At 45.7% G+C, this 262,487-nt stretch overlaps 1 protein-coding gene across 4 annotated transcripts; it reads left to right on the top strand.

Annotated features, from left to right (window-relative positions):
* The first annotated feature begins 41,303 nt into the window (after positions 1 to 41,303).
* On the top strand, positions 41,304 to 218,374 carry ADAMTS13 (ADAM metallopeptidase with thrombospondin type 1 motif 13). Of its 4 annotated transcripts, none has more exons than XM_069241794.1 (31): positions 41,304 to 41,505; positions 75,893 to 75,962; positions 81,512 to 81,636; positions 87,159 to 87,242; positions 91,686 to 91,810; positions 92,086 to 92,232; positions 96,251 to 96,385; positions 99,890 to 100,040; positions 101,080 to 101,184; positions 105,769 to 105,920; positions 106,927 to 106,990; positions 109,485 to 109,611; positions 112,654 to 112,799; positions 113,620 to 113,740; positions 116,821 to 116,901; positions 116,992 to 117,173; positions 127,387 to 127,522; positions 134,708 to 134,837; positions 134,914 to 135,096; positions 139,077 to 139,256; positions 140,451 to 140,640; positions 143,071 to 143,206; positions 148,210 to 148,339; positions 162,992 to 163,171; positions 168,360 to 168,545; positions 172,500 to 172,704; positions 195,591 to 195,915; positions 199,506 to 199,652; positions 201,526 to 201,702; positions 207,044 to 207,228; positions 217,782 to 218,374. In XM_069241794.1, the coding sequence occupies exons 1-31, from the start codon at positions 41,431 to 41,433 to the stop codon at positions 217,968 to 217,970; spliced, it is 4,569 nt and encodes a 1,522-aa protein (XP_069097895.1). In that variant the 5' UTR covers positions 41,304 to 41,430; the 3' UTR covers positions 217,971 to 218,374. The 4 variants fall into 4 exon arrangements, with proteins under 4 accessions (XP_069097895.1, XP_069097893.1, XP_069097896.1 ...); XM_069241792.1 differs by having other exon boundaries at positions 75,893 to 76,034; positions 217,782 to 218,112; XM_069241795.1 differs by having other exon boundaries at positions 41,368 to 41,505; positions 81,523 to 81,636; positions 217,782 to 218,112.
* Positions 218,375 to 262,487: the final 44,113 nt, after the last annotated feature.

The raw sequence follows: 262,487 nt of genomic DNA, 5'->3' as shown, positions 1-262,487 counted from the left end.
AAACTTATTATTTTCCCTTGTATCTTAACAATATATTTTTGTGGGAACTCAAGTGGGATGCAATAAAAAGGTAAGTCAACTTAGGAAGAATTGAGATTTAATTCAAATTTACCCTACCATAAATTGTGAGTGGCAGACTTTTTCATCTGAGAAGGAGCTGATCTATCTCCTTAATCACTCTACCTAAATTATGTACAGGGACTGCTCCTACCAATTTGACTATTGTAATACCCCCATCACTGTTAAGTGAGTTTCCTACTGGATCATTACATGAGCTCCACTCTCCTCAAGATACCAAAGTACCAATCTTATGCTCCCCCTCGACCTAAGGCCACTTCATTGAAAAATGTATCTCTTTACAAACCCCCATTACTGATAGTGGATTTCCAACCCTTACTATGGTTTGTACATGTGCTGAGAACAAAGACAGCAACAGCTAGGTGATTCTAAGGACTATTGTTTTTATTTTTTCCCCCCATTGCTCCCCAACCAGTGCTCCTTCCCAGCTCCCCCTTGAGGAATCCTCCCTCTAATGATTGGCATTACCAATGCCTATGGGCAACCCCCGATGGAATTAATACATGTGAGACTATGTGCTTCATGAATCCCCTGCAATGCGAGTCCCCACCCCATTGCCACGCAACACCCATGCCTCTTTCAAGAGGCTGCTCGTGGTGACCAGAGTATAAAAGGATAGAACATCCGGGCCTCAAGCTTTAGTGTGTTTCTTATAGAATCTATCAATGCGTCAACATTTTCCGGGGCCCGATGTTTGTACATCTAGTTATTCCACATGATGCGCAGCTTCGCTTGAAATATTAATTGTGCCTTTGCCCCCAATTTATTATGCTCTTCCATCCAGCTGACTGCAGCTGGTCAATAGTTTTAAAGACATCCACCCCGATGGAAAAGGACCAATCTTTAAACGAGAAAGTTCTGCTCTTCAGGGTGGCCCCCATGATGGCTTCCTTTACTGCATAGGAAAGAAGGTTTACTAAAATCTTCCTGGGTTTTGGGAGGTTCAGGTTTCTTTTAAAGGGGTCCCTATGCGCTCTCTGAATCTCTTGCTTTACATTTCTATGTGGCCTATCTTTGAGGAGAGTGTCCTGTAATAGCACTATAATGAAAGCCTTAATATTGGTACCTTCATCCATCTCTGAAATGTTCAAGATCCTGAGATTGTTCCACCTGGCAGATTTTCAACCCTTTCCAAGTCCTCCCTCAGACCCTGGTTCTGCTTGGATAACTGAGTGATTACTATTGCATTCTGCTGGATGTCTTGCTTAATATGGGGCGACTTCCTCCTCCAATACATTGGTTCATGCAGCCACTTTGATCATTTTCAGAGATAGTGCCAAGCAGGAGGCTTGAATTCCAGATTGATTAGCTTCCGAAACCTCAGACCTCAATTTCGTCTCAGCCCTCAAGCTCTGTAACGTGGCTGTTAAAGAGTCCTCCTATATCTATTTGGTCCCGCCCAGAATGCTCTGCCTCTCTCACCCCCAGAATCTGGGGGAGGAACATTCTGCTGTTGGGGACCCAAGGTCATCACTTCTAATAGCACCCCCTCTTCTGGCCCTTCTGTAAGAGCTAGCACCTCAAATCTGTGCCTAGTTGTTATCTGTGGGAGGATACTGAATAGCTTTATTCATGACCATGTCTGGATCCTCCGCCACAACGCATGCCTCTGTGCTTCTCAGTATGACCCTCTCTTGGAAGGGGGTGAGGAGCTGGATTACTCCTGTTCGCACTTCAGTTTCTCCCACAGGGACATCCTCAGTTTGTGGGTTTGAGGCTACTGCGGCCTCACTTTGAAAAAATAATTCAAGGAAGGTATAACTTTGCTATGGACAGCAGTACCTTTCTTACCCCTGTGTAATGCTATGTGTATTTAACCACCTACTCCATCTTGACCATTAAGTCCATTTTGTGCCCTGCTTCAGTTGCAGTCACGGCAGCGCAGGGTTTTTCCACACAAAGCTTGTTTTCCACACCGAACGTGTTTTTGCTTTTCTTACCAGAACAGGGTCATACCGCGCTGAAACATATTGTGGTGGATGCGGATGAGATACAAGTGCACAAGGCTGAAAATGATTTCATAAGCAGAAGGTACAGCTCTGTCTCCAGAATGCCCATTGGGGCCTGGCCAGTTCTTTTGGTGTTTTTGACACATACCAAGTACAGCCAGCGTTTGATTTCATAACAGAGGGGGTGGTGTTCTAGAATGCTCTCCTAGCTTGTTTAAGGTATAAAAGACGGGGAGACTTGGCCTAAAGCAGAAACTCACCTGTGGAGCAGACGCGCTTTCTGGGATATATTGATCCCCTGTGGTTTCCTGCATTGGCCGTTTGAGGGTTCCCCGGTCTGTTGTGCTGGCGAGAATGATGGATTTAACCCCCATGGTGGTACATTTAAATTTTGGATTATTTAGCATATATATAAATATCAGGCCTCCTTGTCAGCAGCTTGTCTCTCAATATGTTTCTCAGCTCTGGCAGCCCTCAACACTCACACCAGACTAAGGGCCTCATTACGACCCTGGTGGACTAATGACTGCCAGGGTCGCAGTGGCAAAACGCTAAATTACGACTGTGGCGCTAGGGCCACAGTCGGACCGCCAGCACCGCCAGATGGCCTGGCGGTGCTCGCGGTCCCAATCAACCAGGGCAGCGCTGCAAGCAGCACTGCCCTGGGGATTACGACCCCCTTCTCTGACAGCGATTTCATGAAGTGTGGCTGGCAGAGACGGGGACCCCAGGAAGTCCTGTAGCAATATTCACTGTCTGCAGACAGTGAACATTGCAATGGGTGATGATGCACCCTACGCACTACAGCATTCCCACTGGCTCTATTACAAGGCAGAGACAATGCTGTAGGCTGTTTAACGCTGAGCCAACAGGCGGATCTGAGTTTCTGCGCGCTGACCCAGTAGGAAACTCGTAATGAGCCCGGCAGGGAGGCTGCCACACTGGCGGCAACCTACCCGTCGGGACTTCGGCAGACGGGCGTTTCTATCCACTGAAGTCATAATGAGACCCTAAGAGTTTATCTCAGCATTTATCATCTGAATGAATCGGACAAGGATCCATCAATAACTCTAAGCAACGTGGCTTCTTCATCGTTAAATTCATTAAACTTACAGTGTTTCAAAACTATGTTGTCTTTCCACATATTCGTCGATTGTTTCACCAACTTTTTGACATTCTTGACTGAAAATGTATCAAACTTGAGATTCAATGCATTCTTAATCTGAAGGTATGTGACTATTTCGTCAGTTCTTGGCATTTTCTTTATGACTCTTTTACACCACCACCAGCATGATTTTTTAGATATTTGATAATCTTTCTTTTATCAATCTCTTCAGGTGCATCAATGAAATTTTTAAATATCTCTATCCAGGCAGTACATTTGTCGCCAATATTTTGCTTTTTTGCGGTGTCGAGAGGTGGTGGTGGTTTCAGGAAGATGGCAGTATTGTAACTGTTCCTTGGAGTGGCTGACACTGAGGGTGGAGCTCTGTCAGACGCTGCCAGCTGTCCCTTGCTGCTACTGTCACTAAAGAGACTGGCCCACATCCTGGAGTGCCCAGCTTAATTTACCAAGCAAATCATTGCAGATAAACAGAGTAGACTAAACAGTTTTGTCTGGGTTTAAAAGATGCATGACTTTTCCCTGAAAAAATAAGATCTCAGTTGAAAGGAGAATTAGCATTCCTGGATAAGTATGTGCACATGGGCTATGCAATTAAAAAGTATTAGGCAAAAAATTGCAAGCAGATAGAGTATTTGATAAGCATTCCTTTTAGCACCACATAATGTAGAGGGTTTCATTTTTAACTAAATATTCTGTACAATTTCTTTCAAGCAAGTTATAGTATAGACTTTACAGACCTTCTCAAGGATATGTTGTGATATTAGAATGGCAGTTGGAATTCCCTACTCATGGTAATGATCATCTCTGGGGCACGGGCTGAGGTTAGTCAATAGTGCAGGTGGTCACTGGGAGTGTGGTATCCTGTTGAAAGCCCCATTGCTTGGTTTTACTGGTGATGAAGTGTCACTCAAAGTGTCTTAGATTTGGAAGGAACAATGTCACTCCAAAGTACACTGAAAGCATAGTAAAGTCCTGCTTTTTGCCCTGGTCACCCCCAAACGTTTTGGACAGATACTGGTGGTTACTAGCTCTTAGCTGTGCCCTGGGTACTGCTTACCAGTCCCAAGGCCAGTGTGCTCTGTGTAAAGTGGATATGCAAATTAGGCTAATTATAATTGGCAGTATCAACCTACCTATAAGTCCCTAGTATATGGTAGGGCATGTAGGTTTAGGAACCCCAGCATAGGTAGTACACCCATAGGTGCACTGCTGAGGTGCCCAGTGTCATTTTAAATGCAGGCCTGCTTTGCTGGCTGCTTTAAACTAAAGTTAAATGCAAATTCGACTTTGGAATTAAAAGTACTTCCAAAGTCTTGAACTACCTTATTTTTTTACATATAAGTCACCCCTAATGTGTGTCCTAATTGCCCCTAGGGTTGGGTACCATGTAGCTATAAGCAGGGACCTTATACAAATTGTTTTATAAGCCCTGGTGAGATAAAATAGCCAAATTTGCTTTTCCCTCACTGTAGTGAATGGCCTCCATAGGCTAAAATGGGGAGACTTTATTTTAATTAACAAAGTCCCCATAAGCGACAGATACCTTGAATTTGGTATCAAATTAATTGTTATAATAAATCCCACAACTTGCCATTGTTGGATTTAATATAACTAGTTCAGGTAAAGAGTTTTAAAACTCTATCTGAAAGTTGCCAACTCCATCTCTGTATTGCCCTTCTCTGGTTGGCCAGCCTCTGGCATCCTGACCAGGCTGCCTTGATGAGGTGTGAAGTGGCCTGGACTGAACACAAAGGATGTGCCGGGTGAGGACATCTGCCTCAGCAGATGGTGAAACAGGATGGGGGAGAGCAGCCAAACTGGTCATCAAAGGCAGGGAAGGACATTTAGAGCAGCTCAGGACCACCCCCATTTCCTGCAACCCCAGACAATTAGGTGCCCTCTTGATTAGATTAGAAGAGAGCATGAGAGGGGTGTGTTTATAATTTTTAGCCACGCCAGTGTGTGGGTTCAGCCAGATCTAACCTTCAAAAATCAGTTTCAGCCATGTTGGATTTTGAAGAATGTTTCTCCCTGGGATTGATTTTTGCCACGCTGCTCAGGAAGTGGTCATCCAAAGGGGAAGTGGATTGCCTGTGATTGGACAGTCAGCCCCCCCCTGCTTTTCATCCCAGGAGCAAGGATAAATATGGCAGAGCTGCACCCACACCTCAGATCCCTACAAGGAAGCACATCAAAAGAAGGACTGCCCTGCTGGACCCCCTGACCTGTGCCTGGACACGGCACTCCGAAGGACTGCACCACCTGCACTCTTGGGCTTCACCACTAAAAAGACTTTGCCTGGCTTCAATTGTTTCAAGGAGGGACTCCCTGCTTGCTACAGGTGAAAAATAGCTGACCAGAGCCCCCTGCATCAAATCCTGAAGAAACTGACCAGCTGAGTACTGTCCAGTGGTCAGTTTGGAGTTTGATCAAGGTGCATTCTGGGAGTTGGAATCCTAACCCTCTAGGAGCAACTCAGAGCTTCTGTAACCTTAGGGTCAGAATGGGACTCCTAAAGGACCTTCACAGACCTTCTGGAAGAAGACCAGAAGTTTGAAGAGCTTTTGGAAAAAAGCTCCATAAAGGGACCGACCCGGCATCAAGAGTAAAGCTGGCTTACGTCGACCACGACCCGGCCTGACTTGCAGGTTCATCCCACTGAAAAGCCCCGGCGCCCCAGACTTCCAGGATTTCACCGGGGGCTCCTGGAAAGGCAATCTGAAGACGTTGACTCATAATCGGCCTGCTGTGGAGGGTCGTCTGACGTCGGAGAGAGAAAGCTCCAAAAAAGTGACTAAGTCTGAAGGTAAAAAGTTGACCGGGACTTCCCGCGCAACATATCCGAGGAGAGCTCCAGGGACTTTGGATAAAGATTCAGCTTTGTCCCAGACAAAAAAATCGTCTAAGTCCGAACGTAAAAATCTTCTCCGAGGCCTCCTGTGACGCGTATCCGAAGAGTGCTCCAGGAAGGTTGGATTGGATTGGTGACTTCGTCTGGCTGAAGAAAATATTCAAGAAAAAACAAAGTCCTAAGGTAAACCTTTGACCGAGGCTCCCCCCCTTGCTGTAGCCGAGCAGAGCTGCATCGCGGTCTGCCTGAAACTTTGGTTTTGCCCCAGTCAAGGTGCGACCAGATGACCAATCGGCGCTTTTTGTTTCTGTGCGCTAGAAAACATTAATTCTTTACAAATTCATATCTCTGGTTCCTCTTATCCGATTTGTTCGTTTGGTGTCAAATTAAAGAAAAATATATTTCCTATTTTTATAAATTGGTTTTGAATTTTTAAACCGTTTCCTGTGTGCTATTTTGTTACTGTGTTGTGATACTTGAATGCTTTAAATACCTTGGCCCTCATTATGAGTTTGGCAGGTGGCGGAGGCTGCCCGCCAAACTTATTCGCACAGAAGACCGCCACTCCGGTCTTCTGCCCGCCGGCCCAGTGGGGAACAGGGCCTTAACATAGACGCCAGCTCATAATTGACCCGGCGGCAATGTGGCGGTGCGTCGGGTGCGACAGCACCCATCGCGCTTTTCATTGCTCATAATTTGGGCAGTGAAAAGCGTGAAGGGCCTGTCAGTGGGGGCCCATGCACTGCCCATGGCAAGTGCAGGGGCCCCCATGCGGCCCCTAGCACCCCCTTTCCGCCAGCCTTTGCATGGCAAGGCTACCACCATGCAAAGGCTGGTGGAAAGGGAACTCGTATTCCCCAGGGCAGGGCTGCAAGCAGCGCTGCCCTGGTGGATTGAGACCGCTGGCGGTAACCTGGCGGTGTCAGCGGTCCGACGGCTCTGCCATGGTTATAATGTGGAGGCCAGACCGCTGCTTTGGCAGCCGTCCGACCTCCACCACAGCCCTGGGGGTCTCATGACTGCCAAGGTTATAATGAGGTCCTTAGTCTCCTAAGCAAAGCCTTGTTGCTCGTTGTCAAGCTACCAAGGGTTGAGCTGGGGTTAAGTGATTGAGACCTAACTGAACCTAGTTGGGGTTGGTGGCCTATTGCTAAGTATAGGTACTTAACTGTCCTTACCAATACAAACAGAAAGTATTTAAAATGAAATCTTTGCTGCTATTATTCCTCTATTTAATACATGGGAGCCTGCAATCCCTGTATGAAAGCTAGTCCCAAATTTCCTTGTTATAGTTGCCTGAAAGAAAGAAATGATGTAGCCATTTAAATGTAATAGCTTTTTTCCGTTGACTTCTGAAGTTACAATGCCTGTTCCCAGAGCCAGCAGCTGAGAGGAAAGGGGACAGAGTATCATTAAAACTGTACTTCAAAAAACGAGAAGTGGCTTTTCCTTTTCCTGCTCTGTTTTTGTAGATGAACAGTGATAAGTAGAAAGGAGCTACTTATGGTACATTTTCATTTTTTCCACACTTTAGGTAATTATAGGAAATTTCCCTGTATGTTTCTACTGATGTTTTCTTAGCAACATCATTTTTTTTACTTGCATTAAACTCATTTTAATAGCTTTTTGAAAAAAATATTGAAATGCTTTCTGGCGAGTTTAATTTTGCACCAGAGATTCAATTTAGATTCTTCATTTTTAGAAACATGCTAACTCTTTCATATGAAAGAGCACCACACCAAGGGTTTAAGTGTTTGTGGAAAGGGTTATGATGTGACTGTCGGCCTCGTTCTCCTATATGGTCATGGAACTCCTCTGTGACTTGCAATATCCTTGTAACAAGAACTGGAAGGAAGGAAAGCCCACACAAGCTAACAAATGAAAAGCAAGAAAATGAGAGTGGCAGTAAAGTCTACCAATGGTAAGCAATGGTTGGGCACTAAGTCCACTGTAAGCTGACAATTGGTCTTTTCACCAATAGACAGTTTGCTGCATCTGGTATCCGAGACCTAAAAAGAATATATGACATAAAGTACCCTGTGCCATAAATGTTTGTCCATCCCATGCAGCATGGACGTGTTATGTGAGTCCTTCTGATGCTTCTATTTTGAGCACTACTTTTTTATTTTGGATTAAGCACTCCATGAGAACGTATGTGTTTTCTAGCTGTCTCCTGCATGTACTTCTCTCCCTCAGCTGCAGTGTGTGTTGATCTTCATCACCTGTGTGCTTGTTCCTCTAACCTCTGCATGTTCACTCTTGCCTTAATGTACTTCTCCCATGCCTTGCATTCTTACCTGTGTGCTTCTCCCCTCTGCTCCACATTGCCCCCCATGGCGTTGTTGCTTCCGCCTTCCCTCCATGTTGTTTCCCTCACTTGCTTCCTTTTTGGTGCCCACCCACTGTGCTTAAAAAAATGCTTTTGTACTATTTCTTTTTAATTTACCGATCTGAATCTGTAAATAAACCAACAAAACACTGATGTCACCTTTTCTTTTTTGTTTTCTTAATCCATGCTCAGTGTCCTGGATGCAGGACACCATGACTCAAAATCATTGCCAAAACTAGTAGGTCCTAAAAGTGAGACCTTGCTTCTTTTTGGTTAAGCACATCAGGATAATGAATGTGTAGTCCATCTGTTTCCCTTTGCCTTGATTTGTTTTACTCTCTCTCACCGATGTGCTTCTCTTCGTCCTCCTTGTGTTGCTTTCTCCCTCATGTATCAGGGCCGGCTTTAGGGTAGTGCGAGCGGTGCAGCCGCACTGGGTGCTGACCTGAATGGGTGGACGCTGACCTCAGGGGGGCACTGTGTTTATCAATAACTTACAATACTTTAAAAGCACCTGCTGAAAAGTTCCTTTTGGGTCCAGCCTTCAGGAAACAATTAAAATGTCAAGATACCTCTTGTGACTAATGTTCCTACTAGGGAGAGAGATGAGAGTTTTGTCTAGTGGCAGCTTTGACTCACCATAAAGTAGCATAGAGGGTTAATATGCCTGCTGCAAAGAACAGAACTATATTTTATGTGGATGGCTGAGTGGATTAGTTATGCAAGCATTTACAAGTGCTTTAAAACAAATGAATGTATGTTGAAGGGGGGCTATGGAAAGATGATGGGCACCTTTGCCAGGTGCTAGTGAGGGAATCCGAGGAGGTGGTCGTGGGTTGGGGGTGTGCCAAAACAGATTGTCGCACAGGGCGCCACCAGCGCTAAAGCTGGCCCTGCATGTGCTTCTCCCTTCACCGCGTCCCTGTGCTCTATGTTGCGTTCTTCATGTAAAACTTTTTCACCTAGAAAATATTTACTACTTCCACAAGTAGGAGTAATAAAAATAACTTGACATCTAGTGAAAATGTTACAGTTTTATCAAATGTGTCACACTTCAAAAATACATATCCATCTTCAGGTTAAATCAATTAACGTGCAAAATATTCCCATTTAAGCACATTTTAATTGCATTTTAAGCAAAACCAGTCTATTGTTTTCAATTAAAATATGTATCTATCTTGATATTGCATAAATTCCTATAGGCTTAAAAACTGGATGATTTTGCCGTTGGCAAAATCTACCTCGAACAGCATTTAAACTTGCTCTCCCTAAATCAGAGTGTGTTTCCATAAATGCTGTAAATGCAGTGCAGCAGCTCCAGAATTCAACACAATCATCCCTGCAACACCTTCAAAATACATGATACATCACAAAAGAACCGATACTTTTAGCAGTCCTCAGACATACATGTTCTTAGTACAAGGTATACAATTAAAGCAAACCACACAATAAGATTGCTTTTTAGGTCGAGCTTGCAAGTGCTTTGACCTGTTGTAAGACTTGTGGGCTTTTAACCACGCCCACTGCATGCCCATCACTTTCACTCGTTCATGGGCTTGCCTTTCAAAAATCCTTTGTTATCATTGGCAAATGCTTTACGTTTATCCCTCCTTGGGGCAGTTTTGTTACCGCCTTGCAGACTGCCCCCATTACATGGATAATTGCACAATTGCTGATACGTTTGACTGCGAGCGAACTTCTTTTTCCTTTTGTGTGTCTCCTTCGCGCTCATCCTCCTGGCGGCCATGGCGCTTTGAATCGGCTCACTTATGTCAACTGTATTACTTTCATTTTCAATTTAAGTGCCAAGAAAAGTCCAGTTAGGAATTTACAACAGTAATAGCTATAACTCAGCAAACGCAAGACCCATTGCATTGCAAATGCTTGTTTCGTCAGCTAGTAGTATCAGCCTACTTATTTAATCAACCTATTTGGGTTTCCCATTTGAGCCTGGTTAGAATGAAATTTCTAAGAGATATCTGGAAGGTCAAAACAAGTTTACAGAAAGATTTTCAGCATGTCCATGGCAAAAATGACCTTAAATGTCCTCGCTGAGCATGACAAATGCACAGCATTTTGTAGATAAAATGAGGGTGAGTTATCTCTTATGGCTCAGTCACTGGCATGCGCACAGTACACCATATTCAAAAAGCCTTGCCTGCATGTCCCAAAAATCCCAGAGCGCAGTATACAGAGTGAAGCAGTGCCTTTGTGTTGTGTTGTTTCTTTGTGAGCAGCTGATGTCATCAGTGCTTAATTTCTACCAAAAATAATTGCCAGGGCCTTCATTAGGAGGCCACTGCAGTTCGCACCACCTATTACCCCGGCCAGCGGTGCTGATGACAGCACAAACACACCTACTAACTTCAAACTTCTACTAGTGCCGCACTTCAGACTATTCAAGGCCCCCAAAGGTATAAGAATGGCTTGGGTGGGAGGTATTAGCCATTTTTAATGTATAGTCAATTAATAAACAACTGTTATCGTGCTCATCTCTAAATAAAACAAACAGTGCCACCATGTGGGAGACTGTCATAAGTGCTAGTGTTGGCAATTAAATGCTGGGGCTGAGCACCGGAAACCGCCAGCTGAAATTAAGCACTGGATGTAATCAACTCTCATCTCCGCTTCGATTACGAGAGTGGTGTGATTTTGTAGTCCGGTATAGCACGGTCCATCTGAAAGTAAGTACATTTTGCCAACCGTTTCAAGTACTTATCTCAGCATGCTCTTATCTGTGGCTGGCCAGATGTGTTACCTCCACCCTTTCTACATCCTCTTCCCCTCTCTTCCCACAGCCTTGTGCATCAGTCAGTTCTGAGAATCTTCAAAAGTTGCCACTAGAAACAATTCGGTCCGAGCTCAAAACTGAATTGGAAAACACCACCAGACGTTTCTCAAATCGGACGTCTGCAGAGAGAAAGGAATATCTTCAAAACATATATATTTTCAGTACATCATATGTTAATGTAGGCATTTTTCCACAAACTAGAAATTTAATATATACTAAATCAGAAATGTAATATGCACAGTGCAGTCTAGAACTACTAATGCAACACTGCTTTTTTAGTGAAATGTTTAGTTGTGTTCAGAGACTCAATTTGTGGGTGTTGAAATGAGTATGTGCTGCTGTTATTTTCATATTTATCGTGTAAATGGTAGGAACATGTGGTTTCATAGCAGCTGATGTTTTCGGCACCACCGAAGCAGGCCCTACTCCAGTGTTGCCTAAGAACAGATTGAGAAGAACATAGTGCAAAATATTTTGTATAAAATGTGCAAAGCACCCAACAGGCACATAATGGCCCTCATTTTAACCCTGGTAGGCTTTTGACTGCCAGGGTTAGTGCGGCGGTATCACTGCCAACCGGCTGGTGGTGTATACCACCACATCACCACTCATACCACCATGGCGGTATGAACCGCCAGTAGTATAATAAGCCGGCCTACCGCCATGGTTTTCGCAGCAATACCACTGGCAAGAAAACCATGGCAGTAGGGCTACCAGTGACAGGGAATTTCTTCCCTGTCACCGGTAGAAGGCTCTCGCCCCCCCTAGAATCACACCACCCCACCAAACCCCACCCCACTAGTATCACACTCCCCCACCCTCCTAGACTCACACCAACCCTAACCCCCTTCCCGCAATCATGCACACACACACCCACACGCACGACACATGCACCTATGCACCACCACATCCATCACACGCATTCACTCACACATGCTTATACTCATACACACTGACATGCAGAGCAGACACGCACTCACCGTAACATACATACATGCAACAATGCATACACCACAACACTCGCAGACGCATACACACACGCGCGCACACATTCATACACACACGCAGACACCACACACTCACACACAACACCCCCCACAACCCCCCCCTCCCCTGACAGACGCCTGACTTACTTTGTCTGGTGAGGTGGTCTTCAGGCAGGGAACGGGAAGGGGCACTGCTACTGCCAGCAGCACCCCACCAGCAGGACACAGCCAGGCCGTCTTTTTGGTCAAAATACAGCTGGTGGCGTCCTACTGGCGGGGCGGCGCAGGCGGTAGCACTGCCCAGGTGCCTCAACCACCAGCATGGCTACTGCAGGATTTCCACCCTTATTGTGACGGAAATTCTGCAGTAGCCATTCTATGGCTCAATTTAAATAATGCTAAATTTCAGCTTGTTTAAAAGAACATATTCCTGCACAGAAACAAAAGCAACAAGAACCCAGCATTAGAAAGCAAGATGCGTTTCTGTAACCAATCTTTTACCACATTGGTGATGAGACTGTCCACTAACCTGAGGGATCTCCATAATTAAATGTGTCTATAATTTCACATGTAATCTCTTCCTCCCCTAACGCCACTCTTGTCCTTTGCCACTCCCTTCTACTTTTTGCTTGACAGCTCCCACTGATCTCAGAGGTGGGGACTGCTAGAAAGCTGTGCATGACATTACTCGCATAATTAAGGTGATTTACACCACTTTGTGTGGTTGCGCCTATTTTTTTTTTTAAAGTTTTGGCAATACACTAAACCTGACAAGGGCCCTGATATATATATATATATATATATATCTTTTTTTCAAATTAAGCACTGCTGGGGTGCCATCACTTGGGAGACAAGACTCGCAGCTGGCAGAGCCCAGGTGCTGGGTAGTTGGAACCTTTTCTGTCCCTGAGGCTGTGATCAGGAGGCCAGCCAACTAGGCTTTGGGTTCACTCTGGTGGTCCTGGGTAAAAGATGCAGGTCCAGTCCTTCTAACTTAGGCATCAGGGAAGCAGAGTAGCAGTCCTTCTTTGAGTCTTCAACAGATCCTGAGATTTTCTGAAGAGTTGGGTCTGAGGGTCCAATATTTATACCTGGTAACCAATTTGAAGTAGGAGAAGCCTCTGGAGGCTTTCACCCTAGAGGTGCTTGGAATTTCCTGTCTCCGTCCCTGCCCTGGCTAGTGTTTAACCCTTTGTGAGTGTACTCAGGCAGAGGCTTTGTGATGTGCAAGTGTGGTAGATAACAGCTCCACCCCTACTAAATCAGAGATGTCCCATCCTGCCAAACCCTATGCCCCGTTTGTCTCACTGACTTGTAGCAATACACAAAGACCATCTGCCAGCAACCCCTAATCATGTGGCCCAGGATACAGGCTGCAGGCACCAAAAGGAAAGGACAAGAAAATGCTAACTTTCTGAAAGTGACTTAAAATCCAACTTATCATTAAAGAGGTTTTTAAGACACCAAACTCAAACTTTCTATTGGTTACTAATTGAAAGTTACCACCTATTAAATGTAATAAGGGAACCCAATGTTATCGTGTGGGAGAGGTAGGCCTCAAAGAGGTGACAAATGAATTTACGAGTTTTTCACTACCAGCAAATATAAAACTTAAAAGTACATGTGTGCCATTTTAAATACAATGCACCCTGCCCTCTGAGCTGTTTAGTGCCTACTCTGAGGGTGACATATGCATTAAAATAGGGAGGTTTGGACCTGGCATGAGATTTATCTGGTGAGGTCAAAATCTCACTTTAAATCTGCACACACAGGCAGCAGAGGCATGACTGAGACATCTTTAAAAGCCTACATAAGTCGGTGGCACCATGAGTGCTGTACACCACCAAGTAGCATTTAATGTACAGTCCCTAGGTACGTGTAGTACCACTTTACTAGTTACTTGTAAGTAAATTAAATATCCCATTTAAGTGTAGGTCAGTCTTACCATGTTTGAAAGAGAGAGCACAATCACTTTAGCACTAGTTATCAGTGGTAAATTGCGCTGAGTCCTAAAAGACAGCAAAAATGGGTTCAGAAAACAGGAGGGTGAAGGCAAGAAGTTTGGGAGTGACTCTGCAAAAAGGGCCAAGTCGAACAATTTCCTACTGCCTTCCTTTAAATACGGACCCTTATTAAGATATATGTATAACCAGATATGTAATTTATTGAGTCAATTCCAATCCATTCCATCTTACACCACTTGGGGTTAATCTTGTACTTATGGAGAGTCATGCTTACAATGGGTATGACCTGGATGTAAGTCGTTAGCATGCATGATTTCACCATTCATCATTTTCTACAAAGTGTCAACCTTTTCAAAGCATATTACATCATGGTACTCCTCCTCTCTCTCTCTCTCTCTCTCTCTCTCTCTCTCTCTCTCTCTCTCTCTCTCTCTCTTGCTGTCTCTCTCTCTCTCTCTCTCTCTCTCCATATAAATATATATATATATATATATATATATATATATATATATATATATATATATATATATATGCAAATTCCATTATAACAGTATGCTCTTGCGAGAAGCAGAAACTAATGTCCCTCGAGGTGAACCCGAAGACTGTCCGCCTAGCTCTCAGGAGAAGCTTGGGAGAGTCACCCATGCTATGAATGTGAACATTGTGGCTCTCGCGAGTGTCCTGCAAGTTTCATCAAGAAGCAAAAAAGGGGAACCCAGTACAAACAACATACATGATGAAAGGATAGGATAGTCCTGAAAAGGTATTTTTTTAATCAACATTTTTGAACAAGTGCATTTTTTGTTTTTTACAAACAAAGAGAAGATAAAACTAGAAAAAAATGCTAAAACAAAATACTGCCTAGGTGGACATTTATGATCCTGGACAAGCTAGTCCCGTGCAGCCCTGCTTGTTGATGAAAGAAAAATTATCTGCTTGCATGAGCAGCTAAAAAGGGCTGTATTTAAACAAGCAAGGTTGCTATCTGTCTTTCTTTGCTAAATGAAGACCTACATTTGAACCAATCACAATCCTTCCTTGGGATGTCTTCCCTCTCCCACGCGTCTCACGGGTGTCTCGCAAGATCGTAAAAACAGAGAACTTTCTTTATAACTCAGAAATGCAACAATACATCAACATAACATAAACAACACTTCTCATGCCTTATGCCTTACTTTCTTCGGAACTAGAAAAATTATCTGTTATGAACTAAGTTCCTGGTGTACGATCTTGCGAGCGTATCGCGAGAGCCAGACAGGAAGTACAGCTCCCCGTAGTCCACACAGGGGATTGTGGGTTTGTCTTGCGAGAGCCAAAAGCATGTAAACAAAACATTTTATAATATATATATATGCTGTACAATCTTGCAAGCCTCCAGTGAGCCAACCACGAGCCTCCCACGATAAAGATCACACACCTTAAAAATAAATGTACATAGTGAAAACACATAATTTACAGTATAGGACAAACTGACCACACGCAAACCTATACACGCACATATGTACATATATATATATATATCTATCTCTCTTTAGAAAGATTCCCGGTATAACCCAGCTTCTTTCACCTCTCGGGGTCGGTGCAGGTCACGGCCACCAGCATCCATTATTGTAAAACTGAAAGAATGCCATTCCTCCTAGGCATAAAAGAGACCGCACTCCAAAATTCTTAGATGCAAAAATAGATTTAATGGCGACACGTTTTGATCACTCGATCTTCTTCACAGCCCATAAACACAACTGTGCTCCACTTTCTTTAAAGAAACATAGTCCACCCACTAATAAACATAGTAAAAATACTTTGAAACATCCCTCAATTTGATCATACCACTTAATACCAAAAAGAGAAGACAGAAAAAACAAGAGAGAGAAAAGAAAAGAGAGAGAAAAGAGAGAAAAAAGGGGGAACTAAAAGAAACTAAAAATAGATAATCAGTATATAATGTGAATTTGACTAAAAATAACCATTCTTATACATAAATATAATATTAAGTCTCCAATATTACCTAATGACCCCATAAAATCATCCTATTGTTTCAATAATTTCTACCCATTCCTATTTTACAATAATTTGATTTTATAAGCTAGTTGTATCCTCTCTTCACTTTTCAGAATCCAACTTACATTTTAATTTTGATTTCTTAAATTTACATTCTATATCTCTGGCCAAGTGGCCATAATGATATAAAACTTCAAATCATAAACATTTTCAATACCATTGTCAAGGGATAAATCAAAAATGCATATATTGATATTAGCAATTTTTCTCTCTTTGGAGCACATATGTATGACTTTTCAAAGACAACAACTGAAACATTCATTTTGGGAAAAGCACAAGGGCCTAAACTTCAGCCCAAATGTACAAAAAGTTCCTCATCCATATTGATTCCCATCAAGGTCTTACTGTGGAGATGGACAATATATTCAGATTCCATTATGCGTAGCCTTCTTTCCGTGTCACCACCTCTAGCAGAACACAGCACCCTATCAATGCCAAAAAATGAAAGTATATTAGGATTTTGTGAGTGCATTTCTTTCTAATGCTTTGCTACTGGATAATTCTGATCACAGTTCTTTATTGCCCTCAAATGTTCAAGTATTCGCTTCCTTACAGGAAAAATTTTACTGCCCACATATATTAACCTACATGAGCAGGTAAGGACATAAATGCAAAAATCACTATTGCATGTGATAAATTTATCAATGGTCTTACTATGTCCATTAGGTAACAAAAAAGTCTTCACGTTCTTACTACCTCTGCATGCTTTACATTTTCCACACTTAAAGAAACCTTTCTGTTCTGATAACCAATCTTCCTGTTTGGTCTTCATACTCAAATTACTCTGCACCAGCATATCTCGCAAGGACCTTGATTTAGGATAGGTGATCAGAGGATATGGTATAACCTTCTTTCCAATAACAGGATCAATTCTTACCAAATGCCAGTATTTAGTAATCATTGTCTTAATCTTTGCTGACTCTGAATTATAGGTGGTGATCAGTCTTGGTGTCACTTCATCTTTTTTAGTTTTCGCCTTCTGAGTAAAGAGATCTTGTCTTCCCCAGGATCTAACTCTCTTTTTGGCCGCCCTTAATACATGACAGGGATAACCTCTAGCTCTGAATTTATCTATCATAGTTTTCTCTTCCTGCATGTATGCTTCCACAGTGCTACAGTTACGTTTAGCTCTAAGGAGTTCTCCATACGGGATACTCCATTCGAGATTAGTGGGATGATGACTATTCACATGTAGTAAACTATTACCAGATTTGTTTTTACGAAAAAGAGAAGTACATACTTTATCCCCCTCAATTTTCACATGTACATCAAAAAAATAAAATTTCCTGCTATGTATCCGATGCATAAACGCTGAATTTAATTTGTTGCACGAAATGTGTTCCAAAAAACTCTGCAAAAGACTTTTTGGACCATCTATAATATTATATATATATATATATATATATATATATATATATATATATACACGTATATATATATATAGAGAGAGAGAGAGAGAGAGATAGAGAGAGATAGAGAGAGAGAGGGGAGAGATATGAAACAGCCAAAGAGAAATTAGATGTATTTGTTTGTGATAATTCAGCTAGTATATCAGAACGAACCTGAGGGAACATTGAAGGCATTTCAAATGGAAGTAAATGGAAATAAGTCATATTTATGAGCATAAAGGGAAGGGGTATCAATGTTCTGTTGTAATCCTTGAAAGGTAAGAAATGTTTTTCCAGACATAAGTTAAATGATTCACTAGACACCTTTGATTATCCAGTGTTGCCAGAACAGCGTCTTATAATTGATCAAAAGTCTGGGCCCGATTTATTGTGGGGAGGCCAGGTTATTCCATCACAAACATGATGGATATTCTGTCCACTTTATAATAACTGCAATATATCCTGCCATATTCTATAAGAATAAGTACAGAGCAAGGACGATAAAAATGATTTAGGAAAGATAAGCGAGGGAGAACCTACAAACAATTAAACAAAATCAGACCAAAGCCACTGGAACGGGGATGAGAGAATGATAATCAGTTACCTGAATCACAAAGGGAACAGGGAAACACAGGAACTCTGTGAACAAGGTCAGGCAATATACTACTCAGAAGGCTAGGATGGATTTGAATACCTTAACCAAACTAGACATCATAGTCAATTCCATATGTAATTGACTTCACCAGAATGCTAGAGCAATGCTCTGTTGAAGAACATCTACAGAAGGTCTAACTGCAACTAAAACCACTACAACAACCATCTGTAACCCCCAAAATATATGAAATATTTTAAACTATGTAGAAAAGTGGAATATTATTTGGGGGTGGACAAGCATCCACATCAAATAATAAGGTCACCACCTGCTGCATTCAATCAATCACCCAATCAGGACTTTTAAAGCACGGATAATCACTGGACAAGGTATCAAGGTGCTTGCAGGTCCTGGAGGCATATTCAAACAACTAGTTCTTCAGGACCATTGGGAATTCTGGAAGTGAACGTCCGGAGGTGCATGGCAAGGCTGTTACAGGTTTTTGCTGTGATGTGAGAGATGGAGCATTCTCCAGTTAGGCTTCAGTAGATGCAAGGAGTATGGGCAAGTGAAAGGGGTACAGAGCGTAGTCTTCTCGATGGTTGGTCGAACTTCAGGCAGTAGTTAATGTACGTGGATCATTGGTTGTGTAGAGCCTTGTGTGTGTGGATCAGCAGCTTGAACTGCCACCTCTTCTGTACGGGGAGCCAGTGGAGTTGTCTGAGGTGGGGTGTGATGTGGATTAATCAAGAATGGCTGAAGATTGAGTCTGGCTGTGGTGTTCTGTAAGGTTTAAAGTCTCTGTAGGGTGGTGCTGTAGTCCAGGTGGCTGGTGATGAGGGCCTGTGTCATGGTGTATCTCGTGTGTACGGGTAGCAACTAAAAATGTATTGAATTTGTGTGACTGGATGTCAAACAAAATAAATAAAATAAGCCTGTGTTCAATCCCTGGTAACGTAACCCAAATTAGTCAGACTTAAATCAAAGGCAATGTGTAAAGTATTTATGCAGTGCATACAAAATTGAAAAAGTAAAACAACAACAATACAGTTCTACAAAAAATGTAAAATAAAGAGAAAAGTAGTTTTAAAATAACACCAAAATGACACATATCCAATCAGAGGAAGCAGAGATATGAATTTCAATGATATATAGACCTGAATTGAGGTAGAAGGTAATTGAGCCCTGGTGGAAGTCTGGGAGTCAAAAAAATGGGCAATGTCCTAATCCAGAAAGGTACTAAGACAAAGTTTTCTCCTCGTGGGACAAATCTGAAATTGTAGCTTCTGGTATCCAACTGCCGGCCGAATACCTATTGCTGTTTGGTCCCGCTAAGGCTCTGGAGTTCTGGAGGTTTTTAAAGGAGCTGTGTAGGGGGACAAATCTAAAATTCAATCTGATTCTGTGAAAGTGCCAGTCGGATAATTTTTGAGGTGGGTCCCTTGGTTCTCGAGCAAATGTTTTCAACAATGCCATACCATCTTCAAGGAACCACAGGTGTGCAGTTCTAAGCCAGCCAGGATATCAGTGGGAAGGCACCTAGAGAAAGTAAGGGTGTCTGGAGGAGGCCACTAGCAAAGATCAGTGCAAATAACATGTGCCACTAGTCAGCCAGGAATTTTAGGGAAAGGTCCTCTTTTAGCGTTTGTTGGGTCCCTATAGTCACACAGAAGGTCAGCCAACTGACTGTTGGTGTCCACTTATTTGTCCTGGGTATAAGGGGGAGCAGGCCCCGTCCTCCCGAGCTCCTCACAAGTCACAGACAGCAGGTCCAATCCTCTTCTGTTCTGCTGCGGGTTCAGAAAGCGTTCTGAGGAAGGCTGCCCGTTCTACCCATCCTGTTTATCCTTCAATATAGACACTGTGGTAAGTTCTGCTCCAGTTCAGTGGGATCCATTCACGCAAAGGGTCAGGCTTGTTCTGCTTATGGGACTGTTCCTCTCCTTACAGTCCTTTCTTTCTTCCCAAGTTCCCGGTAGTGGTCTTTATCGGTTCCTCGGCCAACTCACCGCCCAGGCATTTGGTGGTTCGTTCTCAGCGTCGTCCCACTCCAACAGGGCTTTAGATTTACCCTACTCGATCTCTCCCTCTGTCGTTAGGAGGGCTGCTTTTGTAGTAGGAAGATGGTGCCTGGGGGGCTTCCTCCGCTCTCACATGTACAAAACTGTAAATGCGGATCGCATGGTTAAAAGTTCCTTTCTGGGTTCTCTTCAGGGATCAAGGGCCAGCCAGTTTCCCACTTGTTTTAAAGGTATGGCCTCTATTTCTTTGACAGGCGGCTCAGAGCCTCGTGTTGCTTCCTTAATTCGGCCCCCGGTTTTTTGATGGCTCTAGTGTCCCTCCCCTCGTGGCAACAAAGGGGGGAAAGGATTTTTGCACGTCTCTTGGTGGAAGTTGAAATATTTACCGGGTGGTAGTCGCTAGAGCTGGGTTTCCTGTGGCTTAGCGCCGCTTTAAATGCAGCGTTTGCACTCTGCTCATCCCAGTCTGTGTCCACCGGGTCTCCACTTCAGTCGGATTCAATTGGGGGCTCTTCGGGTCTGATTGCGCTCCTCAGGTTTGGGCTCAGCAGTGTCCTAGGTGTTCCCCGGCCCCTGCGTAGTTACCCCCGGCCGATCCCTTGACTCCGGCAGTCCCTGAACTCACCGCTTCGGAGTTGGGTCGTCAGGGCGCTCTCCACTGCTTCAGCGAGGCATCGGTGCGGTGCTAAAGAATGCAGCCGCCATCTTGGATCTCTCGCGGCTCTGAGCCGCTCAGGTTATTAGCTTCAAGAGCCGGTCACCGGGTCTAAAAGCCCTCCAGCAGTGCTGCCGCTGGGCTCTCCGTGTCTTCAGCCCCACTGCCAGCTGAGTTGTAGAGCCCACGCAGGTCAGGATCTCCCGGGACAGGAAGAGGACGGGAGCCTCACGAAGAGGCTACTACCGTCATGGCGCCCAGCCACGCCCCCATTGAAGAAGATCAAAGAGCAATATGCCCCTACAGTGTCTAAATCCATTCTTAGACATTGTAAGTGCAGTGTGCCGATATTAAGTACATAGACTGGGAGTCTGTCATTACGAACTCCACAGCTCCATAATGGCTTCACTGAACACTGGGAAGTTTGGTATTAAACTTCTCAGCACAATAAACCCACACTGATGACAGTGTTGGATTTATTGTAAAATGCACCCCAAGGGCATTTTAGAGATGCCTCCTGTATATACCCATCCGTTTAGTGCAGGGCTGACCAGTCTGTGCAAGCCTGCCACTAACAGACAAGTATCTGACCTACTGGGGTGAGAACCTTTGTGCTCTCGGGGCCAAAAACAAAGCCTGCTCTGGGTGGAGGTGCTTCACATCTCCCCTCTGCAGGAACTGCAACACATGGTGGTGAGCCTCGAAGGCTCAGGCCTCCTGTTACAGTGTCCCAGGACATTCTGCAGCAGTCCAGCTAGTGGAGATGCCCGCCCCCCCGGACCAAGCCCTACTTTTGGTGGCGCGTCCGGTGGGAAAATAAGGTAAAACAGGAAGGAGTGACTACTGCAGCTAGGACCACCCATAAGGTGTCCAGAGCTGAAGTGACCCCCTCCCTGCAGAATCCTCCATCTTCTTTTGGATGGTAGGGACTAATAGGGTTAGGAATGTACCCCCCTCCTCAAAGGGAATGGGCACATCAAGGGTGTAGGCACGCTCAGGAACAGTAGCCATTGGCTACTGCCCTCTAACCCCTGTAACGCCCCCATATCTAGTAGTTAGAGGCTCCCCTAAACCTTACTCACGGGATTTCTGACGACCTCATGAAGAAAAGAGAAGAACGACTGCTAAGCCTACCCCAGCAGTGAAGACTCCAGATGACAATTGATTTGGCCAAAGCCCTACCTGCCTGTCTGCAGCTTCAAAGACCCTACTCTAAGAAGGTGACACATCCTGCAGGACCGGCGACCTCTACAAACCCCCAGAAGACTGCCTGCCCAGTAGAGGACGAAGAACTCCTGAGGACCGCAGCCCTGTCCAGAAGAAATCATCCAACAGGACTGCAGACCCGCTCCAGGTCCGGGAGCCCTGCCCACTCTGCACCCGACGCCCACGGCCTGAGTGCAGGTGGCCCACTGGTCCAGAGAAGGTCCCCAGGTGATTCTGACCTTGAGTCCATCCTGGGTTGATTCCTCCTGGCCAACAAAACAAAGCCTGAAGCCTGAATCCAGAGGACCCCCCTGACCGCGACCAGATCCGATGAAGATTCCTGATGCCCAAGGAGACCCCAGCACCCACAGCCCCCTGGCCTTGAAGAATCCGACCGACAGTCCAGCAACATCCAGACAAATGCACTTACCTGCAACAAAATTCTTCTGGTTTTAGTAAAAATTTAACAAAATATATTTGTTGTTATATAAAAACAATTGGCCTGGAGTTAGTCATTGAGTGTGTGCCTCTGCACTACCCTCTGATAAGCCTAACTGCTCGACCACACTACTACAAAAGAGAACATTCAAACTATCTACTTTAGCCTCTGTTAAGCCTCTGGGGAAGCCCTGGACTCTTTGCACACTATACCTCATTTTGGTATAGTATATACAAAGCCAGGTTCCTACATTACATTTCCCATATATTTAAAAATATGATTTTACATAAGATTGGATTTTTATTAAATATAGAAATAAGTCTTTGAATGGCGACTGTACCTGTTACAGGTCAAATGTAATAAATATACTTTGACTTTTCCTATCTGCCAGCTACAGTGTGACCAGTGCCAATATAATTTTAGACCATGTTACTGGGGGAAAAAGATGTCTAATGTCACACATGCTCCACTCTTGAATATTATGCTTCCTACCTTGTGGGCAGCAAGATGTGCTTACGGGTGATCTGTTTAATAATTAAAATAGGAACTCCTACATGCCAAGAGGGCGGTTTTGACAGGCCTGTGCAGTACGGATCAAGCTGCTGCAGTTAGGCTACACAGGATAGGCCTAAGCCACGATTTCACTATCACTCTAGTAGTGAAAATAAATGTGGCACAAGATGTCCCAGTTGGGATAGGGAGTCTTCTGCATGGCTCTGGAGAATGTGCTTCCCTGCCTTATTTTGATCTCCTGGCAAGTCACTTGAACATACTGTAAGTTTTCTTGAATTCTACCTGAGTGAACATGCCAATCATGCATGTTCACTGAGGGTCTTCCTGTTCACATGGATTGAAACTCTAGAGCTTGGCTCTGAGGTCGAAGGGGCATGCATAATGGACCTCCCTTTTACAGAGAATGGCTATTGCCCTCTGTAGCCACGCTGTGGTAGACTGGCAGTGGTGGCACAAGGGTACACGTACCCCTTTATCCTTTAGGAGGTGCTGCCTACCAGCTCCTGCCTAGTGAAGTATGTGCAGTCTACCTTACCTGGGTTGTTTTTGCTTCTGTGGTAAGTGGGATGTGGGTATGGAGAGCCAGTGGGTTCAACGGGTGAGGGTGGTGAGCCATTCTGTTTAATGTGAGCTGAGCCAGTATCTGTTTTGCTGGACATCCAAGCTCCAATGAGCCCCTCCCTACATTTAGTAGAAGCTTGGGGCCATATGTACGAAAGCTTTTTCCCATAGACACAGAATGGGTAAAATCCTTTGGTACATCTGGCCCTTGGTGTGGTGGGATTGGCACTCACACTTGTCCATATTTAGCTAAGACTTCCTCTGCTGGGATGACCTCCTCCTCCCTTTCTGCTGGGCGATAGTCAGGCAGTCCTTGTCCAGAGTTAATTGAAATTACTTTCTTTGGAAAAGGACAGACAGGTTCCAAGAGACTGGGAGAATCCTCCTCATAGAGAATGATCATGCAGCCAGCAAGCAGGAAATATGCCACAGAATTGGAGGGACACCCAGGGTGTAAAAAACGCAGACCCTCTGTTTGGATTAACCTATCACTCAGGAAATGATAAAAGACTGGCCTCATCAGCCAGCTGGTTGTTCAAGGCTTTACTCTTTTCTGATGAGGCACCCACGAGGGAACGTTGAGGAAACCAAGATCCAGGAGTCTCCTTTCAGACCCAGGGATAGGTTTTGAACCTGAGAAGGTGCCTCTGTGACAGATTACGGGTAAGAGGAGTATATCAGTCTGACAGAAGAGCTGGCCTCCAGCTTGGCAAACGGGCATCAGAAGAGAGCTCTAGCTGTCTGAGGCTTGCGGAGTCTAGTCTGTTTTTCAGAACACAAGGAGACTTCAGACAGCTGCTCAAGATGAGAAAACATGCTGCACATCAACATTGATGTAGAGTAAACGGGGGGAAGCACCACGTTGTCATTGAAGTTGAGACTGCTTTGCCTCTGACCCCTCCCTTGTACTGTGGGAGCCATTGGGAGAAGAGTTCCCTGTTGAAGACCTTACCATTTAAGCCCTTGGACCCCCAGGACTTGCACTGTCTCTAGCTTTGTACTTTCTTCTCCACCACTAGTAGCAAGTAGCCCTGTTCCTGTGCATTCCCTGCTAATAGAAAATCTAGACTGTGACCAGTGGGCTCTGAGCTACAGGTCCACACCTCTTTTGTGTCACCTGAGAGCATCATGGTGGATTGGGACCCTGGCCAGCCCCTACCCTAATACAGCCAGCCCAGTGGGTACTGGACTTCTGTGACTCCACTAACTGCACCAAAACACCAGGCCCCCCTATCAAGACCCCTGACACCACCAGGACAGTGACCTTGCCAAGGAAGAGTGGGCTCTTCTGTTGCTTTGGGTGGTGGGCAGTGGGTGGACCAGGAACGTTTTACTTCATACCAACTGTTGAAACCCTGACACTTTATTAGAAGTATTGGTATCATTGGTCTAGCTTTGAAGAGTAACCCTGTGCAACACGTTCTGCACAATGGAATGTTAACTTTGTTTTTATAACGTTTAGTGTCTAGGCACTATAATGGCCTACATGTTTTTTTTTTTAAATCTGTTTATTAAACATTATACACACACAATAACATGTTTAGCCATTGATCATTTTTCAATTTGTTTACACGCATTTGTAGATCACTACATCGCAGTTGCGCGATACGATTCCAAAAACACCCTTGAAAATGATGCGACTAATTAAATAACTAAGGTCACAGCTAAACACCGCTAGCATTATTCCTAATGTTGGATACACCAACCCTGGAAGGTGGGATAAAATAAAGAAAAGATCTGATTGTTACACTTTGAGGACGGGGTAACACAGTTGAGATATTGGTTGTGAGGTATAGTAGGGCGAAAAGCCATTTTAGGGATAAACAAAGTAATGCGTGAAGACGTGGTCCCTGCGTAAGCATCCAAAAGTGCCGCCTCATGTCGTTAGGAGGGAGCATGGGGGAGATAATGTACAGAAAGAACGTGGGTAGGGGGGATTGAGAAGACTATACTGTAATTATTAAACCGGAGGGTGATGTCTTTGCCCTTGTTATTTTATTTTATTTCAATTGTTAAGGAGGGTATATGTCATCCCTGTTTTCTATCGCTACCACAAAAGTGTCCCAGACTTCGGGGCCATCCTGTAGTAGGCCTTTGTATTGCAGTAAGCGTAGTGTCTGAGCTTCGGCTTGTGAACGGCTGTGCAAGTCACGTAGCCAGGCAAAATGAGATGGCGCGTGTGGGGCTTTCCAGTGTGTGGCTATTAGGCGTTTGAAGACAACAAATGCCAAATCGATAAATCTGTGCCGGTGTTTATCGCCTTTGGCGCGTTGGCGTATGCCAAGTAGACATGATTCAGGGGTAGGCGACAGAGTGTGAGATGCAATGTCTGCTGTGGTATTTGTGACCCGATGCCAGGCTGAATTTATGGGGTGACAGCTCCAAACCATGTGATAGCAATCTGCTGCCGGAGCAGCACATCTAGAGCATGACGGGTTTGCGTTTGGGTATATTCTTTGAATGCGGGCCGGAGATAAGTATGCCTGGTGAATATAATTGAATTGGGTGTAGCGCAACCGAGGGTTGCGAGATATGGACTTAATCGTTGTAAGAGCCGCGATCCATGTTTTTTGTGATAGTATTGTAGGGAGGACCGAGTCCCAGCGTGCTTTAGCGAGCGGTAACGCAGAGCAGACTTCCGCCATCAGTACTGTGTATAATTTAGTTATGATACCTTTTGCGCTACCCATAGTAAGAATAACAGTTAGTAGTTGGGATTCGGGTGGTTCATTATTGCCGGATCCCCAGAGGTTATTGAATAGTCGTTTAATAGCGTTGTATGTGAGGAAGGCTCCTGTGTGCATAACTCCAGCAGTCACTAGGTCTGCGAAGGTGTGTAGTTTAGAGCTCGAATAATAGTCGCCTACATTTAGAGTACTTATGTCACGCGTATCGTGATTTAATGATAATGCTTGGGTATTCGGAAGCTGAAGCTGTGGCAGCAGGGGGGACTAAGGGGGTAGAGGGGTCTTACTTTGAACGTATCTACGCCAGCAAAAGCGAGCTGCCTCTAGCAGTATACGTTTTGAGGGTAGGCGGTTAGGACCAGATAAGAGTGAGGACAGCAATGTTTGCGGGGCCAAATATGTTTGCAGCATTATGCATTCAGGGGAGGGGGTCTCTTTGAGCCATGTAGACACCCATAGCAGCTGTGAGGCTGCGTAATATCTCTCGAAGTTGGGCATGCCCAAGCCTCCTGCGGATATTGTGTTGTGACTAGCGCTACTCTACGTCTGTCTCTGCCCCATAATAAGTCAGTCAATATTGAGTGCAGTTTATTAAAAAACGCCCGTGGCAGACACAACGGCAGGGCAGTAAAAAAATATAAGAACCTTGGAAGTATGAGCATTTTAGCTATTGCTACTCGGCCCATAGGGGATAAGGGGAGCGAGACCCAGAATGACAGTGAGCTGCGAGTAAAGCTGAGTGCCCTATCAATATTTCCTTCTTTCAGGTCCGCAATGGAGTGATAGATTTGGATCCCGAGATATTTAAAAGTATTGTGTGACCATGGGAGTTGATATTGCGGTAGTGTCATGTGAAGGTCTGCTAGTATGGGGGTAAGAGGAAAGATACTTGATTTGGACCAATTGACGCGTAAACCAGAAGCCAGGGCAAAGGAGTCATGCATTGATAGTACCTCAGCCATGGAGGTGGAGTGATTGCGCAGGTATATCAGGGCATTGTCCGCATATAAGGATATAATATGATGTGTGTTGGATTCAGAGATGCCCCATAGATGTGCGCAACTGCGTAGTTTAATTGCTAGTGGTTCCATAGCTATGGCAAATAATAAAGGGGATAGTGGGCATCCCTGTCTGGTGCCCCTGCCTATGGGAAACGCCTCAGAGATAACACGACCGTTTTTGACTCGAGCTGTGGGTTTAGAGTATAGCGTTTTGATCCATTGTAAAAAAACGGGGCCAAATCCAAACGCTTTAAGCGTGCGTAGAAGATAATCCCAGCTCAGCGTATCGAATGCTTTTTCAATGTCTAAGGAGAGGGCTACAGCTTTTGGCTCTGTGTTACTGTGCATTATGTGAAGCAGTCTTCTGATGTTTAAGAAGGTACTTCTCCCAGGGATAAACCCAGACTGGTCCGAGTGTATTAAACTTTCTAAGTGGGGCAGTAATCTATTTGCTAGTATTTTCCCCAGTAATTTACAGTCTGTGTTAAGAAGAGAGAGTGGCCTGTATGATGTAACATCTAAAGGGTCGCGGCCTGCTTTTGGGAGAACAACTATTAGGGCTCCGCGCATGGATTCCGGTAGTAGTAATTTATTGCGTGCCTCATTGAATACTTCTATGAGTGGCTGTAGCAGATGTGTAGCGTGGGAGTTAAAGTACTCTACCGGTAAGCCATCTGAGCCAGGGGTTTTGCCTCGCGCCATTTATGTTAGTGCTGCGCGCAATTCTTCTATTGTAATGGGACCGTCCAGGGTATTGGCATTGTCTATAATATGTTGGTTGTGAGAGACTAACGTTAATATATCAGTTAGTTGCTGCTCTGACGGGGGGGAGGAGGTGTATATAGAGTACGGTAGTATGTTGAGAAGGCGTCGTTGATTTCAGATTGGGTATTGACAATGACGCCGGATCTTAAATGTATTGCACCAATAGGTGATGACTGCGAGGGTTGACGGGCAAGCCACGCCAGTAGTCTACCCGATCTATCCCCCTCAGCGTGTTGTCGTGTCATGTAGTGTCTATAGTCGTGTTTACCCAGTCTAGTATCTGCTTCGTTATAGGCAGCTTTAAGCGAGTTCAGTTCAGTTAATGTAGCCTCGCCACTGGAGACCTCGATCTCCGCTTTACGGAGCTTAACCTCTAAGTCTTGTAGTTCTTTAGTAAGTATCTTCTTTACCCCTACTGTGGCTGCGAGGCAGTGGCCACGTATCACCACCTTGTGGGCGTCCCATTCTGTAGCACAAGATGTTGTTGTGTTTTTATTTAGTAAGAAGTAATCAGCCAATTGTTTGGACATTTCCATATGGAAAGGGGGATCTAAGAGAATTTCTGGCTGCAGTCGCCATGTTGGTATGCGGGTATGTATGTGGCCCCAGGCCATTATTGCGCATAATGGGTTGTGGTCCGATATAGTGCGTGCCAAATATTCGGTACTGCACATCTTCTGGATTACGGATGCGGACACAAAGATCATATCTATTCTGGTGTATAATTTGTGTACTGGAGAATAGTAGGAATATTCGCGGTGGGTAGGATGACCTATCCTCTAGATATCTCTTAAATCAATGTGAGAGGCCCATTTTGCTAAATCTTGAGAGGCTCGGTTGGTTGAAGCTGCACCCAGAGGGGGAAACGAGCGGTCCATTTGAGTGTTTAGGACACTATTAAAGTCGCCCCCCCAGATGCACTCTAATGCAGGATCACCGAGACTGCCGGTGGTAAGCGTTTTCAGGAAGTCACCTTGGCTAGAGTTAGGGGAGTATAGCGCTACCAATGCTAGTGGGGATCCGTCTAGGACACCCTCTAGTATCACATATCTGCCTTCTGGGTCGCATTGTGTGCGAGTCGTAGTAAATGGAACCCCAGGGGCAATCCAAATCGCTACGCCCGAGCAAAGGAAGAGGCGGTGGTGGCGTGTAATTGTCCTTTCCATTTTAAGCGTGTATTTTCTAATGTGGATTTAGTGAGGTGTGTCTCTTGTAGCAGGGCAATGTGTATTTGTTGTCTTTTAAGAAATGTATGAATCCTTTGTCGCTTTTGCGGCGCTGCCATGCCCCTGATGTTCCATGTGAGTATCTTATATTTCAAGATTCCCCGTTGTATTTGAGAAGCCATAATGTATTTGTAGATATAAATAAAATGGGGAGGTGTTTGTCCCCCGGTCCCATTATGGGAGTATTACAACGATTACCTTCCAAGACCAGCCAGGCAGCGTTCGCAGCATTGTTAAATGTGAGCCTATTGGTATAGTGTATGTGGGGTGGGTATTTGCGGATGTGTTTGCGGTAGAGTAGCGTGTGACAAAGCCAGTAACCAAAGAAAAAACAAATGCACTTGAAAACAGTATATAACAACAACAAGAAAAATGAAAAAATGAAAAAAATTCAGGTCACTGCCGGCATGGGAGAACAGTCCATATGGCGCGTGGGGGGTGCCAAAAAGCGTTCGTGCAGAGTGAAAAGATAAAGTCACCCTGCCCAAGTTGTTTATGATGCTGAGTGTGCCGCCCAGGCCTGCGGTCGGGCCGCGCGCCGCGGCCAAGGGCCCGCGGTGTCGCTAGGTTTCACTTGGACATCTGGGGGGAGGAAGTCCCGTTATCGTTTGTAAGAAGCAGGGATGAATGGATCTCGGATGGTGCAACCAATATCGTCTACTGTGCGCGGTGTGAGCGTAGGGCCACGTGTGGAATCCGCCGAGTCAGAGGTAAGGTCGTAGTCTAGTTCCCCTTCAGTTTGATTAGACAGGGTGGTTGGTGATGTATTAACGAATCTAGACGTGGCTTGCAGGAGAAGGGAGCGTTCAGTTTGTGATTGTTCCGGTGAGGGTTTAGCGCCTTGTTTTTTACATTGCTTCCGCCTTGTCTTAGGTGGATACCAGCTGTTGCCTGGAGTTTCTGTGTCTATCGGGTCGGCAAAGCCCTTGGCGTGTAGCCTGGTCCAGGCATCTTCTGGTGTAGTAAAGAAATGTACACGGGTGTCATCTTGTACTCGGAGTCTGGCTGGGAACATCAACGCATATTTGATGTGGTGTTTGCGAAGGCATTCTTTGACACGATAGAAAGAGCTCCGTTTCTTCTGGACTTCTGCTGTGAAATCCGGATAAGCAGTAATCATTGCATTTTCTAAACGCATCGGGCCGGATTTGTGAAATAATTGTAGAATGAGGTCTCTATAGTTAAGGAGTTTCGCTATCAACGGGCGAGGTTGAGCGCCAGGCGGAGGGGGTCTTCCTGGAAGCCTATGGGCACGTTCGACAGAAAAGAACTTGGGGATATTGTCTTTGAGAATTGTATCCGTAAGCCATTGTTCTATGAATAGTTCTGTGCTGGGGCCTTCGACCCGCTCAGGAAAACCTACCAGACGTATATTATTGCGTCGAGACCTACTCTCCGCATCCTCCGCTCTGCGTTTTAAGAGGTCCACCTCCGTTGTTAGGTGTGATAATTGCGCTTGGAGATCTTTCACAGATCGGGGTAGTATTGCAGAGTCTTTCTCTAATTCAGATACCCTGTTAGATAGTGCGTGTTGGTCGGTTCGGAGTACGTTAAGGTCTTCTGCTACCGAGCCTATCTTGGCTTCTAGGGTGGACTTAGTGTCTAGGATAGCTTGCAGTATCTTCTCGAACTGCGACGTGTGTGATTGTAATGTGATGTCCATCTTCTGCAAGGCCAGTTGCATGGACACCTGGGCGTCAATGGGAGGGGGGTGTCAAGATCCATTTTACCCGGAGGTGCACGTGGGGTTTTTGGTTTGACCATTTGGCAAATTGGTTTCAGGAGTGTCTAGACAGTATAGGACCAAGTGGAGACGATGCAGGAGGGGCGTTCATGAATTGCTACCCGTGACGCAGTGAGGGCGCTGTTACGGGGGTCTTAGGGTAACAGATAAAGCAAAAAGTGATATTCTGATGACCACAGGATAGTATACCAGGCGTGAGAGACAATTCACACGCCACCGGATCGGGTCTGTAGGCGCGTGCTTAAGATGCGAGCTGGTAGGTATCTGGTGGAGAGGTGGGTGCACTGCTGCTTTGGATCGAGTTTAGCACGTGACGCAGCTTCTGGCAGCAGATGGGGTGTACACGTTGTGTCACTTTAGACGAAAGAGATGGTGTTGTCCCGGAGTCTCACAGGTGTAGCGGGACAGTAGGATAATTGAAAGTGACACATTTGGGTAAGATGAGAAGCACGTCACTGGTCGGTGCAGCCTGGGTATGAAGGGCAGGCTGTCCAGTTGAGGGTCAATGTAGAAGAATGTGTGGTTGATGGCCCATTATATTAGCAAGTGTTAATACAGGTAGAAGGGCCACTGCACCTCCACCCCTGGCACACCACTCCAGCGAGCTCACACTCAGAACAACGGCGTGGCCTCAAGCGATGGGGTCTATAGGGTTTCAGACGTGCCCACACTCAATGGTGACAGCACTGCACGGGAGGTAGTTGATGTGCGTAGTGTAAGCACATATCCACATGCGCAGCACACAGTTTACAGCTTAATTAAAGGTGCGCACCCACCTCAGTCATAGTCCGCAGGGCTGCGGCTTTTGCAGTATGATCTCCCGATCGGTCGTAAGTTCAGTCTCCGATGCAGGTCCCTTAACAGCGGGGTGTTATTATATAGACCACAGGCACGATCGCGGGAGTGGCCGCAATGCAGTACCCGAGCCGATGGTGCAGCGGGTGCTTCGTTCAGTATACCGTTGCTGCCGCTGGTATAGGTCCCACTACCAGCCAGAGTATCCAGGGCACATCAATGTCGAAGCTTGTCCAGCGGATGGTAGGAGGAGTGCACCGTAGGGCGGGGCATCAGGCCCCTATCCGTAGAGTATTGTTTAAGTAGTGGGGCAGCCTTGTCCAAAACGGCTGCCCCGAAGCGTGGGCGAAAGTGTGGAGCCGCTCCTGTCCCCACCAGTCGGAGCAATGTTACCGCGGCACGACCTCCGGGCCGGCCGCGGGTGCATTCATTAAAACGGGCACTAGTACAGCAGTGCTCATCCACGCAAGCCTCCCTGCTGCAGTTCTGGATGTAAACCCGGCCGCCCGGCAGCCTGCACACAGCATCCAAGGCGGGTGTGGCGGCCGGAGCCCAGACACGGGGATCAGTGGAGGTAGGGCCGCCAATGGCCCCAGTAGCAGGCGTGCTCGCGGCCCAGTCTCCGGGCCGGACGTCGATATGGCCGCCGACGCGCGGGCCAAAGTATGGAGCCACTCCTGTCCACCCCAGCCAGGGCGATACCCCCGCGGCCCAACCTCCGGGCCGACCACGGGTGCAGTAGTTGAAACGGGCACCAGCCCGGCAGCTCCCGTCCACGCAAGCCTCCCGGCTGCGGTTGTGGACGTGAATCCGGCCACACTGCCGCCCACCCGCAGCGTCCAAAGCGGGTGCGGCGGCTGGAACACAAACGCGGGGACCAGTGGAAGTAGAGCCGCCAATGGCTCTGATAGCAGGCGCACCCACGATCCAGCCTCCGGGCCGGTCGTCGATGTGGTCGCCGACGCGGGTCCGGAGTCGGCGGCACGGGCTTACAGAGGAACTCAGGCCGCGGTCGCGGGCACGGCCGCGGCCTCCGCGGCTTCCCTGGAACACGCTCGCGGTGCACAAAGTAGGTGTGTTATCCGGATTCTGGATACGGCCCGCAGCGCGGACCCAGGCCAGCAATTTGAGGCGATGCCCGCGACCCTCTTCCAAGGTGCAGGCACCGTTGACAGGATGTTTTTTTGGGCCAGGGATTGGAGCTGCAGTTTATGCTGCCGCTCCGGTCGCCATGTTGGCCACGCCCCCTTAATGGCCTACATGGTTGTAGAAACTTCTAGTCTTCACTGTGCATATTAGTTGTATGTGTAGTATATTTTATTGTGTGTTTTAAAGTACCTTTCTTGTATAAAGTAAAGCACTGTTTGGACATTTCTCTTATCAGCTGGTATTATGGTGTAGATTTTATTCTGAATGTGTAGCCCACCTCACCTCCTGGAGTAAGCCTTGGATTGCTCTGTCTCACTACCCTGAGTAAGTTAAGTGCTGGAGAGGAGGATCTTTGTTATCCAGTTAGGGGTCCAGTACTACTGTGGCCCCAGGAAACCAGCGTTGAACAACTGATGCAACTGCAGCCCGGTGACCCCAGACTGCCCTGGTGCCACGGGAACTCAGTAGTCACAGTCCTGCAGTACAGAAGTGACATTTAATTCTCCATGCTTTGGGTGTTCCTCTGCACCATATAGTGTGGCCAAGCACTGAGAATCCACATAACTGGTGAACTGTAGCTATACACCAAAAAGGTTTACATTATTACCTTTTGGTGTAAATGTGGGCCTTACAAGTGAATGGCACCTGTAACTACCAATGGCTGGGACATCTAACTTTTTCGGTTTGAGCCTGCGAGTGCATGCGCTAGCGCATGCGTCTCACTTGCGAGACTTTGTAGTTTACAGTAAAGGGCTTACCCAGGCGAGCCCAGGTGTCACTTACTATTTGTTCGCTTGCGTGGCACTCTTCTTTACAGCCTCATAATTCATCAATGCAGGTCTGGCTTCATTTACATTTCTCGGTATGGAGCAGGGACCAAGCACTGATTGATTTAACTTAATCAGTGCCTGTCCAATGCTCCCGATGTGATTGATATACTATTTTGTTCTTTTTAACTTCTAGCGCCCTGAAAACAGAAGGCTTGTGACTGTCAAAAATGTAACCAGTTGGACAAACAAAATTGCAAAGTTTTATTATTTTACAGCTAACTTTCATTTATTTTGCCAAGTCGTCTTTTTCACTTTAAACTCATGTTTTTTTTTTTTTTAGCTCAGGGACGCTGTTCTCAAAAGACGACGATTATCTTCTTCTAAATATTACAAAGCAACACTGTTTTTGTTATTATGTGTAATTTCTGAAATTATCATTTAACACATAATCGTGCAGGACATCCCAATCCACCCCACTACAATCCACAATGCCTCACCACACACATATCCACACCACCCCAATCCAAACCATTCACTCCAACCCACCCAACTCCAATCCTCCTAACCCCACCTCAGTCTAATCTGCCCCACTCCAGTTCACCCCACTACAATCAAAAACAATCTGCACCACTCCAAAACAATCTGCCCCACTCCAACCCAAAAAATATGCCCCACTCCAATCCAAAACAATATTCCCCACTCCCATCTACCCCAGTCTGATGCAAAGCAATCTGCCCCACTCCAATACAAAACAAGCTGCCCCACTCTAATCTGCCTCACTGCAATCCAAAACAATCTGCCCCACTCCAATCCAAAACAATTGGCCCCACTCCAATCTGCCCCACTCCAATCCAAAACAATCTGTCCCACTTAAATCTGCCCACTCCAATCTGCTCCACTCCAATCTGCCCAACTTCAATCCAATGCAATCTGTCCTACTCCAATCCACCCCACTCCAATCATCCTAGTCCAGTCCAAAACAATATGCCCCACTCCAATCCAATCCACCTCATCCCAATCCGTTCAACCCCACTCCATCCCAATTCACCCCATTCCAATCCACCGCACCCCAATCCAAACCCCTCACAACACTCCAATCCACCCAACCACACTCCAATCCAATGCACCCCACCACAATTCAACCACCCTAATACATTCTGCCCTACTCCAATCCAAAACAATCTGCACAATCCAATCCAAAGCAACCTGTACCACTCCAATCCGCCCCCTCTACTCTGCCTCACTCCAATCCAAAACAGTCTGCCCACACCAATCTGCCCCACTCCAATCAAAAACAATCTGCCCCACTTAATTCCAAAACAATGTGCCCCATTCAATCCATTTCAATCTGCCCCACTTTATTAAAAAACAATCTGCCCCACTCTAAAATGCCCCATTCCAATCCCAATCAATCAACTCAAATCCAAAATAATCTGCCTCATCCAATTTGCCCAACTCCCATCCAGTCCACCTCACCCCAATCAATCCCACTTCACCTCACTCCAGTCCACCACAATCCACCCCAATACGATGCAATCCACCCCACACCATTCCAATTCTCCCCAATCCAGCCCAGTCCTATCTACCCAACTCCAATCCAATATACCTCACTGCAATCCAATCCAATCCACCCCACCCCACCCCAATCCAGTACAATCCACCCCACGCCACTCCAGTCCAATCCACCCCACTACAGTCCAACCCACCCCACTTCAATAAAACCCACTCCAATCCATCCCACTCCACTCCTATCGAGCCCACCCCACTGCTACCCACCACCAATCCACCCCACTCCAGTAAAGTCACCTGCTACCCAATCCACCTCACTCCAATCCAATCCATCTACACCACTCCAATCCATCCCACTCCAATTCTATCCACTTTAATCACCCCACTCCATTCCAGTCCACATCAATCCACCCTACTCCAGGCCAATCCACCCCACCCCCAACCTCTTTAATCTGCCCCACTCTGATCCAGTCCATTGCACCCCACACCAATCGAATCTACCCCAACCAACTCCAATCCAATTCAACCCACTCCAGTCCACTCCAACACAATCCAGTCCACTCCAATCCACCCCACCCTATCCATCCACCCCACCCCACCCCTATCCAATCCAGCCCACTCAATCCAATCCACCCCACCCTTATTCACCCCACCCAATCCAGCCCACTCAATCCAAACCACACCACTTAGTCCAATATACCCCACTCAATCCAATCAACCCCACTCAATCTAGTCCACCCCGCTCATTCCAATTCATCCCTCTCCATTCCACCCTACCCTAATCAGATCCACTGCTATCCACCCCACCCCAATGCAATCCACCCAGTCTGATCTAACCCAATCTGATCCACCACACTGCAGACCACCCCACTTCAGTCCAACCCTCCCACGCAATCCTCCCCAGCCAACTCCAATCCAATCCACCCCCTCCAGTCTCCCTACTGCAATCCAGTCCACCCCAATTCAGTACACTCCACCCCACTCCAATCCACCCCACTCTACCCCAATCCACCCCACGCTACCCCAGTTCAATGGACCCCACCCATCCCAGTTTATTCCCCTGCACTCCAATTCATCCAGTCTACCCCACTCCATTCCAATCCAACTCACGCCAATCCAATCCACTACAATCCACTACACCCCAATTCAATCCACCCCATTCCAGTTCAGTCCACCCCACTCCAACCCAATCCATCCACCCCTCCCCATTCCAATCCACCCCACGAGAATGTAATCCACTCCACCCCAATTCACCCCGCTCCAATCCACCCAGTCCAATCCAACACACCCCACTCCAATCCACCCCACTATGACTCAGCACACCCCACCCCATTTCAATCCACTCCAATCCAATCCACTGCACTCCTCTCACTCCTCCCCACTCACTCTTATCCACCACACTGGATCCCAATCCAACCCAGCCCATCGCAGTTCAGTCCACCCCACCCCACTCCAAACCAAGCCAAATCTATCCACCCTACTCCAGTTCAATCCACCCCACCCCAATCCAATTCATCCACCCTTCTCCAATCCAATCCACCCCACTCCAATCCAATCTACCCCAATCCAATCCACCCCACTGCAGTCCAGTGAATCCAATCCACCCCACTCCAATCAAATCTAAGCCCACTCGAGTCCAATCTAATCCCAGCGGCGGTCCCCCAAATCTCAAGGGGGGACATATGGGGTGAAGGTTAAATTAAAAAAAATAATAACATTTTAAAAAGTACCTTTTTAGGGTCGAGCCTGCGTCGCATGCGCTTTCGCACGCGTATCGCTTGCGAGATGTTGTTGTAGTTAGAAAAGGGCTCAGAGCCCCACCCATATCACGTCAGTGTCTTTCACTGGTTTATGGGCTTGCCTTTTAAAATCTGCTTGCTTTCATTAGTGGAAGGCATGCATACGTCATGCCTTTTCCGTTGGTTAGCCCTCCTTGAGCGCAGTGACCAAGTACTGAGAACGTACGAGGCTCGCTGTTTTCCGTCCAGTTTGTGGACTACTTTTTCTCTTTTTTTGCTGTTTACTGTGCCGGCCTTTTGAGCACCCTGAGGTGCAGGCCACCTCCAGTCTGTCTCCTCTGAGTGAGTGTGGCGGGTCTGTGACTTCACTATGGACACGGGCTCTTGTTTGTAAACACGGGGGGTTGGGGGATGTGGGGAGGGTCAGGGTAAGGGGCATACTTACTTTGGTGAGCTGCACTTCCTTCGTCACTCATGCAGGACTTTTGGGGGCGATCTGGTTAATGCACTTTCTCCAGTGGCAGTAGGCGGCTTTTTGAGGCACGAGGAGATTTTGATTTGTCCAGGGTCACAGGCTGTTGAGCCGATGCAGAGACTCGAACCTTGAATCCAGCATTTTTGTTTTGTGCGCTGATCCATACACAAACATCACGCGTGAGCAGCACATTGTGTTTTCTGTTTGTCATTTTCCTTTCAGAGTCTGTCCAGACTGTGAGACTACCAGGCTGTGCTCCTCATAGACGCTACGCTAAGGCGTTCTAGAGGTCTGTGCGCGAGCAGGTCACTTTTTCAATAAATAAGTCAACTCCTTAGGGGCCGCTGTGGTGTGATCACCGTTGCGAATCTTCACCAGTTGTTGGATTTCACATCTCTGGCTGTTAACATCTGTCCTTAGTTCACTTGCAAGTAAAATAAGGTCACCAAGGCAGGGCAGCTCTTCTCCAACGGATGTAACATTAAAGAAGGGTACCCAAAGGGTGGACAGATGTCAGGGCATGGGGGAAAAAACTGGGATCCATCTCCTTTGGTAAATACAAATAAGTATTGCTCTAAATAGACTCCAAACGGTTGAGGCGGACTTTGTAGCTGTTACAGTAATCCGAAAAGGCAATTGGGTATTTTTTTTTAAACAAACATGTTTACTGGGGATGCACATTTATAATTTTTACGATATAACAAACAGTACACCTAATTGTTAAATTAGACGCTTGCTGCCCCACTAAACGTTTTGTAGCGCTGTAAGAATACATCTCGTGTTTACCTATTAACTCCGGAACAGTGAAAGGCTAGGTCCTCCTGAGAGACTCACACTCACGCACGCCCTCCTACCTCTCTCACCCTCAAACTCAGCTATTTTGCTATGTGTTACACTCGTCTCGTGGACTATGCTAATTTTATTTTTAATCGTGGATCTGTACTGAGCCCGTGGATTTGGCATATGGGCTAAATAAGCACAGTACGTGCCATAATGGTAGCGTCGCGCCACTATAGGGTAAAGGTAGAAACGCAAATTTACAGACTGTTCATGACTAAATCAAACTAACATTGCAAACTGCCTTAACATTCATTTAATACCACAAAGTGAGTTTTTGGCATGCACTTTCAATCAGCTTCTAGGGGGAATACTTGGGTGTGAAAAGCACAGAGTGCAATGTCTCCACTCGAAGGAGCAAGAAGAAATGGAATTAAGTGGCGATGTTTGAAAGCAACCTTACTGTGATACCCGAGGGTGTAGGTCAAACGTGTTTTAAGGAGATTTAGGGGGTTATTCTAACTTTGGAGGAGTGTTAATCCGTCCCAAAAGTGACGGTAAAGTGACGGATATACCACCAGCCGTATTACGAGTTCCATAGGATATAATGGACTCGTAATACGGCTGGTGGTAAATCCGTCACTTTTGGGACGGATTAACACCTCCTCCAAAGTTAGAATAACCCCCTTAGTTATTTGTGTAAGTCCTTCTGTCACTCATGCTAAATAAAGATTTATATGCAAAGTCAACTCTTCATTGTGATTTTCTTAACCACGTTGTGTAGTTTACGCCTTTTGTTTAAAAGGTAACCATGTACACAAGAGGAAAGCGCTGCATGCAGATACAGTTTACAAAAGACTCACCTCTTTCGATGGCTGGGCTAGAAAGTATAATCTTTCCATCATGGAGTTCAAGCAGAGACAGGAACAGGGCTTATTTCTGTAACAGTTTGTAATGTCACAACTCAGCTATGACTTGCTTTCTTATGGTGCTTCCTGTGATTACGCCAAAGTACCGTGCTGCGTCAGCGAGCATCCCTGCCTCTCTCGTTTGGTGATGGGTTAGAGTAGACTGCGGAGTTAGATAGGGTTCCTGTGGGACTGGAAAACCAGCTATAGAACATTTCAGAACTTTGTGATAAATTGTGGCCTTTGTAACTCTATAACTCTATTAGATGTTGACACTGCAGGCATCGTAGCTTTTAAGACTCCCCTGAGGCAGTACATGTGCTGTCACTTGTGGAACTTTTTTTTAACTTAAAGAAAACAAGCATTGACAAAACCAATGGGTCTCGCCTATGTGAGATCCATTGGCTTTGACGGTGTTTTTTTTAAGACATGTTGTAAAGCAGCACGACTGACTGTAAAAAAAAAAAAAAAAACTCCACTTCAAAAACACATAATAGATCCCAAAGGCGAGACCTGTTGGCTTTGCCAATGCTTTTTTTAAAAGAAATTTGGCTCTCGGTCTCCCCCTCCCCCTGTGCTGCTCCTTTCTAGGGTCGAGCCTGCATCACATGCGTATCGCTTGCGAGACGCTGTTGTAGTTAGGAAAGGGCTCGGAGCCCCGCCTATGTCACGTCAGTGTCTTTCATTGGTTCATGGGCTTGTCTTTTAAAATCTGCTTGCTTTCATCAGTGGAAGGCATGCATACGTCATGCCTTTTCCGTTGGTTAGCCCTCCTCGAGCGCAGCGACCAAGTACTGAAAACATTTGAGGATCTCTGTTTTCTGTCCTGTTTGTGGACTACTTTTTCTCTATTTTCGCAGCGTGATCTCGCTTGTTTAGCACCGCAATCACGCTTATTTTTTTTCCATTTAATGAGGCAAGAAAAGTCAGGTTGGGACTTTACAACTGCTCTAACTCGGACAAATGCGAGACCCGTTGCATTGCAAATGCTTGTTCCTGTTGTAGATGCGGCTGCCTCCTGCTGTGTTGCTCCTCTAGTCTGTCCCCCACACCAGCAGAGGCTCCCCAGCAATCCTGGCGCTGCTTACATGCTAAGCATAGCATGTGAGCAGCGGCAGGATTGGTCTGAGCGGCTCTGAGTGCCGCTCAGACACAAGCCTAGGATCTGTGCTGTTTCTCCAGCCCAGCTGCGTATACAGTTGGGTTGGAGAAACCTAAGTGCGCATGTGTGTTTGGTCGGCCTGAGACGAGTGGCGAAACACACATTCGCACTTAGTGCTCTCTCCCCTTCTCCCCCATCACACCTCCCACTGTCCAGCCCCACCCTGAACACACTTCTGGCTGAGCCAGCATATGAAAGATAAAACGATAATTAAAAATCGTTTTATCTTTCATCTCCTGGCTTAGCATGGGGGTGATGCTCCTTTGCCATTGCGAAGGAGCCGCCCCTGTCTAATCCACCTCGTTCCAATCCAGTCCACCCACCCCTATCATTCCAATCCAAACCACTCACCCCAATGCAATCTAATCCACCCACTCCAATCCACCCCACTCTACCTCATTCCAATCCACCCCATTCTACTCCAATCCAATCCACCGCACTAACTAAATCCACTTCAATCCCTCCACCCCACTCCACTTTACGACACTCTCTGCCACTGAACCACTGAACTCTACACCCCTCTACGCAACTCTGTGACACTCTACTCCTCCAAATCTACTCTATGACTCTAACAAAACCACTATACGACACTCCACGCCACCAACTTTTTACATACTGAACAGCAGCCACACTGGTGTACAGTATGTCAAAACTCATTGCCAAAGTCAATAGTTCTTGTATAAATGGCTTTGCCAATGACTGTTGTTTTTCACTCTGTGGATTGTAAACCCTCAGCGAGCTGACTGTCAGACCCGTAGAGCATGAATGAGTCACTGCAGTCCTGGGCGATCCTAATCATCTGCAGTAATTTGAAACATATGCACCTCTGCATGGAACAGGAGAAAACTTTGGGCGACCAAATGTCACAAAACTCTCATATTAATAAAAGACACCGAGATTTTCAGTCGAAAATAGGGAGTTTCATTTCGAGATGGGGACAACTGACCTGCCGGGGCCCGGTGTACACAACTGACTGAAGCGTGGAGAGACCGGGGCCCGGATTCTTGCACAAATACGAACATTGTGCAAGTGGATGGATCCCCGGCCAGGCCTCCCCCGCCCCTCCCGAGGGCCAGCTCGTGTCTGTTATTGATCAACATTTTCTGCGTGTCCTCCAGCTGCTCGGACGTTGCTCTTCTACTCTCCGGACCTTCTGCAAACACTCGTGACCCGGGGGCGGCTGCAGGCCCTCCCCGAGCCCCATCAGCCCCTCGCCATGCTCACCGCCCTGCTGGTCCTGGCCTGGTCCACCGTCCGCTTCCTGGAGGCCTCGGCCCCTGCCCTCGGCGAGGTAAGTGCCCTCGGGGCCGGGGCTGGCATTGGAGATGCTCGTGGTGTAGGAGGAAGGGGCCCGGGATGCTCGTAGCGGATCCTGTTTTTTGTGAATAAAACGTCCCTAACATGGTTGGGTCATCGGGGATGCTTGGATAACCCAAGAGGGATGTCCCTTTTCTTCTACGCATACCATCGTATGGCCTTTACTACCCACAGTACTTTACGCTCAAACGGCTTCGGACATATTTGTTATGTTTGCTGTTTTATCTCTATGTTTCAGGAGTGGAAAAATACCGTATTTCAATACTTTCCTCAATATTTTTCACCTGCCTGGACTCTAAAATACCGATCAGTCTAGTATAAAACCATATATATCATATAAACCACATATAGCGGTCCGGCTTTAACGATATTGTAGCCCGCTGCGACAAACTTTTTTTTGGCAACCCCCACCACCATGATCTTCTAGGATTTTCATACTCCCACCCTGCAAAAGTGCCCCTCACCTCTCATATGTATTTCATTTGTGTTAGAGCGCTGGTACATTAACCCTCTGCGCTACTTTACGGTGACTCAAACCTGGCACTAGACAAAAACTCTGAACTCTCTCTCTCTAGCAGGAACATTAATGATAAGTTATCTTGATATTTATATACACAATGAACTCTACAGCAGGTGTTTCTGAATCGTAAGTTATTCCTAAACACAGGGGCCTCCCGGAGGTCAGTGCTGCCCCTCCAGGGCTGCGCCCAGTGCGGCCGCACCAGGGGCTCCGCCCTCAAGCCGGCCCTATATCCACACGTAGGACGTCAGTGGCTCGGTATGTTCTTTCCCAACTTAGAAAGTAAAAAGAACCCCTTTTCATTTGTTGAACAAGTAGTTACTGTTGGCGTAGATTAGGAATCTGGTGGGTTGGTGGGCCTCAGTGTGGCTGCCGGTGTCAGTGTGTGAAGGTGCCTTTGCCTCAGAATCATTAAAGGCCTTCGCTCTGTGTCTGTGGATTCTAACTTTTCATGGTGATTGGAGCCTCTGGGACTTTCCCCGTGCGGTAGAGCAAGGGGTGAGGAAGCCATGTGTACCTGTCCCTACACCGAGGACCCTCCATCCATCCTCAGTCGAACTTGGAAATGAAGGTGCGGCGGATAGGACTGTATACCTGCACCCTCTTCAGCTTGTCTCCTCGAGGCCAGAATGATAGCTTCTGCCTCTTCCAAGACCAGTGGTCTGCAGAGAGTTGTGCAACCAATGCTTGGTAGTGGGGTCCCCTCTGTACCCCTGTCTCCGGACAGAGAAGCATGGCTGAGACTGTCAGGTACCAAACTGTGCATCAGGATCACAGGCGCTGTGCTTGGCTATCAAGTGGAGTTTATCCCCTTGTTGTAGCCTTTGATCGTGCGAATAACTTTAGGAGATGGTCTAGTTACCGGACAATATTGTGTTCACAGTCAAAAGATAAATGTGGACGTCATAAAACTGGTTACAATTAACATTTCTTAGTAATAATGGAAGAACTACATAATGTACAAAAATAAATAACATTGCTTGGGAGCTATATTCTTTAGGAGGATATGTGTATACGTTCTTTCCCACATCACCCTCGAAGAGTGAGCTTTGACTGTGTCCTCACTTCCTGAAAGACCAAGCCTTGGAGGGAGGTACTTGGGAGTTCAGTGGCTTGCAGTAGTAACTGATTCCTGTGCTTTCGGGGGCAGCGGCAATGCCTGTTGCAAGGACCTCCTAACTGCCCTCAACTCACGCAGGATCTAGTGAACTTCTGGATTGGTCCGGGTGAGTTACTGGGTACAGAGGATTTAGATTCCTAGGGTGGGTCCTACCCACGGATCGTGGCACTCAGCCACTGCCAGACACTTATTTCCTGGAAGCTGAGGCACAGCCCAATTCCAAGGTACACAACAGAAGGTCTTGTGGGCAGACATTCCTATCCCTAGTCAGAAGAGTAATCATCGCTTCACCACCTATTGATTTACTACCAAGAGTAGGTGTATGACATTTGAATGCTGTACTGGCATCAGAGAGGGAGTAGTTTATTCCGCCTGATGTGGAGTGGGAGGAGAGATATTAACGCATGAGAGTGCGTCTGAGACCCCGTTCAGGAAGGTCACCCGTCAAGCAGGGGCTACTGGGCCTCAGCCATGGGGTTGACGTCCTTTGCCTCTAATGTCCCTGGGTCCGTCCTAATATGGATCTGCAAACTGGGCAAAGTACAACCCTTTCAACACATGACTCAGTGGTGGTGATGGCGAGCAGTCACAGGCTTCTCAGGGAGGTAATGTGGGGGCGATGATGCTATGAGCTCATCAATCAGACAACAACACAATGAATGTTCAACCTAGTGCTTATCTTTTCACGAAAGAGAAGAACTTTAATGCATCCTGGAACGAAATACCACACACAAGATGCAAATTAGTGTCCATGCTGCACCTCTATCTGCTATTCCCCAAACTCTTCTCCTGGATCCAGGCTCTGTGCCCCCCAGATCTAGGTGGCCTCCCTTCTATGGGTTTTGAGGATGTAGTATGATTATGGCTCAGGTGCAGTTATATCACTCCTGAAGTTAGTGTGTTTAGTTTTTAGTTCTTACCACGAGTAGTGTATCAGCCCTTCAGGCTCGGTGCTTCTGAAGTGGACTTTAACTTTCTTCTGGGAGATTGCACACCAGCCAGCCACATCTTCCACAAGTCTCACTATATCTGCTTTACCAGCCTTTGTGAAGTGCACCTAGCTGTGGCCGAGGTGGCAATCCTGGGCCTTCATTGTCCCAATCAGACCATCAGAGAGTGTCACAGCAATTGGGGTCTTCGGGGATGGCCTCGAGTGCAGCCTCTTCTGGCTATTCACTATGTTGGCACATATAGCCCTGCATGAGTCACCAGTTGCAGCCACACACTGGCCATTTACTCTGGGGAGTTGTGGCCACACATAGGCTGATTTTTCTGGGGATTTTCTGCTGAGCACAGGCCGATCGCTAAGGGCAGCTGTGGCCACTGTACAGGCCGGTCACTCTGGGCTGCTGCAGAAACACACATCACTTTGACATGCAATTACAGCCAAAATGAGCCTCACCAATCATGACACCGTGTTCATGTTTCCTTCCAGGAATTCGTGAGGAGAGACCAGGGGGTCAGAGTCACAGGGGTCCTTGGATCATTTTCCTTAGTCTCCCTCTTCTGGTTGCACCACAGACTCCTGGGGCAAGCTGCACCTTGATTATCCTGGACAAAAACTCCTCCTGCAGGGTTGGTGGGCCCTTTCCCTCTCTCAGCAGGCATGTAGGCTTCTATATACATTAAGACAGCAAGAGATCCACACTCAGTTGATGTCCCCTGAGAAGCTGACTGTCAGGCAGAAACAAGCTGAGGTAGTCCTCGGGGTACTCTGAGGTGCACTGCGCACCTTGGCCAATGAAGGACTTGAAATTAGAACAACAAGTGGGGTGGTAAGATCCCACATTGTTCACCAAAATCAGAGAGGAGATACATTTCCACTATCTGAAACCGTAGAACCGGTTTAGGTTAATTCTATTTTCAAGTGTCCTTTCCTGGGTGCACAATCTTTCTATAGAGCAATGCTTCTCACAGCTGGGTAATCTCCAACATGGAGCACCCACAACAGAGGCACAAAAAAGATGAGAGGTTTCTGCATCTGACTGTTACCAGCCAACTGAAGGAGCTTTCAGGGATAGATAGAAGGGTGGGCCTGACCTAAAGATTTACTCACCTCTGTGCAGCACCACCCCACTCTCCTTCCATCTGCAAAATAGCAGTATTCACGAAGTCTAATCATCGGTGATTGCTAGTGGAGCAGCATTGATTTTGCTGTAACCCCTGACGTCACAATCGTATATGATTTCATAAATGTGAATATTGTGTGTTTTGACATTTGACTAATTGCAGCACACTTGTGCAGATGCTAGATGGGATAATCAACAAAAAGCTTGGAGAACAGACATGATTGAGGATCTAGACTATAACCAGTACATAGGAGAGGGAAAGCCTCACAGCTGGTGAACGCTTAACGTTTTAAGAGGTCAAATTTACTGGCCTCATTAGATACCGAAGTGGAAAGGAATCTGCACCCAGGTGAACTGGTGCGCCCCCTGTATCACGTGGATATTTTAGTAGGATCCTCACCCACTGGTACCACCAGTCGCATGGTTCATCATTGGATCCCCATCCACTGCACCTAGTGTGAGTGAGTGGGCTGAACGCGGTTTGTAAGAGGAGCTGTTACTAAAACCTAGGTGCAAGTTAAAAAAGCCTTCAGGATCCTAATTCTTGTTTACTAATAAAGTCCTTTAGCTGGGATTAAAAGTGTGATGTTCAATGGGTACAATGACCCCTAACATCTATAGTTCAATCGACATGTTTCAGCCTGTTACAAGCACCACTCAGGGTCAGCAAGCTTTCTGCAGGACCAACTAAATCCATAGACAGTCTACATATTGTAGCGAATACCAACTCCTAATGCTGGTTTGCACAGTGTGCTAAACAAGAAGCAAGCAATCATACAGACCATATAGCACCTTTTCAATTTAATGGTCTCTGAAACAGAAAGCACAAAATCATTTTGTTATGGGGCGAATAACATCCCTATTCATGTTCCTCACCTTATAACATTTTTCAAACAGGAGGGGTAACTGAGACAATAGGAAATAGAAACTTCGACATCAGTGCTGCACCGGTAGAACTAAATTTAAATCAGATAGAAGGGAATTTAGGAACGACAGTCCTTCGGAGCCCGAATGCTTTAACCACTCCAGATGCACTGACTTCCTGTTACAATTGGTCTTGTTGTTCCGTTATATGGACCAGTAGCGACAAGGGAACAATACACATATATTGGCTGTTCCTTTAGAAAGGAGTGTCCCAGGGAATGATAGTTCAGGGAATATGACAATAAGGAGATTTCCTTCAGTCCCGAGACACACAAATACTACACGTATCACAAACACATACCCATCAACAAGTCAGATGGGATTTTATCCTAGTGCAGGGTTTCCTCAGGGATCATCAACACCATTTTTGTTACCCGGAAGATAACACTTCTAAATGTTGACTGTAGTATTCCTAGTAGAGGAATACCTTTGAACATGCCAAATTCTGGAATATCCATTGCAAACACACTAGATCATGCGTACAAGATATAGTTACCTTAGGGCACCAGTTATAGTTACTTGAGATAACTCTCACTATAACAGGTGAATTTCTATGGTTTTGTATGTTTAAAATGTGACCCTAGCTATAACGTCACTGTAACCTTTAGTTTTTTAAGTGAATTTCTATATTTTTAAATTCTATTTCCTAACTACAACATCCCTGTAACCTTTGTTTTTTCAGGGAAATTCTGTAATTTTTTAAACATAATTTTCATTACTATATGTTAATCCAACTACCACCGCGCATGGTTTTGGGCCCTGCCGCCAACCCCCTATAACCACCCAACCTTGTGCCGCGCATGGCCAAAAGCAGTGCAAGGTGGGGTTGGCCACAGGCCCTGGCCTGCAGCCAGTCCTTGCCCCAACCCTTATAACCACCCAACCCTGAGCAGCGCACAGCCTTTGGCCGTGCACAGCAGACTTGGCCACAACCAGACCCTGCAGCCAGGCCCTGCGGCCAACACCCCCTAACCACGCAATCCCCTGCTGTGCACAATGATAGTTGGCAGCAGGTCCACATGCCCCCTCGTATGGCCAATCTCGGCCCGGGGACCCCATCCCCTGGGGCGCAGCGTAAATATATTTTATTTGGGGAGGGGGCCGCATGGCCTCCCTTCCTGGCCCATCCTGGGCCCGGGGACCCCATCCCTCGGTGCCCAGCCTAAATATTTATTTATTTTTTGGAGATGGAGGCTGCATGGCGCCCCTCCTCAGGCCGGACCTCATCCCTGAGGATCCCATCCCCTGGGGCCCGGCCTAAATATATATATATTTTTGGGACAGGGAGGCCGCGCAGCCACACTCCCCCAGCAGATCTCTGCCCCGGGGACCCCTACACGGGGCCCAGCCCAATGATTTAATTTTTGGGGGGGAAAGGGGGCCGCACGGACCGCCTCCCCAGGCCGATTTTGGCCCTGGGGACCCCATCCCCTGGGGCCTGGCCATGTGACCGAGGGGGAGCCTGAAGGTCACCTCTTGCGGGAGCCGGCATTACTGTCACAGAGAGGGAGCTGCGAAAGAAGCTCCCTCTCTGTGACAGCAGCGTTTCCTCTGTTTCCCTGCCTGCCTCCCCGTGGGGAGGCAACCAGAGGAAACCTCCACTTGCAGCATGTGAGAGCAGTTTCCCAGCTCTGTCTTGCTGTGAGGGGAGTGTTTGCTGTGACTTGCCAGCGGCTGTAAAAGGTGCCACCAAGTCACAACAAACAGCTATGTCATGGGGGTGGGCACCTCGGGACATAGCAGGAGCAAGCCCTTGGGTGTGGCGATCCCCAGGGTCATGCCTGCATCCGGAACCGCTGGACAGAAGTACACCAAATTTGTCAAAAAGGTAGTTTTTGGTCCACAGATCATGCTTTTTAAAATTTGGTGTAAATCTATGCAGTAGTTTTTTGAGCTATTAAAGAGAAAATACATTTGTATATCTAGGGCCGCAGAGCTAGGGAGATCTGTTGAGATCTGATTGGCTGCCAACGCTTCAGCCAAGTCCCAAATAAAACTTAAGAAAAAACAAAAGGGTGAAGGATATGTTTACCCTAATCCTATAGCCTTGGTCCAGGTGTCCCCTTGAACCTCTACCAGAACTAAAAAGTATTTTTAATTTTTTTTGGAGAAATCCGTGGCTGGATCCGTGGATTTCGCCAAGATTAAAAAAAAAAAAAAAACGCTGTCTCCCACATTTTGGGCCAGGTCCCGGGGGCTTTCCCAAAATATAAAGGAGGGGGTTGCACCAGGCCCCCCTTCGAGGGCTTATTAAATCCCCGGGCACCACCACATCCCACAGACTTTAATAATAGAAACAATGTGGGGGCTGCGCAGACCCAACCAGACCCTGGGGACCACTACCTCCCCAGGGCCTTGCTAATGTATGATGTGGGGGGGGGGGGGTGAGTGCACTGCACCGGGCCCCTGGACCACCACCTGCCCGGGGCTTTGTTAATATAATGATTCGGGGATGCTGAGTGGACGCCCTGGGCTCCAGGGACCACCACCTCCCCAGTGCTACATTAAAAAAAAAAAAAACATGGGGCCGCGTGGACCCCCCCAAGCCCCGAGGACCACCGCCTCCCCAGGCCCACAATAAACTTAAAAGAGAGGGACCACCACCTCCCAAGGGCCATAACCATTTAAAAAATGATGAAGGGGACCGCATGCCCCCCCTCAAGGGTCATATACGTTCCCAGGAACCACCACCTCCCTGGGGCCAACCTGTGCACTTCAAAGGAGGAGGGATGCGCAGCCCCCTCTGGAGCCATACATGGCCCTGGAGACTGCCACCCCTCAAGGCCAGCTCCTGCTACCTCCTGAGGTGCCCAACCTTGGGAGGCAGCTGTTTCTTTGCTGGAGCTGACAGCTCCCGCCAAGAAAAAGCAAATATAACTCCTCTTGCAGCAAGCAGACGTGTTAAAACTGCTCCCACTTGCTAGGTGCAGAGTTTTCAGAGATGAAAAGATTGCTCCTGCACGCAGGGAGCTGCATTTTGAGAAGCACCGTGGCAATGGCATGGCAGTGCCTGCTCGCACAGGAGGAGTGGAGCCGGCTGAGACTGCCGGGGCCTTGAGGCTCCTGTAGTCCCCATCAAACACTACTGGGTGCCCTGGGTTGGGCCAGGGCACACAGGACGACGTGGCCTCCCCTAGGGGATGGGATCCCCGGGTCCAAAATCGGCTTAGAGAGGGGGCTGCGAGAGGGGCCGCGTGGCCCCATGCCCTTTTTTAAAAGAAAAACTGGCCCTGTGGAGGTTGTGGTCCCTGGACCCTGGGCGTGGGCTGTGCAGCCCCCCCCCTAAGTATTTTTTATTTATTCCTCCAGGAAGGTGGTCATCTCCAGGGCCTGGCGGGGTTGTGCAGCCCTCCCTTCATATTTTTAATTTATAGCCCCCGGGAGTGAGGGGTCCGTGTTGCCCCTCCCCATCAATTTATTTAAAGTTGCCTCTGGGAGATGGTGGTCTGCGTGGGTCCCCCACATATTTATTAAATGTAGCCCCAGGGAGGTGGTAGTCTCAGGACCCAGGGGGATCTGTGCTGCCCCTCCAAATGTTTTTGTAGGTAGCCCCAGGAAAGTAGTGGTCCCTGGAGCCTGAGGGGGTCAGCGCAACCCCCCATATATTTATTAAATGTAGCCCCAGGGAGGTGGTGGTCCCGAGGGCCCAGGGGGTCTGTGTGGCCCCCCAAATCTTTTTATTAGGTAGCCGCCAGGAGGTGGTGGTGCCTGGGGCTCAGTGGGGTCCGTGTGGCCCCCATTATGTTTTCTTAGGCAGCCCTGGGGAGGTGGTGCATGGCATGGATTTGGGTGCTTATAGGGGGGTTTGCTCGGGACCTGGCCCCAGGCCAGGCCCTATGGCTAATCCCCACTGTGCACGGCCTCTGGCCATGCCTGGCACTAGGTTGGGTTATTATACGGGGTTGACCGAAGGGCCTGCAGCTATCCTCTTCCACGCCTGGTCAAAGGACATGCGCGTCGGTGGTTGGATTGGCGTAAAGTAATTACATTCACTGAAAAAAACAAAGGTTACAGGGACGTTATAGTTAAGATATAGAATTCATAAAAAACATAGAAATTGACTTAAAAAAACAAAGATTACAGGGATGTTATAGTTAAGCTAAAATTTTAAATGTACAAAACCATAGCATTTCAAGTAACTATAACACATGCCCTAAGATAACTATAAATTGCGCCACCACCATGGCCAATAACCATACATGTCTGTGCAAGGCGGGGAGTTGGCCGCAGGGCCGGGCCTGCTGCAAATCCCCCACAGGCAGCCACCTCCATGCTGCGCATGGCCTTCGACCAATGTACAGCAAGGAGTTAGCAACAAGGGCCTGGCTTGAGGCCAGGCCCTGCGGCCAACCCACTCTGAGGTAGCCACCCCCCTTGGAACTGCTAACCCCATGCTACACACAGTCTTTCATTGCATGCAGTATGGGGTTGGTCACAGACCCTGGCTTACACCCAGGGCAAGCGTCTATCTCCTCCAAGCAGCCACCTAGTGACAGCAAACCCCCACACTGTACATGGCCTATGAACATGTGCAGCGGTGGGGGGGGGGGGGGTTAGCCACAGGGCATGGCATGCCGCCAAGTCCTGTGACCAAGCCACAAGACTGCTGCCAGTCCCTCACTGCGCACAGCCTCTGGTGTGCACATCATAGGGTTGACCTTCAGGCACCAATGAACCTATCCCCTGGGCCCAAAGCATATATTTTGAGGGGAGGGGGGTATGCAGCCATCTACCCAAAAATTAACTCCAGTGTCACCATCCTCCAGAGCTAGATCCAATAATAGGCCTCCTCCCCAAGACTTTAAAGCACAGAGGAACCTCTCCTCCCCAAGACTTTAAAGCACAGAGGAACCTCTCTGGCCAAATTCTAAGGGGAGGGGGGGAGCACCCTCCACCGCAAGACTTAATAGGCCCAGATAAGCCCATCACCTGGGACCAAATATAGTAAAAAAGGGGAGGGGGCTGCATGGCCCCCAAGTCTTCATAGGCTCTATCATCTGAGACCCAACGTACTTAAAAAGGGGATGGGGCATTGTGGCCTCCCCCTTGTGGTTTTGGATGCCCCTGGGACCCCATCCCCTGGGGTCAAACCCACTAAAAAAGAGAAGGGGGCAGCATGGCTCCCTTCCTCAAGCTTTGTCAGGCCAAGGGACCACATCCCCTGGGGCCAATCCTAATAAAGAAGGGAAGGGGACCACGTGGACCCCCTCCCAGAGACTTCTCAGACCCCGGGGCCCCTATCCCTCGGGCCAGATATAGAAAAGCAGAGGGGGAGGCATGCGAGCCCCAGGGACCCCATTTCCCCTCCCAGAGACTTTTCAGGCCTTGAAAATCCCATCCACCAGGGCGTATCTAATTTTTGTTTTAAAGGGGAGAGGGGCTGCATGGTCCTCCTCCCCGGTTCTGGTCAGGCCCTGCAGACCCCATACCCCAGTGCTGTATTTATTTTAAAGGGGAGATGGGCTGTGTGGCTCCCCCTCCCCGAGCCTCTTCAGATCCTAGGTCTCCATTACCCAGGGCCATGTGTAATTTAAAGAGGAGGAGGGCTGCATGGCCCCCCTCCCTGAGCCTGTTTTGCCCCGGGGAGCCTCTATCTTAAGTAGGTGTGTGCCCTAGTGCCCACCCAGGCGATTCACCCTACACACGGTGGGGGCTGCAGGGTAGTCCTAGGGCCCTCGCGGCCACAGCCCACTTCCATCATGCTGTAGGATCCAGCATTACTCCCACCCACTGATCTCTCCAGCTGGGAGCAGTCAGTTGATCTGTTTCCCTGCCCGCATTATTGCAGGGAAATAGATCTCATGTCTGCTTCCACTTAGCAGGAGCATTTTTCAAGCTCCCACCCGCTGGGACCATGCTTTATGTTTGCTTCAGTTTGTATGAGATTGGCACGAGATTCAAAAGTGCTCCCACCAGGCAGGAGTAAACACAAGGTCGGGCAGGAAAACAAATGTGTCCTGGGGGTAGGCTCCTCAAGACACTGCAAGTGAGCCGGCCTCAGAAGATGGTGTCCCCAACGCCTTTGAAGGCTTGGGGAGGAGACCCACTGCCCCATACCCTTTTTGGGACATTTCAGTCCCAGGTATACAGGGAGTGCAGAATTATTAGGCAAGTTGTATTTTTGAGGATTAATTTTATTATTGAACAACAACCATGTTCTCAATGAACCCAAAAAACTCATTAATATCAAAACTGAATATTTTTGGAAGTAGTTTTTAGTTTGTTTTTAGTTTTAGCTATGTTAGGGGGATATCTGTGTGTGCAGGTGACTATCACTGTGCATAATTATTAGGCAACTTAACAAAAAAAAATATGTACCCATTTCAATTATTTATCATTACCAGTGAAACCAATATAGCATCTCAACATTCACAAATATACATTTCTGACATTCAAAAACAAAACAAAAACAAATCAGTGACCAATATAGCCACCTATCTTTGCAAGGACACTCAAAAGCCTGCCATCCATGGATTCTGTCAGTGTTTTGATCTGTTCACCATCAACATTGCGTGCAGCAGCAACCACAGCCTCCCAGACACTGTTCAGAGAGGTGTACTGTTTTCCCTCCTTGTAAATCTCACATTTGATGATGGACCACAGGTTCTCAATGGGGTTCAGATCAGGTGAACAAGGAGGCCATGTCATTAGATTTCCTTCTTTTATACCCTTTCTTGCCAGCCACGCTGTGGAGTACTTGGACGCGTGTGATGGAGCATTGTCCTGCATGAAAATCATGTTTTTCTTGAAGGATGCAGACTTCTTCCTGTACCACTGCTTGAAGAAGGTGTCTTCCAGGAACTGGCAGTAGGACTGGGAGTTGACCTTGACTCCATCCTCAACCCGAAAAGGCCCCACAAGCTCATCTTTGATGATACCAGCCCAAACCAGTACTCCACCTCCACCTTGCTGGCGTCTGAGTCGGACTGGAGCTCTCTGCCCTTTACCAATCCAGCCACGGGCCCTTCCATCTGGCCCATCAAGACTCACTCTCATTTCATCAGTCCATAAAACCTTAGAAAAATCAGTCTTGAGATATTTCTTGGCCCAGTCTTGACGTTTCAGCTTGTGTGTCTTGTTCAGTGGTGGTCGTCTTTCAGCCTTTCTTACCTTGGCCATGTCTCTGAGTATTGCACACCTTGTGCTTTTGGGCACTCCAGTGATGTTGCAGCTCTGAAATATGGCCAAACTGGTGGCAAGTGGCATCGTGGCAGCTGCACGCTTGACTTTTCTCAGTTCATGGGCAGTTATTTTGCGCCTTGGTTTTTCCACACGCTTCTTGCGACCCTGTTGACTATTTTGAATGAAACGCTTGATTGTTCGATGATCACGCTTCAGAAGCTTTGCAATTTTAAGAGTGCTGCATCCCTCTGCAAGATATCTCACTATTTTTGACTTTTCTGAGCCTGTCAAGTCCTTCTTTTGACCCATTTTGCCAAAGGAAAGGAAGTTGCCTAATAATTATGCACACCTGATATAGGGTGTTGATGTCATTAGACCACACCCCTTCTCATTACAGAGATGCACATCACCTAATATGCTTAATTGGTAGTAGGCTTTCGAGCCTATACAGCTTGGAGTAAGACAACATGCATAAAGAGGATGATGTGGTCAAAATACTCATTTGCCTAATAATTCTGCACTCCCTGTACACTCCCTAGATCCTTTAATGGCTCATGGAGGGGGGCTGTGCAGCTTAAATTGAGGATTTATTTTCTATTTTGGCCCAGAGAGAGGTCCCTCTTGGTCCCCCAGAGAGGCCCAGGGGAGGAAGGTATCCCCACCCTGCATGTGTTTCGCTAAGCAAGACGCTTTAGTAATTAAAAAGGGCTTGGAGCCCTGTCCACGTCAGTGTCTGTCATTGGCTTGTGGGCTTGCCTGTTAGAATATGGTTGGTTTCATTAGTAGAAGGCATGCACATGTCATTCCTTTTCCGGTGGATTGCCCTCCTCGAGCGCATCGACCAAGTACAGAAAACATGCGAGGCTCGCTGTTTTCTGTCTGGCTCGTGGACTACTTTTTCTCGGTTTTCCCAGCACGATTTCGCTTGGCAGAAGTCAAGCGCTTTACATAATATCGGCCCTGTTACACAGTTAATTGCACTTTTTCGGGTTACGTAGATAAATGCACTTTTGCCGATAGGTTTCATTACCAGTGAAAAGTCGGGCTAGGAATTTACAATGCTATCAGCTATAACACGAGCAAATGCGAGACCCGTTGCATTGCAAATGCTTGTTTTTTCACTTTGGGACAGGGGACTAAGTCCCTGACTCCTGTAATGGCTGTCAGCAACATTTTTCGGATGTTGCTGGCAGCCAGTCAGAGTGCTCGCTCCCACAGGAGTCTGATTCCCACAGGAGTGAGATGGCCCAAGGGAAAAAAAGCTTCTTGGGCCAAACAAAGTGCTCTAATTTTAAATTGCCTCGTTCATGAGGCTCTCTCGATCCTCTCTTGGGGCCAGATATATCAAGCTCCTGGTTTGCATTTCTTAAATAGCGAATTTTAAGAAATCTCTATTTGAGACACGCAAAATGGGATGTATGAACATTGCGATTCGGTGATAGCGATTTCTTAAAAATCGTAATTGCTATTAGCGAATCGTAATTAGTGAATGGGACTCCATACATCCCTATGGGCCTGTTAAGAATTTGCAAATTAGGTAATGCAAATCCGAGGGTGCTGGGGTCCTGAGGCCCCCTTTGATGCACCCCAAAAAATATTTGTGGACATGTAAAGCGCACACATTCCTTAGGGGCATGTGTGTGCTACATGTCATTTTTAAAAATGCATTTTTAATGCATTAAGAAAATAAATAAACATGCTTACCACCAAACTTTAATTCGTGGTAATTGCATTTCCTAAATGCCAAATTCACATTTAGGAAATGCATGATACATGTGCACTGGTAATTGCAAATAAGTGCTCCCTATTTGCGATTACTTATTTAGGCAATTGCAATTTGCGATTCCCTTAATGGAGTCGCAATTTCAGTGAATCGCTATTTTAGCGATTCCTTGAAATTGCACTGCAAATGCCTTTCATACATTCTAAAAGGCAAACTGTGGAATTTTGCGATTTGCACTGTTTGTGAATGCAAAAAGCTTTGATACATCTGGCCCTTGGACCCAACCATCCAGATGTACAAATATTTTTAAGCCTTAATTTCTGAAAAACTTGCAAACAGATTTAAATGAAATCACAAAAGCACAATTTGTGGACCAAGTTATAGCTTCCTGCCAAATTTGGTGGAATTCCGTTCAGCTGTTTTTACAGTATCGCTTCTTAAAGAAGTCTATGGAAAATGCATGGGTATTTTTAATTTTGAGACCCTCCTTTTTTCTCTGCCTTCTCAACAGATCATCCCAAACCTTTCTGTGCACAAACTAGTCCAAAAGTAGCACTTTTTTGGAAGGTTTTCTGGAGATTCACCAAATGGGGCCTGTTGGAAGTGGGGTCTCTAGTTGGCAGAGGTATACACCCTTGTCCACGTAGGGACAACAATTCTAGTCAGGGTAAATCACAACACAATCCAAATTATTCTGTGCCCACCCTCTGGTAGCTTGGCACTGAGCAGTCAGGCTTAACGTAGAAGGCAATGTGTAAAGTATTTGTGCAATAAATCATACAGTAACACAGTGAAAACACCACAGAAATACATCACACATGTTTAGAATAATAGATAATATTTATCTGAATAAAATAAGGTAAAAACAAAAAAAATCCAACAAGCACACGTTGAAATATCACTTTTAAAAGGTTTAAAAGAGTCTCAATCCTTAGAAATTAACAGTTGTTTCTTTGTTCCACACAGTACCTGGGATGCGTCAAAAATAATGACGCATAGAAACCGCAGAGGAGGAGATGCATGGAAAAGTAAGGTGTTGCGTTGGATTTTTCGGCGCGGAACAGACAATGCGTTGTTTCTTTCCACACTGCAAGGGTTTGCATCATTTTTGGCCCCCAGTCTTGGCTCCTCACTGCAATGAGGGGATATTTTAACGCCCAGGGATGATGCCTTGAAAATCCTGGACGCGCTAGAAGAAGGAGCAGACCCAGCGTAGATCCGGTAGGCGATGCGTCTAATTTTCCGTACAATGCAGATGCTGCGTCCAATTTCCAGTCGGGAAGTTGGTGCTGCATTGTTCCGGTCGGCTGTGTGGCAATTTCTCAGCTGCTGATCACTGCAGGCGTTGCGTAGATTTTCAGCTCACAAGGAATTTCTTGAAGAGGTGAAGCCTTTGTTGGCCCTGAGAATTCAGTAGAGCACTTCAGGAGGAAGGCAGAGTCTGGCCAGCAGAGTCAGAAGCCAGCAGGGCAGCCAGGCAGTTCCTCTGACAGAGTACAGGTGTAGGTCCAGAATTGTCTGAATTGGTGGGGGTCAGATACCTAGTTTATATACCCAAAAATGCCTTTAAGTGGGGTAAACTTCAAGTTCCCCTTTCAGCCCAGTCCTGTGTGCCAGGATTCCTGTATGGGGGGGTTATCAGTCCTTTGTGTGAGGGCAGGCCACTGATCTTTGAAATGTAAGTGTGAGCCCCTCCACCCTTCCTGCCCAGGAAGACCCATTCAGTATGCGGATGAATGCAGATTTGACTGAGGCCCTCATTAAGAGTGTGGTGGTCTGAAGACCACCACACTCGTGGCGGCGGTCTTTCCACCACCGTGCCAGTGGTGAAGACCACCGTATTATGACTGCGGTGGTTTGGCCGAAGCCAAACCGCCACAATGCCGCCGATACCGCCAGGGCGGTCAGACCACCGGGCCGGAGGTGAGCACCTCCAGCACGGCAGCAGCTGTATGACCGCCGTTATTATGAGTTGGCACACCACCAGGATTTTCGTGGCAGTCGCACCACCACAAAAACCCTGGCGGAAACACACCTGGCAAAGGGAATCCCCATTCCTGTCGCAGGCTCATGCACCCCCACATGTCCGAACACTTGCAAACACCCCCAATTCGCACACACACTTGCAAACACACTCCCCCACCTGACCGCACACTTGCAAACACCCCCCACCCGACCGTAGACTTGCAAACACACCCCCAACTGCCCGCACTCATAAATACAAACACTCCCACTCGCTCACACACTGACAAACACCCCCACTCATCCGCACACCTTCATACACGCACTCCCACTCATCCGCACACCATCATACATGCACCTCCACTCATCCGCACACCTTCATACACACACCCCACTCATCCGCACACCTTCATACACGCACCCCCACTCATCAACACATACTCGATCTCACACTGACATACATGCACCCCCACTCATCAACACACTCGTTCTCAGACTGACATATTTGCACCCCCACTCGCTCTCACACTGATATACATGCACCCCCACTCATCAGCACACTCCCTGACATACACCCCCACTTGCTCGCACGCACCCGTACAAACACCCCTACTCACATGCATCCCAATACACACACCTGCTCACTCGCATCCCGACACCCCTATCCCCCTCGCTTCTATTCAGACACACACACCTTCCACGCACGCATGCATACACACACCCATTCCGCTATACATACACATACATGCACACACCACACAGGTGCATACAACACCCCCCAGTCCCCTTTCGGATAGTCCACCTACCTGTCTGGGCGAGGAGGTCATCCGGGAGGGGATGGGTGTCGGCATTTCCGCCGCCAGTGCCGCACCGTCATGCATGAACGGCCGTGCCGTATTAGGTCTTGTAATACGGCAGGCGGAGTCCTTTTGGCATAGCGGTGCTGGTGGTGGAACCGCCTCTCACCCACCGTCGGTCAGGCCAACGGTGTCAGACGTCCGCCCTTAAATGGGTCAGATTTCCACCCTTAAATGGGTGGAAATCTTTTGGTGACTCCAAATACTGCGGTCTTCGGACCGCCAAAACTGGCGGTCTTTGGGCACCCGCGACTTCGGCGGTCTTTCCAAAAGACGACCAAGGTCGTAATGAGGGCCTAAGTGTCCTGTGTTTATGGTTGTCTGGGTGGAATGCACAAGGGGAGCTGTCAACCAGCACAGACCAGACGTGGATTGGAGACAGGCTGTAAGGCACAGATGGATTTAAGTGCAGAGAAATGCCCACTTTCTAAAAGTGGCATTTCTAAAATAGTAATATTAAATCCAACTTCACCAGTAAGCAGGATTTTCTATTACCATTCTGGCAATACCAATTATGACAGGGCCACTCCTTCCACATCAGAACCTACCGCTCAAAAGTGTATGAGGGTAGGTCTAAAGCTAGACTATGAGAGTAGCAGGCCTCACAGTAGTGGAAAAGGAATTTATGAGTTTTTCACTACAAGGACATGTAAAACACATAAGTACATGTCCTGCCTTTTACCTATATATCACCCTGTCCTATGGGTTACCTAGGGCCTTCCTTAGGGGTGACTTATATGTAGTAAAAGGGGAGTTTAAGGCTTGGCAAGTAGTTTTAAATGCCAAGTCGAAGTGGCAGCGAAACTGTACACACAGGACTTGCAATGTGGGTGGCACAATCAGTGCTAGGGACTTACAGGTAAATTAAATATGCCAATTTGGTAGGAACCAATGTTACCATGTTTAGGGGAGAGAGCATATGCACTTTAGCACTGGGCAGCAGTTGTAAAGTGTGCAGAGTCCTAAAACCAGCAAATATAGGGTCAGAAAAATGGAGGGAGGCGAGCAAAAAGTTGGAGGATGACCACCCTAAGGCTGTCATGTCTAACAGGGCCAAAGTTATTAGCAACACAAAAAAAGCATTTCCTCTGGAAACACTGAGTATATATATATATATGTTCGATGGCATGTGTAGCTGCAGATACACATGCTGTGCATATGGATTCCGACATCTAGTATTGGGCTCGGAGTGTTACAAGTTGTTTTTCTTCGAAGAAGTCTTTTAGAGTCACAGGATCGAGTGACTCCTCTTCTTCAGTTCCATTGCGCATGGGCATCGACTCCACTGTTAGATTGTGTTCTTTCCGCCGTCGGGTTCGGACGTGTTTCCTCTCGCTCCGAGATTTTGATTCAGAAAACTTTGCAAAACTTTATTTTCATCAGTATTGTATTGATCGCATTAATACTCTTCCATCAACACAGCAGTACCGTCGGGAAACAACTTTGTTCGCCTATCGCGGCACGTGCGCCCAACTCGGGCCTATTCGGGCTGACTGCGTGGAGAGCCGCATGGATCGGACTCCATTCCGATTCTGCCCTCGGTGCCACGCGAAGTACCCATACACAGACCAGCATCTGGTTTGCAACCTCTGCCTTTCTCCAGACCACCAGGAGGAAAACTGCGAGGCCTGTAGATCCTTCTGATCGAAAAAGACTCTAAGAGACAAAAGAGCAAGAAGGCTCGAAATGGCTTCGAAGACTGGAGAACATTTTGACGTAGAAGAAGAACTGCTGCAGACAGCAGTCTCAGTCCGTGATTCGGAGGCAGAACAAGAATCTGAGGAAGAAAGACCCGTCACAGCCAGCCAACATGTGAGTACATCTGCCCCTGCACCCTCACATAAGAAAAAACAGAAGGCCTTGGGTACGCCACTGCCGGAAGGCCATGGCTCAGCCCGAAAAAAGACTGTTGGTGACCGACCCTCCAGTTTGGCACCGAAAAAGGCCACCCCTCCGAAAACCTCAGAGTCGACAAAAAGCTCAATTTCGGACTCCAGTAAACAGCCATTTTTGGAGTTGAAAATAAGAAAACCTGTTTCAGAGCCGAGACCTTCCTCATCATTTTCAATCCTGAAAAAACACATTTCGGAACCGAAAAAAACAGCATATACAGAGGAACACGGACTTTCTAAAAGAGTTAAAGAAAGCCAGAAAACCTCGGAGGTAGAGCCAGAGGTCGAACCAATACTTCAAATTATGGATGAGAGGCAGTCCAGGATCCACATCAATAAAGAAACAGGCAGAATTATAACAGCACCGCCTTTAAAAACAAAGAGGAAGCTGGCATTTCAGGAGGAATTGAACACTATGCAGCCCCCAGCTAAAGTGCCAAAACAGAAAGAGAAGCCAGCCCCTCTGCAGTCTTCTCCTCCTCATTCACCTCCTCATTCTCTACACCTACCTACCTCTCCTCAGATAAGCCCTACACCAATGCATTCTCCAACTCATTCCTATGACTCACAACAGGGCACTGTTGATCCATGGGATCTTTACGACCATGATCCCATCCCAAGCAACAATCCAGACAGCGACCCCTCTAAACCATCGCCACCTGAAGATACTACTGTATATAACCAGGTCGTAGCTAGGGCTGCAGCCTATTATGGGGTTACAATGCACACAGAACCACTAGAAGAGGATTTTTTATTCAACACATTATCCTCAACTCATTCCAGATACCAGTGCCTCCTGATGCTCCCAGGCATGGTAAAACATGCAGATCAAATTTTTAACGAGCGCGCATTATAACACCTAGTGTAGAAAAAAAGTACAAACCTGCACCTTCTGACCCTGATTACATCACCCATCAGGTACCACCTAATTCAATTGTGGTTAGTGCTACCAGGAAGAGAGCAAATAGTCAGTCCTCAGGAGATGCACCCCCTCCTGATAAAGAAAGCAGAAAATTCGATGCTGCAGGGAAAAGGGTAGCGTCCCAAGCTGCAAACCAATGGGGAATAGCAAATTCACAAGCACTACTAGCTCGTTATGATAGAGCCCATTGGGACGAGATGCAAGATATAATACAGCATCTCCCTAAAGAACACCAAAAAAGGGCTCAACAGGTAGTGGAAGAAGGGCAAGCTATTACAAATAACCAAATAAGATCTGCCCTAGATGCAGCAGATACCGCTGCAAGGAGTGTCAATACAGCAGTCACTACTCGTAGACATGTATGGCTCAGATCTTCTGGATTCAAACCAGAAATACAACAGGCTGTGTTAAACATGACCTTCGATAAAAAACATATTTTTGGGCCAGAAGTAGACACAGCAATAGAAAAGCTACGAAAAGTCCAATCTTTTAGCAAGATGCATTTCTTCTTCTATGGTGGTGTTTATTCAAGATTCTAAGAGACATTCAACACTGATATCCTACTCTAAACAGTAGAAATCTTTTGACACAGTGTTCTTCTCATAACTTTTCTAGCCTGTATTGTGAAACTTTCAGCGCTTTTGCATTTTCTTTGGGAGCGGTTTCACCTTAATCCTTTCCTATCTTCCTTACAGTCTCAGTGGTTCACAATTAAACCCTTCAGAGAATTTTCTGAATCACTAGAGGAGAATTTTGTATTTTCTAAAATATTTAGGAGTTTTGCTGTGTCTAGACCGCCTTCATCTTCTCTATCTGCCTTTTGAAATCGTCCTGTGATATTGAAGGATCTACAGGGTCACAATTTTCAACAATAGGAGACTATTGATTTAAAATGTATTTCTTTCAAGGTCTTCTTCATAGTTGCTATTACTTCGACCTGTAGAATAGGTGAACTAGGGGCTTTGAGATGTAATCCTTCTTTTATGAGGTTTGTGGAGGATGAAGTTGTTTTCAGACCTCACCCTACCGTTATTCCAAAGGTTAATTCTTTCTTTCACAGATCCCAAAAGTTAATTATTCCTTCTTTCTTTCCTTCTCTATCCAATGATTGAAGTATTTTGATGAGAACTCTGGATGTTAAAATGAATCTTTTGGTTTAAATATTGACAGGTCTCAAATCTACAGAATCACTGACCATTTGATTGATGACTGCAAGCAGGTGGAATAAATTGACCATACTTCAAGCAGGATAAAACAATTAAGGTTCCATTCCAGTTCAGGGAAGATTTACAAGGGCATAGCAGTAATTCTTATATGTGATTGATGTAAGCATAAAGAGATTATTGGAAGTGCAGGATGAACTTATGCCCCAGCATGTTGGCTGTAAGCGTACACTGTCTCAGTGGCGATAGAGTATCTTTACCACTAACATAATGGTCTGCTTGCTGTATTTAGAAACTGATAGACCATAGTTTGGCAGCGGCGGAGAATGCTCTGTTTCAGCTGTGGGCAGACTTCTCCGATGGCCTGACAGAGTAAGCGCCGTTGGAAAATTGGACATATGTCTGCCCCCCAATTAGGATAGGTGGACATATAGCTATTTTTACTCTTCATTACCACCAGGAAAATCCAGTAAAAAACAAAAAATGCCCCCCCCCCCATCATGGGAGATTAATTCTTTGGTGCCGATGGCATTGTTTTTATTATTTTCAAAAGCAAAAACCCACTTTGAGGTTTTGTTTTTGAAAATAAAAAGAATTTGATGTTTTGCTGTATGTCTGCCGCATGTTTGCTGGAGCTGTACGGCAAAGTTCCAGTGCATTCACAGGAACTGACTTAACAGTGTTACCTGTGGAAGACTGAAATGTCTGTTGGGATGACAGACATTTCATAACTTGGCTGCTGGGACCTCCGCCAAGGCGATGGAGTAAATTATTCTCTTGCCCCGGAGGAGGACAGCCCGACTACCAAAGTATAAATCAGGCCCTCAAGGATTTGTATTGGGTGCCAGGGATTGATTTAGAGATAAAAAGAATAGTTTCTGAGTGTGTGGATTGTGAAAGAGCAGACAAAACACAGAAAACCTTATATCCCGCCTTGCATCTTTTAACATGTCTGTCAATGTGTGGCCTTAGACATACTGCGACGTGGTCTGTAGCAGTGGTGCCAACATGTACATTATTGTTTTATTGAATATGTTTGGAGGAGATATTGAAATATATAGAATATTTTGGAATAAAGCATGGGATGATGTCTTTGTATCAACTGGAAAGGAATGGTGCACTAGAGACATTCCGCCCCTCATTACGAGTCTGGGGGTCCTAGGACTGCCAGACTCATGGTGGCGGTCCGGCCTCCATATTACCATTGTGGCAAAAGTACCACAGTTGTGCCGCCGGCACTGCCACTTATTTGCCGGCCAATGCCCTGGCGGTGCTGGCGGTCTTAATCCACCAGGGCACATTTGCCCTGGGGATTACGAGTACCCTCTCCACCAGCTTTTACATGGACAGCTGTTTCCGCCTGCTGACCCAGCGGGAAACTCCTAATAGCCATCTCAGTCAGGTCATCGCATTGGCGATTTTCCCAACGCACAGCGTTGGCGGATGGGCGTTTCCGTCCGCCAGAGTCGTCATGAGGGCTTCAATCATTTACTCAATGTTTTAATACAGTTGGCTAGCGCAGGATAAAATACTGGAAATTCTAATTGAAAAGACTGTTGCAGGCTTATTGTATGACTAAAAAGGAGTACACTAATGAAAGTCCCCTTGTCATAATTCATGGACAAATTCAATAGTCAACGAGGAATCCTAGATGGATGAGGAAAGGAACATGGTAGGTAGTTGGAATCTGAAATTGTGAAGAAGTGAATCCTTGGGTCTCAAAATAAGTACAAAAACTACTAATGAGAAGCATAGTGTATCCCATATGGAGGTGAACAGTGGGTGTGGGTAATATGTTCAAGATGGGGAAGAGTAATTACTCAGAACCCCCAAAAAAGCTATACAAGGACTCAATAATTCATTGAGATTAGAGTGTGGAAAATTTTGGTATATGGGACGACTGGCGTTATGCACGTATAGAGTCCGAAAATGAGCACCTGTTCCTAGTGGACATAATGGCTTTAAGTATTGGTGGTTGTAAGAAGGGGATGGAAATGTGTTGAATGTACTGGGGAGTGAGTGGCCACGTTAGGGGAATGAATGTGGAATCTCCAGAAGAGCAAGAGGAGATGGTAGGAGAAGAAAAGCTTTGGTGATGAAACCAGAGAAGGAGGAAGTTTTAAACGGGGCAATGACTTCCCTGGAAAAAGAGGTCCCTAAGGAGGTCCCATAGCAGATGAGTGTTTTTGGGAGAACAATAAAAACTCCAAAGAAATTATAAGAGTTTATGTCTAAAAGAAAAGTTGTTTTCATACAGTCCACTTTGGAAAACCTTAGCTATTTAGCCAACACAAGTTCACTAATTTCACTAATGTGAATGAATGTATTGTTTTGTATTACGTCTTGACCAAATTGCATTTTACTTTAATTATGTATTTGATGGGATTTAATGTAAAATGTTGCAATTTTTGTTCTTTACACTTTCTTTGTAGAATTTAATTAGTTCTGTTTCAGTTCCTCACTACCTTTGTGTTTCTCTCAAGTATACAATAGTTGTTGCTTACATTAGTACTGCAAGCAATTATTTGTCATGTAGAAAGGAAGAAATGTGAGTATATGTATGTATTGATATATCTATGTGTGTATGTATGTATATAGTATTGCTATAGTGCAGACCTAGCCAAAAAGCAGCAGAGTGCTTTACAGACTCACAAGCATAAGTCAACAAGTGATAGGAGAGGCTTTTGGCCTGTTATTGCTTTATGATGCAGTGTTCTTTAAAGCAGTGTTTCATCAACTCTTTCCTAAATTGAAGCAGCACTGGGGCGGCCGTGAGTGATATAGCCATGTTGTTTCAGATCCTGGGCACAGAGATGGAAAAGACCTGCTGCCTTGATTTTTCTTTTTCATACTACTTAGTGTGTGGTCTGAAGGTGTTCTGGCTGTGGGTGTGCCAAGAAATACCAGAGATTATGAGTTTATATGTAAGATAAGCAGGGGGATGATTGTGATGCCTTAATAAATGATGCGGCTGAGTTTGAAGATGGTGCCAACCGACAAGGGAAGCCAATTGAGTTCCATTAGGATGGAGATGATATCATATTTCTTCAGGTCCTGGAAGAGACATGCTGCTGGGTGTGGAATGCCCTTTAGGGATGCCATTATGAGGTCTGGGATGCCATGGAGCAGGGTGTTACACTACTATCCAAACTCAAGAGTACGAGGAAAGGGGTTCTGACTTTGCTTTCTGGAAGAAACAGGTTTACTTCAGAAGAAAGAGCAGGTACAAGCCTGTCTTTGATTTTTTGGCAATGTGTCCTTTAAGGGACAGGTTGGTTTTCACGCAAATCTAATTAACCTGACAATCAGTAAAAGTTGGCGATTGAAGCCATCAATGTTCATTCCATTGACTCTGGTGTGCACTGTTTTTTGTTCTTGGCAAATAACAGGAATTCTGTTTTGGTTGAGTTGAGCTTCAGGTAGGCGCTGGGCATTTGGGTCTGGATGATACACAGGCAGTGTTTGAGGTGTTGGATGTCTGATGCAGAGCAGACTTTAATGTATAGAGCTGCGTATTAGCAGTATATTGTTGAACTGTGACACTGTTATCTGTGAGTAGAGCACCAAGAAGCTCTATGTATAGTTGAAAATGGACAGTATGGAACTTGTGGGACCTGGAGGTGTCCATGTGGACAAACTCGTGTTGGTTGGAAAAGTGAGAGGAGAACCAGTAAATGAAATAGCTGGTGAATCCCATTCAAGCCTCCATGGTGCTTATGATGGTGGGATGGTTGACTGTTTGAAAGCCAGCTGAGACGTCCAGCAATATTAGAAGCTAGGGGTCCTCTTCATCTGTGGCCAGGATGATATCATCTACATCGTGTAAGGTTGTGGTCTCCCTTCTGCAGTGTGATCTGAAGCCAGACTGGTAGTCGTGCAGGAGGTGGTTAGCACTGATGTGATCTTGGAGTTGAACATAGACTACTTTTAATAGGAGTAAGTGGGTACTCCGGGGGGTTGATACAGTGTCTGACTGTCTTGAGCACTGTTCCTCTTCTGTTGGTGGCTTCATTAATGGTGTTGCTATAGTACTTTGCTTTGGCTGATGTGACGAGCTCTCTGTCTGTAGTGCAGAGGGTCTTTGGTATCATGAGATCCTCAGGAGTTCTGTTTTACTTTTATGTTCATTCCAGTGTGCCTCTAAACCCATTTAATGGACTGTGAGGCATTAGGTTCGTACTGGAATTTAGGGGCAGAATGTGTGGGGAGAAATAGTGACAGTTGTGGTACTTGAGCAGAAATCTGTGCTGGAGGACAGACGAGGGTTGTTATTTTACAATAAAAGCTTAAGTTACTGGTGGCTGGACTGGTGTGTGTGGTGTGTGTAGAGGAACAGTACAACAGGGACTTTAACAAAGTCAAACACTTAAAACAGATAGAGATCCACTTTATAAATACCCCAGTAGTGGAATTTCCAAGTCCTTTCTGAGAACCTTCTCAGAATGGGGTATATTAGATGTATGGTAAGACACCCCCTTGATGGAAAGGAAATATTTGTTCTTCTCACATAGTCATAGGATGTACTTGAGAATTCACCTAAAACGGAATAAAGATGAATTAGCAGTACCAAACAATAATAGATATAGGGTTAGTAAATATTTCAGACTATGCACCTGTGATGTGAGATTGTCATATGGGAGAGAGATATAGGAAGAATACAGTGAACTTTGGCTCAAAGCTTCTTAGAGGTAGGATATACGAACTGATATTAGGGAACAAATTAAAGACTGTTTCCAAATGAACAGCAATGGAGACAACCTGTAGATGTAGTCTGAGATGCTTTCGAAGAAGTAGTTAGAAGAATATATATAGAAGCTTGGATGGATTAGAAGTGGAGTTGGACATCTATGAATCTGAAGATAGAAAAGCATTTAGGAACAGCTTGAAAAGCAGTATGAAGAAACTGGGTCTTTAAGGATCTCTGAGGAAAGTGATGGCACTGAGAGGATACATGAATCTATTTCAGACATAACAGTAGGAGAGTGTGCTGCTCCCACTGAAGCAGCATATGTGAATGAGCAAACAAGATAGACAAATTATTGAGCACTATATTAAGGGGAGCCAAAAGAAAAGAACAGGATCGCTAATTTTCAAAACTCAAAAGATGTAGGCCCTCATTCCGAGCCTGGCGGGCGGCGGAGGCCGCCCGCCAGGCTTCCCCCCTCCGAAATACCGCTCCACGGTCGTAAGACCGCGGAGGGTATTCCGAGTTTTCCCCTGGGCTGGCGGGCGGTCTTCACAAGACCGCCCGCCAGCCCAGGGGAAAACTCCCTTCCCACGATGACGCCGGCTCGTAATAGAGCCGGCGGAGTGGGAAGGTGCGACGGGTGCAGTTGCACCCGTCGCGTATTTCAGTGTCTGCTTTGCAGACACTGAAATACTTTTAGGGGCCCTCTTACGGGGGCCCCTGCCGTGCCCATGCCATAGGCATGGGCACGGCAGGGGCCCCCAGGGGCCCCGCGACTCCCCCTCCCGCCATCCGGTTCCCGGCGGGAGAACCGCCAGGAACTGGATGGCGGGAGGGGGAGTCGGAATCCCCATGCCGGCGCAGCATGCTGCGCCGGCTTGGAGGATTCCTTTGGGGCAGCGGGAAACCGGCGGGAGCCGCGGTCAGAATGCCCCGCGGGGCACCGCCGGCCTGTCGGCGGTGCCACCGCGTCCCACGGCCCTGGCGGACTTGTTCCGCCAGGGTCGTAATGACCCCCGTAGTGTCAGTCTGTGAAACCAGCATACAACTAGCGTTCACAGACTTCTTTAGTGACGCATACCAAATAGAAATGGTACACCCCCAGATGATGGTAGCATTGTTAGTGACTTACAATTACCAGAGTTAAACAAACAGACGAGGGAAGAGCTCGATTAGGATTTCTCTGTTGAGGGGTTAGAAAAACAATGAGGAATTTAGCAAAAAAAGTCATCTGGTCTCAGTGGTCTGACCTGCTCCTGTTATATAAAATTCTGCTCATTCTTGGCCCGTTTTTGACTAATCTCTATAACTCCTTAAAATTAGGTATGAAGGAAGTTGATACTACATCTCTGTGTGTCATTTAGACTGATTTCCTTATTGAATGTTGATCTTAAAACTTTTACAAAAGAACTGGTGAAAAGATTATAATCCCACATGAATATCCTATTAGAACCTCATCAAACAGGATTCGTTAAAAATAGGCATACTTTGATAATATTAAGCAAGTGCTTACTTTAATTAAAAGGTCTTACAACTACATATTTCAATGGTAACATTAGCTTTAGATTCTGTGAATGCCTTTATCTGCGTCACATAATCATATATGAGCTACGTCCTGGATAGACATGATGTTGGGCCAAAAATATAGACAATAACTGGAAAATATTCAGACATAAAAGTTCAGCACCACCTGGGATCCACTTATGGGCCAATTAAGACAGGGAATGCCACATATGACTTGCCTACAACACTGTGCATTATTTATTTATTGGGGTTCATAATAGTACAGCACCCTTGAAAGTAAGATAAGTAATGTATGGAGTATGGAGCTCTGTAGAGACAAAATCTCATGAGAAGCATTGAAAGCTGTTCTCTTCAATGCAATTATTTAAGATTTTATAAGGTTGAAAAGGGAGGGAAAGAGGACAGAGCTTTGGAGGATCAGATGTGTGAAATGTTGATACTGTCTGTGGTCGATAGGAGTACTACTCATGTAAATGCTGGAGAAAATTTAATATTAATAATAATGTTCTATGTATAAAAAATAATCTGCTCTGGGAAAACACTTTCTTACAGACTCATGAAATATGGACATGAAGAATGTGACTTACTCTTACTCTTTTCAGGAGTAAATTTTGCGGTAGTGAAAGAAATGGCACAACATTTTGAATACATACAAACTAGCAAGGTTGTGGTCTTTCAAGAGGCTTTTGTTGGGCAGGAATACTCTCTTTCCTACTCCCAGTCAGAGATTTGCTCCAACAAATCTGATAATAATAATAATAATGACAACAACACCAATAGTAATAATAATACTATCAAAACTTTACAGATATTCTATTTAGAAATCTTTAGAATTCATGCCCCAAAACAGATCTCAATTTAACAGCCTTAATTACAAATCTTCCTACGGAACAGCAAACCACAGGCGACAGCAACATCTGCAAAATTAAAGAAGATATTCTACAGTTAACAAATTGCTCCTAGCATTCCAAAAAAAGTAAATATTTCTTGTGAGCTGGAAGAAAAAACATACTTAAAAACAAAGTTTACAGCAGTTTGTTGAGAAAAAGGCTCAGTGTTTCACTCTTTCCTCATCCTTTAGGGAAAGATAAAGATGAACAACCCCTGTTCTTACCTCGCCCGCATGTACTTCATGTGCTTTGGAAACAATTTCTTAACAGGGTTCTAAGCCAGTAATATTCTTACAGGGGATTTCTGAAGCTTCACTTTCTCCCGAAACACACATCCACGTCTTAAAAATGTACTTGTGGTCCAAACCCTATAGATTGTGGAAAGATTCCACGGCTGATTGTAAAACTCTGAACAGCCTTATTCCTAACAGGTGTCAGGAATCTGCTGTGGTTTGGTAGTGTGGAACCTGTTGTTGAAAGCGCATGGAGGCATTCACTTTTAAAACTGTGATGGACCAGCTATTGGAAGCTCGTGCACTGTGACTGACAAGACATTAAAGGTCAAGGAAGGCAGCAGCAGCATTTAAACACCAGTTATGCAAATGGACACTACCTGGCAATTTTCTTTGTTGCATTGATTCTCACTTGCTATAGAGTTCATTCACCAACGTGCCCCTCACCTATGCTCCTTTCCTCCTGGTCAGTTCTCTCTGTAATCCAGACTTTTGCCTGCTTTTCTGACTTGCCTCCTGGATTTAGACCTGGCTTTGTTGCATTGCTGTGTTTCTCTTTGCCTTGTTCCTTTTTCATTGCAGTGTTTTCCTTGGTTGCTGACCAGATGTCCCAATGGCTTCCTCCAGTTCAGCTTCGGTACACAGTGGTCTGCCATTTAGAAGCCATTAACTGATTGTGGCGTTTAATCATCTTATCAAGTTCATACCAATAATTATTGTTATGGTCGTCTTGTGTGCCCTTTCCTTATAGAGACCATCCCTTAGCAGAGCTTATTCGACGATAAAATTGCTGTGATATAAGATGTGAGACAAGAGTGAGAAGTGCCACTGAAGTCTATGGGCCTGATTTGTTATTTGGTGCAGAAGGTACTTGTACTCAAGCTATATACTAATGCTGTACTCGAGCCATATTGGAATCCTGACACCGAATCCTGGAGCTTTCGAGATTCGAGTGAACGCAGAGTCGAGCCATATTGCAATCCTGACACCAAATCCTGGAGCTCTCGAGATTCAAGTGAACGAGAGAGATGGTAGCGGCGGTTGCTGAAGACGGGACGAGTCTAAGGGTAGCTTCTTACATCTTTACTTCAAGATACAAAGAAATACTTATGTAACTTACTTTCTACATTCCCGTCATCGATATATCCCAACATAATTTTTGACGGGAACGCGGAAAGAAAGTAACATAAGTATTTATTTGTAACTTGAAGTAAAGATGTAAGGAGCCACCCCTAGACTCGTCCCATCTCCAGCAACCACCGCTGGCGTCCCCGCGTTCACTCGAATCTCAAAAGCCCCAGTACTCGGTGTGAGGGTTCCAATATGGCTCGAGTACAACATCAGTATATAGCTTGAGTACAACAGTACTCCTTTGCAATGGCAATGGAGTACCCTCTCCTTCAAATCCAAGTCCTGCATGTCTCATTTAAAGTGGGGTCAAACTTATGTATGTCAGCATTGGAAACTACTTAATCTCTGCTGCTGACATACTCCTCCGATAGACCAATTGAGCAGGGGCTGCTAAACGGTTGGCCATTTGTCTGTCCATCCTATTTAGAGTGGACAGATAGGTGAACAGTTTTTACTTTTGCATACTGCCATCAAAAATGTGGCGGTAAGTGAAGGTAAAACATTTTAATACCCCCCCATGCATTACAGAAACCTCACATAATAACAGGTAATGGATTTTTATTTTAAAAAAAAATCAAGCTTTGCAATATTGTTGTGAAAATAAAAAAGATATTCAAAGTGTGCCATATGGCCCCGTCATGTTTCCATGACAACGGTTCCTGTCAATGCAAGAGATGTGCGCTGGGGCAACGGGCATCTCTAAATCCAGAATACAGTTTCTCCATCAAGGGGACAGGGTGTGTTACTCTGTCGGCCTGAAAGAATACTGTACTCTGCTATCTAAATCTTTCCTTTTGTTATATTATTTGTTTCTCTATCTCTCTCCGTGCCATTCCCTTTTTCTCCTGGTAGTTAGTTCTGTCTGGAACTTCCTCTTTGGTTTGGGCAGTCCTTCATTCTGGGGAGTAGGCCGGATTCTCACCAGAATCTGTTGGACATCACCCAGAAAATCCGACAATTTCAACAAAGGAATCCTTGATTAGGCCTCCATTCAGGGTGGCTGTAGGGTTCATCCATATCGAGATCCATAAAAGAATAGGAACAACTTTAATTTTTACCTCTAAGTAGCTTAAACCAAGTTTCTTTGGCAAATAAAATGAGAGGTTAGCTATAAGGATGCTTCCTTTGTCTGTCCATTTGTTTCTAACCAACACCAATAATTATTGATGATTGAATGGAACATAATACTAAGTTATGGATTATTCTGTTGTTGATAGCACCATCTATTATATTCAAGTCTTTGTGTTTACTTGATAGCATCATCTGTTATATTGAAGTCTTGGTGTGTTTTTCATAACACCATCTGTTATACTCATGTCTTGGTGTTTACTTGATAACACTGTGGGCATCATTACGACCCGCAGTGGCGGTCAGACTGCCACCAAAGTGGCGGTCTAGCAGCCACATTATGACCGTGGTGGTCGCGCCATGGTCAGACCGCCAGCACCGCCAAATCATGACTTTTTGTTGGTCTGGCGATCCTAATCTGCCAAGGCAGCTCTGCAAGCAGTGCTGTCCTGGGGATAACTTGACCGCAGGAGTTTGGCGGACGCCCTTTTCCATCTGCCAAGCTTATAGTGACCCCTTGGTGTGTTCTTTATAACACAATCTGCTATATTCAAGTCTTGGTGTTTACTTTATAACACCATCTGTTATACTGAAGTCTTGGTGTGCTCTTGATAACATCATCTCTTATATTCAAGTTTTTGGTTGTTCCTGATTTTCTCTTGTTCTTGCCTCTTTGATCTTTACGCACACTGTTATACTGTTTGAATAACAAAATTATTTTTATTTTGTCTCCACCTAGTGTAATTTTGTTGGAATCTTCTTTTGTTGGAAAAAAGGAAGCGTGCTATATCTTATTTTCCTGGTCGTGTGGAACACCACATGGGAGGTTGCACAAACCTTTGCGTTCCGTTACTAGTATTAACCACAACTTTATTGTTCTCATGTAAATTCACTGTTATTACTTTGTGTTCTACTACAAGGAACACCCAACATGCCTTCCCTGCAACCCAAATGTTTGTATTCAGTTGCTGAACGTTTGTCTCCTTCCTTTTGGTTTCTCTTCAGCTCATTGTTGCCATCTATGTGCTCCTTCCCCACACCTGGTAGTCTTGTTCCTCTTACTCAAGTTTTTTCTCTCTCTCTGCGCCAAAACGTCGGTGCAGTCTTGAGTGGAACTGCTGGCAGGGCTAGCTCCATCTGTCTTTCTTCAAGGATGGTACACTGAGCACTGTCACTTTTTGGTAAAAGTAGCACGTGTTACTCACAGCAGAGAACAAGCATTGGCAAAGCCGATAGTTGGCCGCAAGCTTTTTAGCAAATCTTTTGTCATGGTTTTTGCTAAACTTTATTGTTCTGATAGCTGCCGGGCCCTCATTAAATCTCAAAATGACTGAAGGCAAAACTGCTTTTCCGGTTTCAAATACATTACTATGGTACACTCAACACTGAAGGGAGTCATTTACCTTGTGTGTGGATGGGCTCCTTGTGAAACTGTAGCATGCGTAATTCATAGTGATGTCAGTCAATGGCTGAAGTGGGCTAACTTTTTCCACTGATGCATGATGGATGTGAAGGACACAGTCACAGACTACGGGATGAAGGCTGGCTGAAAACCCCTATAAGCAACTATGTTAGACATAGTTTTAATAAAATTAAAAGGTCTTGGCTAGCACAAACTGAAAAAAGTTATAGGTCTGACTTTGGCTGCTTGCCTTTGAGAAATAAGTCAAGAAAGAAGGGAGGAAAGTAAGGAAGAAAGAAAAAAGGAAGGACAGCAGGCAAAAAGGAAAAAAGACAGACTTAACAAGGAAGGAAGAAAGGCAAAAAAGGAATGACAGAAGGCAAAAAGGAAGAAGGGGATAGAAGCAAAAAGGGAAGGAACGAATACAAAAAGGAGGAAAGGATATATTAAATAAGAATGAAAAAAGGCAAAAAGAAGGAAGAAGGAAAAAAGGAAAGAAGGCAAGAAATAAAGAATGGAAGAAAGGAGACAAAATGAACGAAGTAAAAAAGAATGAAAGAAGTAAGGATAGCTATGAAAAAAGAGACACATAATGAAATTAAGGAAGAAAGGAGGCAAAAAGAAAGAAAGACATGAAGAAAGAAAGGGCAAAGAAAAATGAAATAAGGAAAGAAAATGGAAAGAAGGCTAAATAGAAAGGAAAGAGGAAATGAAGAAGGAGATGAAAGAAAGAAGGCAAAAACAAAGAACAAAGTAAAGAAGGCAAAAAAGGAAGAAAAAAGGATCAAAGAAGGACAAAAGTAAAGAAGTCAAAAATTAAAGATGCAAAAAAGAAAGAAGAAAAGGAAAGGAAGAATGAAAGGCAAAAGGGAAATAAAGGAATGACTGAAAGAAAAGGAAAAGAAGGCAAGAAAGAAAGAGAAAGAATGAAAGAAGGAAAGAAGTCAACAAAGAAGGGAGAAAGGAAAGAAAGGAGGTAAAATAGAAAGAAAGCAAAAAAAGGAAAGAGAAAGAAGGAAATAAAGAAGGAAAGGCAAAAAATATAGATGGTAATAAGGAAAGTAGATAAAAAGAAAGAAGATGAAAAATTACAAAGACACAAAAAGAAAATAAGAAAGAAAGAAGTCAAAAGGGGTAGGAAAAAAGACAGAAGAAATAAGGCTTCACAATATAAAATATTGGATAGTAAAACCCAAAATCTACCCCGCTTATGTTTGAATAAAACGGTTACAAGTGCTAAACACTATAACATTTGGTTTTCCATCTGGGCAAAGTTTATTAAACAACCATTGATGAAACTGAGTCCAGAAACACAATGTGGTATACTGTGAAATAGCAGCAGTCTACTTCAAAGGGAATTTACAGCAGTATTAGAAGAAGAATGTGCTCTGCTCTCACTTCAGACACATCCTGGCACTGAAGGGAACTACATTGTGTGCGGATGTCCACCTTGTGAAAGAGCAAAAGGCAGTCACTTACACAAATGTGACGTAAGTACGCTGAGCTATTGCCCCGTGGTCTATGCTGTAGTGGGTTATTTATGATGTTCACTATATGAGGGTGGAGAATAAGTTAAATCTCATTAGTTTTCATATTAGGATGTGTTTGAAAAAACAGTCACCTTTGTATTTCAGACCTGTGATATGATAGTTCCTTAGCATTGATCACAAATCAAAACTTGTTAACAATGATTATAAGTAAATCAAGTACAAAACATAGATTATATTGAATATGTCATATATGGATTAATACAAGTGAACATGATTGCTATTTCTAAATTTCTCTTATGTGAATCTCTCTGTTAGGTTTCAATACATTTTCTCTTTGGGTTAAACACTAGCTTTCAGTGAAATCAATTATTGCGACGTCTTCAGGGTAAAGGTCTTGTGACAGTACTTCCTGGTATTCAGGGGCAGAGGTCATATGATGTCACTTCCTGTGATTTCATTGAGGTCAACCAATGTGTGATGCCACTTATGCTACCCTGGGATTTTGGTGAATCAACGTCCACGGTTTATGGAGGGATAAAGAGGGGTTTAGGGAAGGGTAAGGAGGAGGTTAGGGAGGAATCTCGTTCTTGATGCCATTTATAGTTCTGCACATTCTTTGCATACAACAAGATAGAAATTAAGTTTTTACATTCTGTAAAAAAGTGACATAATGAGCCTATGCCCTGAGCTGCTGAGTTTGGAACTGGGGAGCCAGGTTTTCTTGATGTCGACTCAACAGCCTGTGTTTCTGGGCAAATCACCTAGCGCGTGATCATGAGTCTTGCTATCAGACTTCTAAGTGCCATATTATGACATCCCAGTGGTACCAGCAGGGCTGGCAGCGCAGTCAGTGGAACCGATATTGGCTCCAGCTGCAGGAATCTGCCAACACCAATGCCGGCTACACTGACTGCGCAGCCAGCAAGTCGGCCACACCATCTGCCATGCACCATCTTGTGCACGGCAGGCAGTGGGCCTACCAGTGCTGGCATGGTGGCCAGGACAATGCCCAGGACAAGGCATTAGCGTCCCGGGGCCCCTTCTGTGACCCTTTCCCTGCCTTTCCGCCGACCTTTTCATGGCGGTGTCCTCACCATGAAAAGGTCGGCGGAAAGGAAGGTCAAAATACCGGCGGCGGTGCTACTGCTTGCCCTGCTAAAATTGACCGCCACACTCAACACTGCCACAGCCGTGGCAGCTGTGATGCTGGCGGTGCCGGCGGCCTATGGCGGTCTGACTGCCACCATCCTAGGCAGTCAGAATGCCAACTCATAATCGGGCCATTAATCTCCTGGTGCCTACATTTTTTTTCTGACCGTATATAATGTTATCTAGTGCTCTTGTAACGCAGCATACGTCTGCCAATCTGATGGGATTAGCATGCCACATGCACTTTAGATGATGTGTGATCTGAGTAAGTCATTGACACCACCACGTCATAACCTTTAATGCAATGCCATTCATTAATGCAGTGAAAAGGCCAGTACATCATGCCACGTCAAGAAGGGGATGCCACTGTTGGCAGCGGGGCATAAAGCACCAGTCTTATTCACATACCCACAGGATGTGTATTAGTAAACACAGGTGGAAGTCAGAGGAATATATAAATTATGAAGTAAATAAGTCATGTTAGGTTGAATAATGCCATGTTTCTGTTTCCAGGGCTTTCCTTTGACTCTGGTTGCAGACGGCGCTTCCTCGCACCTGAAACCTGATGCATCGCTTGAAGCCGGTACAGTGTGCATACCTTCAGTTTCACCCCAGGGGACTGGGGAGAGGGGGCTGAGCTTCATAGCCTACAAAAGTAATGCTTCAAGTCATGTTACACTGTAGTAATTTTAATACACATGTAGCGCATCTCACACAAAGGTTTGTTTCTTGGCCCTTTGATGTCTGTTGTTATTGTTACCCAGCTCAAACATACATTCTTCAAGACCTCTGTACATCTGCTGCAAACCTATGTGTACATCTTCTGCACGTCACACGCTGAGTGTTGGCAGAGCTGACTCAGCCCTTCACACTTTATAAAACCTAACAATTGTTCCAATAAGTATCCAATAAAGTACAGCTTTAATAAATTTCCAGATTGGTATAAGGGTCACACTTTGAGTTTGTTGAAGCTTTTTTATAATCGCATTTAACTATTCTTATTGTTCATCGTTTGCCAATGTATAACTTAAAGAACTAAAATAAAATAATGGAGACAGAGGCTTAATATAAGACCCCATAGGAAATAATATTAAATAAATTCAATTATTTGGACTTTCAAATTAAATATATGTAAAATTGTTATAGTGTCAAAAACTAAATATTTTATCATTTCAAAAGATAATTAACTTTAAAAAAAAAAATCATTTAGATGTTACACTTTTTAGAAAAATTGAAAATTATTTTAAATTATTACAAAAAATAAATGTGAATTAAATTTAATACACATTAATTAATATTAACATTCTAGAGAGGGTAATTTAATTATTGATTAAAATTAACATTTTTAAATACAAAATTAATATGTGTTAAATACCACCTCATTTAATGAACATTTAATTTGAAAACATCATTATGAAATAAATGTTATAATACCAAAACATTAAAATGCTACTAAGAGTGTTTTGTTTACTCTTAATTAAAAATAATATTTCTAAATTGTATAAGTGTATTTAAATATTAATTTATTTCATACAGTTTTAATTTGATTAGTTAACGTCTTGTAATATTTTATTTTATTGATTGTAGGTCATAATAAATAGTTTAAAATAATTGATGTTTTTAGTTCATGTTGAATAGTTTTACAATTTTCATGAATACTAAGCTTTATCCATTTTCCCTACACTTTACCACTCCCCTTAAATTTGAAAAGATACTAGTAGTAACTTTACACTCACAAATTTTGTCTTAACTAACTCCACCCCCTTAGGGGATGGAGACTTGTGAGTCTGTACTCGGAAGTGGTGAATAACAAAAGAGTGTTGACTGCCACCTGAGTTCAAAAACTACATTTGCAGGTCAGTAAATCTACATGTATACATTTACCTCACAGCTGAATAAGACTCACAGCTTATTAAAAATAAAAGACAAGCATTGGCTCCCTTGAGAAGCAATGGAGGTTAAGGCCTTCCTGAAAACAAATTGCTAAAGCCAATAGTTCTTGCCTTTTGGACTTGCTAATGGATTATAACAATGCTAAACTGCAGCGGCAAAAAGGAAATAAACTGATTGTTGTCGATTCTAAAAAAGATTGGCAAAACAACCCTGAAAAAGCTCTTGCGCAATGATATATGCATGTATAGATACTCATGCACATGTATGCATCATGACACCATAGCAGTCCCAGTGTTATGACATATGCATGCCTTTGTATCACGAAACATGAAAAGATCTGAATCGTGACTCAGTGGTGGACATTGTTCTTCTTTAAAGTTACTCTTACAAGATAGCGGAGACTTATCTTGGAGCAGTAAGTTAAATAAAATTTAAAAAGTATGTAGAAACCCATTTAGTGAAAGGGGAAGGAAGGTAGCAAATCACATATTCAGAGCTATTTAAAAAAAGTCAAAAATAATTACAATTTTTGAAATATAAAAATTGGGTTGATGAGGTCCACTAGTACAGACAGAAAGAGGTTTCAAGTGCTGTATGCAGGTATGCAAGGGTTTGTCTGTGGAAAGAGATCCCAGCCCATTGAAAGCAGGGCTTTGAGGGCAGACCTTGATGCTCTGAGGAGTGAGAATTTGGCTCATTGGTGCTACCTTTGATGACTGGATTGGTTCCAATTCAAGAGGTAAAAGTACTAAAAGTTCTCATTGGCACTCCTCTTCACAAGTACAGGATGGTCTGTGCAAAGGCAGTAGGGATCTCCATTTGGATGAATACGGACCAGCACTTGAAGCAAGATGGGTTCTTCTTGCTCTGGGAGAGTCTCACAAGTAGATCTTTTGTTTGGGCCCCTTCAGTTCCTGCATGATATCATTTCTGTGCACCAGCATTCTACTTAGCATTCCAGCTGTCACATCATCTTCACTGAATTTCAGTATATTGCAAAGAAGCTACAATTGTGATATTCTACCAAAGATGATGCCTTGCCTACCCTAGCCTGGTTGACCACATGGCCAAAAACAACATAACTCATTATCTAACCTAACCCCTTCCTATCTCATCTTATCTAACCTCACCTCACCTAAAACTAATTGTCACATCTAACTTCCCTCAGCATTCACCTTTTGTATGTTACCCATTCTCTTATATTAGTAATCCCAGTTTATGTATCTAATCTTCAGTTACCTTTATTAATACCAATCACATCTTCTCCACATAACTTCATCTACTTATGTTTATTTACCCTAACCTCACTTTGCTTACCAGTTATGTCTTATCTAACCTAACTTAACCTAACCCAACCTAACCTAACCTAAACTAACCTACTCTCATTTAACCTGATCTAAGCCCACCTGCTTCAACGTAACACATCTCATCTTCTTCCACCTAAAGCTTCACCCACCAAAAACTAAGCTACTTATTGCAACCAATGTGACTAATAACTAAAACCATATAGGTTCCCAGAAGTAATAGAAACACCTCTCACCCCTTCCAAAGTGGTATGTAATCTGGGCATATGTAGAGACTCCACTCTTACCCCAGAAGATCAAATCTCTAGACTAGCCAGTGAAGGTTTTTGGTATTTACACCTTCAAGCCTACTGAAGAAAGTTATGCTTCTTCCTTCCTTTTTAAGCCCAACCCTTTTTCTCTCCTTCTTTAAGTCCAACTCTTTTTAATGTCTATGTCCTCCCACTGGCAAACATTGTGCTGGCATTACAGCTTGGATCTCGTATCTTATGCTGACGATACTAAGTTGGCTCCCATTAAAAAAAAGGATCCATTTCAAGGGCCTATGCATGGCCCACCAAGCAATGCAGGGAAAAGATCCCCTTTCAGTTCGAAGATTGCTTTGCCCTTACGTGTCAAGGAGAACATTACGTTCTGAGAGCTCATTTCTTCTGACCATTTCTGTGGTGAAAGGGCTAGGTGTGGCAGCGCTCCTTCACCTTCCTGACTGCCAAGGTTGCCTCCCTGCCAATCTAAGACTAACTCAGCCAGAATTATCCTTCAAGAAACTCTTAAAAACCTATCTATGATCATTTTAGCATGATTTCCAAGATTCTGCAGATGTGCTTGTCTAAGCCCCAGAAGGCTCTTTGGGGTAGCTGTGCGCTATACAAGACATCGTGAATAGAATACATCAACACAGTTCACCATACTCCCAACATATTGTCTTTAGCACAATCTTGCTTTGATTATGTTGGTTCCAGTTACCTGGGTCTCCCTGATAAACTCATGAGCTGATTAGAACTGGTACAAAATACATCAGCATGTGTCATCATAGGCACTTATCATCAAGGCCACATCATGCCCCTTCTTATGCAGATCCATGGTATACTTAAGGAAAGAGTCCTTTTCAAAGCCTTAATAGTCGATGGCCACCTTTATGTGACCTCCAAATGTCAACTCCATCACCCTCAACATTCCCTTTAATCCACTGGTCAGTTGTTGTTCGATATTCCCAAAGCCTGCACAGTGAGGTTTAGGGATAGAACATTCTCAGCAGCCACAGCCAGGGAATAGAATTAACCACCAATCTCTCTGTGCCCCACTCCCTTATCATGCTCTTGTCATAAGGCACTTAAGAATCCCCGTCTTACTAAAGGTTTTTAACTTATGACTTTTCGGTTAGTTTGTCATGTGTCATGTCCTGCTACATCGCCAAGAAACTTAAGAGTGCAAGTGATGTAGAGATAAATAATAACATAACATAAAATAATACCTTAACAGTTGTCTTCCATGTAACGTAGCCTAGCCTCACCCCACCTATCATCTTTTTCGTCTTAACTAACTTCACCTAAATTCATCTACTTCTGCCTATCACGTACCCCATCCTCTTCCACCCAGCCACATCTGTCTTATGAAAAGTAACCCAACTTTACTTAAGACAGATCTATCCCTTGTAACCTACTGTACCATCTTGTGATCTCACCTAAACCTACTTACCTCCACTCATCTAACCAATTAACTGCTCCATCTCACACTATCTAACCTAATCTAATCTAACCTCAACTCATGTAACCCTGCCTAACTAATTTAACATACACCACTTAGCCTTATGTAGCCCATCATTTCTCATAAAGAACATCCTAATCTTGCCTCTTCTCATCTAAACCCAACATACCCTGTATATTTAATCTTCCAAAACTCGGCCAACCTATCACCTATCACATCTTAGCCCATCTAACCTACTTTCACAATCCCGTCCCGTTTCATACAGCCTAATGTCGCTGAAGATTTATATCTAAGATAACCTTCCCACTCTCACATTTCCCCTCTTATCTAACCACCCATAACCTATCCTATCACTCTTAACCCATTAAGTAACCCTACCCTCACCACGCCTCACATACTTTTTTCATTACCTTTCCCATATTATTTGTCCTACACTGAACTCGTTTTACTTATCACCAATTCCTCCCACCACTCCTAACCAATTACCCTAGTCTGAAGCTATTACCCTTATTTAACTTCTGGTATTATCTAGCCCGTAATATTGCTTCTAAACTAACCTCACTTAACCTATCACCTATAGCTACTCAATTAACTTACTCTACACTCACCTATGTTCATGCATTTATATGAAGCTTTGCTGCAATAACTCAGTATGCTTGTTTTGTGTGTTTATTTAGTTGCTGTGATTTGGGCAGCAGTAGTGCAAGTTTCCTCACAGTGCCTTGCAGTGTGCCAGAAACATGGACACCCTGAGTGTATACTTCCTGACACTGTCTGTCAGATTGACACCTGCATGGATATCAACAGGTTAAAACCCCCATACAACATAACGATATGTGAAGAGAATGGGCAGCAGCACCGCTTGAGGCACACTAAATGACAGTGTGCTGCTAACAGAGAAAGCAGTGACGGGCCCCCACTTTGCTGATGATATGCCTAGAGAATGTTAATGTCCAATGGAAGCTTCCCTACACCGCCATGAGAATGTGCCACACACATGGGTAGGAGCAGTGCCCATGTCTTCGTATTACCCTTGTGCCAACCTTTCCCATAGGCAGCCACAGCCTCTGTTCTTCCCTACTGCCTCCTTAGAAGTTTAGAACCATGCATAGTTATCAGGTTTGTGTTTTTGTAAATCTTAATAGTGTGTTAGAGTTGGCTTATTATTTTCATTGTGAATATGGAGGTCTGTTTTGAGCTGTTTCAGTTAACGCTACACCCTCTTCAGGGCAGCGACAGCGGCGGGCAGCAGGAAGTATGAAACACCTGGAACTGCTCATCGTGGTGGGCCCCGATGTCTACCAGTACCACCAAGAGGACACAGAACGCTACATCCTCACCAATCTCAATATCGTAAGTCACTCTGTTTAAACACTGTAGAGCCTAGAGGCCATTTGTTTTTCTACAGTGCACTATATAAATCATATGACTGATTGACTGTGTCGTTCAGTGACTCATGGCCTGATTTAGATATTCGGAGATATTGACAGAATCCAGTCTGTCAATATCTAAATCCTATTATTTCCTAAGGGAATTAGATTTCAGCGGACGGGATACCGGTCAACGTTGTGATGGAGTAACTCATCTGCCAATATCTAAATCAGGCCCTTAGTCAGTTACCTAATCCACCACCTTTGCTCAGTTTCCTATTCACTCAGTCACTCAATCAGTTACTCAGTCAGTCAGTCACTCAGTCGCTCACTCGCTTGCTCACTACCACTGAGTATGCTGTAACCTTCTTAGATGTCGGCTTTAGCGGAGGATGTTGTTCAATTTTTAAAAACTTATGATTAGTTTAGATCTAGCCTGGCAGTTTAGGTTAGACTACTCCTATTGGAGAAGACCAAGAATGATTTGCATATGGCTGGTCTCTGCATAGAGTACTACAGTGAGTGAAAAACGATGGACTGGAATGCGGCCCAGAGTAGTCACCAGTGGCAAAGATTAATTCAGTCATCCTTCCATATCTGTGTTGTTTGTTATAGTAGATGCCCTAAGTGAGTGTGACGGTTATGCTCATATGTGGATCCTGTGCTCACTGTGCCAAAGGACTCAACATATACCTCACTGAAGAGGCCAAAATAGGCCGAACCCAGTATAGGTTTGCTTGTGTCCCGTCTGTGGTGGACCTAACCTGGCAGTTCGGCTGGGCACTGTTCCTGCTGGTCCACAGAATCATCTATAATATCTATATTGGGTGACCTTAAATATATAGTTGACAAGAAGGGTATGGCACCAGTACTACAATGAGAATTATCAGCAGCATTCAAAGCAATCCTTACCACTCACTGCTACTTGGACTGCAACATCTTGACACACACAACAATGCTCTAAGAAGTACTGTCTCTTACCTCTAAGACATACTAAACCTGGCACTCCTGCAGGCATCTGCATCAGCTCCCCATTCCTACACTGAGGCCTTCCAGAGGCCTTCATTATCTCTTCTATCCATATGTGCCTAACCCCCTTGCCAGAACTCATTAAATCTTTTAATCAGACGTGTTACATCTATGAAGACAACACAAAGATGATCCTAAAAATGGGCAGCCCAGAAGACCTGTACACATCAAGACTTAATGATGGCCTCTGCACAACAGATGAATGATGAATAATCACCTACAACTCAACACTTCAAAACAGAGATCATGTCCTGTGGACAGTGGCACAAACACCAGCCTATGAACCTATGGCCCTAGGAACTTCATGCACCTGCCAGCAAAGTGAGCATCTCGGGCTTAACCATGGACTTAAAACTGACGGGATGATGAATAATCACCTACAACTCAACACTTCAAAACAGAGATCATATCCTGTGGACAGTGGCACAAACACCAGCCTATGAACCTATGGCCCTAGGAACTTCATGCACCTGCCAGCAAAGTGAGCCTCTCGGGCTTAACCATGGACTAAAAACTGACCCTGATCTTACAAGTCCACAAAATACTGATTTGCATCTTACTGTGCATTGGATACCAACAAAAGCTATAAGCCATTCCCCCTTGTAATTGCCAGAGTAGACTATGGCATTCTAGGGGGCCCATGCTTCCATGGGCAGCTCCTTATCAGGGGCATCGGGGCACACCCCTGGCTCCTGTGCGGTCCCACATTCTACCCTTTGCCTCTGACAGCATAGCACATTATTTAATTTAGCAGTGTTCAAGAATACATGGCTTTCCTGTTTTCATGGACACTACCTGTGCACAGGTCAGCCATCTTGGCCTTGTCTCCAGAGTCTTGGCCTTGTCTCCGGGAGGAAGAGGAGTGGGATCAGGGGACAGAGCAGCAATCCATCCACAAAGTGTTATTAAAATCAGAGCACTCTGTGGGTAGATGTCTGGATTGCGCTTGCCTGAGGGGCGTAGTTCAGCGACGATCCCCTCACACTGGCACAATCCATTATATTTAGCAGACATACTGCGCATGCCTCAGTCAGCACCACATATCTGCTTATATGTGGCTATCAGGGCACACATCAGAGCATCCCTGGGGCCAATGATAAGTCACACAGAGCAGCAGGGGCAGGATACCCAGTCTACTCCAGCTTCCTATAGAGCTCTGTTTCCATTCCCATCAAGAAGCTGATGAGAGGGATGAGTTGGATCTCCCCCCTTTAAACCTGGCCTTGCTGCTGCCTGGTTCCTATTTGCTGGTTCCTAGGTCCAGCACCAGATCCCTGCTCAGCTGCTGCCATGGTGGCTCCGAGGTGCCAGCAGAGGAAGCAAGGTAAGTAAAACAAGAATGCTTTCTGTGTGTGTGTGTGTGTGTGTGTGTTTGTGTGTGTGTGTGTGTGTGTGTGTGTGTGTGTGTCTGTGTCTGTGTGTGTGTCTGTGTGTGTGTGTGTGTGTGTGTGTGTCTGTGTGTGTGTGTGTGTGTGTGTGTGTCTGTGTGTGTGTGTCTGTGTGTGTGTGTCTGTGTCTGTGTGTGTGTCTGTGTCTGTGTGTGTGTGTGTGTGTGTTTGTGTGTGTGTGTGTCTGTGTCTGTGTGTGTGTCTGTGTGTGTGTGTGTGTGTGTGTGTGTCTGTGTCTGTGTGTGTGTGTGTGTGTCTGTGTGTGTGTGTCTGTGTCTGTGTGTGTGTCTGTGTGTGTGTGTGTGTGTTTGTGTGTGTGTGTGTGTGTGTGTGTGTGTGTGTTTGTCAATAGGTGAAATTGTTAGGGGGCAAGTGAAGGGGAGTGAGTGGGGTAGGAGTGAGTGATTGGCGACTTTGAGAGGGAAGTCAAGTGAGTTAGGAGTGTAGCTATCAATGGTGCAGCAGGTGCGGTTGCACCAGGGCCCAGAGTCAGTGAGTGTGAAAGGGTGAGTGTCTATAGGTGTGTTTGTCAGTGACAGTGAGAAACAGTGAACATGAGTATGTTTGAGTGCGAGTAACAGAGTGGGAGTCAGTGTGAGTGAGAATGAGTAAATGAGAGAGTGAGAGTTATTGAAAGGTAAAGAGTGAATGTGAGAGGGAGTGAGTATGACCTAAATTGAGAGAGTGTGAGTAAGGGTGTATTTGCCTGCATGTTTTATTACACTGAGTCTGCCGCTGACCATGGCATACTCATTATAATTCTGGGCTTATGGCAGCACTGAGGATAAGATGCTACTGCTGGCATAATGGAAATAATTCTGTGACATTTCAGGTAATTCTTGCCATAGTGGAGGGCACCCAAGGCAAAATGCAGACCCTGAAAGGAATACTTGACATAAGGAAACACTTGTTACAAAAGGCTGATGCTGGCAAATTGGAGGTAATTCTTTGCCTTATAGAGGGTGACCATGGTGCATCGGGCTGAGGGAGCAGACTTGAAAAGGCAAACCTTAATAAAATTCTGGGTTACAAATACTGGAGGTAATTTGTGACATACGGGCCACCCATGGACAGTATCAATTGCAAAATCTAGTTACTGGAATATTGTACGAAATTCTTGTCATAAGTGGGCATCCATAAGAGAATGCTGGCATTGACACAACAATGGTAATTCTCAACATATGGGGAACTGTCAAGGCACATTTTGAAAACAGTGGGGTGAGCCACTGGCAGGTATTATGCCCTACCACTTTCAGGGTTCACCAGCCGCCACTGCATGTTTCCTTATATACAAAAACAATGAATCCAGAATGCTGCCACAAGACTTAACGTTCACCTACACCCCAAGAAGCACATCACACCAGTCGTACAGGCCTTTTATTGCCTACCTACAGGTATGCAACCAATGTTGAAGGCACTTGGCACTGTACACAGAGACTCCGTCCAAAAATGGCCATTACACTTACAGGTGAAGTTCAAACCTTACTCACTAATCAGGATGCTACATTCGAGTTAGCACTAAAGGTTGAACCCATAGGAGGTTCCACATACTCAATCCAAGTATCACATCCTCTGTAACTCCTTGCCATACAAAATACAAAGTATACAGGAGCACATGAAGTTCAGACGAGGAGTGAAAACCTGGCTTTCTCCATGATAATCTTCTGACCACTAGTCCTGACAACCAGCCTGAAACTACAGTGTACCACAAGGGATGCTAGGCCCACAGCTGTCAGCGCACCCAGTCAGCTGCCAACAATCTGATGATTTAATAATAACGTTCTTGTACCAGAAGCACCTATCCTTCCTCCTACTATCGAGTATGCAATCATGCTATGGGCCATATGAGTGGAACCTAATCATCCAGTCCACTATACCCAGTTTGATGAGCTATCAATGTCTGTAGAGATCTGCTACACAAGGCTGGCTAATGAGGGCACTGACATAGGCCACTCTTGCCAGTCCTGCGTAGCCATATATTCTAACCATTACTTGACACCTTATAGTTAAGAACCTGCAAGAACTATCATACGAGGGATGCTTCTAGCCAGTCCACCCGGGAAGAGCCCTTTCTCTGGCCTCGCTCCTCATGCCACAGCTTCCATCACTGCTTCATGAAACCTCACAGTAGGCAACCTTCTGCTAGAGTCCACATATAAATGTGGATCCATGATAAAGGAAGCCATGAACATCATAAAATGTGCAGCAATCTCACACACATTATGCTGCTAAGAGCAGCGTTCCAAGACAAGACAAGAACACCTGCCTGGTCACTTGTTTCCCGACATGAAAATACTTCCAACATAGGCTCAAAGCAAACACAAGATGCTTCCAAGCACACAACCTGCACGGCGTAGCATGCTACTCGTTTGAGTAAGTCCTCACATAGGTATTATATGGATACAAGATTAAAGGGTACAGATGGGTAAACATTATAACTCTGCATCTCTAATAAAGGACATCAACTCCAATCGTAAAAAGTAGGATGGGACATTAATACTAATGGATGCTAACTCCATCCTTAGTGTACGGCACCATATCACTTATGGAGTGCATAGGCTCCAACCTTTGGAAATAGGTGATGGAGGTACTCAAAGGGAAGACATCAGCTCCAACCCTAGCCTTTTGGAGACTTTAGAGGTCAGAGTAAACTCTAACTCCACTGTAGGATACTACATTGCTCAAATCAGCCTTCATCTCTAGGAGGGTCAAATGCTCCATCATGAATTACCTTACTCCCTATGGAGATGCTTATTAGAGAGACGAAATTTGAACATGCAGATGGAAGCCCACCTTCCACATCAGACACCTTGGGCAGTCTGTGGGCTCTTGTGCACCTAGCCTTTACTTTATATAGAGTGATTAGACCAAATGATATCTTTGTTTCTTAATCTGGTCTCAGGCAGACCCCCCAACACTACTATGCATGTTAGAGATGTTCCTGCTGCGATAAAAATGTGCTCCGAAGACTGCTCCATTAGTCCTTGGAACTAGATACATGCTATACCAGAGCAGATCTCTAAACACCATCCATAGTGAGCTTGAATCATGATCTGAATGTGCCTCATCTTATCTCTCTCTTTGGCAGGGGGCTGAGCTGTTGCGGGAAATCTCCCTTGATGAACTCTTCCGTGTGCACCTGGTCAGAATGATTATCCTAACGGAAGCAGAGGTATGTCATTCCTTGATTCAACATAGAGCACATACATTAATGTATTCATCAGATGTGCTACATGTGTGTTGCACCACCATTGCCCCAAAAAATCTCCTGCGGTTACTAGGCTCTCAAACCTGTGGTGTTGTAGGACTCCTCTCCCTGCATCTTTCTTCCTATGCCCCAGTCTCATTATATTGCACATCCATGTTTCCCCACCTCTTCACTCACAATGTGCATCCATGTACCCCAGTCTCATCAAAACGTTCCGTACATGTTCACCCAGCTCCTCATAATGTGTGTCCATCTGTAACAAGTTCCTAATGCCATCTGTCCATCTTCACCTGCTCCTCGTGTTGCTCAAAGCTCCTTAGCTGTCCAGCTCTTTACACAGCCCCAAAATGTTCCTTTCAGCTTCTCACCCTGTCCATCCAGGCACCTGCTGAGGTAGGAGAAAAACAGATGGACAAACCTTGAGGATGGGTTTGTGGGTTGGAAGGTCCTTTTTCTATTTAATGTACGTTTGAAGAAGTCTTAAATAAGAATTAATCTAGTCAACTATGAATTGTTGGCTGAAGCCTATCACTCCCCCAAAACAATCTTTGGAAGTCAGAGCTTCAAGTGTTCAACGTGCTATGTTGGGGTAGGGCTTCCAGGGTAAACAGACATGCACAGGAGCAGACATGTTACAAGCACCTTTGGAGGATGCACTCAGGTGTCTTGCAACCCTAGTCACAAGTGTTGCTTTTGAGAGTTCATTTAATGAGCTGTCCCAAGATAAAGTGGTTAAAGGTTGTGTTTGTCGTTCCTTGAAGGCTGTGGCCCTTAACAGTCTTTAATTTTCTTGGTACACATTATTAAATTTAGTGGAAATATGGAGATACTTTTGTTGTTTGTTGAAATTGTTCAATTAATGTGAACTTTAAGACTACATACTATCTCAAAAGAAATATGTAAGCACATCCTTTGATGGCCAATGTGGGCTTAAAATGTCAATATTATGTGAGCGCTCAATGCCTTAAACACAAAGGAATATCAGAATAGGTTTGAGTAGCCTTTTTTTCAAACTTCAGTAAAAATTCCAACATTTGGCCAAATACTTTCGTGAAATGGGATTATAAAGTCTGGCTCTTTCTATTTGTTCTCACAGAACTAGCCTTATGGGTCCCGGTTTAAAGGTGGTCATTTAAAATCCTTCTGGAGCAAGTATTGAATCCAAAGAAGAATCCGCGGGTTGAATGTCTTATGTTATGCTATCTCAGCAGTGGAGTAAATGTCACAGGGGAATTCTATTTTGGAAGAGCACTTCCTTCAGAAGGATTTGCTATTACAACGCCACTTTAAACCTGCGTCGTTAATGCCTCATTTAGAGAAAGGAAGACTAACCGCCAGTGTGTGGAGGAAACACTGCTGCCATATTGGTGCAAGACATTCACCTGCGTCAACAACTTCCAGCTGTATTGTGGACTTCGTCTCTGGAGGTATCGCCACCCAGCTGCCAAGGAGGAAAATCTGTGGTAGATTTTCTGACTTTCAGCTCCCGCTTCCCCAAGACTTGCCCCATGACTATCTACACTGCATCATGGCTTCATCCTCGTAACTCCACCACCACTGACATCCCCAGTCAATCTCCCCCAAGACTCTGCCCTCTTAGTGGGGGAATCTCTTTGCCAGCTGCTCGGTTCTCGCTCCCTCAAGACTTGTCCTGTGACACCACCTCGATGACTGTCCTCCTAAAGACATGCCCTGATCTCTCTGTCTGCATGAACCTTTACCTGGATGGAATGTGTGTATACAAGGTTTGCCCTCCAGTTAGTTGCCTTTTCAGTAGACAAAGTTATTTACTGTTTGTGTACATGCAGTGTAATACAGCAGGCAGCAAAATCAATGAGTAATAGAATTCTTTAGAGATAACTACATTGCAGGAGCTACCAGAGAAGACTGACAACATTCTACACCTTATAACAATGTGACATAAAATTGGTACAATTTGTAGATGGATTAGAAACAGAGCCTTAAATTAAACAACAAAAAATGCATGTATACAGTTGCAGCACTTACATCAAAAGATCAGTGCAGAGGGGTCAGTTAAAAGAAAACAAACTCTAAGGAGGTGACATGAGGGAAAGTGACGCTGGAACAACTGGCCGTCAGTTCTCTTGTGAAGGTATCATTGGAAGGGATTCACCTGATAGCAGGTGGAATACAGGTCCATACTTTGGGAGCGTCCCGGAAAGCAATGGTTTTACTGTACTTTTCTTTCCGAAGGCTAGAGGTTTGAAAAGAGCAGAATTGGTGCTTTGAAGGAAGAGGAGTTGCCGGAGGCTATACCCGTTACGTCAAGGGATTGTTCAGTTGGTTTAAAGTCCTCTTCAGTAACATTAGATTTTATTCTTATCAGAAGACTGAGGGCCTCATTTAGAGTTTTGCGTAGGGGTTACTCAGTCACAAACGTGACGGATATTCTGCCCGCGGTATTACATATTCCATAGGCTATAGTGGAATTGTAATACGGCGGACGGATATCCATCACCTTTGTGTCAGAGTAGCCTCCTCCGCCAAACTCTAAATCAGGCTCTAAGTTGGAACTTTTCCTTTTCAGATAAAGATTCAGTTTTGTCCGTGTTAAAGCCCCGATGGTGACCATGGAAAGATTGCAGTCCAGTTGTTTAAGTGAATTTAGGGCCTGATGTAGAGTCTAGTGGAGAGATTTACTCCATCACAAACCTGACCGATATCCCGCCCGCCATATTACAATCCCATTATGGCCTAAGGAGATCGTAATACGGCGAACAGGATATCCTTCATGTTTGTGACTGAGTAACCCGTCTGCCAAACTCTAAATCAGACCCTTAGTCAAGATTGTGCTGAGGTTGTGCAGTGAGGAACGGTGATCAGCAGGAAGTCTGTCTTCAAATCATTTAAGCTTAAAGTTGTGATGCACCGATTAGGAGTCACTATCCTCTTGACTCTGGGTGAAGAAGACAATGGTGGTCATTCCAACCCTGGCGGTCCATGACCGCCGGGTTGGAGGACCGCGGGAGCACCGCCGACAGGCCGGCGGTGCTCCCAAGGGCATTCCGACCGTGGCGGTAAAGCCGCGGTCGGACCGGCAGCACTGGCGGGCTCCCGCCAGTGTACCGCCGCCCTTTTGAATCCTCCAAGGCGGCGCAGCTAGCTGCGCCACCGAGGGGATTCCGACCCCCCCTACCGCCATCCAGTTCCCGGCGGTCCGCCCGCCGGGAACCGGATGGCGGTAGGGGGGGTCGCGGGGCCCCTGGGGGCCCCTGCAGTGCCCATGCCACTGGCATGGGCACTGCAGGGGCCCCCGTAAGAGGGCCCCTAAATGTATTTCACTGTCTGCTGCGCAGACAGTGAAATACGCGACGGGTGCAACTGCACCCGTCGCACAGCTTCCACTCCGCCGGCTCGATTCCGAGCCGGCTTCATCGTGGAAGCCTCTTTCCCGCTGGGCTGGCGGGCGGTCGCCGCCCGCCAGCCCAGCGGGAAAGTCAGAATTACCGCCCGCCAAGGTCAGAATGAGGGCCAATGTCTTCTTGAGATTAGATTTTCATTAATTGCAGGTACTTGAAAAGGGAACATAAATGTGCAGATACTCCCAGAGTGCTGTTTGCTGCTGAGAGATGTCAGCTCTTCCCTGCTAAAAGTATTGAATCCAGCAGAGAGATGTTGGCATGCTCACCCATTCAAAATAAAGAAGTGCAGGTACTTCGTACATTCCTATTTAAAGACACTTAAATAGCAGAGCATCACCAGCATGAACATGGTATGAGCCTGAAGCAGCCCCATATAAATGCTGTAAAACATTGGAGTGAGGATCAAACCCTCAGGACATCATTGCCGCTGAGTGCAAGGGATGGAGAAAGAACTGCCTTTTTGTATTTGTTGAAAATGCTTAGGACTATCCCTTGTGTGTTAGTGTTTTGTTCCAGTATTGGGATCATTAAATGATTTTTCTGTACAAGACTACCATGGTCTACAGGACAATCATGCATTGGGGTGCTGGTGGCAGTAATGCATTTCTAAACGCAAAGTGAATTAGCCATATCTGCGTTCAGCAACAAACCACAAGTCATAGTGGAATGTGTCACCTTTGCAAAACGTCATCAGCGCTATTATAAGTTTGCACATCCCTAGTTTTAGAGCAACAGTGAAAATAATGATATAATCAGGGTATTGAGGTTGGCTAATCATGAAAGTGCTACAAGGTTTGAGACTGAAAACACTGATGATCAGGGTATTGAGGTTGGTTAATCATGAAAGTGCTACAAGGTTTGAGACTGTAAACACTGATGAGGCATCTTAAAGATAGTTGTAGTAAAGGAGGGAGAGAGAAAGAGAGAGAGAGAAAGAGAGAGAGAGAGAGAGAGAGAGAGAGTGAGGTAAAAGAAAAAGAATCAAATAGGATTTGTGGCACCTTTGTAACTCTTTTGTCCTCAGCCCTCTATCCAGATCTCCAGGAACCTTACCTCCTCTCTGATTAGTGTCTGCAACTGGAGCGACAAGGTGAACCCCCAGTCGGACTCTGACCCTGAACACGCAGACCTCGTCCTCTATGTCACCAGGTATGTGCGCTGCTCATGTGCAGGGGTCATGGTATAATTCACATTAACACTATTCGAATAGTCAAGAGGACGACGTTTACTGAATTCTGCTTTTTAGAATCCTCATTTGATTGCAAAAACGGCAGAGTGGAGAGTTTTAAAAGCTGGTTGGATGCTGCTAGGACACCAGGGAATACAATACAGTTTTTTTGGATGATTGTTGTTGGCTCGCAAGTCTTCCTTGTAATTTCCTGCATCTTCCCTTCATGCCCTTTCTTGTTATTCCCCCTCCCCAGGTTTGACTTGGTGCTGCCCGATGGGAACCCACAGGTGCGCGGTGTGACGCAACTGGGTGGGGCCTGCTCCCGCAGCTGGAGCTGTGTGATCACTGAGGATACTGGCTTTGACCTTGGCATCACCATGGCACATGAGATTGGGCACAGGTCAGTTCAGCTGCGCTTTGCTAGAGTACCGCTGGTTCACAAATGGCATGTTGATGAAGGAATGCTGAGACAGGACAGTCTAAAGTCTAGACTGGGAAATCCTATGTGGCAGCGTTGTTACAGAGGCTGTAGCACTGCATGTCTTATAGCTTGTGGGCTGCAGTATAAAGTACGGGGGCGAGATGGGTCCATGTCATTGGAACACAGCATTAGGTTCTGGTTTAGAGATTGGCGGATGGGTTACTCCATCACAAACTAATAGATATCCCGTCTGCCGTATTATGATCCCATTATATCGTACAGGAATCGTAATAGCAAGGACGGGATATCCATCACGTTTGTGTCTGTATAACCTGTCTGCCAAACTCTAAATCAGGCCCTTACTCTTGGTTAATTGAACCAGTTTGCTTAAAAGTTCAAGATTGCAATTGTTTCTAAAAATACCAGAACTATATTCTGTGGCGTGTAGTTGTTTGGCTACCCTTGATTATAATGCTCACTCTGTTTGCACCACATGCCTCCCAGAATGAACCATGTCCATAGGGAGAGACCAGCTCTGAAGAGTCCCCCGCTTGGTCAGGGGCTGCTGTAGCCCTCTCCTCAAGGCCTGTAGATTTGTCAGGAGATGAGTCACTTGAGGGAAAGATCTCCAGGGCTCAGTTCCAAATAAAAATGGGAAGCTTACTTAGGACATTCCCCTGCAGTGTCACTGACACAGAGCATTACTTATACGAATCATACACTACTTCAGATATTCTCACTGGAAGGGACTGCGGCCACCAACACCATGGCCCTCATTATGACCTTAGCGGTCTCTAGACCTCCAGGGTCATGGTCATGGTTGGACACCACCAAAGATGCAGTCCGACCGCAACATTACGACCTTGGCGTTACCGTCACAGTTGGACCGCCGACACCGCCACTTTTTGGCCACCCCATCTGCCAGGGCAGTGCTGCCTGGGGATTACGACCCCTCTCTCCGCCAGCGTTTACATGGCGGTTTCCCTGCCATGTAAAGGCGGGCGGAGACGGGGTTCCGGGGGCCCCTAGTGGGGCCCACACTGCCCATGCACTTGGCATGGGCAGTGCGGGGGCCCCCTGGCTAACCTCATCTACTTTGCAGACAGTGATTTGCGCGATGGATGCTGTTGCACCCAACGCACAACAGCATTGCCGCTGGCTATACTATGAGCTGGCGTCAATGTTGGTGTATGTTTCCCACTGGGCCAGCGGGCGGAAACTGTGTTTCCACCAGCTGACCCAGCAGGAAACTCATAATAGGGCTGGCAGCAAGGAGACCACACTGGCGGTCTCCTGACTATGGGAGTTTGGCGGGCGGCCTTTTCCGCCCACCAAACTTGTAATTAGGGCCCATGTCACTGGAAGGGATCGAGTGAGCTCAGAAATATAATCAGAACGACAATCTAGAGGAGTGGTCTGCAGCCTTCCCTGTAATAAGAGCTACTTATGTTCAATGAAAAACACCCCAGCTACTAATATTATTTGTGTTGCAACAGTGAGCACATCAGACAAGATTACATTAGTGACCAGATTACCAGCGGTGATCACCTCAGTTTGTCAGGCAGTGCTGTCAGCAGCAATGTAAAAAAAAGACAAGGCATCGTCCACGCGCACTGACTCTACATGGGTAATACATAACAGCCATAACTACAATGTCCCTAACTCAAAGGAAATAATGATAGTAATTCTTCTCTCCGATGCTGCATAATTTAAATATCACCTTGAAATATATTTTGTAAATTCAATTATTTACTCAAGAGTTTTGGAAAGACACATTTGCGTTTTGGAATACATATATTAATTCAACCACAAAATGCTTCTAATTTAGTAACCTGGGCTGCACAAAGGGGAGCAACTTACAGGTACCTGGAGAGCTACCAGTAGCTCGTGAGCTACTTGTGAGACAAGCCTGATCTAAAGCAATACTGTACTGCGGGTAGGAATTTAAACGCCAATGGCACTGAGATTAGTGTTTGCACAAATGGAATGCTGCTGGGCCCAGCGTTAGCTTCATCCTTGTGAAGTCTGGACTGGATAAGGGAGGTACAAAGTGCCTTCATTTACTGCTGAGGAGAGCAACAGATTTTGGATTCAACCATCTCTAACGAGAGGGGCAGCCTCTACTCACTCTGACTATATCCGGGGACATCTTATGGATTTTTGGAGCCTCCCAGAGCAAACATAATTTGGGGCACCCTGAAATCTGAATTTAGGTCCTTCAGGGGACCCTCATGAGTGCAAAACCTTTGAATATTTATGAGGTATTGAAGAACGGGGAGCCCTTTTTCATATAATGCAGGGATCCCCATCATTTTTGTGTTATGTCACTGTCTGGGCCTATCCTAAAAGCTTAATGACGGGACCCCTAAAAAGGTGGGGGCCCTGAGCTAGAGTCCACTTTGCCCATGCCTTAAAACATCTCTGACTACATCTGGCAAACACTTTGCTCCTTTTGAAAGATAAGAGAAGATTTATTAACCAGGAGGATGGAGGTGCTGTTAGCTAAAGTGTTCCTAGATGGAGACATGAGCCCCAGGACTAGCTTCAGGAGGTTTTACGGTTGTTACTCTCTACCCCAAAAAATGTTTTTCTGATAAATAGTTGTGTAAGGGTGCTTTCAGTTGGGTATGGTGAGATATTTGTCGGATTGCACCAGGAATGTTTGCATTCACACAAACAAAAATGCACACGCACTCTCTCCCTCTCTGTTTTTAAAGTCCTCAAAAATTCTGGTTATTTTAGGAAATATTGTGTTTTCTCGCACTTGGTACTTCTTCCAATCCGCATTCCTCCCCATTTTCACTGCCCTTTATCCCCCTCAATGACCGTGCTTGTCCTATAATGGATTTTAACATTAAATGACAGCATGATTGTTGGAAAATCTGAAGCTCAACCCCCCTATCTTACTGACCAAGCTAACTGACCCTGCATGAGCCACCTAAACCCATCTCTCTGCAGGTGAGCATACACAGGAGATCGCAGCCAGCCCCGGTAAGAACCGAAGAGACCAGAGATTGTTGGTTTCTTGACTATTCCTGTATCTCAACCCTAGAATGCTCTTCTTGTAGCCAGGAAGTCAAATAGCTTTTCGTTTCCCCATGCTGGGAACACGTTGGACATGACAAGGAAAGGGGGCTGCATATAAAAACAAATAACTCCAGCATGTCACCATCATAATGGCAGCAAATCGAAGTGGGTCGCAGTTTGCGATTTGCTTCATTAAAATTGTTGAGGTAGATGGAATCGCTACCCACTACAATTCAGTATTTTGTGAACCAGCCTATTGGCACATAAGCTAATTGGCAAAATACCACAGGATTCGCAACAAGGTTGGTGTCCAAATCACGCCCCCTTTTTGCGAATCCTCCCTTAATATATCTAGCCCAAAATATTCTGAAGTGGACATAATGAGGATATTTATTCTCCCCTTTGAGGTCCATGAACTCATAAAGTCACCAGGCCCAGCCTTCATGTTTCTTTATGGTCCTGTTACATTATAAAGTGCATTCCACCATGTACATATGGGTCATGTAAGAGTCTTGTGGTTCCATGGAGATGAGGAGGTGAGATCCATCATGCAATGTGTCCCCATGAAAGGGGCTGAGTGGAAACAGAGATGGAAAGCATGTATACCATTTTATCTCCTTCTGAAGATACTCTGGTATCAACGATACGATAAAGACGCAGGACGTGTACAACTTTGGACCCACACTCAGAAGTACAAAGAACCTACTGATTGCGGGACCAGCTATGTTCCGAGCTTAAACACCCTCTGTTGGTCACTGCACTATGTTGTCATGTATGGCCACTGAACGGTGATGCACATGGTCATCTGACACTGAAGTCTAATATTATGTCCTGTGAAGCCACTGCTACACAGCTTGAATAATAAAATCCATACCTGGGCTTTTCAGGTGCTTGCATTGGAGTTGTAGGTCTTGGCAGGACTGTGACATCCATTTTAGGGAGGTTGGTGACTTTCTCTTTGTAATTGCAGCTTCGGAGTGAACCATGACAGCGTGGGCAATGCGTGCAGTGGGAGCGGCCACATCATGGCCTCCGAGGGCAGCCACAACAGCGTGGACCTTACCTGGTCCCAGTGCAGCCGTGAGCAGTTCCACAGCTTCATTAGGTAGAGTAGAGTGTCCGGCACTCTTTAACATGACACTTTCACCAGTCTTGTGGTACATTCACTGTCCAGTGCTGCAACTGCAGAACTTCATATGATGTTGTTCCGCTGTGATATCATCGCAGTCATTACAATCTGTCTAAAAGTGAATTTGTCTTTCAATGATGTGGTAGCTCTAGACGTTATTGTGATATCCGCAGACACTGATTAGATTCTAAAACTACCCTGTGCAAAAGCTATCCTCATAGATGTAATATCTAAGCTCTCTAATATGATAACCACAAGCTTAGATCTGAAACACAAGACACACACAAAACACACTTTCATACCTTCACTCCCTAAAGTGGTATCTACAAACCTTTTTTGATATCTAGTCTCTTTAATAGGATATCTGTGATATTTGCAAACTTTTATTTACCTGCATCCTCCTATTAAAATGTAGGTTCTTTGAATTGATGTCTACTGTTGCTCATGCGATGCCTACAATCTTTAACGTGATATCTGCACATACTGATGTTATATCTATATTCAATAGTGCAATATATGTACATAGTCTTTAATTTGATGTCCGCACCCACTGAGAAATATCCGCACACTTTCCTATCTACACCGTGTGATGTGATATCTTCACTTTCATTGGCACTTGCTTCTGTAATACATTTGCACATTTTGATTTGATAGCTACCCTCAGTCCTGTGATATCTTTAATCAATGTTATTTCTGCACATATTGATACTATATTACATACATGCGCTGTGATATCACCCCATTTTCGTATAATGTCTGCCCCGTCATGAGGTATCAGTAGAATTCAATATATTTGTGCTCTCTAATAAGAAGTCTGTCCTCTTTGATTTCATATCTACACTAGCTCTTGTGATACCTCCAGTTTTTATTGTGATACAGCTTTACTACAGGGAGGTGGAGGAGGGAACCGAGGTGTGTAGATGGCGGATGTGAGGTGGCACGGAAAAGAAAAGATAACAAAACAAGTATCAAAACAAGGAAAATCAGAAGAATTAGGCATTCTCCCCCAAACAAAATGTTTCAGAAATGTGGATGAAATTGTGCTTAACAAAATGCCCCAGAAGGTAAATTCCTTCTTCTGTAGTTGGAGGTAATCTGGACGCCACAAGTCCGAATCCTTGCTGACTCAGCCGTTCTTTCTTCCGAGGTAGAGCAATTGAGTGTGATAATGGTGGGTAAATTACAGAATTTATAAGCTGCAGAATTGAAGTATAAAATGCTGAAAACAATTCATATTATCTATTTCACAATCTTATGTAGCGCAACCGACCCAAGATAGGTGTCAGAAGGAACAACGAGAGGGGATCTGTAACTTGAACATCTTAGTGACCAACATCTCTGTACAATAACATGGGAGACAAAGAATCAGAAGGTAGAATTTACATTAAATTGAGCATCGAAGGAAGTGGACAAACATCTGTCCGGAGGGGGGGGGGGGGAGGGAGTGAGAGGAGCAAAGGCAGCTAGCAAGCGGACCAAGGAAAGAAGAGAAGGGAAGAGATGGCACACAGGGCCGAGGTAAGAAGAGCCGAAGAGTGGGGATCAGGAGGAAATGAAAATAAGAGAAGGGGGTTAAAGGTCAATCAAACAGGTGAGTTTTTATTCTTTTGCACAAGTGAACAAGGTCTTCAAAGACCTTGGTTGCCTTTTGGTGGAGACTTCCAGAAAGATGGAGCTGCCCCGGAGAAGGCTGAGAATTGTAACTTCTTGGTTCCACATCTGACAAGCTGTTGGCTCACGAGGCATTTAGATCACCCTGAGATTTTTAAGAAAGCTAATAAGTACACTTTTTTTGAGTGTGAATGGATTTTTGAAGGTATGTCATATATATATTCTTCATGATTCTTACTTCAGAAAATCTTGACATGATGAGCTGTTTGCAGGTCTGGGTTTTTATTTACAGATTCACATTACAATTATTTGTTTACACTTATTCTAAGTAAATCTTTGTTGCTGGACTCAAAGCATAACGAGCCTGATTTAGATTCGCGTGGAAGGGTGACTCCATCACAACGGTGACAGATTTCTCCTCCACCGAAATCTAAATCATGCCTGATGTGTTTATTGTATTTCAAGTTCTTGGTACAGATCGATAATACAGCTTCTTCGGGCCGTCAAAATATAAAAGTATATAAACTTCAAGCTTTACAGTGTGGCCTAACTCATGGAGATCCTACGACTTGTGAGATACAACTTGATGCTAGAAGCTATTCAGCGCCTGGATACCCTCGCGGGTGACGTCACGCTTTACAAATACATGGTTGATTGATTTATTTGATTGACTATTTATAGACAGTGATTAGGGACCAGATGTAAAAAGCCGTTTCGCAGTTGCACGTTACAATGTCATAGGTTTCATGACAGCAAAACAGCTTTAATGTTCTAAACGCATTTTGCAATTCAGTACCAGATTACCAAGTCACAGAATGGGTTTAGAAAGGCACAACAAATCACTATTTGGAAGAGGCATGTTTCTAGCGTCCCTTCCAAATAGCAGTTTGTAATGATATGTACCAATGTTTTGAGAGAGTAATCTGGTCATAAAACACTGAAAAGTTACAGACACCCGAGTTGGGATGGTAAAATATTTGCATAATATTTGTGTTTGTGAAACAAAACCAAAGTATGTTGCGAAGTAGGCAGTGATCTAGGGGATTACTGACAACGCTCATACACATTTAACAAAGATTAAACTTTTACTCCCAAATGTAGCCATGTTTTCTTTAAGGAAAACTGGCATTTAAAAAAAAAAGAAGGTTTTCTTTGTTTAAATGTGATCACAGATGTGGTGATGTCCAGGCCCCATCAGACCACCATCACTTTGATGGCATCAAATCCTAGTGAGTTGCAATTTGCAAGCGACCCCATGAATATTGATCAGGTAGGCCAGATTTGGAATTTTGTGAACTGACCTAATAATTCACAGGTCAGTTCACAGAATTATTTTCTATTCACAAAAAGTGGGTGCACAAATTGCAATCACTTTTTGCGAATGGACATTTTGCCTCTGATCCATAAAATATATATAAAGAAAAAAATTCAATCTAGAGATATTCATTCATTCATTCACTATTGAGTGATACTATGAACCCTGAATCCTTTTTACCAAATTAAGGTGCTAATACAATAGTAATAGGAGATTGCTTCTGAGATGAAAATGGAAAACGTTGTGTTATTTTGTGAAATGTATTAAGCCCTATGACAGAGCTGATGTTTTGCAAATACACTGTTGGCATTCTCTTGGTTCCTGGTCTGCTGTAAACAAATGGCAGGACCTTGGGGAGCTGGATCTTTTTTAAACCACTCCCCCCCACCAATTGCGTGTATCATGTTTCGCTGTGGAGAGGGGTTGCTTCCTAGGCCTGTTCCTCTAGCTGCACCTCCTGGGGACTGGCCAATCCATGGGCATCACCACCTGTTTACGTGAGACTTTGCAGAGTTTTGGGCCACTCATTTGTCTGTTTTGCCTTTCCTTCACAGTGGTGGCCATGCGAGCTGTGTGGATGACCTGCCCAATATGGAGGCCAGCATCGCTGGCTGGAAGCCTGGTCTTTACTATGGGGCTGACGACCAGTGCAAAATCGCCTTCGGAAGCTTGGCCATGGCCTGCACTTTCAGCAGAAATGATTTGGTACCTGTGGGAGTGTATCTAAAGCAGCATTTATTTATGTCATATATTTTTATATTTGTAAAGTGCTGCCTCTCATATTGCAGCTGCTTCAGTGCTTTGGGGATCCTTTACTATAGCAGTCAAATGTGGGTGCATTAGCAATGTCTTTTATATCCGTTAAATTCTTTTATTTTATTGTTCTTTATTTATTTCTCCCTCCTCCCTCTCTCCCTGCACACTTAGGGCCTCATTATGACTTCGGCGGTCTTCACAGAAGACCACCGAAGGCGCTGCAACCAGCATACCGGCAGTGCTGGCGGTATGCTGGCCGCCCCATTGGGAGTTTTCCGCTGGGCCAGTGGGCGAAAACAGTGTTTGCATCCGTTGGTCCAGTGGAAAACTCACCACAACATTGACGCCGGCTCATAATGGAGCTGGAGGCAATGTTGTGGTGCGTCGGGTGCGACAGCACCCGTCGCGTTTTTCACTGCCTGTAATTAGGGTATTGAAATGCGTGACGGGGCTGTCCGTGGGGGCCCCATGCGTGGCAAGTGCATGGGCAGTGCAGGGGCCCCCATGGGGCCCCCGACACCCCCTGTTTGCCAGCCTTTGCATGGCGGTGAGACTGCTATGCGAAGGCTGGCGGAAAGGGGACTCGTAATCCCCAGGGCAGCATTGCCCGCAGTGCTTCCCTGGTGGATTGCGACCGCCGAGACCACCAGGCTGTCGACAGGTAGCAACCTGGCAGTGCCGGTGGTCAGACCGTGGCCCATCTGCCACAGTCATCATAGGGGGGTCGGACCACCCTGACTGAGGTGGTCCAACGCCATTGTGAGTGTGGCGGTCTTGAGACCGCCACGCTTGTAATGAGGGCCTTAGTCCCTAACCTTTTGCATTCTTGAATCCTTTTGTCCCTTTAATCTTTTTTTTTCTCTTAATCGTCACTCTCCCATGATTTCTCCTTCCTCCGGTCCTTTCTCTTTTCCTCACCTGAAATTTGTTTTATCTGATGCTGCACTTATACTTCTTGCTGATTTCAGTGCTGTTCTCTGACCTGCAGGACATGTGCGGAGTGCTGTCCTGCCACAGCAACGCCAACGAGAAGACCAGCTGCACCCGGATTCTTGTTCCACTTCTGGATGGGACTGAGTGTGGCTCGGACAAGGTAAACGCTCTGAAGAAGTCTGTCCATCACATGTGGCATCTCTTTGTGTTCTGTGTGCCAGGACCCGAGGAGGGGGAGCGTGCAGGGGTTCAGTCTTCATGAAGTTCTGTGGAGAATGTCGAACTTTTACGTTTTTCCCATATTCACGTGAAAATTGTAATCTCTTAAAACAACTTATGTCACAAACGCTAAGCTTGACAAGAAAAATACTGCAAACATGACATGCGCTTAGAAAAACAGGGGATTAACATGCAGCAAAAAGTCTGTATATTGTTTCTATCTAGGATGGGTTTGCTTAGAGTGAAAATCATTTTACAGTGCTCAGAAAAACTTTGCAAAAGCAAAGGCAAACTTAAACCAGGACGGAAGTTCATAAATGGTGAAAATCGGGATTTCAGTGGCATAAATTAGACTTTTGATGATACAATTTCAGGAGTTGGTGGCTAGTTACAAAAGCCTTTTCACAAGTTGGAAACCTCTTTCTGACTCATAAATGGGCTTTTGTCACCCTTTTTGAATAGCAAATAGGAAGGTTCGCCAAAGGGGGTCACTCCTATCTGCGATTCTGAGAGGAAAGTTTCCATGATTTGGGCCACAACTGCAGTTGCAAACTACTGACCATATAGCGCCACTTCAAAGTTACAGCAGAATCCTCTCCGCGTCCTCCGAAGCGGGAAAGTAGCATCAGGCCCGTTAATGGACACAGGCTGCTTTAAAGAAATGTTTTCACTCTGAGACAGGAAATGAAAACCTCTGTTCTTTGTTAACCTTCATCACTGCATTTACAGCCGATCACAGGTTCAAAATTTCGACCTGTCTCATTAATATTCATTAGGCAGCTTATTTTTGCGAGCATCCAAGAATGTACAATTTGTAATATGACTTAGTAGTGCAAAGGTCTCATCGCAAATTGCATTACTATTCGCAAACCAGTCATGCAAATTGCACTCTCCTGGTTTGTGAATGGGACTAATTGCTGTAGTAGTAACTGGTTTAAGAATCCCTACCCTTGGGTGTGACCCCCCCTTGCTTGTCATTCTGCTTGGAACTGCAGAGCAGAGGTTGTCACAACACCAAGCTACTTCCAGGGTCAAGTGCTTCTGTCTAGGAGTGCGCAAAGTCTTATTTATGCCACTGAAATCCCAATTTTCACCATTTATGAACTTTCGTCCTGGTTTAAGTTTGCCTTTGCTCTTGCAAAGTATTTTTGAGCAATGCAAAATTATTTTCACTCTAACGGACAAGTCGGAGAAGAAGACTGGATCACTCAGTTCCATTGGAGGAGAAAACCTACCCTGCAAATTTCTAGTAAACAGCCAGCTAAAAACAAGTGTTGCAACTCTCGAGACACATCCATATGTGAGGTAACCTGGAATGGGAAGGAAAAACCCAGGAAGTTATAGGTAAACAAAATGGAACTTTGAAAGTCTTCACAACTAGTGCTGATAGGTGTATTCAAAAGTAAAACCAACCTCGGGATCTACATGAAATAATGGTTAGGGATCTGGAGTCCACAAATGATGTACATGGCTGGCCTGTAGGTGGCTTTGTGGTATTCTGCATAGTACTGCCAAGAACCTAAACATGTTCCTTTTGTGAGGCCTGGTTGCAGTAGCTGCAAAAAAGTAGTGCTGCTACCCCAACCCCAAGACCTCATCAACCGGGAGTCAAAGGCCCAAAGTGCACCAAGAAAAATGCAGCGTCAAGCCATGGCCCACTCATGGCACAGATGAGGGAGATACAGCCAGACCCACTAGACCCCACACTCCTCATGGGCAGAGGTGCATGGGGTGTACAACTTGTAAATACTTGTGCTGCAAAGCTTTTGGTACAGCAATGCGCTCTCATGCCTGTGCTGTTACTCTTGAAATCAACATGCACCCCAGATGTGGAGGTATGGTGCCAGCAACCATTTAAAGATGTTTGCAGACACATGCTGGTGGAGCAGTGGAAAGAAGGGGGCTGCTTCATATTGACACAGCTCTACACATATGATTGTTGCATTACATTTAAAGAGGCGTGGGAGAACTTTGGTGTTGGACCACGTCAGTCCCTGCAAAGTGTTACATTGGCATGATTGGCAATGGAAATTTGCACAGGCTTTCTGGAGACTCCTTTGCCCACAAAAACAGTGGTTGCAATGCTTGTGCTAGGACCGAGATCAAAACTAGACTCCAGTCTTTATGAAGGAATGACAACAGATAAGGCAAGAGGTTTAATGAGGGTCAGACAGCAATGGGACATGGGCAATTGAGAACCGATAATATACATAGAATGTGGAGAGCGATATTTTTATGCAAAGTGATTTCGAGAAATATCAGATTATAGGACCTATCTGACCCCTCTGAAGCTAAGAAAAAAATGATCCTTATAAATCAAGGTATTGGTCTAGATTTGAGGAAGAAGGCCCAAACATCATACAAATGATGTCCTGTACAATCCTAGTTAAATATTGGGGAGGGAGATTATGAGTAAACTGCATTCCATCACAGGAAATATTCCACAGTTCACTGTCAAAGCAGTAGTATCGTCACCCAAAGACAATACAATGAGATGTAGGTTGGAAGCTTCTAGCTTAGCGCCATATAGCCGTATACACTGGCTTCATCCTTGAGGCCTGAAGAGACCTGGGAGAAAGACCTCACAGAACGGGTGTTAGAAGAAGAGACTCATAGTAGAACCACCTGAGCGGATGAAAAAGTAGTAGACGATCTAGAGAAGTGGATTGACGGGATTGGAAAATTGACAGATTTGGACTACACATGGGTATAGATGGGAAGGAATGTGAGTGACTGAGGGGAGGGGCAAGAGGTAGAACCAGTTCAGAGAATGTCTTTGAATGACAACTTGTTAGAATGAAGAATAGAGAAGAAGGTCAGTGAATGAGCAGTGGATTTGTGTTGCACCTGGAGATGCACCAAGCAAAGTGGAACATGATGTGGGGAAAACTATGCGGGTGCCTGGAGAGGATCCTTAGAACCATGGTCAGAGAAGAACACTCAGAGTTGAGACTTTAAAAGTTACAGTCCTACTAATACTGAATGTAGAATTTTGTGTAATGACTCAGAGAATGTTATTGTGAAGTTGTTAAAGATGTATTGTTAGGTGCTTGGTAAAAGGATACATTAAAAAAGCTGTTCTGTTATAGAGATCTCAGTGCACACACACACATTTATTACAATATACTCTGCTTCAGAAGCTTTGCCTTACCACACTGTTGAAAACTGATTTCTTTACTATTACGTTAAAGTAGATTCCGTCATTAACATCTGCAATTAATATGACCAATTATACGAGTTACAGTTTCTTTTACACATGGGATTTTTGATAGTCTGAGACAAATATAATGTTGTTTCGTGTATCAAGACAATGTGCAAGCCGCTACTCCTACCATTAACTTTTGACTGTAGGAAGCAGGGCACGGTTTGAGGGACAAAATTGCTCGTCCTTTAGCTAAATTGGGTGCTACAGTTAGTGGAAAGGTAGGATTAACAAACAATGTGCTTGAAGATATAATCACAGTTATTTTGTGGTGGGCAGTCCCTGCAGAGGACTGTAGTTTTGCACAGATGGGGCAGTACCATGCCCCGACTAGACGTCAATGGGCCCTTCTTGTTTCACTGTAGTAGACTCATCACTAAAACCATCTATTGGAGGAATATAGTAAGCGCCTATCTATAGTATCTGTTGGTGCAATCAATCAATCAATCAATCAATGTGACATTGGGCCTTTGTGCGGGACCTCTTTTATCAACTGCCATCATGGAGCCACTACATATGTGGTGTTTGTTTAAATACACAGAAATAAGACTTAAAGATGCCAGATGCAATATGTGGTGAAAGCTAAAATGTATGTTTTATAGGATGTCTGTCTAGTAAGGGGAAGCTACAAACAGGACAATGTTGTCAATCTGCATGTCTGGCTGCACTAAAGACATGTTCCAAAGAGTACAGTGTTCGCAATCTGTGGGCCCAATTCACAAAGGTAAACACACAACTGATGTCTAATTATAGACCTGAAGTCTAACTTTAGACTTCAGGTCTCAACTTCGACTCCAGGTATACCTTCGTCTAAATTTAGACTTCAGCTCTAAAGTTAGACTTCAGCTCTAAACGTAGATTTCAGCTCTAGGTTTACCTTTGTGAGTTGGTCCCTCAGTGTCTGGCTGTACTAAGTGCATGTTACAAACAGTACAATCTGTGTGTCTGGATTCTTTAAACACTTGTATTTGATATGTGTTGTGGCAAAGCTCCGTGTTTGCAGTCTGTGTCTGGCTGCACTACGCACACAGTACAAATAGCACATTTGTTATAGTATGTTTATAACTTTAATGAGGGGATGAAACAAATAGTGTAATGCTTGTAGCCTCTGTGTATGACTGCACTAAGTACATGGAAGGAATAATGCATAGTTTACATACTTTGTGAATAACTACACTAAGATTGCAGTACAATAGTACAGTGTGTACAGAACCATACGTTACCCATAGCACACTATTTGGAGTTCACATGTTTGGATATGCCAAGCATTCGTACATGTAATGCTCCTAACACTAACATGTCAAGTTATGTTCTTCATTTCAGTGGTGCCACAAGGGGCGCTGCAGCTCTATGGAGGATTTGAACCCGGTCGCCCCTGTCCACGGTGCCTGGTCCCGCTGGAGCCCCACTGCCCCGTGCCCCCGCAGCTGCGGAGGCGGCGTCATTACAAAGAGGCGGCAGTGCAACAACCCCAGGTATGCATGAGTGAAAGCGCCTTCTTATAAAGCTTTCACCGCAGATTGGTTCATCACAGAAGGGGCTCAGAACAATCTCTGGCGTGAAGCCCTGCAATCCTTTTGTACTGCGCACCTCAATCCCATTAGTGAAGATGGCCTTTTAGAGTCCAATGCAGCCCTCCTCTGCCTCTTTGATGTGAACGCTTATGGGAGGGCCACATTTGTGCTAATTAGGAGGCTGATATGAAAAAGAGCTAGTCAGAAGTCAAAAGGCCTTGCAGTGACTAAGAGAGAAGTTAAGTTTGTAACAAGTTAGATAGAACTTGGACTGAATTTTATTTCAGTTACATTCCTGAATCCCTTAGTTCCGTTACATTGTAGTTCCGTCCCTTACGCCTTTTCAGCTGGTACTTCACATTCTATGTTAATGAATGTGCTGAACGTATTGTAACACTGAAAACAAGCGCCCTAAAGTCCAGGGAGTTGTTTCCCCTGCTCAAGGGGCCTACTAGCAGATTTCCTTACGGGTGGTCATGGACAGCCAATCTAGTGGCCCTGACCTAAACAAGCTCTGGATGACCGAAGGACCCTTTGTTGGATGGCTGTCGTGTCAAAGGTCTCCCAGTGAAGGCTCCATCGTGAAGAAGCCCAGTACCTGTTTATTTATGTGTGCATTCTTATAGAGTGCACTCAACTGAAAGGGTATCAGCAGTGCCGTACAGTAGAACAGCACAATACAATAACCAAAGCAAGCAAACATGCAACTGAACCCACTCTGCGCATCCCCTGACACTAGCCAGAGAGAGCAAACAATGACTTTGGCGGGTGGGAGGAGGGCCGATTTATGGCACTTCTCTTGCTCTGCCGCACTCTAAATTATCCTTGATCTAAGGAACTCATGTTCTCTACTGGCTCTTAGTCAGTTACACAGAAAGCACTGCTATGCCTTGGTGCTTAAATAATAATGCAAATCTAGAAAAGCTTTCCTATCTAAAGTATTATCACTTTTTCATGCTGTGTTCAGGCCGGCCTTTGGAGGACGCGGCTGTGACGGTCCTGACCTTCAGGCAGAGATTTGCAATACTCAGGTATGTGCCCTTACTCAGTGTTTAAGGAATTGTTTCTTACTGTTAGAAATCCCCTCCACCCTGGTGTTCTGAACGTCCCTTTCAGCTTTAGAATTGTAGGTTGGGGACAACTGCTGTGGAATGAGTTCTGCAAAGCACACTTCAGCCACCATGTGTTCCATGTAAATTTCACTTGGCTTCATTCTCAGTGTATTTTCTGCTTCTGTGGGTTGGATCGGGCATGGAATCGGGAGTGGTAAATGAAAACTTAATAACTGGTATACAGTAAGATAAATCGGTAACTGTAGGAGTACAGTTGTTAGAGAGCTGTGAAGTTAGGATCATTATCCCCAATATGATGCAAGTATATCTCTTTATCTGAGTAAACCTTGTGAAAAGTTAGGACAAGTGGTGTAAGATATGTCATGGAAGGGAAAAGTCTAAATAACTCTAAATGTATAAGTGGATATTTGTGGTAATAATTTATACAAATGTATGTGTCTATTTATGTATCCTGAAAAGAACAAATGAGAGATATCTTTTTGGTTAACCATTTAGGTTTTTGAAATATGGGGAATGTAAATTGTTTTACTTCCATTAGCTAGGCTGAGTTGAAAATGATAATTATATTTACTAAGCTGGAGAGGCATCTCAGTCCATGTTATTTATCCTAATGTGGCCAACAGCCAATGTCAGACTTCGAAGCAGTCCAACAACAAACGCATAAGTTGCTTAGGTGAGCTGTGAATGATTAGTTTTCTTCTGCAAAGAAAGCTTGTATTGCCCAGCTCTTCAGCCTCTGTTGAGAGCTGCTCTGTCCACAGGCTTCTTATTTTCAATTCAGGAGTATGGGGTTTGTTTCAATGTTTTGGTATTAGGTTAGAGATATACCATTGCAACATGCTAGAGCTTCTGTGTAACAACCACTGCTTAGCCCACTCTTGAATTGGGGAGACAAAGACTTAAACATGAGAAGTGGAGATGAACTTCCCTCTACCTAAAAATTGACACAAACTCCACACTCCTTTTTCCTTCAGTATGTGATATTTAGATCTACCGGGGGTTGGCTCTGCCAATGTCTCATGAGGCAAAATCCAGTTTGCTTGACAGATGAAATTTGAAAGAGGTATATTCCAGCCAATGACCACTGCTCCAGTGACTTACTCCAAACTGTAGACGTTCATTGATTCTCCACCTATTGCCTGAGGGCAAAAGGCGTGTGGGTCTGCATTGGACAGCTTTTTCCCTGATGGGTAACTAGTCTCCTGAAAGCCTGAGTGTTTGGATTGGGAAGATAAGTATCAGTGGGAACTGGTGACTATTGGGATGCATAGTCAGTTATCTGATGTCTTCCTGGGAGAAGATTGGATATCTGTTCCAGTTTTATGGGAACACCTGGTCTGCCATAAACTGCTGGGAAATACCATTGAATTTACTTCCAAAAATATTAAGGTCTGTGTTAGAGGATGTGATGGTGTATTGAGTAACCAAGGTCAACTGGCTTGTTTACAAGGGAAAGCATCTCCACTGTATTTATGTCTGGGCCACTCTCTCCTGGAAGGATGCATGTACTCATAGGTCCACCTTGCCCTGCCCTGCCCTTTGATCATTTTTGATTTTTCACCCAGCTGTCCAGTGGTCATTAAAGTCTTGTGAAATATGTAGCCAAGCTGCTAGTACCCGTTTGGGATGCAACATCATTCTTGCTCCATGTTGTTCCAACTTAGCTTTTTTAGCGCCATAATTTATTTTCCAAGTCCAAAGGTAAAATCTTTCCTGGGAACACATTAATTGGTGCAGTGTGACTAGCAAGACTCTTAGTTTGTCAATTGGATGCCTAGATCACTGCCTCACATCTTGAGGACACTAAGGGCTGTATTTGCACTTTTCTGATGCGGGATATAGACCAAATATTTTTCCTTCCTCCCAATTTATTGTCTTTTGAAGCTTTATGCACTCAAAATAGGATGGATAGTACATCCGCCACTTTTTGCTAAATGTCCCACATCAGTCTTACTCTTAATAGTGCCCCAAGGCTTTTAAAAGTATTTTTAATTTTCAATTATTACGAATCCTGTATTTCACATTAACTGGTATTGGTGACCAATTTTCCTTTCCGATATAATTTGAACATCTTATCTAGTTTTAGTCATTTTAGTTTTGTTTGTCCATTCTTATGCTTTTTTTATGTACGTCATGTTGACATTGAAAATAGATCAGTATTGCTCGACTGTATTGTTTGATTGGTTTACTAAACATAACACTTCACACATTTTCTTTTGGGAATCACTTTTCTTGCTCAGGCCAAACTACCAGAGGTCCTCCTGTTTCAGCTCAACCATAACTTCGAGACTGTAACCTTTTTCTACGGTAGCCTAACAATTAGATTTTGTACATTTTCTCACTGGTCAGCCACGTCATCTTGGACTCTTCCTTGTGATCTGGTGTGATTTAACACTTTAAATTTAGATGTGAAGCAGTATTTCTTCCATCCTTTTCCTCTATCTTTTTTCAGGCCTGCTTAACATCACAAGCTCAATTTATGGCTGAACAGTGTGCAGCTACAGACACAAAGCCTTTGTACCTAGCTCCAGGAGTTCCATCTTTTTACAAGTGGACCTCCGCTCTTGATAACGTGAAAGGTAAATGGAAAGGCATGTCAAAGTTGCAAAATTTTGCACTAAGTGTTCTTTTGATGTTCATTAGGGTGTCTCAAGAAAGTTATAAATGCACTATTGTTTTAAATTGGATATGCCGCAATGCAAATGACCCTCGCCCCATTTAGGCAATCTTGCCATACAATTGAAAGCTATGTTGCTGAGTTGCAAGGGCTAAGAAATGGTCAGTAGGATCACACCATTGTGGCTTCAACGTATGGTCTTTTACACCATGTTTCAGTGAAGTTGTGCTAGATTTTCTGCTATTACAGTTGAAGGTAGCACTGCAATATGAAATTTCTGATTTTGCTGCTCAGCCACACCCTTCATTCTCATGGTATGTTGTTGTGACATGAATTCTTGCTACCCATTCCTCTCCTTCGTTGCCATTTTCCTGCTGCTCAGCCAGTGTGAGTGTGATGTCATGGAATGCACAGGAGTGCCCTGACATGGATGAATGTCAGTTGGAGAGTGGGCTGAGCAGGAACGATGCTGCTCCTTGAGGGGCAATCTACCATTTTACCTGTAATCCATAACCAAGACTTATTGTAAATGATAAACCTCTTTCTTACAACCTACGTGATTGACTATCCGGATACTTGCTTACGTGTCCCTAGCATCGATTATGACATATGTCCTTTGGTTATAGAATATTGATTTTTGGCTGAAAAAGTTTTTGTTAGGTCACCCTAACTGCAGATTCCTTTACCTGTTAAATTTCCCCTGACTGGATCCAGAAACTGATAGGTGGCTCCATCAGTCTCTGGGCTGGCCTCTCTCATCCTGCCTTCAGGCGTGACAGCATATAGCCATATATAGGCACCAGCCCTGCAAGCTGATTTCAGTTCCTTTCATTTCGCACCCTTCAATGTGGATCCAGAGCTCCTTTCCCAGACTTTTAAGTAACTGTGAAGTTCTAAATTTCTGTTTTGTGACAGTAGGTTTAGGGATGTCGCTCCAAAAGAGTACATGCTTCAAGGCATACCACACCTACAGGAAAAATATGTCAGTTAAGGACCTTTGTGACATCTGCCTTTGGTGAAAGCATTATTATAAGTCTTGCGACAAATTCTTCACGTTGCATGCGAAGGCTTTCATGGAGCAATAGACAAAGCTGTATATCCTCTAGGTCTTGGCCAGTGTTTCATTATGAGATCACTAAGACACAACCAGTTGTATTAGAGGACTCTATGCCAGTGCCTTGGCACCATTGTCTTTGGTGCCGTAAAGGCCCTTTGAAGTGTCCACATGATGGAGATGATGATGAGGAGGCCCTGGCCAGGGGTGCTCCAGTGACATGTGCCTGGAGGTTACATGGGTGTCTATCCACACTTTCACCAGGTATAGTTGCCTTGACTCACAGAACTGCGAGTAGCGTTATTTTGCCCATGCCATCCTCAGGATTTTCTGGTGTGAAGTCCACTCCTCACACCCTCCTCTTTTTGGGAGATACTCCTTTGGTATGTGGTGAAAAGGTGAAGAATCTGTGGTTAGAAATAACCATCAAAAGAAAAAGTTGCTGAACTCTAGCTACACTCTATCTGGTGAATACTCAGTCTAACTGCATATTCACCCCCGTTTCATCCCTATTCTGACCTGTGGCTCCAGGCTGGATTCTTTATACAGTTCTCAGTCTGTTATTGATGCTTCACTTCTAATTTTGTTGAAGACGTTATATGAGGTTATTGTCAATGAGTAGCACGTACATTCAGCTCTTTGACACTACTTCCGGGAGTGGAAAGAGGTCACAACAGCACAACAGAGTTCGATTGTGCCACCTATTAGCATGCATGTGCAATTGCTGGAAAAATATTCTGTATCGAGTGAATCACCTAGGGAAATTAGAAAGATAGCAGTCTGTGGTTGGATAGACTATTCACCCGAAAGAGTGCTACCAAAGGAAAAAACGTATCCATCTTGTGCTGCTACTTAATTACCCTAAAGTATACAAAAAGTGCTAGATGGAATGCTTAAATTAAGCTCAGAGGCTGGTAACTACTCGGGCTGCATCCTAGTTATTTTGCACCCCATGCCACCTCAGTTTGGACCCAGCCATAGGCAAATCAGTCTTTACCCTGCTAAAATGAGAACAGTCCAGCTCGAACTGCTACACCAGGTCCTCCCTGAAGCGGAACACAAGCAACCCAAGCCATGTCTGGCCACACCCGTCCCACTTAGGACACTGCACAGAAGTATGCACAAGGGTGATGGATGGAATGCTCGAATTAATCCCAGCTGCTGGTAATTACTCAGGGTTGGAAAAGTCCAACCCGAACTGCAAGGCCAGGTCTTCCCTGAACTGGAATACAAAAAATCCATATTGCATATTGCATTGAGGCATTGGTAAGTTAACTGGTCTGCAACTGCAGTTGTAAACCATTGATACGTTTCATTGCGATTGGTAAGGGGTATGTGTGCCCCAACACCTCAGGGAGATTTTCAGATCCTCCCATTCCACTTGAATGAGAAAGAAAGATCAAACAGTACGTTGTACCTCCCTCCAAGTGGTCAGTTTATCCGTGGTGCATCATCGAACTCCGCTAATCAATGACGGTCCATCGCCTGTCCACTCTCAAAAACCACTGTGGTTATCCTTTCATGCAACAAGGCACACCTTGAGGAGAGGAGAGGCTCGACAAGTGAAATATGCATGCCCTGGACGAAGGGCGGAACGGAGGATATGATAAATATTCATATTACATCATAAACAGGATAAGCACTGTACACAGTAAAGCAATTTTCCTTCGGAAGGCTACTGTTGGAGCTGGAGGTCTTAATATGAGATGGGGATAAGTGGCAGGGTGTGGTATACCAAGAAGAATCAGAAATAGGAGTGAGTTCCTGGAACAGCATCCCATGAAAAGCGATGGAGACAATGTGGTATAGAGGTAAAATACAGCAATATTATTAAAAATGCAGGGGTAAACATTGGATCCTGTTGATTCCAAGTGCCAATACCAGACAGAAAATGGGTTGACTGCATAATCCTTGAAGGACTTATGTTCGTCTCTGTGTATTTTCTCTCAGGTCATGCCCTGTGCCAGTTTATGTGCAAGGCAGTAGGCAAGAGCTTCATGGTGAGCCGAGGACAGCACTTTCTGGACGGTACGAGGTGTGAAGAGGGAGCTGATGAAAGTGCGGCCTTTGACCTTTGTGTGGCTGGGAGCTGCAGGGTAAGAGCACCTCTGCCAAGATGTCACCTCTACCTTTAGCAATGAGCTTCAGACCGAATTAAACAAATAAGAAGCAAAGTCACAGTCCGTCCTTCGTATATGACTCATTCATCACTTTCCACCATCAAACTGGCCCTCTCAGTTATCTATTCATCTAACCTACTCCATCCCTTTCAAGTGTATAAACATTCATTCCTTGACTCCTTGCCCATAGGCATTACATCCATCCACCCGACCTATTTATCCATCCATACATTCATCCCTATTTGTCCCAATACTTAACGAGTAATTCCAACCCCCTGCCTATCTTGTAATGTTACTTCATCCACACAGCCATACTCCACTCTTTCTGATATCTATAGTCACCTTCCTCCATATATTCATTCCTTCTATCAAGCCTTCTTATCTATCCATGTATCTTCTCTTGTGCCACCTTTCAAGCCACTTTTGTCTATCTATGAACTCCAGTCTGTCCACCTATCCATGTATGCTCCTGTCTAACTCTTCATCCCTTTGTTGGTCCATTTGTACATTTTACCATTCATGTTTACTCTTTCCTTCCCCCCTTGTGTCAACCAATTCTTTCCACTTCAGTCTTGCATGTTTCCTACCGATATCTACCAATCCTCAGTTCCACTCAGTCCATCAGTCCATAGTTGATTCTGCCACCTACTCTGTTTCTGTTCTTCATAGAGTTCCTCTCTCACTCTCCCTACAAACCTGTCTAGCTCCTAGTTTCTCTCGGTAAATGGCACTCCCTGTTAGTTTGCCTGGATAAATGCTACATGCGGTTTGTTTCTCTTTCTCCGTGCCTTCATAGCGGTTTGGATGTGATGGGAAGATGGACTCTGGGAAGGTCATGGATCAGTGCCAGGTTTGCGAAGGGGATAACACCACCTGCACTATCATCACCGGATCCTTCACGGAAGGCAGAGCCCGAGGTAAGCTTGAACCCGTCCTTTATCCTCCTGCAGCAGGTGCAGCACCTTCCCCGGCCTGGTACCCGCTGAATAACTAGGCCACACACGGAGCTGCAAATCACACAAGTTCATTCCCCTGCATTTACTTGTGGACTCCATTTGTCTAAACCAAGCTTCCATACATTCTATTCTAGCGATTACGTCACACTGAAACAGAGTCCTCGAGGGGCCAGAAAGGTTCCATTCTAAATCATGCAAGACACTACAGCAGAGACCTAACATTGTGCATGGGTTGTTATGTACAGAACCTCAAAATAACAAAGAATTCAATAGCAAGATCCTAGAATGGTGTGTACGACAGAACCACAACTTCACAGACTGTAGCACGATCCTAGCATGATATGCAGGCCAGCACCGTAACATCAAGGACATCTTACCGTGATAGCACGATCCTAGCATGATATGCAGGCCAGCACCGTAACATCAAGGACATCTTACCGTGATAGCATGATCCTAGCGTGATATGCAGGCCAGCACCGTAACATCAGGGACATCTTACCGTGATAGCATGATCCTAGCGTGATATGCAGGCCAGCACCGTAACATCAGGGACATCTTACCGTGATAGCATGATCCTAGCGTGATATGCAGGCCAGCACCGTAACATCAGGGACATCTTACCGTGATAGCATGATCCTAGCGTGATATGCAGGCCAGCACCGTAACATCAGGGACATCTTACTGTGATAGCATGATCCTAGCATGATATGCAGGCCAGCACCATAACATCAAGGAGATCTTACCGTGATAGCATGATCCTAGCATGATATGCAGGCCAGCACCATAACATCAAGGACATCTTACCATGATAGCATGATCCTAGCATGGTGCGGAGAACAGTGATCCAAGTCTAGGAAGGACCCATGTTATTCATATATGGTGAGCACAGTAGGTGACCCTCTCTAGAAACTTTCTGTAACATGATCCAACCATCGTTAGTATGTATAACAGCACCTCAAAATCTAGAAGGATTTGATGTTGTGATTGGTATAGGAACTGAGCCACACAGAACATACCCCAACATAGGAGCGGCTTGCAGTGCTTTGTACGAGTGGGGCAGCGCGCATGGGGAGGATTAATTTAAAAAAAAGACACTTACCTGGATCATCGCCGCCGCTGCTGCCAACACTGCACCGCTTCTCTCCTGCAGCCACAGGCTCCCAGCCTGCCCTGCGGCCAATCCTGACACTGCTCAGAGCAGCGTTAGGATTGGCTGGGAGCGCCCAGCCAGGGTGCTCCCAGGCAAACTGGAAGCCTGTGCATGTTCTCCCCAGCCGGTCAACACAGTGCCGGGCTGGGGAGAGCACAGTGCGCATGTCTGTTTGGCCGCCCCGGGATGGACAGTCATTCCCCTCAGTGCTCGTCACAGCTTGTAGCCTCGCCCCTTTTACTACAACACCCCTTTTATTACAAAACGATAATAAGCACAGTTTATTATTGTTTTGTAGTAAAAGGTTTGCAACTGCTGTTGCTGGCAGGGGGTGACGCTCCTCCGCCCTTGCGGAGGAGCCCCGCCTGCCCCAACATTGGGAATGATTCCTTAATGTGCAATGTTTGCAGGACCCCAACATCAAGGATTCCACATGTTAATCCTAACGTCCTTCAAGAGCATCTTAAGATCATCGGTTCCGTCACATGGTCCTCAAGCGGGCTACCGGATAGTACCCCAGTATTAAGAAAGATTCCATTAACGTGATCCTATAATTGAGTGTCTGATAGTACCCCAACATCAAAAATATCATAAAATGACCCTTACATGACATGTTCAATAGCTAAACAACACCATGGATTATGTAACATGATAGTCATGTAGGGTATTCTATAGTACCCCAGCATAAGTAACTCCATAGCATTGTATGGTATGTGTGGACAGGATTCCACCATCAATGACTCCATAACATGAAAGAACCCTAGCTCCAATGGTGTTTATGATAATATCTTAACATGAAGGATTCTGCAACGTGGTCCTACCATAGTGTGCATGACAATAACCAAACATCAAGAACTCTAACCGGGTCCTCGCATGGAGAGTATGACCAGCAAAACACCAAGCATGATTCCACTCTATGAGCCCAGCATTATGTGAAAGACATCATCCCGAGAGCAAGAATTCTTCTGTAACATGATCTTAGCATGGTATTTTACACTGCCCTCCAATATTTATTAGAATTCTCTTGATTCTAGCATGTGTGTATGATGGTATTCTATAGCATGGTAGTGGTATGGTGTAGATAATAGGTTTTCATCATCCATGATATGGAACTAGCATTATGTGACACAATTACTTCAAGAATGATTTTGTGCTGTGATGGCAGGATGGTGTGGTTGACAGCGTACACCAAGCCTAAGAAGGTGGAGGATCATAGCACAGCCTGGGCAATATGACCACTCTCTGGAGATGCCCTGTATCATGTATGAGCATAGTTCACGAGGCCAGACCTGGCGCCCACGTCCCGTCCGTCAGCAAGGCCAGGTGACCTGTGTAAGACAAAAACCAGCGCCAACAATAACCTATAGCATGAGCTTAGCACAAAGAGTCAAATAAGACGTGAACCACAGAAACATCAACAACTTGTAAGGACCCTTAATTGTAGTGAGTCTCATGTACAAGTTCATAAGACTACATCAAAATACCATACATAAGAAAATAATCTGACATAAAACCATCTCCTAAATAGTGTTTACCAAAATATAGTTCCATTGGATGTAGTGTTTTTAATATTAATTCTGCTGGGTGATATATTTGTGAATTATACTTAGGACACACTAATTATATCAGTCAGTATTCTGACTATGATATTCTGGTACCACGCCTACAGTGAGACATCTAAGACATCCTGGAAGCATGGTGTTTGAAACTGCCCCTAGGCTCAAGGAGAGCTCCGGCAGTATGATGTGGATGTAGCATTTCTAAAACAGAACCTTTAGTAGTTAACATGCTTTAGCTTTACCCTACTGAGCTGCAAAGTGTGGCAATCTCTGCATAAGCCACTAATGTATTATTGAATGACCAAAGAGCTTGTTGATTCTTTTCTTTTCAGAATATGTTACCTTCTTGACCTTGTTGGCCGGCACTACCACTGTCCGTGTGTCTAACAGCAAGCCTATGTTCACACATTTGGGTGAGTCCAGACAGCCTTCAGCAGGGAGGACCACTCATTAATAAAGCTTCTCTGCCAGCTCTGATCTTTGTATATTTACTCCTCTCCTAGCCATCAAAATGAAAGGGGCATATGTGGTGTCTGGTAAGGGGAGCATTTCCCTAAATACCACATACCCCTCAATCCTGGAGGACATCCGGATCGAATACCAACTGTTTCTGACAAAGGACCAACTGCCACACAGGGAAGAGATCCTAATTAATGGCCCGACACAGGAACCCATCGAGATACAGGTGATGAGGCCTTGGCATACAGCTGATGTGATGATGGCACAGATGCAATGATACAATGAGATGAAGTTGATGAGGACACAGGTGATGGGGTGATGGTACAGATGCAATGATACATTGAGATACATGTGATGAGGCATTGGGATAGAGGTGATAGGATGAATGCAATGATACACAGAGATACAGGTGATGACGCTGTAGGATACAGGTGATGGGATGATGGCTTGGAAGCGTGACACACTGAGATGCAGCTGATGGGGTTTTGCGAGGTGGTGATGACATGCTCAAATAGAACTGAGATGTGATAGAGGTGATGCTACCTTGAGAAAGAGTGGGTAATACATATTCAAATAGCGGTGATAAGACTGTGGGATAGAGATAATGATAAGATAAAATGCAAGTGGTGATAGTGATACATCTGTTAGAAGGTTGAGAGACAGATGTGGGATGTTAAGATACATACATAAAGGATAATGGATAAGGGGGATGAGGAGTGGAGATAGAGCTTATGGCATGGTAAGTTACAGTTACTGAGGCAGTCAACTACAAGAGGCAACACATTTAGGGCCATATGTACAAACACTTTTTCCCATAGACACAGAATGGGTAAAAACCTTTGCAACACCTGGCCCTTAGTCATATGCAGCGGGATTCAGGCAGTGACATGGTGAAATGTAAGTGATAAGGCAATTATATTAAAATAAAGTAGCACGGAGCTGCAGATAAAATTTTGACATAGAGATGATGAGGAAATAAGATACATGTGATGAAATGCTGGTGATAAGATTTTGAGATGCAGATTGTATGGAATGTTTTTTTTTGCAGTACCCCCTACTTTTTTGCCTGGTTCTTTGATGCAACTTTGAGTGAAGTGCAGTGGTTCCTGCCAACCAGGTCCCGTGTGCCAGTGTGCTTTCCCCCAAAACTGTACAATTGTTTCCTCAAATGGCAAAAATTGTAGCACCCTTTGCAAGTCCTTAGTAAATGGTACCCGCTGGTACCTATGGCCTGAGGTACTAAAAAGGTTCCTTAAGGGCTGCAGCACAAATTGTGCCACCCTAAGAGACCCATTACCAACCAAATGACAGTCTGCCATTGCAGGCTGCGTGTTTTAGTGCAGACACAAGTGAAAACACCACATGGCACACAGCCTCTGTGCCATGTCTCCTAAAACTGCATGCAAAATATGTAAGTCACCCCTCTGGCTGGCCTTACAGCCCTAAGGCAGAGTGCATTATGTTACATGTGAGGGCATATCTGCAAAAGCAGAAATGCCCCTGATATGTCTTTCTCAATTCTCAGACATAGTAAGTGACCAGGGAAGCCATTTTAAATACATGTGCTGGAAACAGGTCAATACGAGTTCCCCAGATACAAGGTGGTTTCACTAAAGATAGGGATGGTTGGTATTAAACAAGTTGTATTGATAAACCCACACTGATTCCAGTGATAGGGTTATCAATACATGCACCCAGAGGGCACCTTAGAGGTGCCCCCTGAAACCTTACCAGCCTCTGGTATGCTTGCTGACCAGTTTGAGCCAGCCTGCCACCACCAGACAAGAGTCTTGCCTCCCAGAGCTCTTTGCTTTCAGGAGGCCCAGAACAAAAGCCTTTCCAGGGAGAGGGTGTAACACACCCTCCCACAGGATGACCTGCTGATTAGCCTCCCTGGGCTGACAAGCTTCAAAGAAGATGCTGCTTTTGGCGTGAGAATCTGGCTTCCCTCACAGGAGAGGAAGCCACCACTCATGTCCAGAGCCCATTTGGCACCTGGACAGGTGGGAAAATTAGCTAGTCAAGTATGCCAACCCAAGGCCAGTACCACCCCTAAGGTTAGCTACTGCGAGGTGGACAAAAATTTTCAGAAGTAGCCATCTTTGTGATGGCAAACTTAGGAATTCTTGTACATGGTTATGACCACTTCCCACCGGAAGTGGGCAAATTATGGGCATAGTGTCCCCAAGGGTCAGTAACCCATTGGCGACTATCCTACACACCCCTAACACCCTAAATAAAGTATTTAAGGAAGCCCCTGGTACCAGAGAAGCAGATCCTGATAATTTAAGAAGAGAGAGGACACCGAAGACCCACAAAAGCAGAAGAGGAGAGAAGAAGCAGATGAACTATGGCCTCTGTTTTTACACACAAAGCACCAAGGCTTTTTAATGTGTGCAGGTTGTGAAGAAGAGGAAGAATTAGTTTTATCCCCACCCCCTGAAGAGTGTTTAGGATTTGAAGAAGGATCTTTGGTTTTACCCTTGTCCCCATGCTTATCCTGAGATTTCTCACCATCTTTCTTCTTGCCATCCTTGTCACCCCCTGTATGAACTGTTCTGTTCACCCTTGTTCTGACCCATTTGTCTGCTTTCTTTCCCAATTCTTGGGGAGAGGTCAGATCAGAGTCCACTAGGTACTGGTGCAACAAATCAGACACACAATTATTAAGAATATGCTCTCTCAGGATTAAGTTATACAGGCTTTCATAGTCAGAAACTTTACTGCCATGTAACCACCCCTCCAAGGCCTTCACTGAATGGTCAACAAAGTCTACCCAGTCTTGTGAAGACTCCTTTTTGGTTTCTCTGAACTTCATCCTGTACTGTTCAGTGGTTAAGCCATAACCATCAAGGAGTGCATTCTTAAGAACTGTAAAATTATTGGCATCACTTTCTTTAACAGTAAGGAGCCTATCCCTACCCTTTCCACTGAAAGATAGCCATAGGATAGCAGCCCACTGCCTTTGAGGGACCTCCTGTACAACACAGGCCCTCTCAAGTGCAGCAAACCACTTCTTAATGTCATCCCCCTCCTTGTAAGGGGGAACTATCTTGTGCAGATTCCTAGAATCATGCTCTTTTGCAGGATGACTATTTGGAATACTGCTGCTGCCACCATGGGGTCCTAACCCCAACCTCTGTCTCTCTTTTTCTAAATCAAAGGACTGCCTATCTAAATCCAGCTGTTGCTTCTTGAGCTTCAGCCTGGATTCTTCCACTCTCAATCTATTGAGCTCCCTTTCTAGCACTCTGTCATCAGGGTGGGTGGGTTGGGCATGTCTTGATACAGAAGAATGGTGAGAATGAACAGAGGGAGACCTGGCCCTAACAGATGGCACTCTAATATTCTGGCCTACAGAAGTAACACTTCTACTGTGATGAGAAGCAACACTATTACTGTGATGTGAATTCACATCAATACCAGCTATGCTAGGTGGCCTGCTGAGGGGCAGGTTGGAAAGATTCCCTCCCAAATCTTTCACTGGGGGTGCCCCAGAATCAGAGTGGGAACCATCAGCTAATTTCTCACCAGAAGTGCCAACTAAGGTCTTATCTTGTTCAATGAGCATATTGACTAACAGTTGTCTTGAGGGATTCTTCCCTACCCCTAAACCTCTATCTACACAGAGACTCCTTGCTTCCTTCCAGCTAAGGTTGTCATAAGCTATGCTGGCCAGATCAAGAGTTTGGCCTGTACCAGACATGATAGAAAAGGTTTAAGGGACAGAAAAAGAGATAAAAAGTTTTCAGAACTTTTTAAAGGACAGGTAAAAAAACTTTTTAAACTTTTTAAGAACTTTTTTAAAGTTTTAGAGGTACTTTTCAGCACTTGGTAAAGAAGTGAGAGGAGAAAAGCAAAACTTTTTGGTTAGGTGTACATACACTGAACTTGTTTTGTATATTTTTCTCTTATGAAAAGTACAATATGACAAAGTGGTAAGTAGTTGCAAAGTACTTATCCCACCGTTGCACAACCAATGTAGGAGGCTGGACTGGCTTGTAGTGAGTACCAAGGGGTAGTTACACCTTGCACCAGGCCCAGGTATCCCTTATTAGTGTAGAGGGGTGTCTAGCACCTTAGGCTGATAGAAAAGGTAGCTTAGCAGAGCAGCTTAGGCTGAACTAGGAGACGAGTGAAGCTCCTACAGTACCACTAGTGTCACTTGCACAATATCATAAGAAAACACAATACACAGATATACTAAAAATAAAGGTACTTTATTTTTATGACAATATGCCAAAGTATCTCAGTGAGTACCCTCAGTATGAGGATAGCAAATATACACAAGATATATGTACACAATACCAAAATATGCAGTAATAGCAATAGAAAACAGTGCAAACAATGTATAGTCACAATAGAATGCAATGGGGGCACATAGGGATCGGGGCAACACAAACCATATACTCTAGAAGTGGAATGCGACCCACGAATGGACCCCAAACCTATGTGCCCTTGTAGAGGGTCGCTGGGACTGTAAAGAAACAGTGAGGGTTAGAAAAATAGCCCACCCCAAGACCCTGAAAAGTGGGTGCAAAGTGCACCTAAGTTCCCCCAAACAGCACAGAAGTCGCGATAGGGGAATTCTGCAGGAAAGACCAACACCAGCAATGCAACAACTATGGATTTCCAGACGAGAGTACCTGTGGAACAAGGGGACCAAGTCCAAAAGTCACGATCAGGTCGGCAGTGGGCAGATGCCCAGGAAATGCCAGCTGTGGGTGCAAAGAAGCTGCCACCGGATGGTAGAAGCTAATTATTCTGCAAGAATGACAAGGGCTAGAAACTTCCCCTTTGGAGGATGGATGTCCCACGTCGTGAAGAGTCGTGCAGAAGTGTTTTCCCGCAGAAAGACCGCGAACAAGCCTTGCTAGCTGCAAGGGTCGCGGTTAGGGTTTTTGAATGCTGCTGTGGCCCAGGAGGGACCAGGATGTCACCAATTGCGTGAGGAGACAGAGGGGGCATCCAGCAAGACAAAGAGCCCACTCAGAAGCAAGCAGCACCCGCAGAAGTGCCAGAACAGGCACTACGAAGTGGAGTGAATTGGAGCTCACCCGAAGTTGCACAAGAGGGTCCCACGACGCCGGAGGACAACTCAGGAGGTAGTGCAATGCAGGTTAGAGTGCCGGGACCCAGGCTTGGCTGTGCACAAAGGAAATCCTGGAAGAGTGCACAGGAGCCGGACTAGCTGCAAAACACTCGGTTCCCAGCAATTCAGTCTGGCGTGGGGAGGCAAGGACTTACCTCCACCAAACTTGGACTGAAGAGTCACTGGACTGTGGGAGTCACTTGGACAGAGTTGCTGAGTTCAAGGGACCTCGCTCGTCATGCTGAGAGGAGACCCAGAGGACCGGTGATGCAGTTCTTTGGTGCCTGCGGTTGCAGGGGGAAGATTCCGTCGACCCACGGGAGATCTCTTCGGAGCTTCTAGTGCAGAGAGGAGGCAGATTACCCCCACAGCATGCACCACCAGGAAAACAGTCGAGAAGGCGGCAGGATCAGCGTTACAAGGTCGCAGTAGTCGTCTTTGCTACTTTGTTGCAGTTTTGCAGGCTTCCAGCGCGGTCAGCAGTCGATTCCTTGGCAGAAGGTGAAGAGAGAGATGCAGAGGAACTCTGATGAGCTCTTGCATTCGTTATCTAAGGAATTCCCAGAAGCAGAGACCCTAAATAGCCAGAAAAGGAGGTTTGGCTACCTAGGAGAGAGGATAGGCTAGCAACACCTGAAGAGCCTATAAGAAGGAGTCTCTGACGTCACCTGCTGGCACTGGCCACTTAGAGCAGTCCAGTGTGCCAGCAGCACCTCTGTTTCCAAGATGGCAGAGGTCTGGAGCACACTGGAGGAGCTCTGGGCACCTCCCAGGGGAGGTGCAGGTCAGGGGAGTGGTCACTCCCCTTTCCTTTGTCCAGTTTCGTGCCAGAGCAGGGCTGGGGGATCCCTGAACCGGTGTAGACTGGCTTATGCAGAAATGGGCACCATCTGTGCCCATGAAAGCATTTCCAGAGGCTGGGGGAGGCTACTCCTCCCAAGTCCTAACACCTTTTTCCAAAGGGAGAGGGTGTAACACCCTCTCTCTAAGGAAGTCCTTTGTTCTGCCTTTCTGGGCCAAGCCTGGCTGGACCCCAGGAGGGCAGAAACCTGTCTGAGGGGTTGGCAGCAGCTGCAGTGAAACCCCGGGAAAGGTAGTTTAGCAGTACCCGGGTCTGAGCTAGAGACTCGGGGATCATGGAATTGTTTCCCCAATGCCAGAATGGCATTGGGGTGACAATTCCATGATCTTAGACATGTTACATGGCCATGTTCGGAGTTACCATTGTGACGCTATACGTATGTTGTGACATATGTATAGTGCACGTGTGTAATGGTGTCCCCGCACTCACAAAGTCCGGGTAATTTGCCCTGAACAATGTGGGGGCACCTTGGCTAGTGCCTGGGTGCCCACACACTAAGTAACTTAGCACCCAACCTTTACCAGGTAAAGGTTAGACATATAGGTGACTTATAAGTTACTTAAGTGCAGTGGTAAATGGCTGTGAAATAACGTGGACGTTATTTCACTCAGGCTGCACTGGCAGGCCTGTGTAAGAATTGTCAGATCTTCCTATGGGTGGCACAAGAAATGCTGCAGCCCATAGGGATCTCCTGGAACCCCAATACCCTGGGTACCTCAGTACCCTATACTGGGGAATTATAAGGGTGTTCCAGTATGCCAATGTAATTTTGGTGAAATTGGTCACTAGCCTGTTAGTGACAATTTGTACAGAGAGAGCATAACCACTGAGGTTCTGGTTAGCAGAGCCTCAGTGAGACAGTTAGGCATCACACAGGGAACACATACATGTAGGTCACAAACTTATGAGCACTGGGCCCTGGCTAGCAGGATCCCAGTGAGACAGTGAAAACACCCTGACATACACTCACAAACAGGGCAAAAGTGGGGGTAACAAGGTTAGAAAGAGGCTACTTTCTCACAAAATGGTACCAGCTCCGTCGGCCTGTCCATATCCCTCATTGAAAACTGCACCAAAGTTGACTAGTCCTGCACATGCTGACTCCAGAAACCTGGGAGGACTGCCTGCCTTTGAAAAGGACTCAAGATCTCCCTTGAACAGCTGACCTGTTTTAAATAATCTCCAAAAGAGAAGACTCTGAGGCCTCTGGAACCACCAAAAGCCAACACCCAAAGCCACCACTGCACCTGTCACCTCCGGCTCAGGTTGAAGTGGGCCGCCAGTGCCAACAAGGTTACCCAGCCCTCCAGAGCTCGAGTCCATTGTGGTTTCAATGCTCCGGTACTCCCCGACATCGCCTGCAGTATCTGCACGCTGGCCCTCTCGACCGCGACTGCTCCGATAGGGAAAAACCCAACGCCTAAAGACACCCCTGCATCCATCGCCCCTCGGCCTTGGAGAACAGGGCCATAGGTGTCCCCCCGTTCTCGAGCATCGCAAAGCCTGCGCCCACTTGCTGGTTCAGTCCGACTGGCTTCCTAGCCAGATCATGCAGCCTCTTTTTGCGGTGACCGATCTCCAATGAGGTGCATTAGGCACCCAATGCTGAAAAGCACATCTGCACCCAGATGCCCCAGTGCCTCTTAAGGTGACCTGTTGATGATGCTTTGGACCTTGCCTCATACTTACCTTAGGTCCAGGAGATTGGTCCCGTAAGTCACTTGGAGATGCCCAAATGCAGTACATGTTTTTCCCCTGTAGGATAACATTGGGCGCTTGATGCTCAAAAGCACCACTGCCTGCGGACGCCCCATTGCCAAGTGACTTGTTGGTGCTGCCTTGGACCTTGCCCCTTATATACCTTAACTCCAGAAGATTGGTCCTATAAGTTGCTGCTAAGTACCAGTTTGCAGAACTTGTTTTTCCTCCCATACGATTTCCTCCCATACGATAAGATTGCAGTGTCCACTTTTTAAAAGTGAAAAGAATTCCTATTTAAAAACGTACTTACCTGAACGATTTTTCTCTAATCCCTAAACATTTATAAAGATACTTGCTATTTTTACAAATTGGTGTGGATTTCCTTTTTGAGTCATGTTTGCAATTTATTGATTATTTATGTGTATTTGTAGATGTCTTGCAGTCCTGTATTAAGCCTAAGGCTGTTCACCCACGCTACCCCTAAATAGAGCACTTTGGGATTGCATAGCAAGCTCTGTCCACTCACTGGGGAACACCTGGACCCTTTACATGGTATGTACGTATCACATAAAGGGCCAGCTTCCTGAATAGATGATGAGAGTGTAAGATATAATTAGGGGAAAGAGGTTGGGAAACAGATGAGTGACGGGATGGTGAGAAGGCTCCAAGATAGAGGTGCTAGAACATTGAGCTACAGGCGATGGGACAATGAGATAAAGGTCATGAGATATTGAGTTGTAGGTGATGGGACATTGAGATACAGGTGAATAGACGTTGAGGTACAGGTGATGTGACTTTGAGATACAGGTGATGGGACATTGAGATACAGGTGATGGGACATTGAGAGACCGGTGATGCGACACTGAGAGACTGGTAATGGGATATTGAGATACAGGCAATGGGACATTGAGATACAGGTCATGAGATATTGAGGTGCAGGGGATTGGACATTGAGATACAGGTGAATGGACGTTGAGATACAGGTGATGGGACTTTGAGATACAGGTGATGGCACATTGAGATACAGGTGATGGGACATTAAGAGACTGGTGATGCGACACTGAGAGACTGGTGATGGGACATTGAGATACAGGTGATGGGACATTGAGATACAGGTCATGAGATATTTAGTTGCAGGTGATGGGACATTGAGATACAGGTGAATGGACGTTTAGATACAGGTGATGAGATATTGAGTTGCAGGTGATGGGACATTGAGATACAGGTTAATGGACGTTGAGATACAGGTGATGGGACTTTGAGATACAGGTGATGAAACATTGAGATACAGGTGATGTGACACTGAGAGACTGGTGATGGGACATTGAAATTCATGTGGCAAGAGATGAGGCAATGAGGTAAAAGTGGTTAAATGTTAAGTTACCAGTAATGAATTCTAAGATATGTTTGAAGAGGTGTTGAGATACAGATGATAAGAGTTTGGGTACAGATCATGAGTTACTGAGAATCAGGTGACAAGCTACTGAGATTAAAGTTTAAGAAGCAGTTAATGAAAGTCAGAGATTGAGACAGTGAGATGTTCAGATACATACAGCAAAATGTTAAGACACAGTTGATGAGAAACTGAGACAGGGGAGCGTGGCTATACAGGATAAGTATTTTGTTTACTATTTAAAGGAGTCCCTTTACAACATCCTTGAAACATTTACCAATTGTCCAAGATGTTATATTTGTAAATGTGTAAATGAGCAATTGAAGTCTCCTTAAAACACAATATTAACCCACTTTCTCTCTCCAGTTACATACAACGGATATTTGAGAAGTGCCTATGTACCCTCCATAGACACCTTAGGGGTCATTTTGACCCTGGCGGTACGAGACCGCCAGGGCTAAAATGACGGAAGCACCACCAACAGGATGGCGGTGCTTCCTTGGTCATTACGACTGCGGCGGAAGGGCCGCGGTCGCACCGCCGGGGCTGGCGGTTTTCCGCCACAATGGCCCCGGCAGTAGTAATCCGCCAGGGCAGCGCTGCTAACAGCGCTGCCCAGAGAATTACGAGTCCCCGACCGCCATCCTTTTCCTGGCGGTTTGAACCACCAGGAAAAGTCTGGCAGTACGGGGAGTCACGGGGCCCCTGGGGGCCCCATGCGGCTTTTCACTGTCTGCTGTGCAGACAGTGAAAAGCACGACGGGTGAAACTGCACCCGTCACACGGCCGCAACACCGCCGGCTCCATTTGAAGCCGGCTCCCATGTTGCAGCCCACATCCCCGCTGGGCCGGCAGGCAGAAACTTGGTTTCCGCCCGCCTGCCCAGCGGGGATGTCAAAATGGGCACCGCTGGAGTGCAGCAGCATTGGCGGCCGCCCAGCGGTTACAACTTGGCGGGCGCGCTTGCCGCCCGCCAATGTTGTAATGAGGCCCCTTGTGTCTTATACTCCCCATTTTTGTTATTTGGCATAGTGATACTTTAGCACCACTAGGGTAAATTTGCCTTACTATTGGCAAAACCTTCTTATCACATCTCATGATAGTTATCTTTTTCTACATTTGCCATTGTGCAAGCTATTTCCCTGCATCACACAGCAGTGATTGGCTGTGTTTGGTGCATGGACTAACTCAATTTTATGCAAATCAATGGCATCATCTTGAACTGGTAGCCATTACGTCTTGGCTGCAGGAGCAGAGGAAACCCAACTATTTAGTCCCTTTTTTTCTCCATCTCTAAGATTAATTGCAAATCCAGGACTGGCGTACCAAGGGTGTATGTAGCAGTGGCGACATTTTCCAGGCTCTCTAGCAAGACTCTTCTCTTTTATTAGGTGTACAGAAAATATGGCAAAGAGTACGGAGATGTTACCAACCCTGATATCACCTTCAGTTACCATGTTCCAAAGGAGGAAGGTGCGTTTGTATGGATCTCCAAGCCTGGGGCGTGCTCAGCAAGCTGCGGTGAAGGTAAGCAGCTCTCCAGGGACAAAAGACACTTTTAGTGAATTTAAAAGATCATATTCTAGAAATGTAGGTTGTATTTATTCCATTCTGCTGCTGGTTTCTAGCAGTGTGTGCTTTACTGAGAGGCGTAAATGGTGGCGTTATCCTGGAGCGTGTAGGTCTTGAGGAATGTGGTGGAACTGTAAGCACTTAGCGTGGAAGATGCTGTTGTGGTGGAGCTTGTGAAGTCATTATTGGAGGTTGATGCAAACTGTATGGTGACTGTACTTGGTTGTAGGTCTGTAAACCTCTACACTTGCTTTCACATTGACATGGGATGCATCTGGTAAATACTGAAGTGGTGGATGGAAACCCACATGAGGGAACTGTCTATCCTTTGTGGCTCTGTCCCTTAATTGTAAAGTAAAGGGTCTTTCTTGAAAATGAGTCTGCCTTTCATTCAAGGAACTTGTTGCATGAAAAGGTTCCAGGCTACCTTCCTGGCGCAGGTACCAGGCTCATAGTATTTAGTTTCTAGGCTCTGACCTAGCACCACTTTTTGTGGTGACACCTTACCTGTCTAACTCCAGACTCCAGCTATTGAGCTACATTTAATCAGTTAATTAAGAATGAAGTATAACGCCTCACTTAAACTGCACCTAGCCTTGGACATAGTCTGTGATCAATGTCTTATGGACTGGTGACTTTTAATGTCAAAATACTAAAGAGATGTCCATACTGTAACCAACAGTAGGTGGGTTGTCCTTTAGAGTGACATTTGTCAACAGTCAAGTATCTGATTTACTAATGAGACATATTACAAATTTATTATTTTTCCTCATTGCTTCTTGCACATTTTCCGTTCTTATCACAGTAGGAAAAAGGTCCCTTTGGGCCAGGATGTCAACTTCGGTGGCTGTCATGGTGCCTTGGAGGACAATGCTTCCTCCAGCCTCACTGCCTGCCTGTGTTTTCCAGCTTCTTGTCAGTGTGCAGTGGGCAGTGGTGGTGTCTGGGTTAGTCGCACCCCTGCCCTGCACAATAAGATTAAGCAGCAAAATGCTGTCACTTACAATAGCTAGTACCCCAGACACAGAATGGCTATCAAGTGAACTGATCCAAGATGTGTCTTGCACTGTTTACAAAGCTAATGGTGGAAGGGGTCTGACCCATTTCTCCTCAGTATGCATGCTGCCTGTGGCCTGAGCCAAAATATGAATGACACTTCAAGACATCAGTGGCTGAAGAGGCTGACCCAAAGCCCAGTTATGTAGTATTCATTATTATTTTTGATAATTTTCAGAAGCTGACATAAAAGTAGGCCTGTTGGCAGAGTTGGTTAATATGTACTCTGCATTTAACATGAAGAAGGTATGTGCGCCGCATGTGTTTTTGCACTGACTGTGATCCGCGTGGTAAATGACACCATGGTGCACTACATTCAGTAAAGTCAAGTCTTTGTCTTTATTCAGCAACAAAGTTAGCTCTAAAAGCACACCGAATTCAAAGAAGATATTCAACATTACATATAGAAACAATTAGAACAGCTTACAACAGTGTGCAGATAAATTAAGCCTTAAAGTAGCAGAAGCCAATTTAGGGTAGTACTATAATGGTAAAATATTATCTATTAAATTATGACCTTAAAATAGCATTGCGTTTTGTAAGCGTATGACCGACTTGAAAAAATTGCCAACTGAGTGGCAAACCACTATTGCATAAAGTCTGTACAAAATACAATGCTGGTTTACACTTAAAAAACATGTTTTTTAAGAACTGATTCAGAGTCTTGGCGGAGGATCAAGCCTAGAAAGATTTTGCCTTGCGCCTCATGCTGTATGCACTATTCCGCTGCAGTGAGTTTCCATATTTTAAACCTCACCTGCAGCATTGCAAATTAATATTGTCTCTTTTAACCATTTGATTTACAGCATTATAAAAATGTACCAAAAATAAATTAAAACTCTGGGTTTGTACACTCCATAGAACGTGAATACCCAGTTGAGGGACTGGGACCACCATGGATTTGAGAGCCAGTGAAGCCCAGATGAAGATTACAAATCCGCCACTTGCCCGAGCCAAACCTTAGGGATGTTCTGGCATGCAGTGACTATGGGAGTCGTCCCATACAACATCTTTAGTGTCCCAAGTTTCTTGCAACATAATAATATCATATGTCTTGATGTAGTTCAATCATTCTTTCTTGGTACGCTTAGAAGTGCTGCCAGCGATATTCCAGCATATCAAATGAAGGCATCGCACGACAAAGTCCGATATAATCTGGGGGTGGGTTGCAGGAGGAGTGACAGCCGGTGAAGATAACGAGGCTCCTTGGGTAGCGATGCGCTCACTTTGCCCGTCCATGTCATTCATGTCCGAAAGTGGAAAGAAACGCTTTCGGGAAAGCGTCGAGTCCAAAGTGGATGAAGCTAGGATTGGATCTAAGTGATGTGTGGTGTGTTATGTGTGACTGAGAATTGTTTCAGAAGAAGCCTAAAGACAAGAGACTGATATTCCTTTTGCTGTATAGATCAGCAATGGATTGTGAAATCAGGCATTGTGCCAGGGCTGGATATCTGCAATTTATAACAACACAGTCCCCTTTAACACTCTTTCTCGTGGGGCGAATTCAACTCACCCTTCTTGCACAGTATGTTTTCATAATTGCAGATGTTGAAGTTAGGATGTCTAGAGAGCTAGTGGCACACCTTATTACTCAAATATTCGGTTGACTCTATAGCAGAAGCAACCAGCAAAGGAACATTGGCCAAGACAGCTACCTAAGGGCATGCTTCAGTGGTTGTATCTCTGTAATCTTGCTTATATGGTTACTTGCTCCGAGTTTGCCTTGTAAGTGTTTACTAGAGAGAATGTATTATCTGACCATCACCTTCCTGCTGCTCATGCCTCTGAGCAGGTTGTTTATGTCTACCATTTTAAAATGAGATGGCACAATCTTGATGTGGTTCAGAGACACGACTCGTGAATGGGGCCAGAGGGTTCCTATTCCTCAGATTTGCCACTACACGTAGTGCCATCAGGTTTGCACGTTGCTTTTCCAGGGCTCCCAGACGTTCTGCAAGAGTGCCTACACAGGACTCAATCATGGTTTTCAGCTTTGTAAAAGATATTTCCCAGTCAGGGTCAGATTTACTCACCCAGTTAACCTGGACTGCGTAGGTCTGATGAAAGTTTATCGAACGACTTGCTGGGTACTCCACCTGGGCTTGGGATTGCTGAACTTGTGTGGTTGAACATCCTAAAGCAATCGACTCAGATTCATGTACGGAGTGTGCAATACCTGTGGTCACATCATCTGCCCCGCTCTTTGGATTTACAGCCAGTAACTCACTGAGATCCAGGAATAAACGCTTATCTGCCAGGTCTGTCTCTTTACAGATAACTCTCACCACCCGGACCTGAAAGGAATCCAAATAGTTTTTTGGTCGAGCTAGTGCAGGCTATTGTCCTTTTGCCCGTTATAAAGACTATCACGAAGGTAGAAGGCAGAGGGTTGACTCACAATAATAGGTAATACACAATGCTAAATTTAATGGAGTAATCAGAGGGCTGCTAAAGGCCGGGTCTAACAAGTGACGATACCTTTAAGTTACTGCTTTGCTCAATCAAGAGGGTGCCCCAGCTCAGCCTCCTTCAGGCTCTGACAGGTGCAGACGCGCCTGGTCTTGGCCTGGCCCAGCTCAGCCTCCTTCAGGCTCTGACAGGTGCAGACGGGCCTGGTCTTGGCCTGGCCCAGCTCAGCCTCCTTCAGGCTCTGACAGGTGCAGATGGGCCTGGTCTTGGCCTGGCCCAGCTCAGCCTCCTTCAGGCTCTGACAGGTACAGACGGGCCTGGTCTTGGCCTGGGCAGCACCTGGGTGCGTCCTGTACAGCAGGAAATGTGACTTTTTTAAAGCCCCCGGCAGAGAGCCACAGACTTGCGGTCCATGAAGTCCAAGCTTCAGGGTTATTTTGTGGCTTACTGATATTTTTGTAGCTGTGGGTGTTGCTTCTTGTGCCTCCTGCTGGTGCATACGCAAAGGCAGGGCCGGTCTTTAGGATGGGCAAGCTGGGCGCAGTCCCAGGACGACAATATTCTGAGGGGCGCATGTAGCTGTGTGCACTAAGGTTACACCAACCGCAGCACCTTCTCATCTTGCTCCAGCATTGCCTGTAAATATTGAGCAACTACTGGTGGGCAAAATATCAAGGTGGAGCAGAAGATGCCACTGCTATGTAACAAAGTGGAACCAGAGAGACTGTTTTTGACCATGTGCCCCCTGGTATCTCATTATTTTACCAAATGAGGCAAACCCCTATTTAGAGAGATTGAAAATAGGTGCAGTATTTATCATGGACTCTAGGGTAGGGATATTGAGATAACCTGTAGTCTATTGTTTACACGGGAGTAGAGGATCGGACATAGGAAGGACACTCATCTCAGCACCAATCACCTGGATTTCAGCCGAAATCTCTGCTATACCCTCTCTCACCGGGAGTATTGCTGTTGTCTTTTTTGTCTCTCCCCATGGGGCTCCTGAAAGTATACTCTGCACCAGTTCCTTCCTCTGCCCGACCCCTCCTCCCCCTCAATCTGTCTCCTTCACCTTGACCCCTCCCTAAAAAATGTTCAAAACCTTCTCTAGATGTTGAACCTGTCCCTGGTAGTTCACTATCTGAACTGTCTGAAGCCGGTGTTTCCGAGAAAGTAGTATATTTCCTATACCCACTTTTCCCTCTATTGATATATTTTTCTGATTCATCTTGTTTGTAATAGTCTTCATGTAAATATGGATATGTTACATCTTTATTATATTTAGTCAAATCTTTAGTTAATTTGTCCAATTTCTTTCATTGTGTTATGAATGTAAATTCATTAGTTGTTTTTTTCCAGTGCTTCTAAAGCCTCCTTTGCATTAGTTAATGCGGTATCATCAATTATCTCCTTGGTCAACTCAGCAATCTCTCTTTCCAGTTTTTTTATATGTTCAATTGCCGTATCGATGCCCAAGACCATCCAGTGCCTTGAAAGTTGGTTAGCTACAAAACTGAAATTATTTCTGTATTTTGGATCTTCTACAAATATAGCGGGCTAATTTCTTACTTGTAGCCCTGCTGGAATGACATTAGATCTCAAATATTCTTTCATGAGGTGACCATGTAACTGTATTCTTACCAATTTCTTTTTGATCCTTTCTAATTTAGCTGCTTTTTCTTGCAAAGCATCCACCAATTTGGTGGGTGCTATATCAATAAATGTTGAACCACTTAGTACCTTATCTATGTATTCCTCAGTATAAGATAATGTATCCTTGTCTGCCATTATTCAGTCTAGTGAATCAAAGAATAGAACCTATCACTTTCAAGGTATTATTTTCTGTTCAATAGCCTTCGCAGCCCCTTGGCCGCACTAAATATTATTTTTCCAAATGAGGCAAACCCAAGTAACCCTTAGACCTGGGTAATTAAAACAAATATCAAAAAATGTTGGTCCTCAGGGTGAAGTGGATGCCTACACTTCCACGGCACTTTGAACTTTTTATTCAGAGGCTATTAATAACCAAACATACCATCATTAAGTCAGTACAAATTACTTTTTATTCTTATCATCCTGACCACATCATTCTTCAGTTGTAAAAAACGTTTTCATTTTTAAATCATGAACCTTAGGTGCTCCTAAAATATAACGGCACAGTGCAGTAATTATAGTGATAATTAAAGTGCCATGGTGTTTGATACACTATTTACAACAATGTGGTTAAAAACAATCAAGAAGAAGAACAGTGAGCTTCAAAAGTACCCCTTCACTCCAGGTGTCTTGAAGTCACGTTATATGTTAAACCACATTTAATAGTCAACGTTTCAACCCTATATAAAATGTGTTAGAGGGTCATCTTCAGGACTAAAAGTTTTTTTGTGTCAGTCGCACCTAGGTAGAAACAGAAATAAAGATGTTTTCTTTTCATAATCATCTCTTCAATGTGTACACCTTTAATCTGTTTTTTTCTTTTTAAATTGGCAGTCAAAAGACACCACTCACCTATATTTGTAAGGTTTTTTAGTTTTCCTCTTTAATTCCAATTATTTCTTCAAGTCAATAACATTTTTCAAAAAATTTAATAATATGATAAATACAATTATATATGGTAGGGCAATTAAATGATGTTATCTCAGACATAAGTATATACAGGGGGTCATTCCGACCCTGGCGGTTGACTACCGCCAGGGCCGGGGACCGCGGATGCACCGCCAACAGGCTGGCGGTGCATCCATGGGCATTCTGACCACGGCCGTACAGCCGCGGTCAGAAATGGGAAACCGGCGGTGTCCCGCTGGTTTCCCGCTGCCCTAGGGAATCCTCCAGCGCCGCCATGGGGATTCCGACCCCCTTACCGCCAGCCTGGTTCTGGCGGTTTTGACTGCCAGAACCTGGCTGGCGGTAACGGGTGTCGTGGGGCCCTTGGGGGCCCCTGCAGTGCCCATGCCAATGGCATGGGCACTGCAGGGGCCCCCTAACAGGGCCCCACCAAGATTTTCAGTGTCTGCCAAGCAGACACTGAAAATCGCGACGGGTGCAACTGCACCCGTTGCACCCCTTCCACTCCGCCGGCTCCATTCGGAGCCGGCATCCTCATGGAAGGGGGTTTCCCGCTGGGCTGGCGGGCGGCCTTCTGGCGGTCGCCCGCCAGCCCAGCGGGAAACTCAGAATTACCGCGGCGGTCTTTTGACCGCGCAGCGGTATTCTGACAGCGGGACTTTGGCGGGCGGCGGAGTCAGAATGACCCCCACAGTGTCTACATACAGTTAATTAGGCTGTACCATATTTTAGCAGGGAAAAAACAAAATGGAGAACACCGGTCACCGCCCTTGAACTGCTGATTTGTCCCAGAATCCTCAAACTATCTGTCCAGGTTCTTAACACTTCTCATGCTGAGTTATTCCATGTGTCCAGTGTTCCAGTACAATATGTCACTGAACCCCAGGCAACTCATGCAACTTTTTGTGGTTAGAAGTGACAATGATTGTACCCTCCTCCTGAATCATTCTCATATCCCTTTTCAAGACGGGAGAGGTGGAATGCGCTGCCTTTGTTGGAGAAAGGAATTGCAAATCGTGCATTGTAAGATAGTAAACACATAGCTTTGAATTTCATACCAGTACCTCCTTATCTTTCCATGACCTGAAAACTGTTTGTGATTGTGTTTGGCAGGACGGCGGGTGCTGGAGCCTGCCTGCTTTGAAAGGACCACAGGGAAAATGGCCGACCCAGCGCAGTGCGCTGATACCCCTCAACCTCCATCCAGGCAGGAGCCCTGTGACACAGGGCCATGCCCTTACAGGTGAGGACTAGTGGGGAGGGCATGTGGACATTGTGGTGAACCTGATGGCTAACTGGCAGCCATGCTTTTCTCTCAGCTGGAAGGCAGGAGGCTTCGGACCTTGCAGTGTCACGTGTGGAGGTGGCATCGCAGAGCGTATTGTCCGCTGCGTGAAGGAGGAGCGAGACTTGGTCATGACCCTGCCGGATTGGAAGTGTGGGGATATCGCTATGAAACCCTTATCCACTGCAATCTGCAATCCTGAGCCTTGTCCTTTGAGGTATTTTTCAGATCTGCTGAACGCGCCAACATTCCTTCTATTACTTTTCTCCTGCTTTGTTTGTTTCTCCCTTTCTCTTTCCTTCTTCTTTCGTAATGTATCCATCCTTCCTTCCTAGCAGAACGGGGCAGTGGAACACAAAACCAGGGGCGCGATGTAGAGAGCCATTTCATGGTCGCAAAGTCTACAATTCACAAAATCTCAGGGTTTGTGACTGTAAAATGCTGTTCTGAAATCTGTGTCTCAATGGCTTGTGAGTACAATTTCAGGTGCAAACCTTTGAAGGTTACTTGCTCCTCAAAAGAGGTGGTAACCCATTGTTAAAGGCAGTGGTAACCCATTCCCAAAGAGAAATGGGTCCCTTTAAGACCTCTTCCCCTTTGTGAATATAAGAGAAACTTTGTTTGAGAGTAGGAAGGAGTCCAGGGGATCTCTGCCTGCTCCTAAACATTAAAGAAAGGATTTTTCAACCCAATTTCCTTTATTTAAATGCGATCAAAGGCATGGTGGTCTGCTTACTCCAGCAGGCTACAATCTCTGTGATGGCATCCAGTCGCTGTGAGCCACAATTTGCAACCTGCCTCATGAATATTGTTGAGATAGGTCGGATTGCAACCCAGTGTGATTAAGAATTGTGTGATCCAAATTATGAGTACATTGGTCGGTTTACAATTTTTTTTTATTCACAAAAACTCAGTGCACAATTCTCAACCACTTTTGGCGAATGAAAATTTTGTACGTCAGGCCAAAGATTTTGACTAGGATGGAGATGGCTGCACAGGACAAACTAGGTATCTCTATGTGAGGACTGGGATGTGGGAGAAAAAAATGCAACAGCAACCAGGTATCTTCAGGAAGAGTGTTATTGTGGCCATGTTGTAGACTTTGTAATATATAGATGTCGGTTTTACTCATGGCTTCGGCACATGCCTATGTCTTCCAGGAAAATCTCTTCCTCTGTGTGCCTAAAATACAGTTGTTTATACTGTTGTATTAATTAGGAATATGTAGTGTAAATATCTAAAAGCTTACTGGTTAGTTTGCTCTCAGGAGCTGTCTTTATACCATGTGAATACCCATGTCCCCTCTTCTCATCATTTCTGGGTTTTATTTTGTAATTTCGTCTATTACGGGCTTACACTTCATATTCTTGAATGAACATAGTAGGATGCTTCAGATAATAATACACATGTTCTTTTAAAAGTTCCCCTGCTTTTCAGAACTTGGCCTGCACTACATTAAGGGGCAGATGTGCTAGGAATTAGTTTGCAAAAAGTGGTCACAAATAAATTCTGATTTCACAAACCGACCTATGTACGAATAGGTCGCTTCACACAATGTTAAATCACAGGGTGTTGCAAAACGACCTAACTAATCAATATTCTTTAAGTGGGTCACAATTTACAACCCCTGTGATTGGCCACAATCATCAGGATAGTGGCCTGCAAGGGTCAGTAGACCATATTATCTGTGATTGTGTTTACAGAAATGAAACTTATATGCAGCCATTTTCTTTAAAGGACAAGGGACTGCATTTTTAAAAAGAAGTTTTGCTTTTTAAAAAAGGGTCAGTGGACTGCCAACTTTCCCTGAGACTTTTTAGAAGATTCATGAAGGGGTTCAAAGAGGAGCGCTTCCCTTTGTGAATTAGGTACCACCACCTTTAAAGTCTCGGATCGAGAGACATAACAAGTGTTATAGGTCATGAGGGAGTCTGTAAGACAAAACAGGTAACCCCAGTTTGAGAGGCCACTTTTGAAGGCCAGGCTTCTGATTGTGCGTAGAAGTGTCCAGGGACAGATGTATCAGTTACTGGAGCTGATTAGGGGTACTGCAACAGAAGATTTTGTTCCATTTTGTGGGGACACATTGACTGTTTTTGAGGACTCACTGACTTTTTGTTAAGCTAGATTTGAGGTTCTTACAGCTATATTATCTTCATTTCCAAAGTGTTATGGCCAGTGAGGAGTAGTTTAAATTCATATGGTTAATGTTTTATAGTCCTTGCTGCAAACTGTGTATAAAATGTGGGTTGTTAGTCCAAAGTGGATGATCAAATTTTAACTTATTAACTACTCCCAGGTTTAGATAATCGAAGAACATACACATTTATTTTATGTAAAGAAACACGCAGGGTCATCTAAAAATGCTTAGGGCCTTATTATGAGGCTGGGGGTCTGAAGACTGCCAGTCTTGCGGTGGCTGTCAGAGCACCGTGGCTCTGGTGGTCTGACCGCCACATTACGAGGTTGGCGGGCAGACCCGCCAACCTTCAGCCATCCCCGCCAGTATCTCAGATACCAACAGGCTGACGGAGGTGCAGGTTGTAATCAGCCAGGGCAGTGCTGAACTCAGTGCCACCCTGCTGATCACAACCTTGTTCTCTGCCAGCCTTTTGATGGTGGTTCAACTGCCATGAAAAGTCTGGCGGAGAACAAGTGCAGGAGCCCACAAAAGGGTCCCCCGCACTCCCCATGCCTGGGGCATGGGCCTACAGGGGCCCCCTGCCAGCCCCCTTGAGATGCCCATTGTGTGCTGGACAGACAGTGCGCATTTCGAGGGTGCTGGTGGCCCCTCCGTACACCGGCATTGCCACTGGCTCTATTATGAGCTGGCGACAATGCTCTGCACCTTTCCCACTGGGCTGACCGGCATAAACCCCGGTTTCCGCCAGTCAGCCCAGTGCGAAAATTGTAATTTGGCCGGTGGGGAGGTCACCAGCAGGGCGATGACCACAAACTCTGAATCGTCCCCTTATGACCTGATTTAGATGTTGGCGGGGTGGTTACTCTCTCACAACAGTGACAGATATCACATCCGCTGAAATCTAAATATCGTTGTTGCTTATGGGATTTAGATTTCGGCAGGCCGGACATCCGTTACAGTAGCGACGGAGTAACTCTTCTGCCGAAATCTAAATCAGGCCCTTAATTTTCCCTCCGTTGGACCGCTTCAGAAACTGTGACAAGGCAATCCAGAAATGGCGCAAGTCGGCGCTATACGTTTACACGCAAGTATAAATATGGCCCTAAGCACTTTGAAAAGAAATACATTATTGTTTGGTGGGGGGGGTTAAGTGTACAGTGTAAGATTGATGGGTATACGCTTAATTGTATAGGTTTAAGGTTTTTGTAGATAAGGTTAAGAGTTTGGGGTTTAGTGTTTAAGGGTACAGGGTAAACCTCTATGATTACATTTGTTAACTCTCACAGTTGAATCATGCTTATTCTCAGGGTTGCTGTATAGCCACTTTACATGCTGAAAACCTATATGATTTTCACAATAACATTGTTGTTAATTAATTTCAGTGGCATGCACTTAATTTCCTAAGTGATGCAGTTAGAAGAGTTAAGAAATCAATTATTCTGTTTCTCAGTAATATATTTGAATTAACATGCTGGAACGCTGTTGACGGCTCAGTGGGGTGATGTGTGTACTAGTTATAGTTATAGTTATAGTAATATGTAAGTTATGAACGCTGCCAACAGGACCACAGTGCCCTCACTGCACATCGCTGCTGATATGTGGACAAGTTTTGAATTTTTAGCCGCTCATCTTTTCTTTTCCATTACTTCTGATTTAGTTTCCACTGATTGTAGACATTTTAATAATGCTCCTTTCTTTTAAGATTCTTTTTTTTCTCCTCCCCAAAACGAGCATTCCTAAGTGTGTGTAAATCATGTCTTTTGCATTTGAGGGAAGGCTGAATATATAGTTATGAGTTGGTGCTGATACACAGAGTTACACACCATCATTCGACTCCCATATTTAGGATGGCTGATTCCTCACGTTCATAGATATATGTTTGAGGCTTGCAGTAACTCACCTTTCATATACATTTGACCAGTTATACATAACCGTGGCTCGTTGATATAAATCAGATATTTATCAGTCAACTTTATACGTAGCATAGGATTGGAAGACTCTTTTGAGGTCATAACGTGGCTCCTGATTGACTCCTCTCTGCCTTCTCTTCTCAGGTGGATCGCCCAAGTCCAGGGCCTCTGCAGTGCTTCATGTGGAGGGGGATTGATAGCCAGGGCTGTGCAGTGTGTTCAAGAGCATCAAGACACAGTGGAGGTCCTACCGGATGAACAGTGTCGACACGTTCCAAAGCCAAAGAGAGTTGTACCCTGCAACCAGCAGCCATGCCCTCCAAGGTAATACATATCCCAAAGTAATTCCTCTTCAGGAATGTAATGTACCTATCAGCATAAGTTTTTACTCTTTCAATTTAGCCAAGACCCTGCGTAAGTAGTCTGTGTATGGGAAAAATCAAGAATAAAGGGATCTGTCCATTTTGGTAGCCTTCACTAGAGACTGTTCTATATGCCCCATTATTGTGTAAGTAGTTTTTATGTATAAAGATGAAAGGTGGCGGTGTAGGTGGCATTTGATGGAGAAAAACTATTACAAAAATATCACTAAGCTACATATTCCTTTTCCTCCATTTTTCTGTTCCTGGATTAATGGCCCTTGGCTTAAGTATTTTTTTGGGGTTAGCTGCTGTTGTTTTCTTTGTGTTAATTAATATGGTGTGAATATGCTTCCTTCCTCAGTGGCAGATCAGGAGATCCTTCTTTCAATCTGGCCAGAGTGTAGATAACGGGGTGCTTCTTTGTAGTTAACACACTCTTAGTGCCGGTCATCAGATGTTGCTAAACCTGAGGGTGGTGGAAAGCCAAGCATTTACCCCCATCTGCACACCATATACTAACCCCTGTCCCCCGCAGCACTCCCAGGCCTCCTATCTGCAGGTGAAATCCCAAGTTGTCCCAACAAAAACTTCGTACACAAACATGTGGGAGCATCAAGAGTCAGGAGATACCCCCCAAACTGACCTTCCCTTAAAGAAGCAAGGTCTGTAGGCCAAAGGTTCCTTACGTCTGCCCCGTGTGAACCTCAGCTCTTCCCATAAGGATTTATGTTATCTAGAATCAATCAATCAGTATTTGTATAATGCACCTCCTTCACCCCTGAGGGTATCCAGGCTCTGAAACTTCGCAGGTCCTAGTGGAAGAGCCTTGTCTTGAGTCTACTTCTGAACTCCGCTAGGGAGGGTGCTGTTCGTAGGCGGAGGGGTAGGTCATTCCAGGTCTTGGTCCCGAAGCAGGAGAATCGACCTTCCATTAAACAGGCAAGGTCTTTAAGCCAAGGGGCCCTCACTCCTGCGCTTTGTAAACCTCAGCTCTTCCCACAAGGATTTATGTTATCGACTTACAAAAACTCCTACTCCGTGTAGCCCTTAACCTTCCTTGTGATTAAAATGTATTTAGTGATTTCTGCAGGCCTATCTTCCTTCCAAAGAGGGCCACTGTGGTAGGTTGTGACCAAATCAAGAATGTCTCTTCTAGGTGGAAGGTGTCAGAGCCAGGAGCTTGTTCTGCCCTCTGTGGCGCCGGCGTCGCTCAGCGGAATTTGACATGCATTCAGTTTGATGCTGGAGTGGAGTGGATCGTGGAGGACTCCAAATGCATGGAAGAAGAAAAACCTCCTGCCCTGGTCCAGTGTGTGGTGAATGTCTGCCCCTTGTGGTGGAATGTGGTAAGTGTTTTGGATTCCAAAGAAAACTAGGAACATGTGGCCCTTATGATCATGTTATATACTTATCCCTTTTTGTATGTTGTTGTTGGCACAGTTCCATAAACAGGCAAGTTATGTTATATGCGTAGACATGTGCATTTGTAAGTTATGTTGTGAGAATAGCCTCTTCCTTATGCCATATGTAAGGGCTTGCCCCGGTCAGTGCATTTTGTGTTTGTGATTTGGTTAATGAGCAGGAAATATTTTGGCTTCCTCATACCATGCACGGGGAATTCAATTGTTAATTTATACCTGGTTTCAAGAGTACATTTACTTCTTTCCGGAACTCGCAAAATTCCCCAGGAATCTGCAAAAACAACTGCACCAGGTGCAGGTTTCCATGAGGAGTCCTGTGATTGTCATGTTAGATTCCAATCGGTTTCCATAGTGGGATAGCTCCTCCCAGGGGGAATAGGATTCTCTGTGCAAATTAGGAGTCTCTGTGCAGATGTTTTCCTTGGAGAATCCCATACACCACACTAAATCTGGGGGTTATTCGTTCCCTTTACCCCATAGAAAGGAACTTACCTCAGCTCTATGCTGGAGTTAAAATACGACTGTGAGGAGTTCGTGAATACCTATAAACATAGTTGTTAGTGAGCATTCCCAAAAGACTAACAACGTTTTGGAATGGCCACTTCCCTCCCGTTGAGATGGATTATGGTTGTGCAGAATTCCACACTCATGGAAGAGATCACTGCACCTTTAAATGGGCTCTGCCTTCCTGGCAAGCCTTTATGAATTCCTGGCAGGCATAAGTAAGGTGAATTTGGTCATAAACTTACGTTTTTAACCCAATTTACCTTTGTGGGTGGAGCAAATTCATAGAGTATTTTGCCACCTAATTTCCATATTGGTGCGCAGCAAAGGTAATATGTGAGAGTAAATTCTCAGAATTAGGTTTGGGGTTTCTTTGGGTGGGTTTACTTTCAAACATAGGGGAACTCTCACAGACTTGTAAGTTTGTTGACATTGACAAACCGTTTGCAGGTAGTTTCTCATTCTGAAAACACACAATATGTTATGAGGTTTCGAAAAAGGTGCAATTGTCCCCATATTTATTGGATGTGAACTAGGTGGAGGGGGGCTGAGGAAATCATCGACAAAAAAGTAACTTTCCCTTGGTGAAACAAAAAAAAAAGCTACATCTGTATATTTACATCAGCGTCACATCTAGACACAGATCGTGCCATCTGGTTTACACATAACTTTTATTTCTTTATCTACTGGGATAATTATGGAACCCTACAGTAGCTATAGTATTCCAGGAGGCCTCTTTTGGGAGAAAATGTCTCCCTGGCTTTAGCTTTGCGAGTAGACCCAAGTCTGTGTTCATAAAACACACCGAGATTCGGTGTACATAAAATACACGTGCATTGTTTGTTTGTGCATATAGCCTGTTGTGAACCTGTATGCTTGCTTGTACTAGGTGTAAGGGGGGATTGTTAAGATAAACTTCGAAAGCATGCTTAGGGAGTTTATCTTGGACATGGCGTGATGAGCCATGCTGTGAGCATGATTGAATAAAGGTGTGCACCATGCTCTGTGCATGTGGCATCCATGTAGCAACAATGGCTAGTGCATGCCTTTAACATTGTATGGACAATACCCATATACTACGTATTGGGGGTCATTACGACCCTGGCGGCCGGCGGTAAGGTGGCGGTAACACCGCCAACAGGCTGGTGGTGTTCCTCCAGCACTTATGACCGTGGCGGAATTGCCACGGCCATACCGCCGGCCCCTCCAATATCCTGCCAGGATTCCGCCTGGCGGTCATAATCCCGGATTATGAGTCCCCGACCGCCAGCCTGTCCGTGGCAGTAGACACCGCCATTGAAAGGCTGGCGGTAAGGGGACTTGGGGTGCCCCTGGGAGCCCCTGCACTGCCCATGCACTTGGCATGGGCAGTGCAGGTGCCCCCAGGCATAGCCCCGTCTCGCATTTCACTGCCCGAATTTCGGGCAGTGAAATGCACGACGGGTGCTACTGCACCCACTGTACATCAGCATTGCCGCCGGCTCTATTACGAGCCGGCAGCAATGTTGATGTGACATTTCCGCTGGGCCAGTGGACGGTAACACTGTTACCGTCCGCTGGCCCAGCGGAAATGTCATAATAGGGAGCCAGGAATACCGCCGACAATGGCGGTATTCTGTCTCCCGCGGCCTCAGCGGTCTTTTTACAAGACCGCCGAGGTCGTAATGACCCCCATTGTGTTTTGAGTGCTGAGAATGAGTGGAAAGTTTTGTTGCAGTTGGATGTTTTATGTCGTGTTCATGGTCTTGTGCATTTGTGTGGCATATTTTGGCGCAATGTTTTTGTTTTTTTGCAAGGATGTCAAAGCTTTGACTCTTCTTACAACATGTGATTCCTCTTGAACACCCAAAGCCAAAAGAGAATGTTTTAGTGAGGAATGAGACAGAAGAAGAAGTCGCCATGCGTCCGGATTCCAGGATCTGGAAGGTTGCGCAGGTGTTTGTTTGGAGCCCAGTAGTGTCAGAGTGCTCCGTAACCTGTGGCATAGGTGAGTTAAGCGGTGGTCTGATCCCTACTGCACTGATACGCTTACAAATCTTTAGCTCCGCTCGGGCTTCGTTGTTTGTCCGGATGGACGCATTCTGGGGGCTTTGGGTTTGAATGTCTCTAGGCTTGTGTCACTGCAGTTCATTTAGCCCTCAAGCCTCAGACTGTGTCTCCTCTCCGAGCTAATAGTTAGGAGATGGGAATCCATTTTGATGCCAAGACCTCTTTCACTTGCCACGTCAACATATTGACAAAGCGTTAAATATGCAGCTATCTGTCCTTTAAAAAATACACACACACACTTGATCCCACTGACCTGAGCCTTTGTACTTGTGTGTCTCGACTGCTTTCGTGTTCTTTACTCTGGCCTCCCCACAAACTCATTGCTAGATTACAGAGTCTCTAAGGCTGCAGTACCAGGCAGCAACATTCTGCCTCACTTTATGCAAGAGGGACCATAGCAAACCCATCCTGAAACCCCACTCAGGCTTCTTGCCAATACCAGGATTAAAGTTTAAGGTCTTGTGCATCTTCCATAAAACATACTGGGGCAAATGAGCGGAAGACTTGCATGAGCTGACACTGCACTACAGACATACTGGATCCCTTTGTTGTGTCCCCCTTCTGGTCAGTGAGTTATCTCTGAACAGAATGAATGATGGAGGAAGATCATGGGGTGTACAAAGACGCAAACTCTGGAATGCCCTCAGTTCAAACATGGGGTCCAAAACCAGCTGCATGAGGTTTGAAAAAAAAAGTTTTAAAACATAACTATTTATGCATTCCTCTGGGTGAACACAACACAGAATAGTGGTGACAATGAAAGACATCCATGTCTAATTTCAGCACCATGTCTCTTCTTTTATCTAGTAAGTGCTGTGAAGTAACTCAAAGAAGAGGCTTAGATCTCTTTAGGACCTCTTAATACATAAAGAAACATTTTTGCAGCCCCTCTTGTGAGGAGTTGCCTTCCTGAGGGTTTGTTTGCATGTTATGGTCATGGAAAAGATGATGTACGTAATTCCCATTTGCAAAAAGTGGTCACAAATTGGGCATCATCTTTTTGAAAATGAAAAATAATCTGGACAAACCTATGTACTAATAGTTTGGTTCATAAAATGCAGAATTGTGTTGGGTGTACAATCCGACTTATCTCTTCAGTATTCATGAAGTAGGTCGCAAATTGCAACTCATTACAATTGGTGGTCATCACCATGTATGTGACTGCATTTTAATAAAGAAAACATTTCTTTAATGCAGCCTGGTTTTCTTTGACGGAACCAGGGCTGCATTTAAAAAGGAAAGCTTATTTTTTTCAAAGTTTGATTGAGAATCAGCATTGGTCCCATGGGCCGCTGCCTACTCCCCAACACATATTTTTTTTTACATTCACAAAGAAGTAGGTGTACCAAGGGGAACTCTTACCTTTTGTGAATAAGTTACCACCCCTCTTGGAAGCCTGAAACTTTTCAATTTGTTGCTACCAGATTGTCATTGCAAAACATTGATGCATACCATAACAAATTGCTATTTGGAAAGCCATGCCTTTCTAAACCCATTTTGTTATTCGTTAACATGTTACCGAATCACAAAAAGGGTTTAGTATATTTCAAAAAGTTATTTTACAGTTGCAAACCTTGTGATTTTGCAGCTTGCAGAGTTAACAGCCACACAATGGCTCTGTTTATCAGACCCATAATCTTATATTCTGTGGTAGTTTCAAGTTTGAGGCCCATATTAGCTGGTCCTCCGTGATATAACCTGTGGATATAAAGATACTTCATAAAGAAATGCTTTACAGCAAAATAATTTAGGGGGAAATGTGCAAAATTCTGAACAAGAAATGTCAATAATGCACGTCTGCATTTACATTTTTATAAAACAATAGGTAGGGAGTAAAGGTTAGACTTGGGGGTTGATTTAGAGTTTGGCCAATACTCTGACATAAACCTAACGGATAGCCTGCCCCCCTTATTACAGGAGCATTACATCCTATGGCTCTTGTAATATGGCAGACAAGCTGTCCCCCATGTTTGTAATGGGGAAACCCACCTGTCAAGCTCTAAATGAGGCACTAGGGTGAAGTTAGAACTAGTGTCAGAGGCAATAGAGTTAGTGTTAGGGCACTTTTACAGGTGCGATTACAAATTAGAATTAGGTTACAAGCCATGGTTAGGGGAGGGGTTAGGATCAGAACTAGTTAAGGTTGCAATTAAGAATCAGGTCAGAATCAGGGTGTGGGTTAGGGATACTGTTAAGGAAAGGTGAAGTTCCAGTTTAGGGTTAGTTTGAGTGAGAGCAGATTAAATTCATGCCCTCCATAAGAGGATCTGTAGTGAAGTAACTTGTAACATAAATCAATGAAATGTAATGTAAATCAACACTTCCCTTATAATAGTCCCTACATGAGTTTTTTTCTTTATCAAAGCATCAGAAAGATCTGACTTCTGCTTCTCTGATTTAGCAACAGTAGGCTTCTAACCTCAGGACTCACAGGCCCCCACAGAACTGAGAGATGGAGAAACAAGAGTGGGACCAGGAGCCATCACACTTCACTGTGACTGCAGCTGACACACACCACCTCCTCACAGACACCTTTCTCTGTTCTCTGTCTAAACTTTATCTTCATTTAAATGTCTTCCTTACTGGCTGGCTATCAGTGTCTCTAATATTTGCTGTCCCTCTGTCAGAGAGCTTTAAATCAGATGAAATATAAATTACGCTTTTGTCTTGCATTAACTTCTCTCATTTACTTTTTGCAATATGTAATTAATAATGCAATATCTTTTCAATGATGACAGCTGGATAGTACAGAAACACAAGCACACCAATGTGATTAGTAAATGAAATCGTATTTGTGAACCAACTCATTCCACAATTAAATTAACCTCACAAGTTTATTTAACATTGCTGCTCAATGCAACCCATCGCATGTCTGCTATGTGCACAGCATCATGAGCTTTCTTTACTTTCATCTGAAACTGTTTGGCTGTCTGAATCTCAAGCTCTTTTGTGCCCACAAGCTACTGAGGCGTAGTTCAGATTCGGTAACGGATGCTTGCTTCACAAGATGAGGTTGTATGCAGTGGGACCATCCCTCTCTGCCTGCAGACTGGTTGTCAGTTTAAACTGCTATGTGATTGGCATCTTGCTGTTGCATATTGTAGCTGATGATGATGGTACAAAATGTTAAACAGGAAACCTTGCGGTACCCATCCTATGCTCTGTTTCTTCATCGTAGGACTCCTGCCTAGGTTACTCTCACCTTAAGGGTTACACTGTTATTTACACTTGATATTTGTACAGCACACTGCTGCTGTGGTCCCAGTATCACTCACCCTTGTTTAATAGCAGTCCTGAGCATGCAGGCATGGTTGGAAGCGTGCGGATGTGAGGCCTGCGATGGAAGTCATTGATGTGATGCAGGAGGTTCCGAGCAGTAACCCGTGCGCATTCTAGCAGTTCTTAGTGTGAGGGAAAAGTGGTGCACTCATAGGTAGAGTAATGATGAAACATGGGGCCATATGTATGAAAGCTTTTTCCCATAGACACAGAATGGGTAATAAAATCCTTTGGTACATCTGACCCATGGTTCCAAACAATGTTGGCTACCGCTTTCCACCTAAACAGCAGCGCCCTTGCTCCTTTATCTACACATCAATCAACGCAAAGATGTCATCTACCATCCCCCATGTTGACCCTCATCATAGACACAACTTTATCTCAAAGTACAAAGTCCATCACTAAATGATTAATCGTTGTAACCTTGCTGCCACCCTATCCAATTATTACTTACCTCTGCAGAAGAGAAAATAGAACCAGAGGCATCAACAAACACCACTTTCACTCTGGGCATCCCTTGCTGGTGTCCTTATCAACGCCCCCACTGTCTCATTCACCTCTGAGTAATAATAGCATGTGCATGACATCTTGCACTTCTGATTCCTTATTTAATGTTACTCTGATGTTTTACAATCATTACATACTGGATTTATGATGACATTTTTAATGCATAATATTAGAATGTTCCTTATTTTCATGGGTTGTTTCAAAGACTTGAATGAAAATCGTAGTTATGAAAATTTCACCTTCTTACAAAATATTTGTAGCAAAGACATTTAATTGTCTGCCAACAGATACAATTTATCTCACAATTTTCCTGCAACATGATGTTTGGGAACTTGTTAAGGATATTTTTCAAATCTAATATCTCTTTAATTTTAAATAATATGGACACGTGTAAAAGTCATATAGCTCTTCTCACAATACCATTTCAACTCTATTAACTAACACAGTGGTAAGAATAAATATTGTTTTGTTACTTTTATTGGAGTGTCTTATCACCCGAATCACTACCTGTGTAATTTAGAGTCCTTTAGAAAGGACTTACCCAACCTAACTAAGGAAGACTGTCTGCATGTAGGATGTTGCTGTTTTGATATCTGTGTGTCTGTCTGTAAGTCTGTGTCCTCTCCCCCTCTGGCTTTTTGTCTGTCTTTCTAACTCCTTCTTTGCCAATCTGTCTCTGTTTGCACATCTGTGTGTCTTGCATCCCGTCTACTCTTCTATTTATATGTCAAGTGCTGTGCTTCTGTCTTCTTCTCTGTATGTTTGTCTATCTCTAAGGCTCTCTGTCTCTGTGTCTTTCTGTTTCTAGGTCTCTACCTGCTTCTCTTTATTGGACAGCCTGTGTGTCTGTCTCCTTCATTTTCTCTAACTGCCTCTCTCTAGCTGCCTACTTCATTCTTTTTCGGTCTGTTGCTGTCCTCTCACCTACCTCAGTCTGAATGGCTGGAACCTCGTCTGCCTACCTATATGGAGGTTTATATATCAGTTTTAGCACCACATGGTTCTCTGTCTTGTCTTAGTTTGTGTTCATCAGTAGATTTCTTTATCAAGCTATCATTCTTATCTGTGTTTATGTACTTCTGTCTCATTGGTTGTCTGCTGGGTATGTGCTAGTTCCACCTAACCCTGCCATGCTATTTTCTCCTGGTCCTCTAGGCAATGCTGAGGTCCACTATGTGTGCATGGATTTCAGTGCTAAAGAAGAAACCTCTGAGGAGCACTGCAGCATGGTACCCAAACCGGAGAGAAGGCTGCAAGTCTGTAACGCAGGGGCATGCCCTCCCAGGTGAGGTCCTTGAGGGATGGAAGATAGAATAATGCAGCATGGCACCCAAACCAGCCTGAGGGCTGCAAGAAAGTAACGCAGGGGCGTGCCCTCCCAGGTGAGGTCCTTGAGGGATGGAAGATAGAATAATGCAGCATGGCACCCAAACCAGCCTGAGGGCTGCAAGACTGTAACGCAGGGGCGTGCCCTCCCAGGTGATGTCCTTGAGGGATGGAAGATAGAATAATGCAGCATGGCGCCCAAACCAACCTGAGGGCTGCAAGACTGTAACGCAGGGGCGTGCCCTCCCAGGTGAGGTCCTTGAGGGATGGAAGATAGAATAACGCAGCATGGTGCCCAAACCAGCCTGAGGGCTGCAAGACTGTAACACATGGGTGTGCCTTCCTGAGTGATGTCACTTAGGGATGGAAGCTTGACTACTACAGAATGACGGCCAAAACAACTCAAGGCCTGCAAATCAGTAGCACAAAGGTGTGCCCTCGTGGGTGAGGTCACTGAGGGATGGGAGATAAAATAATGCAGCATGGCGCCCAAACCAGCCCAAGGGCTGTAATTCAGGGGTGTGACCTCCGGGTGAGGTCACTGAGGGATGGCATCTAGACTACTTTAGCATGGTACCCAAACCAGCCCAAGGGCTGCAGGTTTGTAAAAAGGGGCAGGCCCTCCCAGGTGAAGTCATTGAGTGAGGGAGGTCTATGTCAGAATATGGATAACAAAACTATCAATTGGCATGAATATTGTGGCCTAAATAGTTTTTAGAAACACATCACTGCATTGGGTGTATTTTTTCATAATTCTTTGGATTGCTTTTCATTTTTCTCAAAACAATGTGACAGTAGATTTAATACATTTCTACATCACTTTACATCGTATTCTTGCATTGGAATTTGTGGTCAGCTTTCCTAGCACCTCACTGATCTACTAGCATCATGTATAACATTTCTGAATGTGAAGGACATACTAAATCCCATATTTTCCTATGCTTGCGTGGACAGCCTCTTGCCATGTACACTGGTTTCTCCACTATGGCACATCTGCCTGTATCTTGTCTCCATTCCTGATTTGTTCATACAACTGGTCTCTGCCAATGCTTGTCTATGTCTTCTTTTGCAATGGAACACCCTAGGCCAATAAATGTTTTAGGTCTCTAGGGTATCCCTCCTCCTCCATTGCCACAGATAATATTAGTTTGGGTGAGCCACAGAGAGATATGTTACCTCCTCTAAGGTTTGTGTAAAATTTCCCAATAGTCCCCTTTGGCCACACACATCCAAATCATATGAAAGAAGTCTCCCAGTTCTGTTTGGCATTTCAGGCATTGTGGGGGGGACAGCTACCCCTCATCTCTGGTGTATGATATATCCTGTGGATGTATCTGAATTGGTTAATTCTAATTTTATCTGATATGATGTGGGCTGCTATTTTGGTCTCCCACCAATCGCCCTCATCCAGTAATCCAACTTCGGCCTCCCGTGCCAGTTTAAGTGCAGTCATATTGTCTGGACTATGATTAACTAGTGTACAATGTATTTATGAAATGTGTTTCCCTCATTCAATGGGGCCTAGTGTGACCTTGGCTTCTAATGGACTAAAATGAAGGATGTTCTCTATCACTTTCCTATGGCATTATTTATGGCCTGGTTTAGATCTCAGCGAACAGATTAATCCGTCACAACGGTGGCGCAAATCTCGTCCACTGAAATATAAATACCATACGATATAATGGGATTTATATTCTGGCGGACTGGATATCCGTCACCGTTGTGACAGAGTAACCCATCCGCCAAGTTCTAAATCAGGCCCTAAGTGTGTCTCTCACTGAGGTATTAGTAGCATTGTGAGATACGTAGCTCAAATTCTTCGGCTAATTGTGAGAAGGACTTCATGTAGGCTGAAATTCACACATCCTCCACCCTAGATATACCTACAATATCTCCTCTTGTGGACTTTACCTGAGAACCTATTTCAGCCATGTTCCCTGACAAAAGGGAGTTTCACATGTTATTATCCCTTTCCATCCAATCCATCTGTCTTACTCGAGCAGTCAGACACCACTCTGGTGATCAGTGATATATGTTTACACATCTGTCCCCCATGTTATGCATATAGCACAACCTTGTCCATCAGTTCTGCCATTTCAAGTCTATTTGCTGGGTTATCTTTTCTCCTCAATAGCAAACCATTTAACAAAGTCAGTTGGTCCACCCCATAACATAGCAGGGTGGTCTTCCACTGCCAATTCCCCTACATTTAATAAACACTACTTGGTGTTTTGTGTGCCTATCCTCCCCTCTATCCCTTGGAAATAGGGCTCTGGGATTTGGTAGGGCTATTTTTGCATATAAGATTTTGGGGATAATAACTATTTTTCAGAGCGTTATTTGTCTGGTAATAGAGAGCGGTAGCAGGTTTTAAAGTTGCATTGCTGCATATGTGACTTTGAGTAATGGTAATAAATTAAATTTCCATGTTGTGGATCCTAAGTGATATGTAGGCGCAGGTATTTGAAACTAATTGGGGCAATGATTAATCGATTTTGACGATTGACCCCATTCATCCCCCTGTAGTAGTGCTTAATTTGTAAATAAAGTGGTGCCGGTGCTCAAAGCCCTTCTCTTAATCTCGAGGCTGCTGTAATTAAATCTGCCAGCACTGAATACTGAGGCTGCGTAATCCTGAAGCCATCTCGGGCCTCTTCAATCCATTTACGGCTACCCCTGCCCCTTCAGCTCATCCTGCAACTTTCTGCTTTCTCCCATTGTGACGCTTTTTAGTTTTTCCTTCTTCCGTCTTCCCATATGTGTCTTTTGCTCGCAACAAATGCTTGAGGCAGAAGAATAAGCCCCGGCCCTCAAAAAAAAGTGCCGGTGCTCAGCACCGGAGACAACAAGCACAAATTAAGCACTGCACTGTAGTGTGCATATGATTGTTTTGTCCCAATTTATCAACAATTCAAACATTTCCTCAAACTTTTCCAGGATCTCCAAGAGCCTTTGATCAGACCATTTCAGATAATAGACATGTACTAATAAGTTGTCTGTGTGTGTAAACTGACACACAGGGCCTGATTACGACCCTGGCGGTAAAAACCGCCAGGGCCGTGGTCCGCGGGAGCACCGCCAACAGGCTGGCGGTGCTCCTTTGGGCATTCTGACCGCGGCGGTACAGCCGCGGCCAGAAACGGAAAGTCGGCGGTGTACCGCCGGCTTTCCGCTGCCCAGGGGAATCCTCCATGGCGGCGCAGCTTGCTGCGCCGCCATGGGGATTCCGACCCCCATACCGCCATCCTGTTCCTGGCGGTTTCGGCCGCCAGGAACAGGATGGCGGTATGGGGTGTCGTGGGGCCCCTGGGGGCCCCACTTAGAATTTCAGTGCTTAGCAGACACTGAAATTCGCGACGGGTGCTACTGCACCCGTCGCACCCCTTCCACTCCGCCGGCTCCATTCGGAGCTGACTTCCTCGTGGAAGGGTGTTTCCCGCTGGGCTGGCGGGCGGTCTTTTGACCGCGGTACGGTCTTCTGGCGGTTCCCGCTTGGCGGGCGGACCCCCACAGTCTTTGTTTCCATCCCCTACTCAAGACCCTGTGCCAGTCCAATTATGTGGATCCAGGTTGCGGCAACAGAGGTGAAATGGGACAGTCTTGTTGCGTATCACTCTCTATGGGGAGTTGAGCTGATATCATTCTGATTATTCAAGCCTCTGCTATTGGATTTGTGTAAGGTAATTGGATGTATTTTTAAAAAGTCAGGCCGTGTTGGTCCACTGTAGTACGTGGAGAATGTAGAGTCGCTTACGGTGGCAAACGCTTTTTCAAAGTCAGTTGTCTCCAGACCTGCAAGTTAATGTATCTTTGCCATTATCAGGCACACTCTTCTCAAGCTGTGTCTTGTACCACTTGGTGGCATAAGGCCATTCTGGTCGATGGGTGCCACGGAGGGGACTGCTGCAATCAACCAGCTTCCTGTGCATCAGCAACTATCTTGTTTTCCAAATCAGTGAAAATGGGCAGTTTGCACCGGAGTTCTCTGCTCAGCACCCCAGTTTTGCTATTGTGACAGATTTCACAGTGCACAAGTCTTCAAATAAAGTTTCTGTCTCAGTGACGTCTTTGACCATTTAATGTATTGTAACTTTGTTGAGGTGTATTTCTAAAACATTTCAGTTGGTAGGCCGCTTACTCCTGGGGTTTTCCTGCTCTTCGTAGTTGATGCTTCCTCTTCCATGAGAGACTGTTTTCAGCTTAAGCAGTCCCCCAGTTCCATCTCGGAACAAGGGTGTCATATGATTGCCTCCCATACTCTCTTGTTTGCAGAGCTCCTGGCTCTATATTGATTTTGATGGTACTTTACGAGCATTTTGGCAGTTGTTCGTAAGTCGGATAGCTTCGCCCCATCTTCCATATCCAGCCCATGGGCTATATAACATTGTTCTGTTTTAGTTGTTAACCAGCCTATAAGTGTTCCTGCTTTGTCTCCAAACTCATAGTCTCAGCTTTGTGAAGCGATCCAGATGGATTTTGCCGTATCCAAAAGTGTCTGCCTAAGAGTCATGCGCATAGCCTTCAGTTGCCTGAGCGTCACATCAGAGTGTGTATTCCCATGTTCAATTTCTAACATAGTTAGTGCCTGTTTTAGGTCTCGGTGGAGGGATTACTCCACCACACGTGACTGATATCCCATCCCTGTATCATGATCTCCATAAGATGCAATGGGATTGTAATACTGTAGACGGGATAACTGTCATGTTTGTGATGGAGTAACCCCCCCCCCGCCAAGATCTAAATCAGACACTTAGGGGGTCGTTTTGACCTTGGCGGTCTTTTTCCAAGACCGCCGAGGGACCGCCGTGCGGAAGACCGCCAGTGGTGGCAGTTTGCCGCTCGGCCTATTATGACCGTTGGCAGCTCTCCGTCCTTTTACGGACGGAGAGCCGCCAACAGCCATACTGGCGGGAGGCGGGGAAGTGGAGGTTGCTCCACCTCCACCGCCACGCCAACAGAACACCGCCCAGCGAATCACGTCCTGTGATTCACCGTGGCGGTGTTCTGTTGACGGGGTGGTGTCGGCGGAGCTGCCCCCATGGCTCCCGTCCCCTCCCGGAGGATCGTCGAACCAGGTAAGTCGATCGTCCGTGAGGGGAGGGGGGTGGGAGGGTGTTGTGTGGGTGCATGGGGGTGTGCGTGTGTGTATGTAGAGGGGGTGTGTGAGTGCGTGTATGCTTGTGGGGGTGTTGTGTGTTTGGGAATGAGTGCATGTATGTCTGTAGGTATGTCTGTATGGATGTGTGCGTGTATGTTTGAATGTGGGTGTGCGTGTCTGACTGTGTGTGTGGATGTTGGCATGTATGTCAGTGTGTGTGTGTGTATGTGTGTTGGTGGTGCCTGCGTGAGTCTCATGTGTGTATGAATGATGTTATGTTGGGGGTCGGGGTGGGGAGGGGGGGGTCCTGCCACCTTTGGGGGGTGGCAGGGGTGGTGGGGGGGTAGGGGAGGGAGTCGGGGTGGGGGTGGGGTAGACCCCTATCAGTGCCAGGGAAGGAATTCCCTGGCACTGATAGTGCTTACCGCCATGGATTTCATGGCGGTTCCAACCGCAGGAAATCCACGGCGGTAAGCCGGGTCAAAATACCGCCGGCGGTATAGTGACGGCGGCCGGGCTGGAGACCCAGGTCTCCAGCCCGGCGGTCGCCTCCGCCCTGGCGGGCGGAACGGAGAAGCTGCAGATGACCATGGCGGTAACCGCCATGGTCATAATAAAAAAAAAAGACCCCCAGCCTGTTGCCGGTATTACCGCCGCTTCTCCGCCTTCCGCCAGGGTCATAATGACCCCCTTAGTTTGGATTCTGGTCTTACTGTGGATCCCTGCTTTGGGTTCTTTTTCCTGTTGAGAAAGGCTAGTGCTGTCCCCCGGATAGCCACTTTATATTCTTCCCATTGTATACTAGCTGATATGAATGTTCCCACTAACTTTTTTGGCAGTATGATATTTTCTCTTCTCTGAAGTGTTGACTCAAGTCCTGGTCTATAAGCGCCCATGCATTTCCAGGTTCCATATGCCCACTCAGTATTCCGCCCAATCAAAGGCTCACTAGGGGCATATATTCATGTAGGAAGGATGCAGGCTCCTGTTCCCCTGTTAGCTTCCAGACCAGGTATCGTGAAATAATATGAATGTGTGTAAGTCTAGTGAGCTGCAGAAAATAGGTATATTCCCTGGCTTTTGGGTTCCAGCTTCTCCATACATCCTAGGCCAGGGATGCCGCCCAGCTTGATAGTGTGCTAGCGCGGGTGGTATTAAGTGTCTTGCTGCTATGTTTCCCATTCTTTCTCTATTGTAGCATTAAAGTCACCCCAATAACCCTAAATTCCAGGGTACCTTTGCAGTCTACCTGCCCAGGACCTCCAGATGTCTTTGTATACTTCAGCATCAATACCTTCAGCTGATGTCTCCCTGCGTATTACAATATTGCCCTCTTTTAATTTTATCATTTAGGCCTTTTCTTGACATTGCATGTATTGGTGTAGATTTCTAGTATTAACTCTAATGGGGCGACATTTTTGTAAAATATATTTAGGACACTATGGGGGTCATTACGACCTTGGCGGTCGATGATAACATGGCGGTAAGTACTGCCAACAGGCTGGCGGTAATTACTGCCATATTATGACATTGGCAGGTTGGCTGAAGCCAACCCACCAATGTACCACACCGACCGCCACGGTGGTAACAGCTGCCGGGCTGGAGATATCCATCTCCAGCCCGGCGGCCGTCACTGTTCTGCCTGTGGGATTATGACCCCGCCTACTGCCATGGTTTTCGTGGCTTCCTTACCGCCATGAAAACCAGTGCGGTAGGCACTATCAGTGACAGGGAATTACTTCCCTGTCACTGATAGGGGTCTTCCCCCCTCCCTCTCCAGTTACCCCCCAACTCCCCCGCCTCTCCAAAGCCATCCCCACCCCCCTACATTCACAACCGACATTCACAAACATACACACACCCTTTTCCCACAAACATCCATGCATGCATACATCCACTCATGCACACCCGCACACACTTACAAAGATACACGCACACACGCAGTCACAAAACACAACATACATGCACTCACACCTCTATACATGCACAGTCGCATCCAACACGCAACGCACACCCGCATCCACGTTCATGCAAACATACACACACACAGACACACACACAACACCCCCCTCCCCTGTCGGAGACCCGACTTACCTGTGTTCAGGGGGACCTCCGGCAGGAGACGGGACGGAGCGCTGCTGCCACCTGCAGCGTCTGCCAGCAGAACACTGCCAGTCTGTATTATGGGTCATAATACGGCGGTCTACTGGTGTGACGCTGCTGGTGGCAGCAGTGCCACCTTACCGCCATCCGCCGGCATGGCCACAGCTGAAGCTACACATGCTTTGCATAAATCCGCCATCTAGTGTAGGCTCGGAGTGTTACAAGTTGTTTCTCTTTGAAGAAGGTTTTTGAGTCACAAGATCGAGTGACTCCTCCTCTCGGTGTTAGTGTGCATGGGCATTGCATCCTTTGTTAGATTGTTTTCTTTCCGCCGTCGGGTTGCAGGTGTTTCCTGTCGCTCCGGTGGATCTTGGTTCAGTACTTTTGAACTTATTCTACCTTTTCTATAATATTGTCTGTATTGTTTTGATCGTGTTTCCATCTATACTCGATCTGATTTAGACCGCTGGGGTCGAATTCTCGCCCTTTAAAGGGCGTTGCCCAGTTGGGGCCTACTTCAATGTCGGGCTGATGGAACAAACTATGTTTCAATTCTGTCCTCTGTGTCACGCTAAATTCCCATACACCGATCAACATTCTGTGTGCAATCTCTGCTTATCTCCAGATCATCGGGAAGAAACCTGTGATGCCTGGAGATCGTTTCAAAAAGACTCTCTGGGACTGTAAAACTTGTCATCTCGAAATGGCATTGAAATCCACAGAAGACACACCTGATATCTTCGGTGAAGAACACTCACAGGAAGAAGTTCGACAAAGGGCAACATTTTCCATCCAAGACTCTGACTTCTGATCAGCATTCAGATGATGATAGCCACTACATACCTCCAGCGCAGTACACAAGTACAACTGCAACATCGCACCACACAAAAATATTTAAAAAGACTCCAGCACTAGTCGTCGGTCCTCCCCTGCCTTCGGGCCATGGTCGGATTTGAAAAGTAAGTCCGGATGACCAACCTTCGGGTTCGGCACCAAGATTAAAAACTAAAGTGCATTTGGCATTGACCAAACAGACTCCAACAACAATCTCGGAATCGGCTGAAAATCAGAAGGGACATCTGCACCACCTTTGAAGCCGATGCTTTGAGTTCAAACAAAGCACAAACCTTCGGAGTCGAAAGGCACGCGTAGCAAGCAAACTACTTCTACCCCTGAATCCTTGGACATACAACCTATTTTAGAGGTGATGGATGCTAAACAGTGAAAAATACACATTCAAAAGGACACAGGAAAAATAATTGGCTCCCCTCCAATGTCCTTAAAAAGGAAATTGATTTAAAGGATGTACCTCCATCAAAAATATCTCCAGGAAGAGGCTACAAAACATAAACAGCCTTCACCACCACATTCTCCTGTTCTTCCTTCCACACCACCACCATCACCCACATATGAAGCACAGTTGTCACCACACACATCCTCATTATCACCACACAGGGATGATTTTAGTGATGACCAGCAGGATAAAGATCCATGGGATATATATATGATCCTGATCCCTTTCTGCCAAATGATTCAGACATATATCCTGCTAGACCCTCACCACCGGAAGGCACTACTGCATACCATCAAGTAGTGGCCAGAGCTGCTGCCTATCATAATGTGCAGATGCATACAGATCAGATAGAACAAGATTTCCTCTTGGCAGACTAGCATCTACACATATAAATAATGTCAATGTCTTCCAATGCTTCCAGGAATGCTCAGACACGCGTCAGATATTTTCCAGGAACCTGTTAATGCCAGAATTATCACTCCTAGCTTAGATAAAAAATATAAACCTGCACCCCCAGACCCAGTGTTTATAAGAACCCAATTACCACCTGACTCAGTTGTAATTGGTGCAGCACAAAAAGGGCCATCAGTCAGTCCACAGGAGATGATCCTCCTTCTGATAACGAAAGTAAGAAAATAGATGCAGTGGGTAAAAGAGTAGCTTCACAGGCTGCAAATCATTGGAGGATAGCCAACTCGCAGGCTCTTTTGACTAGGTATGATGGGGCCCACTGGGAAGAAATGGAAGAACTATTACAGTATCTCCCTCCAGAACCCCCAAAAAGGAGACAACAGATAGTAACTGAAGGGCAAGCAATATCTAATAATGCTATTAGATACGCTATGGATGCAGCTGACATAGCAGCTTGATCAATCAACACCAGCTTGCTTATTAGAAGACATGCCTGGTTAAGATGTTCAGGGTTCAAACCTGAAATACAACATGTCCTTTGACAAATTACATCTATTTGGCCCCTGAGGTTGACACAACCATAGACAAACTTAAAAAAGATTGGGAAACAGCCAAAGCCATGGGTGTGTTGTATGCCACACCAACCAGAGGTACTTTTCGTAGACCACAATTTAGAGGGGGTTTCAAACCATCAGCTTCATAAACAGCAACTTCCCAAAAAAACTATCCTCACAATTCTATACTAAAGGATCATTTAGAGGCTCCTATAGAGGATGCAACAATAGAGGAAGAGGTAAACCGTCCACTTCCAGAGGTTCCTCTCATTCAAATAAACAGTGACTTTCTCACCATCCTCACAGAGCACACATCTCCTGTGGGAGGAAGACTGGTATAAGTCTATCCACAATGGCACAACATCACTACAGATCAGTGGGTTCTCTCAATTATCCAACTGGGCTATTGCTTAGAACTCATTTCCATGCCACCAAACATTCCTTCTTGTTCACACAAACTTATTCAGGAGCATCTCACTCTATTACAACAAGAGGTACAATCACTACTGCTCAAAGGAGCAATAGAAACAGTACCTATATCCCAAAAACGATCCGGAGTATATTCACTATACTTCCTCATACCAAACAAAGATGGTATTCTCAGACCAATCTTAGATCTCAGACCCCTAAATCTATACATACTGTCAGAACACTTCTATATGGTCACTCTACAGGACGTCATTCCCTTATTACAAAAACAGGATAATATGACAGCATTAGACTTCAAGGATGCTTATTTCCACATCCGCATACATCCAGCACATCGAAAGTATCTAAGATTTGTTGTAGCAGGAAAACACTACCAGTTCAAAGTGCTACCATTTGGGGTAACAACAGCACCAAGGGTGTTCACCAAATGTTTAGCGGTAGTTGCAGCGTTCTCAGGAGACAACTCATATATGTCTTCCCATATCTCGGCGACTGGCTTATAAAAGCCAGCACACTTCAAATGTGTCAACAACATACACAGTACACCACAAACATCCAACAAAATCTAGGATTCACCATCAATTACCAAAAATCCCATCTGCAACCATCACAGATACAATCGTACTTAAGGGCAATTCTAAACACTCAATCAGCATTGGAATACCCAAACCCAGTAAGGATTCAAGCATTTCATAGTCTCATATCGCAACTACAATACAACCACATTTATGCAGTGAAGTTGGTGATTAAACTATTATGCATGATCCCTTCATGCATAGCAATACTACCCAATGCCTGGCTCCAAATGAGACCACTACAACAATATATCTCTCAACAATGGTCTCAGGCACACGGTCAGATGCAGGATCTCAGACTCACCGCTCTCTGCAATGGTGGAATTCCACCAACCTATCAAAAGGACTGTCCTTTCAGGATCCTGTACCTCAGACCATAATCACGACAGATGCATCAATGACATGTTGGGGAGCTCATCTCAACAACCTCACTATACAGGGGAAATAGGACTCAATCCAACAAACTTATCACATAAACCACTTGGAATTACTAGCAGTATTCCTATAGCTCAAAGCTTATCAGACACAAATCACACACAAAATAGTTATAATAAGGACAGACAATATGACCACAATGTATTATCTGCAAAAACTGGGGGACACATTCATCACAATTGTCGCTTCTAGTGCAGACAATTTGGAAATGGGCAATTCACTATCACATTCAGTTAATGGCAGAGTATATCCCAGGGATACACAATCAACTAGCAGACCTCTTAGGCATGACGCAATAACAAATACACAAATGAGAGATTCACACACAAGTGATTCAACAATACTTGCAAATGTGGGAACACCAGAAAATAGACCTTTTTGCTTCAAAAGAAAATGCAAATGGCAAAGCTTTGTATCCAGGTACCCACACCCTCAATCCAAGGGCAATGCTCCATGGATGAACTGGCCAGGGACATTTGCTTACACTTTTCCACCTCTCCCACTAATTCCCTTTCTGATCAAAAAGATGAAACAAACCTCACTCACCATGATACTCATAGTTCCCATGTGGGCATGTCAACATTGGTACACCATACTATTAGACCTGTCTGTAGTACCACACCTCAAACTATCAAACAAACCAAACCTGTTAACTCAAAGGAGAGGTCAAATCAGACATCCAAATCCCAGTCTACTCAACCTTGTGATTTGGCTCTTGATGTCATAGAGTTTGGTTACTTACAGCTTCCATCAGAATGTATGGATACTGTAAAAGAAGCACGCAACCCACAACTAGACAATGTTAGGCAGCAAAATGGAAACGTTTTGTCTGGTATTGTCATCCTAAAAACATTGACCCACTTCAAGCATCAAAACAAGATATTGTTTGCCTGTTGCTACATTTACAAAAAGTAAATCTTGCATATTCCGCTATTAGAATCCATTTAACAGCAATACCTGCTTACCTCCAAAACAGACAACATACTTCCCTTTTTAGGATTCCTGTTATAAAGGCTTTTATGGAGGGTCTTAGAAGGGTTACTCCACCTAGAGCTCAACCAGCCCCTGTGTGGAATTTCAATATTGTACTCACCAGACTTATGGGGCCACCTTTTTAACCCATGCATTCTTGCCATCTTCAGTTTTTATTATGGAAGGTTGTTTTCTTGGTAGCAATCACTTCTTTAAGGAGAGTTAGAGAAATTCAAGAGGTTGCATTCTTTAGAGGAACCTTTCTTTCAAATTCACAAAAATAAAATAGTTCTTAGGACAAACCCAAAATTCCTACCAAAAGTGGTTTCACCTTTTCAAATCAATCAATCAGTGGAATTGCCAGTCTTCTTTCTACAGCCGGATTCAGTTGCTGAAAGAGCTCTTCACACCCTTGATGTTAAAAGAGCTCTCATGTACTATATAGACAGAACTAAAGATTTCATAAAATCCAAACAACTCTTTGTGGCCTTTCAACAGCCTTACAAAGATAATCCCATTAAAAAAAATTGCTTAACACGATTAATAGTCAAATGTATACAAACTTGCTATCTTAAAGCTAAAAGACAGTTACCAGTAACTCCTAAAGTTCACTCCACTAGAAAGAAAGCGTCTTCAATGTCATTCTTAGGCAATATACCAATGGTAGACATATGTAAAGCAGCCACATGGTCTACACCACACACATTTACTAAACACTACTGTGTGGATGTATTATCTCACCAACAAGCAAATGTTGGACAGACAGTGCTTAGAACACTGTTTCAAACTACTACAACTCCTACAGGCTAACCGCAGCTTCCTTTTAGGAGGGGACTGCTTTTCAGTCTATGCAAAGCATGTGTATCTACAGCTACACATGCCATTGAACGGAAAATGTTACTTGCCCAGTAGATATCTGTTCGTGGCATGTAGTGCATTAGATTTACATGCACTCTCCCTCCTCCCCGGAAGCCTGTGGCTGTTGTAGTGCTATATATTGTAAATATGTTAAAGAACAATGAAGTGGGTTGTGCACCACCATCAATTATAAAAATATAAATAATAATTCAGAAGAGTCACAATTTGTTGAACATATAATAACGTGGATTTTCGTAGATTTCTTCCAGAAAGTTTATTTGGTCAGAGATACTTGATGCCACAATAGATTTATTGAACGTGCTGCGTACTTAGCTTACATGGCGGGAGGCAATGCGACCGGGCCCGTCCTTCCACTTTTTCTGACTTGGAAAATCCGGCCGGTTATAAAATACTCTGCAACTGTATAATTTACGTTCTTTGAATCTTCGTTCGTGTTTTACACTTATTTTACAAATGACCCTTGACCCCATATTGGAACTTACTACTCGCCCTGAAGAAGCCCAAGTATATAGGGCCAAACGCGTTGGCTGCTGGGTTGTTTCTCTTTATAAATCTATTGTGGCATCAAGTATCTCTGACCAAATAAACTTTCTGGAAGAAATCTACGAAAATCCACGTTATTATATGTTCAACAAATTGGGACTCTTCTGAATTATTATTTATATTTTTATAATTGATGGTGGTGCACAACCCACTTCATTGTTCTTTAATATTTGGGGCGTTTTAACTCACCCCTTTGGTTCCTTTGTGCAGTAGGAACTTTGTTGGTAGTGCACACTACACTCTACTGTATTATGTGTCATTTATGTACATTGTGAGTATTCAGAAACTACTAGGGATTGATGCATTCCTCCTTTGGGGTTACTGCACTTGGTTTTGATTTAGATATTGTAAATATGTATATACATTGCATGGCCATCTCATTTAGTTACTATATATGTCCATATACACTTGTACATCCTTGTACACTCTTTACTTCACCCTCCTGTGGAAAAACAATCTAACAAAGGACTTGATGCCCATGCGCACTATCACCAAGAGAAGGAGTCACTTGATCTTGTGACTCGAAAACCTTCTTAGAAGAAACACAACTTGTAACACTCCGAACACAACACTAGATGGTGGACTTATGTAAAGCATGTGAATCTGCAGCACTACATGCTGTGAACAGATGTCTACTTGGTAAGTAACATTTTCCTTCTGTGGAGATAGACGACGCAGTAAGGAAATGGAAGATTGTTTCTTAGTATTTCTCAAAGGCCAACTATGTTATACTATGCCCCACCACCCTCAAAGACTGCACACATGCGGCCCCCATTTATTTTTAATTTCTATAGTTTTCACACTATAGGAAGTAGCAGAATTTAAAGAAAAAACAGAACTGAGTGAACGAATTACGTTTTAGGACCACAACATTTTGGAACGATATCATGCTGCAAATAAATATCAGAGAACATATTGACTACCAAACATCGTTAAGGTAAGTATACATAGATAAGTATAGGTTTAATATACTTAACTTGTATGTACTGTGACGGTATATTTATCTTTAAGTTATGCGGATGTGTGTATACTACCCTGTGGGTTCAAAACATTGTGGTTGTTGATATTTTGTCTATGATATATTTGTAGCATGATATTTATGTCCACAATATTCTGACATAAAACCCTCCTCACACCTGAGCTGGGAAACTTTCAGCTCTCTAAGAGAGGCCAGGTCTTACTTAAATGGATAGGTTGGAGGTGTTTTGCCTGCCACTGGAAAGCCATCTCAACATCTCAAGGGGTACCATGAGAGGCATACCTGGTGTTAAATCTGTAATTATTACCCCGGTCCAATGGCTTCTCTTCTTTTTCATAGGTGGGAAGTAGTGGAGTTGGCTCCCTGTACTGCCACTTGTGGTGGTGGTACTGTGCAGCTCTTGGTGCGCTGTGTGAAGACAGAGGGTGAGCTGACATGGCCTGTGCCTCACTCCAAGTGCAGCCGTATCCCTCGGCCTAGCTCCACAAAAGTGTGTAATGCCGAGCCATGCCCCGTCAGGTAAGGTTACTTCCAGGACATGATTATAAATTGCCAAACATGGATCAGTGTTATTGAGGGTTGCATTTATAGGTCTTGCTATCTCACTGTTGTAGCAGGTTTTACTGTGTACAGGCCAGGCCCTGCTGCCAACCACTTTAAGCACTCTACCTGCGACCCACTCCCATTAAGCAGCCAACACGCACCACCCACGACCTTCGCGAAGAAAGACCTGCAGCCTATCCCTGTAAGCACCCAACCCCATGCCAAGCAGGGCCTTTGACCATGCCTGCCTGGGGGTAGGCCGTAGGGCCTGGCCACAGGAAAAGACAAGGGGGCAGGGTAGGAATACCCTGACCTCCTAGCCTTGGTGCTCGGGTACCCCTGGGACCCTGCCAGGGCAAAAAAGCATTAAAAAAGAAATTCACTGGAAATTGCAGTGGACTTGCGAATTGTCTCCTTCGCTTGTTTATGATATAGCCCCTTGGTGGGCCAGGTGCAGGGGCATGTAGGCATATAAAAAATGGAGGGGGGCGCACGCAAACCCCCTCCTAAAGCTTTTTCAAACTGCTGGACGGATTTATACTAAATTTGGTAGAAAGGTAGCATTTGGTCCAGAAAGCATGATTTTTCTTTTTTGGGGTAAATCTGTTCTGTAGTGTTTTAGATATCAAAGGAAAACCAAATTTGTATATCTAGAGGCGTGAAGGCTTTGTGAATCCTCCTAATATCCTGCAGAGATCTGATTGGTTGTCAACACTTCAACTAGAAAGTGTTGGCAGCCATTTTGAGAAAATAAAATTAATAGGGGAGTCCTGGAGACCCCCACCGGCCCTGTGTACCATCACCTCCCCAGGGTCGGGCCCACCTCCTCCACAGGGCTACAATTCTTAAAACTACCGGGGGCTGCATGGGTCCCCCCTGGGCCCCGGGGACCACCACCACCTCCCCGCGGCTACAATAACATTAAAGGAGGGTGTCTGCATGGACCCTCAGCCCTGGGGACCACCACCTTCCCAGAGCCACATCAAGAGAAGAAGGGGGGCGAAAGACCCCCTCGTGGAGCCATTTATGGCCCTGGCTCCTGCCACCTCCGGAGGTGCCTACCCTCAGGAGGTTGCTGTTTGCTTGGCGGGAGCTGACATCCTCCGCCAAGCAAAAGCAAACACTCCGCTTTCAGCAAGTGGGAGCTTTAAAAATGCTCCCAGTTGCTAAAAGTGGAGTTTTGAAAACATTGCTCCCACACTCAGGGAGCTGCTATTTGCAATTCCAGCTTCCGGAGGTGCCGGGAGCCAGTGAGACCGCAAAACCTTGAGGCTTCCCCTGCGGTCCCCATAAGTGTTTACTGGGTGCCCTAGGTAGGGTCAAGCCAACTATAAATACATGGCCGGGCCCTGGGGGATGGGGTTCTGGGGCCACAATCAGGCTAGGGAGGGGGCTACGTGCCCCCCCTCCCTTTTTAAAAAAAGTATTGGTCCTGGGGAGGTGGTAGTCCTGGGGAGCTGGAGGGTCCATGCGGCCCCCCCTAAAAATAATTTAGAAATAGTCCTGTGGAAGTGGTGTTCCCTGGGACCTGGAGGGATCCTTGTGCTCCCCCCCTAAAAATAATTTTAAAATAGCCTCAGGGAGGTGGTGGTCCCCAGGGTCCGTGGGGTCCTTGCAGCCCCCCTATAAATAATTAAAAAATAGCCCCGGGGAGGTGGTGGTCCTGGGCCTGTGAGGTCCTTGTGGCCCCCCATATATTTTTTTAATGTTGTCCTGGGGAGGTGGTGGTCCCCGGGATTTGAGGAGCATGTGCTTCTCCACTAAGTTTTTTTATTATGTAGCCCTGGGGAGGTGGTGGTCCCCTGGGCCCAGGGGGTCCATGCACTCCCTATGTATTTATTTATTGTTGCCGCAGGGAGGTGGTGGCCCCTGCGGCCCCATGGGGGTCTATGTGGCCCCTCAACAATATTTATTAGGTTGCCCCAAGTGGTGGTCTCTGGGGCCTGTGCCGCCCTCCTAAATATATATAGTTGATGTTTACCCCTTAAAGCTCCCAACCCCTTTGGCTGTGTATGGTGTGGGGTTTGGAGCTAAAAGGGTGTTGACCGCAAGTCCTAGCCGCAGGCTAGACATGTGGCCAACTCCTGTGGCGCATGGCCGAAGTCGAGCGTGGTGTGGTTATAGGGAGTTGGCCACAGAGCCTGGCCAAAGGCCGTACGTGGCATGGGGTTGAATGGTTATAGGGAGGGTGGCTGCAGGGCCTGGCCAAAGGCCCAGTCCCACCGTGCACGTCTGAAAGCTGTGTGTAGTGCGGGGTTTGTTGTTATTTGGGGGTAATAATGATTAGCCCCAGTAAATCGTATAAAGGAGACTTTCTAAAGAAAGAGGAGATATTGCAATTAGCAGGAAAATGTGACTATCTGGGAGTAAGTCTACACAATTTTGATTCTTGGAAGTCACATATACAAAAAACTGAACTGACTTTATTACACAGTGCATCTGCAGTATCCAAGAAATATAAAACAGCTACCCCCAGCTCGGTTACTCCTTCGATCGAGGTTTACAAGGCTAAGGCTCAGGCTGTGGCCCTTTACGGGGTGGATATATGGGGGGCAGGAAATACCAGTGGCCTAACAGTCAAATAAAATAATTTCATGAGATATTTAAGCTGCCCAAGAATACCCCAGTTGTTTCCCTGTTCTTTGGCACAGAGTTAAAAAGGATCAGTGATTTAGCCTCATTGGGGGCCAGATGTAGCAAAAAAACAAATTGCGAGTTGCAATTTGCGAGTCCTTCCGACTCGCAAATTGCAACTCGCAATTTGGTATGCAGAACGGTGTCTCAGACACCGTCTGCAAGTCGCTATGGGGTCGCAAAGACCCACCTCATTAATATTAATGAGGTGGGTCGCAAATTGCGGCCCCATAGTGACTATGGGCACTCGCTAACATGGAGGCCTGCTGTAGTCAGCAGACCTCCATGTTCGTGACTGCTTATCAATAAAGCAGTTTTTTTTTTTAAGTGTAGCCCGTTTTCCTTAAAGGAAAACGAGCTGCACTTAAAAAAAATCCGAAACCTTTAGTTTCGGAATTTTTTCAGGGCAGGTAGTGGTCCCTTGGACCACTACCTGCCCTGAAAAAATATTTTGTGGTCCATTCACAAAGGGGAAGGGGTCCCATGGGGACCCCTTCCAATTTGCGAGTGGGTCACCATCCACTTCAAGTGGATGGTAACTGCGACTCCATTTGCGACCGCATACGCGGTCGCAAATGGAATTGCATACCACTGCGAATCGCAAATAGGAAGGGAACCCCCGTTCCTATTTGCGATTCGGAAATGCATTTTGCGAGTCGGTCCCGACTCGCAAAATGCATTTCTGCATAGGAAACTCCGGTTTGCGACTCGCAAACGAAAATTTTTGCCGTTTGCGAGTCGCAAACAGTTTCCTACATCTGGCCCTAAGACCAGTACTCTTCAGGGCAGGTTTGTGATTGACTCCTGAATTCATAACCTACATGCTCGCCACAGAATTGGAATTGCAATCTTATCCCCTGGTTCCGTCATATCAAAGCACTCTTTAGCGATCTAGGGCTGAGCATATATAATGTAATAATCCCACATTGATAAATAATGATACCAAAATGCAGATCAAGGAGGCATATTGGGAAGGCAGGAACATTTGTGTCACTGCAGCGCCAAAGCAGGTGGACTAGCTGCCCCGGGACTTTCTATGGATGCCAATGTACCACCCCCTGCTCAAACAATATACATAGAAGTTAGGTTGGGCACACTGCAAGTAAACGAGTTCACAAGCAATTGGAAGATAAATTTGGAAAGGTCACCGCATCGCACACTTTGTAACTACGCTACTGGGGATGTGGGGCACAGACTGTTTTCCTGTCAAGCATATGCAAGTCCAAAGCGGTCCTTGATCAGACCTCTCTATAATGCTGGCATCCCGAATACTTCGGACTAACAGTACCCTCCGATAGTTATAAGTCTTAGTGGTTACCTGCTTTCTGTCTGGATAATAAGGAAATCCAAGGGTATGGTCGTGTAAATCAAACAAATGGACCCACACCTTCTTTGTAAACAGCAAAATGCCATTGCATTACTCCGATGTTCCAAGTGTCTTTTAAATATCATGTAAATGTAACCTTTTTAAGCTTTATGAAGCTTTAACAGCTTTCCATTTCATTTAGGTGGTAAATCCAAGTTTTTTTTCGAGCCCTGCAGTTGTAAATTGATTATGTTTTATTATATCTGTGATGTGTATAGGCTTAGTCCCGAAATGAACAAAATGAAGAACACACACTTCTCATGAAAGGAGACCTTTCCTCAGAAAATGCGCCTTTGTTGGTTGTTGTAGTTTTTGAGATATAAGAATTTCAAAACAGTTGTTGAGTGGGTGAATATTTTTGCTATTTGGGATTTGTGAATTCTCTGCAGCAAACTTAAAAAAATATTTAATGGACGAAGAAGCCCTATCGCTTGCCGTCCTTTTCAGATCTGTGTTTCTAAAGTTGGTACTGTGGATCTGGGTGATCTGATTGGCTGCCACAGGAGAAATATTGCGGTGGCCAATTCAGGACACAGTACACTGTCCCTGCTTCTTGTACAATAAAAGCAAGGGGCCATATCATGGGGCAGGATAGGCGCATAGTGGTGGGTGCACTGAAAGTGGAACCCATTGAGTTAATTAAAAAAATTAAATAATTAATGGCATCTGTTTGAGATGTCATCATTGATGTAATTTAAACCTGTCATGAGTGATGTAATATGAGAGGTCATGGGGGTGTAGTTTACAGTTAGCTCAGTAAACTATAACTGGTGAATGTCATTGTTTTTTTGTTGCTTAAACATAACATAACTGTAATTGTTACTTTGTTCAATGAATATCTATCTTTACTCTCTTTCTATATGTGTGTGTGTGTGTTTATGTATAATTATTTCATTTTTTTTTATTTATTTTTTATTTCGATGGAGTCTCCCAAAATCCCCCTTTTGTTTTTTACTTTTATCCTCCCTTCGCCTCTAACCTCTGCCTACCTCAAAGAAGTTGTAATCTCATTATATTTTTGCTCCATCGTTACCCGGATCTCTGATAAGGGCGGGGAAGTGTTGTGCATTTTTGCAGGCCTCTTGTAATGACAGTCCTTGCTAATCCCTTTATTAGATAGGGTGCTTGAATCACCTCTTGGATGGTTTTCTTTGCTTACCGCAGGTGGCTTTACAAAGCAGACTCGTGCAGTGTGAGCTGTGGGGGAGGCGTGATGAGGGGTCTTCTGTACTGCGCCAGGCTGAATAAGGAGCAGGAGGGAGAGGAGGAGATTGTGCCAGACACTCAGTGCCACGGACTTCCGCTGCCAGAGGCGCGGCCACCATGTAACCTACAGCCTTGTCCGGCACGGTGAGTCCACCTGATTCCAGCCCTAGCGTGGCAGCGCTTGAATCTGTTTTTGGTTTCTATCAAGCCTGGAAATGTACAGGCGAATGTAACTAAGTTCCATCCATGGCACCTGGTGTTAAGAAGTCGCTACAGGTAGCATTGTGTTGTATGAAGCTGTACGTACAGATACATTCATGTGAATGCAAGCCTCAGTAAGGGTGTATTTGGGTCCACAGTGAGGAGAGGAATCACAGGGTACCAAAAAGATCAGGTGACCTTGGATACCGATTAAGGGCCTGATTTAGATATTGGCGGATGAATTACAATGTCACAACCGTGACAGATATCCTGTCCGCTGAAATCTACATCCTATACAACATAATGGGATTTAGATTTCCGCAGACTGGCTATCCGTCACCGTTGTGACCGAGTATCCCCTTCGCCACAGAGTGAGGTTCGATTTCTTGGGGGCACAGTTATTTCAAGGATATTCTTGTGGGGAAATTCTGACTTAAAATTTGCCAGGGGTAAGGAAATACCCTAGAATCTGTTGATGGTGAATTCAGGGCGGACGGCATTATGGCTGTGACAAACTGCCTGATTCTGTAAATGTTTGTCTGCAGAGTGCAACATACCCAGGTCTACAAAGGCTTGGTGAAGAAGACGTACAATAATCTGAACCTAAAACTTAAATTACAAAAATAGAATGTGAGTGTCAACAATATGCAAATCAAGTGTAAACAGATAAGTAGATAGTAGAGTTCTGCATTAAAAAGTTCATATATTTCTGGAGCACCTTCTCTATCCCTCAAGGTTCTAAAATAAAAGCATAATCATTGTAAGATTAAAATTAAAGCAGATACAAGTAAAAGCAATCCATACTCAAAAGTAAGCTTTTCCTTGAGAAGGAAGGCCCCTTAATGACCTATTAATGCCCATTGTCAAATGACATGAAACATAGGGCCTGATTACGAGTCTGACGGTCTCAAGACCACCAGACTCGCGGTGGTAGTCGGACTGCCGTGGCTGTGGTGCTCCAACTGCCACATTACGACCCTGGTGGTCTGACCACCAGGGGACCGCCGTCTCTGATGGGATGACGGTGGTCTTGGTAGTGACCAGCCAGGGTGGAGCTAAAGTCAACGTCGCCCTGCTGACTACAATCTTGTTCTCCGCCAGCCTTTTTGTCATGAAAAGGCTGGTGGCGAACAAGCGCAGGGGGCCACAGAGGGGCCCCTGCACTGCCCATGCCCATTCCAATGACGTGGGCAGTGCAGGGGTCCCCCTGCCTAGAACCCTTGAAATGTGGACTGTCTGCTGGTGCACCCTGCTTGCGTCAGCATTGCCGCTGGTTCAGTTATGAGCCGGGGACAATGCTGGTGGGGAGCCTGCCAGCACCGTGGCGGTCTCCTCGTTGGGAGTTTGATGGTCTCATAATGACCTCCATAGTCTGTATTACTTGTAATTTGAATTGTAAAGTGCAAGCAGGGTTGAGTCTACTGCATCCACAACAAGGTGACGGATGGACTGCTTGAATTAATCTCAGCCACTGGCAATTGTTCTGGCCGCATTCAAGTCCACCATTTTTCGCACCCAACATACCAATGCAGACAAAGCCCACCTTATGCACATCGGTATTAATCCTTCTCATGGGAGCAGTCCGTCCCAAACTGCCAGGCAAAGCCCTCTCCAGAAGGGACCACAGGCAACCCCCGGATCAGTTTTGCCATACTTGTGGCTTGTCAACACAGTGTAGCTTGAGTCCTATGGAACAGTGAGCACGGGACGCATGTCTGAGCTTACTTGTCACACTTAAGGTATCAATAATAAGGTGACGGATGGAATGTTTAATTCATGCATTCCGTCCATCACTTTGCATACTTCAGTGCAACCAGTAAACACAGACGTGGGTCCTACTGGAGCCAAGATGCACCCAATTATTGAGCCCCAATCAGGGTGAAACCAGTCTTGGGTTGCTTGTGTTCAGATTCACCAGGACCTGGCCTGGCAGTTTGGGTTGCACAAATTTGCATATAGCGGGGCCAAACTTAGGTGGCCTGGTGTGCAAAATTACAATGGACTGGGATTCAAAGCCCCTAGTACTACGTGTATGCCCAGGCATGGATCCCAAGCTCACTTAGCCCCTAAAGAGCCCCAGCCAGGGCAGAACATATCTTGGGTTGCTTATGTTCCGTTCAGGGCCTGGCAGTTTTGGCTGGACTGCTGCTACTGGAGCAGGGCCAACACTGATTTGCATTTGGCTGGGAACAAACCTTCTGAAGTTGCATGGTGTGCAGAATAATGATAGGCAGGGAAGTGGCCCTGAGTAATTACCAGTGGCTGAGATTAACTAACCATCACCTTTTGTTATACTTCAGTGCAGGACTGAATGAACATTTGTATTTACTCTCCTCTCCAGACAGAGATAGACAACTGTGAACTTAGGACTTGTTAACATTTTCGTGCAACTGTGTAGAAATCAATTGGTTTTAAAGGCTGGTGTAAAAAATACAAACCTGAAACTAAATGTATGGCTGTGTATATATAGTTGCCATGTTTGTGGTCATGCATGTGTTATGAGTATGATTGCTTGTGTTTGTTGGGTTAAAACAATGAAATATTTGTATTATTTTTGTTTGTCCCAGTGAACGGAGTAAAGATGATACTCTGAGGTACAGAGTAAGCATGGGTGAAGTGGCGTGCAGCATGGGGATGGACCTCCTGCTTTGCAGAGTAAGGGTGGATGAGCTGGAGTACACATTACGGGAAGGTAGTCTAGAGCACAGAATAAGGACAGGTACTCTAGGGTGGGCATGAACCATGGTTAATCTGGGTGCAGAGTAATGGTGGGTTCCCTGCAGGACAGAGGGGCAAATGGACACATGAGCCACAGTCTGAGTAAGGGTGGCCAACTTGGGATATACAGCTAGGCTGGAACTAAGTGGTACAGAGAAAAGGTGTGAAACCCAAAACACACACTGAGGGTGTGTAAGCCTGGGTAAACTGAGCTATAGTGTAAAAATGAGTAACACTGAATACAGAGCATCAAAGGGTAACATGAGGTACACTAACAGAATAGATGATTTACTTTGATCACCGAGAAAGGATGGAGTGCCTATGGTGTGGATGATGATAGTAACCCATAGCTTAGAGTGAGGATGGGAGACCTGGAGTTCAGGGTGAAGATCGGTGTACTGTAGAAGACAGTGAGGATGGAGATTCTTGGGTATCAAGCAGAGGATAGAGTGTGAACTACTTGCAAATGGTTCAGAGACTGGTTCGGCAGTAGATGACGGACAAACTGAGACAGAGGCTGCCGAAATCACACATAACGCTTAGCACAAGAGTGTGGGCATGTGCGGGTGTAAGGGAAAGAAGTGCAGTGCACTTTGAAAACTAGACTAGGATGGCACAGATATAAGTTGGCACACGCCAAGCCTAGAGCTAAACCCGTTGAATTGAATACACAGATGAACAGAGAAAGGTTCCTACAGACAAGGCTTGGTACTGAATGACGTTCATCAGCACTCATGAAGTTTGCCAAGCTTTGTGCACATAAAGTTGTCTCTAATACAGTTGGTGCAGGTGAATATGAAACCAATGAGATTGGCACATATGGTGGTTGGCATAGATAGTGGGTTGGATCAGAAAGTGAGTTGTGTAGATGATAATTTGAATATATGCTGACCGTCACAGGTGTTGGTTGGCCGATACAGCACAAGACACTCATGGGGAATGGAAAATGTGGCATGAATTCAGATGGATCTGAACAAAATGTAGGATGCTGCAGATGTTGGTCAGTGGTTCATATTGTAATACATACATGGTGACCAGCACTCTTAGTGGTTGGTATAGATTGGCTTGCAGAAGAATCTACACAGTTGGTGGATAGTTCAGATGGCAATCAGCGCAGAGTTGTCACATAGCGGTCTGTTGCTCACAAGAGTATGTTTTTCTATTCTTTTATTGGATTAGGTGGACTGTTATAGACATTGGCGTGTGCTCTGCACCATGTGGCTACGGCACTGCCCAACAGAGGGTTGCCTGTGTCCAGTTTGAGAAAGGCGTGGAGTCAGAAGTGGATCACGAATTGTGCCCTTCCACAGACCGCCCTCCAGCAATCATCCCCTGCAGCGCAGGTCTTTGCTTCTATGGCTGGGACGTCAGCAAATGGGGCGAGGTATCGAACAACGCAAGCTTTGCATTAATCCATGTTTATTCTACTTCACCTGTTCTACTAAAATCCGAGTACTGAATTCACCTTTCTCTAATTCCACCAACTCAAGGCATCCTTTTTTCCACTTCTAGATCTTCTGTCTTGTATAACTATCCTCCTTACCCTCCTGGATTTATCTTCTCAACAGTTTAAATTTTGATACCTCATATTCATTCCTGCTTTTTCCTCTTTTTTCAAGTTCTTATTTTAAATCCTGCCTGTGGAGGGATCTTTTCAGCTGGGCTAATAGCTGCAGTTAATTTCATGCTGCATTCTCTGATGTTGTGCAGTGGTTTCATCGATTCATTGTACTTTGCGTGTTATTTCTTAGATAACATTGGCATTTGTATAACATAATGTATGTTCTCCAGAAGGTGACTTACTAAGCATCCCTGGGTTGTCTCGGAGTGTGCTTCCACTTTGGACTAGGCCAGTGGTTCCCAACCTGTCAGCCGGGGACCCCTGGAGGTCTGCGAAGCCTCCACAGGGGGTCCGCGGCTGCTTAAAAAATTTAATAATATTAGGTCCCAGCTATCAGTAATGACTCCTTGGGGGTCCCCGTGTTCCAATAATGATTCAGTGGGGGTCCCCGGGCTGCAGTACTGATAAAATGGGGGTCCACAGAAGTCAAAAGGTTGGGAACCACTGGACTAGGCTGTTGTGAATGTGCATTGCCAAACAGCACTGGGAGACACACTGACAGGGTCAGAGAGTGCGTTGGTGTGGGACAAGGGCAGAACCTAATGATCACTCTTGTGCCAGTGGATGACTCGAAGCCAGGTGTTTGGTTCATGTGTGCAGTGGTATTAGTTTGAGCCTTGGGCTGTTTCTTGGACCAGGAGGTGTTATGTTGTTTTGGCAGCTTGGATTGAAGTCTTACAGGCTTTGATGTCTGTTTCCTAAAGGCCCCTAGGTAGGAAATGCAATGCCAAGGGTGGCTATGGCCCTAAGGCCCACCCTGATTCACTCCAAAAACAGGTGATGCACATTTTACGTGCACAAATGCCCTAGGGGCATGTGCATTCCATGTAACTTAAAAAAATTCATTTTGGGTGCGTTTTTACAAATTGCCCATGGTTACCATCGACTCGAAGTTGATGATAATTGCATTTCCTAGATGTCATTTTGCATTTAGGAAATACTTTGTACACGTGCTAAGGGAATCGCAAATAGGAAATCTCTATTTGCAATTTCCTATTTGGGGATTGCAAAATGCGATTTCTATTGGGTAGAAATTGCATCTTGCTATTCCCTAAATGCATTTGTACATATGGAAAGGCCATTTAGCATTTCTTAACCGTCTTAAATTACAATTCGGTCCGTTAAGAAATGCTAAATGCTTTCATACATCTGGCCCACAATGGTTTACCAGTCGCCAGAAAAAGTACTGCATACTGTCTGTTCAGGTGCTAAATGTCCCTACCTAAGAGTAACAGGCTGAGGGTATGTAAGTGCTCAATATGTCCCTTCAGGAGCGACAAAGGGCAGTCCTCAGATGTACTCATCAAAACCCATGGGGAGAGCGGCTTTTAAGGAGCTGTGATGGTGAGCTAGGTCTCATGACTGGCACGTAACCTGCTCCGTACGACTATCTCATCTGTGTTACCAAGAATACAGTGTCAGTCTCTTTGATTCTGCTCCAGGCTGTGCTTGCCGACCATTTGCTACAAAAGATACCAGGCTTCTTCTGAAGCATTGAATGAGTCTACATCATTTGGGATTGATGAACCACAAGACCGTATATTAACAGGTTATTGTTATGCCTCAATATAAGTATTTATCTAAAAAGAACGATAACACTCACCCACTGCTAGTGGCATGCTTCATCGTCAAGTTCCTCCTCACCACAGCTCCTTAGGCTGTCTCACATGAGAACAGTTACTGATTAACTATGGAAAAGTTTACTAGAGGTTCTAAAAGTAAACCATGACCATTAACAAAATGCATCAGGGATGGTATTGACATTTTAACTGTTTATGATCTCCCTGTTGCATGATTAAAATCATAATTCAGTAGATATTATGTCATGCATCCCTCTGGTGTCATCGACATGTTTCTGCACTCTCTAAAGCCCTACCTGTGTCTGAGGCACTCATCAGGGCAGGTACGTAGCTTAATTGATCCCTACCAATTTGTAATAGGTGTTGTTACTTCAGTAGGATGGGGTTAGGATGAGAAGAAAGAGTCCAATTTATCTTGTGTGCTGTACAAGAGAAACATTGTCTTGCCTTTCTTGGTCGTTTGCCCTTTATATGATCAAAAAAGACAGAGGTCCCACTTATCACATTATTACACTTAGGTCAAGCGACCCAGAAAAGAGGGGCAATTTTTCCTCAGTTGTACAGAACACCACTGTTTGTATTGTATGGAAAGTGTTTTGTGTAACTTTTTTACTTGAAGAACCAATAAGAGACATGAGTCCAAAATATTGATGGCAGAAACTCTTCTTCCTTTGTGAGATAAGTGTGTGTTCATAGTTTCTTCATTATCCACATGTAAAGATCTCTGTTTCGGAACAGTTCATTTTTCAGGTGGTTGGTCAGCATCTGTTTCTCAATGACATGGAGTTTTGCTGATTCTGGTTCCTCCAGGGTTTGCGGTTTTATGATAATTGGTGTGTCATCAACATAGCTGTATCAAGTTAGTTTGAAGGAAAAACATGAATTTGATTTCCGGTGATGATGTCAGAGAAATGCTGAACAGGAATGGAGAGATAATTGAGCTTTGGGAACTCTGGACTCTGTGGTGAAAGAGGTTGAGTTGAACGGGATAGTCATACAATGCTATGGCTGTGTTGGAGACGAGAAGATTCAGCCTAGGATCCTACAGATGGAGGATTACAGAACGATGTTGGGAGAATAAGGAAATGTGCGCCTAGCAGAGTGAGAGACTGCAGAAGAAAGTTGTATAAAGGGAAGAATGGGAGTGATTGAGACACTCTGAAGACTACTACCCATTCCACTGACCTTAGTAATGCTTAATTCAAGATCTCATATTCTCAGTAGTGGAATATTTTATATTAGAACATTCAAACGTTGGCAGCTCCATTGAAAACAATTGAGTGCTCCGGGCTTTTACTGGCTGGTAAAAGCCCGCAGCGCCAACATTCCGAATTCCATTCGGCTCGGGCCTTTAACACGGGAGCGGGCCTTTAATAGCCGGTAGAGCCCACTACGGCGGGTTCTAAGGCTATATTCTAATTGTTAACAACAAAATCATTGTTGTTACACATTTAGGGCCCAATTACGAAACTGGCAGTCCTTGGACCGTCAGACTCGCGGTGGCAGTCGGACTGCCACATTATGAGGTTGGCGGGCAGATCCGCCAACCTACCGTTGTGCCCACCAGGATTCTAGATCCGGTGGGCTGACAGCGGTGCTGGTTGTAATCATCCAGGGGCCCTACTGAATACAACCTTGTTCTCCACCAGCCTTTTCATGGCGGGTCCACCGTCATGAAAAGGCTGGCGGAGAACAAGTGCAGGGGGGTCCCTGCTCAGCACCCTTCAAATGCGCACTGTCTGCAGTGCAAACAGTGCACATTTGAAGATTGCTGGTACCCCCTGCGTGTGGCAACATTGCCGCTAGCTCTGTTATGAGCCAGCGACAGTGCTGCTGCACCTTTACCATTGAGCTGACGGCAGAAACCTTGGTTTGCGCTGGTCAGCCCAGTGAGATAGTTGTAAAGGGGCCAGTGGGGAGGTCGCCGGCACCGGGGTTACCTCCCCTTCGTCAGTTTGGTGGATGGATGTTTCTGTTCGCCAAACTCATAATCAGCCCCTTAAAAGAGACTTCTAATAAGCAATGGAAAAAACAAGAGGTCTTGCTCATTTTGGGTGCATGCCTGTTATTGTGTGATATGTCTGAATCCAATAACAGAAAGCTGAGAGAAGCACAAAATAACAATCTGGTGGCAAACTACGAGAAGCACAGGAATTTAGTTCACCAGTTTTTAGTCATGCCCTTATTTTCATCGGCCATCTCTAGGAGAAAGGATTCTTCATTACGTGTCTTAGGCCACACGCCTTTTAAGGGCCTCCCGCCACAATTTTGTCATCCCTCTTAAAGCCCTGGGTGACTCAGAATTACCAGCTGAGGCCTCAGAAGGCAGAGGTGGTTCACAGGTGCGGGCCCCAAGCAGCTAGAATCAGGAACAAGCAGGTAATGCCACGTTTGAAACACAGCCGCTGACATGTTGTCCACTTCCCCTCAGCCACCACCCATTCTCTGAGGAATGCTGCCTCAGTGATTTTCAATTTTCAAAAAACACTATGGCGGTCATTCTGACCACGGTGGGCGGCGGTTGCCGCCCGCCATGCGGTCACCGGCAAATGGCCGCTCCACGGTCAGAAGACCGCGGATGTCATTCTGGCTTTCCCGCTGGGCCGGCGGGGGGCGACCGCCAAAAGAGCGCCCGCCGGCCCAAGCGGGAAAGGCCCTGCAACAATGAAGCCGGCTCCGAATGGAGCCGGCGGAGATGCAGGGGTGCGACGGGTGCAGTTGCACCCGTCGCGATTTTCACTGTCTGCTAGGCAGACAGTGAAAATCTTTATGGGGCCCTGTTAGGGGGGCCCTGCACTGCCCATGCCAGTGGCATGGGCAGTGCAGGGGCCCCAGGGGCCCCACGACACCCGTTCCTGCCATCCTGTTCCTGGCAGTAAAAACCGCCAGAAACAGGATGGCGGGATGGGGGTTGGAATCTCCATGGCGGCGCTGCTTGCAGCGCCGCCATGGAGATTCAGCCCATGCAGGGGAAATCCGGCGGGAAACCGCCGGATCCCCTTTTCTGACCGCGGCTTTACCGGCCTGGTCAGAATGGGCTGGGAACCACCGCCAGCCTGTTGGCGGTGCTTCCGTGGTCCCCGGCCCTGGCGGTCTTGGACCGCCAGGGTCGGAATGACCCCCTATTTTTATTTTAATAACTTGAAATAGTTCAAGATGAACAAGTAATCTTGGTAATGCACAGTGTTAAGAGTTGTAACACTTATGGGATCTTTTTAAGAAGGAGCAGGCCAGCTGCCCTATTGCTGCAGCGATTGTCTACAACACCTTGGCATCAAATGCCCACCGAGTCAAGACTTCGACGCTACATGGAAAAGACGAGTGCATGAAAGATGGAAGAGAGACGGGTGCATAAAAGATGGAAGGTGGAGGGCACGAAAGAGGCGGGTGCTTGAAAGACGAAAGAGGTGGGTGCATGAAAGATAAAAGACAGGTGCATGAAAGATGAAAGAGGTGGGTGCATGGCAGATAAAAGACTGGTGCATGAAAGATGAAAGAGGTGGGTGCATAAAAGATAAAAGACAGGTGCATGAAAGATGGAAGAGGTGGGTGCATGAAAGATGGAAGCGACAAGGGCATGAAAGATGAAAGAGGTGAGTGCATGAAAGATGGGAAAGACAGGTGCATGAAAGATAAAAGACAGGTGCATGAAAGATAAAAGACAGGTGCATGAAAGACGAAAGAGGTGGGTGCATGAAAGATAAAAGACAGGTGCATGAATGATGGGACAGACATGGGGAATGAAAGATGGAAGAGACAAGGGAATGAAAGATGAAAGAGGTGGGTGCATGAAAGATAAAAGACAGGTGCATGAAAGATGGACGAGATGGGTGCCTGAAAGATGGAGGCGACAAGGGCATGAAAGATGTCCCTGTGAACGCCAACATTCGAAACCAAGCTTTCATTATATTCCACTCTATTGATTACATCACTCAGCTACGGAGTCTGTTCGGAGCCAAAAGTGTTCCATCATAAAACTTGTAAGACACCTCCCAGTCTGTTAAATGAAAAATTACAGTTTAAACAAAAATCTGTATAAATACATTTGTGTGTATATATATGTTCGATGGCATGTGTAGCTGCAGATACACATGCTGTGCACATCCCGCCATCTGGTGTTGGGCTCGGAGTGTAACAAGTTGTTTTTCTTCGAAGAAGTCTTTTCGAGTCACGAGATCGAGGGACTCCTCCCATTTCGGCTCCATTGTTGTTCGATGGCATGTTTAGCTGCAGATACACATGCTGTGCATTATCCTGCCATCTAGTGTTGGGCTCGGAGTGTTACAAGTTGTTTTTCTTCGAATAAGTCTTTTCGAGCCACGAGACCGAGGGACTCCTCCCTTTCGGCTCCATTGCGCATGGGCGTCGACTCCATCTTAGATTGTTTTCTTTCCGCCATCGGGTTCGGACGTGTTCCTCTTCGCTCCGTATTTAGAATCGGGAAAGTTAGCTAAATATCGAAAATTCGACGATATTGTTCGCGCTCAGTACCGGTTTAGTGTTAGCGTATCGACACCGATAGTAGAAGCGCTCCGGCGGCCCTTCGGGCTTCCGACTTCATCCATCGACAAAACTAATGGACCGGACCCCCTTCCGCTTCTGTCCGAAGTGCCACTCGAAGTATCCTTATACAGACCAACACTTGGTCTGTAATCTGTGTCTATCACCAGAACACAGGGAGGATACTTGTGAGGCCTGTCGGGCGTTTCGATCTAAAAAGACTCTACGGGATCGAAGAGCCAGAAGACTACAAATGGCGTTGACACCGATAGAACAACTCGCCGTCGAAGAGGAGGAAAGAATTTCCATCCGGGGGACGGACTCAGACGATTCCGAAAGTGAGCTACCCACGACGATGCAGAAAACAGTGAGTAAAACTGCCCCGTCCAAGACTCACACAAAGATCGCTAAGGCCAAGGGGATGCCACCGCCAGCAGGCCATGGCTTAACCCATCTAAAAGAGGGTGACCAAACATCGGCACCGAAAAAGGCCAAAGACTTGCCGAAGACATCCGACTCCGGTCGAGATTCAGGCACCGAATGATCTCGACACCGAGAGTTCGACTCACCCAAGGTGAGGAAAGTAACGTCGGAACCGAAAAATACTTTATCAGAAGCATCGGTACCGAAAAAAGCGGCTTCGGAGCCGAAAAGAAGCTCTTACACAGAAGAGCAAGGACTTTCCAGCCAAATGCATGAACACAGATTTGAGCAGGAAATAAGTATGGGGGAACCAGACCATACCCAAAGGAGGTTGCATATCCAGAAAGAGACTGGAAAAATACAAACTCTTCCTCCAATTAAAACCAAAAGAAAGCTGGCATTTCATGAGTCAGAAATGCAGCCGAAGGCAAAGGTGGCAAACGATAAAACCCCACCACCAAGGTTTTCGCCACAACCTTCTCCACTACACTCACCACAGCTGTCCCCGGTAACAACACCTCCAATGCAGTCACCTACTCATACAGGGATGACACAGGATGATCCGGATGCATGGGAAGTATATGATGCTCCAGTATCAGACAACATCCCAGATTGTTACCCAACAAGGCTGTCACCTCCAGAGGACAGTACTGCATATACGCAGGTCCTATCAAGGGCAGCTACGTTCCACAACGTAGCAATGCATTCAGAGCCAATAGAGGATGATTTCCTATTTAACACCTTGGCATCCACCCACACTTCATACCAGAGTCTGCCAATGCCCCCGGGCATGCTCAAGCACGCAAAACAGGTCTTCCAAGACCCAGTTAAGGGAAGGGCTATTACGCCTAGGGTGGAGAAAAAATACAAACCTTCCCCGACTGACCCAGTGTTTATAACACAGCAGCTTACACCAGACTCTGTGGTTGTAAGAGCAGCAAGAAAGAGGGCTAACTCTCAATCGTCAGGAGACGCACCACCGCCTGACAAAGAGAGTAGGAAGTTTGATGCAGTGGGCAAACGTGTGGCAGCACAGGCAGCCAATCAATGGCGGATCGCAAACTCACAAGCCCTGCTGGCTCGCTACGACAGGGCACACTGGGACGAGATGCAACACATTATACAGCACTTGCCCAAAGAACATCAAAAACGTGCCCAACAGGTTGTGGAAGAAGGACAAGCAATATCCAACAACCAAATAAGATCCGCATTAGACTCAGCAGACACAGCAGCACGAACAGTCAACACTGCGGAAACCATTCGTAGGCATGCATGGTTACGAAGCTCCGGCTTTAAACCAGAAATCCAACAAGCTGTGTTAAACATGCCTTTTAACCAGGAACAATTGTTTGGGCCGGAAGTGGACACTGCAATTGAAAAATTAAAGAAGGACACGGACACGGCCAAAGCCATGGGCTCGCTGTACTCTCCACAGAGCAGAGGCACATTTAGAAAGCCACAATTTAGAGGGGGGTTTCGAATGCAAACACCAGAGCCTTCCTATCAACAGATGCTTCCATGATGGGGTGGGGAGCACACCTCAACAAGGACAGCATACAGGGACAATGGGACAATCAACAAAAACAATTCCACATAAACCATTTAGAACTGTTGGCAGTGTTTCTAGCATTAAAAGCATTTCAACCACTAATAGCCCACAAACACATTCTTGTCAAGACCGACAACATGACAACAATGTATTATCTCAACAAACAAGGAGGGACACACTCGTCACAACTGTGTCTCTTAGCCCAAAAATTTTAGCATTGGGCAATTCACAATCACATTCGCCTAATAGCACAATACATCCCAGGCATTCAGAAACAGTTGGCTGACAATCTCAGTCGAGATCATCAATCTCAATCTCAGTCGAGATCATCAGCAAACATATGAATGGGAAATTCATCCCCAGATCCTACAGGATTACTTCCAACGCTGGGGAACACCAAAAATAGACCTATTCACAACAAAGGAAAACGCAAAATGCCAACACTTCGCGTCCAGGTACCCACACCCTCAATCCAAGGGCAATGCGTTATGGATCAGTTGGTCAGGGATATTTGCTTACGCTTTTCCCCATCTCCCACTCATTCCTTATCTGGTCAACAAACTAAGTCAAAACAAACTCAAACTAATTCTCATAGCACCAACCTGGGCTCGCCAACTGTGGTACACAACACTACAGGACCTATCTGTAGTACCTCACATCAAATTACCAAACAGGCCAGATCTGTTAACTCAACGCAAACAACAGATCAGACACCCGAATCCAGCATCGCTCAATCTAGCAATCTTGCTCCTGAAGTCTTAGAATTTGGGCACTTAGACCTTACACAAGAATGTATGGAGGTCATTAAACAAGCTAGAAAACCTACTATAAGACATTGTTACGCAAACAGATGGAAAATATTTGTTCATTACTGCCACAATAATCAAATTCAAACACTACATGCTTCCGCAAAGGACACTGTAAGCTATTTATTACACTTACAAAAGTCTAAGCTAGCATTCTCTTCAATTAAAATACATCTCACAGCAATATCTGCCTATCTGCAGATTACAGAGTCAACATCGCTTTTTAGAATCCCAGTCATCAAAGCATTTATGGAGGGATTAAAAAGAATCATACCCCTGAGAACACCACCAGTACCTTCGTGGAACCTTAATATTGTATTAACACGACTCATGGGACCACCATTTGAACCTATGCACTCTTGTGAAATGCAATACTTAACTTGGAAAGTAGCCTTTCTAATAGCTATCACATCACTTAGAAGAGTAAGTGAGATACAAGCATTTACTATACAAGAACCCTTTATACAAATACATAAACATAAAGTTGTTCTCCGTACAAATCCCAAATTCCTACCAAAGGTTATATCACCATTCCACCTAAACCAAAGAGTGGAACTCCCAGTCTTCTTTCCACAACCAGACTCAGTAGCCGAAAGAGCCTTACATACATTAGACATAAAAAGAGCACTAATGTATTACATTGACAGAACAAAACAATTTCGTAAAACAAAACAATTGTTCGTAGCCTTCCAAAAACCTCATGCAGGTAATCCTATATCCAAACAAGGCATTGCCAGATGGATAGTTAAATGTATTTAAACTTGCTATATTAAAGCAAAAAGAGATTTACCTATTACACCAAGAGCACATTCCACTAGGAAAAAAGGCTCCACAATGGCTTTTTTAGGAAATATACCTATGACAGAAATTTGTAAGGCAGCCACATGGTCTACGCCTCATACATTCACGAAGCATTACTGTGTAGATGTGCTAATAACACAACAAGCCACAGTAGGACAGGCTGTATAAAGAACATTATTTCAAACAACTTCAACTCCTACAGGCTAAGCCACCGCTTTTGGGGAGATTACTGCTTATTAGTCTATGCACACCATGTGTATCTGCAGCTACACATGCCATCGAACGGAAAATGTTACTTACCCAGTGTACATCTGTTCGTGGCATGAGACGCTGCAGATTCACATGCGCCCTCCCACCTCCCCGGGAGCCTGTAGCCGTTAGAACTTGGATAAAAACTATAAATTTGTAAATAAATATTATTTTAATACACATTATGTACATACATACCTACTCCATTGCATGGGCACATTTAGTATATTCACAACTCCTACCTCACCCTCTGCGGGGAAAACAATCTAAGATGGAGTCGACGCCCATGCGCAATGGAGCCGAAAGGGAGGAGTCCCTCGGTCTTGTGACTCGAAAAGACTTCTTCGAAGAAAAACAACTTGTAACACTCCAAGCCCAACACTAGATGGCAGGATAATGCACAGCATGTGAATCTGCAGCGTCTCATGCCACGAACAGATGTACACTGGGTAAGTGACATTTTCCATATATATATATATATATATATATATATATATATATATATATATATATATATATATATGTGTGTGTGTATATATAAACACATACAACTATATCTCTTTGATTCTTCTTCTTGGCACCTTGATCATTCGACCTGATCAGTTACTGGAAGCTGTGAGCTGCCATCTTCAGTGTCCGAGATCGTTAAAGACTGTGAAGAGGTAACAGCAGTCACTGAGTTTTCAGGTTCAGCCTTTCCTTCACCATCTCGATTTGAAGACTGAGGAATCAAAGGCATAAAGTGAGAAGAGTCACTGGCAGTGGCGATTTTCCTATTAGGGCGCGACGCCCCCCTGCTTTGTTATATCAAGAGTGAATAATAATCTTTGAATCACTCTTGGTATAAATAGAAAATGCTGTCTAACAGCAGCCCTAGTCAGCTCTGCTAGAGAGAATGTCTGGTGTCAGGCGCAGGCGTACGAAGGTGCCCGCACCAGCCATCAGAGATTATCCAGGGCACGCCTCAGTTCCTCCCAATCTGTGACGTGTTGAAGTATCACAGATAAAGTTCAACACGGGCGTTGCAGGCTTAAGCCCTGCAGTACCCATGGCTGCATGTCACTCAGCCAGTCACCCCGCCCTTTCCCAACTCTTCTTGGGAAAGGGTGGGGTGAATGAGCAGAGACTGAAAAATCGCAAGTGCCCAGGTTTGAGGTTTCAGTTACAAACAACGGAAGCTGAAAGAAGCAGCTAGAGTCCAAACAGGACCTACACAGGCAGCAAGGTAAGTGAGACTAAGTGAGTCAGTGTGAGATTGAGTCAACCAGAATCACAGTGGGATTGAGTGGGTCCGAGTGAGAATGGATGAGACTGGCTAAATCAATGAAACTGAGTGACATTAAGTAAAAATAACTGATGACTAAGTCCGAGTGAAAATAAGTGAGAGATTAAGACTGACTACAGCAAGTGTGAGCGAACCCATCGAGCCTGCCAAGTAAGTGAGCCAGTCTCATTCAGTGGAGTTCAAGCCAAGGATTGCGCCCCACCACTTTGGATGGTCACCAGTCACCAGTGGTCTCTAGTAAAATATTTCCCATGGTGCTGGGCCGTCCCCATGTGTCCCTTGGTAGGCACAATGTGGAAAGGATCGGCATCATATGGAGCATTAGATTTTCCTTTGCTCATCTGTCGGGCGATCACTAAATCTCCTCTGTAAAGTGTGACGTCCTTTGCATGTCGCTGCTTGCCTGCATAAGCTTTCATTTTCTGCTTGTTCACCAAGTCACTTGGACGAATCATGTTCTTTCTGTCTTGGTGGACCAGTGTAGTAACTTGGTTGTCATTGCTATCCTGAACATCAAAGTTGCAGGACTTTCACCTGTGGTTGCACAAAAAGCTTGCAGCGTAGAATTTTGTACCATTTTTAAACTAAGCTTTCAAGAGTTGCATGGTGTACTGCTTTCTTTAGCGTACTCACAGGAGGGAAACATCCTTTATGCCGACTTTTTTTATAACGAAGTCCTGGTTAACGAAAGCGGAACAACGCTTTCTTTAACCACGACTTCGTTATTTTGTGCCTTAACCACGCATGTCCTGAACAACGAACATGCATGGTTAAGGTACAAACAAGGGAGTCGGCTGAGGAGGATGATGCAGATGAGGCGACGACTCAGGTAAGTGGGGGGTTTTAGGTTTTGGGGAGGGGGTGGGGGGTCGGGGGTTTTAGGTTTTGGGGTGGGGTTGGGGGGTGGGGCGTTTTAGGTTTTGGGGAGGGGGTGGGTGGTCGGGGTTTTAGGTTTTGGGGTGGGGCGTTTTTGTTTTTGGGGAGGGGTGGGGGTCGGGGGTTTTAGGTTTTGGGGTGGGGTTGGGGCGTTTTTGGTTTTGGGGAGGGGGTGGGGGGTCGGGTTTTAGGTTTTGGGGTGGGGTTGGGGGTGGGGCGTTTTTGGTTTTGGGGAGGGGGTGGGGGGTTGGGGTTTTAGGTTTTGGGGTGGGGTTGGGGTTGGGGGTGGGGCGTTTTAGGTTTTGGGAAGGGGGTGGGGGGTCGGGGTTTTAGGTTTTGGGGTGGGGTTGGGGGGGTGGGGCGTTTTTGGTTTTGGGGAGGGGGTGGAGGGTCGGGGGTTTTAGGTTTTGGGGTGGGGTTGGGGGGAGGGGCGTTTTTGGTTTTGGGGAGGGGGTGGGTGGTGGGGGTTTTAGGTTTTGGGGTGGGGTTGGGGGGGTGGGGTGAGGCATGCAGGATCAATGGGTGCCTGTTACTAATGACTTTACCAGGAATGCCTTTACAACGAAATATCGTTGTTAAGGCATTCGTGGTAAAGGCATTAGTAGTAACAACGAGGTCGGTGTTCCGACCTCGTTGTTTAGGTACCCGTTGTTTTGTCAGTCGGCATTCCGTCGTACAACCCTCACAGGATGCTCAACAAGTCCATTGGCTTGTGGCCACAAAGGTGTACTCTTTTGGTGCTTTATGTTCAGTTGCTCCAGGAATTCTTTGAAATCTCAACTGTTAAAAGGCAGGCCATTATTAGACTTTACAATGACTGGAACGCCCCATGTCACAAATATGCCATCTAGTTTTGTATTGACTTATCCATGATTTGTGGATGAGAGATCTTCAACAAAAGGAAAACTGGAGTATTCCTCCACAATCATCATCAGGTGATGTCCATTATCTAGCATCCTGAAGAAATTGATGGCTACGGCTGTTCTCTCTCATACATCCTTAGGGAGTTCTGACATGTTCAGAGTATGTTGAGTAACATTGGTAGAAAGGCATTTGCCTATCTGACAGGCCTTGAGTTCCTTTTCAACTCTTTCATCTAAGTATGGAAACCAAACTTGGTCTCAGAGAGCTCTTTATGTGGTAACAGTCCCACAATGTCCTTTGTGAGTCACTTCAATTACTTTCTATCGCAGACTCTCCAGAATCGGGATTCTTAACTCTCGCAGAATAACTCTTTCCCGAGTTATGGACAATTCATCTGTGACATTTCTGTATTTTTGATATTCACCATCATTGGTGAGAGGTCAAGTGTGTCTTTTTCATGACTCACGTGTAATTATGGACCAGATGTATAATTTTTTTGAATAGCAATTACCTAATTGTGATTTTTTTTTAATAGGTCATCGCTATCTGAATGTAGGAAACTCCAGGAGTTTCATTTAGCGTTTCCCAATGGCTCGCTAATTGCCCTACCTCATTAATATTAATGAGGTAAGTCCCAATTTGCGCCCCATTACGAAATGCTAAAATCACAGAGATTAGGCCTACCGGGCTAAGCTGACCACCATGTCTGTGATTGCTTTTAAATAAAGCAATCTTTTTTCTTTGTAATGCAGCCTGTTTTCCTTAAAGAAAAACAGGAAGAAAAAGTTTTCTTTACATTTTTTAAGAGTAGCCAGTGGTCCGTGGGACCACAGCCTGCTCTTAAAAAACGTTTTTGCATGCATTCACAAAGGGGATGGGGTACCTTGGCTACCCCTTCCCGTTTGCGAATGGGTTACCTTCTACTTGAAGTAGGTGCTAAAATGTGAATGTTTTGTGCCCACATTTCTGTCACAAAACATTTCTATGTGATTCAGTATTAGGAAGGGAGGCTCTTGGCTCGCCCTTTCCTAATACCGAATCAGTATTTAGTCGCAATTCCAAATGGCGATTTGGTAACATGTTACTGAATTGGAAATTGGAATTCATACATACCAAAATGCATTTTTACGGTCGCAAATGGCCAGATCGGGCTGTTTGTGACCGTAAAAATGCATGATACATCTGGCCCTATGTCTTTTAACTTCAGCAGGTCACTATGATGACTCATGGCAGTGATAATCTGGGCTAACATTATAGCAGCTGGTGTATCTGATTTTACAATTAAATTAATGTGGGCTTCAGCTGTCTTGGATGGAGTACCGTGACCCTGTATAGGCACTCTGGAACAGTAGTCAGCAGGATTCTGATCCTTTCCTGGATGATGCACAGCTGTATAACCGTACTCTTGCAGTCACAGTCCCCATCGTTCAATGCGAGGAGGCATCTTGGCTTTTGAATTGCCAAAGATGGTCAGTAAGGCTTGATGATCAGTTACCACCGTGAAAGGCTTTCTGTACAGGAATAAATGAAAATGTTCACAAGCCCATACCAGGGCTAAAAGTTATTTCTCATGTTGCGAGTAAGCTTCTTCTGCTTGAGGGAAACTTCTACTAGCATAGGCCACAATATTCCTTCAAGCATTTGGACGTCCACTGTACTAGGCAAGGATAGCGCCTAACCTGACTGGCATCAGCGACGACCTCTGTAAGAAGTTTTGGATTTAAGTATGCCATTTCAGTAGCATTTTCAATAGCGTGTTTGATTTTCTTGAAACTTCTCCTTTTTGTGATCGTTAAAAGGAAATATTCTTCTTCGATGATTCTCATAATGGAGCTTTAACAGTGGTAAAGTCTTGTATGTACTTTGAACAGTAACTGGCCATGCCAAGAAAGTATAGTTGATATATCTTGTGGGGGATCAGCATTTGACAGAGCTTGTACTTTTGCAGGATCGGTTGTCATACCCTCATCAGAAAAGTTATGGCCAAAGAATGTTAGTTTTGTCTCGTTGAACTCACAGTTGTCTGTATTCAAAGTCAAACTTGCATCACTGAGTAAACAATATATTTGCGTGGGAGCTTCTTCTGTGTAGCGCCAAAAACAAATATGTGATCGCTATAATTGAACGCATTCACAACAGTCTGTGTAAAACATCGAATGACGTCTTGGAAAAGTTCTGCAGCTGATGACACCCCAAAACTAACCGTCTGATTTAGATCTCAATGGAGGGGTTACTCTGTTGCAACAGGGACAGATCTCCTGTCCGCCGAAATCTAAATACCATTGTTTTCTATGGTATTTAGATTTCGGCGGATGGGATATCCGTCACCGTTGAGACAGAGAAACCCCTCTGCCAAGGTCTAAATCAGGCCCTACGTCTTTTGTATCAAAACAAACCAACATGTGCAGCAAAGGTTGTAATATAGCTGCAGCTTTCTTCCGGTTCTAACTGATGATAACCTTTATTCAAATCAAGTCGAGAGAAGATTTTGGTACTATTCAATTGCATGATCATGTCAGCAATGTGCAGCCCTGGACATTGCTCTCCTTCAGTTGCTTTGTTCGTCTGGCTCATTTCGAAGCAAATGCACCCAGCTCCTTCATGGTCCTTTTTAGGTACTACTTCTATGGGAGAAACCCATGGTGTAGGACCAGTGAAACGTTCACTAATCTCATGCTTAAGCAATGATTCAAGTTCTTTTTCAACAGCTTCTTGTAAATGAAAAGCAATTTGTCTTTGTCTCTGATCAGCAGAACAGAAATCCGCATTAATATGCCGTTTTAGTTACACAGTCTTAAGGCTTTCTAAACCATGGAACAACAAAGGGAATAGACTAGTTATATTACAACGTTCCTGCCGGTTAGCCCGGGAACAGTCCTTAAGGGAGCCATGGCCAATACCGTAGCAGTACAGCACCCTCCGAATGTGTACTGTCTCCAAAGCAGAAAGTGCACATTCTGAAGGTGCTGGAAGGAGGGCCCCTGCACTGCCCACAACATGGTCTTGGGCAGTGCAGGGTCCCCCCTGTCCTCCCAGAACAGCCTTTCCGCCAGCCTTTCCACGGCGGTTGAACCTCCATGGAAAGGCTGGCGGAAAGGAAACTTGTGCTCAGCACAACTCAGACCCCTGTCAGCCCTGTTGGGGACCATGTCCTTGGACTGCCACTGTCGTAAAAAGGCCCTAAATTTCTCTCAGCTTTCATCTTCTGAATGAATCTGACAAGCATCCATCAATAACTCTAAGACCATAGCTTCTTCGTCATTAAATTCATTGAACTTATAGTGTTTGATAACTCTCTGACATTCTTGACTGAAAATGTTTTTTTCGTAATCAACATTTGGCACTGGATTGAACTTGACGTTCAACACTTCTTTAATCTGACAGTATGTGACTTCTTAGTCAGTTCTTGGCATTTCCTTTATGACTTCTTTCACACATCACCAGCAAGATCTTTGTTATACTTGATAATTTGCACCACTGGATTCAAGCTAGCCTGATTGATGAGGGATGATACCCTGGAACTGGTCCCAGGATGCCTGTTTCCGTTACAGGGATGATCTGGCATGGCAGTTCGGGCTGTACTGTTCCAATGGAGAGCAGGGTCAAGACTGAATTGCATATGGTTGCATCCAAACCGGGGTGACATGGTGAGCAAAAAACAATGGATTAAACCCAGATCTGTGTACTGGGTTGAATGTCTGCATTGTTTAGCATTCCGTCCATCATCTGTTCTTTTTGCTTCTGACTATAGCGGAGCATAGGACTCCTGTACACATTTCTGCCTCTGCCTCTCTTATTCTGAGCTCTGAAGAAGGTCAGAAATTACCATCAGGTCATCCTAGTGGCCTCAGATTGGGACAGCAGAGTGTGGTATGTGAAACTTGAGCATCTGTCCTCCGATCAGGCTAACGCTTTAGGACCATCTCCTCTGGCACCAGCAGGACAGGCTTCTGCACTCAGGTCTGCACACCCTGCACCTCCATGAGTGGAAATTGAGTAGCAGCAGCTGACTGTGTTGGGCTTAAACCTGAAGTTTGGATATCATCCTTTCTGCTCTACAATGCCTGTCTAAACGGGGCGTTGGGATACATTTGTGGTCTGGTGTGGCACCTACGGTACAGACTCACTACAAGCTGTCAGATGTTTTGTTGGATGTTTTATCTCTGGTTCTGCAAGGACTTCCAGTGCGCACTGTTGATGGTTAAATGTTTGTCCTTTCAGCCTTGTTTGCGTTTGCAGCACCACCTTGTTGTGTTTAAATCACCTGTTGTGATGAAGTTTCTGAACTGTTTGACATATCCCCCAATGCTTTGTTATGCCACAGTGGGATCTTAATTTGGACCTCACTTTGTTCATGTGCACTCCCTTCAAGGCGGAGTACTGATGCCCTCTATGTCTTCTGACTTTGTAGGCTATCTTCATTGTGATGATAACATCAGCTTTTCACACGAGTGAGGTTCAGGCTCTCTCAGTGCAGCCACCATATACCACCTTTTTTCCAGCTAAACGGGTGTTGAGGACCAGAATGGGCTTTTTGCCTAAAGTCGTGATGGCGGAAGGTACCCTCTTTCTTGGCATGGTTACACCCATTTTCTGTCCCTTGTCAGTATGTTTGACTGTGTCTACTGGGTTCCTGATAACCAGGACCGAGTAGTTTTGGTCTCCTATAAATTGTACCTTTTTCTTCCCACAGTTGGCGTACTGGTCCCCCCATAAAAGTCCCTAGTATATGGTACCTAGGCACCAAGGGCATTGGGGTTCCAGGGGATCCCTATGGGCAGCAGCAGGTATTCTGCCACCCATAGGGAGCCCATGCAAAGGGTTCTGCAGGCCTGCCATTGCAGCCTGTGTGAAACGGGTGCATGCACCCATCTTCACTACAGGTCTCTACACCAGGTCACTATAAGTCACACCTATGGTAGGCCCTCTCAGCCCAGAAGGCAAGGTGCAGGTACCTGTGTGTGAGGGCACCCCTGCCCTAGCAGAGGTGCCCCCACCAACTCCAGATCGATTTTCCTGGACTTTGTGAGTACGGGAACGCCATTTTATGCATGTACTGGACATAGGTCACTACCTATGTCCAGCTACATAATGGTAACTCCAAACCTGGGCATGTTTGGTATGAAACATGTTGGAATCATACCCCAATTCTGTTGCAACTACTGGAAGTATGATTCCATGCACTCTAGGGGCTCGTCAGAGGACCCCAGCATTGCTTCCACCATTCTTAGAGGGTTTTCTGAGCAGCCCAGCTGCTGCTACCCCTCAGACAGGTTTCTACCCTTCTGCTGCTTGATCTGATCAAGCCCAGGAAGGCAGAACAAATGATTTTCTTTGGGAGAGGGAGGTAACACCTTCTCCCTTTTGAAATAGATGTGACTAGCTTGTGAGGGGTAGCCTCCCCAAGCCACTGGTTTGCTTTGAAGGACACATTTGGTGCCCTTCGTGCATAAACCAGTCCACGCCGGTTCAGGGACCCCCAGTCCCTGCTCTGGCACAAAAACTGGACAATGGAAAGGGGAGTGACCACTCCCATGTCCATCACCACCCCAGGGGTGGTGCCCAGAGCTCCCCCTGTGTTCTGCCATCTTGTTTCTAAGGTTGCCAGGGAACTCTGGGAGCATCTGAGTGGCCAGGCCAGGCAGGTGAGGTCAAAGCCCCCTCCTGATAGGTGCGTACTTGGTTAGGTGAACAATCCCCCTTTCAGGGCTATTTAGGGTCTCTGTCTTGGGTGGGTCCTCAGATTAGGCTTGCAAGATTCTAGCAGGACTCCTCTGCAACGTCTGCTTCTACTTTTGGGAACTGGAACCACAACTGAACCCCCCAGGAACCCAGAGCTGCTACAATGAAGAAGACTCTTGTGCAACTTTGTTTCCACATCTCCTGCCAACTTTGCAACATTTCTCCGGCTGTACATCCTCAGAAGACTGCAACTCTTCAGCCTGCACAAGAAGAAGAAGGAATCTCCCTTGGAGTGAAGGAGTCACTCCCCTGCAACTGCAGGCATCTACAACAAGCGACGACCGGCTGCATGGATCCCCTCTCCTGCTGAACTGTGTGGATCCTGCATCACAGTGGTGGTCCAAAGTAATCCTCTTGGTCCTCTCTGCCAGCTATTCAACTATGGTGAATGTAAGCCTTTGCCTTCCCACGCATGAGGGTACCCCATGCACCACTTCTCTTGCAGCTGCCAAGGCTTGTTTGCATCTCCTCCAAGGGATCTTCAGGCAACCCAGAGCTCCAGCCTCTGGCTCTCCATCCTGCAAAGCACAGCCTCTTGCGTGGTTCTCCTGCGGTGTGGGATCCTCTTTTGGAGTGCTGCGTAGGCTTCTTCTATGACTCCTGTCTCTCCATCCTGTGGGACTCCTGTTGGTGCTGCTTCTGCTCCTGTGGCCTCTCTGCGACGCTCAGGGCTCCATGTGACTCCCCCTCCTGGATTGTGTCATCCAGGGCCTTGCTGGTCCCCGGCAGCACCTCTTTTCCACTAACCGCGAGTTTGCCTTTGCCAAGGCCTGTTGGTGGAATTCCTGCACCAACACCCATCTGCAATCTTCTTTCCAGAGTGGGGCTTCATCTACATCCATCAGGAACTCTTCTCCGGCTCCAGGGTTGCAGTGCTGACCTGTTTTTCATCACTGTCCACCACCTCCTGCATCCACAGTTGGGTGGGTAGTAGCGCCTACTCTTCCTGGACTCCACTGTGACTCTTGGACTTGGCCCCCTCTCTCCACAGGTCTTCTTTCTTCAGGAATCCACCGCTGGTTTTCTTTCAGTCCTCTATGGGGTCTTCTTTTTCTTCTTTTCCTCCTTTTGGGTGGTTTGGAGAAAATCCAGTGTTTTACTCCTGCATTCCTGGTCGCTGGGGGGGTACTGTGTTACTTACCTCTGTGGTTTTCTAGTACTCCCAGCTCCCCTGTACACATTTTACTTACCTAGATTGGGGTCCCTGTTCGCATTCCATTATTTTAGTATATGGTTTGTGCTCCCCCTGGGGTCACTATTGTTTATTGCTGTTTGCACTGTTTTCTAACCTTTTCTATGCCTGTTTCTGATTACTAGTGTATATATTTAGTGTAATACTTACCTCCTAAGGCAGTGGTTCCCAACCTGTGGTCCAGGGATCCGTGGGGGTCCCCGAAGCCTCCTCAGGGGGTCCGCAACTGCTTTGAAAATTAAATATTATTAACAGTTAGGTCCCCAGCGATTAGTAATGACTCAGTAGGGGGTCCCCAGATTTCAATAAAGATTCAGTGGGGGTCTCTGGTGTCCAGTAATGATAAAGTGGGGGTCCACAGAAGTCAAAAGGTTGGGAACCACTGTCCTAAGGGTTACCTATAAAATATTTTGTGGTGAGTTTTTCAAAAAATAAAGTACCTTTATTTTTGTACAACTGAGTTTTTTCTTTCATGTGTGTAAGTGCTGTGTGACCACAGTGGCATTGAATGAACTTTGCATGTCTCCTAGATAAGCTTTGGCTGCTCATCCACAGCTACCTCTAGAGAGCCTGGCTTCTAGACACTGCCTACACTTTACTAAGAGGGGATACCTGGACCTGGTATAAGATGTAAGTACCATAGGTACCCACCATACACCAGGCCAGCCTCCTAGACGTGACTACTTACATGTCTGACAGTCCACTATCTTGCCTACTTTCTTTGCTCCAACTCACCCCCCAAAGAGGAATATAGACTTCATTGCAGTGATCCTAAGGGAGCCATGAGTTTTTATATTGATTGCACCAAAGACCATTGGGTCGTTGATTGACTCTTTGTTGGGTTCTCTGGGGTGAAGAACGGCATAGAGGTGCAGAAAAGAACTTTGTTACGGTGGAATGTGCTCTGTATTAAGGCCTGCTACGCATTCGTCAAGAAGTAGACTCCAGAAGACTAAGGGCCAATTCCACCAGGGTCAAGGCTGCTATAACTGCGTTCGTGCATGGGGTGCCTGTTCTTGGTATCTACCATGCGACAAGGGCATAAGTGCACACATTCACAAAGTAGTACTGCCTTGTCAGCCATGTTTTATGGGAAGGGCCTGGTTGCTCCTAAACCATTCCGCAAACCCACCCAACAACATGGATGTATTGCTTTGGTATCTATTGTAAAGGTGAGGAATCTCCAGCTAGAAGCATCCATGAGAAAAACAAGTTATCTACTTTATATGCAGTTCTTTCTTCAAATCATAGTCAATGTGGAGCTGCACTGTAGGGGAATGCTGTTTTAAATCTTTCGGATCCAGTCTGGCGCCTCGGGATTATTTGAAAGGTGTGGAATCTGTGGGTATGTAGAGTGTCCATCAGAAAGAGCATTATCACATGTAAATAACTTGTTCGTTTGGGTTTGCCTTCTTACCATTGGCATGCAAGGTTGCTTACATAGGTAGGCTATGAGTCATGCATGTTAGAGTTGTGGGTACATTGATGGGGTTATCAGGAGCTCTTTCGGCTGAGTACAGGTAAAAATGATCTGATAAAAAAAGAGCCTTCAGTTGTTTCCTGAAATGCTGTTAAGAAGGGAACCCAGGTCAAGTGAGTCTGTCATATGTGGTAATGACTGACCTGGGCCAAGAAGAGCATACTTCAGAGTGGAGGAGAATGCTGAAAGAAGACTTGCCTCTTTTAACTTTGTTTTACTTTTTATATATTTCCTCTTGGCTGTGCTGTTGCACCTGGTAGTGGAGAGTCAATCCAATGTGGAGAGTTCTCTGTTTGGTAATCCTGCTTCTTGATGTTGATGGCCTTCAAGAGGATTGACAAATGTTCAGAATTTGAGGAGGATTGTAACAAGCAGCCACTGACGTTGTCATATAGCTTTCCTTGAACAGCCATCTTGCAGGATGTAAAATGTCATCAGTGCCTGGATGGTGTAGGTGCTCAGCGGGCAGGGCTTTGGCACTTTCAATACATGATAGTGCATGGATCTGGACCAGGGAGCAGATAGTGCATGGGTCTGCACCATGGATCAAGCTACCCCTTCAGGACAAGCTCCTCTGGCAGCAGCAGGGCAAGATTCTGCATTCAGGCCTGCACCTCCATGCGTGGAGACTGAGTGGCAGTCCTTCAGAGGAGATTCCAGGCATGCTGAGATGTTTTTCTGGAGAGGTTGTAATCCATGCAGAAGTTGAGTGACTTAGCAAAGTTGGTATGGGGCTAAGGGAGCTTTTGATCCATGTTAAGTGATGTGACCACACTGGATCAGGGGGTGGGGTGAACCACTGTTGAGAAGGGGAACTCCTTAGTGGGCCTCGACTTTTGGTATGGAGGTAATAATTACATTTTGATGATATTGAGGCATACTGTAAGTTGCTGGATGTCTGAAGTTAGAAATTATTCTTTACGGAAATGGAGGAGCACACCCGAGGTTAGGAAATACCCCCTGAAAGTTCATCCCCTTATACCCACTGGTAGCTACAAACATACAAAACAAGAAGTTGTCATATACAGAATTTTGAAGTAGATGAATTCCCTCACTCAGCATTCATTTTGACAAGCTTCCAAGCCTTGTCCTCCCTCCTAGCTAGACATCACATATGTGAGCAACCCCCATGCAATGTAAGATTGAAGCAGACGCCCTTTCTTCTGTAACCTCTTTCCAGCTGTTCTGTGGGACCTTGCCAGTGTCTTAAAATTTGTTTATTTCCATTTTCTCTCGTAATTGTAAACAGGCTTATTCTTTTCAGGACATGTAATTCCCGAATTTGTTGTTTTTCCTTTTAAGTGTTCAGTGACATGCGGAAATGGGGTACAGAGCCGACAAGATTTCTGCATCAATTCGAAGACGCGTCAGGAGGTGAACCCGATCTTCTGCAGCAATTCTCCGAAGCCCATCACGCTACGTGGCTGCTTTGTTGGGCCCTGTGGCAAGCAACCAACACCGAGCAGCCAACCTGACTCTCAGCACAAAGAGCCCACTGTGGGCCCACCCACAATGACCTCTGTGGCACAGAAGAGTCGGGTGGTACTGACTGGTCCTGTTGTCACTGAACTTCCAACTCAGCAGCCCACAGAGCCTCTTAAATACACCGACCAGGATGAAGATGGCAGTTATGTACCGATTAAATACTTTCTGTTGTTAAATATGAAAATCTCTGATAAGACTGTAGTGTTCTTCTCTATGCTTTTTCAATCTGTCGACATATTGTAGAAAAAAATGAGACACACAAAATTAAAGATCCAATCACTTAATTTTTTTAAAGTGATAACATGAACATACATTTTTATCCAAATTGTAAGTGACTGAATGATGGACATAACACCATATGAAAATGCTTGTGTTAGTCCTTTCTATAGAAATTATAAAAACTAACCCCAAAAAACAGGGAGGATATCCAAATTCAGAGTTCAAGTTACAACTTTATTCTTGATGCGTAATTAATAAAAATCAATACATCGATACATCACATTATTCTATAAAAAAGTAATAAATATACAATACAAAATATCAGTTTAACATTCTACAATCTAGATGATAAAAAGCATACCAAAAACTTATTGTTATCTAAAAAGGGGGGTTCCCATACCCCTGTGCAAAGATTTTTTACATTAATTGTCCTCTACCATTAGAAGTTTTCGTGATACCAAGCGTAGAAACTTCGAAAATTTAGCATTTAAAACAATGTCCTGGGGTTTGAGGCAGGCAATCACTGCTTGCCGGCAAGACCGTATTCCCCTTTGATTAAATAATGACTTCAATAGAAGTTTTCGTTTGGGTCTTAAAACGTTAAAGATACAAACTAAATGAATTATATCTTCCTGTCCGTTACCACATAGCCTACACTGTGGGATTTTTAGAGAGTGTTCCCATGGGACTAGGTGGGCATTGCCGGGAATAATCCCAAATCTTTATTTAATAAAAAGACCTTTATCTGTCTTGGTCCACCCTGCCTCCAGGTACAGCTGAAGCTTTAAAAGTTTGTAATCATTAATGATCATCCACGAGTGTGATCTAGTAGCTAGTAAATCCTTGTCCATGATTAGTGATCTTTTTTTTGCAATCCGATTTAAACGTTTTTTAAAGGAAATGTAAGAGATATTTGAGTCCCATAACTCCACTGCCCCTAGGTTGATCAGTGCCTGGTCTAAGTACCGGCGCCCATTGGCTGCGGTGTTTGAGCTGATCTCTTTCCAAAGGGCACGACATAGTGGATTTTCCTTTGCCAGCTGTAACTGTTTCCAGTAACTGTGTAGCTGACTTTTCTGTCTATGCTTTGGTTTACATAGCCAAGCTCCAGCCTAATTTGTGCTAATGAGGTGTATCCTGGTAGCTGATATAGGGACCTAAAAACGTTTCCAATGATTTTATTTAGGATAGTGGCGTCTTGCCCACACAGAGCTTCGCTTCCAAATCCTAGAGTTGGAATTAGTTTGGTTGCAGCGACTTTAAGCAGGGGCCGATAGCTAGGGCCGGTTAGGATTTTTTTTAGAGTTTGGAAAGCCAATAATAGCACGTGGCCTTTTCTATATAACTCCTGTTTTTAGGAAAGAAATGTGCCAAATTCAGAGTATATATTGCCCTTTTTTGAAAATATGAAAACTTAAAAATGACTCAAAAACTACATCTTTTTATGTTGTTGTGATATTACCTTTTTCATCTGCTTTATTAATATCGGGAAATCTTGAAATATGACCACCCAGTCTGGTTCATCTGTATATTTTAGATATTTTTACTTTTCTCCTATCTCAGGTAAATCATGATAGCCAATAGCATCAATTCTGGCAGTGCTTGATTTGTAAAAAGAAAAAAAAAAAAAGTAAGTGCCAAGGCCCTTTTCAGAGGCCACTGCAGCCTACCCCACCCAGTCCTGCTGCCAGTGCTGCCAATAACAGTACCAACAGAACTACTAAACATCACACTCCTACAAGTGTGACAATTTAGAATATTCCAGGCCAGTTAAAGCTGTAAAAGTGGTGTAGAATAGTCTAAATTGTCATTTTTATTGTGCATTGAATAATTAAGCACTGTTATTGTGTTTGTCTCAAAATGAGACAGACAGCGCCACCATGTGGTGAACTATCATTAGTGCTGATGTTGAGAATTGAGTGCAACTTCCGGGCACCGGCAACCACTGGCTCAAATTAAGCACTGACACTCTGTGCTTTGCAAGAAACATCGCCAAGTGAGATAAACTATGAAATCATACCTGCTGAGGACCTTTCTCGGATATCCCTGGCATATTGTCCCAGTCATCCTTTTCTAAACACTGATATCTTCCTCTTGCTCATTCCTTGAGCTCTGAGGCTGCTAAGTAAGGCTCCTAGGAGACCAGTTCCAAGGTGTCAATGTAAGGCAAGCTCAGTCACTGTCACTAGCAAGGTTCCAGCAAGGCTCAGTCCACTTCCAACTGGGCATCTTGTTCTTTTACAGAGGCAACCTTTGCTTTTCTTTGGTATCCCTGGCACTACAGGAGTCCACCAGGCCTGACACTTGATCACTTCCAGTCCTTGGATTCAGCTGGATAATAGGCAAAGGCCTTAGTCTTCCTCTCAGGCAGAGAATAGGAACTTAATCTTCTAGTTTTCCACAAGTGTAGTTGTGAGCCAAGGGCCTGGGGCGGGGAAGCATTTCATGCAGTGATCTGTAGCCACTGATTGGTACTACACCCTAAGCCAATAGTTTAAAAAATCCCACAGGCCAACCTACACTTTCCTGCAGCAGATGTCTGTTTTACTGCACACGATCCTACAAAACCCTGATCTCTGGTTCTTTCAAGATGGACAGACCCCTGTGTCATCATGTGATGCTCTGAACTCCCACACAGAACCTGTCTTGTGGAATTGAGGGAACACCCTCAGAAAACCAGTCCTGGCTGTATCTGGCTGGGTGTAGAGCAGCTTCAAAGGTGCTTCTTGCATTGTTATCCATAAGCATTCTACTCTTGAAGGTCCTTACCCGTTCTTTGTAAGGGGCATTTGGTCTTACTGTCCACTCCTCCCTCCACATTTTCAAAATAATAGGAAACAATTAATTATTTATTTCTCCCTTCTTGCTAGGAAGCCCAAGCCTATTGTGCTTTTCCAGACAGGTATTTCAAACCTCTTCAAGGAGCTACCTACTGCCACTGGAGGAGGGAGAGCCTAGCAGAAGTGAATGAATTACTTCCAGGCCCTCAGGCAGAGGCATACATTTTATTAAAATCATCTCTGCAGCTTATTTTGCAGAACTCTGTTATAAATATTTGACAACTGTGCTTGTAAAGTCTCTGCTGATATTTCCTAACCTGACTTGAAGAAACTTATCTACAAATAGGCATTTACCAAAACAAAGCGTACCATAGCCAATGTATTAAAAAATATTGCTTTTATCCTTTTGCCGCTGGAGAATACCAATCAAGAAGTTAGGCATATCCTACTTTTGGACATTTTGCATTCGCACCATGTGGGTTTAAAACCATTGCACATCACTTAGCTAATGTCATAAAATAAGTTTCATTACATGTTAGAAACATGCCTGCTGAGGCCCTGCTCATATTAATTCATACTTTCTGTTTTAGTTACTCTAAAATAGGATCCCATATTATTCATGAAACTCCTACATGTGGTATGCAGAGCAATGTGTAAGCCATGGCCGCCAGTCTTCATCTAGCAGAGCTGCTACCAGAAGGCTGCTGTTCTTACTGCTGGTTCTCTTTTACAGGCATCTGTGGAAGGCTTTTTCTTAACTCTACAGGAATTGTGAACACCACCTCGCTGGAGATATCAGACTGCATATTTACTATTGCACGGCCGCTGGGTGAAGTCATAACGGTGAAAGTGCTGTTCAGCTCCTTGAATTGCAGTGCAGGTATGTCGTGCATGCTGGGTTGGGGTAGTTAGGAGGACTGACCAGTGAGTAGATACCCAAGGGCTCAGTCGAAGAACAAACTTCAGTTATCATGATTTTCCTTGGAGGATTTTGTATATCCATACAGAGCACCAACATCCTCTTCCAGTACTCTGTAAGGATTCTCCAGCCAGCAGCCATCCCTGCCCTAGAAAATTAGATTATAATACCAAAAAATAAAACTGGCTTCTAATAGAATTAGGATATTCTTTTCAGGTATGCAAGAGCTTTCTGATACAATTAGGCAGCCACTTCAAAACAGTAGAACATTTGAATGCATGCCCTCTATTGGCTATTCCTCCCCAGAAGCCATAAAGAAATTCTCAGTCCAATTAATCTGCCAGAAATAGTATTTTGTGGGCAATATCAAGCACACATGAAAGGATTTTCTAGGAATTAAGACAACCAAATCACCTGGGTTCATTGGGAAGTAGCTGAGATGGGCCTGGAGGGTCTGTATTTATTGACAACCCTGCATCTCTCTGGATGATTGGCACAATTGTTCATTTGATTGTTATTTTTGTATTTTTTTTATTCTTTTTACTTGTAAGTCCCACACTGTCAATCAATTACTTCTGGGTATCAGAAACTTTACTGTGGTGCTCATGACATAAATGAGCTCTGAGCCAGGGACAGAGATGGAAGAAGGCCCAGAAAGAAAGTAGTACGTTCAGCATATTGTGAAGTTCAGCTCTCGGTAAAAAGAGTTCCCTTGCCTTCCTGATTGACAGGAGAGATGGCAAAGGTCTTAAGAAGAAGAGAGAGTTTCAAAGTGTAGGAACATGGCCTGCTCATCTCTGATCTCCTCTCAGCGTATAATGGGAATCCAGCGTAAAAGCTCTGAGTGAGGTCAAATCAGTCTCCTATTCTGAGTACTCTAGGATGAGCCGGTGGAGGCACTTGGAACCGAGGCAAAGTAATTTCATATTGTTGATACCAAGTTTGTCTTTCTGGAGTGAATTTGAAGTTCTCTGATTAATCCAAAACCTCTTTGCCATAATAGTGCAAACACTACAGGCATGCAGATTTCTAGATCACATGCTCATAGTTCTCAGGCACTACAAGAGCACCTACTGAGGAAGAAGACTTCTAACAGCACTAAGTAAAAACAATAAAGCGCCCAACAAACTTTTATTCTACTTTACTGGCCTGATATGGTCTATACAAATCCCTGATCGATATTTCTTCAATCACAAATAATATTTACAGTTCATGAACAAATTAATATACACCCAATATACTCTCCTACACTAATTATTTTTAAAAACATATCTACTGCAATCTCTGTCCACGTATTCACAATCACCAAAATAACATATGTTTTGTTTGGTTGCTCAAATGATCTCTCTGGAAGTAATATCACCAGGATCTTGTAAATATTGTAACGCAACAAACAACCCCAAATTTTCTGAGCAAGTCATTCAGTGATGGACTCTGCACAGTTCTGAGCATGATGTGTTTGATTCCCAGTACTGTTAGGGATTGTCAAGTACTTAAAGGTTACACTAAATGGTTTGATTCATCTGGTCTAGATGAACATGGCAGTAAGAAGCTGCATCTTTTATGAAGACAGGAGGGTACCCACCATTACTTCGGACGATGTTAACACCCTTATTTCTTAGAATAACCGTGGACTGGAAAACATGACCTCCATCTTTTCCAACTGGAGATGATTTAGAAATGCCAAGCAATGATTTGGAGATTGTGTTTTAAGACCTGGGTTAAATAACATGGTAAAATTGACCACAGGAGTGAGGCTTAGCTTCTAAACATGCCGTAGCCAGGATGATGTACGCTTGGGATGGCGTAGCTTCTAACTTGCTTGCCTTGGCAGGAGAACTGCTGCTATTATATGGACGATTTATGTGGCGAAAGACCTGTGCCAGACTCTCGGGTGTGACGGTGACTTCAAAGACCAACACGCTGATGGTGAGGCAGCGACAGCTGATGCCCGGCAATGGAGTGGTGCTCCAGTACTCAAGCCTAGTTAGCAGGTCAAAGCATTATACAGGTAACACGCAGAACTTGCTTCCTCTTTATGGTATCCTGCTCTGGATTCTTTATCTGGTATCTTTTCAGAAACATAATCCTAGCCCTATCCCTTCTAGAGTCTGCTCTCAATATGTGCTTGGACTGCGCCTCTTGCAACCTTTAGGAAAACCAGTTTTTTTGTGTGTGTCCCCAGGATTTTTTCACTTGTACGTACCTTGATTGCTAACAATGAGAGCATGCTGCATGTGGTCTACCTCCCTAAAATGCAGCAACTGGCTGGAAAAGACGTTTTGGAATATTTGAATTAATAAAAGTCCAAAGTAAAATTGTGCGAAGTATATCCAAGTGGCATGAATGCCATGTATGCAATATGAGGTTTAGTAACAAATTACCCCATTGATATTTGGGTTGAAAACATGTCAAATGGGCTAACAAGCAGCCGTGCAACACTGCAGGCAGCACTGCAGTGTTAAAATGTCAAACCTACCTGTTTTCACACGCACAAACCTACAGCTGATATTAAATAATCCACCTGTAGCATTTGACTTGAAGCCCAGCCCAACTGCAAAATTGTCATAAGTGAAATGTGAAAATTACCCTAGCGTACATGTTAGATTTGAGTCTCCAAAGTAATTTAATTGCATGCACATGTGACAGTTGTACATTTGCCATAGCCTTCCGGTGTTGTAAAAGCTAATTTTTGTATCTTGGGCTAGGGACCACCTAGAGATTCCATTCTTGTGTCATTTTACGGATTGCTGAAAATCTTTTGGAGTGATGAACATTTTTGATGTGTCATAAGGATGGGATCTAAAAATGTTAAATGTTGACTTTGGTGAACTTGAGTTAATTAGGTTTATCTCAAGCCCAGGTCACTGGGAGCAAGTGTGAAATGCTTGGCTTGCCTGAAGACAATGACATTTTGACTCTTTGGCACCTGTTGTGGGCACACTATCAGCAAATCAAGTAAATCTTTTCTGACACTGCCAGGATACACCAACCTGTACATAGCAAGTAGTTGCGAAAAAGAAGAAGGGATCTTTGGAAAGCTGTACCAAACAAGTGTGCATGACCTTTGCTATTACTACGCACAACTCAAAGGAAAAATAGGCCACGGAAGGACATTTCAAGACAGAGTTCCCAGAGACGTAGGGCCTCATTACGACTTTGGTGGTCTGAATGATCCGTCCTCCAAGCCACAGGAAGGAAGCTGCCATCATACCTGCTGTCTCCCCCCAGTCATATTAAAATGTTTCAACCGGGCTGACCGGCGGAAACTTCCTATTACGACGTTTCTGATGGTCAGACAGCGGAAACAGTGGCACAGCATTGCCTTCGGTTCCCTTAAGGGAGCCCTGGCCAATGCCATGGCACACGAGCAACCTCGGAATGCGCACTGTCTGCACAGAAGACAGTGCACATTCCGAGGGTGCTGGCAGGGGAGCCCCTGCACTGGCTTTCCGAAGGCCTTTTCATGGCAGGGACCCCGCCCTGGAAAGACTCGTGCTAAGCATGGCATCGCTGAACTCAGCGCTGCCGTGGTTGACCATGACTCTGACGGTTGCCACCCCGCTAGAATCCATGATCCTGGCATTGGCAGGAGACCCTACTGGTCTGACCACCAGGGTTGTAATCTGGCAGTCAGACCGACAGGAGTGCGGTGGTCCAAGTCCTCGGACCGCCAAACTCATAATGGGGGCCATACAGATCTGTCCAAGTGGGGAGACAAAAGATAGGCACCCACTATGAGGGTGTTTCTTTTTAATGTGCAGAAGGCTGCACCTCATTAGAATAGGCTGACCAAGAGATGGGGCGTGTGAGCCCAAGCAAGTGGCTTGGCCTGAGACTCCCTTCCATCATGCAGGAAAATCTAGCAATGGGGCTTTCTGAGCTGGCTTCTGCCAGAAAAGGGTGGGCGTGTTGCAAAACATAGGTAGATACATTTGGAGCATCAGGACTGAAGTGCATAATGTTTGCTATGGGTTCTACACGTTTGGAAACTTGTGTTCACTGGTGGTGTTTGCAACCAAGACATTTGCTACATGGAAGTAACACTGTTTTGGACAGAAAACACATTTTTTAAACCTAACTGCTTTTAAAACCTATCTCTGAAAGGCTAAAAAAAGGCTGTGGTGCCCCTGATGTTCATTTTTTAATAACACTGTTGTACTGTCGTTCAGACATCCAAAATTGCTTTAGATGAAAAAGGAGGGGCTGGCCTGATCCTGGTACAGAGAGTATGGCTGCCTTTCCTTAAAGCTTTGCTGTTTGTGATCATATGTCAGTTCTGATCCTGTACTGTGTTGATTAAATAATGTTTTGGTGTGTAACTCCTACATGCACTTTCTCTGAGAGATCCCTGATGATTGGCCCAAGCCACCAAGGGTAAGCTCTGGATTTCTTACAGAAATATGTTATTAGACAGTTGGTTACTTGACTTTGTGCGGGCTCAGCCACAGCTCTCATCACCCCTGAGGCCTCTTTCGCCTTCTTTATCAGTCCAGTTCCCAAAACCCCACAACATGCTTTTGTGCCCTCTTCGATGGCAGGATATATTAGGTGTGACACCTCTGCTACCATTTTCCTCTTAGAACAAATCTTCAATCACCCTGATAAAACTGTTCTTTTACTACCATCTTAGAACCCAGCAAATTAGGTATTTGTAATAGATGCACAGAACCCTACATTTTTCTTATGATCTTGCTTTGGTTGCAATCTTAGAACCTTACATTTATAAGCCTTCTAGGCCCCTCATTCTGTAACACTCTCAAATATATGTTTGTTACCTTCAAACAGCCCTGCCTCTATGAACTTACTAGAACCCTGTATTTGTTATCTTTGCTCTAAGAACCCTGATTCTGATCAATCTTAGACCCCTCTCTAGCATTCCTCAGGAGACACACTGACAAAGCGGCCACTAGCAAGCAGTACCAGACCCACTGAACCACACTGGAGAGCAAGGTCCAGGAAGGCAAATCAGACCACACCTTTATCAAATTCAATCTTAGGGCTTCATTACGAGTATGGCGGGCGGAAAAGGCCGCCCGCAAACTCTGGCGTTCAGGAGGCTGTCAGTGCGGTCTCCTTTTCGCTGGCCCTATTATGAATTTCCCACTGGTCCAGCAGGCAGAAGCACAGTTTCCACCCGCTGGTCCAGCGAGAAACCCACAACACCATTGACGCCGGCTCATAAAGTGGCCAGCGGCAATGCTGTTGTGTGCGTCGGGTGCTCTAGCACCTGTCACGCAAATCACTGTCTGCAGACCAGACATTGATTTGCGCAATGGGTCTGGCCAGAGGGAGCCCTGAAACTGCCCATGCCAAGTGCATGTATATGCCGACGGAGAGAGGAGTTGTAATCCCCAGGGCAGCGATGCATGCAGCGCTGCCCTGGCGTATTGGGACTATCAGCACCGCCAGACGGATGGAAAGTGGCGGTGCTGGTGGTCCGACCATGGCCGAACCGCCATGGTCATAATGTGGTGATCTGACCGCCACTGCGAGCCTGGTGGTCCCAGGACCGCCAGACTCATAATTAGGGCCTTAGGGCCTCATTCTAACCCTGGCGGTCATAGACCGCCAGGGTGGCTGTCCACGGAAGCACCGCCAACAGGCTGGCGGTGCTTCATGTGGAATTCCGACCGCGTCTGTGAAGCCGCGGTCGCCCAGCCGGGTCCGGCGGTTTCCCGCCGGATTAGCCCCGGCTGGGAGAATCCTCCATGGCGGCGCTGCAAGCAGCGCCGCCATGGGGATTCCGACCCCCTTCCCGCCAGCTTGTTTCTGGCGGTTTTCACCGCCAGAAACAGGATGGCGGGAACGGGTGTCGTGGGGCCCCTGGGGGACCCTGCACTGCCCATGCCACTGGCATGGGCAGTGCAGGGGCCCCCTAACAGGGCCCCAGCATGATTTTCACTGTCTGCATAGCAGACAGTGAAAATCGCGACGGGTGCAACTGCACCCGTCGCACCCCTGCAACACCGCCGGCTCCATTCGGAGCCGACTTCTGTGTTGCAGGGCCTTTCCCGCTGGGCCGGCGGGCGCCCGCCGGGCCAGCGGGAAAGTCAGAATGGCTTCCGCGGTCTTCTGACCGCAGAGCGGCCATTGGGCGGTTCCCGCCAGGCGGGCGGCGTCCGCCGCCCGCCCGGGTCAGAATGACCCCCTTAGTGTTCAATGTTGCCCTAAGAAGTATTGTACTTCCAATGACTTCTAATGCAGAGGAGATGTGGCCTAACAGTTAGAGATGCTGACTTTGGAACTGAGGAACCAAGTTCAACATCCTGGTTCTTGGCAAATCACTTAACCACCCTGTACCTAAATAAAATGTGCAAGTGTGCTAATACCCTTGGGCTAAGATTGTGCTATAAAAACTGCAAAAATAAATAACTGCACAACTAACAGGCAGGCATGTCATGGAGGAGGAGGAGTGTTCTTGCATAGTACACTTACAAATAAAAACCTTTGAAATAAAATGTATTTAAACTGCTGTGGAGTAAGGGGATCATGTCTCGCTGATTTTCTTAGAAGCTTAGCCGGTGTGACACTCAAATTCCGTGGGAGACACATAATTTCATGGTAGCCCTATATGACATTATTTTATCTATCCCTCCTGATTGGATACAGTAGATTGAAGTACAGTACACTAGTAGACAGATACTCTGTAATAAACATAATGGATATCCTGTCTGCATTTTCACAAGTGTTACAGTATATAACGCACTTGCAAGAAGGTGAACGAGATGTGGTTGAGTTATCCATCCGCCAAACTCTAAGTCAGGCCCTATTTGTATTCAATTCATGTATTTGGATTAGGGTGAGGATAAATTAATATTAATTTAGGGCTAGGTAGGATTTAACTGACTTCAATGACAACTACTTAAAATTAAACTATTTTTAAAATCTATTTTAACTAATGAACTTGCTATTGTTTCATTTAATGTTCTTTATAACAAAAAGGTTAGGGTTTGTATCAGTATAGTATAATACAAAATAATTTAATTTTATTTGAGTTTAAGGTTATTGTTAGAATAATGTATCTGAATATTTTAGTTGCTTTAAAATGAAAAATACTTACATTGAAGTTTAGTGTAAGAGTTGATATTAACTATATTTACAAAACAAAATAAGTGATATTAAATTAAGGTTAGAAAAATGGCTAACATTAGAGTAAAGTTAGTGTTCGTGATGTGGTGAATATAAAGGTAGGACAAGGTAAAAGAGGTAAAGTACAGTATAGCACAGATATGGGTCAGTAAACGTGGGCAAGGTAAAAATTTGGACTTGGACAAAGATCGTGTATCTTATTTAATGTTTTATTAGTTTTGTGTAGCACTCACTTTCCACATTTTCCAACACACTTGCAGACTGTGACGTGCAGCTTTTTGGGCCCCGTGGTGACCTTGTAAACCCTGTACAGACTCATAAGGCAGAGAAATCCCAGGCTTGCCGGATCTTCATTGACGTGGCGCCAAAGTACCGCATAGCCATTCATGCCCTCTACATGGACCTCCAAAGCGAAGCAAACCAGACTCAAGCCAACAACATTCTGGTAAGACCAACTAGCATTTGGGACAGGCCTACTGGTGAGCCCAGGAATAATCTGCTGCCTCTCCTCTCAGCAAGCAGGCTCTGCTTGATTTTATGCAGAAGTCGGCTATTTGAGGTAGATTTCAGCCTTACCCAAGAGGTGGGCTCAACAAAGCTCTGCTGCAAGTGAACAATTGCAACCTATTCTTCTGGTCCTACTTTTTAAGTTGTTTGTTCATAAACCTCTGGTGTCTCTGCACTTAAGAGGAAAGTACACTATTCTTGCACTTTGACCTGCAGGCAGGCATGCTCCCATTTTTTGTCCTGAATGGCTATGGTTTCTACTGGACAGATGCATTTAAGGCAGTGGATGAGAAAGTGTGTAGTTGCTGCAATCCCACCAAGACATTTTTTTACCAATCGTAGTAGGGTTGGGGCACTTTGGTGCAGTGTATGAGTAGTTCTGGGGAAAGGGCCACATTGTGATGAGTGTCGAGCACATGAACACAGTTTGAGGAGCTTTCAGCATATGCCCTGGGTTATTCTCATGAACACATTGTGTGGAGCTTTGGGCACAATTTGAGGAGCTTTGGGCACAGTGGTACAATGAGAGACGCTTTGGGCACATGAGCACAGTGTGAGGATCCTTGGGCAAATGGCCATGGTTTGAGAAGCTAGGTGCACGCAGGCACATTTATCTGGTTCACATATTTCTGTAGCGTGCTGGTAACCGGTGGTAATTACGCACTAACTGTTACAAAGCATATTAATAACAACATTCCAGAGTTAATAGTGAAAAAGAGTGGGTATTCGGCTGCAGGACATAGCAGAAGGCAGTTCAGAAGCACAGCAGAGCAGGAGCAGTAAAGGGAGGAAACAGTTATCACTGCTGTAGATACAATGGGCCTCATTAAGAGTCTGGTGGTCAATAGACTGCCAGACTCGCGGATGCCGGTCGGACCATCGCCAATGCGCGGTTTGAGTGCCTCATCACAGCCCTTGCTAGGGAACGGCCAGTTCTGCCAGGATCAGAGATCTCAGCGGTCTGGATGTGGAAGCGGTCCTAATCCGCCAGGGTAGCGCTGCCCTGGGGATTACGACCCCTTTCTCTGCCAGCGGTTTCATGGCAGTACCACCTCCATGAAAATGCTGGCAGAGAATGGGTGCAGGGGGCCCCAGGAGGGGACTTGGCATGGGCAGTGCAGGGGCCACCCTGGCCAGCACCATCTCAGTGTTCACTGTCCGCTTTGCAGACAGTGACATTGCGATGGTGCTGGTGCACCCTGCGCTCTACAGCATTGCTGCCGGCTTGATTACAAGCCGGAGACAATGCTGTAGGGTGTTTCCCTCTGGTCCAGCGGGCGGAAACTCAGGTTTCCGTCCACTGACCTAGCTGGAAACTCTTAATGGGGCCGACGGGAAGGTAGCCTATATGGCGGCAACCTCCGCGTTGGAAGTACGGAGGACGGTATAAACCGTCCGTCAAACTCATAATGAGCCCCAATGTGTGTGTTTCTGGCACAGTGTGAGGATCTTGTAGCACATGGACACGCTCTGCTGAGCTTGAGACACACACGGGGAGACCTTGTGAAAAATGAATTGTTAGAAATGGGGTCTCTGGTTGGCAGTCAGGTTATCCCCTGTCCAAGCCAGGACCCTCACTCTAGTCAGGGTAAAAGAGAATCACCCTCAGCTAAACCCCACTCACCCCCTTGGTAGTTTGGCATGAGCAGGCAGGCTTAACTTCAGAGTGCTAGGTGTAAATATTTGTACCAACACACACAGTAACTTAATGAAAACACTACAAAATGACACAATACAGGTTTAGAACAATAGAGAATATTTATCTAAACAAAACAAGACCAAAACAACAAAAATCTAACATACACAAGTCATTAATTAAAAAGCAAAAAGAATCTTCATGTTCTTTTAAACACAACTCTAGCGCTGTTAACTTGAGAATGTACCTGGGTTGAATCAAAAATAACCCCGCACAGGGGAGTGTGCTCCGAAAGAAGCCTGCGATGCATCGATATCACTCACAAGCGACCGTGAGTCATTTCTCCATTGGTCGGGTCGGCGTGCGTCGTTACTTCTCTCCGCAGGACAGCGATGTGTCGCTCTGGACAAGCACTCTCGGGTCCGGGCAGGCTTTGCATTGTGTTTACACACCCAACAATGTTTGCTTCAGAAATCCTGCTGCACCGTGGTCCAAAACCGTGCAATGTGGGTTGCGATCTCACCAGCCTCCATCAGCGATGCTGCGTGTCATTTCCCCAGCTGCGTGCGTGATCTCCCACCCGTAATGCAGGCAGAGTGTCGATTTCAGCTGCAAAGCCGGCGGCACGTTGTTTTTCCTGAGGTTGCGTTGATATTTTCCCCGCATGGCGGTCTTTGCGTGGATTTCTTAAACTTTGCCTGTCAGCTTCTCCTTTCAAGGCCCCAGGAACTGGATGGGGCACCACTTGGCAGGGCAGGAGTCTCAGCAGAGGCTCCAGGTGCTGGCAGAGAGAAGTCTTTGCTGTCCCTGAGACTTCAACAACAGCAGGCAACTTCAGTTTCAAGCCCTTGGAGAGTTTCTAACAAGAAGGAAGGCAGACAAAGTCCAGTCTTTGTCCTCTTGAACAGGCAGGAGCAGCAACTGCAGGATAGCTCCACAAAGCACAGTCACAGGCAGGGCAGCTCTTCTTCCTGAGCTCTTCAGCTCTTCTCCAGGTAGAGGTTCCTCTTGGTTTGCAGAAGTGATCTAAAGTCTGTGGTTTTGGGTGCCCTTCTTATACCCATTTTGCCCTTTGAAGTAGGCTTACTTCAAAGGAAAGTCTCTCTTGTTTGTGAAATTCTGCCTTTCCCAGGCAAGGCCCCAGACACACACCAGGGGGTTGGAGACTTCATTGTGTGAGGGCAGGCACAGCCCTTTCAGGTGTGAGTGACCACTCCTCCCCCCCCTCCTAAGCACAGATGGCTCATCAGGATATGCAGGCTACACCCCAGCTCCCTTTGTGTCACTGTCTAGAGAGAGGTGCAAACAGCCCAACTGTCACACTGATCCAGACAGGGAATCCACAAACAGAGAGAGTCACAGAATAGTTTAAGCAAGAAAATGCTCACTTTCTAAAAGTGACATTTTCAATCACACAATCTTAACATCAACTTTACTAAAATATGTATTTTTAAATTGTGAGCTCAGAGACACCAACCTCCACATGTCTATCCGCTCCCAAAGGGAATCTACACTTTAATCATATTTAAAGATAGCCCCCAAGTTAACCTATGAGAGGGATAGGCCTTGCAACAGTGAAAACCAAATTTAGCAGTATTTCACTGTTAGGACATATAAAACACATTAGTATATGTCATACCTTAAACATACACTGCACCCTGCCCATGGGGTGCCTTACATGTAAGAAAAGGGAAGGATTAGGCCTGGCAAGTGGGTACACTTGGCAAGTAGAATTGACAGTTTAAAACTACACACACACAGACACTGCAATGGCAGGTCTGAGCCATGTTTACAGAGCTACTCTGGTGGGTGGTGGCACAACCAGTGCTGCAGGCCCACTAGTAGCATTTGATTTACAGGCCCTGGGCACCTCTAGTGCACTGTGCTAGGGACTTACCAGTAAATCAAATATGCCAATCATGGAGAACCAATTAGATACACATTGTGTATAGGAGCACTTGCACTTTAGCACTGGTCAGCAGTGGTAAAGTGCCCAGAGTAACAAAAACAGCAAAAACAGAGTCCAGCACACATCAACCTGGGAAACAGAGGCAAAAAGTTCAGGGAGACCACTCCAAGGATGAAAAGTCTAACATTAATGAAAATTAATTTTGATGGGCTTGAGTACAACAGCATATGGGCACATGGACTGAAAGCATAGTGTGTTTGGGACACATACCATGAACAAACTCTGAGGAAAGTAAGACTGTTGGTCGCATAAACAGACAGTGGATCTCAGCTTTGTCCTATTTGATGAAAGTGGCACTTGCTGTATTAACTCCTGTACTCTTATTTAGTGGTTCCTTCATGCGTGGTATATCATTGAATCGGTCAACTCTCCATATACTGAGCTAGCCCGAACCAGAACCATAAAAGTTGTCACTTTCCCACTTTTGTTCTCTGAAATGGCAGTGGTGCAGGAACAATTTTCTGACTGTTGGTGCTGGACAAAGGCTTTAGCACAAGAAAGTTTAGGGGGTTCTAAAGAGGAGCGAATTAATCAATGGAGCCAAAAACCTTAAAAAGAGGAGCATGTGTTAATGGACGGAAGGACTTGAGTGTGATCAACTCAGCCACCCATCAGAAGAATTGAAGACAAGAAAACTGTGCACCCAAAAAATAATTTTTGTTGTTGCAAGTCACAGTTTTTAATAATAATGCACTGTTGTTTTATACTGAGCATTGCAGCAGTCTGTACAGCTCAGCTGGCTTCTCAACTGCATCATGGGGAAAAATAACTTCTGGTCAGAGAAAGTGACTTTCAGTTCAAAAACACTGATTTTGTTCATGGAACCCATTGAACAACAGTGATAGCGTTGACTCAGTCACACTCTGACTTTGTCTGGCTTTGAAGACCACTCTAGTTTGGTAGGAAGAACATGACTCTTATGGACAGCCTGGAATCCTTGAACCACATCAGAAGCTCCCTCTGCATGCTGTTTGGTATCCAGACTGAGGATAGAGCACCCTGCTTACGATCACAATGTTTTCTCAAGTGTGCCTATGAAGTTCTTTTCTTTTTCTGAATTGCACTTTATTGAAAGTTACATAAGTCCAAATATCACAAACAATGCATTGTTGTACAGTGATACACAGTATATCTTGAGAATAGAGGCATCGGCTGGAGTAATAACACTTGAATCTCAGCGAGCGTTCTGTGGCATAAAAGAGGGCAACACATCGGGGAACATGCTCACAGTAACTTGTATGGGGAGAGGATACGCAGTGTGAATGACCAGCTAAATTGAAGCCATTTAGGCTGCGAGTGGGTCTGGTGATGCGCTGCGATGTTGGAGGTGTGCATGCAGCAGCCCGAGGTAAGTATATATTTATGCCCATGGTCCACGGCATTTGCAAGTACAAATCTGGATCCAGAGCAAAGTTGTATTGTGTTCCCATCTGAACTGTGTGTGTGCTGTTGCGTCATTGACCATAAGCTTCTACTCACATCATCTTCCGCCTGCGTCCACCAAGCATGCATAGGCGGGGGTTGGGGTAAGCAGCTTTCCAGTTCATTGCTATTGCACGTTTCGCAGGCGCGAGTGCTAAATGTATTAACTTGCTACTAGCTTTGTCCGTCTTAGGACGGGGCATGTTCTCAGAGTAGTGCAATGTCGCCCACCAGCCACAAGTGTAAGTAGGTCACACACCTCTCTCCAAAAAGGCTGGAGTGTAGCACATTGCCAGGCCATGTGAAAGAAATCTGACTATTCTGTGTCATCTATGGGGGGGCGATGTTAAATAACCGATTTAGGCTAGGCTATGTCAGGTAGGTCTTATAAATGTCATTAAATTGCGACAGTTTCAGGTGGGCATTTCCAGAAACTTTATGAATGCAGCTTAAGACTGTGGACCAGTCACTGTCTTAAAGGCCAATCTGGAGATCCTGGCTCCATTGTGTCTCAAGGGCTGTCAGAGTTACCACTTTTGCCTCAGTATAATATATATGGTTGTGACCCAATTATGCTTCGGGGTCCACATCAGTAACATATGCAGCGCTCTTATAGACTGGTGCTCCATGGCCTTCGGCATTTGGAGGAAAAATATTAGTCCAAAGCTGCGCAGCACCTACCCGTTGCCTAGATCAACTCAGTGAGCCAACTATTTAACTTGCGGAACACCAGTTGACGTGGTATCAGGGGAATGTTAGCTAATTTATACAAAAGGAGTGGCAGAGTCATCATTTCGGACAATGTTCTGCCTCACAATGAGGATCGTAGGAGTCTTTATGTCAGAAAAAACACGTAACAGTGGAGAGAAGCCAACGTTTTACCAAAGTTTCCCTTGCAAACTTTATCTGGTTGCCTATGAATGTGAATGCCTACCTATTTGAGAGTCTGTAAGGCAGTGGGAATCCATGTACCTTTAAGGTGTTCATGTTTAATCGGATCCTGGAAATGATCTGGTTGCAAGGTGTCAAGACCCCAGGAAGTGTTGGCAACCACCAGGAAATGGTTGTCAATTTGCTTTGAAAATGATGAACCATTTGCTCTGTGGTCAGGATGCATTTTTTTCTTTTAAGTCTGTCCTGTTTAATGGTTTTAACAATGACACTACAAGTGATTAAGATTTTTGTAAAATACCTCTTAAGTTTTGTTTGGTCACTCTTTGACACACTTTGTGGTAGTGCCTGAAAAATGTACAACCTCTTGGGCAGAACTGTTGTGCATGTTATGCATCCTACAGGGAGATGTTATATTTCGCCTCCCCAGCCCAGGTCAACAATTGGGTTTTAATCATTCTGTATAGCATGTGGTAGTTGAGCTGCACAGTGTATGTGGTGTGAGCTCCACATTCAGCTATCTAATGTGCGTTAAAGACCAACGGAATGGTGTGGATCAGCTTAGTTCAATGGCGGTACTCTCATCTAATGTGGCCAAGAGTCCTTTTATTTTGTTCATGTTAACCTTTGAAGCCCACTACCCTCTGGTAGATCTCTAATTCGTTTTTTATCTGTGTGATTAAAAGAGGTGAAGTGGATTACCCAGTGTTAGGAGCTCATTCTCTGCAAACATTGAGATCTTAAACACAACCCTTCCTAGTTTTTCTCTTTTAAAGCTTCCTCTGTCCCCTGTCCCAGATCGAGTGCAAATAGCAGAGACGATAGACGGCACCCTAAGAGCTGCTTTGTCTTAGAGCTGTCATATTCAGACTCTTTAGCAACAATCTTAGATTTGGGAGTCTTTGCTGATGTGTTTTTTACTTTTCTGTGAGCTTTGTTTCTGTAACAGGGTATACTGCCTTCCGCCTCCATGATTGATGGGATAGAGGTCTGTTTTTTTCTCTGCTGAATGGGAAGTGTCCCAGCCATGAAAGCACCTGATGGGACTCACAGTGACCTCCTGTGTGTCTCCTAGGATTGTGGGCCGCTGAGCCTGTGCAATGTATGTACATTTCTGAATGCTGATGTGGTGGGCTTCCAACCTACAGATCTCTGCCTTTGACATCACCACTAGGTGGAATCTGAGGGCAGTCTTCCTTCCTTTAGGGCCCTCACCTCTTTAAGCCTCTAATACCTATTCATCTCCTTGCATGCTGCAGGTCCTCCCGGATAATCTCTTGGGGCCATTTTGGCACCACCAACGAAGCCTCCTCTGTTCGCCAAGTGCTGCTTCCTGGGCAAGCCAGGTACGGCCTCTCAGCCGCGGCCAGGCACTTTCCCTTGGTTTGGACTGTTCGATCTCTCCCAGCCCGCCGGCCTGAGCTGACAACCATTGCCGCTGCTCCCAACCTGGCCATCGATTTAGGGCATTCAGTTGATGTCATGGGGAGTTAAAATCCTGCCCCTGGTCTCTGCTCTCAGCCTGGTCCTCTCACGTTTGCGTCTGCCCGGTGTCTGTCGTCTTCTTTCGGCTCTGCATCTGCGGGCCTTCTAGGGCGCAACTGACCACAATATCGTCAGCATTCCGTGTTAGACCCGGAGGCCCAATTTCAATGGTTTATACCAGGATGTCTCCAAAGATTTGCTTTATTTTAGCATGCCAAGGGCCGGGGCAGAGGACAAATTGAGTGACATACTCAACCACCATCTTGGCCACGCTCCCCTAATTTTTATTTTTATTGTTGGAGTTTTCAATAGAGAAGGCGAAGCATTCTTTCAAATACTGTTTGTTCAACTTTCTTCTCTGCATTTGGAGAATTGTTGCTCACTTCCAGGGTCACATTTTTGAATTTGTAGCAGTGTAGAGAAAGAAGATGGTGGACTGCGGTAGGCTTTGGGTCAGATTATAAGAGAGACAATGAACAGTTACTGGTCCCGTTTTGTACTGAGTCAGAACTTTCTTAGTGCAGGGTGAAGGGGGCCTTTTCTATCAAAAGGAGGATCTCAAACTTTTCTTTGCCCTTCTTGATTAAGGTAAGATGAATCTGGTGCTGTTGGGATTTAAAGTCCTGTGACTTTATTATACAACTTTTGGGGGTGGGCTTTGTTGAACAAACACTGTAAACCAGAGGGGGGGGGGTGGCCTCACTGCTATCAGGAAGGACCACCTGAGGGGGTTTAGTGGCCAAGAAAACAACAATGGCAATATCTTTTAGCACCAAGAGTCACTTTGTTGGGAGGCACTGACTTTACAAACACTCTTAACATATGATACAATAAGACAGTGGACTCCAAAGAGATGAATCAAAATGTTAATGATCATTAGAGTACAAGAGGAGCAAGCACAATCTAAAGACAAAGCGAGGCTGCATGATCATTACTGACTCAGTCATGGGCAGTGGAGAGGAAGTGGCAGGGACATGTGAACAGGCAGGATCCAGAGTAGGAGTGGTCCTGTCTGGAAACACTTGCAGCAAGGGTTGGATGGAAGACTCCATGGTAATGGCTGGGCGACGCGTGTTGTATATTACATGCTACTGGGACAAGCATTGTTACAGCCCCTTATCCCGGCAGGCCACAGTATAGCCATAAAGGCGCTACATGGCTTACGTAGCCTGGAAGTATGGAGACCTTCAGTATTTAACACTCACTCACTGTTGGGTACGTGCAGTGGGGTCCCTGAAAGGATGGTATCCAGCAATGGCTGTCTTGCTTACTACTCGTAAATAAGTACATTTACCTAAACATTACCACGGTTATCATACAGCCATGTCATACGAACATGTATGTCATTCGCAGAGAGATCTATCAGACGTCACCACACTCAGTCCAGCCCTTATGACACTCACCCAGAAATGAGGTTTTTGATCAGTGTTCCTTCTGTTTCACACTGGAAATGGGTCACATGCACACTGTCTGCGAGCTTTAGGGGCTTCACCCATCCCCTGCTGTGAGAACATAGACAAACAAATGAAGCAAACCGTGCCTGGTAAGAGAGTGTAAGGGATAAACTTCCTGTGACCTTACCTGTGTGCAGGCCCATGCCGCTCCGTGGAAGAGCGATGCTCTACTCCATGACCCCCGATTTCCTGTTGGCAGTGCGCACCATTGCTGTCCTTGAGAGGAAATGTTCATCAATGACCCATGAATGCAGGCCGATAACTCCTAACAAGTCAAAGCTCTTTCCCCGAAGACAGACTCTTCCAGCCACAGCACTGCAGACCTACCCTCGAAGCGTGCTTTGGGGACGAAGTGGACATTGACTCAGTAGCCGGCTCTAGGGACAGTGCCGCTTGCAGCTGGACCTGTACATGCAGTGCCACAGCCACTGGATGGCAGCCACATAGACCTGTAAATGAGGCCCTTGCCCTCTTGCTAGAAACAAGTCCAGGGTCCAATGGGTTGTTTAGCCTTGTCCTCAAAAGAAGGCACTACTACAGAACAAAGAGGTCCAGGGGGAATCTGCCCCCAGCAGCTTGAGCTATCCTGCTGTGCTTGGGTCCCCAGGGGTCCTGTTCTGTCTCCTGGGAGAGACCCTGACAGGCTACAGCTCTCCAGTGCTGTGGGACTGTCCACCACCCTCCGCGTGGTGACTACTCAACCAAACTGTTCTTTCCTTAGGCAGGCCCAGCTACTCCTTCACAGACACACCCAGGTGTGTAGCTTTATGGAGGTGTTTGGGGTGTTACAGCCCCCCTCCTCATCCATAAATTTATAAATGTATTTTCTGACAAATAGTTGGGTACAGGAGCTTTCAGTCGGGCATGGTGAGATATCTGTTGGATTTCAACAGAAATGTTTGCATTCATAGACCAAAAAACGCACACACATTCTCTCCCTCTCTGTTTTGCAAGTCCTCACAAATATTAGTTATCTTACATAATATTTTCTTTTTTTTCTTAGTACTCCTACCAATCCACATTCCTCTCCGCCTTCCACTGCCCCTAGGCCCTTCTTATGCACCCTTCTTCTCCTATAATGTATTTAAACATTATATCCCAGCCTGATTGTCAGAAAATCTAAAGCTCACCCATTCCCCAATCTTACTGACCAAGCTACGCCCCTGGGCACACAACCAGTCAGTCACCTGCAAGTACAGGCATTCAGGCTGGGTTCTTCCTAGGCATAACACAGATTGCCTCTGTTACTCAGGCATGAATGTGTCCCTCTCTCTAGGCACACCAAATGTTGCCCCCTTGAAGAGTGTGATGCCAAAGCCGAACACAGACCTGTGGTCCACTCTCCGACCACACTCACTTGTACTCCTGTGGGTAGTATGGTGGAATAGCCTAGAGCTGATCTTCGCTTTCCGCAGCCAACAAGAGATCTTCTGGAGCCTAACTCCAAGTGTGGGAATAGTGTCTTGAATAAACCATTGGTTCTTCTCTCCCCTGAACTTGTGGTTTTCTTTTCTCCTAAATGCAAGAGATGTGTTTGTATGGTTTTTGCTACAGCCTTTGATAATGGTATTTGACCCTGAGTTAACTGGTTTGACCACTAGGCCACATATAACATGGACTGTCTGTTTCCACAGATACGTGACATAAAGACCCTGAAAACAGTGACCTTCCAAGGAAACCACTTGTTCTACTGGGAGTCCATGGGAAGTCGCGCTGACATTGAGTTCCAGGGGGACTTCTCGCAGGACCGCGTCAGCTTCAGAGCCCAATACTGGACACTGGAACCCAGGACGCTGAAGAAGAGGAACACGCAGCATGGATGACCCTCCAAACTAGTTTGGACTGATACATCTCGCACCCGCTATGAAGCTGAAGGTTTGTAGAGTTTTTGAAGCTAAGAAACTTCCTACCTGGACTGAGAATGGAAGCAGCATGTTTCTGATCTGACCAAGGCTTTAGACATGCCAAAAGGAGACGCTGTGTAAGTTTGGTTCTCCAAACCTATTCATTTGATTTCAGTCTATAACAGCAGTGCTGCAGGAAAAGGCCCTTCTCTTGTACGCAGCATCAAACCTGAGCCAAAAAGACATTAATGTGACCTTCATATTGCAAAATAGTTAAGTAATATACTTTCCTGTTCCCTCCTAGGGTGTCTGTGATGCCATAAGCATTTGTTTGCTTGGCCATGGATTTGTATGCAAAAAATAAAATATTGCAACAAATGGTATTTGAAGTTGTAAAATGCTTCGAAATGTTTATAGAAAAACATAAAACCACCACCCAGAAACCTACCTGCGGACACTATCACATAAATAAATAAGCACCGCAAAGCCAATAGGTCTCACCTATACAAGAGCTAATGGCTTTGGCAATGTATTTTTGCCTAGATGTACATCTGTGTGGCTGCTATTCAGCATGGCTAAACGTTAGTGGCGTGGAGCGTCATTGTGTGGGAGTGTTGTGTTGTACAGGGAGAGTAGAGTGACGTAGAGTTGAGCAGAGGGGAGTAGATATTAATAGTTCAGTGGCAAAGAGTGTTGTAGAGTGGTAGAGGGTGGGGTGGGGTGGGTTGTGGTGGATTGATGTAGTAGGGTGAATTAGAGTAGAGAGGGTGGACTGAATGGAGTGGGGTGGATTGGGATGCAGTGGATTGGATTGGGGTGGTTTAGAATGCAGTGATTTGAAGTGGGGATAGTGAAGTAGATTGGACTAGAGTGGAGTAGGGTGGATTGAAGTGGGGTTGACTGGATTGAATTGGGAGTGGGTTGGAGCTGGAGGTTTGGATTGGGGTGGAATGGAGTGGGGAGAATGGTGGTGCGGTGGACGGACTGGGGTGGGTTGGATTGTTGTGGGGTGGGTGCATTGCACTGAGGTGAGTGGATTGCACTGAGGTGGGGTGGATTGGAGTGAGGTGAACTGGACTGGAGTGGGATGGATTGGACTGGAGTGGGGTGGACTGCATTGGGCTGGATTGGTTGGACTGGGGTGGGGTTGGGTGGAATGGGGTGAGATGGAATGGAGTGGGGTGGATTGGATTGGGTAGTGTGGACTGGATTGACTGGGATAGACTGGATGAGGTGAATTGGAGTGGGTTGGGTTGGGTGGTTTGGAGTGTGATGGGTGGATTGGAGTAGAATGGATTTTTTGTAGCAGTGTGGAGTGAATTGTATTTGAGTGGACTGGATTTGAGTAGGGTATTGGAGTGGGTTGGAGTGGACTGGACTGTAGTGGGTTGGATTGGATTGCAGTGGATGGTTTGGAATGGGGTGGTTTAGAATGGAGTGGATTGGGTTGGATTTAGTGGGATGAATTGGATTAAGTGGAGTGTATTCGATTGGTGTTTGGTGTATTCAATTTGTGTGGGTTGTGTCGGTTGGATTAAGGTGGTTTGGAGTGGAATGCACTGGACAGGAGCAGGGTGGATTCAGGCGGACTGTATTGGAGTGGAGTGGAGTGAGTTAAGGTGAAATGGTTTGGAGTGGGGTGGACTGAACTGGGGGGGTGTGCATTGGATTGCGGTGTATTGGGGTAGTGTTGGGTGGATTGGAGTAGAGTGGGATTGTTTTTGATTAGAGTGGAGCAGTCTGTTTTAGGTTGAAGTGGGTCCAATTTTTTGGGATTGAAGTGGGGCAGATTTTTTGGGATTGGAGTGGGGCAGGCTGTTTTGGATTGGAGTGGTGAGATTGTTTTGGATTGGTAGTGGGGCAGATTGTTTGGTTAGCAGTGGAGCAGAAGGGAGTGGGGTAGATTGTTTTGGATTGGAGTGGGGCAGATTTGTTTAGGGCAGATTGTTTTGGATTGGGGCAGACTAGAGTGGGGTAGATTATTATGCATTGGAGTGGGGCAGATTGTTTTGGATTAGAATGGGGTAGACTGTTTTGGATTGGAGTAGGGCAGATTGTTTCGGATTGGAGTGGGGCAGATTTCTTTGGATTGGAGTGGGAAGATTGTTTTGGAATGGAGTGGGGCAAATTGTTTTGGACTGGAGTGGGGCTGATTGTTTTGGATTGGAGTGGGGCAGATTGTTCTGGAGTGGGGCTGATTGTTTCAGATTGAAGTAGGGCATTAGTTTTGGATTGGAGTGGGACAGATAGGAATGGGGAAGATTGTTTTTAAGTTCAAGTGGGACAAATTTGAGTGGGGCAGATTGTTCTGGATTAGAGTAGGGGTATTGGAGTGGGGCAGTTCGGATTATGGCAGATTAATGTCGGGTGCATTGTGCCATGCTGCATGACTATGTGTTAAAGCATCATTTTGAAAATGACACATAAAAAAGAAACAATGTTGCTTTTCAATATTTAGAACAAGATAATTGTTATCTTCAGAGAACTACACCAACAAGCAAAAACAAAACAAAACATGAGTGCAAAGTCAGAAAAGAAGACTTGGCAAAATAAATCTAAACATTTTAACTATAGAAAATACAACTTTGCAATTTTGTTTGTTCTGCTAAGCACGTTTTTGTGAGTCATGAGCCTTTTGTTTGCAGGGCACTAGAAGTTAAAAAGAAGAAAATAGTACTTCAATCTTGTTTGGAGCAGTTGGCAGCACTGATTGAGTTGAATCAGTCAGTGCTTGGTCTCTGCTCCACGGATGGGAAAGGAAATGATGGTATGCCAGCAGTTACCAACTGCGATGATGCTGTAAAGAAGAGTGCTACACAATCCAACAAATAATAAGCAACAGGAGGGCTCAAACCCATTTCTAAATACAACAGGTTCTCCCGAGCAATGCTATCGCAGGTTCAACCCTAAAAAGAATAAATGCAGCCACCAGAACTGGGCAGCCACATGCTTGGAATAAAAACATGAATTTAAAATAAATTAACTATTGAGTAAACTTTTAAATTAACAGTACTGGCGCTTCCTAGCAGGCATGTGCACTTAGAGCAAGTTTAGAAACCATTTTTATTGCAGTGTGTCACAAGAAAATATGAATCTTGTGGATCAGATAAAGGGTACTACTGGCTTTGAATTGCTGTTACCATAATATATGGATTAAACACATAAGCATGACTAAAAACAATAAGAAAAGGTAAAGAATGGAAAGGAGAAGCATTGTGAAAGTGCTGAGGTCCTAGCCTGGCCTCGAAGTGCACTTGTTCTGTTTGGCAGATGTGTAAGTGAGCAGGTAAGCGAGCCAGTAGATGAAGTCGGCTGACCCACTGCCCCATGTTGGGGGTGCAGTGAGCGGAACCAAAATGTGATTGACAGTTGAACAGACCAGTAGAAGAAGAGGGCTGCTCTCTATGCATGTATGTAGTTTGTATTTACGATTTTTTTTTATTTCATTACATGAAGCCGACAAGACAGCAAAAGCTGCCTCTGTGCCTGATCTAATGGTCTGCCCAAGATGACACAGTTTGTTAGCATCTAGACAGGAAGCTGAACTCAGGGCTTCAAACACAGCACACAGTGGTTGTTACAGCAGTGAGTGAATTCTTAGCTCTGTGCTCCCCTTTCCAACAGATCGCTGAGGCGGATCACATTACCAGACAATAAAACAATGTGTGTTACATATTACTGTCAATTGTGTCATGGATCTTTTTAATTTTCCCAAACTTCCTGTGGAAATCATTAAATGCCCTGCTGAGGAGACTGGCCAAATTTGTGAACCTTAAATGACGGCTCTTTTCTGTTCCCAGAGAAGTTTGCTAAGCATCAAAAACAAACAAGTGATTTGCGAGTTATTTATTTGGTAATTGAGGAATCTTGAGAGCGTCTGATTAATGTTCTAAAGTTGTGTGATTTCATTTAGGACCTGTTTAGTGCCACAGCCACTAACAGATCTATTCTGGCACTGAAGGGGGCGTGGCTAACATAGGTGGGGCAGGAAGGAGAATAAGTGAGAAAACAGATGCATGATGGACAATCAACAAAATAAGAAAGTGTTAGGAGCCTTCTTAGAAGAAAGATGTCCCTAGGTGCTGAGTTTGTGGCCTGAGTATTATAAGGACCTACCTCCATTACTCAGAAGTTTGCACTGTGGAGCCTGCAGCAAAGAGGCGAGACTAGCATTCAGGGGCCTGGCGGCTGTGTACTCAGAAATTTTCCCAAACATGGCAATGATTTACGACCAAAAATATCCCTCACCATAATGCAACGTGCCTTGGAGTGGATCATCTTCTTCACAGGGAGCTATTGTAAATGAGCACAGAGGAATGAGTGTGGCCCAAGTAAAGCCCTTCGCAATAATCGATACGGCTTGCTACATAAGTAGATATGACCTTAGCCTGGTGGCGCTTGGGAACAGATCTTCCCAACACATGGAGCGCTTGAAGGTAAGAAGAAGAGACCAAGTTGATCTGTCTGCTGGCAGAATAATCTTAATACAGCAAGACACCTAAAGGCTACATCTTAACATCAGGAATTAAGAAGTGCCTGATGAAGGCCAGATATTACTATTTAAGGAGAGTTTACATCAACCTATCAGCAGCAGTTGCTTTTGTTACCATTCAGTTTCAAAGGAACTGTAGCTCATCCAATGCTTCATGGTGGATAGACATGATGGTAAATTTGTTAGATTACCAGGGGCATGCTCAGACGTACAGTGAACGGTGTGCCTTCTGCAAACGACTGTGCTAAGAAGCTGTGAGATCTAATCAGCTGAGTTAGAAGTTTTACATAGACTTTGAAGATCATGTTGGACAATGGGGAGCCCGGTGGGGGCTCCAGATTCCATTGCAAGGATCTTTAGAGAAACAGGAGGAGAACCAAGCCATCTCTGTCATAGAGACCCCTCTCCCTAAGCCTCGATCTAGGTATGGGATGTTCCACAGTGTTGAGCATGGCAGACAAATTAAGTATGGTCACAATGCTGCATCCCCATCATCCCGATGGCTCTTAACTAATCCCCTGCGAGCATCAGAGCTTTTCTGTGCCCCTACCTGGGTTAAAGTCTAACTGCCGTGAGCTCATAATGTCCATGATGTTGCAACTCCCTCCAAGTCTTTACCCAAGAAGGGTGCAATGTAAAAAGATGATAATCGTTTGTGACAGCCACCTAGCGAGTTCTCCTTAGGGTGCAGAGAAATAACCCCCATCTTCCATTGTGTTTGCAGACTTCCTCCTAATACAGACAAGTCAATAACTCTGTAAGACGGGAGATGAATACTGGTGGAAAGAATTGAAAGACAGGCACGAGGCACATAGGGGGTCATTCTGACCATGGCGGTAATTACCGCCATGGCGGAGGTCGGCGGTAGCACCGCCAACAGGCTGGCGGTGCACCGCTGGGCATTCTGACCGCGGCGGTTCAGCCGCGGCCAGAAACGGAAAGTCGGCGGTGTACCTCTGACTTTCCGCTGCCCGTCTGAATCCTCCATGGCGGCGGAGCGCGCTCCGCCGCCATGGGGATTCTGACACCCCCTACCGCCATCCTGTTCATGGCGGCTCTCCCGCCATGAACAGGATGGCGGTAGGGGGTGCCGCGGGGCCCCTGGGGGCCCCTGCCGTGCCCATGCCAATGGCATGGGCACGGCAGGGGCCCCCGTAAGAGGGCCCCAAAAAGTATTTCAGTGTCTGCCCAGCAGACACTGAAATACGCGACGGGTGCAACTGCACCCGTCGCACCTTCCCACTCCGCCGGCTCAATTCTGAGCCGGCATCCTAGTGGGAAAGTTGATTTGCCCTGGGCTGGCGGGCAGTCTTTTGGCGGCCGCCCGCCAGCACAGGGCAAATGTCAGAATCACCGCCGCGGTCTTTCGACCGCGGTGCGGTGTTCTGACGGCGGTACCTTGGCGGCCGGCCTCCCCCGTCCGCAAAGGTCAGAATGACCCCCATAATGTCTTGGGAACCAGATTTGATTTGGTCAGAATTTCCAACACCTCTTAAAATGAAACTTTACTATGTACTTGGCAAAATAGTAGTAAGAACTGTTTCATCCTTGGGGCTGCAATATGTACAATTATGTTTAGGTACTGTCTTGACACAATTGGTTGTGTAAGCCCATCAGCACTACTCCTGTTTTACTGCTGTGAGACTTCAGAGCTGGGTTTTGGTGTTGAGGGTGCATCTAAAGTGCACCCCTCTTTGTCAGAGTAGCTACTGCCCTCTCAACCGAGGCTCTGAGAGACTGCCAGTGGTGGCAGCACAATCTACCATCATGGGTACCCTACTTTTTGTTATCAATATCCTTTAGAAGGGATAGCTACCAACTCCTTCCTTATAAATTAGGCACAGTCTCCCGTAACTGGAGTTCCTTACCTCCACAATGTCAGAGACATGCATGAATAATGTCTTCATGTGTGTTGGTTTCATGCTTGACCCAAATAAGGCAAACGAGGAGTCTGTTTGATACATCTTGCTTGTGTTATACAAGGTGGCGGTTGCCTTTGTGTGATGCTGTAAATGTCCATTGATGTCTCTGTGGCCTACACAAACACATCACCTACACTGACACATCACCTATGCTCCTTCGCCAATCCAGTAGCCTCTGTGGTTTGGGGGAAGAAGCCTTCTGAAGTAGCTTCGGACTTCCTGCCAAAGTAAAACCCAAGTTTTACTTTGAAGACATTCCAGGTCCTGTTTGGAACTAAATGTTTCTTTAGTTCTTAAACTTCTGTCTGGAGCCATTCACCTGAGCCAGAGTAAACCATTCTTAAGAGAGGTGACATAGCTGCCTAAACGTGAACATGAGACCCCTTCCAAGAGCTGGAGGGTCCTCGGTAAAATTCAAAGGTGCAGAGCACTTGATTTGCCTCCTGGCCTGGCATCAGGGAATGATACCATTGGCAGCCTCATCAAGTACTTTATTCTACCTCGGTGGCTTGACAACCAAGGATGTCCTGTGCATAAACACTGCAGGGTGTCACTTTTTACTCGACCATGTCCTCCCCCGCCCCCACATAGCATTATTATATGCGACGTGCTATACAACACTTCATAATATTGGCTGAAGAGCGGAATCGCCCATTGGCTGATGGTTCCATATTCTCTCAGAGTTGAAGACGCCCTGAGATGCCGCCACCTTTTCTCTAAAGTGAAATGCCAGGATTTTACCTCCAGATTTATAAACTAGTTGCGTAGGTAGCCCTCTTGTTGCTGAATGTGTCACATAATTTTCTCATTAGGTTGCCCTTTAAATCTTAGCTCTGACTATAATCAGCTTCAGATATGGGATTTCTGTTGGCTCTTTCTCTGCCTGCACATGAATGATCCTAACGCTGAGGGCAGATCGCCAGCTGCTAACCAGTGTTAATACAGCTATATCATTAATATGAAACATGACAAATCAAAGCAGAGGTGGAAAATGTGCCCTTCCAATGAACTACCATCAGAAGGATAAAAGCCACAGGAGCACAACATGGTGGAAATGTTTTTGCCAGTGGTAGGTTTGGTTGTAGCAATCCCATCAATGGCAGATATATTACATCTGATGACTACTGGATGGTTTTATATTGCAATTCATCTATGAATCAGGCTACAAATGAACTAAGTGAAAACATCCCAAACATTTGGGTAGGATTCAGAATCGCGTTTCTCTCAATAACCTTTTAAAAGCTCCCTGAGCTCAGAAACAGCCCCAGGCGCCCTTTCAGCTCTCCACCTCCTGCACAAGAGCTGCTCTTTCACTCCTTCACGTGATATGAGACCAGGGAATGACTTGCACTGACCACTGGATCAATGACCCTGCATGAATCAATAAGAGGTCAACATCCCAGGCTTCTCGATGGGACCTATGAGCCCGTATGGGATTCGGTACTAAGCTCACAATTGTCACCCTGTCGCAAGGAGAGAAGCTCCTTCACTCCTTCACTGAAACCAGGTAGATGTGTCACCAATATGGGTTCAGACACTGATCACACTGTAATGGTCACCTTTGCTGCTCTGTTCTACCACCAGCCACTGGCCTGTCAGATGAGAGTTAACTTTTTTCCTTTTCCAAGATGGGTTATTTACTAGAAGAGCAAACTGCTGATCAGAACATTCGGGGTGGTGGATTCCACCGCCTTGAAGCCTGTGTATATCACACTCACTATAGGCACTGCAGTATGCTAAAGGCACATCACACAGGGCTTTACCATCTCCTCCTTCTTGCTCTGAGTTCAAGACCCTGTTCATACCCGCAGCAACCCAGAAACAGGATGTGCCGTCTCCGTCTGAAGACCAACTTTTCTGAGTTTTGGTATTTTTGCTCCACATTTCTTATTCTGCAACCCACTCAGTTAAACTTGTCCACCAATTCTTTCTTATTTCTTTCCTGAGACCCACCACACCCTGAACCCCACTCCTCAGAGCAAGTGGGGGCTTCTGGGATTTACCCACACTCCCCAGCGGAACCGAATCAATGATGCAAACTCCAAAACTATAGCCACTAGGAGCTGTTGACTTCCACCCTCAGGAGTCACACTGAAGACAGCCTCATCCACTGATCTCACGCATTCAAGCAGTGCTTTGTGCACTAGTAACCAAAGACAGAAACTGTCTACAAGCAAAAATAGAAAATCATCAAGGGTGAACTACCAGAATTTCAAGTTTTAAATATTGTCCTACCAAAATATTGTGTTCAGAGTATCAACCACCAGAACATGGTGAAGGTAAGTTACATAGGTATAAAATGGATATTCTCAACTTCGCATTTATAAACCTTGACAATATGTGCCTTCGTGTATATCTATGTGGAGTTCATAGTGGTAAACGTACACTTACTGTCGTAATGTTGTGGTAGTGAATATTCTTATATCAGTAGCATGACTGAGCCTTTTGAATGAGTGTTTGAGTACCAGCCTAGCCACTGATACTTACTGATATTATGTGAGTGCTCATTTGTGAATTCCTTGAAGTGCCCGCTCTTGGAACTATTTATGTCAATCTGGCTACAGAGACCTGTGCCCAAGGGACTCATGAGAAAGGGGCCTCTTGTAACTGGACACTGGGCTCCTAGTTTGCATTTGAAGGGATTGATGCAAACATCACAACTGAGGAGAACTTGATCTACTGTTTTCCTTCCTAACACATTGAAGTAATGTTGTCATGACTGCAAAGCAGTGCTTTAAACGGACAGGTACTCTCCGGTACTGAGTACCTGCACTTCATAGGACTGCAGCAGTACATTTAACGGAACAGTACCTCCACTTCTCAAGAGCAAACAGGTAATCTAAACAGTGAGTACCTGCTCTTCCAAAGTTCCATTTAAAGCACTGGCCCCAAGGGCCTGGGTGCCACACTGGAGCAAAGAGAACCAGACCTCATCTTAGTATATTCTGGTGACAGTCGCCGCAAGCCAGAACAGGCATATTCTCAGTCGAGAAACAAAGTCTAGCTGTGGACTGAGAATGTGCACATTTTCATATTTTCCTGTAAAAAAGCATTCACAGTTGCCGCATATCACCAAGGTCTTCTTTCAATCTTTGGAATACCCCCAGAATAAAAAGCCTACAAATTTAATGTCCTAATTTCCATTATCAAACATCAAAACCAGACCATATGTGGCTAATAAATACCTGAGATACATAGGCAGGCCAAACCATAGGCCTGCGTGAAGAAAATGCTAGTCCAGCCATTGATTAGTGGTCCAACACTTCAAGCAGTCCCTGAGCTCATTGACAACCAGTGGAGGAGGGAGATGAAATATTAGACAATGGCTCACCTTTTAATGGGAAGGAATTTAAGGATTTCATAACCCTCCTTGGACTAAAACACCAAAAGCTAATTCCTGGGTGACCACCAGCAAACCGTAAGGCATAAAGGTTTGTGGCCACATTGAAGAAAGTCTAAAGATTGCAAAGCTCACGGAGGCCTCCATATCTGAGACACTGCGTTAAACTCTGTACAATTATGAGAAAATACCCCATAGTGTTTTACCTGCTGAACTGATGTTTGACTGCAACATACAAACCAAGATATGTTACTGTATGGGAGAATTTAACACGTGTCTCATCAAACTCAATCGCATTATGCCAAAATGGACAAAATTTGAAAGCATGCCGATACACAACAACATGCCAGATACTCACATCTGTGTCAGGGTGATGTGGTACTGGTGCTAGACGGTAGTAGTTGCAAGGATGACTCAAACTACAATCTATATATCATCATTGATATAAAAGTGGCATGGTCACCGCGTGGATAAATGGCCATGCCATCATGAGACACACTTCCTACTTTCGAGGTAGTTCCAATCATCTCTTGTCATCTGAGGATCAGCAAGACCCAGAGGGGCTCACAGACATACACAGGGTGGCCAACAGCCCCACAGGTTTGTCCTGCATCTGTGGTTCCTATCCTGTTGCACGCACAGAGACCCAGTGGGATGTTTATTGCCACACATTTTGGTCTCGTTCACTCTTTCAACTGTTAATGAGTTGTAAAGTTGGTACCTGCCAGAGGTTGGGAGGGAGGAGCAACCGCACAAGAGTGGTCCTGCACAATGCAGCTTCAGGAGCATGTTCAGCTATCGAGATGCAAATCCATCCATCTGCTGATAAGCAGCCCTGAACGTGTGAATGAAAACCATGCTGGGACCTGTGTTGGAACTATGCCCTTGGTGTTTATGTCTTCTGTTAATCCTCTTTCAAAGTGCTGGCATCTTGTCAGACTAGTGGACAGATGGAAAAGAAAGAGTATGATTTACCAAGGATCAAACCGCTTGTGAAAATGTAGAGCCAATACTGCAACACCCTCTGCTTGCTGCAAAGGCTGTACATTTACCACAATATTGCATTTTGGTGAACATACCATGAGACTGGGCACTTTTCCTCTCCCCATTATTAATGCCACAGTCTCCTCACAGTCCAGCCAGTACAGCTGCAAAAGAGGTGAAAGATGATGGTGCAAAAAAACAATGAGCTTGTCAACTCATCCCAAGTGACAAGACAACCAGTCATCCGGAGTGGGTGAAAGATGTACCCTGTCATTTTAGAATAACCCACTTAAAATTACCGGAAGAACAGTTGGGCTTTGGTGGGTAACCCCTACCAACTATTGGAATAACAAGCTCAGTGGTGTTGCTGGAGCTACAATTGCTAGGCCTGCTGTGAGGGCAGGGCCGGTGCTAGGCATGGGGGTAATATGGGCAGCTGCCCAGGGCCTAGCACCTTTGAAGACTCCAGAATTACAAGACCCAGAGAGGCCCCTTGAAGTTTATATTTTGTCTTCTTGTTCGGTTTCCCCTGCTGGCAACCTCTCTCAGGGCCTCATCACTGCATCTGCATGATGATGACAGCAATTAGACATATACGTAATGTGCCCTTAGGTGTGAAGTGAGCCTTGCCCCAGTATGAATGAAAAACAGGATATCCTGCAGGGCTCACGACAAAAGAAAGAGTTAGGTTGCATCACAATGGGACTTCTCACCTAGGATGCAGGGAAAAGAAGCACAGCAGTGAATGGCCTGTTGAAGTAAATAAAAGGAGAAAGACAAATGGAAGAAAGTGGAAGGAGGGGGAGGGCAGATAGGTAAGAATACAGCAATGAGACAAGAGGTGCTGCAGAGGAGAAGAGGAACAGAATCAGCAAGAAGGAGTAAGTGGCTGGATGAAAGAGAAGCAGAGGAAGAGGAGAGGTGGACATAATGGGCAGAAACAATGGGAAGAGGCTGGGAGAGAGAGAAAGATTAGGTGTATGACATAGAATGCAAAAGGGAGGGATGTAAGAGGGGCAGAATCCACACAACAAAGGATGGTTGAGGAGTTAGAAAGCAGGAACCTTCGTGCTCAAATCTCAACAAATTTGAGCAGGAAGCACTGTGAGTACATTCAGACTTTTAGGGTAAGACAAGTACCCTTTTTTCCACTACTTCGGGTGATCCGACAATGACTGGCACCTTGTTTTATATATTTGGCCAGCTCATGCAACCAGTATCAGCCCACATGCCTCAATCGCTTGTCTTGAGTCCCTGCACACCACCCTACCACACGCTGCCCACATGCCTCAACGTTAAATAAGGCTTGAATCCTCATGTGTCTGGGCACCTGTGCACCATGTGCTATGCATGAAACAAGTCAACGAATTACCTCCTGGGTAGTTAGTGGCAAAATCAACCTACAGCTTTGAATTTGTTAGCGGCAACGAGGGACAGTTGAATTGTACAAGACTGGGGTGTGGCTACAAAGAACAAGTTGCAAGCTTATTGGCCAACCTCCCTTTCTCTGACTGGTGGGAGTACTTGAATTCCGCTTTCAGTTAAATTAACCTCTTCACTTCCAAGCATTCTTTCATTGGCTTAACTACTTCTATCCTGTTCATTCAGATGACCAAAAACACTGTCACTGATTCACATCTGCAATCTCATTTTCTGCCACTCATTAGAAAGTCATGCAAACTGCTAACCTGCCAGTGTCCTTCTTACCAGAACCTAAGATTGGAATGGCATCATTGATTCAGATCATTTGAAAGTTTTTTGGTGGCCATTGATTGCTTAAATTTTTCATCTGCAAGGAAGAAGGCCATATTATGTAATTGCTTGGGACTAGAAGGAGAGAGAATCTTTGATCATCAGCCTCCACTTCAGTCCCCAACTTCAGCGCAATGGGATGTTTTCACAGACGAAGCACAGAGATTAGAAAATCTTTTCAAGGATGATCCCAGTGTAATTGTTGAGAGACACACGTTTTTCACATGTAAACAATTACTACATGAGTCCATTGACAGCTTTGTGGCTGAGTTGAGAATACTGTTGTCTGTGTGCATTTGTGGGTCCCCTTGACCTGAGATACCATTTAGTGGTAAATTGATGTGATTTCAGAATTCAAGAATGGATTATATGCTGTAGCAACGTCACTAGAGGAAACACTGGAAATAGCCAAGGGGATTGAGGGGTAGGTTTTGGCTTCTAAAGTGTTAGGCAGATCTAAGCAAAGGTCAACGTAAATTGTGAATGTGGTGGCTTGTAAATCCAAGTGAACCTCAAATGTAATGGTAGAATCTAAAAAAACCGAGAAGGGGCTTGCTTGATTCAGGTGCAGGTCCAAGTCTCACATGGCCAATCTTAACAATTGTTCAGATGTTGGAAAAACTTGTTTAAAATGCAGGAAGGTGGGTCGTTTTGCACAAATGTGCAAACATTTGCAGAAGGTAATGCTGGCGGACTCACAGGAGGAATTGCCTTTAGTTTCTAACCTGGATGAAACTGATTTCAAGAAAAGAATGGTACCGTCAGATAACCTGCTGTTAGCCTCCAAAACACCATAGTCGGAGATGGTGACTGGGGAGAAGGGAGATCCTGTTTGTGAAGTGACAATCGGAAATGTGGAAATGATGGTCACTATGGACTCTGGTTCCCCTATTACAATAGTGTCGGACAAAGTGTATGAGAGGGATTGGGGGAGAGTCAAGCTCTTGCCCCCTGACATTCGCACAGTAGCATCTGGGGGACAAGAGGTTATTTCCATGGGGAAATACAAAGATAGACTCATACACACAATGGTATATGTGGCAGAAAAAGGATATAATATCTTGGATTGGAGGGACCAAGGCAAGTTCAGAATGATTTTCCAACCAGGTACAGAGCATCCCATATTCCTAGTAAAAAAAGATGGAGTTGGTGATATGTTCGCTGTGTGATGTTTTTGAAATGCACAAGGCTATATTTGAGGAAACGTTAGGAATGGTGACAGGATTTGAGCATAAAATATTACTGAAACCATAGTCTATCCCGGTAGTGATTAAGACGTGACTTGTTCCTCTAAGCATCTAAGCTAAATTGAAAGAACACCTGCATAAATTGTGCTCGGAGGCAGTCATAGAACCGGTGGATTCCTCGCAATGAGTTTCTCCTATTGTCCTGGCCATGAAGAAGTATGGTGACTTCAGGCTTTGTGTGCACTTGAAGTCTTTGAATAAAAACATTTAGGTGGTATGTATGCCATTGCCAAGAATTCAAGATTTTCTGGCACAATTGGGTGGAATGAGATTCTTTTTGACCATTGATCTCACAGTCGCCTATCAGCAAGTGGGGCCCAGCAAGGATTCCCATTCCTTGACAACATATAATACATCGTTTGGAGCATTATTTTCTAAGCATGCCCTTTGACTTAGCCTCAGGATCTTCTGTTTTCAGGAAATTGATGTATCAATTGTTGGGGTGGAGAGTAATGTTCTAAAGTACCAAGATTATATTTTGATATGTTTTGATTCAATACAATCACTTTTCATCAAACTTGACAAAGTTTTGGGCATTCTTCATGAAAATGGCATTACTGTAAAAAAGGAACAGTGCAAGTTTGTGATAGAGGAGGTGGCATATTTAGGGCATCTTGCCAAAGAGAAATCTAATTTTGGCCATCTGACTGATAAAGACCAATTGAGATAGTTTCTTGGGCTATGTGAATTCTACTCCTGTTTAAACTTCGCTTTACAGACTGAGCCATTAAGAAAACTATTGAATAGGGATGAAGAACAAAGTCAGGCTTTTGGGTAGCTTAAATCCATCATTATATAAGCACTGGCTTTGCCACCTTACAAAGATGACGTGGTCTCCATAGTGATGGTGGATGTTAGTGGATTGGGTATAGGTGCAATTCTCAGCCAGATAGTGGGAGGCAAGGAAAATGCTGTTGCTTTTGCATCTAGACATCTTTCTACGGCTGAGGACAAATTACAGCACCATTGAAAGAGAGGCTATAGTCTGTGTGTGGGGAGTGCATCATTGTGCAACCTACCTGTGGGGCAAAGAATTTGTAGTGGTTACTGATCACAAGCTGTTGTTGATGCTTTGGAATGGGAAAGGATTGGATAATGCCAGTCCTAGGCTTATAGGCTTGCTTTCTAAAATGTATGAATTCAACTTCATAATGAAACACATTGCAGGGGGAACAACTACAGGGCAGACCTTTTATCGAGATGTCCACTGTCCCACACGTGTTATGAGGAGTGTGAGGAGGAAGAAATGGTAACAGGGTCAATGGATTGTTGGAAGTTGTGTAAAGAAGTCATGTCACGTCTGGCTTGGTTGGATATGTTGAGCACGGATCAGTGTTTGGTGATGCTCAAAAGGTACATCTGTCAAGACTGGCCCAGGCAGGGGCTGGTTGCCAGTGAAATGAAGCCATATTTTAAAGTCAAGGAGCAGTTGAGTGTTGAGGGTAAACTGTCTATGAGAGGTTCTTCTTCGAACTGAGGTGAAGGTTGATGAAATTGGCTTACAGAGGGCATGTGGGAGTCACTGGAACAAGAATAAGTTTGAGACTGTACTATTGGTGGGTGGGTATGGACAATGAGGTGGAAGTGGTGGTTAAGAATTGTGTGGAGGGGAGTGTGGCCAAGATTGCGACAGGGATGAACGCTCAGTGAACAGCTCTGCACAGTGCCCCTGATTAATATTGCATAATCATGCACAATTCATCGTGATCAAAGCAGGGAAGAAAATTCTCACCCCCAGGGAGGGGGAGTGACTAGGTAAACAGTAGAGGCACAGCAATGTATTTGGCACCAGCGGGGCCCTCGAGGCAGTGGAGAACATTGAGTGGCCATGAGGTGGAGGAGGCCGAGAATCCTGCCCGCCAGACCACTTCTCCTTCCACAGAGTTGAATACACCCCTGCGAGCTGTGAACAGTCCAAGACTGGATCAGGCAAGAAGGACCCAGGATGCGGAATCGGCACCTGCGGGAAGAAGCCGGCAGGTGCCTGACATCGCCAGCTGCGCCGGAAGGTAGAGGAGGTTCTCCCCCCATTCCCGGAACACGTGTATGGAGGGGGTAGAACAACCATTGGAGAGAGGACCAGGCTGCACAGCCCCTGAGATCATGAAGAGTAGAGCTGACACCTGTGATAGGAGGTAGGCCTAGACTCGGCTTCACTGGCAATATTGCGCCGGGGGAGGAGGAGAGCCTCATCAGCCCTGCAACATTCCTCTGGGGCTGAGCCAGGGCTGCCGCAGGAGGAGATGTGCCAGCAAACCCCAACAAGTCACTCATAATACAGGGCAGTTGGTGGTGAGGAGGTGGACAAATGGCCTACCTAATGGGGAAGCAGTCTGGGTGCGACACAGGTGGTGCCTTGGCCCCCTGTGGAGATGATCACCCTGTCACGCATGCAACAAAAGCGAGGTCTGGCTCGAGGGCGCTGTGGAGGGGACAGGACAGACATGAAATACTGTTAGGGGTGAGAGGCCCTGGATAGGCGAAGAGGGTAAAACACAACAGAGGAAGGGGACCTACGCCTCCCCCCGGGCCTCCTAACACTCCTGCCTCGTAACCCATGCTGTGAAACAAGGCCACTCCAAACAGAGAATGGGTTAGGTGAATCGTGGGACATGACCACCCTTGCCCCTACACTACCCTCCTCCTTAAAAGAATATTGCACGAGGCGGCCCCCCTGAGGGGAGGCGCATGCTGACTGGGACCCTCCCTTGCCCTGGGACCAGTAACTAGCCTGAGAGTGAGGAGCACAGCCATGGAGAAGGATACAACCATGGGATAGGCCAGCCAGACACTGCGCCACAACACAAGTGACCCCATAAGTAAGCTGTATGACAAATGGGACCTGGAGGCGAGAGAAGTTTGAGGCTGGCAAAACTAGCTTCAAGACTCGAAAGCCGTGCCACCTAGAGGGGCTCAGAGAATTGATGCTAGAAGTCTATGGCACCAAGTGTGAACAGCCAGACCTACCTGCACGGGCAGCTGGATACAACGGGTGCATTGACACTTGAAAAGGAACCAAGACATCGCCAGGGGAAGATTGATAGATACATGAAAATAGTTACTCCCCCAATGGAGGAAACCGTGACGTAAACCACACAAGAAGCTATGCCGGACAACACCACCTTGCTACTGGCAATACAGTCCTCCCGAGAAGTACTGGAGGGAGGACTGGGTGAGGTCCGCTCTGAAGTCTCACTCCTCTGTCAGGACCTTCGAAATGTGGCGGAGAGAGTCTTTGTAGCTGAAACACGAATATCCAAACTGGAAAACTCGATGCAGATCCTCAGAAAAGAAGTTGTTGTGATCCGCACCATCAACAAAGACGTGGTGTGGAGCCTGCAAGATGGGGAAAACCATGCTCCGAGGAACAACCTCTGATTCGTGGGCTTCCCAGAGGGTGTGAATGGTCTAAACACACAGGGCTTCCTGGAGGGGTGGCTTCGGCAAATACAGCCCCAAGAGAGATTCTCCTCCCGTTTCATCATTGCTCATGTGCACCCACCATTGAGTAACAAGCCACCACCGGGGCCCCTCCCCCCCAAGACCGGTCATAGCGCGGATCCTGAATTACCAAGACAGAGACATGATCCTTACCAAAGCCAGTAAAATGGGAGAGATGCGCCACGAAAACTCCAAGATTCAGATCTTCCCGAACTACACCCAAGAAAGCCAGCACCAAAGAGCACCAAAGAGCACCTTCCACTCCGTCAAAGCCACAAAACCAAGTTGTGCAGCCTCCAGCTGCAGTGTATGTTCCTCTCTTCCCCGTCAAACTTAAGGTCCTCTTTCAAGGCAGGACACACTTTTTCCAAACCTCTAAAGAGGCATGGGAATGGATAGAGAAACCCCGTGACTGAGGGGAGTGGGGAACAGGAATCTGAGGCACACCAGATACGGGAGACAGGGACCAGGTCCAAAGACAAACAGAGACCCAAGAGTAGAGGCCAGTTTTCCCAGGGGAGGGGGAGTCGAGAAGGTGGCCATCCCAGTCAATAGCCCACCAAACCACACAATCATCAGACTTAGAGGGGGATCAGTCAGTGGCCATGAAGAAAATGAAAATGACATACACAGAAAAATCCTGGATGAGTGGACAAGCCGGAGCAGACCAGGAGATGGTGTCCGCCCCCACACATGCCCTGGTGGCAGCTATAGCTAGCCTGGAACAGAACTCCAGTGGACCAGAGGGTCTGCCTCCTGTGAACACCACATCCAGGCAAACAGAGGTACCATAGATCACAGAATTGACTACAACTCAGGGGCACCAAAATACGTTGTGCCCAGGCCAGACAGGGCTGGCTCACTCAGGCATAGCAACCTGGACTCAGACAGACAGCAGAGAGCCACCGCACACAGGGGCAATGGGTTGTATCTAAGTTAGACCAAGTTTCAGGTCTTCGCATTAGAGGTAGAGTTTGGGGGCTACAGACCTCTCCAATTCCTCTGTTAAGTAGTTTAACCATGTTCGGGGGCAAATGTGCTCGCAGAGGCATATGGGGGTGGGGTGCAGGTGGTTTATGGGTCTTGTTCCTAACATTTTTGGGAGGGAGTTGGGTTATAAAACATGGAGTGGGACACAATAAAATAACAGAGACAGTAGAGGATACCATGACACTGACACCCAGGTAAAGACACACAAGTTAAATGGCCATGTATAAAATACGGGATAACCCTAGATGTACGGTCATGTCCTGGAACCTGAACGGCCTAGGCAATAAGGTCAAGTGGGGACTGGTAGCGACATACATTAAGAGACACAAACCTTGTGTGGTTTTGCTTCAGGAGACCCACCTGAGGGGGTCCCATTGCAGTTTCCTGGATAGCGGGGGCTACCCCCTGTTGGCACATGCTGGCTTCAACACAGGCTCCAGGAAGTAGCCATTCTGATCAGGAACACCTCTCCCCCCCATTTAGAATAGAGAAGACCTGGAAGGACCCCAACAGTACGTACATGGCCATCCAAGGGGATTTGGGGTAGGAAAAACGTGGCCACAGCAAGTATTTATGCCCCATAGCGACTACAATGACAGACTCTAGACAAAATAGGTGAGATCCTAGTGGAAACAGGATCCTCCCTCCACTTGATAGGGTGCGACTTCAATGAAGTGGTCAATCCCGCAATGGACCACTCTGGCCATACACTGACACACACAAGAGAGAGTCCATTAGGTGAATTTGCGGAGTCCCTGGGCTTGACAGATCTCTGTCGTCTGCATTACCCTGAGTCTCAGCAGTACTCTTACTTCTTGGGGGCACACATGGTGTTCTCCTGTCTGAACTGTATTTTTGCCCCAGTGGGGGAGGTGGAGAGATAGAGGAGGCAGACTATCTGGCAAGGAGCTTATCCAAAAACTCCCACCTCTAGCTCGCAATAGGAAGCAGAGTCCACCACAGAGGTGTGTGCTGGAGACTGAATGCTTGGGAACTACAGGACTAGAGGGTCTCCCAGAAAATTAGGGTAGAAACTGAGTTGTACTTTAGCAAAAACAAGGACTTGGTCACATCAGCGATTATACTTTGGGAAGCCTACAAGGCAGTAATCAGGGACAATGAATAGAGAGAAACGAGACAGAGTAGCCCTGGAACAGCAACTGTTAGACCTGGAAGGGGGTTTAGGGACTGATACAGACCCGCATACCCTGGGTGAGATAACGCTTCTGCGCAAGGAGTACCATGCATTAGCGCACAATGAAGCAAAGTCCCAAGCACTAGCAATACAACACCGCCTGTATGACATAGGAGACAAGGCAGGAAGACTGTTGGCATGAGTAGGGAGGCAAAAGATGGAGGCACACTGGGTGCACAGCATACAATGGGCATAGAATGAGTGGTACGATACTAACCAGGAGATAGCCAACAAGTTTGCAAGATTCTACAGGGAGCTCTACAGAGCACGCTCTCTAGCAGATATATCCCAAATAAAAGAATATTGAGAGTGCAGGTCCCACAGCTGACGGTTTAGGACTGTAAGTCCCTCGAGGAGGACTAGACCTGTTGGAGATTAAAGCGGCAATAGGTAAACTGAAACCGGGCAAGACTCCAGGCTCAAACAGTATTCCGATAGAACTCCTCACGAAAACTACCTACTTAACATGTTTAAAGAAGCCAGAGATCAGGGCATTCTTCCACCGGACCTCCGCAGGGCCACAATAGTGTTGATCCCGAAGGCCAGTAAACCGCCCACAGAAGGTGTCTCCTATCGCCCGATTTCCCTCCTCAATATTGCCACAAAGATTCAACAGTTGTTTATCCTTGCGTTGGAACCCCTGGCCTGCATAGGGCGCTCCCACCCAGACATTTTTGGCTTACGCAAAAAAAAGGGGGAAGAGGGATAGGAAAAGAGTTTGTTATACACTGACGATGTCCTGCTACACATCACCCATCCAAACGAGATATTCCCTGTGGTGTTCAGAATATTAGAGAAGTACAGAGCTCACTCCGGCTGCAGAATAAATTGGACCAAATCAAGCTTATATCCAGTGAGGAGCGGCCTGGAGATACTGGACCTTCCGGGCAACTAGTGCATACATACTGAGGGATTTAAATACTTGGGGATATACATGACGCTGGACAAGGAATTCAGCCTTGATGGGAACCTCCAGAAGGTCCTGGAGGAGATCCATAGAGATGCAGAGAGGTGTAGGGAACGTGCCATTAACATTTCTTGGCAGGGCCGATACGTACAAGATAGTCATCGTACTGAAACTCCTATATGTACTTCAGAACACATACGTCAGGGTTTGGAAGAAATCTTCACTAGAGTCAAGGGGGAAGTCTGCAGTTTGCTGTGGAATGGGGAGGCACCCACGTGTGGCCTTGGGGACGCTGCAGCATAATCACTACAATGGACGGAGAGCTCTCCCAGACATTCAGGCATATTACTGGGCAGCAAATCTCATTGTCATTACCAATATGGAGCATGCATCGGGAGACCCCCCCCACATACCTGCTGGAGAGAAGTCAGTTCCAACACAAATCACAGCTACACTACCTGTATGGGGGGAAGGGGTGAAGACATTGCTGACGCCCACACAGTTGACCAAAGAGGCCTCGGTGATGGCGGGGGAAGCGGATGGGATGGTTTGCAAAGCTCACATGAGAAACACCCCTGTGGGTGGGTTCCCGCCTGAGGGACAGTGGGAAACTCCAAGGCTTTGGGGCATGGGACACAATCGGCATTACAAGACTGGGCGACCTGCTTGAGGATGGAGATCTCAAACCATTTGACTCCGTGCAATGGGAATATCAACTGACTCCCTCACAACTTTATAAATACATACAACTCGTACATGGCCGGCAGACAAAGAAACTTGATTTAACGGGGCTCCCTGACCACACCTCTCTAGAGGTACGATTGCCCCAAGGGACACTAATTAATGCCATGTGGCCCCCTGAAATGGCGACTGTCTGACCTGTAAGGTGGGACAAGGGGATATGAGGTAACAGTGCTGGCGTTGTACACCGTCGCAGTAGGCGGTCGATGACCGTGGCGCAATCCTGCATTGGTTAACATTGGACCCTATGGGTCCCAGGAGCCAATGACGATGTACGCCGGCAGTGACGGTACGCACCACCGCGGATGTGACTGTCATTTTCTTTCTGTTCACTCACTTGATACCTGATCTTTGACAGGAGAGGACCTACACTGCAAGTGCTGCTGTCACCTCAGTCTAGAAGCGACAATGGCTCAAGTGTCTGGGGAAAGGGGCCCTGCCTTCACATCGGAGGAGTTGGACAAACTAGTGGATGGGGTCCTCTCCTACTACATGCTACTCTACGGTCCTCCAGACAAACAGGTGAGTACACTGTGAGCATGCTGTATGGGCAATGCCTGTTTGGAGTGGTGTGGATGGGAGATTGGTTGGGGGGGGAATGAGGCGTGCATGAAACAACGGTGAGTGTATGTGCGTCATGGCAAGGGTAGGAGCGTGGGCCAATGACTGTGACGGTCTGGACAGTTATATCTTCTCCTTTTCCCATATATTATTCCTGTAGGTCAGCGCCCACCAGAAGAAGGATATTTGGCGTGCTATCACCAAGGAAGTCCGGACCCTGGGGGTCCACCATAGACGGATCACCCACTACCGGAAAAGATGGGAGGACATTCGCCACTGGAGCAAGAAGACGGCGAAGGCCCAGCTGGGGATGGCCTCCCAACGTGGGAGGGGTGCCCGTCGCCCCATGAACCCCCTGATGATCCGGATCCTGGCGGTGGCGCATCCGGAGTTGGATGGGCGCTTGAGGGCATCACAGCAGCCACAAGGGGGTGAGTACACTCACATTCATTTGATTCAGTGCGCATTGGAGGTGTCTGGGTGGGGGAGGTGGGCTGTGGGTACCCCTGTGCCAGGGCGAGTTTTGTAGGCAAGGCCCCTTCTTAAGGCAGGCCATGTGGTACCCCACCCCACCAGTGTTAAGAGCCATCTACCCCTAGTCAGGCTCCTGTGACTTCCATGTGTGCAGCAATAGGGCATAGGCCTTATACCCCATGGCCCTGTGATTAATTAGGGTACTCTAAGTGCATGGCGTAGTGCAGAGGGCTGCTGTGTCTTTAGTGTCCGCCAACGGTAGCAGTATTGCATGCACTGAACATGTCTTTCTACTTTCTTTCCCCCCCTTTTTGTGGTCTCCCTGTTCTTGTGTGCATTAGCATCATCAGGTGGAAGAGCAGTGCCACCAGAGCAGGAGGGAGCTGCATCACACATGGCCCTGGAGGGCGAGACTACGGACTCCGAATTCACCAGTGGGACGGAGGGCGAGGGCAGCTCCACGGCGGGGACAGGAGCTGAGACCAGCGACACCAACTCCTCCTCTGATGGGAGCTCCCTTGCGGTGGCGGGCCCCTCTGTGCCCACCGCATCTACATGTACAGCCACCACCCCCCCTACCAGCACCGCACTCCCAGCAGCCCCTCAGCGTGTGCCCCGTGACCGCTCACCCAGGAGGTTCGGCATCTCCTTTGCCCCAGGCACCTCAGCCCCTGTCAACACTGATGCCCTCAGTGAGGAGGCCATTGACCTCCTCAGATTCCTCACTGTTGGGCAGTCTACCATTCTGAATGCCATCCAGGGTGTAGAGAGGCAGTTGCAACAGACGAATGGATACCTGGAGGGCATTCATTCTGGTCAGGCAGCCCAACAGTGAGCTTTTCAGACTCTGGCCTCAGCACTGATGGCAGCCACTGTCCCTGTGTCCAGCCTCCCCCCTCCAACTTCCTCCACCTAGCCCCAATCCCCAGTACTTCAGCCTATCCCAAGCACAAAATCAGACCAGCATGCACACACCTCAACACACAAGGGTAGCTCTGGCAAACATAAGCACCACACATCCCACAGGCACTCACACAAGCATCATACTCGTGCATACATACCAACATCCACTGCCTCTACTGTGTCCCCCTCCTCCTCGTCTCCCTCCTCCCTCCCTGTCACGTCTCCTCTCACACCTGCATGCACTACATCTTCAGCCACTATGCCGATCACCAGCACGCCTATCACCACACACTACTCACATGCACTCACCACCCCCACTACCATTCACACATCCCCTGTGCCCTCTACCAGTGTGTCTGTGAGCCCACCTCCCAAACTACACAAACACAGTCACACACCCACCCACCCAACAGCCATCCACCTCACAACAGCCTACAGCCCATGCACCTTCACCCAAAGTCAGCAAACGAACACCTCCTACAACCACTACCTCTTCCTCCACTCCCAAACCCCCTCCATCTACCCGTCCAAGTGTGTCTAAAAACTATTTCTGTCAAACCTTGACCTCTTCCCTTCACCTCCCCCACCCCTTCGGTCCCCTAGGTCCCGCCTTTCCAGGTCCCAACCAAGCACCTCAGCCACCACATCACCGGGAACAGTGGTGCCAGCAGTAACCTGCTTCTGGAGTGCGCCAAGCAACAGGACAGCCAGTGTGCCAAGGGGCCAGGCCAAGGACAGTCCCCCACCTCAGAAACATAAGAAGTTGGCCACAGCCCGGAGGGAGAAGGGCAAAACACCTGCCACCAAGGGCTCTCCCAGGACTACAGTTGGGAGTGGCAAGACAACTGCGCCACCATCCAAGGTGGGGAAGGTGCAGAGAAAGAAAGGGAAGATGCCGCCAACCTGCATGGCGGACAAGACCGCCACCGGCACCGCCACATGCACCGCCGCCACCAGCACCGCTTCCCAGGACACTGCCGACACCAGCACCGTTTCCCAGGACACCGCCGCCACCAGCACTGCTGCCCAGAACACCGGCGCCACCAGCACCGCTGCCCAGGACTCCGCCGCCACCAGCACCGCTGCCCAGGACACCGCTGCCACCAGCACGCTCACTGAGCCACCCACCAGCACCGCTGCCAAGGACACCGCCGCCAGCAGTACGCTCACTGAGCCACCCAAAAGCACCGCTGGCCAATGAGCGCCGCAAGCACCGCCGCTACTGAGGCCACCGCAAGCACCACCAGCGGCCATGCCACATCCTGTGCCAGTGGCACCACCGCAGACATGGCTGCCATCCCCAGTGGTCAGTCGTACGAAGCTGGTGGTCAGTTCCAGGGGCCTGGACAGCTTCCATTTAGGCCGACCGTCAGTGGAGTGTCACATCCGCTACCTGAGTCCTTGGCAGGATGAAGCACTCTGGGCAGAAAGCCCCCTCCAGAACCAGTGGAGAAAGGCATCCACTACCTCTGTCCTTGGTAGGATGAAGCACTCTGGGCACAAGGCCCCCTCCAGAACCAGTGGAGAAAGGCATCCACTACCTCTGTCCTTGGCAGGATGAAGCACTCTGGGCAGAAAGCCCCTTCCAGAACCAGTGGAGTATCACATCCACTACCTCTGTCCTTGGCAGGATGAAGCACTCTGGGCACAAGGCCCCCTCCAGAACCAGTGCAGAAAGGCATCCACTACCTCTGTCCTTGGCAGGATGAAGCACTCTGGGCACAAGGCCCCCTCCAGAACCAGTGGAGAAAGGCATCCACTTGAGAGACTGTGGCTTTGCACTCCCCAGGATAAAGCAGTGGGCAAACCACCGACTGGAGTGACTTGTGAGACTGTGGCTTTGCACTTCCCAGGATAAAGCAGTGGGCAAACCACCCACTGTAAAGACTTGTGAGACTGTGGTTTTGCACTCCCTAGGATGCAGCAGTGGGCAACCCACCCACTGTAAAAACTTGTGAGACTGTGGCTTTGCACTCCCCAGGATGCAGCAGTGGGCAAACCACCCACTGTAAAGACTTGTGAGACTGTGGGTTTGCACTCCTCAGGATACATCAATGGGCCTGGAGCCCCCTCATGGATCTGGCGTTGTGCACTCATCCGGCTGAGGTGCCCCACCTTCCCTTCCCCCTGAGGTGCCTGTTTTATTTCTGATGCCCCTGCAGTGTTCTCTCCGTTTTGGTCGGGTATCTTGTGTGGGCCTCGCCCATGCATTTTGGGCCCAGTGGTCCACGGACTATGTAGGTGCAGTACATGGACTTTAATTCTTGGTGTATATATTTGTTAATAGTGTATATATATTTTTGAGTAATGGATTTTTATTGATTACAATCGTTCAACTCATTTCCTTTTGTCCTTGCGTTCTTCCAGGGGGGGTTAGGGGCTGTAAATGTAATGTATCAACATGCATTTGTGTGTGTGTTGTAGTGGGTGAGGGTGGGGTTGGGGGTTTTGCATGTTGCGTGTCTGTGTCACTCTCTTTTCCCTCCCCCCTCCCCTGTGTTGTAGGTGCAGTACTCACCGTGGTCTTCGCCGCCGGAGATAGTGCTCCTGGTAGAGGAGCAGGAAGACATTTGCAGGTAGAATATGGAGTTCCGGCTCCATGGCGTCCTGGTTCCTCGTGGGGTGTGTAGAGGTGAGCGTTTTTCCTTCCAAGTCCTGTTTCCGCTCTGTTTTTGTTCACAGTGAATCCGCCCCGGAAAAGTGGCAGATTGTCCTCTCATGATACTGTGGGCGGTACATTGTCTTCCGCCTGTCTGTTGGCGGTGACCGCCACGCTGTTAGTTTGTACCGCTGTGGCGGTCGGAGTGTTAAAGTAACTGTCTATGTTGGCGGTTTCTGCCACGGTCGTGATTCCATTTTTTTTTACCGCCGGCTTGTTGGCGGTTTTACCGCCGCTTTAACACCGACCGCGAGGGTTGTAATGAGGGCCATAGTGTTTTTAGCCTAGTTCCTTTAAACAGTAGCCATGAAATCATGGGTGCTCCATTCTAACCACTTTGCACCACTTTTCTGTGCCTCATTCCCCTCTGCACTTGTGTGCTCCTGTCTCCCTCCTGTAATCTCCACTCTCCCATGTGCTCCTTTCAATGACCACCCTTGCCTGTCTGCAGCATTCTTCCCCAGTAGTCACCTCTGTCTAGTGTGTACTGTTCTGGAGCGGGTAACTCTCTGCTCTCTAAGCGCCTTTCTCTTAGGAACACCATTATAACCCCCTACTGTGTACCCTGCCTGTGTCGTGTCCCCTCCGCCTAGTCGGCAAAATAGACGCAAGCGCCGTTTGCAGGTGGGTTCCTAATAAAAACACTACTGATAAAATGGGTGAAAACTGTTTCTGCACCTATTTCTGCCATGCCTGGATCTAAACTACCCTGACCAAAGGAGATGCTGACAGTTATGTCCATCCGGACGCAAACCATACTGTCTGTATGAGAATCAGTGGGGCGAATCTTTCTGGAATTTGACATTTCAACTCATGTCAGAATGCAGGTTTGAGTAGGGAATAAAACATGGGGCCTCATTCTGAGGCATGGCGGGCACCGCCATATGGCCGCTCCGCGGTCGAAAGACCGCGGAGGCCATTCTGGCTTTCCCGCTGGGCTGGCGGGCGACCGCCAGAAGGCCGCCCGCCAGCCCAGCGGGAAACCCCTTCCCACGAGGAAGCCGGCTCCGAATGGAGCCGGCGGAGTGGGAAGGTGCGACGGGTGCAGTTGCACCCATCGCGAATTTCAGTGTCTGCTAAGCAGACACTGAAATTCTTTGTGGGGCCCTCTTACGGGGGCCCCTGCAGTGCCCATGCCATTGGCATGGGCACTGCAGGGGCCCCCAGGGGCCCCACGACACCCCATACCGCCATCCTGTTCCTGGTGGGCAAACCGCCTGGAACAGGATGGCGGTATGGGGTGTCGGAATCCCCATGGCGGCGCAGCATGCTGCGCCGCCATGGAGGATTCCTGAGGGCAGCGGAAAACCGTCGGGAGACCGCCGGTTTTCCCTTTCTGACCGCGGCCAAACCGCCGCGGTCAGAATGCCCTTGAGAGCACCGCCAGCCTGTTGGCAGTGCTCTCGTGGTCGTTGACCCTGGCGGTCAATGACCGCCAGGGTCAGAATGACCCCCATATTGTTTTAAATTTAAATTGTGATGGTCAGTACGTCACAAGGTCCAATCCTGACAAAACCAACTCAGCAATTCTTTTTTCACTGTTGATAAATAGAATACCATTTAAGTGTCTGATAATAAACAACATACTTGCAGTGAAAAAATTATTGTTCCATTTACTTCTTTGCAATTGAAGCATTCCCACCCCTTGCCATGTGCGCCTAATCAAGGCTAGACAGTGCCAGTCTAATGTATTTTCAGCAAAACAATTAAAGTCTGATTTACACCGATGGCTCCCACTGTTTTGTGCAAAATACATGTTTATGTTCAAACGTAGAAATAAGAAACGCTGCAGCACAGGGTATACATTGGAGAATAGTGCCAATAAGCATGAATTTCCTCAACGGCCACTTCTATGGCAGTTCCTTTTCTACATGAGAGGTGAGGACTGGCAGGGGTCGGATGAGGGTAGCCTCTCTGCTTCCTCACTTAGTGAACAAATGCCCACATTAAAGCAGAGGTGACGTCAGAGACTATTTGTGCAACGTGTGGTCGTTGCATTAAATCATGACACACTGTATGATTTAGGAACCTCCATTCATAAATCATGCACTCTGTGGCATGCCACATATATATATATACATATATATATATATATATATATATATATATATATATATATATATATATATATATATATATATATATATGGTACCTAAAGTCTTGTGTCTTAATGAGGCCTTTACCCTGGGTCCTATCACAATCTGTGGCTACTGTTTTTCCAAAAGTATCCGAGGCACACCCCTCAAATGAACAAGTAATTTCTTTTGAGATGCTACTTGACACAATATCTGGTTTTTCATATATTCCTTCATACAGCGCTTTGTATCAGTGCAAAGTGCTGTAAGCAACAGGGCCACAAGATGGAAGATAAGTCAGCCTTGTCGTGATTCACTCCTAACACACCACACTGATCCACTGTACTGACTTTTTAAATAATGCACAAACATGGCTAACACTAAGAGAATACATCATTTTTTTACATACACAATAAGGCTATGTTATTGGCCACTCAAAAAGCTAACAAGTTGTGACAGTCTTCTATGGAATGTCACCTAATATGATCCTATGTGATTATTGACTCAAAAGATTTTTCACACTGTGTGATCCTAGGCTACGAAAGCTGACACATTGAATGACCATTTGCGCATATGCTAAGATTTTAGTGTGGAAAACAAACATGGCCAGTGGTGGGCAAAACGGGCAGGAAATACCACAAGCAGTGGAAACAGTCCAGCCTACTGACTGGTAATGACAGGGGTTTCTTTGCACCACCTCTTCTCTTCTGGTGCGCTGCGTCCTTGTGTCTCTCCACATGAGCTTACTGACAGCCCTATCAGAAGACAGGATAGGAACTGGGGCAGACCTTTCTACATCCTCGCTTTGTCATGGCTTCTGATCGGGCTTGAGTGATACTGCTTAAAATGTGTTGCCACCCAAGCATGCTCCTGCGTTTCACGGGGCATGCGGCTTGTGTATGTGTGAAGGGTGTGGGGTCTCTGCGGCTTGTGAATGTGTGAAGGGTGTGAGGTCTCTGTGGCTTGTGAATGTGTGAAGGGTGTGAGGTCTCTGTGGCTTGTGAATGTGTGAAGGGTGTGAGGTCTCTGTGGCTTGTGAATGTGTGAAGGATGTGGGGTCTCTGCGGCTTGTGAATGTGTGAAGGGTGTGGGGTCTCTGTGGCTTGTGAATGTGTGAAGGGTGTGGGGTCTATGCGGGTTGTGAATGTGTGTGAAGGGTGTGGGGTCTCTGCGGCTTGTGAATGTGTGAAGGGTGTGGGGTCTCTGTGGCTTGTGAATGTGTGAAGGGTGTGGGGTCTCTGCGGCTTGTGTATGTGTGAAGGGTGTGGGGTCTCTGCGGCTTGTGAATGTGTGAAGGGTGTGAGGTCTCTGTGGCTTGTGAATGTGTGAAGGGTGTGAGGTCTCTGTGGCTTGTGAATGTGTGAAGGATGTGGGGTCTCTGCGGCTTGTGAATGTGTGAAGGGTGTGGGGTCTCTGTGGCTTGTGAATGTGTGAAGGGTGTGGGGTCTATGCGGGTTGTGAATGTGTGTGAAGGGTGGGGGTCTCTGCGGCTTGTGAATGTGTGAAGGGTGTGGGGTCTCTGCGGTTTGTGAATGTGTGAAGGGTGTGGGGTCTCTGCGGCTTGTAAATGTGTGAAGGGTGTGGGGTCTCTGCAGCTTGTGAATGTGGGTGAAGGGTGGGGGGTCTCTGCGGCTTGTGATTGTGTGAAGGGTGTGGGGTCTCTGCGGCTTGTGAATGTGTGAAGGGTGTGGGGTATCTGCAGCTTGTCAATGTGTAAAGGGTGTGGATTCTTTGCGCTTGTGAATGTGTGAAGGGTGTGTGGTCTCTGCAGCTTGTGAATGTGTGAAGGGTATGGAGTCTCTGCGGCTTGTGAATGTGTGAAGGGTGTGGGGTACCTGCGGCTTGTGAATGTGTGAAGGGTGCGGGGTCTCTGCGGCTTGTGAATGTGTGAAGGGTGTGGGGTCTCTGCGGCTTGTGAATGAGTGAATGGTGTGGGGTCTCTGCAGCTTGTGAATGTGTGAAGGGTATGGGGTCTCTGCGACTTGTGAATGTGTGAAGGGTGTGGGGTCTCTGCGGCTTGTGAACGCGTGAAGGGTGCGGGGTCTTTGCGGCTTGTGAATGTGTGAAGGGTGTGGGGTCTCTGCGGCTTGTGAATGTGTGAAGGGTGCGGGTCTCTGCTGCTTGTGAATGTGTGAAGGGTGTGGGGTCTCTGCGGCTTGTGAATGTGTGAAGGGTATGGGGTCTCTGCGGCTTGTGAATGTGTGAAGGGTGTGGGGTCTCTGCGGCTTGTGAATGTGTGAAGGGTGTGGGGTCTCTGCGGCTTGTGAACGTGTGAAGGGTGCGGGGTCTCTGCGGCTTGTGAATGTGTGAAGGGATGTGGGGTCTCTGCGGCTTGTGAATGTGTGAAGGGTGCGGGGTCTCTGCTGCTTGTGAATGTGTGAAGGTTGTGGGGTCTCTGCGGCTTGTGAATGTGTGAAGGGTGGGGGGTCTCTGCGGCTTGTGAATGTGTGAAGGGTGTGGGGTCTCTGCGGCTTGTGAACGTTTGAAGGGTGCGGGGTCTCTGCGACTTGTGAATGTGTGAAGGGTGTGGGGTCTCTGCAGCTTGTGAATGTGTGAAGGGTATGGGGTCTCTGCGGCTTGTGAATGTGTGAAGGGTGTGGGGTCTCTGTGGCTTGTGAACGTGTGAAGGGTGCGGGGTCTCTGCGGCTTGTGAATGTGTGAAGGGTGTTGGAAGGAGTATACCACCCATGAAACTAAACGCTCAAATTGCCTTTCAAAGCTGCCCAAAGCAGCCCCTTTTCGTGCCTTCTGACACAGGGCAGCCCTGCTCTAGTGCCGTCAGGCACCAGCCGCCACTGGTAGGGGGACTTGAGAGTGGGGGAGGGTAGAAAGGGAGAGGTGGATGTAAAGGATAACAGAATAGAGGCTTGGGATAAGGGTTGTGAGGATCAGCACATGGAGGGCTAAAGTGGAAGCTATAGGGTCGGAACAAGCAAGAGGAGGGTGAGAGGTGAGAGTTGAAGAGTGGAATATGGAGGGAAGAGGTGGATCTAAAGGGGGACATAATCATCAAAATCGCTGATGCTGGAGAGAAAGATAAAAGGTGAAATGCAGTGCATGGACTGGAGCGGTGGATATGAGATGCAGAAGCATCAGGGGAACTTAAGTGTTGAGAAGAGGGAATGGTTACAAATGGATGTAAGAGGACACGACCACCACCAGTGGCAGGGGGGAGAGTGGTGGATGTAGGGGGAGGAGAATCATTAAGAAAGTAAGATCCAGAGGCAAGGACCAGGTGAAGTGTAGAGCATAGATGGGAGAGGTGGGTGAAAGAGAGACAGTGAGGCAAGAGAGGAGGCTTGAGGTGAAAGGGAGAGGTGGATTTAAAGGGGGAAGACCATAAAAAAGCTACAGTGCTGGCGGGAGAGATGAAAGGTGGATGGTAAGGCATGAATGGAAGATGCCAACAAAGGCAGAACAAGCAGAGAACTGAAGTGAAGGGGCACAGGCAGGGAATAGTGAGAGGTGGATGTAGAGCATGCAGGAGAGAGGTGGATAAAAGAGAGACAGAACCAGTAAGAGAAGAGATGAAGCTGGGGGCCTGGTAGTGATACTTTGGGACGATGGAATGGAAGAGTTGGATGGAAATGGAGTAGAACCAGGAAAGGAAAAGATGAGAGGTAAAGGGGAGCATATGGCTAAGCGACATGGATATAAGAGGCAGAACCAGCAAGAGAACACAGAGTGGAGAGAAAAACAGTGGTGAAAGGTAGATGGAAAAAAGCAGAACCACTAAAAGATGGTAACAGGTTGGAGGGGGAGAGGTGGATGTTAGATGGACAGAACACACAAACGGAAGTTAAAGGCTTGGTGAGAGCTGAAGAGCAGGCCTGAAAGATAGAGATTGATGCAACAGGGTCGGAACCAGCAACAGAAGATAAAAGTAAATGGAAAAAGAAAAGGTGAATTTAGGGGTGCAGACCAGCAGAGACGTTTGAAGGCTCAGGGGAAAGTTGAGAGGTGAAAAGTATGGAAGGCGGATGTGGGTGTAAGAAGGGCAGGACTAGCAAGAGAAGGTGAGAGGCTGGGCGGAAAGGAGAGACGTAAAGAGTGGAGCAAGGAGAGGGAAAATGAAGAGTGGGAGAACCAGATAGAGAAGGTAAGAGGCTGGGGGAGAGTTGAGAGGTGAAGAAGAGAGCATACATGGGAGAAGTGAATGTAAGAGGGGCTGAACCAAGAAGGGAAGGTAAGAGGTTGGGCAAGAGATGAGGTGAAAAATGGAGCACGGAGGGGATGTAAGTAGGCAGAATCAACAAAAATGTAAGAGAGTGGAGGAGAGCTAAAATTGGCTTTAAACCAGTGTGTGCTGCTAGGTCCATTGAGCCTTCTTGCAAAGGTTGCAATTCCAGATCTCCTTATTTTCCATGGAAAAAAAATGAAAACATTTGCCTTGGTTTTGAGATATGTGTGCTTTCTTTCACAAATGGTTAAGATGTGTCCCATCCTCGATGACTCTGTGGAATTTTAACCTGATCTCTTTGTACTCTGTTACTCATCTTGACTTTTCTATTAAATCTAGCTACCGGAGGGATCCTTTCCAGCCTATCACAGATCTAGACATTATAGCTCCTGTCCTGCCCTCCCTTTGGAATATCACTGTTGCCTCTGTGTTGGTTCTTACCAATATAAAAACTGAAAAAGCTCATGGATGGTCCTGTATAAAAAAAAATCTTCAGCAGGCTCAAAACTTCTCAGCATCTTCTGACATAACTCTTTGTTTCCCCTTTCTCAAAAATCCTTGAAAAATAAGTAACCCACCAAATCTCCTTCATTAAAAGTAATTTTCTCATTGACCACATGCTGGTTGGCATCTGACCATCCATGACTTAGAAGTAGTATTTCTTGCTGAGTCAGATGCTTTGTTCCTGAATATTGATGAAGGAGATAGAGCAGCCTTAGCAGTATCTTAGTGTCACATTTGACACTGTTTCCCAGCTGGTGCCACTGAATCAACTGGTTTAATCTTGAGTTTAAAGGTTTCTCCTGGTGTGGTTTACCTCTATCCAATTTAGGAAATCTGAAACCCTTCATCCACCTCCTACTTCTGTTATGGACTGAACCTCAGACTTATGCAATTATTGGGCCTCCGCTGTTTAATCTTTATCTTTCCCAGTTAGCCTTACGTATAGAGTTCTTTGTTTTCTTGCTGATATCTTCCCCATATTAATATTCACAGCATCATCCTCCTTAGTGAAAATTAGAGGCCATATTATACAAAGTGCCCTTGGGCGTGTGCGGCCACTATGCGTGCCCTGGGGCACTTTGGTATTACAGAAAGGGCTGCTGAGGCTTGCGCGGTCCTTTCTGTAGTACCGATAGCGCTGGCGCACATATAGTGCAGCGATACCATGGGAGGGTTTTCCCTTATTTGCAAGGGGGCATGGCCCCATACTAATGAGGGAATACCTTTGCCTCTGTCCCCACAACTTATTATAGACATGGGTGCAGAGGCAAGGAAGCTGTCAGGAGGTGCACTGACCGTGCACCACCTAAAAGGCCCCCTGATAGCCCCCTGATGGCAGCTCTCTGGGTGGGTGAACGGAGGTCCTACAGACCCCCCAGGCACCCACTTGCAGACTGGTGCAGTCACTCACTGCACCCGCCAGCAAGGGGATCTCTAAAACCCTTTAAAAGTGCAGGCGGGTTGCTGCCTGCAGAGTGAAACACAGAGCTTCAGAGCCATTCCATTTTCCACTTGAATGTGCTGCTCCCAGGGCAGCGCAAGTTCGCGGCTGCCCTGGGGACAGCACATTCAATGTAACAGAGCACAGTTTCTCTGTTTGCGCCTGATGCATCTGATTCAAGGTGCACCGTGGCACAAACAGAGAAAGTGCGCCATAAGTGTAATAGGCCCCTGGTCTCTGCCCAGGAAAATGTTGACTTGCATGCTAGCAGTTTATATCTGGATGAACACAAATTCATTAACACCTTATAGAGTCAAGTCAGGGGATCTCAGTCAGTCAATTGACTTTATTTCAGTCATTTATAACCATAAAAGTACATGCATCAAAAACACATAGGCCCTAATTTTAACATTGGTGGTACTGACCCCCTACCGCTGCGATGTCGGCCGCCAACCACATTGACACCGCGGCTGCCATCCGCCCGCTATATTATGAGCACTGCCTGGCTTCCGCCACAATAAGGGTGGGAATCCGGCAGTGCTCATGGTGGTGGATGGTGGTAAGCAGGTGCTGCTACCACCAGAACTGCCACTCCAGATAGAACGTGTCCAGCCATATCATGACCAGTGATACGGCCTGGCGGTGTTCTGCTGGTGGGGCGCTGCTGGCAGTAGCATCGCCCCTTCCTGTTCCCTGCCGGAAGACCTCCTCGACCAAGGTAAGTTGGGTTTCCGACAGGGAAGGGGGTGGGTGGGTGGAGGGTGTTATGTGTGTGTGTCTGAGTGCGTGTGTGAATGTGTCTGTGTGCGTTGTCTTGATTGCGTGGGTGTACGCATGTGAGTGAATGCGTGTAAGAATGGTGAAGTGAGTGCGTGTCTGCATGTCAGTGTGATTGTGTGTTAGAATGTGTGTGAGTATGCCTGGAAGTATGCATACATTAATGTGTATATGTCTAAGTGAGTGGGTGTATTCCTGGTGGGTGTGGGTGTCTGTGTGCGTGTATGCCGGGAGGGGGTGTGGTGTGAGGGGCACTGTGACTGTAGTGGGGGTGGGGGGTGATATGTGTGTGGCTGTGGGGAGTGGGGTCACTTGTGTGGTGTTTGCATGTATGGGGGTGAGTAAGTGGATCAGAGTGGGGTGTGGGGTGAGTATGGTTGGAGGGGGGCATTAGGTGAGTGTTGGGGGGCTGGAGGAGCCGCCTACCGGTGAGAGGGAAGGAAATCCCTCTCACTGGTAGGGCCTACCACCATGGTTTTCGTGGAGTTGCTAACTAGGCCATAAATTCATAATGCCATGGGCGGTACTATATCGGCCGCCGGGCTGGAGATAGATATCCATGGCGGCATGAGTGGAGAAGTGGCGGGTTGGCTGCTGTCAACCCGCCAATCTCATAATGTGGCGGATACACCGCCAGCCTGTTGATGGTGATACTGCCACATTAACCGTGGCAGTCAAATGACCACCACGGTTAAAATGAGGGTCATAAATCATCACATAAAAGTGTACCATACAATGACTCTGGGATAACATCAAAATACAAGAAAAATAATATCAGGATATATAAAATCAGAACTGTTAAGGCTAAAAGAACAATAAAACCTATGGGCCGGGACAAAATATTTAGGGGGTTATTACAACTTTGGAGGAGGTGTTAATCCGGACCCAAAAGTTAAGCATTAACTTGATTGGCAGAACAAGCAGATTATCCAGAATCAGAACTGCCCAGATCTTAGGTCAGAGGACAGGTGCATTTTCCTAAAACATTTTTCAGAATCATGTGTGTACCCTAGTGAGAGGAGCCTTCCCTTGTGATGATGAGGGAAATTCCTGACCATATTCTAAGTCTACCTAATCAGGCGTAAAGCAGTGGCTCAAAAATGAATTTTTCGATCAGCTAATACACCTCAAGAACCAGCCATCAGTGCAGCTTCACGAAGAGAATACGCCCACTTTAAATATTTTGATAAAGTAAATACTATTAATTCAGTTGTGTCGGTTCTGACTAGACTTAAAGCTACCACCAGGCTACGACAAAGCAGAAAGATCTACCTTGTTCACTGAGTTTTATACTTTTGGCATATCAATAGAAAACAAACTTCAGTTTCTGTTGTGTTAGAGTAGAATGGGCAGTTATCTAGTCCTGCACCATCCACTTCCCACTTCGAAGGGAAGGACCTAAGTGGCAATGTACCAACTTAGAAGCAAATATACAAGGATTTGGCTTCTGCTGGAGTAATCCCTTTAAGGGTTCAACTTCAGGGAACATTTATGGCTCAGGAATTTATCCACCATCCCTTCAGACTTAATTTCACACCATGTTTTTTGGAGGAGATATTCCCGATATATTCCCTTTATACACTTGGCTGTGTTTCTGTCCTTTTTCTAGGATCTTCCCACATACCCACTAAATTCAGTTAGCTGCGTAGAGACCTCACAGCTCTCAGCCAGGGTGTAGTGCAAGACTATCCAGAAGAATCAACTTCTGCGGTGCAGCGTTAAAGGGGGACAGCTCCTGGGTTGTCCAAATTCTAACCCAGTAGATCAAGATTTTGAGTCAGGCAATATGGTCAATCATTTTGAGATTTAAATCCCACCTTAATGGTATTAGGGGAGTGCTAGCTGGGACATGCAGTAGTGATCTTACAAATCTATTTTCTGTGATGTTAAGTTGCGAGGTATCCCTTAAGCCCCAGATTTCAGCCCCATATTGCGCTCCACCCAAGGCCGCTGATCTCTACACCTCGATAGGAGGGCAAACTGCTCTATTACCCGGTTGTTTGTATTGACACTCTGTGGGATAGAAGGGATTTACTTTTCTGCAGCTGTAAGTCCCAGTTAAGTTTCTCCACAAGCCTAACTCCCAGGTAATCAGAGCTCTTGACTTGATCTATATTCAATTATTCCAGAAAGTGGTTAAGCAGATGCTGAAAACCCATCAGAGTGTGAGAGAGTAACAAGGTGTCATCTGCAAAAAGGAGTACAGGGACACATACTCCAGCTATCTTGGGGGCATCCTGCTGACAGCTGTTCAGCGCTTCCACTACTCTATTCATAAACAAAGAAAACAGCGTGGGAGATAAAACTCAACCATGCTGAACTCCCCGCTCGGTGGGAATCCAGGGGGATGAATCACCCAGGTCATTCCACCTCATCTGAGCACACATGTCTGTATGTAATCTGACTAGTGGGTGAAGAAGGACCTGGGGTAAGTCTGTCCGATACAGAACTTCCCAGAGGGTGTATCTTGGCACTAAATAAAAGCAGCTCTCATATCCATCTACATACAGATGGTCTTTCTAGATAGTGATGTACTTCCAAAAGATGGTCATAAAGAGAAAATTCAGATCTATCGTCCCTGTGCTCTCGCGGACACCCTGCCTGGAAGTGGGACAGGACCTTATGTTCGCCCATCTACTCTTGTAGATGAGTTAAAACTTGTCTACAGAAGATCTTCTGGGTATTATCAATTAGGCTAATTGGCCTGTAGTTTGCAGGAATGTCTCTGGCCCCCTTTTTGTAAATATGAACACTTATGGCACCTTGACATGACTCTGGGATTTCCTCCCCCTTTGAAACAGCGTTGGTTAACTTATTCAAATAGGTGACCTAGATGTCTGACTCTGAGTGAAACAGGTCCACAGGTATGCTATCAGGGCCAGGAGCTTTTTCGTTTTTGTATAAAAGAGGGTGGCTTTGGCTTTCTCTAAAGTAAATACCAATAAATGTTCCTCAGTGAGAGAAGAGTGAAGGACAATTGAGTGGGAGGCCCCTGTTTAGAGGGCAGCCAAGGCAAGCATTATCACTCATGATATATAGTGTTTTAAAGTGGTCAACCCAGGAATCTACTAGGACAAACACTTCTGTAGTGGAGTTACCACTGCCATTCCCTACAGCAATAGTTTTCAAAAAGCTCTGTAATCATGTTTCCTCAGAGCTGAAGCATCAGTACCCATTCCTCCTCCTCCCAATCTTTTTTAACCTTGCACAAACAGACTTTGTACTTCCTCCTGGCTGATGTTATGTACATTATTTTTAACCCTTCTTTGATAGCGTTTATTAAATTCCCTTTAGCGTTGCTACAGACCGTTGTAAACCAGAAACAAGTTGTAGATCTGGCTTGTGTCTTTCTAACTTGCTTTGTAAATAAGGATTTAAGAGTTTCCAACAACTCCAAGTGTTTAGATACAAAACCAATTATACTCGCCTTGGTTACTACAATAAGTTCAAAAGATTCAAATTTGGTTTCTAAAGATTTATAGATATTATCCTTAATCTGCTTGCCTGTGCTAATGGTGGCAAAATGTATATTATTGGAATTGCTTGTGAGAGCTAATGGGATGGTAAAAGAACCGGTACTGTGCTCATGGATCTTGGGAAGTAAGTATGTGCTAAACTCAGCAACCAGGACATTAAGGTCACTATCAGTCCTATTGTCAACTTTCATATTGGCCATGTAAGACCAAAGACTAAGGTCTAACAGTATATAGACTGTATGATTAGTGCACAGCACCCTTTCAAAGGTGGGATAAGACCAATGGTCAGACATAGTGCATCCTTTTGCCGCTCTTAACTCATGATCTAGAGAAAAGTGAAAGATTTGGGAAGCCACTTTAAACCATTTCATGACTGGTTTGGTTGTAAGCTCAGGGAGACCTCACACAGCATCTTCCCCAGCTGTTAGGCCTGACAAGGATTAAAGTAGTTCGAATTTTATGTTACAAGCATGGTGTAATGTGTTTTATACAAAAAGGCTTAAAGCAGGCAAGGTTGGTGATGCGTCAACCAGGACATGTTGTTTGGGCTGAAAGACAACACGTTTTCAAATTTATTTTGTCCTTGGACTAGTAGGCCCCACTCCGTGCAGCGCAAACCCTTTGGCTGGTAGTTTTACAGGGAAGGGAACTGTCTGCAGTTGAGGTAATATTTGTGTCTACATGTAAACGCTGTTTGAACTTGTATTTATGGTTCATTAATGCAAAGCTTTTATTATTAGAGTGAGCAATTTAAGTAAACATTGTAAGGTCACAATGCACTACTGACAATGGTTGCAGTAAAAGAAAATGTGTGTACACACATTTGAAAAGTTAAACAATATGAGGCTGTGTATAATGCTCTCAGAATGCTCTCTGATTAGATCAAAGGCTTGCCGAAGCTTGTAAGCAAGCTTGCAGATTCTTTGCTTTCAAAATAAAATATTCAGTAAAAAATGCATGTGGGAAAAAAAGTTTTGCTAAATTACTGTTAAGTTTTATGTACTATTTCCTTGAAACATCATTTAGTAAACTGTGTTGATGCATGCTAGTATTTCCAAAAAATATTCATAATGGAAAATCAGTGTAACTATTTTCAACAAGATTATGGGAAACATGAAAATAAACAAGAACTGGCAAAGCCAACTGATCCGACATTGGTGGTTAGTGTTTGGTTTTCTCAATGCGTGTCTTGTTTTGACATGGCTTTTGTAAAACTTTATTGTGGTGGGAGCTGCCAGGCCCTCACCATTGTAACAAACTTTGGCAGAAAGCAAAAAGAAAATGTGGAAGCAAAAGCAAAATGTGGGTCTCAAAAAGCACACATTTGCTATAATAGTTCCTAGCACTGAACAAAATTACTTTGTGTGTTAATATGCTCCTTGTGAAACAGCAGAACGCTACCAATCATAGTAAAGTCAACAGACAAATGGCTAGAGAGAGAAATAGAATTTTAATTAAAAATAAATTTCTTGGTTAATGCCAGAGCTAATTGAGGGCCCAATTCAAAGAAAGTTACACAAGTGCACCCATGGTATATATTTTTGCATTAGTGGCCTTCACAAAAGTGTACAGACGTAGACCAGGAAATAGTACCTCAAGAGTATATTTATGAACTATATTTTAACATAAGCAAATATGCATGTGTAGATGTGCTCATGCTAAAATCTATTGAGCGTTTACAAGTTCACTTTCTCTCCAACCACTTTTTTTTCCAACCCTGGGAGAACTTCTACTTCTGCCCTTGTAAGGAGTAAATTTCCAACTTTTCTCAGTGTGGGAAAAAATTAGAAGAGTGCTGGTGAAAATCCTTAAAACATGCATTTTAGCAGGTATGCACAGACTCAAAAGCATCTGTGGAAAGGTGGCGAAATAAAGACATTTCTATAGTAGGGCTTGACATTTCTAGTATTCAAGCCATACTATAGTATTAGCCCTGGCATAATCAGAGAGGCTATTATCAGGGTTCTTAGATAATGGGATTGCTGCCATAATTTGTCACCTCACTACATGGCACCAAAAGGACAAGTAGACTTGTTTTACAGAACAAGTAGATTTACGTAGCAACCTGTCCCCTGGACAAGTAGATATTATTAAATTCCACACCCCTGGATCAAGTGGGATCTATTAGAAATAAGATGAATACCTAAGATATCTTTCAAGCCTATGTCTAACACTTTCACCCTATTCATATAAGTTTTTAACCAGAATATTAAGCCCCTAGAGGCACGACCAGAATTAGCAGGAGTAGCACTGACGTAAATCGTAAGATATCCAGACCTATAGAGTGGCTCTGTTGCCCATTTTTCCTGCAATAAGATGATTTTGTGCATGTTGATAAATTCTCCTCATTGGGTCACTTAGCTTCACTTGCAATCCAGTCATGTTCGACTATATGAATCTAACTGGTCCTCCTGATGCTGGAGTATTAACTGCGGGAGCCGGAGTCAAGGCGGGGTCCAGTAGGACCGCACATGAAGACATAACGGGTTTGCTTTGTCCATTGATGGGATCTCTAGTACCATTAGTTTTCACAGGGCATTGGCAAACCAGAGCAACATGTTCTAACTGAGAGTGTGTTATGCTGGATTCGTCATTGCTAGTCTGGTCCAGTACCTGGTGAGGTCAACCTATATCTGACGTGGCCAGGGTACCAGCGCTGGCCACACTTCGTTCCTGTGCTAACGTGGCCAGGGTACCAGCGCTGGCCACACTTCGTTCCTGCGCTAACGTGGCCAGGGTACCAGCGCTGGCCACACTTCGTTCCTGTGCTGACGTGGCCAGGGTACCAGCCCTGGCCACACATCGTTCCTGTGCTAACGTGGCCAGGGTACCAGCGCTGGCCACACTTCGTTCCTGTGCTAACGTGGCCAGGGTACCAGCGCTATCCACACTTCGTTCCTGCGCATATATGTGTGCGACAGCAGGTCTCATGTTCGTCTCAGGACAGAGATCCAAGGGCGGGGTCATTTTAATGCGTATTTTGGTGACATATTGTAGGGGGGCTCTGTGCGTCAATGCAATTAAACCTTCCTCTATTTTGCTGTTAACAAGTCTTGCACCAATATGATCTAGACTGATATGCTTACTACTGTAACATCTAACTGATACAATATCATCCCTAAGTACTGCCCCGCAATTATGAACTTTATGTACCCAGCGAATAACTTTGTAAATGAGAGATTCTCTATTTTCAGCATGGCTTGAGGTCAGTTAGGGTACATTTATCAGGGAAATTTCAACTCCCAGACATATACTACCACCTCCCTCCCTCTGAGAAAGTGGCCAAGAGTCTACCCATCTCCGTGGTAGTTAAACACCTGAATCCTTTCCGCCTAACCTTCAGGAGTCATCGTGTGGGAAGCTCAGGGGCATATAGTGCCTGTGTGGTGGATCAAACTGGTTACTTTTACCCTCCCTCCTATTCTGCCTGCCCACTTGCCTTGTGCTTGCTTTGCATCTCAATTCGGAATCCCTTGTGGTATTGGGGATATTGAGATGCAGTAGTCAACGGACAGTACTGACTGCTCTAGCTGGATTACTCTAGAAGCTGATCTCTTTGGGGTTAATTGTAGTCCTGATGTTTATGAGTAGCCCAACCCTCCCCTCCTTGTTGATGGTACCTACCAAGGCAGTTAACTTGTCCTCCTTCTCTGTGAGCAACTTCAGTACTTTCCTCAACTCACCTATTTCTTTGCTCGCGAGTGTCAGCTTCTCAGCAGCAATGGTGTCCTCAGCGATATGGTTTGAACTAGGGCCTGAGGTTATGAGTGCTAGACCCCCCACTGATGGTATATCCTCTCTCGGTTGGAGGGCCATGTGCCTGTTGGAGATTTCCACATTTACCTATGGGATGTGGGTGACTTTCTCCCGGCCCGGGGACTGAATGTGCCTCATTGATCCGGGGGCTAAGTAATGCGCACTATTAATACAGAGATTTGAAATATCTGGTGGAGCCGTCCTTTTCTGAGTCGGGCATGTTTTTGTTAGATACGACTTTATGTCTTTGCGCTTACATTTACTTGGTACAGGTGCGCCCTCTTTGCCTTTCCCACTGAGTAGGCCTTCCACTTTCTCTTTTAACCCCTCAATATCTTCTAGAGTGCATTTAGGTACCGAATGCTTCTCTTGTTTTATAGTCTTCCCTGTCTCCCCAGCATTGTCTGTTGCTTTCTTTTTCCCCATTCTCCCCTAGACAAACAACAGAAGCGACAGCCTGGACTGCTAGGCCGAATCCTTGACCAGACCAGGCAAACAAGACACCTCAACAGCAGCACAATTGTGCTTGAACTAAAAGGCTAAAGAAATAGTCATATGGTCACAACTAAACCCAACTGAGAGGGTCACAAGTTCCCTCCTGCCCCTTGGCAACTGTAAAAACCCACAATGCACTCCGGTTTTAAAAGAATATCAAATGTACTCTTATGGCGTCACAGGGGTTGTGAGATTTGCAGAGTACAAACAGGTAGGCAACACATAAACATATAGGCAACAGCAAATAGACCAACTGGTACCAGGTAGCTGGTAGAAGTCCCTGTCTTCTCCTGGCCCTGGCTTGCCATCTAACATGAGCCCCAAAACCCCGCCTGGATCAGGCACGAGGCAGTTCTTGCAGTCACAGTCAGCCTTGCTGTAGGACAATAAGCGAGCCACGCGAGACTGTTTCCAAGACTTGTTGGCTGTTAGACGATAACCCATCCCATGCAGGATCAGAGGGAAAAATTGCAGCGTGCAGGGGTTGCCGACAGAAGCTTAGAGAATGATAGGCTAGAAATTCATGGCTATTCAGCCAGTCGCTCCTTACATTCTCCGAACAAGTGCTTAATTGCCAGCAAGCCGAAGAGTAATAAACAACAGGCAAAGTCTTGGTCCACAAAGAGTGCAATCAAAGGATACACTTTATCCTGAAAGAAAGTAAAAGTTCAGGCTACATAAGGGGGGCAACCTAAAGGAAGCCCTCAAAGCTTCCTTCCTATGGTTGTGTGCAGACGTTGTTGGTGTAACCCACCTCAGGTTGGGTACCAAAGGGAACTACACAAACAAAAGCAGAAAGGATAAATGCATCTGGCAGTGGTGAAAGGTGCTGTCAGAGGTGCCATAACAGGAGCCCAGGTAAAAAGCCAAAGGGGGTGGCCCTTCCTGACAATGACAGGTGCAGAATGGGCCTGCTCTTGGCCTGGGCTTCGCCAGTAACCAGAAGCAGGCGTGGGTGAAGGTGGGCCTCCTCCACAGCCCCCATGATGAACTGGGACTTGTAGTCCCTCGATGCGGCAAGCAAAGGATCCTGCGTTGTGGATGTTAGCACTGCGCTATATAGCACCAATAACCAGAAGTAGGTGTGGGTGATGGCGGGTCTCCTCCACAGGCCCGTTGTGACCTGGGACTCATAGTCCCTAGGTGTGGCAAGCAGAGTAGGGGCTCTCATCTTGTAATACAATATGGTGTTCTATTTGGTGGCAGGTGGAGATGGGTCAATCGTCCACATTGGCAGAGCCAGCAAAAAAATCTCAGATTCATTTTCCAGCACCTTCTCTCCTTTTCAGAGCAGATTAACCATGTTTCATACTCCTGCTTCTACCACATACATAAATAACACAAAATCATCCCTTTTCTGCCATCGTAGTCAATTATCCTCTGACTAGATTATGCAAACGCTCTCCATTTTAGGCTTCCTGGCTTTTTGCGTTCAGAACCGTTCAAATCATTCAGACCAGTGCTAGGCTCCTCATCAGAGACTGGTGCATCACCATGCCGTTTCTTCTCACCTTTCTGCTGGTTTACAGTTACCAAACCTTCTATTTGCAAAGCACTGTCATGTTGTTATTGGGCACTGTATAAGATGGTCCTCTCTTTCCTGAGCACTCCTTATGTTCATTTCAGAATTGTACACTCTGTGACAACCAAGATCTTGTGCCCTCCTAAAAATGCAAGGGCATATTTTGGAGGCAGATCCTTCTCCTTCCTCGTTAGCAGGACTGGAACTCTTTCCCCCTCCTGGGCTATGGTGTGACTCCGGTCTTCTGGAAGAACTCATAAAACAGGCCTCCCATCAGTAAAGGCTGTACCTCTACTTTAGAAATTCCTTGGCATCAGGATGCCCAGTTAGCATATCATTTTCATCCATCCCATCAGTAGAACAATAACTACAGACGTGCAGCAATTTTATAAAAAGTCCTGAGGACAGTGGGAGGTGAGGAAGTCTTTTATCTTGTAAACGTATTTTGAAGAACGGATAAGTTCTGACCAATGTATCTGCCCAGGGTGTTTAACAGTGCATCATTTGTCACAAACTGTCCAAGAAACTAGTACCATACATGCCCTGCTACTAGTTATGCTGTCCAAAATCATGCACTAATTTGGAAACGATTCGTGAACATTGGAGTAATTATGTCAGTTTTGGGGAGACAAAAGGCCTAGCTACGCCACCTAGTTTAATTAATTTAAAGTATTTCCACTGAATAGACATTTACAATATATGGACTTATTTTATTAGGATTATTAATTATATTTTTAACTATTTTACTGATGTCCATACTAGGTAAGTAGCTCCTTAATAGTTTCAATGATGCCAGATTAGGAATAGCTAATTGATGTTACTTCCTGTGATGTCACTGTTTGTGAAGCTACATCTTATGCAAATTATAGGGGACCTGCATATTCCTATTCTACGCAGGTCCCACAAATCCCCATGAGGCTTTCAATCCTTTTTTTATCGCGAGCCCGCGCATGCGAGCTGCTAACATGCTGTTAACAAACGCCTCAATTGGCTTGATAGACTGCACATGAGCCGACCTGGTGCATCGTAATTCCCGCTTGTCCACAGAACGCCTGACGGGCGGTAAAAATGCTATGAGGGCCTTGCCGTAGGATAGTACAGCAGGTGTCTTCCTCCACTATTAAAGTATTGCTTGACATTGGCAGTGACCACTGATTATTCAC

Source organism: Pleurodeles waltl, chromosome 6 (assembly GCF_031143425.1).
Source record: "Pleurodeles waltl isolate 20211129_DDA chromosome 6, aPleWal1.hap1.20221129, whole genome shotgun sequence".
In the NCBI taxonomy this organism is placed as follows: domain Eukaryota; kingdom Metazoa; phylum Chordata; class Amphibia; order Caudata; family Salamandridae; genus Pleurodeles; species Pleurodeles waltl.
The sequence above is the reverse complement of the archived record's forward strand: the minus strand, read 5'-3'. Positions and strand labels throughout refer to the sequence as shown.

What these genes read in the sequence shown, in the direction of transcription:
- ADAMTS13 (XM_069241792.1), top strand. Translation starts at nt 41,431, where the DNA reads ATGCTCACCGCCCTGCTGGTCCTGGCCTGGTCCACCGTCCGCTTCCTG. An exon ending in GCCGAGCCATGCCCCGTCAG is followed by an intron (nt 163,172 to 168,359) that starts GTAAGGTTACTT and finishes TGCTTACCGCAG; the next exon opens with GTGGCTTTACAAAGCAGACT. An exon ending in ACGTCAGCAAATGGGGCGAG is followed by an intron (nt 172,705 to 195,590) that starts GTATCGAACAAC and finishes TTTCCTTTTAAG; the next exon opens with TGTTCAGTGACATGCGGAAA.